This window comes from Mobula birostris, chromosome 1 (genome assembly GCF_030028105.1).
Source record: "Mobula birostris isolate sMobBir1 chromosome 1, sMobBir1.hap1, whole genome shotgun sequence".
Taxonomy (NCBI): Eukaryota; Metazoa; Chordata; class Chondrichthyes; order Myliobatiformes; family Myliobatidae; genus Mobula; species Mobula birostris.
In genome coordinates this window covers 118,111,738-118,352,561 of record NC_092370.1, presented here as the reverse complement: position 1 = coordinate 118,352,561, position 240,824 = coordinate 118,111,738, and the positions used below count along the sequence as shown (strand labels likewise).

General features: G+C 41.0%; 2 protein-coding genes across 5 annotated transcripts; one reads left to right on the top strand and one right to left on the bottom strand.

Moving 5' to 3' along the window:
• Window positions 1–21,326: 21,326 nt before the first annotated feature.
• Window positions 21,327–120,888, bottom strand: mtbp (MDM2 binding protein). Of its 3 annotated transcripts, none has more exons than XM_072261090.1 (22): window positions 120,284–120,888; window positions 107,857–107,940; window positions 102,051–102,124; window positions 96,212–96,363; window positions 89,382–89,440; window positions 87,618–87,762; window positions 86,817–86,931; window positions 85,331–85,450; window positions 84,383–84,477; window positions 81,182–81,254; window positions 77,502–77,619; window positions 72,338–72,505; window positions 61,630–61,743; window positions 60,160–60,324; window positions 55,872–55,965; window positions 47,132–47,290; window positions 46,288–46,383; window positions 44,953–45,228; window positions 42,050–42,296; window positions 40,158–40,271; window positions 32,761–32,826; window positions 21,327–22,498 (listed from the first exon to the last, which is right to left on the bottom strand). In XM_072261090.1, the coding sequence occupies exons 1-22, from the start codon at window positions 120,351–120,353 to the stop codon at window positions 22,460–22,462; spliced, it is 2,643 nt and encodes an 880-aa protein (XP_072117191.1). In that variant the 5' UTR covers window positions 120,354–120,888; the 3' UTR covers window positions 21,327–22,459. The 3 variants fall into 3 exon arrangements, with proteins under 3 accessions (XP_072117191.1, XP_072117201.1, XP_072117208.1); XM_072261100.1 differs by having other exon boundaries at window positions 81,182–81,251; XM_072261107.1 differs by lacking the exon at window positions 72,338–72,505.
• On the top strand, window positions 120,828–236,559 carry mrpl13 (mitochondrial ribosomal protein L13). 2 transcript variants are annotated; one of them, XM_072261121.1, is made up of 7 exons: window positions 120,829–121,178; window positions 132,001–132,124; window positions 172,283–172,376; window positions 172,722–172,782; window positions 187,531–187,617; window positions 196,583–196,704; window positions 236,443–236,559. In XM_072261121.1, exons 1-7 carry the CDS (start codon window positions 121,152–121,154, stop codon window positions 236,465–236,467), a joined length of 540 nt encoding a protein of 179 aa, XP_072117222.1. In that variant the 5' UTR covers window positions 120,829–121,151; the 3' UTR covers window positions 236,468–236,559. The 2 variants fall into 2 exon arrangements, with proteins under 2 accessions (XP_072117231.1, XP_072117222.1); XM_072261130.1 differs by lacking the exon at window positions 236,443–236,559 and having other exon boundaries at window positions 120,828–121,178; window positions 196,583–196,708.
• The last annotated feature ends 4,265 nt before the right edge of the window (window positions 236,560–240,824 follow it).

Genomic DNA, 240,824 nt, shown 5'->3' with positions numbered 1-240,824 from the left:
TGAAAAAAGGAACATATGATTCACACACAAAAAAAAATCCCAGCTAAATTGATCAAAACCCCTGGCTGTTTTACTCATTTATGTAAACAGAGGGTTTGGGTTTGGGGCTGATTACTTTTATAAGGAACTGCATAACGTGAAAAGAAGCGAAGCGATCCCTGAGGAACACCACTCGTCACTGGCAGCCATGCAGGATAGGCCCATTTTATTCCCACTCCTTGCCTCCTGCCAATCAGCCTATCTTCTACCTATGCTAGCACTTTTCCTGTAATTCCATGGGCTCTCATCTTGTTAAGCCGCCTCATGTGCAGCACCTTGTCAAAAGCCTTCTGAAAATCCAAGTAAGCAGCATCCACTGTTTCTCCCTTGTCCAAGTTGCCTGTTAATTCCTCAAATAATTCTAACAGATTTGTCAGGGGAGATTTCCCCTTAAGGAAACCATACCGACTTTGGTCTACCTTATCATCCACCTCCAAGTACTGCAAAACCTCATCCTTAGTAATAGCCCACTGAAGTCAGGCTAACGGGCCTATAATTTCCTTTCTTTTGCCTCCCTCCCTTCTTAAAGTGTGGAGCGTTATTAGCAATTTTCCAGTCCTCTGGAACTATTCCAGAATCTAATGATTGTTGAAATATCATTACTAAAACCTCCACAATCTCTTCAGCTGCCTCTTTCAGGGGTGTAGTCCATTTGGATCAGGTGATTTACCTACTTTCAAACATTTCAGCTTCCCAAGCACCTTCTCCTTAGTAAAAGCAACTACACCCATTTCTGCCACCTGACACTAATCTCTGGCATACTGCTGTTGTCGTCTGTTGTGAAGACTGATGCAAAATACTTATTAAGTTCATCTGCCATTTCTTTGTCCCCCATCACTACCTCTCCAGCATCATTCTCCAGAGGCCAGTATCCAGCTCTTGCCTCTCCTTTTACTGTATATATCTGAAAAAAAACCTTTGGTATTCTTTTTGATCTTATTCGTTTGCCTACAGTCATATTTCAGCTTTTCTCTCGTTATGGTTTTTTTAGTTGCCTTCTGTTGTTTTTCAAAAGCTTCCAAATCCTCTAACTTTCCATCATATTATATGGTTCTCTTTTGTTTTTATGCTCTTTGACTTCCCTTGCCAGCCATGGTTGCCTTATCCTTCCTCCCTTTAGAATACTACTTTACCTTTGTGATGTATTTATCCTACACCTTCCAAACTGCCATTACTGTTCTGCTGTCATCCCTGCTTAGTGACCCCCCCTTCCAATCAACTTTGACCAGCTCCTCTCTCATGCCTCTGTATTTCCCTTTGCTCCACTGTAATACCAATACATCTGATTTATCTTCTCCCTCTCAAACTCCAGGATGAATTCGATTATGATCACTGTCTCCCAAAGTTTCCTTTACCTTAAGCTCCCTAATCAAATCTGGTTCATTACAGAACACCCAATCCAGATCTCCCTTTCTCCTAGTGGCCTCAACAGCAAGTTGCTCTAAGAGGCATCTCATAGGCATTCTATAAATTCCCTCTCTTAGGATCCGGCATCAACCCGATTTTCCCAATCTACCTGCATACTGAAATCACCCATGACTATTGTAGCATTCCCCTTTATCACATGCCTTTTCTATTTCCCATTGAAAGTAATACCTCACAAGCTTGCTACTAAATTCGGACGCCTGTATCTTAGTTCCATCAAGATCTTTTTACCCTTGTAATTTCTTAACTCTACCCACCAGAAATCTACATCTTCAGATCCTATTTACGCATCTTATTGTAGTATGTGGGAACTTGCTTAGCATACATTGTTTACAATGTACAACTCTTCATAAAATAAGAGTACTGGATTATCACTAAAACACTTGGTTAAAAAGTCAGGGTCATGAATGTGGCTACACAATGCAGGCTATTTTAGTATTAACCAACCATTGGTCAGAAACTGCTCCAGTAATTACCATACTCATAAAGTTCTATCAAACAAAATAACTTGAAGATTTCTTACCCCATTCTATTTGTGCTATATCCATCCCAAGTTTAGTGCCTTCAGTTTTGATCTAACCCTTCAGTTATAACCCGGGGCGCGGGTGGGGGGGGGAACTGGTTAGAATGCAATGCAGATTACTTTATCATTTCAACAGTGGTCTGATTGCCCAAGAACATTGTTTTCACACTGCGTTTAAAAAATAGACAAGTTCTGATGAGCCAGCATTTGCAATAGATAAAGTTGGCAAGAGTTGGGTGGAGGCCAATCTGTTTTTAGTATCTTTGCTGCATAAACATTCTCCACCTCTTATCCATGAAGCTTTAATAGTGATGAGGTTCTGCAAATCTCCAAACAAGCCACATATTTTTAGACTCTTGCTACCTTTTAGTTTAGTCAGCACTTTTTTGTTTGGGGGGGGGGTCTAAAGATGTTATTTCTGATGATTCAAGCCACACTGTTTTGCTCCTTTTCTCTAAGTAATGGTGGAAATCAAAGACCAGTCTAATTAATTAGTGGTTATCATCATCACTATGTGCTCTGTCATATTACGTAGGCGATCATGGCCTTTGAACATGATTCTTCCTGGCAAGTTTTTCCACGGAAGTAGTTTGCCAATGCCTTCTTCTGGCCAGTGTCTTTACAAGTTGGTTAACTCCAGCCATCATCAATACTCCTAAGAGGTTGTCTGCCTGGTGTCAGTGGTCGCATAACCTTGTGATACGTAAGTATTAATTGGTATTTTACAAATGAATCATATTATTTATAAAACGTATATTTCAACATGTACTTTTGATAATACATAGACTTCTCTTGGCTGTCATTATTCCTACTTAGGTCAGCTTCAGTTGTCATGGGTGGACTGAAGATTGAAATTGAGTAACTGTTTTCCACCAAGTACTTGCAAACTAATGTGTCCCTGTTAATCCGAGGAGCTAGGAAGAGGCCTTTTGATACGTTTATGTAGCTGATGAGAGAACCAAATCTGTGCATCAGCTTTTGCCCTGTGATAATCTTTACAAAAATCTACCAAATATTATTCTGTGGATATTTTGGATGTGAGGGAGGAGGCCAGGTGGGTGGGAAATGAAGGTAGTTAAGATAAGTGCTGCATAATTGTACCTCACTGTTTGCTGCTATATTTAGATCCAATTGTTCTCTGATGCAAGAACTACAACACAATTGGTACAGTACCAACTAAATCATAGACTGCATGCATATATAACAACTAGTATTTATACAAGTGATACTAATGCAAAATGTTGCAAGGCACAATATAAACAAAACTTGATACAGGACCACAAAGGAACAGTAAACAGGATTAAGACTGGAAAATGTTTCAAATCAAGAAAATATGATTCAATGTGTTAAATATAATTTAACATGATTCAAACTGCCCAGTACTGCATACAGAAATTCAAACAAAACCTCATAGTTAGGTGAATAAATCATATTGTACTACTTTTCTTAATTCAGAATGCATAGTGGATGAAGTGGTAATGTAATTTATATCTACCTCTTATAGAAATACATTACCTTCACACAACTCTGCCCCTTAAGTACTCCTTTACTCCCTGTATACCCATGACTGTATCTCCACCCACAGCTCCAATCTGCTAATTAAATTTGCCAATGACACTACATTGATAGGCTTTATCTCAAACAATAACTAGGTGGCCTACAGGGAAGAAGTCATCTCTCTGACACAGTGGGGTCAAGAAAATGACCTCTCCCTCAATATCACAAAAACAAAGGAGCTGGTTGTGGATTACAGGAGGAATGGAGAGGGGCTAAACCCTATTGACATCAATAGATCTGGGGTAGAGAGAGTAAACAGCTTCCAGTTCCTCGGCATCCACATCACCAAGGACCTCACGTGGTCTGTACATACCGGATGTGTGGTGAAAAAGGCACAACAGCGCCTCTTTCGCCTCAGATGGTTGAGTAAGTTTGGTATGGGCCCCAAAATCCTAAGAACTTTCTACAGGGGCACAATTGAGAGCGTCCTGACTGGCTGCATCACTGCCTGGTATGGGAACTGTACCTCCCTTAATCGCAGGACTCTGCAGAGAGTGGTGAGGACAGCCCAGCGCATCTGTAGTTGTGAACCTTCCATGATTCAGGACATTTACAAGGACAGGTGTGTAAAAAGGGTCCGTAGGATCATTGGGGACCCAAACCATCCCAACCACAATCTATTCCAGCTGCTACCATCTGGGAAGCGGTACCGCAGCATAAAGGCCAGGACCAACAGGCTCCGGGACAGCTTCTTCCACCAGGCCATCAGACTGATGAACTCACACTGATTTGAGTGTATTCTATGTTGCATTGACTGTTCTGTTTATTATAAATTATTATAAATTACTATGATTGCACATTACACATTTAGATGGAGACATAACGTAAAGATTTTTACTCATGTATGTAAAGGATGTAAGTAATAAAGTCAATTCAATTCAATTCAACAGGGGGTATTTAACCTATTTCACATTTGGTAATCAGCAGATACAAGCGTTGCAGATGCACTTTAAGATATAAACCTCTAAAAACTATAAGATGATTATTTGCAAGAGAAACATAATGACTTGAAGGCCTTTTGTTGTACAAATCACCTTACCTTCACAACAACTTGTAATTTTAAAATGACCACATTTAGAACATCATTTTCATATTGGAAGCCTGAGTAGTTCAATGTTTAAATGTGCTGTGACAATTCAATACATCGAACCCAACAGCTGAAAATTCCGGTCACTACAATTCTGACCTTGATGACAAAGGATTTTATTAGATTTTATAGTATTATCCAAACTGATTTATCTTAAATCAGCAACCCTTTACATGCTGTAATATAAACACTCACTAAGCCACGGGGAGCACGTATGTGTAAGGAAAAACTGTTTGATACTTCAATCACTTTGGAGTCAATGAAGTATCACAAGATTTATCCCTGCGGTGAGAGCCCACTCTCTGAGAGTTCAGTCCACTAGAGTTTAGAAGGATGTGAGGTGACTTCACTGAGACATGAGGTTCCAAGGGTCGTTTGTCAGAGCAGATTATGGGAGGTTAGAATCGCAGACAGATAAAGAGAAACAGTGGTTCAGCCCACCAAGTATGTTCCAAGCATTGAATACCCATTTACACTAAGCAAGCCTACATTAATATTATTCTCCCCACATTCCCATTAACTCCCTCCCCCCAAGAATCTATTACTCACCTACTCACTGGGGGCAAGTTACACTTTTTGGCTGCTTAATTAGGTACACCTGCTCATTAATGCAACTATCTAATCAGCCAATCATGAGGCAGCACCTCAATGAATAAAAGCATGCAGACATGGTCAAGAGATTCAGTTGTTGTTCAGATTAAGCATCAGAATGGGGAAGAAATGTGACCTAAGTAACTTTGACCATGGAATCATCGTTGGTGCCAAATGGGGTAGCTTGAGTATTTCAGAAACTACTGATTTCCTCATATTTCATGCACAGCAGTCTCTAGAGTTTTTAGAGAATGATGCGAAAAACAAAAAGAATCATCCAGTGAATGGTAGTTATGTGGGCAAAAATGCTTTGCTAATGAGAGAGGTCAGAGGAGAATGGCCAGACTGGTTCAAGCAGACAGGAAGGTGACAGTAACTCTAATAACCACACATTACAACAGTGGTGTGCAGAAGAGCATCTCTGAACGCACATGTCAAACCTTGAAGTGCATGGGCTACAGCAACAGAAGACCACGACCATACACTTAGTGGCCACTTTATAAGGTACAGGAGGTAGCTGATAGAGTGGGCACTGAGTGTAAAGCAGCTAATTAGCCAACCAACTTGTATGTCTTTGGGACATGGAGGAAACCAGTGTCCCCAGTGGAAATGCAGTCACGAAGGAAACATGCAAATCCCATACAGACAATACCCAAGGTCAGAATTGAACCCAAGCCTCTGGCTCTGCGAAGCAGCGCTCTACTAGCTGTGTCGCTGTTATCACTTGATTCAAGTATTTTCAACAATGATAGTCGCAGATTTTTTTTTAGATCAGAAAATATGATAATTAGGCAGGTAAGTGGATAATGTACAGAAACATGTTATACTTTGAACAACAGAGCAAACTCAAAGGGGCTATGACCTACTCTGCTAATTTTATTCCTTCTCATTTGCAAAAGTCTACATTTTTTTCACTGCTAGAAAAGAACTTGCTATCATGCACTTTCAACAAACTATAGGTAGCTATTATAACTTTGGTAACCTTGCAAAGCAACTATAGCTCAATGTAAGATTCAAGATTGTTTAATGTCCTTCCTCGTAATGTCATTTCATTCTTTTAAGAATGAAATAATCCAGATTAGCACTAAAAAAAAGATAATGAACACAATGATAATAGCAAAGATATCACAGAATAAATCAAAACACATAAAATAGCTTATATACATAGATTGATTGACTGTATGTCCATAAAGTAATGCTAGGCTGTAAAAAAGGCAAGGCAGTGGATGTTGTCTACGTGGACCTTAGTAAGGCATAGTCAAGAAGGTTCGGTCGCTCGGCATTCAGGACAAGATAGTAAATTGGATTAGACATGGCTTTGTGGGAGAAGCCAGAGAGTGGTAGTAGAGGGTTGCCTCTCTGACTGGAGGCTTGTGACTAGTGGTGTGCCACAGGGATCGGTGCTGGGTCCTTTGTTGTTTGTCATCTATATCAACAATCTAGGTGATAATGTGGCTAACTTGATCAGCAAGGTTGCAGAGGACACTAAGATTGGGGGTGTAGTGGACAGTGAGGAAGACTATCATGGCTTGCAGAGGGATCTGCATCAGCTGGAAAACTGGACTGAAAATGGCAGATGGAATTTAATGCAGACATGCGAGGTGTTGCATTTCGGTAGGAATAACCAGGGTAGGTCTTACACAGTGAATGGTAGGGCACAGAGGGGTGTGGTAGAAGAAAGAAATCAGGGAATACAGATCCATAATTCTTTGAAAGTGGTGTCACAGGTAGATAGAGTCCTAAAGAAAGCTTTTGGCACATGGGCCTTCATAAATCAATGTACTGAGTACAAAAGATGGGATGTTATGTTGAAGTTGTATAATATGTTGATAAGGCCTAATGTGGAGTGTTGTGTTCAGTTTTGGTCACTTATCTACAGGAAAGGTGTAAGCAAGGCTGAAAGAGTGCAGACAAAATTTACAAGGATGTTGCCGGGTCTGGGGGACCTAAGTCATGAGGAAAGATTGAATAGGTTAGGACTGTATTCTTTAGAATGTAGTAGATTGGCGAGAAGATTTGATAGAGGTATACAAAATTATGAGGGGTATAGATAGGGTAAACGCAAACAGGTTTTTTCCACTGAGGTTGGGTGGGACTACAGCCAGAGGTCATGGCTTAAGGGTGAAAGGTGAGAAGTTTAAGAGGAACATGAGAGAAAACTTCCTCACTCAGAGGGTCGTAAGAGCGTGGAATGAGCTGCCAGCACAAGAGATGCATGCAAGCTCGATTTCAATGTTTAAGACGTTTATATAGGTACAGGATAGTAGGGATATGGAGGGCTATGGTCCAAAGCAATTCGTTGGGAATGGGTGGTTTAAATGGTTTCATCATGACCTAATGGGCTGATGGGCCTGTTTCTGTACTGTACTTTTCCATGACTATAAAGTGGCTGACAGAAGATAATAAAATAGTGGAGGAGTTAGTAGGTGGGAGGTGTTGATCAGCCTTGCTGCTTGGGGAAAGTAACTGCTTTTTGGTCTGATGGTCCTGGTATGGATGCTGCGCAGCCTCCTCCCTAATAAGAGTGGGACATCCAGTCCGTGAGAGAGCGTGTGGGATCCTTCATGATGTTACTGGCCCTTTTCCGGCACCTTTCTGTATACATATCCTTGGTGGCGGGTAGGCTGGAGCCAGTGATGCATTGGGCAGATTTGACTACCCGTGTTTGAGACTTCCTGTCCATCGCAGTGCTGTTTCTGCTCCAAGCTGTGATGCAGCTTGTTAGGATGCTCTCTTAAGCCTCCGCAGAAAGCAGAGGCATTAGTGAGCTTTCTCAACTGTGTCACATGTGTTCTGGGACCACCAGAGCCTGTGTGTGACGTGGACTCCTAGGAGTCTGAAACTAGCTGCAGTTTCCACTGCTGTGCTGCCGATGCAAAGTGGGGTGTGAGCGTTGTGAGTTCTCCTGAAGTTGATAACTATCTCCTCTGTCTTGTTGGCGTTAAGGAAGAGGTTATTCGCCTGGAGCTCAACCACTTCCTTTCTGCAGGTCATCTCATCTCTTTGATGATGAGCCTCCCCACTGTTGTGTCATTGGCTAACTTGACGATGTGATTGCTTGGGTGTTTGGCCGTGCAGTCATGTGCGAGCAGGAGGCTCAACAAACAGCCCGGGGTGGGGGGTGGGGGGGAGGCACCCATATTGAGGACGATGAGAAGGAAGGAGCGGTTGTGCATCCTGACTATCTGAGGTCTGTTTGTTAATTAGTCCAACACCCAGATGCACAGTGACGTACTTAGACCGAGGAGTAGGAGTTTGTTCACCAAGGTCTACGGCATCTGTCATAGAGCAGCTCTGTCGGTAAGCATATTAGCAAGTGTCCAATATGCCAGGAATGGAGATTTGGTATCAGCCATTATCAGCCGTTCAAAGCATTTCATGCTGATTGATGTCAGCGCCGCTCGACAGTGGTCATTTAGTTCTGAAAGTGTAGAGTTCTTTGGTACAGAGTTGATGGTGGCTGATTTGAAGCATGTGGGGACAGCAGCCTGGGTGAGTGAAGTGTTGAAGATGTCCATGAAGACATCAGTGAGCTGGTGTGCACTTTCCCCCGAGTACCACCCTGGGACGTTGTCTTACCTGGTCGCCTTATGCGGGTTTACTCTCTGCAGGGTCCTTCATGTCCACTGCTGTTACAGACAGTGCGGCTGCTTACCTGGGAGAGGGACAGCTTTCATGGCCAGCACTGTATTACATGCCTCTAAGTACGAATAAAGTTGCCTGGAGCTTTGGGGAGGGAGGTGTCACTGGTACAGCCGACAATGTTTTTCCCTATGTACTCAGTAATGCCCTTGATGCCCAGTCACATAAGCCGGGTATCATTATCAGACAGGTGTTCCTGAATGAAGCCGAAAATGAGGCTTTCCCTGGCAGCTCTGTGAGCTGTTCTATCACTGGGCTTGAAGGCAGCATCCTGGGATTTCAGTAGGGAGTGTACTGCGGGATTCAGCCATAGCTTCTGGTTGGGCTGTGAGAGGTACCAATGTCATCTACACACTGGCGTAGCTGATGACAGATGAGGCATATTCCTCAAAGACTGTGTCTACTCTGTGGTGGTGGCCTCCTTGAACGTCTGCCAGTTGGTCTGATCAAAGCAGTCCTGAAGCATAGAGATTGCGTCATTAGGCCATCCTCGTGACTGGTTTCTCCATTTTCAGCAGCAGTCAGTATGCTACTGTTAACATTATGGAGATGTGGTCAGAGAGGCCAAGATGAGGTCAGGGGATGGCTTGGTAAATGCCACGTCTGTTTGTATAAACATGGTCCAGTTTGTTTGTCCCCCCAGTGGCCATGGGGACGTGTTGGTGGAATCTGAGTAAGATGTGCTGAAAGTTAACATGATTGAACTGTCTACGTCCTGTGATTACGAAGAGACTGTGCGGATGCTTGTTTCGTAGAGAGCAGATGATACTGTAAAGCTCTCCCAGTGCGTTCTTGGTGTTCGTGTTCAGGGTTGTGATGTAGCATAAGATCTCAGAAGCAACAGTGCAAAACTCATCATTTCTATTTAAACATGCACACTGACTTTGAAATTTTGTGGCTAGTTCTCCCTCCTGAACAATATCTTAAGTGGCTCTAGAAGACAGCTCACCACCTCCTTAGTAAGGGGTGTTAGGGATGGGCAATAAATGTTCACCTGCGGTAGACACACAGCAACAATTTATAGTTATCTACACTCTGGCACTATCATTATACAAGCTGACAAGTTGATTTTAAAAGAAAAGATATAGTTTATTATTATCTAAATCCAATACCTCTTCTTTCAAGGAAATTATTGTTCTGCGCTCATCCTATTTTATAAATTATTAATCTGACACTTCTATACGTGACTATAAAATTTGCAGATTAGTGCAATTTGACAGAAATTTGAAGAATGCCTTGGAGGTTAGAGAAGCAGTCATTAAATGACTGAATGGGTAGCTAACCGAATCACAACTAAATTAACGTTCTTCCTGAAAATGAGTAAATTTTTCACAAACAATATTGGTAAATTTCCAGAGGACTGGAAAATTGTAAATGTTACTCCGCTCTTTAAGAAGGGAGGGAGGCAAATATCAGGAAACTATAGGCCAGTTAGCCTGACTTCAGTGGTTGGTAGGATGTTGGAGTTCATTATTAAAAATGATACTTGGAGGTACATGATAAAATAGGCCAAGGTCAGCACGTTTCCTTAAGGGGAAATCTTGCCTGACAACTCTATTGGAATTCATCGAGGAAACAGCAGGCAAGACAAACGAGTCAGTGGATGCTGTTTACTTAGATTTTCAGAAGACCTTTGACAAGGTACCACACCTAAGGCTGCTAAACAGGATACGCTTATGTATCTGAACCCATGCCCATGGTATTACAGGAAAAATACCAGCATGAATAGAGGATTGGCTGACTCGCAGGAGGCAGAGTGGGAATAAAGGGGGCCTTTTCAGGTTGCCTGCCAGTGACTAGTGGTGCTCTGTGGGAGTTGGTGTTGGGGCGGCCTCTTTTTACATTATATGTCAATGATTTAGATGACAGAATAGGCAGAGGGCCAGGCAGGGTTGAGGAGGCAGCGAGTCTGCAGAAGGACATAGGGCAGTTTAGGAGAATGGGCGAAGAAGTGGGAAATGAAATATAGCGTAGGGAAGTGCATGGGCAGGCACTATGGTAAACGGAATAAAGGCATGGACTATTTTCTAAATGGGGAAATAATTCAGAAATCAGAACTGCAAAGGGACTTGAGAGTCCTTGTACAGATTTCCCTAAAGGTTAGCTTGCAGGCTAACTCAGTGATAAGGAAGGCAAATGCAATGTTAGCGTACATTTTGAGAGGACTAAATATAAAAGCAAGGACGTAACGCTGAGCCGTATAAGACATTGATCAGGCCACACTTGGGAATACTGTGAACACTTTGGGCCCCTTATCTGAGAATGTCCAAAGGAGGTTCTTGAAACTGACCCCAAGAATGAAAGAGTTAACATACAAGGAGAGTTTGATAGCTCTGGGCCTGTACTCACTGTAGATTAGAAGAATAGGGGTTGGGGGGTGAGAGATCTCATTGAAACCTATCAAATATTGTGAGGCCTAGATGGAGTGGACGAGGAGACTATATTTCCTATAATGGGTGAGTTCAGGACCAGAGGGCTCAGCCTCTGAGTAGAGGGACGTCCATTTAGAACAGAGGAGGAATTTCTTTAACCAGTGGATGGTGAATCTATGGAATCCATTGCCATAAATGGCTGTGGAAGCCAGGACATTGCGTATTTTTAAAGCAGATGTGAGTAGTTTCTTGGTTACCAAGGGCATCAAAGGTTATGGAGAGGAGGTAGGAGAATGTGGTTGAATCCAGTTGCAAAGGTGTTAAGCTCCAGGTCTAGAGATATGGAGATGAGTTTGCTAGGAATTATAAAATTGAAGGAGCAGCTGTAGCCAATAAACAGTAGCTTAACACATGTGCCTTTTCTGTCCAAATGCTCCAGAGACATGTGTAGAGCATGGAGGTGGCATTCTCAGTAGACCTTGCTCAGTGATAAATTGCAGTGGGTTGAGATCATCTGAGAGGCTGCAGTTAACACTTGCCTTGACCATCTTCTCGAAGCACTTCATGACGGTGGATGTCAGAGCCACTGATTAATAGTCATTAAGGCACATCACCTTGTTTTATGCAGGTACTGGGATGATAGTGGTCTTCTTATGGCAGTTTGGAATCTCAGATTGTAACAGGAAGAGGTTAAAATGTCTGCGAGTATCCCCGCCAGCTGATCTGCACAAGTTCTAAGGACATGGTCAGGAACACCATCCAGGCTGGTTACTTGCTATAGTTTCACTCTTCAGAAGAATGACCCGACATCTGCAACAGTGACTGTAGGTTCAGGTACATTGGAAGCTGTCAGGGTGGTGGGGGTGACATTCCAATCTCCTTCAAAGTGTGTGTAGAATGCATTCAGCTTCTCTGAAATGGATGCTCGGTTGTCAGCGATGCTGCTTGACTTCATTTTGTAGCCTGTGATAGAACGTAGCACTGCCACAACTGATGGCTAGTCTGGGACTGTACAGTTTACTTTGGTCTGTATTATCCCTTGGCACCCCGATAACTTTATGGATCTTGTATCTCAATTTTCTCTAAAGGTCAGAGTCATCTGATATGAATGCTATAGTCCTAAACTTCAGTTGGAAACGGATCTTTCATTTCATTCACAATTTTAAGTTTGGGAACACCTGGAGTGTCTCCTTTGGCACATTGTCCTCAATATAATTGCAGACAAAGTCCATGATGGTGATCACATACTCGTCTAGGCTGAATGCTGAGTCTTTGAACATGGACCGGTCTACCGGCAAAAAGCAGTCACTTAGAAAGCCCATCTGTTTCCTCAGACCAACCTTGTGTGATGTTCTGTACCGGACCCTCCCATTTCAGATCCTACTTGTATGCAGGGAGAAAGAGCAGTCTGGTGGTTTGATTTTTGAAGTGTGGGTAATGGCTTGGTAGGCACCTTTAATGATTGTGTACCAATGGTCAAGGGTGTTTGGGCTACTGGTGGGATGGGGGACATGTGGCAGTATCTTGGTAATATACTCTTCTTGATAGCCTGGTGGAAGTCACCAACAATGAAGATGACGACTTTAAGATATCCTGCTTCACACTTGTCTAGGATAGGATGTAGTCTCTTGTTAGGACAGCTGAAGTGAACTCCAATGGCAAGTCGTATGAGACTCATCGCCATCAAATATTCCAGGCTGGGTGAGCAGGAATTAACCAGGACCATCACATGTGAGCACCACGAGCTGTTGATTAGAAGCTGATTAATGATATGCCATTGCAGACTTCACTTCTCTGAAATCCGGTGTGCTACTTTTAGGCAATTATTCTGGAGTGAAACCTTGTATTAATACATAAATAAAAAGTTAATAATGTAAGGAAGACTATTCTACAATGACAAAAAGACGCAGCAGCTGTCTTCATTACATTGCAATGATTATGAAGAGAGATATATTAGATCATACATGCTACAGTTGCAATGGCAATATTATGGACATTAAAAAGACAGACTGGGTGACAAGTGAAAAATCAAGAAGAAACTGAAGAAAAGCTAAGAGTCTAAGCCAATTATTAAAGTGGCAAGGATGAAGAAAATGAATAATTTAATGAGGATATACTTACAGTCATAAATGACTTGTTTGAATATAGTTTATGAAGTGACCTAGTGGAAATGTTGAAGGTATTTGACAAGGTAGAGAAAAATTGGTTCCTTAAGGGTGTAATAGCTGGGGATGGTAGTGGGAATAAGCCCCCACTATCTATTAAATCCTCCCAATAGTGTGTGGCTCAAATAGCCTCTGACAACTAAGTTCATCTCCTGCCCTTCACATGTGGTTTAGTTACTAAGCTTGGCAGAACCATTTCTACTGACAGAGAAAAGGCAAAGGTGGGTTATTGGAACCTTAAAAACCAGTTGCTGCAGGCAGCTGGGGCTCTTCAGCCATGGTTGGCAGCTCATCTAGAAGGAAAGCTCTGATCTCAAACCTCCATTGCCCTGTGGCTATACCCACTCATGTGGAAGGCTTAGGGAGTAAACCCCAAGGAATAATCTGCAGCTGGAGTCTCTAATGTAGTCCTATGTTGAGTTCAACACTGACTAGCAACTCCTGTGACTGCATTGGTGTCTAACTGTATTGGTCTCTGCTGTTCCTTTGAATTCACCAGCTATGTGGAGAGGGGAAGCCTGCTACAAAGACAACAGCCTGCTCTCCATATCATACTGTCCTGGCTTGTGTATCACATAGACAGCTGGAATGCAACATGCATGGTCGACCCTGGCCAACAGAAGGTCTCAAAGAGAAACTATTTCCTCAGACAAAGAATTGCAGAAAGGAGGGACCTAATCTTAAAATCAGAGCCAGGCTGGGTGAGGGAGAATCACTGTAGAAATCTGGATCTGGATCTTTCCGAAAAGCTACTGGAATTGAGACTCAACTAAATATTTCAGAATAGAGTTTATGGGATTTTGTTAGCCAAGTGTATTATAAATCATGGAAACTGTGTGGGAAGGAAGAATTGATAAACTGATGTAACTGAGTAATGCAATAGACTCAAGGGGTCAAATATCTCCTTCCTCTTGCTTAAATCTGCAGAATTATTTTCACAGGAAAGCTAACAGTTACAGAATATAACCCCAAAACAGTATTAAAAATTATGAAAACCACACAACCAAAAGGGAATTTAACTTGATGTGTAGATCTTTGACACTGACCTTTACTTGGGCTCTTGTCAGCTGCACAATATTTTCAGTATTTAGCACTTACAGGGTCTGGTACAGAAATTTTTGGAGCCTGTCACTTCCCTTAACTTTTTCAGCTGACATCTCTCAAAACTGTGTCTTAGAAAAACAAAAACAGATTTAACAAAGAAAAGTTTAAATAAAACAAAATCTTAAAGTAAATTCAGCCTGTGGACTTTTACTCAAATCTGAACATAGAAATACACTAAGATTGAAATTTGAGCTAAAATGAGATATAGTTCAAAGTACATTTATTATCTAAGTATGTACACATGATACAACCTTGAGATTTGTCTCTTTACAGGCAACTACAAAACAAAGAAATCCAAAAGAACTCATTAAAAAATAGACTGTCAAACACCCAATGTGCAGAGAGAAAAAAAATAACGCAAAGAATAAAAGTAAGCAAATAGCATTCAGGAACAAAGTGAGTCCAAAGACATCAAAACATAAGAAATAGGAGCAGGAATAGGCCAGCTGGCCTGTCAAGCCTGCTCCACCATTCAATAAGATCATGGCTGATCTGATCATGGACTCAACTCCACCTACCTGCCTTTTCCCCATAACCCTTAATTCCCCTACAAGTGCAAACATCTATTCAACCTTGTCTTAAATTTATTTACTGAGGTAGCCTCTACTGCTTCATTGGGCAGAGAATTCCAGATTCACCACTCTTTGGGAAAAGCAGTTCCTCATCTCTGTACTAAATTTACTCCCCAAAATCTTGAGGCTATTATCCTAGTTCTAGTCTCACCTATAAGTGGAAACAACTTTCTCGCTTCTATCTTATTAGATTAGATTATGGAGACACGTAGTCCTTTTTTATTGTCATTTAGTAATGCATGCATTAAGAAATGATACAATATTTCCTCTGGTGTGATATCACAAAACACAGGACAGACCAAGACTGAAAAAGCTGACAAAACCACATAATTATAACATATAGTTACAACAGTGCAACAATACCATAACGATGAAGAAGTCCATGAGCACAGTAAAAGTTCAAAGTCTCTCAAATGTCCCACATCTCACGTAGACGGGAGAAGGAAGAAAAACTCTCCCTGCCATGCCGACCACAGTCCGACTCTGAGTCATCCGAAAACTTCGAGCTCTGATCAGCTCTCCGACACCGAGTACTGAGCGCCATCTCTGTCCAAACGATTCGACCTCAACCTCGGTCGCCAACAGCAGGCAAAGCCGGGGATTTTGAGGCCTTCCCTCCGAAAGATTCCCGACCACACAGTAACGACAGCAGCGAACTATTGTTTCAGAAATTTCTCCAGATGTTCCTCTGTGCTTTCACGTCCATCCTCCATCAAATCAGAATTGTCCACAGCCCCTATTTAACAGATACGATATCATTTTTCACCGGAGGGCTGCGCACGCACAGGCGCGCTGCTCTCTCTCCTCCCGCCTTCTTTCCCTTTCATGATTTTATGTGTTTCTATATGATCTCCTCTCATCCTTCTGAATTCCAGTGAGTACAGTCCCAGGTGACTGAATCTCTCCTCATAGTCTAACCTCCTCTTCTCTGGAATCAACTTGGTGAACCTCCTCTGCACCGCCTCCAAAACCAGTATATCTTTCAAGTAAGGAGACCAGAACTGCACGTGGTATTCCAGATGCAGCCTCACCAGTATCCTGTAAAGTTGCAGCATAACCGCCCTGGTCTTAAATTCAATCCTTCTAGCAATGAAGGCCAACACTCCATTTGCCCTCTTGATAGCCTGTTGCACTGCAAACCAACCTTTTGCAATTCATGCACAAGCACTCCCAAGTTCTTCTGTACAGCAGTCTTTCATCATTTAAATAATGACCTGATCTATTTTTCCTTCCAAAGTGGATGACCTTGTATTTACCAGCATTGTACTCCATCTGCCAGATCCTTGCTCACTCACTTAACCTATCTCTCTCTCTCTGCAGACCCTCCATATCCTCTGCACAACTTGCTTCCCCACTCAATTTAGTGTCATCAGCAAACATAGATACACCACGCTTGGTCCCGTTCAGACTGTCCCCACTTCCAGACCTGAAGCCTGGAGCAGCCAAAGCAGGCCACAGCCTCAACCTCAGTTCAGCGCAGAACCAAGTAAACGTTGTGCAGCAGCTAGCAGAATAGGACTGACTGCCGCCTCTTGTCCTGATATCCTGCCTTTTCAATCCATCTGGCTCGGTGTTTAAATCATCCAAACATCAGGTCGTTCTTCACACTAGAACCTGGGACCTGTTGCATTGATACACACTGGTCTGGAACCTGCTGCCACATTTTGGCTTGTACCTGACCTTTCCAAATCAGCCAGGTGCTTAGATCAATCAAACATTGCTCTAGGTTCAGCTGGACAGGCCTCGAATCTGCCTCCCTTCCACTGAACTCACCTGACTTTGCCTCAATATTGCCCTGACTTTATCTTGAACATGCCTCAACCTCACCTCACACCCATATGCTTCAACCCTCAACTCAGCCTCATCTTCCCTAACCCCTCCATTATTTGTGGTGATCGTTTACCATAAATTTTTACAAGAATAAGTGTTATTAATAAAGTGTTTTGTTGGATTCTTTGTTTTGTTTGCCACCAATAAGTAGTTGTTGGGCTTCACTAGTGCCTTCTTAACAGTGGAAATATAGTAACAGATACAAAGTATGAATGGAACTAAATGCATGTTTCTCCAATGCTCAGTTAGCACAGATGATGACTTTACCATTTTATGTTCAGTTTGTGGGGAGGATTTTCTTTATTTCATTTCGATTTAAGACAGTCAAGAACATTGATGACACAGTATACTGAGTGCCATTTCATCTAATGGGATGAAAGTTGTAAGGACACGAAAGTGAAAAGGGCATAGACAGGCAATAAGAAGTTAACAAGAAGCAAGTCCACTAATCTCGTACTCTCATAATCACACTTAACACAGGTCATCATAGTCAGAGAGCATTACAGTATGGATGCAGGCTTGTCGGCTCAACCAGTACACGCTGACCATGTAGCCGGTACCATTTCCTGCATTCAGCTTAGATGGAGCTCATTCCATATACTCACCATCTTCTGCATGAAGAAGTCGCTCTCAAGTCCCTTTAAATCTTTCCTTACCTACATTGAACCTAAACAATCTAATTTTAGGCTTTCCTAATCTGGGAAAAGACTGTTACTCTGTCTTTTGTGTATTTAATATTTCAGTAATACTTGAGTAATACTGTAAATACATTGTTTGATTAAGCATTCTTTCTTTGTTTAAATAATTCATTACGGGTTATACGTAAAAGTATGTGAATGGCAAACGTCATTACACCACCATGTCATATGTGCACGCTTAACTAAACGTAAAACATAGAGCGTGCATATTATTCGCAGTTCCATGTTTTTCTTTCAATTAGTTCTATGTTTTGGAGCTATAAATAACAGTGGCGATGAGTAAGTTTTAAAAAACAAACCAAAGACGATTACTCATAACAGGATGACTAAAACTACACAGTACTCCAAGTGCGACCTCAGCAATGACTTATACAACTGCAACATTATGATAGCTGGTGAGGAAAATATAAAGAATAGTGGTGCATTTTGAACATTTCTGAATTGATGGGTTGTTATTTACACTGGTGGGTTAAAGTAGAAAGAACTTAATACTGCAGTTGCTGAAGGGAATGCAGGAAATGGACTAAGCACAGAAGAAATGGAAAATTTATTTAAATTTTAACACTTTGAAAGAAAATCATTCAATTCTTTGTCAAAAAGAACTCCTGGGAAGTTTTCATGGACTTACTTATTTAACTCTTATTTATTGCAATGTCCTTAAAAATTTAAGCCTGGAACTAAATCTCTGAAACAAAGCAAGCTTTTTGTTCTTTAATTGGTTAATATACGACCAGCCAATTTCAAGTGTAGACTTAAAATTCAGAATGCTTAGCTAGAAAATGGAGTAATGAGAGAACAGAGCACTTACCAGTTGTCACTTACCTTTATGTATGCTTGCTTTTGCTCTGACTCCTCCAACACTTTCCTCTTGGGTACGTTTCATAAATGATCTGAAACTCATCAGCAACACCTCTGTATCATGTTGCATGGAAACTCTCCCAACCATCATTTCTTCACCTGTCATTCAGTTCAGTGGTTTCTTAAGATTGTTATAGCAGGGTGGTAATGGGTTCCACTACCTATTAAATGCTCCCAGTGGTGTGCCCCAAATAGCCTCTGACAACCAAAACTAGCTCCTGACCTTCACATGTGACTTAGCTATGAAGCCCAGTGGAATCATTTCTACTGACATGAGAATGGGCAAAGGCGGGTTACTGGCACCTTAAAACTAGTAGCTTTGAGCAGATGAGGCTCATCAACTGTAGTTGGCAGCTCACCTAACAGAAGGAAAACTCTGATCTCAAACTTCCACTGCCTTACAGCTATACCCACTCATGGGGAAGGCTTCGGGAGTAAACCCCAAGGGAAAAATCAGGAGCTGGAGTCCCCAAGGCAGTCCTACATTGAGTTTAATGCTGACTGGCAACTCCTGCAACACTGCTGGTACCAAACTGTATCGGTCTCAGCCGTTCTTTTGGGTTCATCAGATGTGTGGAGACTGGGAGCTCACTACAGGGCAACAGCCTGCTTCCATATTGTACTGCCAAGCGATGTGTATCTAGACAGCTAAGACATAGTATCTATGGTCGACCCTGACTGACGGAGGCCTCACTCACTCAATCACTTCATCACTTCAAGGATCCTTACTCATAAATCTTCACACAGCCTTAATCCTACAACAAACACAAAATGCTGGAAGAACTCAGCAGGTCAGGCAGCATCTATGAAAATGAATAAACAGTCGACGTTTTGGCCTGAGACTGTTCACCAGGACCGAAAAGGAAGAATAAAAAGCTGCAGGTAAGAGGAGGAGGAGCAACTGGAAGGTGGTAAGTGAAGCCAGGTGGGTGGACCATGGGAGAAAGGGAAGAAGGAAGGGCACCGGGGAGGTGATAGGCAGGTGAGAAGAGGTAAGAGGCCAGAGTGGGGAATAGAAGATGTAAGGGCGAGGATAAAAGGAAAAATGAAAAAAAAAATTACCGGCAGGAGAAATTGTTGTTCATGCCATCAGGTTAGAGGTTACCTAGATAGTATATGAGGTGTTGCTCCTCCACCCTGAGAGTGGCCTCATTGTGGTAAAAGAGGAGGCCATGGGTCAACATGGGAGTGATCCCTATGGAAAGTGGAAGGGGGGGGGGGAAGTAAAGTTGGATGCGGAGGCTCATTAACCCTACAAAATCCCCAGGATGACATATTACCTGCTCTTTCGTGGGGGCTCGAAGTCTTTTTTTTGTCATCTTAGATCTCCTTTACAAAATACTTAGCATAAATCTGGCCTAATTAACAACTTTTCCACATCTTCAGTTGAAATCCATCCTTAACTAATACAAGCTCTGCTCAGTGTACAAATTCCTGCTCAGATAATGCTTCACAATGTAAACAATTCTACACCCGTATGTTTTCAGTTTTACTTAGCAAAAAGCCGGAGATCTTATTTTCTAATTCACATGTCAAGTACTCTGGTAAATATAGTAGCCACCAAACTAATAGTGCTCAGTTTTCCTTAGACTTTTATTTTTATTCATTCCAAAGATGAGGTGTTTGTGGGAAAAGCCAGCACTTAAAGTCTAATGCTAATTGCCTCTGGAACCATATGATTTACCTAGACATGGAGCTAGGTATTTTTAAGTTTGCTGCTTATAAGACAAGTTAGCAAGTTTCTGTGCTTGAATGACATTCTAGGCTTTTATGGCATTCTGCTAGGTTCAAAAACATTATTTCCGAGATTAAATCAATGTGGGAGAGAAAAACAAATCACTTGAATTTGAAAATTCTCCGTTTCCATGCCAGGATTCACTTTTCCCAATAAATAGCCCAGGGTTTGTACACTGGTCCAATTGTGTAATCACCCTGCCTTCATAGCTCGATTTAAATTGGTGTATTATTGTCACATCCTGCAGTCTGTTATTGTATTGCCTTGTACTGCCTCAATGCACTGACCTGCACAGATGGGATAAGGCACAACCATTCTATTCAGGCACACAGTGGTAACCTTCAAGTTTACTCCCAATGTAATGTATAGTCAGAATAAAACCCAGCACATTCCAGTGATCAAAATCCAATATGGAAGATTAGTAGCAAAAACTACAGGCGATAGAGAGAAATCTATGTGACTGATCAATTAAATAGTATTGCTGCTTTGGGACAGAAATTATTCACAAATTAAATTACAAGTTCTTTGTTTCTTTAGAGAACATGGGACTAAATAATATATTACCAATTTCTCAATTAACATGTCAACAAAAAAGGACAAAATAATTACTGGTTTTACTGACAAAATGAACTAACATTTTAAAGTATACAAGGATTGAGCACATAATCCACAAGCGATACTTCCATTGATATAATGTGCACCATGACAAAAGCATTATGTTAAGTTTCAACTATAAACAAGATCACTGCATCATTTCACAAAGCATTAGTACTTTTCTCAGTAAACTAAGTTCAGAAATAACTTCCATAAACCTTTTCTAGTAAAAACATGCCGATCTGTAAACACAAATTTATAAATTAAGCTTTTAATTCAGTTTTCAGTAGGGTTTTGGTGGAAATTAGAAAAGCTTTAAAACTATTAAGACCGAAAACTCAGCTGTGTAAAATTTATGTATCATCTACTCTCAGTAACACAACCCAAAGGCACTAGGTGTCAAGAGGCAATCTGAAGATGATACTGGCAACAAGCTATTATTCCTTTTCTTTCCCATTTTCATGAAATGAAAAACGTGCTTTGTTTCCTAGGTTTAATAATATAATAGCTGATTGCATCTAAACAAACACTGAATAAAAGATGATCATAAACTTTATTCCTTTGTATGTTCATTTGCTACATTACAGGAGTATAACCAACAATAGGAAAATCACTATGTACAAGTTCATTTTGAGTAGTTACACCCAGAGCTTCATTTGCAGCAAACATGCTCAGCTTTACAACATATCCAATTCAATAATTAAAAGCAGACATTGTAACACGTGTTCTATTGAATCAATCAGAACCCATTGATCAAAAGCTGAACAAGACAAATGGCATAAATAAAAATAAGAGCATCCACCGAATGTTTAAGATAAACAGTTAGCAGAGGTCGACAATTGCCAAGTCAACTACAGGCTAACTACCAGGAATGATCTGCACTAATGGAGCAAACGTACAGTTGTAGGTTTAACTGATTGTATTTAGCACCATAACAAATCATGCGAAAATCATAAGACAAGCTATTCCCAACTATTTATTGATGGAAGTTTTGAAAAACATATTACTGCATTAAAGCATTATAAATGTGACTGCCCCCTACGTTTACTCTGCCTTATATGGGACTAAGTTTTTGAGGAGAGCTGTCTGTGGAATCCTGAGGTCTTGGCAAGAACATAATAATTGCACAAACTTAAGTTTCATAAACTTTTCTAACTCAAAAAGGAAGTGATTATGGTTTTCTCCATTTTGTCATTTAAACTTCCATAAGTTCAAAGGCTCTGCTTTTTTCACCCAGATCATTTAATCATGTCCTAAACAGTTCTAAATACATGGATTTTTCAGCACACTTGCCATATGTAGTTACCTAAACCGGAAAGATGGATGTGGTTTTGACATCAATAAAATAAATCATGAAAAGAAAATATTATGAATTTTTAAATAGCCAACTCTGTAAAAACTGGATTCAAAGCTCCACTTTATAAAAAAAAATTAAAATTTAAAACAAAAACACAGAATACAAAAATAGTATTTAATTCTCTATAATTATACCATCATCTAATTATCTTATTTCTCAGAATAAACAGATACCAGGTGTGCAGCACACCTCCACATCACTTCCTTTGACAGACTCATGTTACTTTCAAGTGCTAAATGTCCAGATAAAGGGTGTCAGATTTAGAATCAAGCTTCATTGGGGTTTCTTGTTCTTGCACAAACACGGGACTTCATTTCTTGTCAGCTTTTTCCAACACCCAGTCGATCACCTAAAGGAAAAACACCAAGCACACTTGTTGTACAAGATTTGTTGCTTTCACCTGTATTATGCTGCTTTTCCAGTGCAGTCATCACAATACCCTTTAAAGAGCTTGTAAAAAAAACAAATACTGGAGCAAAGCAATGATTCGTTGTGAGAGTTTGCGAATAAAAGATGGGCTTGAGAACGTTTTGAAAGCTAGTAAGACATGAAACAGTGGAGAGAGAGAGTCGGAAAAGGAGTGGCAGTAAAGGGTCTCTCACTGATAATGCAGGAGCCAGGGCAGTGGCTGTAGAATGCAGAAGTCCAAGAAAGGAAGCATGCAGCTGGCAGAGTACCTGCTTTGCATCTCCAGCAAAGCAGGTTCAGTCCTCATCTCTGGTGCTGTGTGGAGTTTACATGTTCTCCTTTTGGCTTTGTGCCATTCCTCTAGGAGCTCTGGCTTCTGCTCACACCCCAGAGGTATGAAGGGTGGTAGGTTGTTTGGCCCCTAAAGTGTAGAAGTGTGGTAGAATCTGGGAGTGGTTGATTGGAACAAGAAGAGAATAAAATGGCATCAATATAGGGCCAAGTGTAAATGGATGGTCAATTGTCAATGCAGCATTTGTGGGCTGAAGTGCCTGTTTCCATGTTGTATCTCTCCATGAACTCCATAAAAGTTAGGTGGAGATAGGGTGGAGCAAATCCATGGAATCAGTTGGGCGAGAGCAAAGCACCAGTGTAATGGTGGGATAAATGCAACATGAGACTTATTAAGAATAATGGATATAGGAGCACATCCAGCCATTCAGCCCATCAAGTCTACTGTTCTGTTCGAGGAGATAATAACTAATCTGATCTTCAACTTCGTGCTAGTTGGCCATATTCCCAACTTCCCTACAGACCAAAACTGTAGCTATCTCAGTTTTGCAATGTCTCCACCTCCCTTAGTAAGAGAATTCCAAGCATCACAAAGTCCTCCACATCTCAATTTCAAATGGACAGCTCTATAATCTATAACCTTGGCCCCCAGTTCTTGATTCCACTTCAAAGGAAAGCTTCCTCTCTGTATTGACCAATTAATCTTGAAGCATGTCAACACTATGAAGTGGTGTTGCTGGTTGTGAAGATCTTAAAGGTGTATCCTAGGACGCTGCGGGAAGGAATGGGAAAGGTTGCCAGCTGTCACGGAGCTTTTTGTATTTCGTTAGCCAACAGTAATGTAATGGATAACTGGAGGATAGCAATGGTGGGAAAATTATTGGAGGGGATTCTGAGGGATAAGATTTATTTCAGAATCAGGTTTATTATCAACGGCATGTGTCGTGAAACTTGCAATAATTTATATTTGTGTTTGGAAAGACAGTAAATGATTAGGGAAAATCAGCATGTTTTGTCTGTGAGAATTATGTCTCACAAATTTGATTGGACAGTGGACTATGTCTACATGAGCTTATTTAGCATGGGATCCAGTGTGAGATAGCACAACAGATATAACATTGCATTGGTGGTAGGAAGGAATTACAAAGTGGTAATGGAGGACTGTTTTTCACAATGGAGACCCGTAAACATAGGGCCGCAGCAGGGGCAGCGGAGATTGATACTGAGACTTTTTACGTTCTTACTGAGATTATTTGGAAAAAAATGTATATGGCACAATTACTAAATTTGCAAACAGCACCAAAATTGAACAGTGAAGAAGGACGTCCAATGGAATAGTGGAGGGAATTTAACTCAGACTCGTGTGAAGTGATACATTTCACGAGGTTAAACCAGGCCAGGATATACACAGTGAATTGCAGGGCCATGGGAAGTGTTAGTGAACAGAGACCTTGGGGTACAAGTACTTTGTTCCCTAAAAGTGCCGACACAGGTGGAAGGATGGTGAAGAACACATTTGGTATCTTTGCTTTCATCCATGAGTATGGTTGGGACATCCTGCAACAGTTGTACAAAATTGTAAGTTAGGCCTTGATTGGAGTATTGTGTGCCATTCTGTTCTCATGCTATTGGAAAGATAAAGCTAGAGAGGGTGCAAAAAGGATACACTGGAAGGCTGTCTGGACTGGAGGGCTTGAGTTTAAGATGAGATTGGACATAGAACAAAGAACATAGAATAGTACAGCACAGTACAGGCCTTTTGGCCCACAATGTTTAGCCGGTCCTTAAACCCTGCCTCCCATATAACCCCCCCACCTTAAATTCCTCCATGTACCTGTCTAGTAGTCTCTTAAATTTCACTAGTGTATCTGCCTCCACCACTGACTCAGGCAGTGCATTCCATGCACCAACCACTCTCTGAGTAAAAAACCTTCCTCTAATATCCCCCTTGATCTTCCCACCCCCTTACCTTAAAGCCATGTCCTCTTGTATTGAGCAGCGGTGCCCTGGGGAAGAGGCGTTGGCTGTCCACTCTATCTATTCCTCTTAATATTTTGTACACCTCTATCATGTCTCCTCTCATCCTCCTTCTCTCCAAACAGTAAAGCCTTAGCTCCCTTAATCTCTGATCATAATGCACATCTCTAAACCAGGCAGCATCCTGGTAAATCTCCTCTATACCCTTTCCAATGCTTCCACATCCTTCCTATAGTGAGGCGACCAGAACTGGACACAGTACTCCAAGTGTGGCCTAACCAGAGTTTTATAGAGCTGCATCATTGCCTCGCGACTCTTAAACTCTATCCCTCAACTTATGAAAACTAACATCCCATAAGCTATCTTAACTACCCTATCTACATGTGAGACAACTTTCAGGGATCCGTGGACACGTACCCCCAGATTCCTCTGCTCCTCCACACTACCAAATATCCTGCCATTTACTTTGTACTCTGCCTTGGAGTTTGTCCTTCCAAAGTGTACCACCTCACACTTCTCCAGGTTGAACACCATCTGCCACTTCTCAGCTCACTTCTGCATCCTATCAATGTCTCTCTGCAATCTTCGACAATCCTCTACACTATCCACAACACCATCAACCTTTGTGTCGTCTGCAAACTTGTCAACCCATCCTTCTACCCCCACATCCAGGTCGTTAATAAAAATCACAAAAAGTAGAGGTCCCAGAACAGATCCTTGTGGGACACCACTAGTCACGATCCTCCAATCTGAATGTACTCCACCCTCTACTTTCTGCAGGCAAGCCAATTCTGAATCCACCTGGCCAAACTTCCCTGGATCCCATGCCTTCTGACTTTCTGAATAAGCCTACTGTGTGGAACCTTGTCAAATGCCTTACTAAAATCCATGCAGATCATATCCACTGCACTACTCTCATCTATATACCTGGTCACCTCCTCAAAGAACTCTATCAGGCTTGTTAGACACAATCTGCCCTTCACAAAGCCATGCTGACTGTCCCTGATCAGACCATGATTCTCTAAATGCCCATAGATCCTATCTCTAAGAATCTTTTCCAACAGCTTTCCCACCACCGACGTAAGGCTCACTGGTCTATAATTACCCGGACTATCCCTACTACCTTTTTTTGAACAAGAGGACATCATTCGCCTCCCTCCAATCCTCTGGTACCATTCCCGTGGACAATGACGACATAAAGATCCTAGCCAGAGGCTCAGAAATCTCTTCCCTTGCCTCATGGAGCAGCCTCAGGAATATTCCGTCAAGCCCTAGGGACTTATCCGTCCTAATGTATTTTAACAACTCCAACACCTCCTCTCCCTTAATATCAGCATGCTCCAGAACATTAACCTCACTCATATTGTCCTCACCGTCATCAAGTTCCCCCTCATTGGTGAATACCAAAGAGAAGTATTCGTTGAGGACCACGCTCACTTCCACAGCCTCTAGGCACATCTTCCCACCTTTATCTCTAATTGGTCCTACCTTCACTCCTCTCATCCTTTCTTTCTTCACATAACTGAAGAATGCCTTGGGGTTTTCCTTTACCCTACTCGCCAAGGCCTTCTCATGCCCCCTTCTTGCTCTCCTCAGCCCCTTCTTAAGCTCCTTTCTTGCTACCCTATATTCCTCAATAGACCCATCTGATCCTTGCTTCCTAAACCTCATGTATGCTGCCTTCCTCCACCTGACTAGATTTTCCACCTCACTTGTCACCCATGGTTCCTTCACCCTACCATTCTTTATCTTCCCCACCGGGACAAATTTATCCCTAACATCCTGCAAGAGATCCCTAAACATCAACCACATATCGATAGTACATTTCCCTGCAAAAACATCATCCCAATTCACATCCACAAGTTCTAGCCTTATAGCCTCATAATTTGCCCTTCCCCAATTAAAAATTTTCCTGTCCTCTCTGATTCTATCCTTTTCCATGATAATGCTAAAGGTCAGGGAGCGGTGGTCACTGTCCCCCAGATGCTTACCCACTGAGAGATCAGAGACCTGACCCGGTTCATTACCTAGTACTAGATCTAGTATGGCATTTACCCTAATTGGCCTGTCAACATACTGTGACAGGAATCTGTCCTGGACACACTTAACAAACTCTGCCCCGTCTGGACCATTGGAACGAATCAGATCCCAATCAATATTAGGGAAGTTAAAGGCACCCAATCCTGTTATTTTTGCACCTTTCCAAAATCTGACTCCCAAACTGCTCCTCGGTGTCTCTGCTGCTACTAGGGGGCCTATAGAATACCCCCAATAGAGTAACTGCTCCCTTCCTGTTCCTGACTTCCACCCATACTGACTCAAAAGAGGATCCTGCTACATTACCCACCCTTTCTGTAGCTGTAATAGTATCCCTGACCAGTAATACCACCCCTCCTCCCCTTTTTCCACCCTCCCTATCCCTTTTAAAGCACTGAAATCCAGGAATATTGAGAATCCATTCCTGCCCTGGTGCCAGCCAAGTCTCTGTAATGGCCACTACATCATAATTCCATGTATGTATCCAAGCTCTCAGTTCATCACCTTTGTTCCTGATGCTTCTTGCATTGAGGTACACACATTTCAGCCCTTCTACCTTACTGTCTTTACACCGTTTATTCTGCTTCTCTTTCCTCAAAGCCTCTCTATATGTTAGATATGGCTTTACTCCATGCACTTCTTTCACTGCTCTATCGCTCTGGGTCCCATCCGCCTTGCAAATTAGTTTAAACCCTCCCGAACTACGCTAGCAAACCTACCTGCAAGGATATTGCTCCCGCTCGAGTTCAGGTGCAACCCATCCAATCTGTACAGGTCCCACCTTCCCCAGAAGAGATCCCAATGATCTAAAAATCTAAAACCCTGCTCCCTGCACCAACTCCTCAGCCACGCATTCAACTGCCATCTCCTCCAATTCTTACCATCACTGTCACGTAGCACTGGCAGCAATCCTGAGAACTCCACCCTTGAGGTCCTGTTCTTCAGCCTTTTGCCTAGTTCCTGAAACTCATACTTCAGGACCTCATCTCTCTTCCTGCCTATGTCGTTGGTACCAATATGTATCACAACTTTTGGTTGCTTTCCCTCTCATACTAGGATGTCGTGCACCCGGTCACAGACACCTCGGACCCTGGCACCTGGGAGGCAACAAACCAGAAGGATATGATGGGACTTTTACCCCGCAGTAATGAAGGCTGAAGGGTGACATTATAGAGCAGGGTTTCTCAACTGGAGTTCTGCAAGAGGTCACGAGAGGTTCTGCGAGAGATCATGATTGAAAAAAAAACCATCGTTTCTTTGAACTTTGCGCAACACGCAATGTTAGAGCTCGGGGTGATGGGAGGCAACCGAGCAGCCCCGTTAGCAATCTCACCAGAGGTCTCTCAGCCCAGTATGGCAGTGTGCAGTAGGATCATGCTTATTTCGTTGAGTCCATTCTCAGTTTCTAACGTGAGATAGGGGAGGTCATTGATAATTGGTGAGTGCTGTATTGCACGGAGGGCAGGCCGTTGATAATTAGTGATTGCTGTATTGCATGGAGGGGAGGTTGTTGATAATTGGTGAGTGCTGTATGCATGGCAGGGACAACAGTAGGCTGATGAGGTGTATTGAATGGACTTGCCCAACTTGGGCTGTGAAGTCAGCCTCTCTCTCCCAAGTTCCTTTTACGTGCCACCGATTGACATGGGAATGAACAAACTGTTCTGGTGTAGCAGAAAACTGGAGGGAAATTTTCATTCTAAAGAAGGAATTTTGATTCGTCTCAACTTAGCTGCTGGCCTGCTGCTTTGCTGTAGCTGTAAGTGTTGCAGAAGGTGGATTGTGTAGATTTGAAGTGAATCGTATTCTGAAGTTTTCTATTTTTGTTACTTTCTCATTTAGTTATTATGTTATTCTTTTTATATTTTATTAACCCCTGTGTTTTACAGATGTGTCTGATGGTACAACCTTCTGAGTCATTTCACTGCATTAGTGCAACAATGTCCGTCTTTACAATGAAAGCTACTTATCAAAGGGTTTTACATGGAATGGTGATTCAGGTTGTCTATTCCATTGTGCCTAGTCTGTGGCAAACAACTTACAAATGCAGCAATGGCTCCATCAAAATTGAAAAGACTCTTAACTGCAAATCACAGCCATGTGACATGTAAAAGAACTTATTATTTTAAACAGCTATTGGAATCTCAAAACAAACAGACTAAATCCTTTGCTAATAAAGTCACAGTCAGTAAACTGGTACAGGAAGCAAGTTATTTAGTAGCAGAACTTATTGCTCAGAAATTAATTTACAACCATTATTTAACTGAAATCCCAATCCTAGTTATTTAACAGAAACTTATTGTGGTAGCCTTACGAGTTTTTAAAATTTATGAAAGGTAAAGAAAGAGTTTAATTTCAAGAAAGGTTAGCCAAGCTTAACTACCTGTGTTTTTTTCCAAGAAAGGTTGGCTAAAAATTCTCAACTCAAAAGAGCATTGACAATTATTTTTGGATTATTATATCTACAACTTACTGATCATGCTAATGTACCATGAGCATTTTTACCTAGGGGTTCTGCAGAAGTTGAGCAGGAGAGAAAAGGGTGGGTAGTTCAAAGGTAATGTGGGGAAATAGCTCAACTAATTTCCCTTTCTCCACCCAACCTAATCTAGATTATAGCAGGTCCTGTACTTTACACTCACGTTCCCTCTAATCCCCACACTCCATAATCCAGTGCAAATCATCAACCAATCCCAGCTGTGAATCAACTCAATGACTATACTTACACAACTATTTGAGGTGGAGAACTCAAAACATTTACACCACCCTGGTTAAATAAATTCCTCCACTCAGTTCTAAATGGCCAAGTTCTTATTCTGAAACTTGGCCTCAACTAATCAAACATGTATTCCCATCAATGTTTTTATGCAAAGTTATTGACATATGAGAAAAAAACAAAGCATGGCATGATGAGCTATGAGTTACACACACAAAAAAATCTTCAAACAGTACTTGAAAACACAAGAAAATAAATACTTTAAAAAACTTATATAGTATGTTATTTAATAAAGCCTGCAGCAGTCACATTTTCTGATAACGGATGGCAGCTGAGCAAAGGAAAACTCTTCTAAAGGAAACACTTGTACAATTCTCAGCAGCGATCTGAGGAAAAGCTCTCTTAATTAATTTATTTTTAATTAGTGAATTAGAAAAAGGTTTGCTGAACTTTGCAGCAGTGTGACTTGTTTTTAAGATCAATTTATGTTGTGTTAAATTAATTTCTTTAAAAATAATTGCAATTTTATTAATTGACACCACAGAAGTCCAATGGTTATTTTAATGTCTCAGTGGAGGCAGTTAAACTATCTTCCATTGTTAATGATGCCATGACTAATGACCTATAACTCAGTACCATTGCTGCCAAAGGGTTGATGGGATGAGTCATATTGCACAGAAAGGTGTCATTTCCCAATGGCCAACCATTTTAATTCCTATCCCCAGTCCTGTTCTGACATGTTGGTCCATGACCTCCTCCTCTTTTCTCACGATGAAGCCACTCTCAGTATGGAGGAGCAACACCTAAAATTCCATGTAGGGCGCCTCCAACACATGAACAATGATTTTTCCTTCCCCCTTCTATTTCCTACTCTGCCTCTTAACTCTTCTCCTTACCGATCTATTACCACCCCAAGTACCACTCCATCTTCCCTTTCTCCCATGGTCCACACACTTCTCCTATCAGATTCCTTTTTCTCTGCCCCTTTATCTTTCCCACCCAGCTGGTTTCACCTATCACCTTCTAGCTTGTCCTCTTTTCCCTCTCCTTACCCTTTTTTTCTGGCATCTTCCTCCCTTCCTTATAAACATTAAGTTTATTTATTTCTATAGATGCTGCTATAGATGTGTTGTAAGAGACCACTTGACCCATCATGTTTGTGCTGTCTGTTGTTAGAATTTAGAACAGTACAGCACAGAAACAGGCCCTTCGGTCCAGGCTGTCTGTGACGAACACGATGCTGAATTAAACTAATTCTCATCTGCCTGTAGATGATCCACATCTCGCCATTTCCTGCATAGAATTGACAATAAACTGGACTGGTCAAAGAACACTGAGGCTGTCTGCAAGAAGGGTCAGAGCCGTCTCTATTTCCTGAAGAGACTGAGGTCCTTTAGCATCTTCCGGACGATGCTGAGGATGTTTTACGAGTCTGTGGTGGCCAGTGCTATCATGTTTGCTATTGTGTGCTGGGGCAGCAGGCTGAGGGTAACAGACACCAACAGAATCAACAAACTCATCCGTAAGGCCAGTGATGTTGTGGGGATGGAACTGGACTCTCTCACGGTGGTGTCTGAAAAGAGGATGCTGTCCAAGTTGCATGCCATCTTGGTCAATGTTTCCCATCCACTACATAATGTACTGGGTGGGCACAGGAGTACATTCAACCAGAGACTCATTCCACCAAGATGCAACACAGAGTGTCATAGGAAGTCATTCCTGCCGTGGCCATCAAACTTAACAACTCCTCCCTTGGAGGGTCGGACACCCTGAGTCAATAGGCTGGTCCTGGACTTATTTCATAATTTACTGGCAGAACTTACCTATTACTATTTAACTATTATGGTTCTATTACTATTTATTATTTATGGTGCAACTGTAATGAAAGCCAATTTCCCCTGGGATCAATAAAATATGACTATGACTATATTCATATACCTATCTAACAGTGTCTTTAACCCCATTATTGTATCTGCTTCCACCACTATCCCGAGCAGCCTATCTCAGGCATTGACCAATCTGTTTAAGACTTGCCTAGCACATTTCCTTTAAACTTTTTCTCTGCACCTTTTGTGTCTTCTAGTACTGAACATTTCTACCCCAGGAGAAAGATTCTGATTGTCTCGCATTTTGGTATAGGTATCTAATTAATTTCATGCCATTTGCTCTTCACACAGTCCTGATGTTCTGCCCCTTTGGAAATATTTATCCAATTCCCTTTCAAACGTGACAATAACCTATTTATCTCAGAATACCAGATCTCAGCAACTCTGTGAGGTGGGAAGGCTCAGGTCTACGCATTCCACTAATATGCTGCTGACCCTAGTCTACTCTTCAACTTTGCATTATTTATATCCAACATACCATATAAATATGGGTACCTTCCAGGCGGTTGATGATTGCTGTCTCTGTATATGTGAAAGTGATGAACATTTGAGTTGCAGCTTTATGGAAGATCTTAATAATTTAACCCATGACAAATCAAACCCCGGTGATTGTTCAAAATGTTGTTTAAGCCAATAACTCAGAGGTGCTGTTCGGGGTCCAGATGAAAACCATTCCCTACCCCACCGCTGCAAGCAGTCATAAGTTTCTGAACAAAAACACAACACAGCCAGCCATATCACCTAGACTAAGGATGATGTACATTTTCACCTTCACTGAGAATGTTTTAAATTGAGATTATACGTATGTGTTACCATCACAGGCAACATTAACCTCACTGTTTACAGATCGATGAGTAATTGTGACTATTTCTACAGATTAAATAACTGTTTCCATGTTCTGAAGCAGTATCACAGTACCATGACCCCGTAATATAAATTATTTCTGATGATGTCAAAACTTTGTATACAAAACAAGCTAGCTCAGAAGTTGCTGGTTTTCCAAAAACTGGGCGTGGTGGCTCTACTTAGACCACCATTGTTAGATATGTACTTAATTAAAAGTGTTCAGAAAATGAAACTAATGCAAACTATTTGGAAGCTAAAACAAGAGATGTACTTGTTTTGCCTTAAAAGATGCTACAAAGGACAAAAGAATAGGTGACTTAAGATTAGACTTGTTTAATAAGTAGTGTGGCCATTGTATCACTATAATGGCATAGGAACAACTTCCACTTTTAACCCAAAGTACATAGAAGTGACATTGGAAGAGATTTCACTTCATAGAAATACGCCTACCTGCCGAACATTACTGTTCGCAGCTCTCTTCATTTCTTCATGAAGACCACGTGATGTTTTTAAATCCTATAATTATAGAAAGGTCAATAAGAAAGTACATACATTTTGTAAAACAACGTATCATTGGTTTTGTCAGTTTTATATAATGGCAGGATCAAACCATCTGTATATCAACATATTTTTTTCAGGATTTTACGTTGCTCAGAAAAATAAAGGGTAAATAACAATACCTTGCAGACACAAATAGTGAGATTTATAACACCTAATAAGAAAAAGCTTTAAAATAAAGTGATAAATTGGTCAAAAAGCTAACAGAGGACAGACATACTAGATTGCAACTTAGAATGCTGAACAATAAAATTAAAGTGTATTTACGTCAGACTTCCAAAGATTCTGAGGAAAGGTAATCAATCCGAAACATTAATCTCCTTTTTCTCTCTACCAGTACAACTGGAATGCTAGAAGGAAAAAGAAGCAGAGGCAGACAGAGAATGAAAATGACAGATGGAATAACATCATGGTTAGAAACAGGGGAGGCAACAACTACAATTTGGAGGGTCAGGGACCGTGATGGATGGAGAGACATGATTGCCCACGCTGAATGGCAAGACACCTGAATCAATCATCTCTACCAGAGCTATCTGATCGGCTGAGTATTAGTTGTATCAAATCTGTACATTTAGGTTGTCGGCTTTAGATTCTCTGTCTGTTAGTGAAGAAATGAAGAGCCCCTTGAACATTAAACTACGATGTAATTATCTGAACTGGAAAGAAAATGCAAAGGAGGTAGTGAATCTACTTAAATAAGAAAGATTTCATTGTGGAAGCAACCAAAGAGATTAAACAGATTAGCTTCACTTGTCACTTGTACATCAAAACATCGAAACTTGAGTGAAATGCGTTGGGTCTATAACTGACACAGTCTGAGGTGTGCTGGAGGCAGCCTGCAAGAGTCACGCAACACACATAAAAGTTGCTGGTGAATGCAGCAGGCCAGGCAGCATCTCTAGGAAGGGGTGCAGTCGACGTTTCAGGCCAAGACCCTTCGTCAGGACTAACTGAAGGAACAGCTGTAAGAGTCACCATGGTTTTGGTGTCAACATAGCACACCCATAACTTACTAATCCTAACCAAATGTCTCTGGAGTGTGGGAGGAAACCAGATCACCCGGAGGAAATTAGAAATGTGTGCAATAAAGGAACAGCAGTTATAATGGGTGACTTCAATCTACATGTAGATTGGGTGAACCAAATTGGTAAAGGTGCTGAGGAAGAGGATTTCTTGGAATGTATGTGGGATGGTTTTTTGAACCAACATGTCGAGGAGCCAACTAGAGAGCAGGCTATTCTAGACTGGGTATTGAGCAATGAGGAAGGGTTAATTAGCAATCTTGTCGTGAGAGGCCCCTTGGGTAAGAGTGACCAAAATATGGTGGAATTCTTCATTAAGATGGAGAGTGACATAGTTAATTTAGAAACAAAGGTTCTGAACTTAAAGAAGGGTAACTTTGAAGGTATGAGACGTGAATTAGCTAAGACAGACTGGCAAATGACACTTAAAGGGTTGACGGTGCATATGCAATGGCAAGCATTTAAAGATCGCATGGATGAACTACAATTGTTCATCCCAGTTTGGCAAAAGAATAAATCAAGGAAAGTAGTGCACCCGTGGCTGACAAGGGAAATTAGGGATAGTATCAATTCCAAAGAAGAAGCATACAAATTAGCCAGAAAAAGTGGCTCACCTGAGGACTGGGAGAAATTCAGAGTTCAGCAGAGGAGGACGAAGGGCTTAATTAGGAAGGGGAAAAAAGATTATGAGAGAAAACTGGCACGGAACATAAAAACTGACTGTAAAAGCTTTTATAGATATGTGAAAAGAAAAAGATTGGTTAAGACAAATGTAGGTCCCCTACAGACAGAAACAGGTGAATTGATTATGGGGAGCAAGGACGTGGCAGACCAATTGAATAATTACTTTGGTTCTGTCTTCACTAAGGAGGACATAAATAATCTTCCGGAAATAGCAGGAGACAGAGGGTCCAGTGAGATGGAGCAACTGAGGGAAATACATGTTAGTAGGGAAGTGGTGTTAGGTAAATTGAAGGGATTAAAGGCGGATAAATTCCCAGGGCCAGATAGTCTGCATCCCAGAGTGCTTAAGAAAGTAGCCCAAGAAATAGTGGATGCATTAGTGATAATTTTTCAAAACTCTTTAGATTCTGGACTAGTTCCTGAGGATTGGAGGGTGGCTAATGTAACCCCACTTTTTAAAAAAGGAGGGAGAGAGAAACCCTGGAATTGTAGACCGGTTAGCCTAACATCGGTGGTGGGGAAACTGCTAGAGTCAGTTATCAAAGATGTGATAACAGCACACTTGGAAAGCGGTGAAATCATCGGACAAAGTCAGTATGGATTTGTGAAAGGAAGATCATGTCTGATGAATCTCATAGAATTTTTTGAGGATGTAACTAGTAGAGAGGATAGGGGAGAACCAGTGGATGTGGTATATTTGGATTTTCAAAAGGCTTTTGACAAGGTCCCACACAGGAGATTAGTGTGCAAACTTATAGCACACGGAATTGGGGGTAAGGTATTGATGTGGATAGAGAATTGGTTGGCAGACAGGAAGCAAAGAGCGGGAATAAACGGGACCTTTTCAGAATGGCAGGCAGTGACTAGTGGGGTACTGCAAGGCTCAGTGCTGGGACCCCAGTTGTTTACAATATATACTAATGACTTGGATGAGGGAATTAAATGCAGCATCTCCAAGTTTGCGGATGACACGAAGCTGGGCGGCAGTGTTAGCTGTGAGGAGGATGCTAAGAGGACGCAGGGTGAATTGGATAGGTTAGGTGAGTGGGCAAGTTCATGGCAGATGCAATTTAATGTGGATAAATGTGAAGTTATCCATTTTGGTGGCAAAAACAGGAAAACAGATTATTATCTGAATGGTGGCCGATTAAGAAAAGGGGAGGTGCAACAAGACCTGGGTGTCATTATACACCAGTCATTGAAAGTGGGCATGCAGGTACAGCAGGCGGTGAAAAAGGCGAATGGTATGCTGGCATTTATAGCAAGAGGATTCGAGTACAGGAGCAGGGAGGTACTACTGCAGTTGTACAAGGCCTTGGTGAGACCACACCTGGAGCATTGTGTGCAGTTTTGGTCCCCTAATCTGAGGAAAGACATCCTTGCCATAGAGGGAGTACAAAGAAGGTTCACCAGATTGATTCCTGGGATGGCAGGACTTTCATATGATGAAAGACTGGATCAACTAGGCTTATACTCGTTGGAATTTAGAAGATTGAGGGGGGGATCTGATTGAAACGTATAAAATCCTAAAGGGATTGGACAGGCTAGATGCAGGAAGATTGTTCCCGATGTTGGGGAAGTCCAGAACGAGGGGTCACAGTTTGAGGATAAAGGGGAAGCCTTCTAGGACCGAGATTAGAAAAAACTTCTTCACACAGAGAGTGGTGAATCTGTGGAATTCTCTGCCACAGGAAACAGTTGAGGCCAGTTCATTGGCTATATTTAAGAGGGAGTTAGATATGGCCCTTGTGGCTAAAGGGATCAGGGGGTATGGAGGGAAGGCTGGTACAGGGTTCTGAGTTGATGATCAGCCATGATCATACTGAATGGCGGTACAGGCTCGAAGGGCCGAATGCCTTACTCCTGCACCTATTTTCTATGTTTCTATGCTGTCAAGGGGAGAACGTACAAACTCCTTACAGACAATGGTTGGAATCTGAACCCTGATCTTCCTATTGTTGGCACTGTAAAGCATTACACTAATCACCGTGCTACCATGCTGCTCCCTACCCCACATTCCAGTCATTTCAAAAACCCCTTCCATTATAAGCCAAGGTCTCTCAGAATGATTATCCAGCATCTCATCTTTTCTGGGCTGAATGGTGACCCAGTGATCCTAGCCAAGAAGATCCTGAACAATAAGGATAAAGTTCAAAATGGCGTCAAGCTGCCATCTCCATTGAGGTCATGGCTCAAACTTAGCTTTGTTTTAGGTTTGTAGGGATGGTTTTGAGGGGGGGGGGGGGAGTAAGTTCCAAGTCAGACCTTTCATATTACTACTCCTGGGTTTAATTCCTGGAGTGACCCACCCAAATGGAAACAGTTTCACCAGAAAGTATGCAGTTTTTCCGAGAGGTGGCTCACTTTCTCATGGGCAAATAAATATAAATAACAAAGCTTTAACTTTCTAGCAATACTCATATGTCGTGAATGGATAAAAAATAGCAATCAACAGAAAGCACTCTTACAACATAGAAAGAGGCCCTCTGGCCTTGACGACCAAGTTACGCATTCAAGCTATTGCTCCTATCGATGAACCTGTCCAATTGTCTTTTAAATGATGTCAATGAAACCGCATCAAACAGTTCATTCCATATATGGACCACCCTCTATGTGGAAACAATTTGCCTTTCAGGTTCTTATTAAATTTATCACCTCTTACTTTAAATCCTGTACCATATACTTCTCGATTCCTCTGCCCTGGAAAGCTCCTGTAATTTCCTACACTCTCTTCATATAAAGCTGAAGTTTATCTTCAGATTTTGGGAAAAAAGATTCTTCTCTTTCAATAACAAACATTTTAGCAACACTCACAAAGCAACATATATAAAATGATGCAGTCAGGCAGTGTCATGGAAATGAACAAAGATCCGACGTTTATTCCACCCACTTACCTACCTTCACTTATCACCTTCTAGCTATTCTCCTTCATCTCCCCTACGCTTTTATTCCAGCGTCTTCCCCTTCCTTTCCAGCCCGAAATATCAACTGTTTATTCATTTCCATAGATGCTGCCTGTCCTGTTGAGTTCCTCCAGCATTTTGCATAGGTTGCTTTGGATTTCCAGCATCTGCAGAATTTCTTGTGTTTATTATTTTAACAACACTGATGTTTTTTCTCTGTTATTGAATACCACAGCATCTACACTAGATGCTGAAGTTTTGAGATTTTTGTGCTTTAAAGCACAGCATATGGTATAATGGTGATAGATGAGTTGATTAATACAAACTCAGTGTGAAGGTTATCAGAAGGAAAATAAAAACTGTTAGAGAAACTCAGCAGGCCAAGCAGCAATTGTGGAGGGAAATGGACAGTCAACAGTTTGGATCCAGATGAAAGGTGATGATCAGAAACATTAACTTTCTATTTAGACCATAAGATACAGAAGCAGAAGTAGGCCATTTAACCCATTGAGTCTGCTCCACCATTCAACCATGGGCTGATCCAATTCTTCCAGTCATCCCCACTCCCCTGCCTTCTCCCCATACCCTTCGATGCCCAATCATTGGAGTTATCCATTGGTGAGTCCTCAGGTGGCTGTAGGGGCCGATCTGAGATCCACATATTCTGGTGCAGTGTGGGCCTGAGTAAGTGCTGGCTGTGTTTTTTGGTTGCTCAGTCTCTCCTTTCGTAGCTGTTACTTGTTCTCCTTGGCACAGAGGTCACTACATAGTCATCCCTTTCTTATTCCTCAGTTTTATCCGTACAGCCTCAGTAGATGTGCCCTAGTCCATCCTGTATGAGCGCTGCAGTGACAATTTCCCTGAGCGGTAATGCCACCCCTCCCTACTTTAACTCTTCCTGTACTGCCATGTCTAAAACAATGAAATTCCAGATTACTGAGCTGCCAGTTCTGTCTCTGCAACGAAGTCCCACCAATGGCTACAATGTCATAGTGCCACGTACAGAGCCATGCTCTAAGCTCATCCGTCTTACCTACAATACTCCTTGCATTGAAATAGATGCAACTGAGAACATTATTCCCACCATGTTTAACCTTTCCATTTATGCAGGCTTATCAACATCTTTTCCCACAATCACTCCATCTATCTGCCCTGGCACTCTGGTTCCCATCCCTCCACAACTCTAGCTTAAACACACCCCACCCCCCACCCCCAAATCAGCAGTAGCAAATCTTCCAACAAGGATATTAGTCCCCCTTCAGTTCAGGTGCAAATCATCCTGTCTGTACTGGTCCCACCTTCCCTGGAAGAGAGCACAATGATCCAAAAATCTGAAGCCCTCCCTCATGTGCCATCTCCTTAGCCATGTGTTGAACTGTATGACATTTCCTATTTCTGGCCTCACTAGCACGTGGCATGGGTAGCAATCCTGAAATCAGATTCCTGGAGGTCCTGTCCTTTCCTTTCCTCGATACTGCCTGACCCACTGGATTCTCTGGCAGCTTGTTTTTCGCTTCAAATTCCAGCATCTGCGATATCTAATAGCTACAGAGGACATTACATCTCCTTTCTTCTGTCATTGAAATGCTCCTTTACAACAGTTAAGTTTCCGTATGATTTTCCTTCAGCTACAGGTGTACAATTATGCCAGCCGGTGGTGTTGTGGCATCAGGACCGGACTTTGAGGCGAATGGTCCCAGATTTGAATCCAGCTGGCCCCTTGCACACTTTCTAACCATGCTGGGATGAGTGTCGAGCCAGCAAATTAGCCTTGTCAAAAACAGACAAATGCTAAGGTAACGGCAAAAAATGCCGTCCAATGCGCCACAAGGCGTGAAAAGGAGCAACCACCACGGGTGCACATTAACAACCACACACAATCATGGAGGTTCCAAGAATCTACACATCACCAAGTGGTATCACAAATGGTAAATCGAAAGCCTTCAGAATATTGCTTCAGAGGATCACAGCCAATCCTATACCAAATCTATCACTGTCTCATTATAAGTTCCTGTAATTATACTTAATGGATTAGAAAATGCCTAGTCAATGTATGGATGTGTAATATAGCAGTGTATGTGGATTGTAATCTATTTCCAGAATTTAGTCCCACTAAAGCCAGGAAACCAAATCTTAGAAGTGGAGTGAAAAGAACATTATGTTTTCTTCCTGAGACCAAGGATGAAATTCTTTTACCCCACTAATGTCTTTCTTTGGGATCATTCACTAGGTATTTTGGTACAGTATCTATATCTATTCCATCAATAAACTGTCCTCCTCCAGCTTAAACCTTCTCTTTGTATCATGAGTTACAAACTGCAGCAAGTAATTAAAGTGGTTTCATAGCATGCACACCTGTGTTCAATTGTTAATAATAGGCATATGGTAGGCAAACTGGTATTGCCAATAAGACTGTTTGATATGCAATAAAATTAAACCAAGTGTGCATTCTGATCAATGGTGTTGTAACAAACATTATCATTAAGAGGAATGTGAAGGAATAACAAAGGCATATCCCTCCTTTGAAAGTGGAGATTTGATCATTTTAATTACCCTACAAACATCAAACGAAACCATTTCAATTGTTAACATGTGGAATAAAGGCAGATTTAAAAAAAAAATTGCAATGATTTAGAATACTTGGATAAAAACCGGGAATGTGGGACGAAAGGTAACCTACCTTGAGGTAAAACAAAGATATTTTAAATAGACGCTGACTGCAAGAAACAAACGATTTATGGTTCTTTGAGATTCCATTATTCTCAAGGGTTTTTGCCACAACTTCTTTCAGCATCTAAGGAGAAACATGAGAATGAAAATAATTAAAGCATGCATTTCCATCCTATTCCTAAACTATTCAAAGACACCAATGATGATCATTTCTAACCCATATCAAAGCATGATTCTGAAAACTGTTCACATAGTTAGCTTATACTGCTTAAGTGTACAGTGCTATTCAGAAAGGGAATCTAATATTTAAGTACAACTTGGCAATGATGAGCACTAACTCTAAATATTTAGGGCCAGTTTTCTTCAACAGATGTCAATATAACCTAACTAAAAGTTCCAGTAAAAACAGCATTCAATTTTGCAGTTGAGATACATTATATAGTTGTTTGGACAGCAGTTATGGGAGAGCAACATGTATGAGTTTTAATGTTAGACAAGTTAAAAGGAAGTTTCTCAACATAGAAATTAAGATTTCCTCAGCCACTTGTGATGTGACAATCATAAGCAAAGGAAGGGGGTAACCTGGTGCAGATGTGATTCAACAACAATTGAGGTAGTGCTAATGGGTTTGTTCATTGTTGTTCCCTTCTGCCATCAGATTACTGAATGGACAATGAACCAACCCATGAACAATATCTCATTATTTTTGCTCTCTTTTTGCACTACTTATTTAATTTATTTTGATGAATATATTTCTTATCATAATTAGTAATCAGAATTTTATATATTGCACTGTAGTGCTATTGCAAAACAACAAATTTCACGACATAGTATGTCAGTGATGTTAAACCTGATTCTAATTCTGACGCAGGCCAGCATTTAAACTGTAGTAAAGGGCACAGTATCAGAATAAAGACTCATTCATTAAAGACTGGGACAGAAATAAGCATTTTCAATCAGAGTTTGTAGACCTTTTAAATATTCCACCTGAGGTTACAGTTGCTCAATCACTGAGCATGTTCAAGGGTAACATTTATGAACCCTGGGTACGAAAGAACAACATGAGAACGTGGACTTGAGTACAATATTCCATCTTAATATTGAATGATGCCATGTTCTCCAGAAGTTGTGAGACCTGCTCGTATTCTTCCATCACAAAATCTACCGAAATCTCAAAACTGGCCTGAAGATGTCAGCATGCAAGTTCCATCAGAAGTACAAGGAATAATTACTAGGCAGCCCATCCATAAAGTGTTGTCTTCACAAATCTAAGTCTTCCAAGCATAGCAGCTTGGAGTATTCAGACTGTAAGGAGTTTGTACATTCTCCCTGTGACTGTGTGGATTTCTTGTGGTTGGTCTGCTTTTCTCCTACAGTACTGGTTAGTAGGTTAATCAGTCATTTGGCTAGTGTTGAATGAGTGGGTTGCTGGGCAGTGCGGCTTATGGGGCCGGAAGGGCCTGTTCCGTGCTGTATTCCTAAATAAATAATAAAAATAACAGGATGGGTAGTGAGTCGAGGGCTCTGAAAACTTTCCTTTCCTTTCTGTAACCTTAACCATTAATTCGCTAACCACCAATTCCAGGCAATACCGGCAGATATTTCCTGTATACTATGTATTGGTAAATAAAATTATATAATATCTTCCTTCTTTCTTGACTATATGAGCATAGTTCTATTGTAAAGCAATGAAAAGAGAGGAGTTCAGGTAAAAGTGAATATCACCCTATCTACCTTGCAACATAATACAAAAAATATACCACCTTCTAAGATGTAAAGAGATGTAAATAAGCCACTCTCTCTAGTAAATAAAATGCTAATAATCAAGTACATAAGCAAAGAACCAAATACATTTCTTCCCCATTTTGAAAGTGCATGATTAAAAACCTGATACACCCTTACCCTTTTGTGTTTCTGCGTCCGCTCAGTTCGCGACTCCTCTCGAACCACACTCCCGTGGCCAGGTTTTGTAGCTGTGCTCGGAACCTGGCTGCTGATCTTCTTACTGGAAGTAGCAGCAGCAGCAGCAAGCCTTTGTGCATGTCCCCGCAGAGCACCTGCCGTACGATGTATGTTACTTTCACCTCTCTGTGATGTGCGTGGCGCGATCTGAGATTTGAGGTATTCCACACTTTTGGATTTGACTAGTCTAGGAGTAAGAAGTGAATGAACTCCAGTTGTAATCAGGCTTATTGGTATACACTGCACAATCTTGGATCTTTCTCCATGTTTCTCATTTAACAAACTGCAATGCTCTACATCTTATTATTGTACATCTTGCACCTATCATAACTAGTAAAGTCAGTCTCCATATTTCCAAACAGTCATCAAGTCAAATAAAAAAAAATCTAGCACCAGCAATTGAACAGAAATCAATTCTGTGAAGGCACAGGAGACATGAGAGACTGCAGATGCTGGAATCAGGAGCAACAATTTGCTGGAGGACCTTAGCGGGTTGCGCAGAATCTATCGGGGAAAGGAATTGGCATTTCATTCCTGATGCAGGGTTTCAATCTGAAACGTCTACACTTCCTTTCTCCTCACAGGTGCTGCACAATCCACCAAGTTCCTCTGGCAGATTGTTTCTTGCTGTGAATGTACAGGGAGGCTACAGTCATCATCTGTGTACCTGAGCTTTTGAATCTGAGTTGAGCACTACTTCTGAAATGTGCTGTACACTGCTTAACAGATTGAAAACTAATTTTCTATCCTAAGTCGTTTTAAAATCAGAAAGGTAATTTCTGATTTGAAGATTACTTGATGTTCTTACCCGTTATACATTCAGTGGCCCCCTGTACCTAATAAAATGACCACTGAGTGTATGTTCGTGGTCTTCTGCTGCTGTAGTCCATCACTTCAAGGTTTGATGTGTTGTGTGTTCAAAGATGCTCTTCTGACATCACTGTTGTAATGTGTGGTTATTTGAGTTACTGTCGCCTTCCTGTCAGCTTGAACCAGTCTGGCCATTCTCCTCTGACCTCTCTCATTAACATGGCATTTTCGCCCACAGAACTGCCACTCACTGGATGCTTTGAGTTTCTCACACCATTCTCTGTAAACTCTAGAGACTCGTGTGTGAAAATCCCAATAGATCATCAGTTTCAAGATACTCAAACCACCCCATCTGGCACCAACAATCATTCCACAGTCAAAGTCACTTATATCTCATTTCTTCCCCATTCTGATGTTTTGTCTTCACCAGCTGGACTTCTTGACTACATTTGCATGCTTTTATGCATTGAATTGCTGCCACATGATTGGCTGATTAGATATCTGCATTAATAAGCAGGTGTACCTAACAAAGTGACCACTGTGTACATAATTTTCTACCTTACACAAAGGCAGAAGAACTACTATTTATAAGCAAGCCAAGGGTGTAGCTACATTCATCACATGGTACAACAGAAATGCAGAACTTAAAGTGAAGTAGATTTTAAACCTTACAGGCAGTGAGTAAGACAAGAAACCAAAGAATAACCCAATACAGAGTGAAAAGTCAATCAATTACAAAACAGAACACTGATTTGCCAATTGCAAGTAACCCTTAAGACCTGTGCTCCTCTCCCTCTCTCTCCTTCCCATTCATCTCTCCTGCCAGGTTATTCCCTTTCCCATACTCCTGCCACAGCACTACCCGTCATCCACTTTCACCCCACCTTCCCCATTTGGTTCCATCCACTCACCACGCACACATTTCGCCCACAAAACCATCTCCCATTTGGTTTCTTCTGCTTTCTTCTCTCCCCTTAATCGTTCCCATTATCACCCTTCTTACTTACCAGATTCCAGTACTGGTAATATTGTGTTCCCACTTACCACCGTCCAGCCTCTGTCTCCACTCTGCACCTCTCACTCCCAACCTCACTGCCCATCATCCTTTACACTTCCTCGATCCAATTATACACAGTAAATAGGAGCAGAATTAGGCCATTTGGCCCATCGGATCTGCCGTGCATTCAATCATGGTGGATTTATTTTCCCACTCAACTCCATTCTACTGCTTTCTCCCCATAACCTTTGATCCTCCCCTTACTAAACAAGAAGCTATAAACCTCCACTTTAAATATACCCAATGACTTGGCCTCCACGGCCACCTTTGGCAATGAATTCCACAAATTCACCACCCTGAAGTTAAAGAAATTTCTCCTCATCGTTGTTCTAAATGGACATCCTTGTATTCTGAGTCTGTGCCCAACGGGGCTAGACTCTCACACTATTTGAAATATGCTCTCCATGTACACTCTATCTTGGCCTTTCAGTATTTAGCAGGTATCAATGAGATCCCTCCTTCATTCTTCTAAACGCCAGGGAGTACAGACCCAGAGTTATCAAATTCCCTGAACTTTGGGTCAGGGTCCCCACTCAAAATGTTGACAATTGCTTTCCCATCACAGATGCGGCTGTTCCAACTGCTGCTGCATCAGTAAGCTTATATAGCAGTTTAATTTTGCTCCAGATTTTAGCATCTGCAGTCTCCAAAAAACAATTGCAGGATATGTGTGGCTCTTCTGCTGATACCAGGATTGTTATGAGTATTTGATTTACAACAGGGATGTTAATACCAAAGCAGGATGGAGTGATACAAAATAATAATAGTTTTACCATACCTGATTATGGTTTTATACAAGATATTGAAAATCATAAAAATGGCAAGCCAGAATCAGAAAATGATGAAACCATGAGCAAGGAAGGCAAAAACATCTCCTATGTTTCAGAAATCATCCTTTGTAATATCTGTGCCTCGGACATTAGCAATTTCCCTTTCCTCACTGGTCTAGCCTGCCACATGACTATTTACAGGTTACCTTTTGCTTGGATGGAGACATTCCACTTTCTTTGATCTTTGTTTCTGTTCACATCTATCAGTACGTTTCTTCAGGGTGGTGCTTTGCAAAGCTTCTCCATCTGGTGCACTTCCAGGCTCTGACAGCACTACTGGAGATGGCAGGGGGCTTAATCTATAAACAACAGGACAGTGCTCCCTCGAACACGTTGTGTTGGTTTCATACCGGATAAGGCGAGACTGAAGCTTCCCAAATCCAATGTCTTTTTCAAGTGCTCTGCTGTGGTCTAGGCAATACCTGCAATGTTCATCCAAAATCCATTACAGACTAATTTAAAAATTTGACAGACCTGTCATCTATTGTGCACACATACAAAACTGTTGATCACTTAAGAGGTGTCAGCTAAAAACCAGATGGCTGAACCTCTTAAGCCTCTAGGCAGCATCCCATGTGAAACCCATGTCTAGCCTTAAATACTGAGGGCAGACCCCAGCAGGAACCAAGGAAGCGTAAAGGTGATTATCATCTTTTTTGTTTATGAGTCTATTAAACACCATTAAAAATCAGGCATCACTACAATTTGAGGGGAGAAGGTGAAGGCAATTTAAATGAAATATGCACAAAGCAAGGAGAATTATACAGGAGTCTGCTATAGGGAGCAGTAGAGAGCAGATCTGTGTGGCAGATGATGAAATCAGCAATTACGGGATCTAAGTGAAGTGCAATGATTTTCTGAGAGGAATTCAGTCACATGGGTTGTCTAATTTCTTCTGCTCGTTACAGCATTATGCTTTGTGGCAAGATACAGAGCACCTACTTCAACCAGTTAGAGATAGGAAGGGTGCCTTATCAATGCAGGCTGTTGTGTTGGTGTTCACTTGATTCTTCTTGCTCCTTTAAGCATATGCACATTAGTATAAGATTATCATATGGGAGCAGGTCACTTTCTAGCATTATGTGGTAAAAGGGAGCCAAGCTGTTATGCAAACAACAGGAATTCTGCAGATGCTGGAAATTCAAGCAACACACATCAAAGTTGCTAGTGAATGCAGCAGGCCAGGCAGCATCTCTAGGAAGAGATGTAGTCGACGACTGCACCTCTTCCCAGAGATGCTGCCTGGCCTGCTGCGTTCACCAGCAACTTTGATGTGTGTTGCTCCAAGCTGTTATGCAATATTTTGCGCAGGGGATGACTACACCAGTGTAGGGACCGAAGAACCAGAAATATAAACTGATGCTAACAATTACACTATTTCTCTGGCATCGCTTATCACTTGCAGTTTACCAATGATAAGAAATTAAACCTAGCAACTAAAATATTAAATTATTTTCACACTTTTAGAACAGTATACTTACTCAACTCCATGGTAATAACATTCAGTAGCCTTCTCAAAAGGTAGACCTCTCAGTTTCTGTATGGTCATCTCTGGGGTCAGTGCAAACTCATTTTCACTGAAGTAGAAGAAGTGTGCATTTAACGTTACAGTATTAAGGTTTGTCAAATAATATATTTCTTAGTATGTTCTTCAGTCGTAACATAAGCATATTGAGCAGTACGAAGTGCTGGTAAATGATATATTTAATTGAACAAAATTGGATAATTTTACAGTATGCAATCATAGGGTGTAATAAGTTTTGTAAAAGGCCAGCTTTTCATGAATAGTTGTGAAAATATTAGGTTGATGGTTTACCAGTTAAATTGTTGACAGGAAATAAAAATGAAAAGTTAAGAAGAAATAAATATCGCCATTCAGACTATTATGATGATAACAAGCTGCAGAAGTTAACAATAGCACTTGTCATGGTCCTTGCACTTTATTTGTCTAGCTGCACTGCATTTTCTCTTTAACTAGATACTGTATTCTGCATTCACTTTCCTTTTTACTACATTGATGTACTTCTGAAACGCATTTGCATATGGAATGATAAGTGTGGATGATATACAAACAAAAGCTTTTCACTGTATCTCGGTACATAATTAAACCCAACATTGTTTTATTTCCCCTTCCACTTCTCCTGATGTCATTGTCAGTTGAACAGTTAGTACTTGAAATAATAAACATTTTCCCTGCTTCTTAGCCCACAGCTGCAAATCTTTCTGTCTTCCCGATCTCGGTCAGATTTTTCATATTTGTAAGAAACTTTCTTACTTTGCCTCAAAACATCCCAGAAATAAATAGGAAAAACGAGATTGACTTACCCTCTCTGTATTGTTAAAGGCTGGAGCTCAACAATGGGTAAGCCCTCAGGTGTAAAGTACTTTAGCAGCTCCTTGGCATCAAGCTGCATTGGAAGTGGTCTTTGGCCTCCCTTGAGTCCCAAAAGAGTCTCAGATGAGCTTGCCAATATGGAGCCAGACCTGGACACAAATAAAGTTCAGAAATTAAACATTCCAGCAAAATGTCCTGCAAATCCATAGCATATTTATTCGGTTCAGGACACCTCAAACATTTCATAGTCAGTATAATGCAGTGTAACAACTGAGTAATGTCAAAAATATAAATACTGTACCTTTCTGAAGGTGAAGCTCATGTAATTAATAATTTCAATATCTTTTATTGTCACTTTGTTGGACAACAATCATATCACCCTCAGTCAGCTCACAGTGCTAGCACTATCCACTATGGCTTCTCACATTTTTAAACTCAAATTGGAATGGAAAGCTGCAACAATGAAGTGTTTATATCGCCACTACTTAACTATTGATCAAAAAGGACAATATAAAAGTCAAGTAACAGTAATTCAGGATTCAAGGTTCGAGATTGGTTAATGTTATTTCCAGTATACAAATGTAAAGGAGAACAAAATTTTCCAGATCTGAAAACAATTAAGATAAATTGAATTGAAGAAAAAAAGTAAAATGTGACATGACAACATTAATCTGCACTGTACCTGTAATTAGGAAAGATGGATTAATCTGTCTATTCAAGATATCAGCAGTGCTGGCGAGAGAATGTTTTTTGCTGGCAACACAAACGATGTTCCACAAAATTCCACTTTGGACACATGGCTCTATTTCAACTGATAAGATGAACTTTCAGATATGGAGTTCAACAGCCACACTGTGATACATCACTCATTCAGTACATGCAAAGGTTGTCAGATTTCTACCTCCTGCTACAAACAATCTGCTGGAGGAATCCATAGAAACAAAAGAGACCGCAGGTGCTGGAAACTGGAGCAACACACAATTGATTGCTGCAAGTTATTTTCAGCTCCAGATTCCAGCATCTGCAGTCTCTTATGTTTCCTGTTTCCTGCTTATGTCTCGAATTTCTTCAGCTACTTGCCACATCTGCAGCTTCTAAACAGACCTTGCCATGTTAAATAAAACTTACTCTAGTCATCATTTGGCTGGCAGCCATTTCTGGTAATTTTTAAAATTGTTTATGTGGAGAATATTGCATGGGGCTAATATAACAGTTTAAAAATTGTAAAGCTAGTTTAATCATGAAAAAAAACTGCACACTACAGAAATCTGAAATTTAAAAATGCAAGATACTGGGAATACTCAGCAGATCAGGCAGTGTCTGTGGAGAAAGAAAAACACTTAATGTTTCAGGTTGATCGCCCTTCGTCAGATGTGAAAGAATGATGTGCTTCACTTAGACCACAAGAGCATAAGGCTTAGGAGCAGAATGAAGCTTTATGGCCCATTGAGTCTGCTCCACCATGGCTGATTTATTTTCCCTCTCAGTCCCATTCTCCTGCCTTCTCCCTGTAACCTTTGACGCCCTTACTAATCAAGAATCTGTCAACCTCTGCTTTAAAAATACCCAATGACTTAGACCACACAGTCATCTATGGTGATAAATTATAGATTCACCTAAAGCAATTCCTCCTCATCTCTGTTCTAAAGGGACGTCCTAATATTCTGGTCCTAGACTTTTCTACTATTAGAAACATCCCATCCACATCCACTTCATCTGGGTTTCCCAATATTCAGTAGTGTTCAATGAGATCACCCTCATTCTCCTAAACACCAGTGAGTACATGCCCAGAGCCATCAAATGCTCCACATACATCGTCCCTTTTATTCCCAAGATCATTTTCATAAACCTCCTCTGGACCTACTCCAATGCCAGCACATCCTTTCTAGATAGAAAGCCTGAAACAGCTTTGAATACTCCAAATGTAGTCTGACCAATCCCTTAGAAAGCCTCAGCTTTACATTTGCCATCCTTACTCCCAACTCAACCTGCAAGTTGACCTTTAGGAAATTCTGCACGAGGACTCACAATTCCCTCTGCACCCCTGATTTCTGAATTCTCCACCTGTTTAAATAGTCTACTCCTTCCTTTATGCCTCGACCAAAGTACATGACAATACACTTTCCTACACTGTATTCCACTGCCACTTCTTTGTCCATTCTTCTAATTTGTCCAAGTCCTTCTGCATACTTCTTGCTTCCTCAACACTTCCTGCCCCTCCACCCATCTTTGTATCATCCGCAGACTTGGTCAGAAACTCATAAATTCCATCATCCAAATCAGTGCCATAAAATGAATGTGAAAATAAAGCTGTCCCAACACCAACCACCGTCGAACACCTCTAGTCACTGACACCCAACCCAATAAGACCCCCATTATTCTCACTCTTTGCATTCTGCCAGTCAGTCAATCTTCTGTCCGTGATAGTATCTTTCCTGCAATACCATGGGCTTTTATCTTGTTAAGCAGCCTCATGTGTGGCACCCTGTCACAGTCCTTCTGAAAATCCAAATAAACAACACTCACTGACTCTTCTTTGTCTGTTCTGCTATTACTTCCTCCAAGAATTCCAACAGATTTGTTGTGCAAGATTTCCCCTAAAGGAAACTATGCTGACTTTGGCCTATTTTGTTGTTTGCATCCAAGAACCCTGACACCTCATCCTTAACAATGGACTCTAACATCTTGCCAACCACTGAAGTTAGGATACCTGGCCTATAATTTTCTGTGTTTTGCCTCCCTCCTTTCTTAAAGAGTGGAGTGACATTTGCAATTTTCATACCTGCCAATTTCTAACTGGATTATAAAAACATCTACATTATATACTACATGTATTCATACAGTGGCATGCAAAAGTTTGGGCACCCCTGGTCAAAATTTCTGTTACTGTGAATAGTTAAGTGAGTAGAAGATGAATTGATCTCCAAAAGTCATAAAGTTAAAGGTGAAACATTCTTTTCAACATTTTAAACAAGATTAGTGTATCATTTTTGTTTCGTACAATTTTAGTGAAAAAAAAGGAAAGGAGCACCATGCAAAAGTTTGGGCACCCCAAGAGATTTGAGCTCTCAGATTACTTTTACCAAGGTCTCAGACCTTAATTAGCTTGTTAGGGTTATGGCTTGTTCACAGTCATCATTAGGATAGGCCAGCTGATGCAAATTTCAAAGCTTTATAAATACCCTGACTCCTCAAGCCTTGTCCCAACAATCAGCAGCCATGGGCTCCTCTAAGCAGCTGCCTAGCATTCTGAAAATTAAAATAAATGATACCCACAAAGCAGGAGAAGGCTATAAGAAGATAGCAAAGTGTTTTCAGGTAGCCATTTCCTCAGTTTGTAATGTAATTAAGAAATGGCAGTTAACAGGAATGGTGGAGGTCAAGTTGAGGTCTGGAAGACCAAGAAAACTTTCTGAGAGAACTGCTCGTAGGATTGCTAGAAAGGCAAATCAAAACCCCCGTTTGACTGCAAAAGACCTTCAGGAAGATTTAGCAGACTCTGGAGTGGTGGTGCACTGTTCTACTGTGCAGCGACACCTGCACAAATATGACCTTCATGGAAGGGTCAACAGAAGAAAACCTTTCCTGTGTCCTCACCACAAAATTCAGCATCAGAAGTTTGCAAAGGAACATCTAAACTAGCCTGATGCATTTTGGAAACAAGTCCTGTGGACTGATGAAGTTAAAATAGAACTCTTTGGGCGCAATGAGCAAAGGTATGTTTGGAGAAAAAAGGGTGCAGAATTTTATGAAAAGAACACCTCTCCAACTGTTAAGCACGGGGGTGGTTCGATCATAATTTGGGCTTGTGTTACAGCCAGTGGCATGGGGAACATTTCACTGGCAGAGGGAAGAATGAATTCAATTAAATACCAGCAAATTCTGGAAGCAAACATCACATTGTCTGTAAAAAAGCCAAAGATGAAAAAAGGATGGCTTCTACAACAGGATAATGATCCTAATCACACCTCAAAATCCACAATGGACTACCTCAAGAGGCGCAAGCTGAAGGTTTTGCCATGGCCCTCACAGTCCCCCGACCTAAACATCATCGAAAATCTGTGGATAGATCTCAAGAGAGCAGTGTCTGCAAGACGGCCCAAGAATCTCACAGAACTAGAAGCCTTTTGCAAGGAAGAATGGGCAAAAATCCCCCAAACAAGAATTGAAAGACTCTTAGCTGGCTACAGAAAGCATTTACAAGCTGTGATACTTGCCAAAGGGGGTGTTACTAAGTACTGACCATGCAGGGTGCCCAAACTTTTGCTTCGGGCTCTTTTCCTTTTTTGTTATTTTGAAATTGTAAAAGATGGAAATAAAAAAGTAATCTTGCTTAAAACATTAAAGAAATGTGTCATCTTTAACTTTATGCTTTCTGGAAATCAGGTCATCTTTTACTCGCACATTAACAGAAATTTTGACCAGTGGTGCCCAAACTGCATGCCACTGTACATAAACACCTTCAGAGGAACTCAGCGGGTCAGGCAGCATCTATGGAAATGAATAAACAGTCATCGCTTTGGGTAGAGACCATTCTTCAGGACTGGACGGGAAGGGGAATGATGTCTGAATAAAAAGGTGGGGAAGGGGAAGGAGGACTAGTTTGAAGTTGATAGGTGAAACAAGGTGGTTGAGAAAGGTAAAGGGCTAGAGAAGAAGATATCTGATAGAAGAGGAGATTGGACCATGGGAGAAAGCGAAGAAGTAGGGATACCAGGGGGAGATAATAGGCAGGTGATAGGCCAGAGTTAAGGTGTTCTGGATTTCCAGTATCTGCAGAATCTCTCATATTTATAATATCTTCACCACCCTTCTTTTCAATACCATCCTGTATTCACCCCTCTTCTTTTCAAATTTGATTCCATGTTGCCTGAACTTAAGTTCTTAACCCTTTCTAAACTTTTTGTCTTATTCTTTATGCAAGAGACTTCAGTGACCTCCCCTGCACTCTCCTTCCATTTTACCTTATGCATACTCTTTTAAGCTGTTGAACCCACCACCTGACTGCAGTTTGAAGCCCGAGTTGCTGGATCCATTCACCAGGATTGTAGTCCCAGCATTGTTCAAGTGGAGGCTGTCCTATCATAACAGCTCCCCGCTTCTCCAAACTGTTGACAATGTCCTAAGAAATAAAACCCTCTTCTCCCACACCAATCTTTGAACCATGCATTTAGCTCTCTGATCTTATTAACCCTATGCCAATTTGAATGTGGTTTGTTACCTTTTTGGTTCTGCATTTTAATTTAGCCCCTAGTTTCTCATTGGTACCCCCATGGATGATGACAACTGATCCTTTCTCCCCAACTCCAAATTTCTCCACAGGTCAATTGAGGTGTCCAAAATCCAGGCACCAGGCAGATAATACAGCCTTCTTGACACTTGATCCTTGCGACAGAATTGGGTCTGTTCCCCTGACTATACTAAGCCCAATTACAATTCCCTATGTTGTCTATCTGCCATTTCCAAGGCAAGTGATCAAAGAGTGCAAGATTTATTGAAGTGTTCACATTCATGTACAAAGTAACAATATTGTGCTGAGTAAAAGGTCAATGCTGCCGTCTGCATGAATCGTTCACTGGGTCCTTACAAAAATTAATTATTTACATTTAAACTTGAGGTTAGTGCATTGTTTGAGAATAATGAGATTCCTCACAAGGAAACTCAGCTGTTGTATCCTTCAGACCTGCCAAATCAGCTTCGGAGTTGCCAAAACATGAACCTCATTGATGCTCAAAAAGCAGTTGGTTTTTCTAAATATATCACACTCGATTTAAAAACATAACACACTAGTAAGCAAATCCAAACCAATTTACCCTCCAGTATTTTCTAAATTTGCACCTCTCCTTCATTGTAAATAATTCACACATATGTCCAAAGAGGTTTTGGGAAACTGTTCTATTCAGAATTATGCTCCATTTAAACAATCATCTAAACACAATAATTAACTACAATCAAAGTGCACACCTAAAGAATTCATATGTCCATCTTATTCTATTTGTTAGTAACAAAATCCATTATGTTTTTTTTTACAGTTGTCTCCATATTACCAACTTGTCATGGTCCGGTCCATGAAATCCGCATTCTGGTTCACAGTCCAGTTCATCGATCCTTATTCCACGTTTTCCTGTTTTCCCTTGTTCCATTGGGTGCCTTAATTGAGGCACCTGATTTTCGTTTTGGGCTGGACTGTTCTTTTCCCCTTCCTTCTGAAGCCTCGCCTGCATCCCCGTCAAGTTCAACCGCCGGAGTGAGGCCGGAGCTTTGCCATGCCAAGATAAGGAACTATCTATTGTTGAGTTTGGAACTCTCTCTTTGTGTCCCCATGTTTAGTGTCTGTGTCAAAGAAGAGTCCCGGCCCTAGGTCCTGTTCCCAAGGAGGGGTCCTGACTCTGTGTAAAGCCCCGGCCCTAAGTCCTGTTCCCAAGGAGGGGTCCTGGCTCCGTGTCCTGCGTTCCTGTGTTCCAAGTTCCAGTCCTGTCCAAGTCAAGACTTTGTGTCGCATCCTGTCCATGTGCCTTGTCCAGTCCAGGAGTCTCTCGGCATTCATCCCGGCCCTGCGTCCTAGAAAGGGTCCCAGCCCTGCGCTCCAAGGAGGAGTCCCGACTCCGTACCTAAGAGCCTTACCGAGCCTAGCCTAGTCCAAGAGCCAAGTCCTGGCCTGGAGTACCTCGCCCAGCCCGGTGCTGGAGATTCCTCGTCCTGTGCTGGAGTTCCCTCATCCAGTCCAGGAGTCTCTCGTCCAGTCCAGGAGACCCTTGTCCAGTCCAGGAGTCCCTAGTCCAAGCCACGTCCAAGAACCTCGGCTAGTCCAAGCCAAGTCCTAGAAACTCATTCTGTCCAAGTCAAGGCTTTGTGCTCTCGTCCTGTCCATTGCCTTGTCCTGTGCAGGAGTTCCATGTCCTGCCCTGGAGTACCTCGCCCAGACTGGTGCTGGAGATTCCTTGTCCTGTGCTGGGGTTCCTCGTTCAGTCCAGAAGTCTCTCATCCAGTTCAGGAGTCCCTCGTCTAGTCCATGCCACGTCTAAGAACCTCGTCTAGTCCAAGCCACATCCAAGTACCTCGTCTAGTCCAAGTCAAGTCCTAGAACGTCATCTTGTCCAAGCCTAGTCCTAGAACCTCATCTTGTCTAAGCCTAGTCCAAGAACCTTGTTCTGTCTGAGTCAAGGCTTTGTTTCTCGTCCTGTCCATGTGCCTCATGCTGTGCAGGAGTTCCACGTCCAGTCCTGTAGCCACGTCTTGTCTTCACCTAGATCCGGGGTCCGAGCCCCAGTCAAGACCCAGGTTCCGGGTCCCTGTCCAGTCTCTGGCTCGGAGTCCTAGCCCAGGCTCCTAGTTCCAAGTCCTGGTCCCACTTTCCTAGTCTTAGTCCTAGCCCAGGCCCGGAGTCCTTGTCTCATCCAGGGCCTGTGTCCATGTCCAGTGTTGTTTTTTCCTGACTCCCCTTGCTTTCTTGATAAACCTTGTTCTGTTCCTAGTACTTCGGTGTCTGTGACTTGCATTTGGGTCCGCTCCCAACACCCACTCATGACACAACTATGGTAATATTAGACGAATAATTGGCTCCATATGTATATATGTTCGTATCCAGGAGCAAGGCATTTATTTACAATCAAACAGATGTTCTCACAGCAAGGAATAAACTTATTTCCTCCCCTTCTTTGCATGACATCCGCATGTACAGTAACATCGTAGATTTAGACAAGATTTAAGTACTGTTTATTTTGGGATTTGTTAAACCACATTGCTACCAAGGGCCATTAGAATACAGACATGCCCCACATTACAGGCGAGGTGAAAACAGTCTGCTATCATGATTTTCCATAATGTGAAGCATATACATGTCAGAAAACTTGAGATTAAAAAAATTACATTTAAGAGAGCAATTGATTATCTCTGTTAATGACTTGATGAAAAGGCATTAGATGTTAGGCATCTGGAATGAGCTGTCAGATATAGTGGTTGAAGCAGGCACATTAGCAATGTTTAAAAACTGTCTCGACAAGTACATGGATATATAAAGTTTAGAGAACTATGGGCCAAGCGTGGGCAGATGGGTCTAGCTCAGCAATCAGCATGGGCAAGTTAGGCCAAAGAACCTGTCTGCATATAGTAACAATGCATGACTCTATGACAAGATATTCACTGCAGACCCAAGTAAGTAACGGGAGGTTCAGCGGATGCAAGAACAATCTTCTGCTGGTCGTATGATATTCAGGTGCAATCTCCAATCACTGGTTGAATTCAGAATAAGTTAAACAGAAAATGTTTCTCAGTGACAGATGATTTGATAAAAAGTTATAACTTGAAATGCTAGATGTAGCCACAAATTGTGAATTATCAGAGAGATCTAGATTATTGAGATACATATCTTCCTACTTCCATTGGAAAATCCAAAGTTTTGTGTGTCTCTGATTGGTAATGGGGCAGTATGGCAGTGTAGTAGTTAACACAGCGCTTTACAGTACCAGCGACACGGGTTCAATTCCTGCCACTGCTTGTAAGGAGTTTGTACATTCTCCATGTGGCCATGTGGGTTCCCTCTAGGTGCCCTGGTTACCTCCCACAGTCCAAAGTCATACCTGTTGGTAGGTTAATTGATCATTGTAAGTTGTCCTGTGATTAGGTTGGAATTAAATCGGGAGATTACTGGGCAACGCAACTCAAAAGGCCAGTGGGGCCTATTCCATGCTGTGTCTCAATATAAATAAATTAATCATAAACATATCTTACCTTCTTTTCTGTCTGATCCGCTCAAGATTTTCATAGTTTTGAAGAACACTTCTCTCAGGCCACTGTGTGGGGCTTAGGTTTGAGTTATTTCTTTCTGGATGGAAAATAAACATGAATATTCATATAATCTAAATTATTCTAATAGAACCACATGTATGTTCTGTTGAGTGGAAAAGGAACAGAAGTGGAGGAGTACTTTAAGATCCCACGAAATCCTTGCTAATTCACAAAATATAAAGTTAGGAAGAACTCTATGACTTACAAGAGTAATTTCATCGCAGGCTAAATTGTCATTAGAATAAAATGTGAACTCTTTCCTGCCTGATTAGATGTGTGTTTCATAGCATTTTCTGATTTTATTTCGATAGTAATTCACTTGAGTACATTTGTATTAGATTGTGGTGTCACTTTGGGAGTCTCACCAATAGAACAATGAGCAACGGGAGGCACATTCTAAATGGGAATTTGACCACAGCCATCTGGAGGAAAGTGAAGAAAAGATAATGCTTTCTTTCAAGTAAATAAATGACTGAAAGAAATCATTTCAAAATCCTTGCCTTCAGCCACAACACTCCACAGCAGTCTAAACTCCACAATTTGACACTTAAATGGAAGTATTTTTATTAGACTTGATACTGAATAGAATTTTGACATATTACTAGTTTTCCTCTTCCTCTCTCTCCCAGTTCCAAGTAGCAGATCTGCTAAATTCATTTTGAAAAAGTACATAATTAACTAAAATCCATAAATAAATTAAATATGCTTGGTAAAACACTACATTTAACCAAATTATGAAATACATATAATGCATTGTTTTGTATTTAGTAAGCTAGATCATTTGCTGCAAATTATAACTGTTAGATTTCATTTCGTAGTTCATTAATTTTAAACTCCACAAATTAGAAAATTTATACATCAATGCCCTAATACATGGAAATAGAGACAGACTGCCTGCAAAAACTTACTTGCTTAAGGGAAAGAACTGTTTTGTTAGTACAATGACTTGGAAGTGTGATAGGGGAAGACGACCATTAGGATTGAAGCATCACACTTTGATCCTTTAGATGGGAGAGAAGACAGGTAAAGGTCCAAAGATTTTTTAGCAAGTCATCTATGGGAATGATTTTCTGTAAGTTACACAAATAATGGTCAGTAAGAAGGGTTTCAAAATCATGAATATTCAAAAAACGAGGGTAAAGGTCTGGACAAAATTGTATAGTCGGTATGGGATGGGGCAATGGACAGATCTTCATTTGTGGACAACACAAATGAAATAATATTCAACCACAAATATGTTTAATCTTTCCTTGAATTATAAGGAAAAGCTGTGCTACTTATATTTTAATCTATTTTGCTACATTTAAAATTTGCTAATTAAAAGATGAGAAGTAAGAATGTGGGATGCATCAGCCCATTGCAAGTTCAGTGACAAATAATAGTTCTGAATAAAAATTCACCATTAGACACAATTCAGGCATAAATGTTATATTTATATATGAGAAGGTCATTTAGAATTGCTAGATTTGAAGATCAGTATTTTTTTTCTGAATATGTCTTCACAAAAAAATGGTTTTGATCCAAATGATTTCTTTTTTGTTATCTGCAATTCTTTTTCTTTCACTATCTCCAATTTAGTTTTACCATTCTTCAAAGAGATTTTGTATGTCAGTTTTAATCTTCAAGAACTTGAGATCTCTTCACTTTCTCTTTGTACTTTTCTGGCCTTATCTAATTAATTATTCTGAGTGTTTTTTTATGTTTCACTGCACAAGATGCAAGTCTTCAACTTCTCGTTGAAAGTAAATACCACATTTATTTGTGAATGGTAATAACTTCTGAAACCCAGTGCTTGTTTTGATTGTTTTAAGTGCAATACAATGTTCTTAAACAAAATAAAAAGAAAAGGGTATTGTTTGCTTGAAACTGATTTCTATTACATTGCTGAATCCTAGGCACAAACTCCATGACTCGTTCACATGGATACTTGCAGAAAGATGGTGGCATGCACAGCCGCAGTGGCCACTCTGGGTCCAAAGGTGTATTTGTTAGTCTTACATGTCTTTTTTACGATCGCAAGTCACTGTTGGATACTAAGAACATCAAGTACTGCAGAACTATTCCATCAGCAAGTTGTTCAATAATGAAGGAGCTGGACTTATTGCGTAAAATTATGCTGTTGCTTGATGGCAGTGCGTGCGGCCACTTCGGTGGTGATGTCTGTTATCTGTCAAGTAGGGGACTGTGCACAATCCTGATTTGATGGAGACAGACGTGAGAATATGGAGGAACATCTGGAAAACTTCTGAAATGCCCGCTTCGCTGCCGCTGCTACTGTGTGGTAACAGGAATCTCCGGAGCAGAAGGCCCTGATATCCTCAGCTTTGTGTGTTTCAGCAGCCGGGGCGAGGTTGAAGGCGCTCGGCAGAGGATGGCGCTCGGGAGGCTGTATCGGAGCGGCTGGTCGGAAGCTCGAAGTTTTCGGATGGATGGACTCAGTGTCGACTGTGGTCGGCTGCTTCCAAGGCATCGGCAAGTTGACGGTGCCTGGAGGTCTACGGCAGGGAGTTTCTCCCTTTTGCCGCCTGCTATCGGGGACTCGGAAGTCGATTGACTTGGGGACTTTTGAGACTTTATTTACTGTGCCCATGGTTTGTTCTTCATCAAATTATGGTATTGCTTTGCACTGCTGTAACTATATGTTATAATTATGTGGTTCTGTCAGTGTTAGTCTTTGGTTTGTCCTGTTTTCTGTGATATCACTCCGGAGAAACATTGTATCATTTCTCAACGCATGTATGCATTTCTAAATCACAATAAAAGAGGACTGAGTGTTCTCATAATCTACTGTTGGACGGTCCTCAGTGTGAGTGATTGTGTTGGACATTTTTATTGTGATCACAAAACCCTGTTAGACTTTGGTAAATGTTGAATACTGCAAGTCCAATTCACTGGTTCTTTGGTGTGATCTACAGTGGGAAAGCTGCGTTGCCTTGGTTGTGGCGAGAACTAAGCCGAGGCTGCAAGGATGCCAAGGTGTTATGGGAGAGCCCAGGTGATGTGGGAGAGCCCCTGTGGGGCATGCTGGAATCTGCACTTGGGTTGGGGCTGGCCCCTCCCATTGGTGCTGCCCTCCAGTATTCGCTCGGTGGAAGAACAAGCTGGACCAGGATAACTTACCATCAGTTCTACAGCCATATCACTCACGGACTTGCGCTAAATTACATTTTTTTGTTCTTTGTGACTGTAGGTTTTTCTGAAATCGTAACCAGATGTGCTATGTGCAGTATGCTGTGGGCTGCTGGTAATGTGTTGTGCACCTTTATCCTGGAGGAACACTGTTTTGTTTGGCTATATTCAGGGACGGTTGAATGATAATTAAATTTGAACTTGAACTTAGACATCACACTTGGAATATAGCATTGAGAACAGCCACTGAATGGCAAAGCAGGAGGCCTAATCTTCCTCCTATTTTCTGTGCGTCATGTACTTACCATCCTCAAGCAGATATCTCCAAATAACATTTTATTTTCTTCTGTAAAGAAAGGGAATCTGATACAAAAGCTTGAAAGCATGCACCACCAGACTCAAGGACTGCTTTTATCCTGCTGTTATCAGATGCTTAAACAGAGCTCTCATATGTGAATTCCTAATCTCACAATCTGCCGCACACTTCACATTTTATTTGCTTTTTTACTGCCTGTTACGCCGCTGGCACTCAGGGCAGCATTCTTCGTTGTTGTTTCCATAATGATTTTTTTTGGACTAGTTAGGGTTGTTAGCCCTGAACTGAACCCCCAAACTTAGAGGCCTGGTGAACCACTCTTAATCTGGCCTCTACTTTTTGACCTATTTGGCATGGGTGAACCTACCAAGAATCAAAACACAAGGCCCTACTCCAGCCTACATAGTTCTCCAGGTCATTAAGGCGCACAAGCCTCCAAACCCCACGACAAGGTTGTGGTCCTCTTGGAGAATTTTATTTGTTTACCCGTCAGCTTACATGATGGCTGCAGCACTATATCATGCATTCTGCTTTCCTCTGTTGTATCACCACTATTTGTAAAGAAACACATCAACTATACCTTTACTTTACTTTTTATGCTACAAAATCATTTAATAGTACCATGGGCATTTGTTTATTTTTTGAATATGCAAAGGCAAATTCCCTTTGAACAGATTAACAGTTCTGCTCTTCTCTTTCTCCAAAGCAACCACTCCCCACCTCCAGACCCTCCAAACACTGCAAATCCACCAACTGCCAGGTTAACTTCCACACAACGTGTCTTACCAATACGCTTGACAGCTTCCTGTTGGTTCTGACATGTGCTGCCTGAATTAGCACATGGCAAGTTGCTGCCAGATTGCATAAAATACTGTTCTCTTGCCAAAGTTAACAAGGCCTTCAGCTCATTGACGGGAATGGATGAATAATTTTGATTGAGCTGCTTTATTTCTGTGAAGTAATACAAAAAGCAATTATAAGACAAGGCAAAATAGCAGATCTTTATTTAATTACTGCATTTTCAATTTACATTTAGAATTGTCTGTATGGAACAAACCCCTTATTTTGGAATTTAGGTGTAGTTACGTGTATACTTATTATTGTAAATTATATTTGTTACTGTTATGCATTGCAATGAATTGCTGCTGCAAATCAACGAATTTCATGCATATACCAGTGATAGTAAACCTGATTCTGTTATTCAACTCTTTACAACACAAAACTAGAATCTGAATTTCGATTGCCTTTTGTTTGCAACAGAGACTGAAATGCAAGTGACACAGTGAGCTTCTAAAAATGAAGGTATCGTGATTGTTTCCAGGCTTTATATGAGGAAATGAGATTCAGTTCAGCTCAGTTCAGTTCATAGTATACCTTCTCAGTTCAAGGGCATTTACAGATGGGCAATAAATGCCAGTATTGCTGGCTATATCTACGCTGAATGAATTAAGGGGGCAGAGCACCTGTAGTCCAAAGCACTTGTACAACAGGAAAGCCTACAAACTCTCATGCTCAGTCTGCCTGCCTGTCTCTATTGAAGGAGGATAAAATGAAACCCCTCTCATTTCCTCAGCAACTTCCCTGATGCAACAGTAAACTCCAAGCTGTGAGAAATTTATAAATTACCTATTAGGGCATAGCTACAGTTCAATTCTTGGGGAATGTTGCAGGCTTTGAAGACAGCACTACACTGGAACCAAGGATGAGGGAAGTCAGTTATGTGGAGAGATTGCAGAAGGTAGAGTTGCTCTCTTCAGATCAGATAAAGAGAAGGAGAGATTTAATAGTAAAGGTTTCAAATTATGGAGATTTTTAAAGAGCAAATAACAAAAGCAAAACTATTTCAAGTGGCAAGAGTGCCAGTGACCAGAGGGCATGTAAATTAAAGGGCAGAAGAACCAAAAGAGATGAAGAGAATGATTTGTTTTTAAATACTTCAGCAAGTTGCAGTTTGGAATATATTGCCAGAGGGTGGTGAAAGAAGATGCATCAGTGATTGTAAAAGGTAACTTAATAAATACTTGAGAAGGAGAGCAAAGTGGCTGGGAGGGGGCAGAGGTAACAACCAGGAATAAATGAAGAGCAGGACTGATTGAAGAGGTCTTTTGAGAAGTCAGCACCAGCTTGTAAGTACTGCTTCTTGCTGCATGATTCACCCAATCTAGCTATGTCTAGTAATCTAGAGTGTACACATCCTTCTTTGCTGGATGATCAGAAGGTTTAGACTCACATTGTGCAATATACAGTAAGACTTACTCAGAAATTCTTTCAAAGCAACTGTTTGAATTTGAGCCAGTTTCTTCTCTCTGTTTACAAGCTGTTCACCAGTCATGCAAGGCATTGCCCCGAGAATCTCTTCAGCATCACTTCCTGCATTTCAGATCATAGTTCAGTGAATGCAACTGCTGCCAGAAGCACATTCTATCTCAATAAGATTATCACATGGTCACGTACTGTTCCATTGATTAGAACACAACTAATTCAGGATTACAATAGAACTTTTAAAAAAGGATCAAAAATAAATTAGGAATTTATTTCTAATTGTGAAGAGCTTGATGAAATTACCATATATTTTTGAAATTTTGTTTGAAAAGTAGAAATATTAAATTTGCATTAATTATTTTGTGTCTCTGAAATCAAAATAATTCTATATGCTTTGAACCATTAACAGTATAATCATTGACCTTCTAAATGCAGAAACCAACTTTTAGTTATGTTCTCTCCACTGGTGGCAGAATGCACTATTAACAGTTTCATTTGCAGGACTGCCTAAACCTGTGACCCACACCCTGCCCACCCCACCCACATTACCTGCAATGTTATTGGCAGCAGAGATATGAGAAGCCCACCGTCTCTATATTCCTCTCCAAGTTACAAAGCACCTTGATCAGGAAAATTTTTCATTGCGTTCGGTCACGCTCAATCAAAATCCTGCAACTTCCCAGCTTCACCGCACAGAATTCACTGTGAGCTTTTAATGGGCATCACAATTACTCAGGAAGCTACTGTAGTTATCATTGCCTGCATGCTCTGATGAATATGTACAGATCAGCAAGTTCTGACCAATCTTTAACAATTCTAAATACAATGTATTCACTCCAATAGCCAAAACTTCAGGGAAAACACATTTCTTATTATTGCTCAAAGAAACTTATTATCAAAGTACAATATGTCACCATATACAGCCCTGAGATTTGTTTTCTTACTGGTGTACTCAGTAAATCCAATAACCATAATAGTCAATGAAAGGTCCACAGCCAACAGGATGGACAACAAACTGCAAATACAAAAGAAAAAAAATAATAATCATAAATCAATAAGCAATAAATATTGAGAACATGAGATGAAGTCAGAGTATAGCTGTGGGAATAGTTCAATGATCAGGCGAGTGAAGTTGAGTGAAATCCCCTCTGGTTCAAGAGCCTGATGGTCGAGGGGTAATTACTGTTCTTAAACCTGGTGGTGTAGGTCCTGAAACTACTGTACCTTCTTCCTGATTACAGCAGCGAGAAGAGAGTATGAGCTGTGTGGTGAGGGTCCCTGATGATAGATGCTACTTTCCTGCAACAATGCTCCATGCAGATGTGCTCAATGGTGGGGAGGGCTTTACTGGTGTTAGGCTGGGCTAGAACTATTACTGTTTGTAGGATTTTCCATTAAAGGGCATTGGTGTTTCCATACCAGGCTGTGTTGTAGCCAGTCAATATACTCTCCACCCCACATCTATAGAAGCTTGTCAAAGTTTTAAATGTCATGCTGAATCTTCGCAAACTCCTAAGGAAGTAGAGACACTGTCATGCTTTCGTCATAATTGCACTTACCTGCTGGGCCCAGGACAGGTCCTCTGAAATGGTAACACTGAGGCATTTAAAGTTGCTAACCCTCCCCACCTCCGATCTCCTGATGAGGACTGGCTCATGGACCTCTAGTTTCCCCCTGATATCAATAATCCTCTCCTTAGTCTTGTTGACATTGAGTGAAAAGCTGTCGATATGGCCAGACTTTCAGTCTTTCTCATATATGCTGATCCATCACCACATTTGATTCGGCCTATGACATTGGTGTCATAACAAACTTAAATATGCCAATGGAGCCGTGCTCAGTCACACAGTTAAAGGTATAAAGTGTGAAGAGCAGGGGGCTAAGCAGACAGCCTTGTGGTGCACCTGTGATGATGGAGATTGTTGAAGAGATGTTGTTGCCAACCTGAACTGACTGGGGTTTGCAAGTGAGGAAATCAAAGATCGAATTGCACAAGGAGGTATTACGGCCAAGGTGTTGAAGCTTATTGATTATTTTTGAGGGGATGATAGTATTGAATGCTGAGCTCAAGTCGATAAAGAGCATCCTGATGTATCGGTATTCGTCTTTGCTGTCCAGATGTTCCAGGTTTGAGTGAAGACCCAATGAAATGGCATTTGCTGTGAACCTGTTGTGCCACTAGGCAATTGGGGCGGGGATTAAAGCCACTTCTGAGGCAGGTGTGGATATGTGTCAGCACCAACCTCTCAAAACACCTTGTCACTGTGGACGTAAGTGCTACCGGACGATAGTCATTGAGGCAGGTTACCACACATCAGTATAAATGAAGCCTGTTCAAAGCAAATGGGTGCCTCAGACTGCTGAACCAAGAGGTAAAAGATCTCAGTGAACACTCCAACCAGTTGATTAGCAGAATCAGGTATCCCACTGGGCCCAGATGTTTTCCGTGGGTTCATACTTCTAAACGATGCTCTCACGTTGGCCTCAGAGACTGAAATCGTAGGATCATCAGGGGTTGTAGAGTTCATGATGGTTCCTCCATGTTTTGACAGTCAATGCAAGCATAGAAGGCATTGAGCTCATCTGGAAGTGAAGCCCTGTTCTTGCTAATGTGGCTTGATTTTACTTCATAAGTAGCAATAGCATTCACAGCTGCTGCACATCCTTCATTGATTCAAGTTTAGTCCAGAACTGCCACTTTGCCCATGAGATGACTTTCTGGAGATCGTACTTGGTCGCTGCACTTGAACGGCTCTGATCTGACCCTCAGCAGTTTGCAGATCTCATGGTTCATCTGGGGCTTCTGGTTCGGGAAGACACTGAATGATTTTGTAGGGACACACTCATCTACGACTCGTTCATTAACTTGTTCATAATTGTTCACTAATTCATAATCGTTATGTTTGTATATTAACGACATTTACTGAGTTACAGTTAATTTCTGTTCCAAACATTTTTACAAAGCATTTCATTATCCACTGGTGGGAGATTGATTCAGTACACTTAGTTATCTCTCTGCCTAAGAACTCCTTTTAACATGGAGGTTCAGATCAACACATCATGGTATGGCACAAACTTCTCTTTTATTCATAATGACCACCTTCATATGCAGCTGTAATGATTTCTATGTTTAGCTCAGTAAAATAACATTTTACTTGCTTGCATATAACTGAAACATAAGCAATTGTTTGATGCCATTTATATAATGACAGAGGAGAGTATGAATTCAATTATGATTTCCTTATGAATAATTTGGCCACATTATGTTTCTGTGTAGAATTTTGCACTGAGTATTCTTTTATAACAGCTCCTAATTTAGTCAAGCTTTGTAATATAACAAAGTAATTTTGATTTAATTTGTTGAAGAGTAGCCATGAAAGCATTGATACGGTCTGCTTCAGATGTGAAACTCATAACTGCTGTATACATAGTTTACAACTTATTTTAAAAATGGTGCTTATAACCCCAGCCCTCCATTGCTGGAAACATTTCTGTGAATTTTTCCTCCACCCTTTTAACTTAATCACATCCAAACCAGAACCACAGCACAATACTCCAGCTATAACTTGGCATCCCAGTTCTCGTTCTCAGTGCCCCAACCAGTGAAGGCAAGCATGCCAAATCCCTTCTTCATCATAATCTCTAACTGAGTTACCAGTCCGTCTATACAACTGCTTTTTTACTAAATCGGAGCCTCATTATCCCACACCAATCAGAGTTCCCTAATCATGTCAGCCGTGCCCTTCACTCTGATAGAAACATGCGGCCTTTAAGACTCTTTATCTCACATTTAAAACCCTCCCATTGCCAGATGTTTCTACCTGCTAACAGCCTCTCACAAACAATCTTTTGCAAGTTCCTGGCACATGCCATCAAAATTAGCCTTGCCCCAATTTACAACATTAATTTGTGAACTTTTTTCCCTATTTTTTCCATAATTATTTAAAAACTAATAGAATTACAGTCACTGGTCCCAAAATGCTTCCCCACTGACACACCAACAATTTGTCCAGCCTCATTTCCCAAGAAGTTAAATGTTGCTCCTCTCTATCAGTGCAAATTATGTATCACTTGAAAAAACATTCTTGGACACATTTCACAAATTTGTCCCTTTAATTGTTCCATCGAAAACGATAATTTAATTTTGTGAATAGATGTGCTTGTGGAACTAAATTCCTTCAGGACATCTATAAGAATGCAGAAACAACATGTCTGCAGGATATGATAAACCCATTGCACCAGTTTATGTTTTGGGCAAATGCAAATTAGCTGAAGATCTGGCACTGCCAAAGATGAAAATTCACAAGCTTCTTTCTCATCCCATTGAGCTCTCTTTATTGTGTTGCTCTACAAAGCTGTGTTCCACCCGGAAGCTGAACTGACCACTTGCTGAACCAAGCTGTGACTCACCAGGATGTGGACAATTGTGAACTACCCAGCACCAAAACAGCACAACTTTCTCATGGCTTGTGAAACTTTCACAACAGACTAGAGGCATTAGTATTCTGAAACAACACAGAATTTACAGGAATATGCAGGTCAAACAACATTTGAGGAAGGAAGGCATCTGTCAGATGTTACACAATCTGCTGAACATTTCAGGTAACTTCCAGAAAAACTTATTAGCGCCTTGGAAGCACATAACAGCATTGTGATCAGTTGGAGTATTATCTGGAGGCATGAATTACTGATGATAACTGAAAATTCCAGCTCAACAGGGGGAAATTTAAAAAAATCAAGTAATTGAGTAAATATCAAATAAATGAAAACTAATCTCAGGAAAGCTGATCGTAAAACTAGGTTGTTTTAAAAATCCCCAAGGTTCCATAATGTCTTTCAGGGAATTAGGGGTGGATCCAAGGCTCCTGCCAAAAGATCCCACACCACCAGGCTCAATTAAAGTTATCATCCTTCAACCAACAGGCTCCTGAACCAGCATGGATAACTTCACTCAATATTGAACTAATTTGACAACCTGTGGACTCACTTTCAAGGACTTTATAACTCATGTTCTCAGTATTATTTATTTACTTATTTTTTATTTGTTTTTTTTCTGTATTTGCAGTTTGTCTATTGCACATTTGATTGTCAGTCTTTGCTTGTGTAGTTTTTCCACTGATTCTGTTATATTTCCTTTGTTCCACTGTGAATCCCAGCAAAAAATGCATCTCACGGTGATAATAAATTTACTTTGAACTTTGATACGTATTGTCCCAGTCAACAATGCCTACATCCTGTGAACAAAATAAAAACTTTGGATTTAATCTTTCTTCCAACTTCATAGTAGAAGAGGATGAACTATTCAATTTGTTTCAATATTATTGAATATTGTTCCTAGCAGTGGACAATACTGGGGTGGGGGGGGGGGTAATTAAAACTGATCCTGTGCCCCTGGACAAAGAGAAAAAAGTCCATTTAACTTGTCCACAAGTGTAAATCATGGGTTCCCATCCTCTTTTATGCCCTGGACCCTTACCATTTCTGAAGGGTCCGCAGACCCCAGGTTGGGAACCATTGGTGTTAATGATGGGGTGGCAAGTGAGGTGAATAGACTTGCCTTAGCTTCAATGAATTCCAGAATCAAGCAGCATTTGAGATACTGAACTGACACTCAATATGAGATAAACACTACTGGTCTTGTTTCAGTAATAGTCAGAGTCTGCAGGAAATGGCAACTATTCAGGAATTGTGCGGAATTAAAATGTGAGAAATTTTTTAAAATCAGTAATTTTACAAATGAAACAAGGTACCTACACTTATCTCAATGATTCTATGACTATTCTTTTAGATACTATCATATTACCTAATGATTCTACACTATAAATCCAGTAATTACAGACTTCTCAGTAGCCTTGTTCATGCATCATTGGACATTTTGTTAGCTTGGCAGCATACCAGGCAACTATTAATTCACAACTCTATTATAATCCAATCATGTTTATATTCATACATAAATACCTTATAAGTCCAGACTGTATTCTATAAATGAAAATCAAAAGCCTTAACTAACAGGCTTAAAAAAAAGTGCCAATTTGTGGCATGCCAGTCAGTCAATGTTGTGCATATATGCAAACTACATTGGAATGACATATAAAGCAAACTAACACTGCATTAGAAAGACTTCAACAAAGCACAGGAGCAAAATGTCAGTTTTTTCTTTAAAATTCCTCCATATAGACAGAGATAATAATCCAGTATATATTGCTTCAAAATGTAATTTTATAGCCTGAAGTTGATTCAATAATACATCCATGAAGATGAGAATTTCAATACATTTTAGAAGTAATTCAAATTATTTATACATTAGCCCAAAAAAGATTACCCCATGCTCGTACAATATTTATAGTGAAGTAAAACTTGGGTTTGATTTGTACAACGTGCAGATAAAGAGGGGTAAGAATACAAAAAGCTAGAATGCCTTTGGCAAGAAACATGCTATTTAATAGGTTTGGATATGGATTCAAATTTGCAGTTCTTGATCACAATGAGAACCTTTCTTCAATTAGACATTCTAGCATGAAGTGACATTTGCTCAAGGACACAAGCATGGATCTCCAAATATAACCATTTGATTCTTCTTGCTTGTGAATGGTGAGTGGGAAGGTGAAAAGAACAAAATATATTCTCCATGAAGAGAAAGGTTTGTTTTCTAAGTTGTATCACAGATACATAGAACCAAATGATTTTCAAAAGAAACCATTTGTCTGTATCTGTCTTATTCTACTGTCATATAATAACCAACTGATTCCTGCCAGTATAGATTTGATGGGCCTCATATTTATGATGAATTCGGAGAAACTGCTGTCTATATTCTACCTTAAAACTAAGTTTCAAAACTAGCTCAATGACTGCAAATTACTCATGGCCACAGTTCCTGAAGAGCTTGTCATAGAAGCAGGGACAAAGTAAACGCAAGACTTTTTTTTCCTGTCAGTTCCATTTAAAATTATAGAGTCACAGAGCATGGAAACAGGTTCTTCAACCCACTAGATCTATGTCGACCATCAAGCACTCACGTACACTAATTCCACACCTCAGTGAGTTTCATGTCCGCCACGACACTGAACTCTTCTTCCGCCCCCTCCATCTCTGAACCTATTTCTTTGGCAAGGACTCCCCACCCCGCACCAATGATCCCTTCTCCCATCTTCAGCCCTCCTCCTCTTCCTGGACACCCCTCCTGGTCTTCTGCCTGCTCTGGACTTTTTTATTGCCAACTGCCAACGGGACATTAACCATCTAGACTTCAACACTCGCCTCTCCTATTCCAACCTCACTCCTTCCATACACTCGGCTCTCCACTCCCTCTGCACCAATCCTAACCTCACCATCTAACCCGTAGATAAGGGAGGTGTTGTTGTAATCTGGCAGACCGACCTCTACACCTTGCTGAGGCCCAGTGCCAACTCTCAGACACCTCCTCTTACTTACCCCTCAAAAACAGGATCCCACTAAGGAACACCAGGCCATTGTCCTGCACACCATCACGAACCTTATGGACTCTAGTGATCTCCCATCCACTGCCACCAACCTCATAGTTCCCGTACTTCCCATTTCTACCTCCTACCCAAAATCCACAAACATGTTTGTCCAGGTAGACCCATTGTTTCAGCTTGTTTCTGCTCCACTGAACTCATATCAGCATACCTCGAATCTGTTTCATCCCCCTAATTCAGTCCCTTCCTACCAACACCTGTGATACTTCACACACTCTGAACCTTTTCAATGATTTCAGGTTCCCCGGCCCCCGTCATCTTATTTATACTATGGATGTCCAGTCCCTATACCTCCACCTCCCACCAGAAAGGCTCCAAAGCTCTGCTTTTTTCTGGATACCAGACCGAACCAATTCCCCTCCACCACCACCCTCTTCCACCTAGCAGACTTGTCCACACTCTAAATAAAATTTCTCATTTGGCTCCTCCCATTTCCTTCAAACAAAAGGTGTAGCCACAGGCACTCACATGGGTCCCAGCTATGCCTGTCTGTTTGTCGGCTACGTGGAACAGTCTATGTTCCAAGCCTACACTGGTGACTGTCCTGCACTTTTCTTACGCTACATCGACGACTGCATTGGTGCTACTTCCTACACCCATGCTGAACTCACTGACTTCATCCACTTTGCCGCCAACTTCCAGCCTGTCCTCAAATTTACCTGGTCCATTTCCAACACCTCCCTCCCTTTTCTTGATTTCACTGTCTCTATCTCCGGAGACAGCTTTTCCACTTATGTCTAATATGAACCCACAGACTACCTGGACTATAGCTTGTCCCACCCTGTTACTTGTAAGAACACCACTAGCTTCTCTCAATTCCTCCGTCTCTCCCGCATCATTTACACCACACGCTGTTGGAGCAGTGCTGCCAGGATAATCAAGGACACAACCCACCCAGCCAACACACTTTTCATCCCTCTTCCCTCTGGGAGAAGGCTCAGGGGCTTGAAGACTCGTACGGCCAGATTTGGGAACAGCTTCTTTTTCCGACTGTGATAAGACTGCTGAACGGATCCTGACCCAGATCTGGACCGTACTCTCCAATTATACGGACCTGCCTCTCGGTTTTTTTTTGCATTACCTTACTTTCCCTTTTCTATTTTCTATTTATGATTTATAATTTAAATTTTTAATATTTACTATTGATTTGTACTCCAGGGAGCGCGAAGTGCAGAATCAAATATCACTGTGATGATTGTACGTTCTAGTATCAATTGTTTGGCAACAATGAAGTATAAAGTATCTGCTTTTAGGTTGATGCTTTTCATTCTAAAACGAAGGAGATGTCCTCCTTTTTCAAAGAAAGGGGCTTTCCTCCCTCCACCATCAACGCTGCTCTCAAACGCATCTCCCCCATTTCATACACGTCTGTTCTTACACATCCTCCCACCACCCTACCAGGGATAGGGTTCCTCTTATCCTCACCTACCACCCCACTATCCTCCACGTCCAGCACATAATTCTCTGTAACTTCAGCCAACTCCAGCGGGATCCCACCACCAAGGACATTTTTCCCTCCCATCTTTCTGCTTTCCACAGGGATCGCTCCCTCTGGGACTCCCTTGTCCATTCATCCCCTCCCCACTGATCTCCTTCCTGGCACTTATCCTTGCAAGCGGAACAAGTGCTACACCTGTCCATATACCTCCTCCCTCACTACCATTCAGGGTCCAAAACATTTCTCCCAGGTGAGGCGACACTTCATCTGTGAGTCTCCTGGAGTTATATACTCTGTTCGACACTCTGGTGTGGCCTCCTGTATATTGGTGAGACCTGACGTAGATTGGGAGACCACTTTGCCAAGTACCTACGCTCCATCCACCAGAAAAAGTAGGATCTCCCAGTGGCCACCCATTTTAAATCCACTTCTAATTCCCATTCTGATATGTCCATCCATGGCCTCCTCCACTATCATGATGAGGTCGCACTTGGGTTGGAAAAACAACTCCTCATATTCCATTTGGGTAGCCTCCAACCTGATGGCATGAACACCGATTTTTCTAACTTCTGGTAATGCCCCCCAACATGTCCCCCCTTCACCATTTCCCACTCTCACCTTATCTCCTTGCCTGCCTATCGCCTCTTTCTGGTGCTCCTTCCCCTTTTCTTTCTTCCATGGCCTTCAGTCTCTTTTACCAATCAACTTCCAGCTCCTTACTTCATCACTGCCCCTCCAGGTTTCACCTATAACTTTGTGTTTCTCTCTCCCCTCCCCCAACCTTTAAAACCTACTCCTTAGCCTTTTTTCTCCAGTCCTGCAAAAGGGTTTTGGCCCAAAATGTCGACTGTACACTTTTCCAAAGATGCTGCCCGGCCTGCTGAGTTCTTCCAGCTTTTTGTGTATGTTGCTTGGGTTTCCAGCATCTGCAGATTTTCTCTTGTTTTCCATTTTATTCTCTCCATTCTACCTCTCATCTACACATTCAGGGCAATTCACAGGGGACAATTAACCTACCAGCATTTTCAGGATGAGGAAGCCAGAGTACCTGGAGGAAACCCACACAGTCACAAGACGAACATGCAAATTCTACAGACAGCACCTGAGGTCAGAATTGAACAAGCCAGAGCTCCATTAGCTGCTTCATTGTGCTGCTGCAGTATTGGACCACTGACACTATTTCACCCAAATGGAGAATTATATTTTCCATGTACAATCGAGACTGAACAATAATTCTGTCGGTATCTAGATCCATCAGTGCAAATGCTAGAAATCCAGAACAAAAAAGGGAAACACTCAGCAGATCAGGCAGGACCAGTGGGGAGAGATACAGAGCCAATGCTTCAATAACTCTTCATCAGAAGCAGAAAACTAGCATTTTTAATTCAGAGAGAAATGGAGGGGTTGAGAGACCAGAGTCTGTGATTGTGTTAAACTAATTACACTAAGACCTCAGTATTTGCTGACTTACTGTGGATGCACATATTAGTAGTGAATCTGTGCAATTTGTTGCCACAGGTGGCTGTGGTGGCCAAGTCATTAAGTATATTTAAGGCAGGGGTTGACAGATTGGTCAGGGCATGAAGAGATACGAGAAGGCAGGAAATTGGTGCTGAGAGGGAAGTGAATCAGTCATGATGAAATGGCAGAGCAGACTTGATGGGCCAACTGGCCTAATTCTTTTCTCCCATTTATCTCCTGCCTTATAATTTTAATTTCACCCATTTTGTTTTTAAAGACAATAGAAGCTACTTTAATTCCTACTCACCTTCTTTACCTTCCGCCTTTTCCAACATCCCATTCACTATGGTGACAGCAGCAGCCCCATTTATCTGACCAGCTGAATGGATCAGATTTGCCTTGCAGCCTCCCTGGCCATTATTCTGGACCAACAGGTAATAACCAGAAATCTCTCCTTTCAACTCAATCTCTGGAACTGGAAGTAAACAAGAAATTTGGTGCACTGAAGGTGAAACATAAGACAGTGTAGTGCAAAAACCTGGGTTTTTATCATCAATCCAGCTGCATTAAACTTCAAACCATTTGACTGCTTTTATTTGCTTTCCTACTATTTTACAACATCAATAGACTGCCAGTTCCCGGCACTGACTAAGAATGGCCTTTGTACAATGCCTGAAGTCCATTTATAGGAAACTTTGAATACTTACACTGGGAGACAAGTTCTTTATTTGCTAGGTTTCCACATACAAATGTGGAGGGAAACTGCTAAATATAATAACACACACAATGGAGACTGGAAGCAAAACTTACAGAACATGAACTTCAATTCAAAATTAGTTCTTGTGGGTAATTATTAAAAGCTAAATTAACTCCACTGGTAGTAAGTGCCACAGCTTCTGCAAATGTTTCACCATTCCAGTTGTACAGCCACTTGATGGGCTTTACCTTCAAAAGTATTTTATCTCTCTTGCCAACACCCTCCTTCCCAAAAGGTCGGGCTATGGTTTGGGAAAGATAATGCACAGTGAATGAAGTGGCATTGTACTAAGTTGATCATCCTTGCCGCAGCAATTCCTATTTGGCTGAAGCAACTGTGCAAAAAGGACTTGTAGGAGAATCTCTTAATACCCCATTCCTAACCACATGGACAGATCATGGTGCCACGTCCAGACCCTCACATCATTCCTTGGCCCATTTTCCGGGTTGTTTGTACTTATAGTTGAAACAAAATCACCATGTCTCCGACAAGAAGTGAAGTATAGGCAGGACATTCAGCTAAAACATCAAGCTGCACAATCTCAAAATAGGGAATTAGACATTACTTCTTGGGATGACATTTAGAGCATCAGTAGTAAGAGAAAGGTGAAAGCAGTAATTGCATCAATTAAATATGATTACAATCAAGATTAATCTAGATTATATTTTTAATCACCAATTAAGATTATTGTCAAACATTGCTTGGCAGCTTCAAAAAAAATTGAGACAATCAAATCATAAAGAATTAAGCAATTAAAGGGAGAGCAAGGAGTGGACGACAATGAACTTTAGGTCAAACTAGAGTTCTTAAAAGTACACCCACTAAATATACAGATGTTCCCATGTTCACACACTGACCCATGTTGAGACTGATATATCTGAATCATTTTATCATGGATTAAAATTATAAAATGGCTCAATGGAGGGTGCAGAGGAGGTTCCCAAGAATGATACCAGGAATGAAAGGATTAACGTACGAGGAGTGTTTGATGACTCTGGACCTGTACTTGCTAGAATTAAGAAGAATGAGGTGGAATCTCATTGAAACCTTTCGAATATTGAAAGCCCAAGATAGAGTGGCTATGGCGAGGATGTTTCCTGTAGTGGGTGAGTCTAGGACCAGAGGGCACAGCCTCAGAATAGAGGGATATCCATTTAGAACATAAATGAGAAAAATTCCTTTAACCCAAGGGTTGTGAATCTGTGGAATTTATTACCACCAACAACTGTGGAAGCTAAGTTATTGAATATATTTAAAGCAGTAGTTGATAGGTTCTTGTTTAGTCAGGGTGTCAAAGGTTACAGAGTGAAGGGAAGAGAATGGGGTTAAAAGGAATAATAAATCAGCCATAATCGAATGGAGAAGCAGATTCAGTTGGCTGAGTGGTCTATTTGTTCTCCTGTGTCTTATGGTCTTATTGTCCTACAACTCATGTTCTTAGGTTATTTTTTACTTGCATAGTTTGTCTTCTTTAGCACATTGGTTGTCTGTCAGTCTTTGTTTAGTACAGTTTGCTTTGTATTTCTTTTCTCCCTGCAAATGCCTGCAAGAAAATGAACCTGAAGCTAGTCTATGATAACACATTGATTAATTAATAACGTATAATTTGTAATAAATGTACTTTGAACTCTGAAGAAACAATAGAATAGAATTTCTTTGCTATTCCAACCTGGACAATGAGAAACACAGTGGCACAGCTGGTCGAGCTGATGCCTCTCACAGCCCTAGTGATACTGGTTCAATTCCGACCTTGAGTGCTGAGTAGAGTTTACACATTTCCTTGTGATCGTGTGTGCTTCCCCTGGGCGCGCCAATTTCCTCCAAAGGTGCGTGGGTTAACTGGATACTGTAAATTTTCCCTAGTGGAGGAAAATTGTATGAAGTGATGGGAACATGAGAATATTTTGGGATTAGTGTAAATGTGTGGTTGACGGTCAGTGGGGGAGCCAAAGGGTCAGTTTACATGCTGTACACACTATGACCTGATTTCATGACTAAAAATAAAGTACAGTACAACCTATAAATGGCTGCTACTGATGAATCCAGGGCATTAGTTAAAAACTATAAATAAACTCCTTTTTCAGGATGTTGATATAAGCAGTTTGAAACTTTGTTAAATTATCTACCTCTGCTATCAGAGGAGAAATAGCAAAGGTGAATCAGGTTGTAAAATGTTATTGAAAATTTACCAGCACAATTTGCTTCCAACATTCATTAACTACAAGCAGCAGTTGATATAAGAAGATCAAATTTTTGTAGGTAAATTGAGCAGATCTCATTTCTACATGCAGTGGTTGTTGACATTGACTTGTGGAGTCACATAAAGTACTCTATGTGGAATGGAAGGAAGTCAGTTGGCATCATGGCAATTGAATGTAAGACCAATTCAGCTGGCTTCACTTACTTTCCCTTTCACTATAACTCTGCAACCTGTTACCCAGTTCCTTATTGAATGCCGCAAATAAGGTACCTCCACTATCCCCTAAGAAATTCATTCCAAATTATAACCATGCACTGCAAAAAAAGTCTTACTAACTTCCACCACGTTATTATAGACTTTATCACAAGGTAGCTCTGAATATTGCAAGGCACTCACTGTCTAGAAAAACAAAAATATAGAAAAATCTTCAACAGTTTCAACTACTCTACAACATATAGGATCCAGCACGTTGCAATGTGAATCTACAGTAAATAATTACAAAACCTTTACCACATTCTTTATAATTTAAGAACATTACACATAAACTCAGTGTCCACTTTATTAGGTACACCTGCTCATTAGTGCAAATATCATATCAGCAACTCAATGAATAAACGCATAGAGTCATGGTCAAGAGGTTCAGTTGTTGTTCAGAGCAGAGATCAGGATGGGGAAGGAATGTGATCTGAGTGACTTTGATCATGGAATAATCAAACATGGGATGGCTTGAAATCTCAGAAACTGCTGATCTTCTGGGATTTTCAAGCACAACAGTCTTTATAAAGTTTACAGAGAATGATGCGAAAAACAAAAAAAATCCAGTGAGCAGCAGTACTGTGGGCAGAAATGCCTTGTTAATGAGAAAGCTCAAAAGAGAATGACTACACTGGTCCAAACTGACAGTAACTCAAGTAACCATGTGTTACAGGAGGTACCTAATAAAGAGGCCAGAGTGTACATACTCATTAATCCAGTATCAAACATAAATTGACCATAATGAAAAAATATAGAAACAGGAGTAGGCAATTTAATTAGGTCATGATAGATCTACACTCTGTCTTCATCCACCTGCCTTGGTTACTTGCTCAAATGAAATACTGAATGCAGGGCTAACTCAATTACTTCTTCTTCATCATCATGTGTCTTGTGCGTTACACGCTTGAGCGATCATGGCTCTTCATATCAAACGATCCCTCGCAGTGTCAATGATATCTCACACACTTAGATCTGTTAGTTCTTTCACAGTGTCCATATATTTTCTTCTTTGCCTTCTTCTTCTGCATTTCCCAGGCATATGGCCTTGTAACGTAAGGCATCCTATTTCTCTCTTTCTAATGACATGGCCTAGGTATTTAAGTTTCCTCTCATTTAATGTTCTCATGAAAGATCTTTTTGTATGGGCACGTTGGAGTACTGTCTCATTAGTTACCCTATCTCTCTATGATATTTTCAGTATTCTTCTAAGAAACCACATTTCTGTTGCTTCTAACTTTCTTTGGAGTTCTGGTGTTATAGTCCATGTTTCGGAAGCATACAGCAAGATTGACCAGATGTAACATTTTAGTAGCCTAAGGCTTGCTGTCATAGAAATGTGTCTGTTGGTAAAAATGGGTTTCACTTTTTGGAAGTTAGTTTTGGCAATGGCAATTCTTCTTTTTATTTCTACTTTACTTCTAGCATCTTGTGATATAAAGCTACCAAGGTAATTAAAGCTGGTCTTTTGTTCAATCTCTTGGTTACCGACATACAATTGGCAATTGGGAGTATCCTGTTGTTTTGATATTACCATACATTTGGTTTTTTTTTTTACAGTTGATGGTTAGACCAAAATCTGTACTTGTTTGTACTACTTTGTCTAGGAGGATTTGTAGGTCTTCTTCAGCAGTTGCTATTAGGGTGGTATCCTTTGCAAATCTTATATTGTTGATGTTAACACCCCCAATTTTTATCCCATCTAGGTCTTCTATTTTTCTGAGAATCATTTCACTATAGATATTAAGTAATTCCGGTGAGGCAACGCATCCCTGTCTAACTCCTCTTTGAATTTTAGTCCAACTGCACATACTATCATCAATTTTTACTGCCGCCATTTGATTCCAATATGAATTTTGCAGCAGTTGTTGCTCCCTTCCCTCAATGTTTAGCAAACTCAATTACTAGGCATGCAAAATAGTAACAATTTTTTTTGAAATGAAGAAAGTAAGCTGGAAAACACCGACTTTGAGCAGTAATCAAAAGTGACAGAATTGCACAAATGCTAACAATACTCTGCAGGTCAGAAAGGTCATTAACCTGAAACCTTAACTGTTTCTTTGTCCAGAGATACTCCCTGACCAAATGAGCATTTCAATAATTTTCTGCACTTAATGCTTTTTAGCTCAATAACTCACACAGTGATGTTAATATATCAAGGAAAATATCTAAACTCAAATGAATACAGAGAAAATATAATCAGGCTTTGATGCAAAATGGGCATAAGGTTATTATTGTCAAAGTATAGGTTTACAAACCCACCATTAATGCACTTTGGCTTCTTTGCCATATATTCCTTCCACTTCCGTGTACTGTACTGGTTGGCTGGAGGAATCACAGTACTGCTCACTGTACAAGAGAGGCTAAAAAGTGCCCCGACCTGAAGTACAGGTAGAATATTGGAATTAAACCATACACTTGAATCAGTTATCATTTACAATACAGATGTTGAATGTGCATGAATAATAAGACCAGTAGTAAATTACCTGCACTCTCTTTTCAATGTGTAGAATCAGGGAAAAGGAAATTAATTTCACTACACAGAAATTAATCAGACAATAACAATCACTCTACAATTACCATAATGGAAGAGTTTATCACCAGTCATTCTCCTGTGATACAGATACTTAGTAGTCAACATGGAGTCCATAGGGAAGAGTTAATAGTGGTGAACTTCGAAAAAAGCAATATGATAGCATGGACACTCGAAATACTTTTAGAGGTGGCAGCAGGTTGTTGCAGGAAAGGGTCTGCAAGATAAGAGGTTAGCTGAAGAGTTCCATATATAACTATATTAATCTCTGTACCAGCCCTAACGAGTGAATTCAGTGGTTCAAACAAAATACTGCTCAATGGCAAAACCTAGCAAGAAAATGCAGTATTTTAGAGTCATTTTTAACTAGCCATTTCCCATAAGAACATCATATTCACTACTGAATATCACAGTTGATCTTCAATTCACCTACTTCACCTACTCCACTGCCTCTCCCCAACTACTTTCCACTATCCCTCAAATCCTCGAGTTCCAAAACTCCATTAATCTCAGTGTCAAGTGTAATCAGTGATTGAGATTCACTGAACCCAAATTAGAGAATTCTAAGGATATCCCACTCTAAGTAAAGAAATTTTAAATGGACTAACCCTGCCAGCAAGATCATCACCATAGTTTTAAATTAATCAAGCTACAGGACATACCACACACCCCATCACCATTGTCTTAAATTTCTTAGAGAATCTCATCTTCAGTTAGGACAACCCTCATTCTTCTAAACTCTAGTGAGTTTAGTTTAGACCAAAATTATCCAAATCTCTTTATTATTCAACAAACCCTTCAGTCTAGCAAATTCCTGCGGCACTGACTCCGAAGCACACTTATCCTTTTAGAAGATCCACAGCAACAAGGTGGCAAGCTACTTAATGCAGTGAGATCTCCGGGATCATTTTGGTAGCAGTACATATTCCACCTCAGGCCAATGGCAATCAAGCTTTAGATGACCTGAGCAGTGGGATCAACATGCATGAAACAGTGCGCCCTAATGCCTTCACCATCGTTTTGGGAGATTTTAACCAGGCCAGTCTGAAAAAATTACTAAACAATTACCATCAATAGATCACTTGCAATACTAGAGGAAACAACACACTGGACCATTGTTAATCACTATCAAGAATGCCTACCGTGCTATTCCACACCCTCACTTTGGGAAGTCTGATCACCTGGATGTACTTCTGTTCTGAGTATAGGCAGAGACTGAAGATTGCAGCACCAGTAGTGAAGATCAAGAAGGTATGGACAAGGGAAGCACAGAAGTGCCTACAGGACCGCTTTGAATCGGTGGACTGGACTATATTCAGGGGTTCACCTTCAAACCTGGATGAGTGTGCTGCAGTTGTAACCAACTTCATTAAAACCTGTGTGGGTAACTTTGTGCCTACAAAGACTTACTGTATATTTCCAAACCAAAATCCGTGGATAAACCAGGAGGTACTTCATCTGATGAAGGCTAGATCTACGGCATTCAAGTCTAGCAACCCAGGCCTGTACCAGAAAACCAGGTATGAATTGCAGAGGGCTATTTCAAGAGTGAAGAGACAATTTCAAACGAGGTTGGAAGCGACATCAGATGTATGACAACTCCGGCGAGGTTTGCAAGACATTACCTCCTACAAAGCAAAACCCAATAACATGAACGGCAGCAATGCTTCACTACCAGATGAACTCAACGCCTTCTATACCCGCTTTGAAAGGGAGAATATAACTACAGCTGTGAAGATCCCTGCTGCATGAGATGGCCCTGTGATCTCTATCTCAGAATCCAATGTTAGGCTGCCTTTAAAGAGAATGAACCCTTGCAAGGCAAAAGGTCCTGATGGAGTACCTGGTAAGGCTCTGAAAACTTGTGCCAACCAACTAGCGGGAGTATTCAAGGACATTTTCAACCTCTCACTGCTACGGGTAGAAGTTCCCACCTGCTTCAAAAAGGCAACAATAAGAAGAATAATGTGAGCTGCCTTATTAACTATTGCCCAGTAGCACTCACATCTACAGCTAGTGATGAAATGCTTTGAGAGGTTGGTCACGATTAGACTGAACTCCTGCCTCAGCAAGGACCCGGACCCATTGCAATTTGCCTGTCACCACAATAGGTCAACAGCAAATGCAATGCTCTTCACACGGCTTTAGACCACCTGGACAACACAAACACCTATGTCGGGATGCTGTTCATCGACTATAGCTCAGCATTTAATACCATCATTCCCACAATCCTGATTGAGAAGTTGCAGAACCTGGGCCTCTCTACCTCCCTCTGCAATTGGATTCTCAACTGCCTAACTGGACAACCACAATCTGTGTGGATTGGTGATAACATCTCCACCTCACTGACAATCAACACTGGTGCACCTCAGGGGTGTGTGCTTAGCCCACTGCTCTACCCATGTCTATATACCTATATACCCATGACTGTGTGGCTAGCCAGAGCTCAAATACTACGTTTAAATTTGCTGATGATACAACCATTGCTGGTAGAAACTCAGATGGTGATGAGAGGGCATACAGGAGCGATACGTCAACTAGTAGAGTGGTGTTGCAGCAACAACCTGGCACTCAACGTCAGTAAGACGAAAGAGCTGACTGTGGACTTCCGGAGGGTAAGACGAAGGAACACATACCAATCCTCATAGAGGGATCAGAAGTCGAGAGAGTGAGCAGTTTCAAGTTCCTGGGTGTCAAGATCTCTGAGGATCTAACCTGGTCCCAACATATCAATGCAGTTATAAAGAAGGCAAGACAGTGGCTATACTTCATTAGGAGCTTGAAGAGATTTGGTATGTCAACAAATACACTCAAAAACTTCTATAGACGTACCATGGAGAGCATTCTGACTGGCTGCATCACCGTCTGGAATGGAGGGACTACTACACAGGACCGAAAGAAGCTGCAGAGGGTTGTAAATTTAGTCAGCTCCATCTTGGGTACTAGCCGACAAAGTACCCAGGATATTTTCAAGGACAGGTGTCTCAGAAAGGCAGCATCCATTATTAAGGACCTCCAGCACCCAGGGCATGCCCTTTTCTCACTGCTACCATCAGGTACGAGGTACAGAAGCCTGAAGGCACATATTCAGTGATTCAGGAACAGCATCTTCCCCTCTGCCATCCAATTCCTAAATGGACATTGAACCCTTGGACACCACCTCACTTTTTTAATATATATTATTTCTGTTTTTTGCATGATTTTTAATCTATTCAATATACGTATACTGTAATTTATTTATTTATTATTACTATTTTTTTTTCTTCTATATTATGTATTGCATTGAACTGCTGCTGCTAAGTTAACAAATTCCATGACACACGCTGGTGATAATAAACCTGATTCTGATTCTGAGAGATAAGAGTCATTCATGAGAAGGGTATCTATCCCCAAGATAGCTTGTACATACCGTGCCTTGTAAAGAAGCAAGCTGGTTCAGCAGAAGCTTTGATTTGATTTGAATGTCACTGTGTAATAAACTGCTGTACAATTTCATCAAGGTTCTCAACATATTATCAATATAGTGATATTTATCATTAACACAGAGGATACCTACTTTACAATCATAATCACTAAAACTTCAAGAACCTATTAAAAAGCGGTAACAGATCCCAAGCACCCTTTGTATATTCTACATAGGTTGAAAGTTAAACGGTAATTTATTGAAATCAGAAAAGTATTCATACAGTCTATTAACTCATTTTAAATTTAAAATTATTATACAATTTCTACTTTATGATCTTATTTTCATCTCCAGAGAAATGCCGAGCCTCTTACAGAATAAACAAATACTGTGGATTCTGCAAGATACAGTTTCGGATATAAATTCAAGTTTATTCTGTTTATATTGCTGTGGAGACGAAGTATTTGTGGAACTACCCTCAATTCCAATTTCTAAAAGCAAGATCAATGATACAATCTTACTCACAATGAATTGTTCCATAAAAACACTTTGAACACATACATCTCAGTGCCTGTAGACTATCATAAGTACTAGCCTAGGTTAATTATTCATAGCTAAATCTGTCAATTGATATTGGAAATTTTAAAAAAAACCTCAAAAGTTAAAAGGAAAATCAACTGTTCACAAACTAGGAAAATCAGCAAATGGTTTATGAGACAAAAGGAAAAATACGGAGTATACTTCAAAATACTGTTATTTAATTCAAGAAATTAAAAGAAAACATTAAGCAATTGAATTGAGTACTACAGTGCCATTCCCTATATTTCCACTGTTTCTGGAAGGATTTTCAGGATCCTGAAGAAATACTGGATTAATACCATCCACAAACCTGTAGAGAAGCTCAAGTCATGGCTTATGCGGGTCAAAGATGACCTGGGATTCAGGTTGGCTGGTGTTTTACAAGATTCCCCGTGAATGTCGGCTAATTGGTCTGCATAGGGGAAACCCACAGCAAGGAGCATAGGAGGTGTATCTGTTCGGGTTACCTGAAGAAATTGGCGCTAGAAGAATATTGCATTCGTAATTGCCATCGGATTGACTTTGACAGCACAAAACTACTGTGCTGTGCCAATGGATTTTGGGACCACCTGGTAAAGGAAGCCATTGAAATAAAACTAGAGGAAAAGAATTTTAACAAAGATGAAGGCCTCGCTCTAAATAAGAACTGGAATTCAAATGTAAACAAGATGGGAGAGCGGAAACCTGATTGGATGAGGACTAACCATTCAGGAGGGATAGACTACAGGGGTATAAATACCACCGGACTAGATGGCCAAGGCATCATCCCTGATGAAGATAGTGGAACTGTCATCGAAAAGTTGGTTACAATCAATACCTTTATCAAGTCCAAGGATAGTTTAATCTTGCTTTAACTAAAAACTGCCCACAAAGGAAGGCAGAAGGAGGAAATGAAGAGAACAAGTTTGTATATATTCCATAAGACCATAAGACAAAAAAGCAGAAGTAAGCCATTCGGCCCATTGAGTCTGCCCCGCCATTTTATCATGAGCTGATCCATTTTCTCCTATTTAGTCCCACTCCCCTGCCTTCTCACCATAACCTTTGATGCCCTGGCTACTCAGATACCTATCAATCTCTGCCTTAAATACACCCAATGACTTGGCCTCCACTGCTGCCCGTGGCAACAAATTCCATAGATTCACCACCCTCTGACTAAAAAAATTTCTTCTCATTTCTGTTCTGAAAAGATGCCCCTCAATCCTGAAGTCATGCCCTCTCGTACTAGACTCCCCCATCATGGGAAACAACTTTGCCACATCCACTCTGTCCATGCCTTTTAACATTCAAAATGTTTCTATGAGGTCTCCCCTCATTCTTCTAAACTCCAATATTCATTCATTATCAGCAAAGAAACCACAAAAAATAGTATCTATACATCAGTTAAATCCGCAAAAAAATGAGCTGGCCTCAAAGAACAGCCTCAATTTCTAAGTATCTATGTTTACATTGTTTACTTTTCTGTAGAAATTTAGTTAATATCTGTAATCTGAGGAATAAAGAAAAACTGATCAGTCCTGAGTTTCATAAGTGGTTGCAATAACTTGACTGTATTCTTATCTTAAGCAATAACTGAGCAATTTTTAAATTCACCTGACTCGCCAACAAAACCACCTTCTTTCTAGTAATAAAGTTGTTAACTAAACCAAAAATACAAGTAAAACAGCATTTTACTTGTAGCAGGTATGAAACTAATTTTTAAGTGAATAGAATACTCACATGATTACCATGCAAAATATGTGCTGGTTGCTATTTTTAGGTGGAGTTTGATGTGGGAAAATAAGTTAGAGTATAAGAACTTGTAATATATCTTGATGAGGAAAATTGAAGAGCTTTCCAGAGAACAGAAAGAATGGGATTTTCAAGCTCACAATTACTAATAGCTAAGCACAGGAACTATATGGTCAAACAGAAGGGTCTTGAAATACAGATATCTTGGTCAAACTCCATATAGCAGTAACTGCATCCCATTCTAGACATGGTACACCAGGAAGGATGAATTGCCTCTGGGAGAGGATAAAGTGCATATACACTAAAATAATACAAACTGATTAAACCGTGCTAACAAATCGTTAGAGATTGCTTTGTAAACCTTTGTTCAAAGCATAGACAATTTAATCACAGTCATGGAATGTGATCAAGATTCAACAGGAGCAACACAAGAGTTCAGAACGAGGCACCTGGACCTTAAAATTAGATTCACATCTTTTAGAAGTAGAACTAGGACCCAGTTTCATTAAAGGCAAAGGCTTTTGCCCTATGGAGCCGTGGCTAACACACATCAACTAAAATAGTCAAGACTTAGATTGATAGGCCTCCATTTTACTTCAGTGAATCAAGAAATGTAAAGTACAATAGGTAACTGAGGTTGAGGTATCAATCATTGAAGAACTAATAGTAGGTTTGAGTGGTTGACTGCTCCAATGCTATATCTGCATTCAGAAGTCTCCTAAATTAAACTATACTGGTAAATCAATACATTGCAGTAAAAAAACGGCAAAAATAATTACTGTACTTTAAAAAATCAGAACAATGATACTGAAAAAGTACAATTCATAGTTAACTTGGAGAAAGAATAGACTATCAATAAAAAGTTGGTGAAATCATGCAAGTTGCAAACAAGGATACAATTCAAACTCAATCCCAGACACAAAGCAAGATGGAAGGTCCGCTAGCGCCACCAACTGCACAAACTCCAACACTGGCTTATAGTAATGGAAAACCTTGAAAATAAAAGAAATACAAACATTTACAAGGCAGTTTCAACAACGATGTATAAACAAAATACTTTCATTAGAAGGAATCCTCACAAGCAAACACCACTTTTAAAAAATGTAAACTATTTATACAGCAGTTAGCGAGTTTCACCTCCGTGAAGCAGGCCATGTCAATGCTTATGTGGCTGCTTTTCAACAAATTAAATCAAAATTACTTTGTTATATTACAAAGCTTGACTGAATTAGGAAATGTTATTTTACAGAGAAACAATGTGCAGCTAAATAATTCATAAGAAAATCATAATTGAATTCATACTTTCCTTGTCATTATATAAATGGCATCAAACAATTGCTTATGTTTCAGTGATATGCTGGCGAGTAAACTGTTATTTTTCTGAGATAAACATAGAAATCATTACTGCCACACATGAACGTAGTCATCACGAGCAAGCTCCATATGACAAGAGAAGTTTGTGCCACACATTGATGTCTTGATCTGACCCTCCATGTTAAACGGAATACTTAAGCAGAGAGATAACTAAGTGTACTGAATAAATCTCCCATAAATATATACTGAAATGGGATGTAAAGGTCTTCGGAACAGAGAATAACTGTAACTCAGTGGATGTGGTTGATACAAACACAAATTATAATTAGTGAACAATAATTAAAAAAAAGAATGTGTTTTCCCTGAAATTTCGGCGATTAGAGTGAATACATCGTATTTAGAAGTGCTAAAAGCTGGTCAGAACTGGCTGATCTGTATAAATTCATCAGAGCATGCAGTTAAGAATAATTACAATAGATTGCTGGACAGTTGTGATGCCCATTACAAGCTGACAGTGAAATACAAGTTCACCTCTCTTGTTGTATGCGATGCTCTAGAAGTTAGGGTTGAACAGGAGCTTATTAAATGACACCATGAGTTTTGAGTGCAGGCCCTCAAGCAGAACCCAGGAAACTTGACTTCTGACGCAAACTATGAAAAAGAAAAAGTGTTATATACAGAAAGTATTTTTTGCTTTCACACCAAGCAACCCCTACAAAATTTACACACTCACTTAAGTATTCTGTTGCGAAAAGCAGAGGCCCAGTACAGATCCTAGAGAAGAATTACTTCTCACATCCAGTTCAGCACTGTACTGTCCCTTTATTTCTAGTCTCCATGTCTTATCAACTGCTAAACCACATCATAAAGCCACCAGGATTTTGCTTTTAATTTTGTTCTTTTTTTTTTTGCAGTCCCTTTATAGGTTTGCTTTATCTGGGTTTATCCTGGAAACCAAAAATATAAGCTGGTTATGTAATCATTACACTGGCCTACCGGTGATAAACCTACTGGATGCTCATAAGATACAACATTTCTCTGTTTCTGAAGCTGATTTTTTACTGATTAAATCAAAACTTAAAACTCAGGAAAATAAATAAAAACTTCTCTCTTCCCTGGTGGGTTTAGGAAAGAAACAATTTATGGCAAGTTGATTGCACTTTCCAAGCATACAGAAATATAATATCCCCAAAATAAGCTGAAAACACTTGAAATACTCAGCAGGTCAGAAATTGTAAGTGGAGAAGGAAGCATAGCTAACTTTTTATATCATATTAGATTAGATTATGAGGACACGCAGTCTTCTTTCATTGTCATTTAGTAATGCATGCAATCAATGATCTTTCACTATCAAAGTTAAAACTTAAAGCTTAAGTGGCCGAGAAATGGGAGACAGGCAGAAGGAAGGTCTATAACACTGCAGCCGGGGGGATCGATTGGCAAAAGTGGCATAGGTAAGCTTGGTCAGAGAGCAGTAAACATATGGCTAGTGGTGCTGTAAATAGGACATGAGCAATAAACGCTTAAATGCCAGAAGAGGAAAAGTTAAAAATACTAAAAATTTCAGATAAAAATACAGGGTATTTCACCTTCTCCAATTTACATCTCTTACAGATTATATTTCCGTTTTCAAATTTCCAAACCTGCAGTATTTTCCTTTGAATAAAAGAATCTCTATCAGAATACAGGCAGTCCCCAAATTACAAACAGGTTCCATTTTTTTTTTACAAACATCTATAAGTGAGAAAAATAAACAAAATTTAAAAAATCGCTTAATCTGTTAACCTCACCTCCACAGTATTGTTATGAATGGCATCAAAAGCACATAAGACTGAGAAGGAAGAACAACTATTTAAAGTGCAGAGGGTAAGGAATTAATTCTACATTTATAGGTACACCAGTTGGACTTTTATTAGGGAAGCTCACGAGTATGTTGGGGTGTCCATTAATCATAAGTACATAACCAGGGGATGGCATGCATTCTCTGCCACATAAAAATAGAGAAACGGAGTTATACCTTTCGCTCCTGGATGCGTACTTTTCCTCTCCACAACACCAATGGATCGATCGTATTCTCTAATTTCTCTGGATCTATAACAGTTGCACCCAGGAACTCTGCAATTTTCTGCCAACTGCAATGAGACAAATTGTGTTAAACCCTTGGAGATGGAAGTAATAAACTGCAGCTTAACATGCTGACCACAAAGCTTCGAAACCACCCCCCCACCCCCTGACTATGCTGGTCTTCATGCTCCTTAAGGGCACTTCCCATGCTTAACACTTACCCTCTCCCCTTCTTCATTTGGATGCTTATTTAGTTCCCCTTTAAATTCTGCTCCTTGCTACAACTACACTATGCAAGGAAGTTCCAAATTCTACTCAGTTTCTCCCCAAATCCACTTAAATCGATGGCCTCTAGCTTTGCTCTTCTCCAGTTGTGAAAACACACTCTGTGTCTTCCTGATTTTACATCCATTTGGCCATCCCTCAACATTTGCATGCACGAGAACAGAGACGGAGCCTGTTCATGTTTCATAAAGATAACTTGGCTGTTCTGATCATATCTTTGCGAATGTTTTTCTTTCTGTACGTATAGCTTATGCAACAATTTGCCTTTTGGAACCAATTCCACTTAAAACTCCTGCCGAAGGGTTTCAGCCTGAAATGTTGACTGTACTTTTTTTTCTCCATAGATGTTGTCTGGCCTGCTGACTTCCTCTAGCATTTTGTGTGTGTTGCTCGGATTTCCTGCACCTGCAGATTTTCTCTTGTTTGTGATCTGTCCACTTAAAACTGTGTGTTTGCTCAAGCTACCTACCATTTGCCATCCTTTGTACTGATGGTAATTTCTGCTGAATGCCACTCCTTCAGGTGCTTAAATGCACCCACAACAGGCAGCCAGTCTTTCAGCCTTGGAATATCACTACCAGAAATGAGCAAGACTATATCCAATAACACCCTGCCTGTCAACAGAAAGAAAAGCACTTCAAATGTCAGTCTCAATTCAAAGCATAAAAGGCCAACAGTTCAATGCTAAATTCATATTTTTCACCTCAACAAGCACTCCTTATAAAACAACTGCAAGCATATCATTAAAAAAGAACTAAAAACAACTCTTTGTTCAAATAAACTACTTTACTTGGGACTCAAAAATAGCAATTTAATCTCCCTGTGGGCAAATATACCATGTTAAATGTTTATAGAATATTGTCTTAGAATATGGCTGGACTATTGTGGCCAATTTCAGGCAAAACATTTCAGCAATAACCTTGGTGAGGAAACAGAGGAACCTTACTTGAAATATACCAGGGCTGCTTTTCAGTGCAATAGTAAGCCTGGAGGAGTTAGGTTTACTTACGAGCAAAGAAGGATGAGAGAATTTTAAAATGTCAATTCTGATGTTATCAAATGAATGTTCCCAGCATCTTCTGTTTTTTATTTCAGATTTTTAGCATCTGCAGTTTTAAAAATTTTTTAATAAATTTAACGTGCATTCAAAGTTATGGAGAATTTAATCAATAACTGTTTCCTTTGCCAGAAGCTTCAGTAAGCTGAGTTTACAAATTTTTTGGCAATTGGTAAAACAAAGAGATAAAAAGATGAGCATCAAGTTTGTTTACACAATGAATTGTGGGATCTGGGATATGCAGTAGAAGCAGATTTAATAGGAATTTTCAAAATGAAATGCTGCTAAATTTTTGAAAAAAATTGTGGAGTTGCAGGGGAAGCGGTTATGGGGCTAGTTGAAAAACTCTTTCAAGCTGTTGGCACGTAGCCTCTTTCCACGTTTTGTGAATTGATAGCTAACAACAATGGTGATGTGGCTGAGATCAGGAATCTGGTATCTTGCACTGCACTCTCTCTGTAGGTGTTACACTTCGTTCTTCAGTGTTATAGTTTTACTTTGCTCTAATCAGTGCATTGCATAATTATTTGATCTGTATGAACAGTATTCAGACAAGGTTTCATTGAATCTCAGTTCATGTGATAACAATAAATCATTTCCAATTCCATGAAACTGCATATAGGTGAACACACTCCGGTGTAATCCCTGGCTGGTCTATTACTCAGCTAATAATGCCCCCAGGAGTGAAAATTATCTATAATTAATGGCCAGAGTAGCTGATAGGAACGGATAGTCCCTCCACAAAATTTCTGAGATCTGCTATCCTCTGTTCTATGGTGCAATATGCTAATACTCCAATCTCCATCTTATCTTTGCTACTCCTAAAATGGAGAGAATGGCCTTACCATCAGACTCCAAAATAAAACATTTGCATGTTTGCTGATACCTATGAATTTTTAATGCATCACCAAAACACTTTGCTGACAGATTGGCCCACATACTTACAAAAGATAAATACTGGCAAATTAAACTGTTATGCAGTCCTTTAGGCTGTACAACTCACCAAACTCAGAAAAAGCCTTAATTATACACGATGAAAATTAAAATCTGAAATAAAATCAGAAAATGCTGGAAACACTCCATAGATGGGGCATCTGTAAAATCAATTAATTTGAATATCAAAACATCTCAAGGTTCCAACTCAAGGGTTCTTATTGAAGGTGTATGGAGAGTTACCAGGAGGGGGAAGCTGATCAGCAAGTCGATGTAGACCCTCTGCTGCCTCTTCAAATAACCTAAAAAATAAAACACGTCAATAGATATTTTTCATATTTTCAAATTATCATTATTATCTTTTTTTAGATTATGAGAACACTCAGTCTCTTCATTAGCAAAACAAAACATATAAAAACTCCGTGATTTGTAATGTAACCAGCTAGGTGATTTGTAGTGCAGTTAGAGATTGATGTTGTGGGTATCACTGAGTTGGGACTGAAAGAAGACCATAATTGGGAGCTTAACGTCAAAGCCTACACACTTTATTGAAAGGACAGGCAGGTAGGCAGAGGGGTGCAGTGGCTCTGTTGGTAAAAATTGAAATCAAATCCTTAGAAAGAGGTATCATAGAATCAGAAGGTGTAGAATCCTTGTGGATAGTTAAGAAACAGCAAGGGTACAAAAATCCTGATAGAATAGGATCCAGAATCTGGGATATAAATTACAATGGGAGTTAGAAACGGCATGGAAAAAGGACAATGTTACAACAGTCATGGAAGATTTCAATACGCATGTAGATTACAAAAATTAGATTGGTGCAGGATCCCAAGAGTGGGAATTTATAAAATGCCTACAAAATGCCTTTTTAGAGCAGCTTGTGTTTAAGCCCACTAGAGGTACAGCAATTCTGGATTGTGTGTTGTGTAAGGAACCAAATTTGATTAGGGAATTTAAGGTAAAAGAACCTTAGGAGACAGTGATCAAGATATGACAGAATTCATCCTGCAGCTTGAGAGGAGAAGATAAAGTCAGATGTACCAGTATTACAATGGAGTAAAGGGAATTACAAAGGCATGAGATAGGAGCTGGCCAAAATTGATTGGAAGGGTACACCATCAGGGATGACAGCACAACAGCAATGGCTGGAGTTTCTGTGGGAAATTCAGAAGGTGTAGTATAGATACATCCTGCAGACATAGAGTATTCTAAAGGGAAGATGAGGCAATTGTGACTGACAAGGGAAGTCAAAGACAACATAAAAGCAAAAGGGAGGGCATATAATATAGCAAAAATTAGTGGGAAGGTAGATGATGGGGAAACTTTTAAAAACCAACTTTTAAAAAGTCTGAAGATGAGGAAAGGTGAAATATGAAGGTAAGCTAGCCAATAATATTAAGGACAATATCAAATATTTTTTCAGATATATGTATCAAGAGTAAGAGAGGCGAGAGTAGTAATTGGACCGCTGGAAAATGATGCTGGAGTGGTAGAGATGGGGGACAAAGAAATGGTAGACAACTGTAGTAAGTATTTTGCATCAGTAAACACTGGAAGACATGAGCAGTATGCCAGAAATTCAAGGGTGTCAGGGGCAGAAGTGAGTCTAGCTGCTATTACTAAGAAGGTGTTTAGGAAGCTGAAAGGTCTGAAGGTAGATAAGTTACCTGGACCAGATGGACTACACTACACCCTGGTGTTCTGAAAGAGGTAGTTGAAGAAACTGTGGAGACTTCAGTAATCATCTTTCAATAATCACTAGATTCTGGAATGGTTTCGGAGGACTGGCAAATTGCAAATGTCTCTCCACTCTTCAAGAAGGGAGGGAGGCAGAAGAAAGGTGATTATAGGCCAGTTAGCCTGACTTGGAGTCCTTTGCCAAGGATGAGGTTTTGGGGTACTTGGAGGGTGCATGATAAAGTAGGTCAAAGTCAGCATGGTTTCCTTGAGGAGAAATCTGGCCTGACAAATCTGTTGGAAATTTTTGAGGAAATAAGAACAGGATGGACAAAGGAGAATCAGTGGATAAACGAGGGAAAATCTGCAGATGCTGGAAATTCAAGCAACACACACACACACAAAATGCTGGAGTAACTCCGCAGGCCAGGCAACATCTATGGAAAAGAGTACAGTAAATGTTTCAAGCTGAGACCCTTCGGCAGGACTGGAGAAAAAAGATGAGTAGATTTAGTCAGTGGATGTTGTTTACTTGGATTTTGAAAAAGACTTTGACAAGGTACTGCATATGAGGCTGCTTAACAAGAGTCCATGGTATTACAGAAAAGATACTAGCATAGATAGAAGACTGGCTGACTGGCAGAAGACAAAGAATTGGAATAAAGGGGCCCTATTCTGGATGGTGACTAGTGGTGTTCCACAGGGGTGGGTACTGGAACCGCCTCTTTTCACATTACTGTATATGTCAACAATTTGAATAATGGAATGGATGGCTTTGTGGCCAAGTTTGCAGATGAAACAAAGAAAGGTAGAGGGCAGGTAGTGTTGCAGAAGCAGGAAATCTGCAGAAGGTTTCAAGACAGATTGAGAAAATCAGCAAATAAGTGGCAAATGTAATATAGTGTAGGGAAGTATATGGTCATGCATTTTAGCAGGAGTAAAGGCACTGGCTATTTTCTAAACGGGGAGAAAATTCAAAAATCAGAGGTGCAAAGGGACTTTGGAGTACTGGTACAGGATTCCCTAAAGGGTAACTGCGAGTCGAGTCAGTGGTCAGAAAGGCAAATGCAATGTTAGCATTCATCTTGAGAAGACTAGAATACAAGTGCAAGGATGTGATATTGAGGCTTTATAAGGCACTGGCCAGACTGCACCTGGAGTACTGTGAGCAGTTTTTCACCCTTATCTAAGAAAGGATGCGCTGTAATTGGAGAGGGTTCATAGGAGGTTCACGAGAATAATTCCTGGGATGAAAGAGTTAATGTATGAGAGGCGCTTGATGGCTCTGGGCCTGTACTCACTGGAATTCAGAAGAATCGGGGGAATCTCAATGAAATCTATCAAATATTGAAGTGCCTAGATAGAATGGATGCAGAGAGGATGTTTTCTATAGTGGATGAGTCTAGCACCAGTGGGCACGGCTTCGGAAAAGAGCGCTGTCCATTTAGAACAGAAATGCGGTAGAATTTCTTTTGCCAGAGGGTGGTGAATCTGTGGAATTCATTGCTATGGATGGCTGTGGAGACCAAGTCATGAGTGTATTTAAAGCGGAAGTTGATAAGTTTTTGAATAATCAGGACGTCAAAGGTTATGAAGAGAAGGCAGCAGAATGGGGTTGAGAGGGATAATCAATCAACCATGATGGAGTGGAGGAGCAGACTTGATGGACTGAATGGCCTATTTCTACTCTTACATTTTATGGTCTAACCAGAAATTCTACTGCATGGACTCAAATCTCACATATCAGCAGGTTATGAATAATATAGACTCTAGACCTCATAATTTTGCATCTTATTGCTTACCTGCACTGCCCTTTCTCTGCAGCTGTTATATGTTATTCTGCATTGTTATTGTTCTACCTTGTTCTACATCAAGTTCAAGTTTAATTGTCATAAACCATACACGAATACAGTCAACAAAACAGCGTTACTCCGGGGCCAAGATGCAAAACACAATACCAACGGGCACATATAGCACATAGCAGTAAAATGCAATCACACAAGAAAATAGTCCAAGTCCCCGAGGCCATGAATATGCAGCTAGACTGCAGTCAAACATAATACAGCTTGCCTTCTGCCAAGCAAATACAGGGGAGCAGCACCAACTCCAGCACGGATGCTGCCCCACATCATCTCCGGCACTCCAGTGGAGCACCCAACTCCGATGCCTCCCCCGGGTGGCTGCAAACAGGTGACACCACAACTTGAGGCCTGGTCCTCGTTACAACTGAGGCCACACAGCTCCCCCACCGCCTGCTCTCTGTGTTGGCCAACTAAACAATGAAGTGGACTTGCAACATCCCACACCATCAACGTCCAACAGGGTCTTGCGATCACAAGAAAAGCAACTAAGGCAATCACTCGCTGTTAGACTGCATACATCCTTCATGTACCGATGCCTCTCTGTCACAGGCAGCATCACGTTCCGCACAAGTCCAGCCCCTTCAATTTCTCCATCAATGGGAAACTTGCTGATGGGGTAGATCTGAAGTACTTTAAGTTCTTAATATCCAGCAGGGTCTTGTGATTATGAAAAGTACATTTAAAAAAAGACAACAACACCTTCGGTTGAGCTCACAGAATCTGCTGCGTCCAAATGTACTGCCATCTTAACACAGGTCACAGCACTGTGTAATGATTTGATCTGTATTTCACTGTATCTTGCCACATGTAACAATAATACACCAATTCCAATTCTAGTTCCATGAAACTCAGTGCTGGTGGATACTTTCAGACAGATGTAGTCCCTGACTGGTCTTCTACTTAGGTAATAAAGGCTCCAGGAGTGAAAATTAATTATCTATAGTTAATGGCTAGACTACCTGACAGGAAGGGATGACACCACCACAAAATTGCAATTGCAATTCCTCTAACTACAGTTGAAGTGCAGTTGTAGCATTTTTCTGTCAGTTGGTCTTCATTGTTGTTCTATGTCTAGTTATCTAGTTCCAGACCTAAAGGGCACTAACTTCCCACATCTATGTGAGTAACATCCAGCCTGTTTCACGCAGCCATCATCCCCCTCTGCTTGTTACCTAAGCAATGCCTCAATTTTAAAGTCCTCATTCTAGATTTCAGGTCCCAGCAAAGCTTCATCTTCCCCTGTTTCTGCAACCTCCTTCAGTCCTGAATCCAATCCAGGTTGTTCGAATTCACTCTATTTGTCCCTTGGGTATATTCAAAGAATAAGAACTCCATCATTTTTTGTCATTCCTTCAACCGCCAAAATTCTGTAATTCCACCACCTCCCTTGATTTCTTTTAAATTATCCTTAATATTTATATCTCTAATCAAGCTTTTAACCTCCTCCCTTAATCTTTTCTCAGCCTGTCACATTTAATTCCCATTTTAGGATATTGTTCCACATTAAAGATTTTAAGCAATGCAAGTAGTTGTTGTTTGATTAAGCAGCTGGTCAAGTAAACAGAAACAACATTTAATATTCAAAGGTTCAAGACTCAGAATACATTTATAACGAAAGACCATAAAATACAGAAGCAGAATTAGGCTACCTGGCCATTGGATCTGCTCCGCCATTCAATCATGGCTGATCCTTTTTTTAAATCTCCTCCTCAACCCCAGTTCCCGGCCTTCTCCCCGTAACCTTTGATGCCATGTCCAGTCAAGAACCTATCAATCTCTGTCTTAAATAAACCCAACAACCTGCCCCCCATAGCTGTGTGTGGCAACAAATTCCACAAATTCACCACCTTTTGGCTAAAGAAATTTCTCTGCATCTCTGTTTTGAAAGGGCACCCTCTATCCTAAGGCTGTGCCCTCTTGTCCTAGACTCTCCCACCATGGAAAACATCCTTTCCATACCTACTCTGTCTAGACTTTTCAACTTTCAGAAGGTTTCAATGAGATCCCCCCTTATCCTTCTGAATCCTACTGAGTACAGACCCAGAGCCATCAAACGTTCCTCGTATGATAACCCTTTCATTCCTGGAATCACCCTTGTGAACCTCCTCTGGACCCTCTCCAATGCCAACACATCTTTTCTAAGATGAGGGGCCCAAAACTGTTCACAATACTCAAGGTGAGGCCTCACCAGTGCCTTATAAAGCCTCAGCATCACATCCTTGCTCTTGTATTCTCGACCTCTTGAAATGAATGCTAACATGGCATTTGCCTTCCTCACCACTGACTCAACCTGCAAGTTAACCTTTAGGGTGTTCTGCACAAGGACTCCCAAGTCCCTCTGCATCTCAGACTTCTGGGGGATGGGAATCCTTATGCAGAACATTTATTATCACAGACTGTATAAATTATACAACTTTAAGATTAATTTGCTTACAGATAGCCACAAAGCAAGAAACCCAAAAGAACTCAGTTAAAGAAAAAAATATATATTTTATGTTTGTTGCATTAACTCTGTTCTCTCTTCAGGGATGGTACCGAATTGCTAAAGAACTCGGCTTTTATTTTAGATGCTCAGCATCCATGGGATTTCCGTTTTGCAATGGCATTGCTGCCGGTTTAATAATTTCTCTCTGCCTTTCCTCATTTTCCTATTTTGCTGTCTTTGTTTCAATTTTATCCATTACTAATATCACTTATTTCCCCTCCATAATGTCAGTCACTGCCTCAGCCCCCAAACCACTGAAACTATCGTGTATGTTAATGCAACCTTAGACTCAATTATGGCAGCTCACCATCGAGATGGCTGTTCATTCAAATTTCCATTTGTCTCAAAATCCAACTGCACTGCAAGACCTGACTAGAATAATCAACACTAATTTAGAGGAGGATACAAGGAGCGTTACACTGTCAGACACAAGATGTTAACCAAGGGCCATCTCCAAAACTAAATCCTTAGCTGGGATTAATAATGGGTACCTAGTAGGTGGAAAGGATAAATCTTAATGGGCAGAATGGCATTATCTATTGAAGACACCAGAGATTGAAGGTGCTGGAAATTGGAGCAACAAACAATCTGCTGGAGGAACTAAATAGGCTGAGTAGCATCTGTGGGAACTGGAAGCGTGGGGGAGGAATTGTCGATACGTATTTCAAGTTGAGACCCTGCATCGCACTAAAAGCGTAGAGAAAATGGCCACTATAAAGAAGAGACAGGAGGCAGAGCAGATTGATACTGGACCACTTCTCTTCCCTTACCTGGCTTGATCAGCACCTAAAACCTTCACCTTTTTTCAGGATATCAATCACCTCTGGGCCCATCTCACCACTCACCCTCTGCTCTTTATACTGGCCAGTTTCCCTCTCAGCCAGCCTACAAAGAGCATCTTCACCCTGAGTTTCAACAGCAGGTTGTTTGCTGCTGACATAATTTATATCTGTGAATGTCTAATCATTCATCGACCTAACCGAAGGTATGCAGCATTCAGAATATTGTGAGCCATTTGGGTCAACAATGAAATGTGGAACAATACTTACTCAGACAAGGGTGGAGAGTCTTTCACATCACTGTCCTCTTCTTCACAAGCATTTATACTATTCAGGCATTCTTGTATTAATGTTGGTACAGATTCCTCACAGTCAGTGGCCTGTGCGTTGGAACTAATTTCTTCCCAATCTGTACTACAGAACTTGAAAGAAGACAATAAACAATAGTGATCTTAAGATACATCCAGGAAGTTGGACTCTGAGGTTTTTGATATTGCTTGTTACATACTACTTTGAGTTTACTCAGATTTCCCACAGGGATGTGTACTCAAAACATTGGTCTCTACTCTGATCTAGGTCTGACTAAGGTGCCCACTGAAGTTCAGGGATCTCTGTGTCACAGGTTTCACTTGGCTAGTTTAATTTCATTCTGGCATCAGCAAATGGAAATTCCTATTGACTGTAATGTCATCAAAAGATTGAGTGGTCAATCAACGTGAAGAGTTCTCAGAGAGAGAAAGAACTAGGAAGTAAGAAGCAGATCCTATTACTCACTTTTTATAATTTCACAGGAAGTGAAATAAAGGTAGGAAACACACAGGCTGAGTCACTGTCTGGTATGGAGGGGTTACTGCACAGGACCGAAAGAAGCTGCAGAAGGTTGTAAATCTAGTCAGCTCCATCTTGGGTACTAGCCTACAAAGAACACAGGACATCTTTATGGAGCGGTGGTTCTGAAAGCAGCATCCATTATTACGAACCTCCAGCACCCAGGGCATGCCCCTTTCTCACTGTTACCATCAAGTAGGAGATACAGAAGCCTGAAGGCACACACTCCGTAATTCAGGAACAGCTTCATCCCCTCTACCATCTGATTGCTAAATGGACATTGAAGCTTTGGACACTACCTCACTTTTTTTTTAAAAATATGTAGTATTTCTGTTCTTGCACATTTTTAAAAATCTATTCAATATATGTATTGATTTATTTGTTTATTTATTATGTTTTATTTTATTTATTATTATTATTTATTATTATTATTTTTTCTCTCTCTGCTAGATTATGCATTGCATTGAGCTGCTGCTGCTAAATTAACAAATTTCACATCACATGCCGGTGATAATAAACCTGATTCTGACTCTGATGCCATCATGGTATTAATTTAAGGTACAGACAGTCCCCCGTTATGATATGGTTCCATTCCTGAAAACTGTTCACAATAGAATGTTTTGTAAATCGGAGAAAACGAAGGCAGTGTGGAAGGGGATCGCAGAAATAGCTGTGACTAGAGCGGGAGTAGATATGAGAAGAGCAGCTGCCAGCCAGCCTCAAGGACTCAGTAAGACTGCTCAGTGCTTCAGATTTTGCTTGGCTCATCACAGCTCCTGACTGCTGCAACTCAGAGGGGTGGGATATGAAGGGAGACATTCCCATCCAGTAGAAGATGTCTACAGCCTCCCAATAACTGTCAGATCCATTACCCTCCATCCTGCCAGTCTCCTGAACAGGATGTCCATAAATCAGGTGTAGGATTTTGCAAATCAAATATGTGAGTCATTTTATGTGCTTAACAAAAGCCACAGCCTTTACTTCCATTATGAACAAACCAAAAGCAGTCGCCTTACACTGACATTATTGTGCAAGACACCATCTCTTACAGTGAATACAACTCGATGACAGTGTTTGTGAATTATACAGACCGGTTTCTATTATGAATAATATGTGTCATCTGTCACCAATGACAGATACCCTGCACAGGCTACCCCAAAATCCACCAAACCAGGCATTGTGAGTCTGTCTGGAGCTCATACGAACCGCCCGGCTTGGATCCTATGTGCTCTAGTTGGAGTAACAGCAAGTGCCTCTGGCTCATTTAGGGGTGTGCTGACATGCGCTTGGTAATGTTGTGATGTAGGGGGTAGGGTACTGGAACTAGCCAGGTCCTGGTGGGTGGGTTTAAGGCAATCTACCAAAATACATTGGGACAGATGGTGGGGGAGCTGTGTGGCCTTGGTCGTAGCGAGGATTAGGCCTCAAGTCGTGGTGTTGCCTGTTTACAGCCACCCAGGAGAGAAGCATCAGAATCAGTGTGGTGTGGTGTCCAAACTGGAGTCAGTGCTGCCCTATCAGTGTTCACTCAGCAGAAGACAAGCTGCATTGTGTTTGACCACAGATTACTGCAACATTCATGGACTCAGGGTCTTGAACTATATTTTTTTGTGTGATGGTATTATACAGGTATCTTATATCATTATATGTGCCTTGTGCTGTGTGTGGCTGTTGGTACTGTGTTTTGCACCTTGGCCCTGGAGTAACACTGTCTCATTTGGGATATTCATGTATGGTAGAATGACAATTAAATTTGAATTTTACATTCAACTTTACCCTTCCCGTTTACAGTTAAAAGCCTTTTTGCCCCAAAACATGGAACGGGCCATCGTCAGGGGGCTTAAGGGGGTGTTAATGTGCATCACAGCGGACAAAAATGAACAAGGTAGACCACGGGTCAACAGGAACCCAAGAGTGTTGTACACCGTGATTGGAGAAAGGACTAAGTATAGAAGGATTGAGTTTACTGAGGAGGACGCAATGCTGCTGAGATGCCAAGCAGGTGGCCGTGGGTTCAGAATAAAATCACCCGGCACCCAGAGTTGCTGCCCATACACCAACTCAGCTGCGGAAGACCGCAGGTCCTCTTTTGGAGCCGTTCTGAGCCCCACAGGACCCACGGAAGACATTTGTGCCAAGACTTGTCCATCAGGGAGACCCTCAGAGCAGCCTTTAAGGAACAGTGAAACTGCTTGCACAGGCTATTGGACTGTGGGTGATACACAATTTTACACCCAGATTCTGAGCAACTACGGCCCAAAGGTTGGACTTGAATTGGGAATTGCAGGGAAGAAATATCAGATGCAATGCCGAACCGAGCAACCTAGGAATTGATGAATGCCCGAGCCACATCCGCAGCTGTCATTGACGCTAGAGGGACAACCTCTGGCCATGTGCTGGTATAGTCCACCATGGTAAGCACCACAACCACAGCCTAGTTTGAGATGTCAGTAGTGATGTCTATAGGTGCAATGGGGCGAGGGTGCACCAATGGGGTCATACTTGAAAGAGCTCTTCGCTGTCATCACCAAGTGAGCTGTGGTCATATCCACTGACCACTCAAGCATGTGGTTAGGGGCACTAGCTTTAAGGGCACTAGACATGGAAAGCATAAGTTCAGCGGCTCACGAATGAAACAGTGATAGAAATTCACTTTCCCTAAAATCTCTTGCAGTGTCTTGGTAGTACGGGGCAGTGTAAAGTCCATTATAGCCATGACTTTTGATGGCAGAGGGTGTTGCGCCTTCTATGGAGATGCAGTGGCCGACAAAGTCAATAGCAGACAAGCCGAACTGGTGGGGTTAATGATTAGCTTGGGTTGGCTTAAGCACTTGAAAAGCGTACAGAGATATGTAAGTGCTCGGTTTTGGATGAGCTGGCGATTAGTATTCATCTAGGTAAATAAAAAGAAAATCTAATTCTTTTAACACAGAGTCCATGAATCACTGGAAAATCTGCATTTTTCAGTCCAAATGGCATGCATAGAAGCTCAAATAGGCCAAATGGGGTTATAACAGCAGTTCTTGGAGTGCCCTCGGTGCACACAGGCACCTGATGGTAGTCCCTGATTAAGTCCACTTTAGAAAAAAATTATCCTCCCAGCTAACCATGCTGAAAAGCCTCGAATATGTGGGACCAGGTAACGATTGGGGGAGATGGCCTCATTAACGCAGTTGTAATTGCTGCATGGACAGCAACCACCATCGGGCTTACAGACCATGTGGAGGGGTGAAGCCCAAGGGCTATTCAACCTGCATACAATGCCAAGCATTTCCATGTTAGCAAACTCAGCCATCACACTGGCCAACTTTTCTGGATCCAGTCTATGTACATGGGCGTGGACCAGCAAGCCAGTTGTGGAAATGTGGTGCTCAACCCCAAGCTTTGTGATTGTAGTAGAGAATGTGGGTTTGGTAAGTTTTGGGAATTTGCCTATTAGGCAATTGATTTCACATGTGGGGATACAGGGTAACAACCCAAAGTCCTTTGTGTCCGCAAGTTGGCAGTTCTTAAGAGCTACTAACAGTCCTTTGGTGCACAGGAAATTTGGGCCGAGCAGAGGTTTAGCAACTTTAGTCAAGACAAAAAGTCCAATGTGTAGTGTTGTTCATTGAACAGAGCATAAGGTGTCGTGTCCATCAAGGTCTGCCTTATAATAAGTGGGCGATGCTGGCAGCACTTTCACTTGAAAGGGTGTTCGCACTGAGCAATAGACAACCCTGGCAGCTGAAACTCATGGTGTTCACAGACCTCCGATGTCTCGATGTGCTGGCACGTTGAAGCTGCATGGCGGCCGGGACTTCTTAGCATTTGTACTGAAGCATGCATGGTAGAAACAAAGACCCGGCATTATCTGGTTCAGAACCCTGGCCATGAGTCTGCTGGTGGCACTGCTGACGGGGCTTATTGAGACAAGGAAAGGAGGAGGAAGCCGTGGCCCTTTACTTCCATTACATCAGACACTGTCTCTTAACGTGAACACAACAATTCAATGACGGTGTTTGTGAATTGTGTAGATCAGTTTCTATTACGAACAATATGTGTCATCCGTCACCCATTACATTACCCTACATGGGTATTTGTAATCTGGGGTAAGATTGTGATCCAAACATTTTTTTAAAATTATATTTGAAAGCCTATGAAATAAACACAGAAGGGAGTAAACCGATTCCAGAAATATTAATGAAAGCAGAAATGCCAGAATGACTTAGCTCAGCAAACATTTGTGGGAAAAAAACATCAGCACTGCAGGATTGCCATCCTTTGTCAGAACTGAAGGATCACAGAATTGAAAGATTGATAGTTTTCTCTTTCTAAAGCTGCTGCCTGATCTGCTTAGTCTTCCCAGTATTTTCTGTCTTTGTTTCAGATTTTCTGCCTCTGCAATTACAATGGTTTTCGTTTTTCAGAAACATAAAAACAGTTTCTCAAGGCCAAATAAGTTAGTCAGCAATAACTATGTATGCCATTAAAAACACAGTAGCACTCATATAAGGGATTATTTTTTCTCAGGGGTTTTAAAACAAAAAGAATAGTGCATCAACATTTGAAGATCTCATCCTTTGAGATGATTCCCTCTGTAAGGTCTTCAGTGGTGCAGCAAGGATTCACTAACAGCAATTCTCACTTTTATCTACCAAGGTGCAGGCTCCAGCAGTTCTTGTCAGGTTCATAGTAAATGTCAACAATGTCATCTTCATCACAACCACACAAATTGGGGCAGAAAAATCCCCCAGTGCCCCACCTTCATGCCACCTTAGGTAAATTTGGTTTTATTTCGCTTATTTCGTTCTATCAATTTGATCTTCTACCAACAAGAAATCATGATCAGAGAAACAGTCAGTTACAAAGATGCATAAGAACAGTGGGAAGCTGATATTCTAAAGATGCTTGCTTCTCAAGGCCAAACCCACCCATTACTATTCCATCAATTTTAAGACCACATCTATCCCGTATCATCACTTTTAGAGGAAAATGGAACATTTGATGCATTTTAAACATTCTCAACTTTAGTACTGCTTATTTAGATTTATTTTCTTTAATTATGTTCTCATCATTTTAAATGAATACAGTACATGCACCTATTGTGCTGTTGATATATTTTCTGAAAATAGAGGCACCATACACAGCTATTCATTTCATATTTCCTAATGACAAAGAGGAGGCCACTTCGGCCCAATCAATCCATATTGGCTCAATGAGAAATCATGTTCCCTGTGATTTATCGTCCTATATTCGCAATAACACTCTCCCATGCCTCCAGGTTTCCAGCCTTCCTCACCTGTGAAAAGCCATGGATTGCTTGAATTGCAAAGAACCATTTTTGTGCGACTGGAGTTCCAGTTATTGAGCAGGCTGAAAAAGATTAAACAGAGTTTACAACAAACAGTTTGAATACTAATTGATTGTAATGTAAAACAACGATGTCTGAAGTAACCATCATGTTAAAAACAAGGTCAGAAAAGACAAAATTTATGGGAAAAAAAGTTGGACACAAAACAGGATAAACTGCAACGGGAAAGAAAAGAAAATTAAAATTATTTTAACTGACCGACTAGAAATAATGTGTGACGAATGTGAGGAATTTCTGAGAAACTGTTTAATTTATCTCTCCACTTTCAGCAGTAGTTTCACCCTGGTCAATTTCTATGGCCGTCATCCATAACACAAAGCCTAAATGGACCAAGTGATAGCAGAAACAACGTGAAGTGAGGGCCCTTCTATGCCCTCACTTCAGGAAGTCTGATCAACTGGCTGTACTTCTACTCTGTGAGTATAGGCAGAAACTGAAGACTGCAGCACCAGTAGTGAGGACCAAGACGGTATGGAATGTGCAGACGAGAGCCACTGTCCCACAGCACCAATTACTGGGACTTATCTCAATTCAGATGTGGAATTTGCATGCTCTTCTTGTGACCATGCAAGTTTACTCCCACCTTCCAAACAGGTGCACGACAGTGGCCACTGTAGATTGCCCAGTGTGTAGGTTAGGGGTAGAACCTGGGGAGATTTGTTGGAATGTGAAGAAAATAGAATGGAGTTAGTGTAGGATTAATGTTAATGGATACTTGGAGCAGACTCAGTGGTCAGAAGGATCAGTTTCCATGCTCTACGGCTCTTACACAGAAGTAAGTTTTAAGAAGGAGGAGGGGAAGGTAGAAGTTTAGAGAAAGAAGTTCAATGCTTGGGGCACTGGTTACTGGAAGACCAGTAGCCAATGACACAGCAATGTAAACTAGACATTTACATTTGCAGTCTCTGGTGAATAAAATCGATGATCTCAGAGCTAGGGTGCTGAATCAGAGGGTCACAGGGACCGCGCGTGTCCTTTGTTTCACAGAATCCTGATTAACCCCTTCCATACCAGATGCAGCGATTCAGACTGACAGTTTTACTATACACGTCAAGATAGATCTATAGAGTCTTTCAAAAGCAGAAATGAAGGAGTATGCCTCATTATCAACTCTTGGTGCACAAATAGCTCAGTGCTGTCCCAATTCTGCTCACCAGAACTGGAATATCTAGCAGTTAAGTGCCGTCCTTTTTACCTACTGGGATCCTTTTGGTAGCAGAATACATTCCGCCTCAGGCCAATGTCAATCAGGCTTTAGATGATCTGAGCAATGGGATCAACATGCAGGAAACTGCACACCCTAACACCTTCACCATCATTTGGGGGATTTTAAACAGGCCAGTCTGAAAAAAATCACTAAGTAATTACTATCAACTGATCACTTGCAATACTAGAGGAAACAACATACTGGACCATTGCCACACCACTATCAAGAATGCCCACCATGCCCTCACTCCAGGAAGTTTGGTCACCTGGCTGTACTTCTACTCCCTGAGTACAGGCAGAAACCGAAGACTGCAGCACCAGTAGTGAGGACCAAGAAGGTATGGACAAGGGAAGCACAGGAGCGCTTACAGGACTGCTTTGAATCAGTGGACTGGACTGTATTCAGGGATTCATCTTCAAACCTGGATGAGTATGCTGCAGTTGTTACCGACTTCATTAAAACCTGTGTGGATGAGTGTGTGCCTATAAAGACTTGTTGTACATTGCCAAACCAAAAGCCATGGATGAACCAGGAGGTACGTCGTCTGCTGAAGGCTAGAGCTGTGGCATGCAAGTCTGGCAACCCAGGCCTGTACCAGAAAACCAGGTATGATTAGCGGAGGGCTATTTCAAGGGCGAAAGGACAATTTCAAACGAAGTTGGAGGCCACATCAGATGTATGTCAACTCTGGTGGGATTTACAAGACATTACTTTCCACAAAGCAAAACCCAGTAGCATGAATGGCAGTGATGCTTCACTACCAGATGAACTAAATGCCTTCTATGCCCTCTTTGAAAGGGAGAATATAACTACAGCTGTGAAGATCCCTGCTGCACCTGATGACCCTGTGATCTCTGTATCAGAATCCGATGTTAGGCTGTCTTTAAAGAGAGTGAACCCTCACAAGGCAGGAAGTCCCAAGGGAGTACCTTGTAAGGGCCTGAATACCTGTGCCAACCAACTGGCGGGAGTAGTCAAGGACATTTTCAACCTTTCACTGCTACGGGTGGAAGTTCCCACTTGCTTCAAAAAGGCAACAATTGTACCAATGCCTAAGAATAATGTCAGCTGCCTTAATAAGTATTGCCCCATATCACTCACAGTTGAACTCCTGCCTCAGTAAGGACCTGGACTCATTGCAATTTGCCTATTGCCACATTAGGTCAATAGTAGATACAATCTCATTAGTTCTTCACAAGGCTTTAGACCACCTGGATAACACAAACACCTACGTCAGGATGCTGTTCATCGACTATAGCTCAGCATTTAACATATATGGAACACATACATATCCTCATAGAGGGATCAGAAGTGGAAGAGAGTGAGCAGTTTCAAGTTCTTGGGTGTCAAGATCTCTGAGGAGCTAACCTGGTCCCAACATGTCCATGCAGTTATAAAGAAGGCAAGACATCGACTATACTTCATTAGGAGTTTGAAGAGATTTGGTATGTCAACAAATACACTGAAAAACTTCTATAGATGTACCGTGCACAGCATTCTGACTGACTACATCACTGTCTGGTATGCTGGGGGCTACTGCACAGGACCAACAGAAGCTGTAGAGTGCCATAAATTTAGTCGGCTCCATCTTGGGTACAAGCCTACAAAGTACCCAGGACATCTTCAAGGAGCGGTGTCTCAGAAAGGCAGCATCCATTATTAAGGACTTCCAGCACCCAGGGCATGCCCTTTTCTCACTGTTACCATCAGGTAGGAGGTACAGAAGCCTGAATGCACACACTCAGCTTCTTCCCCTCTGCCATCGAATTCCTAAATGGACACTGAATCTTTGGACACTACCTCACTTTTTTAATATATATTATTTCTGGTTTTATGCACGACTTTTAATCTATTCAATACCTGCATACTGTAGTTTGTTTATTTATTTCCTTCTATATTATGTATTGCATTGAATTGCTGCTGCTAAGTTAACAAATTTCACGATACATGCCAGTGATAACAAACCTGATTCTGATTCTGACATGAGGTTGGAATTAAAGAAGTGCTGAAAAAAGTTTCCCAAAATTACAGAGAAACGGAGAATGTGGAAAATCTTAAAAACAAAAATGAGCATTTCAAAACCACCCCTCACCCAGATCACTTGACCCAGCACAGCCTAGAAATCATAGCTAGAACTTACTGTTCACTCAGTGAGTGACCATGTGGCTAGATAGTGACTACAAATGGAACATACAACTGTGGTGGTGGAGTGGTTAGAGGAGCAGCCCAGACATTTGTTTGGATTTATAAACCCAGAATCATCAGTGAGTCGATTTTCAAATCCCATGATATAACACTGGAATTTAAATTTGGTCAAGGTTCTGCAATATTTAAAATAAAATGCCTCACTAACGATGACCATTATATAAAAACACATCTTGTTGTGATTTAATATCAATCATGTTGCAGCGCGTCTGGAGTGGTGTATGGGTCAGACTAGATAAGAATGATGAGATTGAAGATAGGTCAACAGATGAGATTTTGTTGTGAAATACCAAAGTCCTAGGTATAAATATCTGGGGCCTGCTGTCTAAACAATCCTACAGCAATGCTTGACATGATCAGACTCAGGGAAACCTTAAAAAATACTTCCATCACAACCTGGGATAAATCCTGTCCCACCACAAGTGCCAACATGATGAAGGGTGTATAAGATAATGAGAGGCATTGATCGTGTGGATAGCCAGAGAGTTTTTTTCCCAGGGCAGAAATGGCTAACATGAGAAGGCATAGTTTTAAGGTACTTGGAAGTAGGTACAAAGGGGATGTCAGAGGTAAGTTTTTTTTTTAAACAGAGTGGTGGGTGTGTGGAATGCACTGTCCGCGACAGTGATTGAGGTGGAATACAATAGGGTCTTTTAAGAGACTCTTAGATAGGTACATGGAGCTTAGAATAATGGAGGGCTATGTGGCAGGGTAATACTAGGCAGTTTCTAGAGTAGTTCACTGGTCAGCACAACGTTGTGGACCGAAGGACCTGGAATGTGCTGCGAATTTCTATGATTCTATAATAAATGTATGCCAGATATGGAAAATCTCTGTAAGTCCTTAGCATTGATTCCCAACTAATGGCAACAGGTCAAAGATGGGAAAGGAAACACCTCTTGATTACTATTTACTATCCTCCCTCAGGTGATGGACTGGTCATGAACTGGCTCATGCCATCTTCTTGCAGCTACCTTTGAGCAGGAAGCACACGAGCCCCAAAGTACCAGGTTAAAGGACAGTTACTTGTCTTCAGTCATTCCATTCTTGAACTAATTTTCACAACCTTAATCACTATCTCAGTACAGCAACACTGTGACCACCTTGCACTACACTAGCCTGTTTTCTTTTGTTCTTATTGTAATCTTTCTTATTCATGTTTAACTTATCTTTTCCTTGCGAATGGTATGTCTCTAATGCCATGTGCTGTGATACAGCTACAAGTAAGTTTTTCATTAATTCTGTGTATACAGATTCTTGTGCTCATGACAATAAGCTCAAGTTTAATTTAGGTGCATTGCAGTTTTCTAACTAGGCTACTCTAACAGTACCTCCTAAACTGACAACCTCTTCATCAAGAAGGAGAATGACAATAGGATCATGAGGAAACCACAATCCACTGGGTTCCCTCTGAACTGAACACCATTCTGTCTTGGAAGAATATTGTTCATACTTCACTGTCACTGGGTCGAAAGACTTGACTTCCAGATGAGTAGCAGTGTGGAAATATATTCATCATTAGGACTGCAAGACTTCAAGGAGGTGGGTCACCTCCAATATCTCAAAGACAATAAAAGAAAACCAGCACAGCACCACATCTAAAAATTAACAAATAAATGAATAAAACCACTGACAAAGCTTCAGATGCTTTGGATCCAAGCGATTCCACAAGTTCTCCATTCCACTGGGAAACCATGGCACTTGATGAATTAGACAACAGAACATTTGAAGGGACAAGGTTGCACAATGCTTTTAAATAACTTCATAGGTGAATCTTAGAAAATCAACTGTATATCAGTCACCGAGCAAGACTTAATTTCAGATAAATGTTCAGGTTAAAAACATGTTAACTGGAAAACATTGACTTTGAAGGTTGAAGATGAAGATGGGCTTTATTTTTCACATGTAAATCAAAATATCAAAACATAGTGAAATATGTCATTTGCATCAAAGCAAATCAGCAAGGATTGTGCTGGAGACAGCTCGCAAGTGTCACCACACTTCCAGAACCAATATAGCATGTCCAGAACTTAGCCCTAACTATACTGTACATCTTTGGAATGTGGGAAGAAACCGAAGCACCTGGAGGAAACCCATGCCATCACAGGGAGAACATGCAGACTCCTTACAGACGGTGACAGGAATCAAACCACAGTCAGTGATAGCAAGCACAGCAAGGCGATTGCACTAACCCCTATGCCACTGTGCTACCCGCAGTACAGTACTTACAAGATACAAGGTCAATAATGCTAATGATTAATGTGGAGGTGTCCACAATTTTACAGTTACAAAAAATGTATTACAGTTATTAAAATGTATTACCTGGAAGGGTAGTTAGTCTTGAACTTGTTGAAGCATGGCAGCTTTTTCTCAGGAACTCGTAAATGCATTTAATGGCAGTCAGCCCTGTTACACAAGAATAATGTTAAAGAAATCAGTCACATGCAAACAAACAGGAAAATCAGACACAATGACCACAACACCATTGTTCATCACTAATGGAAGCAGGCAGAATTATCTCACACCTATATTTCTCCATAGTATTTTCTGGAAATGGATTGCAAATTTGAAGCAAAATTTAATGAATAGCAAAGACAGAATATTATTTTACATAGATACATAGAATAGTACAGCACAGTACAGGCCCTTTGGCCCACAATGTTGTGCCGACCCTTAAACCCTGCCTCCCATATAAACTCCCACCTTAAATTTCTCCATATACCTGTCTAGTAGTCTCTTAAGTTTCACTAGTGTATCTGCCTCCACCATTGACTCAGGCAGTGCATTCCATGCACCAACCACTCTCTGAGTAAAAAACCTTCCTCTAATATCCCCCTTGAACTTCCCACCCCTTACCTTAAAGCCATGTCCTCTTGTATTGAGCAGTGGTGCCCTGGGGAAGAGGCGTTGGCTATCCACTCTATCTATTCCTCTTAATATCTTGTATACCTCTATCATGTCTCCTCTCATCCTCCTTCTGTCCAAAGAGTAAAGCCCTAGCTCCCTTAATCTCTGATCATAATCCATACACTCTAAACCAGGCAGCATCCTGGTAAGTCTCCTCTGTACCCTTTCCAAAGCTTCCACATTCTTCCTATAGTGAGACGACCAGAACTGGACACAGTACTCCAAGTGTGGCCTAACCAGAGTTTTATAGAGCTGCATCATTACCTCGCGACTCTTAAACTCTATCCCTCGACTTATGAAAGCTAACACCCCATAAGCTTTCTTAACTACCGTATCTACATGTGAGACAACTTTCAGGGATCTGTGGACGTGTACCCCCAGATCCCTCTGCTCCTCCACACTACCAAGTATCCTGCCATTTACTTTGTACTCTGCCTTGGAGTTTGTCCAAGTGTACCACCTCACACTTCTCTGGGTTGAACTCCATCTGCCACTTCTCAGCCCACTTCTGCATCCTATCAATCCTCTGCACTCTTTGACAATCCTCTACACTATCCATAACACCACCAACCTTTGTATCGTCTACAAACTTGCCAACCCACCCTTCTACCCTCACATCCAGGTCGTTAATAAAAATCACGAAAAGTAGAGGTCCCAGAACCGATCTTTGTGGGACGCCACTAGTCACAATCCTCCAATCCAAATGTACTCCCTCCACGACTGCTTTCTGCAGGCGAGCCAATTCTGAATCCACCTGGCCAAACTTCCCTGGATCCCATGCCTTCTGACTTTCTGAATAAGCCTACCGTGAGGAACCTTGTCAAATGCCTTACTAAAATCTATGTAGATCACATCCACTGCACTACCCTCATCTATATGCCTGGTCACCTCCTCAAAGAACTCTATCAGGCTTGTTAGACACGATCTGCCCTTCACAAAGCCATGCTGACTGTCCCTGATCAGACCGTGATTCTCTAAATGCCCATAGATCCTATCCCTAAGAATCTTTTCCAACAGCTTTCCCACCACAGACATAAGGCTCACTGGTCTATAATCACCCGGATTATCCCTACTACATTTTGAACAAGGGGACAACATTCGCCTCCCTCCAATCCTCCGGTACCATTCCCGTGGACAACGAGGACATAAAGATCTTAGCCAGAGGCTCAGCAATCTTTTCCCTCGCCTCGTGGAGCAGCCTGGGGAATATTCCTCAGGCCCCGGGGACTTATCCATCCTAATGTATTTTCCATTTACCAAAAGCATTCAAAGAACAAGTAACAGACAGCATCAGTGAAGTATCTTTCTTTCTCCATATCACAGCCTCATATTGAACAGAGCAACAGCAGATTTCTAATTCCTAACCTAGATATGCATTCACATAAGACGGATGTCCTCAAAGACTCCATAATTGATTTGTTCAAATATCTTTCCAATTGTACTCCAAGGTCTCCAAACAAATTTAAATCTCCTCTGTTTTTTTCCATGACTCCTGTTTCACCTGTTAGGTTGGGGAGAAGAATAGTACAGTGTTCCAAATCTGACCTGGAGAAACTGTTGTACAATAACTTAATAATACTGTGACTTTTTCTTAAGATTTGATCATAGCTAATGGACAGAAAGAACTCATATTTATGCATCACAATTCATAATTCCAGGGCATTGCAAAGCTTTTTCTTCCCAATATAGTCCTGTCTAAAACACAGCCGCAGTTGTGATGAGCAAAAGGGAAGAGAAATATGCACAGAGTCCCACAAACAGCAATGGGAGTTGATGATTAATCAGGCCTCCCTGGCTCATCTGCAAAATACTGGCAGATCATTTACTCAGTTTGTACCGTAGAGGAGATGAATGCTTCAGTTTAGAAAACCTGTTTAGATCTAATGCTTAAAACCTCATGAAGGAGCCTATTACTCATAAACACTCAAGTTTCACTCCTCTAAGGATATGAATGCAAAGCTGGAAACCTTTAGAGCAGGGATTCCCAAATTTTTTTATGCCAAGGAGCCTTACCATTAACTGAGGGGTCCAAGGATCCCAGGTTGGGAACCCCTGCTTTAGAGATTTGTTTACTATTGTATTTCCTATAAGCTGACTCATCAGTAATTTGCGACTGTTTCCCTGGAGTGAAGGAGGCTAAGCACTCGGGAGTGGCCTTATAGAGGTTTTTTAAATGTTGAGGATCATGGATAGGGTAGATAATCATGGTGTTTACTTCAGGGTAGGGGAATCTAAAACTAGCATGCTCTTCCAATAACCCTTAAGCAACAACCTCAGTAAAGGACTCCAACTACTGTAGTCAGGCTAACTGGCCTATAATTTCCTTTCTTCTGCCTCCCTCCCTTCTTAAGGTGGAGTGACATTTGCAATTTTCTAGACCTCCAGAACCATTCCACAATCTAGTGGATCTTGAAAGATCATTACTGAAGCCTCCACAATCTCTTCAGCTACCTCCTTCAGAACTCCAGGATGTAGTCCATCTGGTCCAGGTGATTTATTGCCCTTCAAACCTCTGAGCTTCCCAAGCACCTTCTCCTTAGTGATAGCAACTACATTCACTTCTGCCACCTGACACTCTCAGATTTCTGGAATACTGCCAGTGTCTTTCACAGTGAAGACCGACACAAAATACTTAAAGTTTATCCACCATTTCTTCATCCTCCATTACTACTTTTCCAGCGGTCCAATATCCATTCACCATTCGTGCGTTTCTATTACCCTTTATATATCTGAAAAAACTTTTGGTATACTCTTTGATATTGTTTTCTCCTTGTATTATTTCTTTTAATTGCCTATTTGTTTTTAAAAGCTTCACAATCCTCTAACTTCTCACTAATTTTTGCCGTGTTTTATGCTCTCCTTTTTGCTTTTATGATGTCTTTGACTTCCCTTGTCAGCCACAGTTGCTTCATCCTCTCTTTAAAATACCTCTACACCTTTGGGATGTATCTACGTATCCAGAAACTCCAGCCATTACTGTCTGGCCATCATCCCTGCTAGTGTCTCCTTCTCAACAATTTTGGCCAGCTCCTCTCTCATACCTCTGTAATTCCATTAACTCCACTGTGTTACTGATACAGCTCACTTTATCTTCTCCCTCTCAATCTTCAGGGTAACTCCAACCACAAACTGTTCCATTTGCTACCACCCGGGAGAAATACCGCAGCTTTAAAGCCAGGGCCAACAGGCTCCGGGATAGCTTCTTCACCAGGCCATCAGATTGATACTATACTAGAATCTGTAATTTGCACATTCAGACGGAGAAGTAACGTAAAGATTTTTACTCCTCACGTATGTGAAGGATCTAAGAAATAAAGTTAATTCAATTCAATTCGAATTCTATCATATCATGATCACTGCCTCCCAAGGGTCCCTTTATCTTAAGCTCCCATATCAAATCTGGTTCATTACACAACACACAATCCAGAATTGCCTTTCCCCTAGTGGCCTCAATCACAAGCTGCTCTAAAAAGGCATCTCTAAGGCATTCTACAAATTCCTTCCCTTGGAATCCAGCACTAATCAGATTTTCTCCAATCCACCTGCATGTTGAAATCCTCCATGATTAGCCTAACAGTGCCCTTTTTACATGCTTTTTTTTTTTAGCTCTTGTTGTAATTTATATCCCACGTCCTGGCTACTATTCAGAAGCCTGTACATAACTCCCATCAATGTCTTTTTACCCTGCAGTTTCTTAACTCTACCCACAATATTCTACATCTTCTGATCCTATGTCACTTCCTTCTAAGGATTTGATTTCATTTTTTACCGACACAGCCACCCCATCCCCTCTTCAGACCTGCTTGTCTTTTCAATACAAGGTGTGTCCTTGGATGTTAAGCTTCGAACTATGATCTTCTGTCAGCCACGTCTCAGTGATGCACACAATGTCATACCTGCCAATCTCAAACTGCGTTATAAGATCATCTACCTTATTCCGTATACTGCGTGCACTCAAATTTAACACCTTCAATCCTGTGCTCATTACTCATTTTGATTTTGCCCCTATGTTATGCTTCACCTTGTCTGACTGACTGCAATTTTGCCCAGTCATCTACCCATCCTTCCTGATAATATCACTACACACTGCATTAAAATGTATACCAACTGCCCCATCCTCAGACCTATCACTCTGGTTCCCATTCCCCTGCGATTTCAGTTTAAACTCCCCCCAACAGCTCTAGCAAACCTGTCTGCAAGGATACTGGTCCCCCTCGGGTTCAGGTGTAACTGTCATTTTTGTATAAGTTACACCTTCTCCTGATGAGATCCCAAAGATCCAGAAATCTGAAACCCTGCCCCCTGCACCAGTTCCTCAGCCACTCATTCATCTGTAGTATCAACTGTCGCCCTTCGCCACCATCTGTACTATCATCCTATACCTGCACTGACTAACACATGTTTTTGGAAGTAACCCTGAGTTTAACATAGAACATAGAATAGTACAGCACAGTACAGGCCCTTCGGCCCACAATGTTGTGCCGACCCTCAAACCCTGCCTCCCATATAAGCCCCCACCTTAAATTCCTCCATATACCTGTCTAGTAGTCTCTTAAACTTCACTATTGTATCTGCCTCCGCCACTGACTCAGGCAGTGCATTCCACACACCAACCACTCTCTGAGTAAAAAACCTTCCTCTAATATCCCCCTTGAACTTCCCACCTCTTACCTTAAAGCCATGTCCTCTTGTATTGAGCAGTGGTGCCCTGGGGAAGAGGCGCTGGCTATCCACTCTATTCCTCTTATTATCTTGTACACCTCTATCATGTCTCCTCTCATCCTCCTTCTCTCCAAAGAATAAAGCCTTAGCTCCCTTAATCTCTGATCATAACCCATACTCTCTAAACCAGGCAGCATCCTGGTAAATCTCCTCTGTACTCTTTCCAATGCTTCCACATCCTTCCTATAGTGAGGTGACCAGAACTGGACACAGTACTCCAGGTGTGGCCTAACCAGAGTTTTATAGAGCTGCATCATTACATCGCGACTCTTAAACTCAATCCCTCCTCCCCTTTTTCTGCCCTCTCTATCCCTTTTAAAGCACTGAAATCCAGGAATATTGAGAATCCATTCCTGCCCTGGTGCCAGCCAAGTCTCCGTAATGGCCACTACATCATAATTCCATGTATGTATCCAAGCTCTCAGTTCATCACCTTTGTTCCTGATGCTTCTTGCATTGAGGTACACACATTTCAGCCCTTCTACCTTACTGTCTTTACACCGCTTATTCTGCTTCTCTTTCCTCAAAGCCTCTCTGTATGTTAGATCTGGCTTTACTCCATGCACTTCTTTCACTGCTCTGTCGCTCTGGGTCCCATCCCCATCACAAATTAGTTTAAACCCTCCTGAACCATGCTAGCAAACCTACCTGCAAGGATATTGCTCCCCCGCTGAGTTCAGGTGCAACCTATCCAATCTGTACAGGTCCCACATTCCCCAGAAGAGATCCCAATGATCTAAAAATCTAAAACCCTGCTCCCTGCACCAACTCCTCAGCTACACATTCAACTGCCATCTCCTCCAATTCTTACCATCACCGTCATGTAGCACTGGCAGCAATCCTGAGTCGCCACCCTTGAGGTCCTGTCCTTCAGCCTTCTGCCTAGTTCCCGAAACTCACACTTCAGGACCTCATCCCTCTTCCTGCCTGTGTTGTTGGCCCCAACATGCATCACCACTTCTGGTTGCTTTCCCTCTCGTACCAGGATGTCGTGCACCCGGTCAGAGACCTCATGGACCCTGGCACCCGGGAGGGAACAAACCATGTGGGTGTCCTTCTCATGTCCACAAAATCTCCTGTCTTCTCCCCTGACTACAGAGTCTCCAATGACGACAGCTTTCCTCTTCTCTGTCCCACCCTTCTGCAACACAGGGTCAGACTCAGTGCCGGAGGCCCTGCCACCGTGGAGGTCCTGCTCTCCAGCCTCTTTCATAACTCCCTATATTCACGGCACAGGACCTCCTCCCTTTCTACCTATGTTATTGCTGCCAATGTGCACCACTACCTCTGGCTGCTCACCCACTCTCGAGAACCTTCTGCAGTCGCTCGGAGACATCCTGGACCCTAGCACCTGGGAGGCAACACATTATCCTGGTTCCTCTTCTGTGGCCACAGAACCTGCTGTCCATCCCGTTAACTATCACTACTGCTCTGCCTGACCTTACCTTTCCTTTTTGAGTTTTAGAGCCAGCTATAGTGCCACTGTCCGGGCTGCTGCTGTTTCGCCCTGATAGGTTACCAACCCAGCAGTATCCAAAAGGCCATACTTGCTGCTGAGGGAAACAGCCACAGAAGAAACTTACACTGTTTGCTTACTCCCCTACTTTTCCTGGTGGTCACCCATCTAGTGTCTGAAGTCGGCACAACTAACTCAGTAAAACTCATTTATAAAGTTTTCATCCTCCCAGATGGTTCTGAGTACATCCAGCTCCAGTTCCTTGCCCTCGTTGGTCAGGAGCTGAATCTGGGCATACTTCCTGCAGATGTAGTTATCTGGGAGACCGTTAGGTACTTATAAATCCCACATCTCACAGGAGGAACATTGAACTACCATCCTACATACACTTGTTATGCTTCTAACTTCCGAAGCTTAAGTTCTAGCCTGCACCTGCTCGCGCTCAAGCCTGTTGAGCCAAACCCTGACTATTCTAACACTGGTCCACTCCTACAATGTCTGCTCTGCTTAAACCCCGCTTCTTTTTATTGCCCTCATTGATTAACCCTAGTTACTATTTAAAACTGCCACATAAAGTCCACATGGAACTGTCTCTAACTCACTCAGCCACTTCCTGCTCCATAGACAAGCCCTGCTCGCTTTTTAAACTGATGCATAAAGTCCATAATGAACTGCAGTGATATAGGAAGTTCAGCAATGTATGTAATACAGACATTATGAGTATTAAGAAAAAATGATCAGACAAAGCATCAGTATTCACATCTGAGATGCTTGCTGTTATTTTAGTCTTGGAATGGGTCGAAGAAGTATGTGCCAATTAAGTACTTCTGTGCTCTGATTCATTCTCGATTTTGACATATATTAAAACAGATATTTCAAACTGTCGGCCAGACATTCTTCCTGAGATTGGACAACATTAGTAGAGGCTACTCAGATGAAGGCTTGTGTATACTTTTCTTCTGTGTCCTTGCCCATGTTGGGGTTGAAGGAAACTTTACACGAAGAACAACACAAAAAACTATCTCCAACTCATTCCATCATCTCCCATCCTGCAGACAAGTCCCAACAGGCCTCACTCTCTAATTAAAACTGGCATGTAAAGTCCACAAGGAACCATCTCCAACTCACTCCGCAATCTCCCGCTCTGCAGATGGTACGTAGTGTGCTATTCTCGTCTCCTTATCTTGCAAAGAGTGACTTTCCCAAAAATGGAATGCAACAACGACTTATTTCTGTAGTTTCTGGAATGGTAGGATTGCCAAATAAGGAGATAGAGAGATGAGTTCTGTATGCGAGATGATGTCATTCAAATCCATAAATTTTTCCAGAGCACATCAAGGTGGATGCTGGGACAGCATTTTTCCTGGCTGACAGGCCTAAAACTAAGGGTTGTAGAACAAGAGGTAGTCTAATTGGGACTCAATCCGAGAAGAAATTTCATTCAAAGGGTAATGAATCTTTGGAATTCTCTATCTCAGAGCTATGGAAGCTCAATCTTCAAGTTCATTTAAGATAAAGAACAGCAGATTTCCAGTTAAGGAATCAAGAGATGTAGGGTTAGTGCAGGAAAATGGAGCTTGGGTACAAGTTATGACAAATCTTGACAAATGATGGAGCTGAAGAAGTTATTGTCCCAACTGCTCCTAATTCTCAAGTTCTTATGTTCATTTTTGCTTCTTGCTCCTGCTCACAGACCCTCCAAATTATGCAGCATGTAAATTGGCCACTTAGCCTACCCAATCAATGCTGACCATCAAGCACCCATTTAAACTAATCATCATTCTATTCTTCCCACATTCCCATCAACTGACTCGGCATAGTACCATCTCCTACACACTAGGTAATTTACAGAGCGATTAACCTACTTACCATGCCATGCCTAACATGCCATATTTTTACAGCTACAGAAGGAGGTACAAAAGCTTGAAGTCCCATTCAACCAGAATCAAGAACAGCTATCCCCCATCAACCATTCACAAACAAGAGAAAATCTGCAGATGCTGAAAATCCGAGCAACATTTCAATCGACTGTACTTTTGTCCATAGATGCTGCCTGGCCTGCTGAGTTCCTCCAGCAATTTGTGTGTATCCCTTGAACCATTCTTTTCTTGGACAAATTAGCAAAACATCAATCTCTACAGTTTATCACTTTGCACTAAAGTGGGCTCATTTGTAAAAAATCAAACTGTGTTCCTTGTAAAAATTATGAATAATTTATGTTCAAGGCTGACCGTAGGTGATGTTTGAGACTGAAGTCCCCTCTCCCTAGCATGCTGCTAGCTAATATCCAGGCCATTACGAACAATGATGAAGAACTAAAAGCAAGACTGACCTATCAAACAGAACTGAGGACTGCTGTGTGCTTTGTACACCTCCTTCACCTGACTGTGCCATTCAAATTGAGGGCAAGACAATTCACCAGATGGAACATACAGCGGCATGCAAGTTTAGGCACCCCGGTCAAAATTTCTGTTACTGTGAATAGCTAAGCAAATAAAAGATGACCTGACTTCTTAGGCAGAACCTGCTCTCACACCATCTACAAATATGCAAATAATAGCACCGTATTGGGCCCTATCTCAAATAATGCAACGCAGTACAGGAAGAAGATTGAGTTTAGGGCCATGGTATCATGACAACAACCTTCCCCTCATTGTCTCCGAAAGAGCCAATCACTGACTTCAGGAAGGGGAGCAGTGCACATGTTCTGTGCTGCATCGATATTCCAAGGAGTGAATATCACCAATAGTCTGCCCTGATCCAACCACATAGACTCCACAATCATGAAAACTCACTGAAGCATCTACTTTCTCAGGAGGATAAAGAAATTTGGCATATCCTCATCAACCCTTACCAATCTTTATTGATGCATCTTATTTGGTCCACTGCCCCGTGCGTGACCAGATAAAACTGCAGAGTGTTGTAAACTCAGCTCAGGACATCATGGAGATTAGCCTCCCCTCCACGTCTTGCTGCCTTTGTAGAGTAGGCAACATAATCAAAGACCCCCCCCCCCCCCCCGGGCATTCTTCGTTCTCCCCTCTTCCATTGGGCAAAAGATACAAAGACCTGAAAGCAGGTACCAAGAAGCTCAAGGACAGCTTCTACTCTGCTGTGATAATACTATCACATGACTGCTATCACTAGTAAGATAAGATGGACTCACAGTCTACCTCGTTATGATCTTGCACCTTATTGTTTACCCACACTGTACTTGCCCTGTAGCTGTTCTGTATTCTGTTATTGTTTTACCTTATTCTATTTCAATGCACTGTGTAATGATTTGATCTGTATGAACAGCATACAAGAGAAGCTTCTCACTGTATCTCAGTACATGTGACAATAATAAACCACCTCATGTTTTTCGAAAGGCTACTTAAGTGACGTTATGTGCCTGTGATGCTGCTGCAAGTATGATTTTCATTGTACATACACATGTGCATTGAGGCATTTGTACCTATGACAAAAAACTCACCTTCACCTGACTACCTCCATTTCTTTGGGATTTGGGAGGAAACTGGACAACCCAGGCAAAATCCAACACAGTTACAGGGAGAACATGCAAACTCAAACAGACAGCACTAGAGATCTACATTGAACCCAGGGTCACAGGAACTGTGAGAGAGTAACTCTAAAGAGTAGTTGTGTCATTGTGCTGTTCACTATGCTGTAGAAAATTCGGATAAAGGCAGCAGGAGAAATAAATACACTGTTTATCACTGGTAATCTAAGCATCGGTGCATAATTCTGTCTTTACATTCCAAGACGATGCTGAAGCAGCTAGCCATTTTGGCAGACACACGTTTTAGTTGATCCATCTTTAGTTCATAAGATTACAGTTTCTGAGCAGCCATCTCATAGTTAAATTGGTCTTATTATATTTTAATTTCTAAAAGATCACTGCACAATTTCTCATTTCTCTCCAAACTAAATAAAAATATTTTCATTGATAGAGTAACTAGAAAACCAGTTTAATTCACAAAATATATAATCCCATATTAGTAAAGTCAATCATTATACAGTGGATACCAGTTAATTGGGTTATCGATTAATTTGGGCAGACACTTATCTGAGACAACTCTTAAAGAACAAAAACTAATTGAGAAAATATCCAGGATTCCCTTTGTTTATTTGGGATACGACGCTGCTTAAGTGGGGCAGCAGACTGTTGCTGAATAGGTTCTGACCGGCGTCAGTCCCACACACTTGTGTGGCTGTGACAATGTGTTTAGAGTGAACAGTTTTTAATATTTACGTGTGTTTGTGTTCAAAAAGCAGTGATTTTTGTCACTGATAGTTGATCAGAAATAAGCAGTACAGTAAAACAATTCAGAACAATTTTGCTCATTGTGGTCTCAAGTATTCAGGCTTGGAGATGCCAGAAATGATAGGGAGTGAGAAATTTCACTGTCTCAACAAGTTAAGTACTACAAAGAATTTGAAGGTATTGACAATCATCTTGAATGTTACAGTGAAAATGAAGATTTGGAGAATGCAACCGTTGATACGCTGTGTGAAGACAGTCCTTGCACTAGGTGTCAGCACTGATTTTTTTTATTACATACAATGGATGAATTTCTCCATCAATAACTATTAGGAACTAATACACAGTTTTACAGTTCTGTAGTGTTATTGATAGTCTCCTAATTTGTTCTGTATTTCATTTAAATACTTAATTTGTTACTCAGATTGTCTTTTTTATACATTTTTAACTATTTCCATGAAACCTTGATTAATTGTGGCAGCCGCTTAATTGGGCCAAAATGTACTGGTCCCAATTAACCGAAATCCACCGTATTTCTGATATCATATAGTTACTATACTACAAAAATTCTTGATTGCTTGCAAACTCACTGGGACATCCTCAATTGTGGTTCAAAATGAGTAGCCTTGACAGGTAACTGATCCATGGTCTTAAGTTCATTGCCCTTACCTAAAATACCCCTAGCTTTAAAATATATACAATTCAATACGTCCACCCCATCTGTTCCTCATGGTCATGATATCTACTTTCTTCTCAATCCCATCACTTTCTGACCTGGTGCTCTGGGTCCCTTCTCCCTGCCAAACTAGTTTAAACTCTCCCAAATAGCACAAATGAACTTTTGAGCCAGGATACTGGTTCCCTTGCAGTCAAATGCAATATGCCCTTCATACAGGTCACACTACCCCAGAAGAGGTTCCAATGATCGAAGAGTCTGAAACCCTACCCACCCCCTCTGTCCCAGATCCTTACCCATTTATTAACTTTTTCTATCCTCCTATTCCTGTCCTGACTAGCACATGGCACCAGGAGTAATCCAGGATTGCTATCTTTCAGGTCCTGCTTTTCAGCATTTTTTTTGCTCTCTTTACTTATTGCACAGGACCTCTTCCCCCTTTCTGCCTATGTCAGTGGTGCTAGTTTGCTCACTCTCCTCAAGAATGTTCTGTAGCCTCTCAGAAACATCTTTGACCCTAGCATTTGGGAGGCAACAAAGCATCTCCTTCACAACCATATAATCTACTGCTTTCCCCCATTGAGTCTCCTATCACTATTGCTCTGTATGGCTTTACCTGCTGAGTGTCAGAGCTGGCCACATTGCCACTGACCTGGCTGCAACTGCAGGACCCCAGCAGTATCCAAAGGGGTTACTGATGGATCAACTTATAAATAAGACTCACCAACGAACTCTTCATCTTCACACTGCTCATCTCTATAATTCCAAACAGCTAACAGTACATATCGATCCATTGTCAGATTTGATAAGGATTGTTTGTTATGAAGTGAATATACAAAGAATTTAAAAGTCCAGGTTTTCTCATAGTGGTTTGACCATGTGTCATTCAATATCGTCTTAAGTTTCCCAGTTATATCCAAAAGATGCAGCAGTTTTCAATAAACCTTCTGATTTGGTGACGAAGCTGAAGATTCCCTCTTGGCTCACGGTTGGAATACGACCTTCCTGCAATAGTTCCTGTTCCAAGGTTGTTAAATTCCGAGACACCGACTCGGCCCAGAGCAAGCGGCTACGATGTGGGAAAGAAATGACAAGTTTGCTAAATTCAGGGAGGGAGCGGTGGGGGGGGGTATTAGCTGAAGGGGAGGGGGAACTCTGAGCTAATGGACTAAACCCCCATCTGATCCTCTAATCCTGGGGGCGGGGTGCGGGAGGAGTCTGAAGAAAAGGTTTAAACGACCCGTTGATGCTCGGACCCAGGGGCGCAGATGAAGAACCGAACGACCATTCCCCGCCTCTACTCCCGCCGCGCGCTTTCCCCGTTCAGCCTCTGTGTCACCGCTAACCGCTCCGGCTGGGAAACAGGGCGCCTCACCCGACTTCGCTGCTACACACGACACGGAACAGGCACGTTCATTCAAGCAAAAGTAGGAGAAATACATTTCTGCCGAGAAACCCGTTAAATATATCGGTTTTCCTTTCCTACCTGGAATTTTAATAATAGGAGCTTAAAATTGGAGAACGAAGACTTCCAGCGACGTATCTTCCCCGGAAATGTTCGGGTGTTGCACAAGGAACAGACTTCTGGCATTATGTCGGGTTTCACCAAAGCTGCACAGGTGAGGATTGGGATTGGAAACGGGAACGGGTAGACTGGAGATGGAACAGAAGCAGAGTGAGAGTAGGGCTGGGGGTGGCGGCGGTGTGGTGAGGAGACGAGAGCAAGGGTGGGGAGAGGGTGAGATAACAGAAGAGAGGGAGTACAAAAGGCGAGTATGAGATGAAGAAGAGAGAAGTGGAGGGGGGCAAGAAGAGGTGGGGAACAGACAGAGTGTGAAGAAGGATACAGGATGAAATTAAAACCAGGAAGGCATGATCATGACAGGTATGTCGTGGTTCATGTAGGTACTAATGACATAGGTAAGAAGAGTGAGTTCTGCAAAGTGAGTTTAGGGAGTTAGGGGCTAAATTAAAAGGGAGAACCTTCAGGATTGCTTCTCGTGACAGATGCTAGTGAAGCCAGAAATAGGAAGATTATACTGTTTAAAACGTGGCTAAGGAGTTGGTGTAGGAGGGAGGGCTCTCTTCCAGGGAAGGTGGGACCTGTACAGAAGAAAAGGTTTGATTTGAACTGGATGGGAACCAATATCCTAGGGGGAAGGTTTGCTCGTCCTGTACGGTGTGTTGAAGGATGGGGGGGGGGTTAAACTAGAGTTGCAGGGGGATGGGAACCAGAGTTTCTGAACAGATAGTGGTGAGGTTGTGGAGACTGATGTTGTTAAAACCACAGACAAAGTCGACAATAAAAAGGTTGACCATGGTGAGACTAATTCCCTGAGCTGCATATATTTCAATGCAATAAGTATGGTAGGAAAGGCAGATAAGCGTGGCATGGATCAACACCTGGAATTATGATACTGTAGCCATTAGGGAGACTTAGTTCCAGGAGGGGCAGGACCGGGAGCTCAATATTCCAGGGTTCCATTGTTTTATACGCAACAGAGCAGGAGGGATTAAAGGAGGAAGGGTGGCAATATAAGTCAGGGAAAATATCACCTTGTTAATGGAGTTGTATTACATACCACCCAAACATCTGAGGGATTTAGAGGAACAAATTTGTAGAGAGATCACAGAGTTGCAAGAAATATAAGGTTTTAATGTAGGTAATGTTAACTTTCCACATATTGACTGGGACTCCCATACAGTAAAAGACTAGATGGGATAGAGTTTGTCAAATGTGTTCTGGAAAGTTTCCTTATTCAATGCATAGAAATACCAATGAGACTATGCGATACTTGATCTGCTATTAGGGAATGAGATGGCAGATGACAGAAGTTTGTGAAGGGGAACACTTTGCATCTAGTCATTGCAATGCCTTTAGTTGCAAAATAAGTATGCCAAAAGATAGGTCTAATCTGCATGTTGAAATTGTAAATTAGAGAAAGTCCAATTTTAATGGTATCAGAAAGGAGTAGCAAGTGTGGATTGGGACAGGCTGTTTGCTGGCAAAGGTGCACTTAGAAAGCGAGAAGCTTTCAAAAGTGTTATTTTGAGAGTACAAAGCTTGTCAGAATAAAAGGTAAAGGTAACAGGTTTAGGGAACCTTGGTTTTCAAGAGATACTGGGGCCCTGGTTAAGGGAAAAAAGAGGTACATAGCAGGTATAGGCAGATAGGAACAAATGAGGTGCTTATGCAGTATAAGAAATGCAAGAGAAACATATAAGAAAGAAATCAAAGGGGCTAACAGAAGGCATGGGGTTGCCATAGCAGACAAAGTGAAGGAGAATTCTAAGGGATTCTACTGATATGTTAAGAGCAAAAAGAATGCAAGGGATGAAATTGGTCCTCTGGAAGATCGGAATGGTAATCCATGCGTGGAGCCAAAAGAAATGGGGGAGATCTTAAGTGATTTTTTTGCATCTGTATTTACTCAAGAAAGGGACAGAGTCCATAGAAGTGAGGCAAAGAGGCATCAACTTCATAGTGACTTATATAAAGTACTTGCTGTCTTGAGACAAATTAGGGTGGATAAATCCCCAGAGCCTGGCAAAGTGTTCCCTCGGACCCTGGTGGGAGGCAAGTGCAGAAATTGCCACGGCTCTAGCAGATATATTTAAATCATCCTTAGTGACTGGTGAGGCACCAGAGGATTGGAGGATAGCCAATGTTGTTCCACTGTTTAAGAAAGGCTCTAAACATAAACCAGGAAATTATAGGCCAGTGATCTTGACATCAGTAGTGTTATTGGAAGGTATTCTAAGGGACTGGATATATGAGTATCTGGATAGACAGGAACTAATTGAGGATAGTCAACATGGCTTCATACATGGTAGCTCATTTCTAACCAATCTTATGTAGAGTTTTTCAAGGATGTTACTATGGGTGATGCCAGCAGGCTCAATAAACTGATTAGAAAGGCTGGCTCTGTTATAGAAGTCAGCTGGAGGTTGTGGTGGAACAAAGGACCCTACGGAAAATCCTGGCAATTCTGGACCCACTGCATGCCATGTGGGTTGAACAGAGGAGCACTTTCAGTAATAGACTAAGATAAATGCACTGCTCCAAAGAGCTCGAAATGAGGTCATTTTTACCCTCAGCTACCGGGCTCTATAATGAGTCAACCTATAACCAGGGGAGTGATCTTGTAATCTTTTCCTTGTAAATCTTGTAACTTATTTTTATTCTTTCTTTCTTGTCTTCTAATATTTATATATCTGTGCGCTTGTAATGCTACAGTGACACTGAAATTGCCTTTGGATCAATAAAGTATCTATCTATCTAAAGTTGATGATGGCAAGGCAGTGGATGTTTTCTATATGGATCTTGGCAAGACATTTGACAAGCTCCCACATGGGAGGTTGGTCAAGCACGTTCAGATACTCGGCATTCAGGGTGAGGTAGTAAATTGGATTAGACATTGGCTCTGTGGGAGAATCCAGAGAGTGGTAGTAGACAGTTGCCTTTCTGACTGGAGGCCTGTGACTAGTGGAGTGGCACAGGGATCGGTGCTGGGTCTGTCGTTGTTTGTCATCTATATCAGTGACATGGATGATAATGTGGTTAACTGGATCGGCAGATTTGTGGATGACACCAGGACTGGGGGTGTAGTGGACAACGAGTAAGACTATCATGGCTTGCAGGGGGATCTGCATCAGCTAGAAATATAGATAGATAGATATACTTTATTGATCCCGAGGGAAATTGGGTTTCGTTACAGCTGCACCAACCAAGAATAGAGCATAAATATAGCAATACAAAAACCACAAACAATCAAACAACAAAATGCAAACTATGCCAGATGGAAAATAAGTCCAGGACCAGTCTATTGGCTCAGGGTGTCTGACCCTCCACGAGAGGAGCTGCAAAATTCGATGGCCACAAGCAGGAACAACCTCCCATGACGCCCAGTGTTGTATCTTGATGGAATATGGCCGGAGTCCAACAGCAAAAAGTTCAATATCCGGTCTACAAACACGTTCCTCAATCGTAATATGACCAGGATTGCACCATCCATTGTTAACCAGAGCAGTAAGCCCCCAACTCCCTTACGCTTACCGCTGTTAGTGCACTTCCCATCAGCCCAAACAGTCTGGAAGCCATCCATGGAAAAGTTTTGATCGGGTATGTCATATGGGCTGAAAATGACAGTTGGAATTTAATGCAAAGAAGTGTGAAGTGTTGCACTTTGGTAGGACTAACCAGGGTAGGTCTTACACAGTGAATGTTAAGGCACTGAGGAGTGTGGCAGAACAAAGGGATCTAGGGACCTGTGTTTTACCGTACTCCTCAGTGCCCTACCATTCCGCAGATGCTGGAGATCCAGAGGAACAAACACAGCCCTTGCAAGCGACCTAAATTCTACACCTGCCCATTCACCTCCTTTCTCACCTCCATTCATGGCCCCAAACAGTCCTTCTGGGTGAGGCAGCACTTGTGTATCTGCTGGGGATGTCTACTGTGCCTGGTGCTCCCAATGTGACCTCCTCTACATAGGTGAGACTCATTGTAAATTGGGTTATCTCTTTGTCGACTGCCTCTGCACCATCTGCAGGGCTTCCCAGTAGCCAGACATTTTAATTCCGACTCCCATTCTGACATGTCAGTCGATGACCTCTTGTGCCAAAATGAGGCCACCCTCAGGGTGGAGGAACAACATCTTATATTCTGTCTGGGTACTCTCCAACCTGATGGTATGAATATAAATTCCTCTTTCCAATAAACAAATTCCCCAGCCCTCCCCCCTCTTCTATTCCCCACTTTGACCTTTTACTTCTTCTCACCTGCCTATTACTTCCCCCTGTGTCCACCCCTCCTTCCCTTTCTCCTGTCGTCCTCTCTCTTCTCCTATCAGATTCTTTCTTTTCCAGCCCTTGACCTTTCCCACCCACCTGGCTTCACCTATCACCTTCCAGCTGGCCTCTTCCGCTCCCCTCACCTTCTTTTATTCTGACATCTTCCTCTTCCTTCTCAGCCCAAAACGTCGACTATTTGTTCATTTCCGTAGTTGCTGCCTGACTTGCTGAGTTCCTCCAGCACCTAGTCTGCGTTTCTTTGGAACAAACACAGGAACTCAGCAGGTGAGTTATGGAGAAGAAAAGAGCTAGAAAAATTACTGCTGACTCCACCCACCCTAGCAGTCTCCTATTCAGCAAATTGCAATCAGGAGACGCTACAGGTCCATCAACACCAGGATCACACGTCATCTCTGAAGCTTCTTTCATGTAGCCATCTAGATTCTTAATATAACTCACTCAGCTGTAATACCCTAACTGTCCCTGAACAATGTCCAGTAAATGGTCCTTCCTGCTCTCCTTGTTCTGTTGATAATTGTTGAGCCTGTTCAGATGTTCATATTTATTGAAGTCTGATTATTGATGTTGGCACTAAGTGATATTTGCTCACAGCTGTTTGCACTATTGTCTTGTGAATTGTTGGTTGCTATTGTGTTGTCTGTTATGGTATTGTCCTGTGTTTTATGCTTGGCACCAAGCTACAATCAATTCTGGTCTGTTTCACATACTGGCAAAGAAGTGATTTGATAGGAATGAACATTTCATCAGGACTGGAAAGTTGGGGGGAAGAAGCCAGAATAAGAAGGTGGGGTTGGGTGGGGAAGGAGTACAAGCTGACAAGTGATAGGTGAGACTAAGTGAGGGAGAAGATGGGTGGACAGGGAGGGAGGGGATGAAGTGAGAAGCTGAAGGGCGATAGGTGGAAGAGGTGAAGGGCTGCAAAAGAAGGAATCCTATAAGAGAGGACAGTGGACCATGGGAGAAAGGAAAGGAGGGGCACCAGAGGGAGGTGATGGACTGGTAAAAAGAAGAGAAAGGGGTAAGAGGGGAGCCAGAATATGTGAAATTATCCATTTATAGAATGAAGATAAAAAGCCTCAATGGGGAGTGATACGGGAGGATTAAATATCCTAGCGCATGATTGACTGAACCCTGTTACGCAGATACAGCAAGTAATCAGGAAAGCTAACAAAATGTTTTCATTATCATAAGGGGGGTTGAATGCACGAATTGGGAAGTTGTGCTTTAAGAAGGATGCAATGGAGAGACCAACCAGGTCAGGAGTACAGTGTACATTATTGGGTTCCTTGTATAAGGAAGGATGTAAATGCATTGGAAGCAATTCCAGAAGGTTTACAAGACTTTTATGTAAATTTCATGGGTTTTCATATCAGGAAAGTTGAACAGATTAGGCTTGTATCTACTGTAGTAGGAGAATAAGAGTTTACAGTTTACTTGTTTTAGCAAAAAAAACGAAGAGTTCTTGATAGGGTGGATGGAGAGAGGGTGTTTTGTGTGGGAGAATCTAGAACTGGCGGTTATTGTATTTAGATAGATGAGGTCATTTTTGTTCCTTTCCAAGGGTCATGAGTCTTCGTACCTTCATTCCTCAAAGAGTAATGGAGGCTGAGTCTCTGCCAATGAAGAATTTATTCACTGCAAAGGAATGAAAGTTACCGTGGAGTCAGACTACAGGCACAGCAGCAATGATTTTACTAAAGAGTGCAGCAGGCTTGAAGGGCTAAGTGAAGCATTTGTTTATTCAAAGTTGCTGTGGAGTCGGACTACAGGCACAGCAGCAATGATTTTACTAAAGAGTGCAGCAGGCTTGAAGGGCTAAGTGAAGCATTTGTTTATTCAAAGTTACTGTGGAGTCGGACTACAGGCACAGCAGCAATGATTTTACTAAAGAGTGCAGCAGGCTTGAAGGGCTAAGTGAAGCATTTGTTTATTCAAAGGTAGGATGAGGAAGGGAAAAGAAAGAACAGGAGGGATGAAAGGAAGAGATCTTTTGGAAAGTGAGGCGTCTGCAGTGAAACTGTGTAATAGGACTGCACAGACAAACCAGCCACATGGGAGTGGTCTAGCTCATGTTTTGGTGATAGTTTATTGATAGATTGTTGCTTATCTTAGGGTAAAGAGAGAACACTTCCCCACTCTTGTTTCAAATAGCAGCCTTGAAAAGAGCAGAGAGGGTTCTGCCTTAATTTCTTATCCCAAACAAGACACACATGAGAGTGCAAACACGAGGGATTCTGCAGATGCTGGAAGTTCAAGCAACACACATCAAAGTTGCTGGTGAACGCAGCAGGCCAAGCAGCATCTCTAGGAAGAGGGTCCTGATGAAGGGTCTCGGCCTGAAACGTCGACTGTACCTCTTCCTAGAGATGCTGCCTGGCCTGCTGCGTTCACCAGCAACTTTGATGTGTGACACATGAGAGTTCAGCACTTCCTCTGTACTACACTGAAATCCCAGCCTGGAACTCGGAGTAGGAGTGGTGGTCTACACCAGGCTGTTGAGACTTTAATCCTCTCTCTAATTTTGAGATGAAAAGTGAGAGCTGACACCTAGTTGTCGTTGAGCTTTGGGGAAGGAGGGAGACAAGATGCGTGTATGTTGTGTCAAAAGGTGTTTGGAACCCAGGGAGGGTGTTCTGAATAAGTGAGGAAAAATTCAGAATGAAAGAAATTGTCCAGTCCTACTGATTAATTTAATTTTTTTATATATTTTACAGTAATTTTTAGTTTTATGTATCGCTCTTTACTGTTGCCGTGGAACAACAAATTTCGCAACATATGTCATATTAAACCTCATTCTGATTCTGTGGGAAATGATGAAATAACTAAAACCAAAACTGGAAAATACAGGGAATAGTAGGGGAGGAGAAGGTGGGATACTCCAGAAGAGAGGGAGAGTGAATGAGGATGCAACCCCCAGTGAACTGTTAACAACTCATGGAATATGTTGCACATATTGCAAATACATTGGACTTCAGTTAATTGGGCCATCAGTTAATTGAGGCAGCTGCCTATTTGGGGCAATTCTTAAAGAACAAAAACTAATTGATAAAACAGCCAGGATTCCCAAATCTGGGATTTGGGACACTATTCCACTTAATTGAACCAGGAGACTGTTCCTGACGTTTCTAACTAGCATCAGTCATGTGCACTCATGTGGCTGCTAAATGCTATATGGTGCTAGACTGAATAGTTATTAAATAGCTTGAGCTACATGTGTTTGTGTTCAAAAAGCAGTGATTTTTGTCACTGACAGTTGCCGAGAAATAAGCAGTAAAACAATTCAGAACTGATTTGCTCTCTGCGGTTTCATGCATTCAGATTTGGAGATGCCGGAAATGACCAGGAATGAAAATGAAATGATTTCACTACTTCAAGTTAAGAACTATGAAGAATTTTGAAGGTTTCAACAATCATCTTTAATGTTACAATGAAAATGAAGATTTGGAGAATGCTTTTGTCGAACACATTGTGTGAAGACAGTCCATTATCTGCACTTGCTGTCTGCACTGATATATTTACAGCCTATCAAACGAATATGGCAGCCTACACTAGATGAATTCCTCCATCAATAACTATTAGGAACTACAGTTTTATAGTACTGTAGTATTGTTCTAATTTGTTATGTATTTTATGTAAATACATAATTTGTTACTCAATTAAATGATAGTTTGTCTTTTTTATACATTTTTGGCTATTTCCTTGAAACTAATTTAGCCAAAATGTACTGGTCTGGATGTGTCCCAGTCAACCAGAATCCACTGTGTTATCAATATTTACCAGAAATTTATGGTGATTCCTTGCTACTTGAATTTTTTTGCGCCCTGTACATCCTCATCCAAGTTGTTGATACAGATGACAAACGACAATTGCCTGGCACCAGTTGATGCTGCACTGTGCCATTCTACCTTGGTTGTTTTAAGCATTTTATCTACATTGCCCCGTCATGTTATTTGACCAAATGTGATTTGCAACAGGTATTAGTATTTATCTTTGATGCACTATCAACTTTTGGGCTTCCCATGAACTGATGAAATCACAATTATTAAAGTTCTACCATGAGTCATAGGGCTGCAGTCCAAAAAATAATTTTCCATCATCTGTCTTTGCTTCCTACCATCAAGCCGATAGTGCGTTCAATTAGCTCGCTCTCTTTGGATCCCGTGCAACTTCTGTCAGGAGTTTTTATTTAAATATTGCAGCAACGTCACTAGTAATTGAGAAAGTGAATCACAAAAGAACATCCATGTGTGTATTAAGTATGAAATCTTTTAAATTGGGTGATACTTGCCTATTGCCTGTTGCCGGGGCCGGGGATGGAGTGCTCGGCAGAGTTGGTGCTTGATGTCGGAGAGCTGGTCGGAGGCTCGGGGTTTTCAGACGGACTCGGAGTCGGACTGTGGTCAGATGCTTCCGGGATGCTGCATCGGCAAGTTTGTGGCGCTGGAGGTTTACCGTTTGCGTGAGATGATGGGACTTTCGAGAGACTTTGAGACTTCACCGTGCCCATGGTCTGTTCTTTATCAAATTACAGTATTGCTTTGCACTGTTGTAACTATATGTTATAATTATGTGGTTTTTGGTGCAGTCGACGTTTCAGGCCGAGACCCTTCATCAAGACTAACCTTGACGAAGGGTCTCGGCCTGAAACGTCGACTGCACCTCTTCCTAGAGATGCTGCCTGGCCTGCTGCGTTCACCAGCAACTTTGATGTGTGTTGCTTGAATTTCCAGCATCTGCAGAATTCCTGTTGTTTATGTGGTTTTTGTCAGTTTTTCAGTCTTGGTTTGTCATGTGTTTCTGGGATATCATTCTGGAAAAACATTGTATCATTTCTTAGTGCATGCATTACTAAATGACAATAAAAGAGGACTGCGTGTCCTCGTATGAGTCATAAGGTTTACTACTACTACTACTACTCAGACCTAGGGGCTGGCGTCGGGCACGATGACAGACTCTCCACTTCTCCCTCTCCCTCATCAGTGTGTTCAGTTCTTCTACATTTGCCGCGCCGCTGTCTTCTAGGTTTAACAGTACCAGAAATGACTTGATATTCTACAGCACTGCACTTGAGGATAAAAAAAAATACTGCTGGTGCTGGAAATCTGAAATAAAAACAGAAACTGCTGGATAGACTCGACAGGTCAGACAACATCTGTGAAGGGAAAAGAAATAAGGTTAATGTTTCAGCCTGGAGACCCTTCATCAGGCTGAGGTTGTAAAGGATCTCTCACCTGAAATTTAAACTTCTTTTCCTCCCCCAAATTCTGCCTGACCTACTGACTGTTTCCGGCAATTTCTGTTCTTAATTCAGGTTTCCAGTGTCTGCTGCAGGTTTTTTGATCTTCATCCTCAGTGGAAATTCTCTCTTACATTTACTGGTGCACCATGCATTATAAATGGTGACCCCACAGCTTGTAGGTATGTTTTAAGGCATGCTTCAAGAGATAAGACTTAAAGATTTGAGGTGAGATTTCCTGTTTGGATGTTGAAGGCAGAAACATCAAAGGTCAAGTGATTGAATATGGAATCAAAGAGCCAAAAATGAAGGAACACAGAATTCTTGGAGAGCTGGAGGTTACAGAGATGGGAAGGAGTGATTAAAAAGGGATTTGAAAGTGTTGAGAATTTTTAAAATTGTAGTCTTAGTTAAGTGGGGATCAAAAACTGGCAGAGTTATATGCTTTATAAAAAGGGGTAAAGTGCTAACTCAAGTAAGACATTATTCCCTGAAATTCTGTCCCTTTGGGAAGACATTGCCAGGTCTCAGTTAAATTCCTCATTCCAACAGATTCTGTTCCAAAATTCAAAGCAGTGTCGTTGGCTCTCTGTATCTACCGTCATATTCTTAGCTTTAAAATTGTAACAGCAATCACTTATTGCGCAGAACTCTTGTTTATTGTATATGGTGACCCTGATTAGCTTGAGGAGGATGTTTATAAATATCGAACAGTTCTGATCTAGGGTTGGAAGCATTTATATAAGTGTTGATTTACGGGGGAGCAGAAAGGCTATTCAGATTATTATGCCCATGCTAGCTCTTTGAGCATTGTAATTAATTCCTCTTTCCTGCTTTTATTCCACAGCTCTGCATATTTTTACAGTTCCAAGTATTTGTCTAATTTTGTTTTGTAAGTTAGTACAGTATTGAATTTACTCCCACTGCACTCCCTGGCAGCATGTTCCAGATCAGAACCATTCCTAAGTTTAAAAATAACATTCTTCTTATCTTTCCTCTTTTTTTGCCAAATGTCTTAAATGCATGTTCACTGCTTCCTGATCCACTTGCCAGTGAAAATAAATTCTTCTTATTTATTCCATCCTAGCCTTTGAAAAGTCTATTAATATTTTTTCTCTTAACCTTCTGTCACCCAAAGAAAATAACCACAGCTTCTCCAGCACCTCCACAGTGTAGAAGTTGCTAAAATCAGGGATTGTTCCCGTAAGTATTTGCACCTTCTTTGAAGAAATTTCCTGGTCCCAAGAATCCAATGCAGTTCTCCAGCTGAGGCTGAATCAAAACTTTATATAACCTTCATGGAACAAAATATTCGCATAATTCTAAGATTACACTATGCAATATTGGATTAATTTTTTATTCTCTTCTCAAATGATTTTCTCCTTTTTCAGCAATGGGCTTCTTTTTCAAGGATTTGGTATTTGATTGATGCCAAAATGCAGCCACCCGGAAAGATTGCAACTATGTGCTCCGTCAGACTGCAGGGGAAACATAAGCCGATCTACCATGCACTGAGTGAGTATCTAGAACCCATTCCCTCTCTTAAGTGCAAAGTTTCACTTGCAACCTTAGCTTCCAGCAGATGCTGAATGTAAGTGGAACGGCTGTTGCACTCCAGTTGACCCAGCCAAATGATAGCAGCAATCCGTGCTGTGGTTGTGTTATTCCATCAAGTAATTACATTACTTTTGTTATTTGAATGATTGGTAAAGCCATTCTAGAGTAAGTTTTACATTTAACTCAGAGTGAATTAAATGGAAAACATTTTGCCCAATTTGAATGTGCAGCTATTTTGTGAAATATTGAATCCCGTAAATAATGCTTCCAAGAAGACCACAACCTTTTTGTGCTTTGGAGGCTTGTGTGCCTCAATGACCCAGAGAGGTTGGAGTCAGAGCCTTATGCTTTGGCTCCTGGTAGGGTCACCCATGTCATGGGTCAAATGGTAGAGGCCAGATTAAGGTTGAAATGCTGTGGGTGCCAAGCTGATTTGAAGAGTTTGAGAGTGGCTTGGGTTGGGTGACGAAATCTGGGCGATGGAATTCCGATGCCCGTACAACTGGCCAGGGTGCGAGGTTGAAATGCTGTGGGTGCCAAGCTGATTTGAAGAGTTTGAGAGTGACTTCGGGTTGGGTGACGAAATCTGGGCCCAGGTCGAGTCGCTGGGCTTTCCGCAGCAGCAGTGCCTGGGTCCTAGTATGAGGTGCAATGTGCAGTTTAGACGATTTAAACGCCAGCTCAGAATCAAAACAAAAGCCGACTTTGCTCGCTCTCTGGGATCTTCACTCCTCCATCCAGGGCATGGAACCTTTTGCTGTTGCATCAATTTAAACGCCGGCCGAGATAGACTGAAAAGGCAAGGTGCTGGTCGGGACGAGAGCCGATTTTGCTCGTTATCCGCGATGGTCATCTCCGTGGTGCTGAGGCTATGAAGACTGCCCCAGCTGCTGTGCTCAGTGCCCGCTAATATGACGAACTGATAATCCATGCTGTGGGCCTATTCTGGTCTGTTCGGAACTGAGGAGTCATATTTGGTTCGGAATATTGTTGTTCACTTCAATTGTTTGCATAACTTGTATTTTTCTCTATTTTTTTGCGCATCATGTTGGTCTTTTATTTTTATTCTTTTTTTAAAACTGTGTTCTTTTGGGTTTCTTGTTTTGTGGCTATCTGTGAGCAAGCAAATCTCAAAGCTGTATAATTTATATATCCTTTGATAATAAATATACCTCAATTGAATTTGTGGAATTCACTGAGGAATGGTGAAACATTTAGAATCCAGAAACGATGAACCAAGGAAAGAAAATCAAACAATAAGAGTAGGTTAGTGAGGGGAAAAAAAATTGCAATAAATAATGCAGATTTCTGTAGTTAAGTAGAGGGAAAAATAGTAAATGCGGATGACGTTCACTTGTAGTCTGCTACATGAGAAATTATAATAGGGAATAAGGGAAAGAAAGAGAAATTAAATACTTTGTATTCTCTGAAGAATATGCAGAAATAATGCACAAGTATGGAATAACTTATAAAGTTCAAGGATCTGTGTTAGGAAGAAGATTAGAAGTGAAGAAGTTAATGGAACTGTATGCCAATTAGTGCAAAGGTCTGTGTCATGGTCTTGGTGGAGATGGTGGACACACTGGCTGACATCCTCTGAAATATCATAGATTCTAGAATGATTGCCACAAAGTGGAATATGGCATAAGTTATTCAATAAAAGAGAAGAAAAACTGAGATCTATAGACCAGTTTGTCCAACATCCATATTAGCAGAAATGTTAGAATTTTTTGATAAGGTGCGACTCATCTTATTAAATACACAGCATTGGAAGTAATATACTGGTATGAATTGAGGATCAAAAGGCATGGAATAGGAGACTAGGAATAAACAGATTATTTTTGGCTTGGGAGACTGACCAACAGGATGCCACAGAGATCTGAAATGAGGCTCCTGCTTTTCACCATCTACTACCAGTGATTTGGCTAAGAGGATCAAGCAGAAATAATGTGTTAACTGATGAAGATAAAACTAGGTGGCAGTGTAGGCTGTGAGAAAAATGCAGTGAAGCTTTAGTGAATGGGCAAGAACACAGCCAATAGAATCTAATTGGAAAAACTTGTTATGTGCTTGGGTAGAAAAGAATACAAAGGCAGAATATTCTTTTAAATGGTATGAATACAAGGTGTTGATATTCAGAAGGGCTTAGGTCATCTTTTACGTTAAAATTCAGGCTCAGGAAGCAATAAGGAAAGCAAACTGTAGTTTGGACTTCAAAAGGATTTGAGTACAAGAGATATCTTGCTCCAGACTTGTTCCTGCCATGCAGAGCCTTGGTTATCCGGAATATCCTGGACTGGTATAGGCCAAAGTTAGCATAGTTTCCTTCAGGGGAGATCTCGTTTGACAAAGCTGTTGGAATTCTTTGAGGAAGTAACAAGGTACAAGATTGTTTAATATCATTTCCAGTATGCAAGTGTTAAGGGGAATGAAATAAATGTTGATCAGCCTTGCTGCTTTTGTGTCTGGTGGTCTGGCGTGGATGCTACATAGTCCCGTTCCTGATGGAAGTGAGACAAACTGTCCATGAGCAGGGTGGGTGGAATCTATCATGATACTGCTGGCCTTTTTTCTGGCACCCTTCTGTATATATGTCATTCATGGCGAGAAGGCTGGTGCCAGTGATTCATTAGGTAGTGTTGACTGCCTGTTGTAAAGTCTTCCTGTCCACCACAGTACAGTTTTCGATGCAGCATGTAAGGATGCTCTGTGCTGTGCTTTTGTAGAAGGTTGTGAGTATTGGCACATGTTGTCCAGCTCTCTTCAGCCTCCTCAGAAAGTAGAGGCATTGGTGAGCTCTCTTGATTGTGTATGATGTGATCTGGGACTCATCCTACACGATCAAGATTGTGTTTGAGACGCTGTGTGAGATGTCCCAGGAGTTTGAAACCGCTCGCAGTTCCACTGATGTAAAGAGGGGTGTCTGTGGTGCGAGTTCTCCTGAAGTCAATAACCATCTCCTTTGTCTTGTTGAGTAAGAGGTTATTTACTTGGCATCAGGCCTTGAGCTCTTCAACCTCTTCTCTGTCTGTCATCTTGTTGTTGTTGCTGATGAGCCCCACCACTGTCGTGCCATGAATTAATGTGATTACTTGGGTGTGCAGTTGTGCGCCCATGTTGACGATGTTTGAGAAGGAGGAACAGTTGTGCATTCTGACTATCAGAGGCCTGTAGGTTAGGAAGTTCAAAACCTAGTTATACAGTGGTGTATTTAGACTGAGAAGTACGAGCTTGTTCACCAAGGTCAGTGGGACAATAGTGTTGAATGCCAAAATGAAATTCTGAAATAATATTCTGACAGAAGTGACACACAGAGCATGCTGAAGGAACTTAGCAGATCAGTCAACATCTTTGGAATTGAATAAACAGTCCACCTTTCATCAGAACCCAAAATGTCAACTCTTTATTCATTTCCATAAATGCTGCCTGGCCTACCGAGTTCCTCCAGCATTTTGTGTGTTGCTCTGGATTTCCAATATCTGCAGAATATCTTGTGTTTCTTGATATATGTCCTTGTTTTCTCGGTGTGTTTGGGCTAGGTGCATGACAGATGCTGTGGCACCTGTCATAGAGCATTTCTGTTGGTTGTGTGGCAGGAATAAAGTTTTTGATGTATGCTATTGCCAGCTGTTCAAAACACTTCATAATGATTGGCATCAGTGCCACAGGGCAGCAGTCGTTTAGTTCTGAAGATGTAGAGTTCTTTGGTATAGGGATGATGGTGGCTGATTAGAAGCATGTGTGGACAGCAGTCTGGATATGCACACTCCCTGAGTACTTAGCCAGGGATGTGTTTTGGCCCGGCAGCCTTATGGGGGTTGACTCTGCAGAGTTCTTCTCACGTCTGCTGCTGTTATAGACAGTGGCTGCTCAACTGCAAGAGGCTTAGCTTCCGTGGCTGATGCAGTGTTGTATGCCTCGAAGCATGCACAAAAGTTGTTCAGAGCATCAGAGAGGAGGCCGTCACTGGTGCAGCTGATGATCTTTTTTCCTTGCATAGTCAGTAATGCCTTTGGTGCCCAGCAAAATACACCCAGGATCATTGTCAGGTGATCTTCCTGAATTCTTTCGGTGATCTTCCTGAATTCTTTCGGTGATCTTTTGCCTCTTGATGCCTAAGCTGAGGTTTCTCCTTGCTGCTCTGAGAGCTGTTGTGTCACCAGACATGAAGGCAGCGTCCTGGGCTTTTAGTAGGGAGTGTGCACTTCTGCATTCAGCCAGGGCTTCTGGTTGGGCTGTGAGATACGAACATCATCTGCGCATTTACAGACGTCACTGGTAACAGGTGAGGCATATTCCTTGTGGTCTGTGCCTTTTCAATTTGTGGCGGCCTCCTTGAACATCTGCCAGTTAGTCTGGTCAAAACAGGTTGGACTAAGGGAAGTTATTAGATGTATTTACCAGGGCTTTCAGAAGTTTTTCTCTCTATTATTATTGTATTGTACTGCTGCTGCAAAATTTAAAACATTTCACGACATGTGCTGGTGATATTAGACCTGATTCTGATTCTGAGATGGCATACAAGTGGTCCTGTGCAAGATCAGCCATCACCTTGTTGAGCGAAGCAGAAGACACTCCTGATCTCAGTAGATTTCTCTGCTGTTTCTTGTTGGATCACTCCAGGCATACGTCATATGAAATTTACGCCAGGCAATAGTGCTTGGCGGTAGTGTTGAGAAAGAGCCCATACATGACCAGGAAAAGTTCTGACAACAGCAACTGGTTCAGTCACTGCGTACTGTACATTCTGCCTTCAGGATCATTATGAGCTTCTCCCTGGACTTTCAGTGGTTCTCTGTAATGAGTAAACAAGCTTGATTCAATCTCTCCAGGCTGAGTGGTCACCCAAGGATTCTGGATAACCACTCGGACCTTGGCACCTTAATGAAACTTAGCTTTCCTCTGTACCTTGCAGAGTTTCTGAGCGAGATCAGAACTTTGCACTACACATAACATGAAGTGGCAGTCTATATTTCCAGTGTTTCTGTACTTTTGCAGGTGGTGAAAGCTCTGCAGCTGGTGTAATAGTGAAGTATAACCACAAGGTGGTGACATGATTACATCTGGGAAGCTTATTGTTCTGTCAGTATTTAAGATCACATCGTTTAACAAGCCAATGTCTTAAGTGTCTTGTACTGTTTGTGAGATCTTCTCCTCACATTTTAATCCATCCTTGGAAATCTGTTTCTCATTTTTTTTCCTCCAGTCCTGCTGAAGGGTTTCAGCCCAAAACATCACCTGTACTCTTTTCCATATGTGCTGCCTGGCCTGCTGAGTTCCCCCAACATTTTGTGTGTGTTACTTGGATTTCCATCATCTGCTTGTTTGCTTCTCCAGCTGTGGCTTTTGATCATCTCAGAGTAACTCACCTCATCATTGACAGCAATGCTTTCAGCTGGCTGGATTCTCAACCCTGGAATTTCCCAAACTTATCTCTTTTGCCTCGCTGTAAGAAAATCTCTTTCCATGGCTTATTGACTCCATAAAGTGTCCCAGATCATGTTAAGGATGCTACATATAATAAACTGTTGTTGATTTTCATTTTCCTATAATTTCACTGGGATACTTTTAATGAATAGGTTTTAGAAACTATTCCTGCAGCATGTGAAGCATTTAGTAATTCATGGGGTGTAATTAATTGTTTGGAATATTTCTGAATTTATCCTCATGATCTCTTTACAAACCTAAATGAGGTGCAGAGCTCCAGCTGTTTTTTTTCTAAACAAGAATCACTTTGCAATTCAAACTTTTATTACAGCTATTGGCTTCATTAATGAATCAGTCAGCTGTGTACTACAGCACAGCGACCATGCAAGTGATAATTATAATCAGAACCAGTGATTCTTCCAGGAACAGCCACGTGGGTTGTGATTCTTCCCCGGTTGTATAATTCAAAATCAAGAAAGCACCAGTTTGATATCATCATTCCCACTGCAGACACAAGAAACTGTAGATGCTGCAATCTGAAGCAACAAACAATCTGCTGAAGGAACTCAAGCAACACACATCAAAGTTGCTGGTGAACGCAGCAGGCCAGGCAGCATCTCTAGGAAGAGGTACAGCCGACGTTTTGGGCCGAGACCCTTCGTCAGGACTAACTGAAGGAAGAGCTAGTAAGAGATTTGAGAGGGGGAGGGGGAGATCCAAAATGATAGGAGAAGACAGGAGGGGGAGGGATGGAGCCAAGAGCTGGACAGTTGGCAAAAGTGATATGAGAGGATCGTGGGATAGGAGGCCCAGGGAGAAGGAAAAGGGGGAGGGGGGGAGGAAATCCCAGAGGATGGGCAAGGGGTATAGTCAGAGGGACAGAGGGAGAAAAAGGAGAGAGAAAGAATGTGTGTATATAAATAAATAATGGATGGGGTACGAGGGGGAGGTGGGGCATTAGCGGAAGTTTGAGAAGTCAATGTTCATGCTGGAGGCTACCCAGACGGAATGTAAGGTGTTGCTCCTCCAACCTGAGTGTGGCTTCATCTTTACAGTAGAGGAGGTCGTGGATAGATATATCAGAATGGGAATTGGACGTGGAATTAAAATGTGTGGCCACTGGGAGATCCTACTTTCTCTGGCGGACAGAGCGTAGGTGTTCAGGTGCTGGGTGCGTTCCGGCCATCGCTGTATTCTTCGTGGCCCGGAGGTTGGGGACCACTGAATTATAAGTCACTTATAAGTCAATAGCATCATAACATTTTAAGTAATGTTTGGATATTAAACACACAGCACATATTTTCCTCATATGAACATATAAGATCATTGCAACACACGCTGCTTTCCTGAAACAACACGGTCCTATCGAGGGGTGATGGGAGACAGCGATACTCGAAGGGGGTTCCTTATGTCCAGTCTATTCCGCAATTTAGTTTTCGTTGCACCCATTGCAGAAAACTCCGCTTCGCAGAAATATGTTGGAAATGGAAGTAACGTTTTCAGTGCTTTCGTGGCTATCTCCATCTCCGCCGCATCTGCTCTCAGGATGAGGCTTTTCTTTCCAGGATGAGGGAGATGTCCTCCTTTTTTAAAGAAAGGGGCTTCCCTTCCTTAACTATCAACTCCGCTCTCAAATGCATCTCCCCCATTTCATGTACATCTGCTCTCACTCCATCCTCCCGCCACCCCACTAGGAATAGGGTTCCCCTGGTCCTCACCTACCACTCCACCAGCCTCCGGGTCCAACATATTATTCTCCGTAACTTCCGCCACCTCCAACGGGATCCCACCACTAAGCACATCTTTCCCTCCCTCCCCCCTCTCTGCTTTCCGCAGGGATCGCTACCTACGCGACTCCCTTGTCCATTCGTCCCCCCCCCCCCCCATCCCTCCCCACTGATCTCCCTCCTGGCACTTACCCTTGTAAGCAGAACAAGTGCTACACATGCCCTTACACTTCCTCCCTTACCACCATTCAGGGCTCCAGACAGTCCTTCCAGGTGAGGCGACACTTCACCTGTGAGTCGACTGGGGTGATATACTGCGTCCGGTACTCCCAATGTGGCCTTCTGTATATTGGCGAGACCCGATGCAGACTGGGAGACCGCTTTGCTGAACACCTATGCTCTGTCCGCCAGAGAAAGCAGGATCTCCCGGTGGCCACACATTTTAATTCCACATCCCATTCCCATTCTGATATGTCTATCCACGGCCTCCTCTACTGTAAAGGTGAAGCCATACTCAGGTTGGAGGAACAACACCTTATATTCCGTCTGGGTAGCCTCCAACCTGATGGCATGAACATTGACTTCTCTAACTTCCACTAATGCCCCACCTCCCCCTCGTACCCTTGTACCCCATCTGTTATTTATTTTTATACACACATTCTTTCTCTCACTCTCCTTTTCCCTCCCTCTGTCCCTCTGACTATACCCCTTGCCCATCCTCTGGGTTCCCCCCCACCGCCCCGTCTTTCTCCCGGGACCTCCTGTCCCATGATCCTCTCATATCCCCTTTGCCAATCACCTGTCCAGCTCTTGGCTCCATCCTTCCCCCTCCTGTCTTCTCCTATCATTTTGGATCTCCCCCTCCCCCTCCCACTTTCAAATCTCTTACTAACTCTTCCTTCAGTTAGTCCTGACGAAGGGTTTCAGCCTGAAACGGCGACTGTACCTCTTCCTAGAAATGCTGCCTGGCCTGCTGCGTTCACCAGCAACTTTGATGTGTGTTGCTTGAATTTCCAGCATCTGCAGAATTCCTGTTGTTCAGGATATTCAGCCTTGACTTTGATCCAGAATGCCGGCAGAGTGTTATGTCAAACATACTTTTCAGCCCACCGGCATTTGCAAGCTCGAGGAGTTGATCTTTTTCCCGCGCTGACATGGATGATTCACCAGGGACTTTCACAAATGGGTCACGGACCCATTCCTTTGCACGTCTTGGGTCACTGATGACCTCGCGTGCATTAAAATTCAACAGTGCGTGACAGGGAATGAGGAAAGTTGCAGCTTACTCATATCGTTTCATATCGCCAAATCATATCGTTTCCTCGCGGCCTGGTGGTTGGGGACCACTCTTAGCACGAAGAGAGACCAACCAGGATGCTCGCTCTCCTGCTCCCTCTCAAAAAAATCTATTTCCGGGATATTGTACATAATTTCCGGGCGTCAGGGAGCCACTATTGATATGCGGGAGACTCCCAGAACTTCGGAGAGAGGTGGGATGTCTGTGTAAGAATGTAAGTCCCATTTAAACTGTGAACCTAGCCAGTAAAATTTGCACCAACTTGGTTGCACATGGTGACTTTTAGAAGTTGTTGTGTTAATTAGTGAGCATATGTGCCATGCAGAGAACTAGAAACAACAACTGTTGGGGCTCGAGGGCTTTCCCAGCAAACTGTGCTGGCCAGAGGAAATCTTGTTTTGCTTGAACAGGTACTGACTCTTCAGGAGCAACAACTTTGTTAATAATATAAATGAAAATCAGATTTATAATCACTGACTTAGTTGACGTAAGATTTGCTGCTTTGCGGCAATATAATGCAACAGCATAAAATGTCTATAACTTACAAAAATAAATAATTACTGCCTAACAAATGGAATAGCGAAGTAGTGTTACAAACATTTTGCTGGAGGAACTCAGTGGGCCATGTTGCATCTGTGGGAGGAAAGGAAATGGTGATGTTTCTGGTTAAAACCTTGCATTCCAGACTGCTGACTCATTGTTTCAACCCAAAGCATTGACAATCCTATACCTCCCACAGATGCTGCCCAACCCACTGAGTTCCTAAAGCGGATTGTTTGTTGCTTCAGATTCCAGTATCTGCAGTCTCTTGTATCTATGGGTAGTGTTTATGGACTGTGCAGAAATCTAATGGCAGAGGGAAAGAAGCTATTGCTATTTCAGAACTGTTGAGTGTACCCGGCTCCTCGATGGTAAAAGTCATGTGGAGGGTGGTGAGGGTCTTCAGATTGCCTCTTAAAGATATCTCTCTCAAGGCTGGAGAGGACTGTGCCTGTGACAATAAGGTATTTACAATAACAGTATTATAAGAACCAGATTGAAAGTAATTATTCATGTAAACATGTGCACCACTCTAGAAAGCAATACATTATATTGCACCATTGTACCTTCTTTTTGCAAATGTGTTATTGCTCCACAAGGTTTTCCGCAATGATATCCAACCCTGCTTTTAGCTGTTTTTGTCATGTGGAATTGTTTTTCCAAACATGCCTGGATTAAACTCCATAAATTGAAGTGTCGCATTTGGGAGATTGAATGTAAAGTGAAAGTACACAGTCAATGCCAGGACCTTTTAACAGCATTGATGTATGGAGGTGTTAAAGAATGTGGATAGCATACTCACCTTTATTAGTCATGGCGTTGAGTTCAAGAGTCTGGATGTTATGCTGGAGCTTTATAAAACATTGGGTAGGCCACATCTGGAGTACTGCATTCAATGTTGTTTTTCCTGTTATAGGAAGAATTTGGAGGGTTTGGAGATGGTGCAGTAGAGGTTAATCAGGATGCTGCGTGGATTAGAATGTATGAGCTGTAAGGAGAAGTTAGACAAATTACGGTTGTTTTCTCTGAGCCTTGGAGGCTGACGGAAGACCTGACAAAAAGTTCATAAAACTGTGAGGCTTAGATAGTCAGTATATTTTTCCAGGGTCAAATATTAGAGAGCATGCATTTAAGGGGGAAAGCTCAAAGGAGATGCTTGGAGCAAATTTTGCACAGAGTGGTAGGTGGCAGGAATGCACTGCCAGAGGTGGTGGTGGAGGCAGACATGATGCCTCATTTAAAAGGCTCTCGGTTAGGCACACAAATATGCAGAGAATGGAGGGGTACGGACTATGTGTAGGCAGAAGAGATAAGCTGAAATAGGTGTCATTAGCTTAATGAGTTCAACACATCATCGGCTGTGGGGCAAGTGTTTCTGTCTTGTGCTTTTCAACGTTCTATGTTCTAACTGAAATTATACAGAAGGTTAATTCAATATTTTGCTTGCATATGTGAGTTCTGTTGCTTTTTTCAAAACTTGCATTTATTATTATTTTGAAGTTTCCTTTTCATGCCTTGCTTTAAATAAAGCTGTTGTGGTCTGCTCTTCAATGGTTCAAGCTTTGCTTTGTGATTTCCTAGTGTCAGCAGCCATTAAATCAAACTAAAGAGTCCCAGAGGAAATGATGAGTGCTCTAGGAGAAAATAACCTTTTTGCCTCTTCTTGGGTAAAGGCAAATTAGAAAGTAATTTCTCCAGCACCACAGAAGTTCCTTTAGAAATCAATAGTAAACCACTGTTGTATATCCCAAACACACACACTGCTGGCTTTGAGCATTTAAGAAATACCTGACAACTAAATTAGACCCTGGAAGTTTTATTTTGTCATTGAATATTCAGTATACATTTTGGCTTTGTTCATTTCTTCAACAGTTGTAAACTTAATAATGGACTGCATTTATTTTATTCAAAATACAACATTTGAGCACCGATTTTATTTTGTCAGCTTCGATGGTGGAGTTCCAGATGGTTTCAATATTTTGGTTAAAAGCCTGAACAGATAAGGTTCAAGTAGTCTTAAGCGCATGGTACAGAGAGTCTCCAGGCTAAAGCATTACTGATACACTCAGTGTCCACTTTATTAGGTACATCTGTACACCTCTCGTTTCTGCAAATATCTATCACCCAATCATGGCAGCAGCTCAATGCATAAAAACAGATATGGTTAGGAAGTTTTGTTGTTCAAACCAAACATCGGAATAGGGAAGAAATGCAATCTAAATGACTTTGATCATGGAATGATTGTTGGTGCCAGATGGGGTGGTTTGAGTATCCCAGAAACTACTGATCACCTGAAATTTTCATGCTCAGCCGTCTCTAGATTTTACAGAGAATACTGTGATTTAAAAAAAAATCAAGTGAGTGACAGTTCTGTGAGCAAAAATAACTTATTAATGAGAAAGGTCAGAGGAGAATGGCCAGACTGCTTCATGCTGACAGGAAGGCAACAGTAACTCAAACAACCACACATCACCACAGTGGCATGTAGAGGAGCATCTCTGAATGCACAACACGTCGAACCTTAAAGTGGATGGGCGACAGCTGCGGAAGACCACACCAGGTTCTACTTCTGTTCCTAATAAAGTGGACACTCAGTGTTGTATAAACTTAATACAGAATGTACCCTCAGATTGTTCATGGCTTATCCCATGAACTGCCCATTTCTCTTTTTAATTCCATTTAACTATCACTGCTCTGTCGAGCCCTGCATTTGTCTATATTCAGTACCCAGATCAAGTATTCAAATTTATTTCATCTCATTGTTCCTTTGTTTCTTTATTTTGGGAATATGTTTGTGATACAATGTTGAAATTTATTTATTTTTTTATTTTTATTTATTTATTGAGATACAGCATGGATTAGGCCCTTCTGGCCCTTTGAGCCATTCTGTCCAACAATCCCCCAATTTAATGCTAGCCTAATCATAGGACAATTTACAATGACCAATTAACCTACCAATTAGTAAGGCTATGTCCACACTACGCCAGATAATTTTGAAAACAAAGCTTTTTCTCTTCGTTTTGACCTTCCGTCCACACTGAAACGGTCTCCAGAGTAAATAAATCTGAAAACGCCTAATATCCGTTGCAGTTTGTGCAGGGTAACCGGAGCTTTTTAAAACCGCTGTCATGACGTGCCGGAACAGATGGCGACAGCACAGCATTCCCCCCTCCTCCCTCCCTCCTCTTTCCTTCTTTATTGTCACCAAACAATTGATACCAGAGCGTACAATCATCACAGCGATATTTGATCCTGCGCTTCGCAGAACCTAACAATTTCAGAACAGACGACAAAGAGACTAAAGCCAGAAGAGTTAGAAATGTACTCACCAAATACTTTGACCCATAGCTTACTGAATAAATAAGTATACTCACTTTGCCCTGTTTTCTGTCCTTGCTTGTATGAAGATGCTTTACCTATTTATGCAAGTACTTCTCTGACAATAGATGTGTAACAGCCTAATGTAACATTGTATGGAAATACAAGATAACACTGATGCAGACATGTTTTATACATTTAACAAGGTGCTTTATTAATGCAACAGAGTTCATCAGTTTTTCAATGTTCGTCGTCAGCCAGGTCATACTGTCCGCGAACTCCCTGTTGGTTGCCTCCATACACTCCAGTATTTGTTTTTTTTAGTTTTACGTCCTCCGCAAGAGCCAAGAGCAAGTCCTTTTAAGTTGTTCTATTCTGTAACTGGACAAACGCGCACCAAATATATCGTTTCCTCTTCGCTTGTTTTCTGTGTGTCCTGCGCATGCCCAGTAGGAGGACATTCGCCCAAATATCCGACTAATGTGGACAGAGTTATTTTGAAAAACGCTTAGTGTGGACGCCTATTGTTTTTACTCGAAACAGGCGTTTTCAAAATTATCCGGCGTAGTGTAGACGTAGCCTTAGTTTTTGTACTGTGGGAGCAAACTAAAGCACCCAGAGGAAATCTATGCGGTGATGGGGAAGACGTACAGACTCCTTGCAGACAGCGGCGGGAATTGAACCAGGTTCGCCTGTACTGTAAAGCGTTGTGCTAATCATGATGCTACCCAAATATATGTTACATTTTAATTAGTTATTATAATATTTGGTTGCTCTTAAACATATAGTTCCCAGCAGTTCAGATAATTTTAGATTTAATTAATTTGGGAAATGTTCCAATGGTGATTTCAGAACAAAAATTTTTTTTAAAAAGTTGACTACCACAGTAATGCTACCAAATTGGTGGATTGTGAATATGAGTTACGTTCCTGAAGCTAAATGCTAAAGATTTGCTTTTTTAGTTATTCCCTTATTCACCTTCTCATTCTATTCAACAAGTTATAGTTTAAAATTCATTCTTGATGGATTACTGCAAGAAAGCAAATGAAGGAATGTCAAGTAGTTCTTGAAAGCAGCCAAAGATTTTATTTCCCAGGAAGAATTATACAGTGTAACCTCAAGGCTTTATTATTTAACTCTGATCATCTTTCTGTATGTAATGAAATTAACTGTTTGCTGGGGACAGCAAACTTATTCAAACTTTCGAGCTGATGTGTAACTTTAGTAGGTCAAATATGCAGCAGGTATCAAATCTCAAGTAGTCCTGAGTTGTGCTTTCTTTAATTAGGAAAAGGAATGTTAGAGCAGTGCTGATATGCTGTCAGTAGATAGCGCAAGCGCACTGCTAGACACATCTGCCAATGAAAGGTTATACCTTGCAACATGAAATTGCCAGTATTTTCTTTTATAAAATTACTATTCCTGTTGCATCTCACTGTTGGGAGAATACATAGTGATGTCAGTAATCTGATTACATCCAAGTCCTCTGGTGGTTTCGTTCATATACGTCTCAGTCTAATTGAGAGATTGTCAACACATGGTCATAATTATTGAATCTGAAGGTCTGTGGGATTCCATTTATTAAAGACTGCTCGATACGCCATTCAGTATGATTGATTTCGCTAAACATTTGAGTAGAATTTTGTTTCCACTTGAACAAAGATTCTGTGTTCTCAAAGAATTTTTGCTGCTTGCATTCATTTTGAGCATCTCCTCCTGTGAAATACAAGACTGTGACTGCAATCTGATAGGCAGCGATCTACAGAGACATTCACTTGATTTGACAAGGTGGGAGAGGGCAACTCCCTCTGGCTTCCTTTAACTTAAAAAAAGGCACTGCCAAAGCTATTTGCTTGTGAAAATTTGACAATCCAAGAAAAATATCCTCTCAATTATATTGCTCCCACAAGGTGGACACGTTAATATTTCCACGTGGCAGTGAGCTATATTTACAATAACTTCACTTGCCCCATCACTGAACCGTTCCCACAACCCATGGACACACTTTCAAATACTCTGTATCTCATGTTCTCGATATTTATTCTTTATTTTTTATTATTATTATTATTTCTTTTGTATTTGCACAGTTGTCTTTTGCACATTAGTGGTTTGTCCATCATGTTGGGAACGGTCTTTCATTGATTCTTTTATGTTTCTTGGATTTGCTGAGTAAGCCCACAAGAAACAGGGTTGTATATGGTGACATAAATGTGCTTTGATAATAAGTTTACTTTGAACTTCCAAACACGCAAACTGATTTTTTTATGTTTGCTTTGGAACCATTCTAGTAAATCTCTGCAGTCTCTCAAAACTTGTGCATCCTTCCTAAATCGCACTTGTTGCAGCTAAACCAGGGCTTTAAAAACTTACCTTCAGGAATACACTACCTCAATCTACCAAGCTCAAGAACTAGAATGTTTTAATGGAGAAGAAAAGACAAAGGTTAAAGATTAACTTTGTACATCAAAGCATACAATGAAATGTGTCATTTGCATCAAATGAAATCAGCAAGGGTTGTGCTGGGGGGCAACCTGCAAGTGTCGCCATGCTTCTGGTGCCCATAATCTTACTAGCCCTATTCCTAACCATATATCTTTGGAATGGCAGAGGAAACCCCACATGGTCACAAGGTGGACATAAAGACAGCAACAGGACCTGAATCCCAATCGGTGATCACTGGTGCTGTAAAGCGATTGCGCTTACCACTGTGCTACCATGCTGCCCTATCAATACTGATTGCCACTTTCAAGGATCTTTATTTGTGAGCCATTGGGTCCTTCTTTTCCTGTACATTCTTTTGAATGGTGTAATAAAGTTTGTAGTTGTAGCCAAAATATATTCTTTTAAATTCAGTCTTCCATGTTTTGCCCGTTCAGCTAGTTTCACTGCCCTGTGCAGACAATTAATATCATACTCATTGTTTGCTATTATTCAGCTCTTCTGAAGTTGTTGACCGGTTTTCTGTTCCAAACAAATTCTACTGTGAAACTGGAAAAGGAATATTTTATGAAACAGCTTTTAATTTGGAACCAATTTAAATTTCCTCCATTATATCTTGATCAATTAACTGAAACATTATATTAACATCAATTACTAATGTTGTCATCAACAGTAAGAGATCTTATTAGTTGGCTAACACTGCTAATTTATACTCTTCATCTTGAATCTGAACTTAATTGATTTGAAAATATGTGATCCGGTGTCACTAACACATTTTGTTTTAACTAAAGTATGTTCTGAGATTCTCGGAATGCACTGAGAAGAGCCAGCATCTTGCAAAGACAATGTTTTATCAAAATAAGTTTACATCGCTATGCTACTTACAAGGCAACTATGCAAACACAATGCTCGAAAAGAATGTTGAACTCATCAGCATAATGAATTATCTTCTAAGCATTTCTTTCTTTCCTCTTTTTAGAAAGTTGCATTGTCACACAGCTGAAATTTCCCCAAAAGTAAATCAAGTTTTTGCATGAATTGATGTTGAGTAGTGAGCTGGAGAAATATTTCTCTTAAATGAGCATTTGATGTCCTGTAACCTCGAATGCTAAGCTGTGTAGTTTTTTCGGCCAACATCAACACAATTAAGTAGAAATTTGATATACGCCAGATATATAGCAGTATTACAGTAGCCTTGATATTTTAGGGACAGGTATGTGACGGCTTGTTAGCCAGTTCTACCATTTCTAGGAGAATTGAGCATTCCTGATTTTAGCTTCCAGGTTTCCTCTTGAGTTTCTTCTTTTAGAATTTTTATTAAGTAATTCACTCAAGAAATGAGATGTGCATTCATTCATTCATTCATCAGTGTTTTGGCTATGGCTACTATGGCCACTGAAACACGTTTCTGATGAAATGTTACACCGAAGCTCCATCTGCTGTCAGATGGATGGTGATGACCTTGTGTTATTAGTTTGAAGAAAAGCAGAGGGAGTTCTCCACCCTTGCTGGCAGAAGAATATTACTGAATTAATTATATAATCAGGTCTTCATCACATTGCAATTTGAAAAAGCTTGCTGTGAGCAGTGTTTCCTGTGGCAGTATCTTCACTTGAAGTATTTCAGTGGACAGTAAATTATTTTTGATATCCAAAGGATATGTGCAAGCCTTTCCTTCATTTACTACTATGCTGATATTTTCAAGTTATTGGGGAGGCTGATGGTTCAGGCGTGACTATTTTTGTTACACGTCAGAACTAAATCTACACAATCAGCACTTTGAAAGTACAATTACAGGTGTCCCCCGCTTTTCGAATGTTCGCTTTACGAAACCTCACTGTTACGAAAGACCTACATTAGTTCCCTGTTTTTGCTTTCAGAAAGTGTTTTCACTGTTACGAAGAAAGGCAGCGCGCGAAAAAAATCAGCGCGCGCCCCGAGCAGCCGCTCTCCCCCGGATTCGGAACGGCATTCTGGCCGGCATTGCTTTAACACATGCCTGTGAGCAGCCGTTTGCAAGATGATTTCTAAGATAGATAGATAGATATACTTTATTGATCCTGAGGGAAATTGGGTTTTGTTACAGCTGCACCAACCAAGAATAGAGCATAAATATAGCAATACAAAAACCACAAACAATCAAACAACAAAATGCAAACTCTGCCAGATGGAAAATAAGTCCAGGACCAGTCTATTGGCTCAGGGTGTCTGATCCTCCACGGGAGGAGCTGCAAGTTCGATGGCCACAGGCAGGAACGACCTCCCGTGCCACCCAGTGTTGTATCTCGGTGGAATATGGCCGAAGTCCAACAGTAAAAAGTTCAATATCCGATCTACAAACATGTCCCTTGTTTGTAATATGACCCGGATTGCACCATCTGTTGTTAACCAGAACAGTAAGCACCCAACTCCTTTTCGCTTACCGCTCTCAGTGCACTTCCGGTCAGCTGGAATGGTCTGGAAGCCGTCCATGGAAATGTCTTGATCGGGTATGTCCTCGTGCAGCCCCGTTCCAGTGAAACACATAACACTGCACTCCCGAAATGTTCTCTGACGCCTGGCTAGCGCCGTGAACTCGTCCATTTTATTACCCACCGAATTCCTCTTCTCCATAAGTCTCTGTTGTCTCAACCCGGTCCTCTTTCCTCGACTTTGTGATCCCCCTCTGCATCCTTTGTGTGTTTTCCTCCAGATTTCAGCAGGGGTGTCCGCCGTTCTGCTCGGTAAACCGGCCGGCATAAGCGCAAGCAGTTGGTCCCTGGAATAAACAATGCGACCATGCTTCTGTCCTGCTACTGAGGCATGTCGGAATGTAGCTATTTCCAGCGCTAAAAACCCAAATAAAACTCTCTCTACCAGCATGTTAGAGAGGGTGCAGCTTCGACATGTTACCGTGAGAAAAAAAATACAAAAAATAACGTAAGGTGTCGGAAAAGCCTAAAAGAGCTCGTAAGGGTATTACACTTAGCATAAAACTAGACATAATTAAGCGTTTTGATCGTGGTGAATGAAGTAAGGACAAAGTGAGTTTGGCTTGTGGAAGCTGATGAACATGATGTTGAAGAGGTTTTGGCATCCCATGACCAAGAACTGATAGATGAAGAGCTGATACAATTGGAAGAAGAAAGGATAACAATTGAAACCGAATGTAGTAGCGAACTGAACGTGAAGTAACTGTGTGAGATTTTCGCTGCAATGATAAAGTACGACTTTAATTTTGAAAGGGTACGTAGGTTTAGGGGATATTTGCAAGATGGTTTGAGTCCTTACAAAGAACTGTATGATACAAAAATGCGCGAGGCTCAGCAGTCAAGCAAGCCTTCCACATCAGCCACAGCAGACGACGAACCTCGACCTTCGACATCGAGGCAGGCAGTCATAGGAGAAGATGAGCTGCCTGCTCTAATGGAAACAGATGATGAGAAGACACCCCAGTGTCCCACCACCCCAACAGCCAGGCCGCGGACAGATACCAATTTGCGGAGAATGCAACGGTAGCCGGGAGGCACCCAGCACATCTTTAAGAAAAAAGCCGAAATAAGCATGCTAATTAATTAGGTGCCGCCCGACACATAATTGTTGGCCCAGATCAGAGACAACGCAATTGGAAATTGGCACAGATCTGGGCTGACAATTACGTGTCGGGCGGCACCTAATTAATTAGCATGCTTATTTCGGCTTTTTTCTTAAAGATGTGCTGTGTGCCTCCCGGCTACTGCTGCACCCCTGCATGCTTCGCGGCAATGTATTGGTCAGCGGCTTGGAGGGTGGGGGCCACTGCACCACCCCAACCTGTGACGACTCAGTCTAACACACCATCATCAGTGTGCTCGGCGCTGAACCAATTCTGATAAGTGATACTACACTGTACATACATTATTTCTACTTTATATAGGCTGTGTATTTTTACGTGTTATTTGGTATGATTTGGCAGCTTCATAGCTTAAAGGCTGCTGGACAGCGCTTGTGTGAGATTTTCTGTCGACGGCACTTGCGTGAGATTTCCTGTTGACAGCGCTTGTGTGAGATTTTCACTACGGAGAACAGTGCAGTAATGATTGTGGAAAAGTATTTCTACTTTATATAGGCTGTGTATTTATCATATCATTCCTGCTTTTACTATATGTTACTGTTATTTTAGGTTTTATGTGTTATTTGGCATGATTTGGTAGGTTATTTTTGGGTCTGCGAACGCTCACAAAATTTTCCCATATAAATAAATGGTAATTGCTTCTTTGCTTTACAACATTTCGGCTTATGAACCATTTCATGGGAACACTGTACCTTCGGATGGTGGGGGAAACCAGTATGTCATCTGGGCTACTTAATTGCCCGGGGTGAATGTGGAAGGGGTTAGGGAGTAGTAAATAGTGACATGATTGTAGATGGCCCCATCAGTAATCTTGACTGTGCTGCTGCAAGGCTGAGATGAAAATGCCATGAATGCTGGTGGGCTGGGTGTGGTGTGGGGGAAACAATGTAATCAAAGGAGTTGCAGTGGAGATTCTGGGAGTTTGAATGAAATAGGATGGAATTTTCAGGTCATTAGAGACTAAGGATTAGTTGGGGAACTGGGTTCAATAAGTAAAACATACTGGATGCCAAGTTCCAGAGGGAATGAGGGAGGTATCAAGACATAACCATACCTGGTGCAATATACCCTGATGTCTCAGTGAGTAATAAGATGCTGCCACCTGTGATACAACTACTTAATGACAAGCTATCAATGGCCCACAGTGGGAACAACCTTGTCAAGAACTTAAACAGGAGCAGAAGCAAGTTATTTAGTCCAACAACACTGCTCTGCATTCAGTAAAACCATTATCAATTTCCATATCTCTGCTCTCCTTTCCTGCCTATTTCCCATTTCTATGAAACCCATTGGTGCACAAAACTCAGAATCAGGTTTATGATCATTGCCATACGTCATGAAGTTTGTTGTTTAGCGACAGCAGTACAGTGCAGTACATAAAAATTGCTATAAATTACAGGCTTCCCCCGCCATCCGAAGGTAGACCGTTCCCATGAAACGGTTCATAAGCCGGAATGTCGTAAAGCGAAGAAGCAATTACCATTTATTTATATGGGAAAATTTTGTGAGTGTTTGCAGACCCAAAAATAACCTACCAAATCATGCCAAATAACACAAAACCTAAAATAACAGTAACATATAGTAAAAGCAGGAATGATATGATAAATACACAGCTTATATAAAGTAGAAATACTTTTCCACAGTCATTGCCTGAACTATTCTCCATAGCAAAAATCTCACGCAAGCGCCATCAGCAGAAACACGCGCAAGCGCTCTCCAGTAACCTTTAAGCTATGAAGCTGCCAAATCATACCAAATAACACGTAAAAATACACAGCCTATATAAAGTAGAAATAATGTATGTACAGTGTAGTATCACTTACCGGAATTGGGAAAGCGTGGAACACACTGATGGTGGTGTGTTAGGCAGAGTCGTCGGAGTTTGGGTGGTGCAGTGGCCCCCACCCTCCGAGCAGCGACCTGATACTGATCCGCAAAGCATGCAGCGGTACAGTGGTAGCCGGGAGGCACACAGCACATCTTTAAGAAAAAAAGCCGAAATAAACATGCTAATTGCCGATTGCATCGCCTCTGATCTGGGCCGACAATTACGTGTCGGGTGGCACCTCATTAATTAGCATGTTTATTTCGCCTTTTTTCTTAAAGATATGATGTGTGTCTCCCGGCTACTGCTGCATTCTCTGCGAATCAGTACCTGTCCGCAGCCTGGGGGTTGGGGTGGTGGGACACTGGGGTGTCATCTTGTCGTCTGTTTCCATTAGAGCAGGCAGCTCATCTTCTCCTACGACTGCCCGCCTCGGTGTCGAAGGTCGAGGTTCGTTGTCTGCTGTGTATGATGTGGAAGGCTTGCTTGACTGCTGAGCCTCGCGCATTTTTCTATCATACAGTTCTTTGTAAGCACTCAAACCATCTTGCAAATATCCCCTAAACTGACGTACCCTTTCAAAATTGAAGTCATACGTTATCATTACTCATTCAGTTTCGATTGTTATCCTTTCCTCTTCCAATTGCATCAGCTCTTCATCTATCAGTTCTTGGTCATGGGATGCCAAAACCCCTTCAACATCATCTTCGTCAGCTTCCACAAGCCAAACTCATTTAGTCCTTACTTCGTTCACCACGATCAAAACACTTAATTATGTCTAGTTTTACGCTAAGTGTAACACTCTTACGAGCTCTTTCAGGCTTTTCCGATACCTTAGAACTCATCTTGCAAACGGCTGCTCACAGGCATGTGTTTAAGCAATGCCGGCGAGAATGCAGTTCCGAATCCAGGGGGAGAGCGGCTGCTGGGTGCGCGCGCTGCCTTTTATCACGCGCTGATTTTTTTCACGCACTGCTTTTTTCGTAACAGTGAAAACGCCTTCTGTTAGCAAAAACAGGGAACTAATGTAGGTCTTTTGTAACAGTGAGGTTTCGTAAAGTGAACGTTCGAAAAGCGGGGGACACCTGTGCAGTAAGTATATAAAAGAATAAACAGTGCAAAAAAAAAAAAGAGTAAAGAGGTGAGGTGGTGTTCATGGACCATTCAGAAATTTGATGACAAAGGGGAAGAAGCTGTTCTTAAAGTGTTGAGAGGTCATCTTCAGGCTCCTGTCATTCCTTGATGGTAGTAATGAGAAGAGGGCATGTCTTGGATGGTGAGGTCCTACATGATAGATGCTGCCTTCATGAGGCGTTTGTCTTTTCAAAATGTCCTCTATGGTGGGGAGGTTAATGCCCATGATGGAGCTAGCAGAGATTACAACCCCTGCAGCTTTTTCCAGTCAGCTGCATTGGCATCTCCATACCAGACGGTGATGCAACCAGTCAGAATACAGCTGTAGAAATTTGCTAGAATCTTTAGTGACATACCAAATCTCCTCAAAATCTTAATAAAATCTAGCTGCTGACATGCCTTTTTCCTATTTGCATCAAAGGCCCAGGATAGATCTTCAAAGATGTTGACACCCAGGAGCTTGAAACTACTCTCTTTCTCCAATGCTGACCCCACAATGAGAACTGCTGTGTGTTCCCCTGATTTCCTCTTCTTGAGGTCCACAATCAATTCCTTGGTTTTACTGATGTTAAGTGCAAGGTTGTTGTTTCAACATCACTCAACTAGCTGACTTGTCTCACTCCTGTACATCTCCTCGTCACTATTTGATTTCCTGCCAACAACAGTTCTGTCATTGGCGAACTTATAGTTATGCCTAACCACACACTCATGATTGTGGACATAGCAGAGCAGTGGCCTAACCATGCAGCCTTGAGGTACGCCTTTGTTGATTGCCTGCGAAGAGAAGATGTTCTTTCTGATCTGGACTGACTGCAGTCTCCCAATGAGGAAGTCTAGAATCCAGTTGCAGAGGGAGGTACAGAGGCCTAAATTTTGAAGTTTGTTGATTAGTACTGAGGGGATGATTGTATTGAGTGCTAAGCTAGAATCAATAAACATCAGCCTGATGTAGATATTGTTGTTGTCCATGTGGTCGAAAGCCAAGTGGAGTGCCAGTAAGATTGCTTCTGCTGTAGATCTGTTGTGGCAGAAGGCAAATTGCAGCAGGTCCAGGTCCTTTCTCAGACAGGAGTTAATACTAGCCATGACTGACCTCTCAAAGCACTTCATCGGTAGATGTGAATGCTACTGAGCGGTAGTCATTGAAGCAGCTCACCTTGCTCTTCTTGAATACTAGTATTGATTGATGCCGTTTTGAAGGACGTTGGAACCTATGAATGCAGCAGTAAGACATTGAAGATATCCTTGACAACTCTAGCAAGTTGGTTGGTACAGGTTTTCAGTGTCCTGCCAAGTACACTATAGGACCCTGACATCTTGCAATGGGTCACCCTCTTAAAAGATGTTATTATGTCATCCTCTCAGACAGTTGTCACAGGGATTGCATATGCTTTGGGGATCACACAGGAATAGTTTTATTCCCCTTTTCAAAGCAAGCATAGAAGGCCTACTGCTCATCTGGGAGTGAAGCATCAACTGTTCATGATGTTAGGTTTCACCTTGTAGGAACTTATTGCTTATTCTTACAAGGAAGTGAAAATCTTTATGGGGACTTTGCTGCATGTCAATAGGCACAGCAGAATAGCTGTGGACTTCCCCACAGGAAATTCAAGTCTGGGAAAGTGCTAAGAGTGGGAATACAGAAATAATGGGGCAATCTGTTCAAGAGGTGAGGAAATAAATATGCTGGCTCACCTGGGTGGTCCATTAACATCTTGAGTTTGTGGACAAACCAGACACGTTGCTTTCCTAAATGGTATATGTACTACAGATGTTCTATCTCAGTGTTTATTATGGCAGAAGTTGTCCTTGTGTCTGCACTCACTCTGCTTACTGCTCTGGTGAAACAAGGGAGAATTAATGGCATGTTGCCGTGCAGTCTGGAAAGGTTACTGATCTCTTTTGAAGTTCATGATTGAAAAGGTATGCTGAAAGGTATGAGGGCTGAGATGGAAAACTTTTGCATGGTTATGCAGAAGAAAAAGATACTTAGCTTTGTTTTAATTCAGTGTGAGATCCAAGGTTAAAAAAAGGCGCAGACTTAGTGGACCAAAAGGCCAGTTTACATGCTGTATCTCTGTAACAGGTTGTATTAAATCAGCTTACCAGGGCAAGAGAGGTCACCTGGTTGAATGATGCCAGTAAAACCAAAGAGCTGAATGTTGACTTTAGGAAGGGGAAGGAGGTGGAAAATGTACCAGTCCATAATGGGGGGGTCAGCAGTGAAGAGAGTCAGCAAATTTAAATTCCTGGACATTAACATGTCGAATGACTTGTCCTGGACCCAGCATATAGATGCAATCATATGCAAAGCACACCGAACTCTAACAAACTTCTCAGATGTACTGTTAAAAGTATCTTGACTGTTTGCAACATGGTCTGGTACAGGAATGTAATAATCTGGAGAGAGTGATGGACTCAGCCCAACAATACATCACAGACATCTCCTTCTCCACAATTAGTAGTATCTGCAGGAGGCTTTGCCTCAAGAAGACAACATCCATCATCAACGATCCCCACACTTTGGGCCATGCCATCTTTTTGTAGTCACCATCAGGCAGGAAGTACAGAACCTGAAATCCCGCTCAGGTTCAAGAACTGCTACTTCCTTTCAACCATTCAGTTATTGAACCAACTGGCAAAACCCTAATCATCAGAGATTAGCAACATTGTGACCACTTTGATCACATTGCACTAAAATGGACTTTGTTTTATTTTGGTTCTAGTTGTGCTGTATAATTTGTTTTTCTTGTTAATGCCTTTAGATGCTATGTACCTGTGAAGCTGCGGCAAGATGTTTTTCTTTCACCTGTGCATACATGTACTTGTGCATATGATAACACACTTGACTTTGACTTCAACCCTAGGAATGTGTGAAGTGGAGGTGATAGCTCTAAAGACTCATCTGCAAAGGCACTCTTGCAACAGCATCCTGAGAGTGTCTCAGTGCATTGCCCTGTCGTTGGGCAGACAAGAGTGCAGGGTTGCAGCCAAAGTCTTCTAAGTGCAAGATGTCAATCTCAGTTGTGACTAGGTGAGGTCTGGACTAGAAGCTGTGTACAGATTTCCCCCGCCATCCGAAGGTAGAGCGTTCCAGTGAGATGGTTTGTAAGCCGAAATGTCGTAAAGTGAAGAAGCAATTACCATTTATTAATATGGGAAAAATTTTTGAGCGTTTCCAGACCCAAAAAATAACCTACCAAATCATGCCAAATAACACATAAAACCTAAAGTAACAGTAGCATATAGTAAAAGCAGGAATTATGTGATAAATACACAGCCTATATAAAGTAGAAATACTTTTTGCAATTATTGAAGCACCACCTAGCGCAGCGAAAATCTCATGCATGCGCTCTCAGCAGAAACACTCTCTCCAGTAACCTTTAAGCTATGAGGCTGCCAAATCGTACCAAATAACAAATCATACTGAATAACACAAAAATACACAGCCCATATAAAGTAGAAATACTTCTTGCAATCATTGAAGCACAGTCTAGCGCAGCGAAAATCTCACGCATGCGCTCTCGGTGGAAGGCACTGTCGGCGCAGGCGCTGTCAGCTGAAGGTGCTGTCGGTGGAAGGCGCTGTCAGCGGAAGCACTCTCTCCAGTAACCTTTAAGCTATGAGGCTGCCAAATCATACCAAATAACAAATCATACTAAATAACACAAAAATACACAACCTATATAAAGTAAAAAATAATGTATGTACTGTGTAGTTTCACTTACGGGAATCGGGATGGTGTGTTAGGCTGAGTCGTCGGAAATTGGGGTGGTGGGAGGTAGAAGAGACTGGGATGTCATCTCATTGTAGTCTATTTCCAATAGGGCAGCCAGGTCATCTGCTTCTATGTCTGCCTGCCTCGATGTTGAAGGTTGAGGTTTGTCGTCTGCTGTGGCTGATGTGCAAGGCTTGAAAAACGACAGTATACTTGACTGCTGAGCCTCGCACATTTTTAGATCATACGGTTCTTTGTAAGCACTCAAAACATCCTGCAAACCTGCCCTAGATCTACATGCCCTTTTAAAATTAAAGTCATAGTTTTCTGCAATCATTGCAGCGCTGTCAATCGCAGCGAAAATCTCACGTTCAGTCCCTGGACGACTTCATTTTCGCTACTGCATTCGGTTTCGATTGTTATCCTTTCCTCTTGCAATTGCATCGGCTCTTCATCTGTCAATTCTTGGTCATGGGATGCCAAAACCTCCTCAACATCATCTTCGTCAACTTCCACAAACCCAGCCTCCTTAGCCAAGCTCACTATTGTCGTATTTATTGTTGATGGTTCGAAGCCTTTAAAATCGTTCACTGCTTCGGGACATAGTTTCCTCCAAGCGCCATTTCTCATCGAGCCAGTTAGCCTATCGAGAGCATCTCCAATGTTGGCGATTGCCAGTTTCATATTGTAGTCTTTCCACATTTCTCGCAAAGATGCTTCGGAGTTGCCCTCTGTCAACAGCACTTACAATAAAACACATCACATTTTGCGTATAGTAAGCCTTAATTGTGGCTATTAGGCCTTGGTCACATGGCTGCAGCAACGATGTCGTATTCGGCAGTAAGAACGTAACACGAATGTTACTGCCATACTCAGTAATGGCAGGCGGATGAGCAACACAATTATCCACAATCACAAGACACCTATTATCGAGGTTATTTTCTCTAGAGTATTTTTCAACAAAAGGACTAACGTATCTGCTCATGTACTCGGAAAAAAGCACTTGGGTGTTCCACCTACTTGGATGTGAACGGAACACAACGGGAAGTGTTTTCTTATCGACGCCTTTAAGTGCCCTCGGATTTTCTGAATGGTACACTAGTAGAGGCTTAGTGGCGTTGTGTCCCTCAGCCTGCTTTTCTTCTTTCGAAATAAATGTCTTACTCGGCAATTTTTTCCAATAAATTGCAGTTTTGTCACAGTTAAACACTTGCTTATATGAATAACCACCTTCTGTAATATTTTCTTCAGTTCTGCTGGAAACCTTTCAGCAGCTTCAGTATCAGCCGAAGCACTCTCTCCAGTAAATGTTAAACTATGAAGCTGCCCTCGCCTCAGAAACCGATCAAACCACCCATGACTACCTTTAAATTCCACTTTCGCAATACTTTCATCACCATTGTCCAATGCTTTCTGTTTCAGCTTATTAAAAAAGACTGACTGATTTCTCCTTAAGTATAAGATAACTTAAAGGAACACCACATTTTGTACACCCATCCATTCACTCAAGCAATAGACTTTCCATTTTATCCATTACTGGATGCCAAGTAAGAGAGACCACTTTGCTACGAGCAGAACCAACAGTAACATCGGCAGCTTTCAAGATTTTTTCTCTCTGCGTATAAATAGTGCGAATGGTGGATGCAGGCAAGTTCAACGAGCGGACAATGTCCTTACTTCGTTCACCACGATCGAAATGCTTAATTATGTCTAGTTTTATGCTAAGTGTAATACCCTTACGAGCTCTTTTAGGCTTGTCCGATACCTTCGAACTCATCTTGCTAATGGATGCACAAAATAAATCGAGATAAAGCACGTATTTAAGCAATGGCGGCTAGATTGCAGTTCCGGGGGAGAAGCTTAGCTGTTCGGGCCCATGCTCCTTTTTTTCGCACGCTGCCATTTTTCGCGCACTGCTTTTTTCGTAACAGTGAAAAAACCTTCTGTTAGCGAAAACAGGGTACTAATATAGGTCTTTCGTAACAGTGAGGTTTCGTAAAGCGAACGTTCGAAAGGCGGGGGACACCTGTACACCATTCAGGAGGAGAGGTCAAGGTTGAGTCACTCCAGCTGTACACCTGTACGTTTTAGCATTCCTGAGCTTTGCCCGTGGCAAGTGCTTTTTTAGAAATTGGTAAAAGCCATTTTGTTGTATCTTTTTATTATCCACCTGCCTCTAAATGAACTGGAAGGATTTTAGCAAAAGCTTGTTGCAGAAAAGTTGTTGTAAAAGGAAGCCAATTTTTTAAGAACTCATGCATAACATTTTAAATAACACATTTTAATTAATTTTTTTTCTCATTGACGCTTGCTTACAAGCCTTCACCATATATGTGATTAATTCAGGTCGGTGGGATTTATTGTATGTTACACTTGGCGAGGAGAAATTTCTTTATTTATCAGCACCTGTCTTGGGAGATCCCACACTTCAAAACACAGGACCAGTAGAATAATTTTTTCATCTTGTAAAATTAAAAATGGGAACATTTAAAGATTTAAACTTTAAAGGTTCTTAATCTTATGAAATGGTCCAGTATTGCACAAGTATTCAATTAAAGCATTGCATTTAACTTTCAATGCAGCTAGAATGACTTGGGAAAGATGTTGAATTTTGATAGTTATGTATTACTGTGGATTGGAGGGATGCTGAACTCCAACAGAAGAGTATTGCTAAATAGGTAATTTCAGGTTGACAAGCTGTAATGTGGATTGACACAACAATCAGCTCTGAGCCCTAAGCTATTTACAAATTACATTAATGATGAAGGGACCAAGTGTATTGTAGCAAAACCTGCTGACAATACAAAAATACGTGGAAAAGTAGCGTCTATAGGTAATACTATCCATTTAAGCTTAATCCAGTCTTTTCTCATCTATGTATATCAATATAGCTTTCTGTTTCCTTCTCCATGAAGCATGCCTCAGGGTGGCATCAATTACTAAGGACCCTCACCATCCTGTACATGCCCACTTCTCCTTATGACCATTGAGGAGAAGGTGCATTCCCAATCAACACTTTAGCATCAGTTTCTTCCCTTTCACCATCAGATTTATGAACAGTCGATAAACCCCACCACATTTTTGCATCATTTATTTATTTTGTAACCTTTTGATGTTTTTAAACTCTCCTGCTGCCCCAATACAATCAATTTCACATCATATAAGTCGGTGATGATAAACCTGATTCAATTTGCATGCCATCCACTACTTGTGTATCTAAAATTTTCATCTCAGCTACTCCCTCACAGTGGTGACTTTCACACACTCACTATCCTTTGGGTAAAAATTTCTTGTAAATTCCCTGTTGTAATTTGAGATAACTTTCTTACCTTGATGGTTTCTACTTGTGCTCTTCCCTCTGTATCTACTCTACAAAAAAACCTCTCTTTATTTGGGTAATACTGTTAATGACAAGTAAAAGTTATCACCAGATTGAATGGGCAGTAGAGAACTAGTTTTTATGGCTATGTACTGTATTTCATCAGGAATTTGAGGAGACTTGGGATATCACTAACGACACTTGCAAATTTCTATAGATGTACCATTGAGAGCATTCTAACTGCTGCATCACTGTCTGGTATGGGGGTGGGGTGGGGGTGTCTCCTCATTTTCTCGTTTGAGCCAAAGGTCATCAACCTGCAGCTCCAGTTCTTTAACACGGTCTGCAGCTTGGTGCATTTCATGCAGATGTAGTTATCAGGGAGACTGGATGTCTCCCAGAGTTCTTACATCACACACAAAAAACAGCACAGAATCTGGACCCATTCTCAGCACACTAGGTATGTACTAACTGAAAAAAATGAAGTTACTTACTTAGAACTTCTGCCTGTGCTTGCCCAAGCCTGTTGAGCCAAAGTCTGGCCACTCCAACGTTGTCCACCCACACAGTGGGCGCTCCACTTACACCTCCCTTTTTTTTATTGGCCCCGTGCTGATTGCAGCCCGCCAAAAAGAGGCGAAAGCACAGCTCCTTATTAAACTTTGCACTGCATCACCAACAAGTGAATTCCTGTGCTAATTGCAGCCTGCCAAAAGGACTGAAAAGCACTTTTTAAACCTCACACTGCATCATCAGTGAGCGACTTCTTGCGCGGATTGCTGTCTGCTGAAAATAGCCAATGCACCAGAACTCTTTTTAAACCTTGCACTGTGTCACCAATGAATGACCTCTCACACTGATTGCAGCCTGCCAAAAAGAGCTGAAAGCACTGGATCTCTTTTTAAACCTTGCGCTGATTGCAGCTCTCCGAATGCACTGGAGCTCTTTTTAAATCTTGTGCTGCATCACCAATGTACGGCCTCTCGTGATGATTGCAGCCCACCAAGTCACTGGGCACACTTAAAGTCGAGTTTGATAAGTTCTTAACTAGTAAAGTTACAGGTGAAAAGGCAGGAGTTGAGACGGAAAATGAAACAGCCATGATGGAAGGGCACAGCAGACTCATGGGGCTGAATGGTCTAATTTTATTCCTGTTTCTTATGGTCTTATTTACACCAAAGTTATTCATTTTTTCTTGTTACACTCTACTCAGCCTGCTCCTTGCTGATATAAACATATTGACCAAGAAATCAATTTGCTATGCATTCCAGAAATATATCCCACTACTGTCAATACTAATTTAGATTGGAAATAATTTGGAAAATGTGTAGCTTTGATGGTTGTTGGTTGGGTTGAGTTCTCTGCTCTGGGCAATCCATTTGCAAACGCTTCATCATGATACAAGGAGCCATCATCAGTGCGCTGTTCGTTTGTGGTGTGAGCTCCAAATGCTTGGCCTTTAGAATGCTTGTCAATCAGCTCAGTTATGACACAGAATCAACTATGTCGTAGGTGCATTGTGGTCTGTTACACTCACCTCAATAATAGGCAATTGCTTTGAGAGGCTGGGCAAAGATTACATCTGCAGCTTGCTACCATCTAAACTGGACTCCCTACAATTCATCTACCGACACAACCGATCGACAGACAACGCAATACCCACTGCTCTATATGCCATCCTGACACAGATGGAGAAGAAGGATGCTTATGTGAGAATGCTGTTCTTGGACTACAGTTCAGCATTCAACACCATAGTTCCATTCAAGCTTGACAAGAAGCTCAGAGACCTCTGCCTTGACCCTACCTTGTGCAGCTGGATCCTGGACTTCCTGTTGGTTCACCAGCAGGTTGTAAGAGTGGGCTCCCTCACCTCCAACCTCTGACTCTCAATACAGGAGCCCCTCAGGGCTGTTTACTGAATCCCCTCCTTTACTCCCTGTATACCCATGACTGTGTCACCACCCACAGCTCTAATCTGCTAATTAAATTTGTTGACGACACAACATCGATTGGCCTTATCTCAAACAATAACGAGGTGGTCTACAGGGAAGAAGTCATCTCTCCGACACAGTAATGACAAGAAAACAACCTCTCCCTCAATGTCGCAAAAACAAAGGAGCTGGTTGTGGATTACAGAAGGGATGGAGACTGGCTAATCCCTATTGACATCAATGGATTTAGGGTTGAGAGGTTAAACAGCTTTAAGTTCCTCAGCATCCACATCACCAAGGACCTCACATGGTCTGTACACACCAGCTGTATGGTGAAACAGGCACAATAGTGCATCTTTCACCTCAGATGATTGAAGAAATTTGGTATGGGCCCCCAAATCCTAAGAACTTTCTACTGGGGCACAACTGAGAGCATCCTGTCTGGCTACATCACTGCCTGGTATGGGAACTGTACCTCCCTTACTCGCAGGACTCTGCAGAAAGAGGTGCGGACAGCCCAGTGCATCTATAGTTGTGAACTTCCCATGATTCAGGTGTGTAAAAAAAGGCCCATAGGATCATTGGGGACCCAAGTCACCCCAACCGCAATCTATTCCAGCTGCTGCCATCTGGGAAATGGTACCGCAGCATAAAAGCCAGGACCAACAGGCCCAGGACAGCTTCTTCCAGCAGGCCATCAGACTGTTTAACTCACGCTAATTTGAGTGTATTCCATGTTACATTGACTGTTCTATTTATTTTAAGTTATTATAAATTACTATGACTGCACATTTAGATGGAGACGTAACATAAAGATTTTTACTCCTCATGTATGTGAGGGATGTAAGAAATAGTCAATTCAATTCAACCACATGAAAAATGAACAGCGCACTCATGATGCCTCCTTGTACAGTGAAACATTTGCAAATGGATTGCCAAGATTGGAGAACGACTCAACCCAACCACTAATTTAGCCCAGTTCATCTGTAGGTTAAAGTCACCAACTACTACTATATTACTTACAAATCTAATTTCCTTACTTACACTGTGCCCTTCATCAGAATGACTAATAATCTAACTTGGACATGAACATCTGGATAATCGTGTTTAATAGTAGTGAAGCAATGTAGGAAAGTAAGCAATGAGTAATTTATTACAGATGTATAAGACTGTAACCAGACAGCTGATATAAAGAGTTAGAAGAAAGAGCAGATAGCTCAGTGGGACCTAGTTACAGGAGATCTATCCCACCCCTCCAGTCTCTTCTCCCCGCCCCCCCCCCCATCAGATGGGTTGGGATAAGGAAGCTGAAGGATTTAGGATGATGATTAGACCTTGTAAGTGTGTTTGCAAGCATGGGGACCTAGTGGAGACAAGCACAGAAGTGTGAATATAACAATATTGGTAAGCCTATAATATATAGGTGCAGAATTACACAATTTGGCCCATTGAGTCTGCTCTGTCATTCTATCATGGTTGATTTATTATTCCCCTCAACTTCATTCTCCTGCCTTCTCCCTGTAACCTTTGCCGTCTGGACTGATCAAGAACCTAACAACCTCTGCTTTAAATATACCTGATGACTTGGCCTCCACAGCCTCTGTGGCAATGGACTCCACAGATTCACCACATTTGATTAAAGAAATTCTGGCTCATCTCTATTCTACAGGGATGTCCTTCTCTTCTGAGTCTGTGCCCTGTGGTCCTAGACTCTCTCTCTCACCCCCCCCCCCCATTATTGGAAACATCCCCTCAACATCCTCTCTGTCTGGGGCTTTCAATATTCAATAGGCGACACAGTCTTGAAATCTTTCTTTGTGACTACTGCTGGATATTTTTCTTCAAGTTCACCCAGAAAGCATATAATACCAAAAACTAACAGTGTTTGGCATCACTATGTGGGTATGCATGTTCAAACAATTAAATCTGCTTTAAATTAGACCATAATATAGATCTCAGAATGGAGTCCAGTAAGAGTGACCACATAGATTCAAACTCTGTAATGTGGAGAGGACAGTTATCCTGAAGAATGGTTCCGGCCCAAAACGTTGTCTGTTTATTCATGTTCATAGATGCTGCCTGACCTGCTGAGTTCCTCCAGCATCTTGTGTGTGTTGATCCTATGAATCTTATGGAAATGAACAGCCAGAGAAACCCAGATAATTGCTTGTTCATTTAAAAAGACTGGGTTTGTCATAATCTAATAAGATTGTGAATTAGAGGCTTTAGATTTTTATTGTTTTCTCTGGATATAATTTGTATTTTTGTTCTTGACTATTTTAGAAATACACAGAATGGTTTTAAAAAAATTAGAAAGTGTAGCCCATCTGGGAATGTACCTAGTGTCAGTTTTATTTTCTGATTTTGGAAGTGATTGTGTTAGCCTACTCCTGCGATTAAACTTTCAAGTCGGGTATAAAGGACAACTTGGTAAAGCTTTGTCACAGAATGTCTTACTTTGCAGTGGGAAGATTATTAAAGGCATATGCATTTTCTCACTGAGGGCTGAGTAGTGAATACTGTCAATTTGCTTCTGTCTGCAAAATTTGGGTCCTAATCTTCATTGAAACTAGTGAGGAGGTGCTACTGACCTTTCTGCATTTCTCAGTCAGCAGCAGGTAATTTGACCAGTCTATGCACATTTTTTAATGTCTGAGGTTGTGCATTGAGTTATGTACAATTTGTCACAGATTGTTTGTCTTCCCTTACTTCTCATAACTTCTGGACAGCTCACAGTGGTGAAAGAATTACCGTAGGAATTTATACAATGTTTTATTATATGGAACCTCAGAACAGCCTGAATATTGTGCAAAAATACTCAGTACATTTGTATGTTGACATAGTTGTAATGTTGCAAGTACTCGTATATGTTTAGATTCTTAAATGTTGAATTCTGTATTGGAAATTTTTAAAATTGGAGCTTCAACATAGCTTCTCAAATCATAGTTCACCAAATATAATAGAAGACTTTGCACAAAGAAAAACACATTACCTCTTAATCCACAATAGTATAACATTTTTGAACTAATAAAGTATCCTTATTTATTTTCTGCTTTTTGGTTAACTGGTTCAGAAAGCCTAGAAAAATAAACAAGGCTTCCTGAAGGTGAAATGATCTTGACTTATCCTTGCTTTTGCAGTCTATTAAGGAAATATTGGGTAGAAATTTGGAACCATTGATGCTACTGGGCTGTGGAGAAGAGAATAGCACAGCAGTTTTAGTTTTGGCTTGTTTTGTTCAAGTGCTGGCAGGGGCACAAAAGATCAGAAAAATTATTCTAGAGTGAATTTGGTTGTACTGTTTCAATGGCTGAGATTTGCTTACACTTGTTTCTTCATCCAAAGCCCTGTTATAGTGTTCCCCATTGCTTTGCTGTTCACTTATTACTATATTCAACACACTGAACAATTGAGATCACTGTCTCTGTTGCCACTTTGAGGGCAGCTGTGTGTTGTGCTCTACAATATGTTTACCACCTAGAGACAAGCCTGGTGTAATGTCTTGGTTCTTTTGATTTTAACAAGAAATGCACTTTAAGAAACTGAAAGCCAAACTATAATAGCTATACTTTAAAATTAAGTGTGATGTGAAGCTAGATTCATCATTGTCAAAATTTGCTTTTACTGAAACATACCATAATATGCTGACACTAGAATGTAAATGTCAAGCTGTGGTTAAAAGTAATATTTGAAACCTTGCCATGTTGGGCTGATCTTTTCAGTTCTTAATCCTCAAATAACTGTATTTCAGGATTCTGCATTTGCTTACAAAAACAACTTTGACAGATCTGTCTCTGCAACTATAAGGACTTCTTCCCTTTAAAATTTCAGTCATCCTCTGTTAGAGAAGGTTCTGTTTAACCACGTTTCTCAGATTGTGATGAAATGCAAGTCTTTAGCCTGACTGAGGGTTGTTGTTCAGCTGATGTGGACACAATGACTTGACTTTGCCATAAATTCCTATGGATTGCTATTTATTCTTTTCATTTATGGAACTTACAAACTGTCAAATGGTGTTTGAATTGGCTGCTGATACTCTTTCACTGTTTAGTAAATATTTTTGACGTTTGAAAAATTGTAGTCTGACTCTTTCGATGGTAGGAGTTGCAATAAATTTGAAATAAAGGTTTTTTTTTCCTCCATGACACTAGCTAGCTGCTAAGTTAGCCAATTATGACTTGCAGCATGATGTTCATGTGCCTGGATTTGAAGAGGAAAATGTCATTGACGAGGTTTTCTTTTTGAGAAATTCTCCCCTAGCACCATCAAGTCTAAGTCGTCAGTTTCTTGAGTGGGATGGGGAGGTGTGAGGTAGACAGAAAATTTCATCATGGTATCACCTTGGGTCACTGCCACCATCACAGGTAAAGTCGAATGTGAAGTAGGTGCACCCTGCGGCTGAAGTTACTCCATACCGAGCACACCACGTACAATACAAAGTAATAGCTTAGCTAGGGCCCTCCCTGTGTCAGTGGCTACATTCAAGTCAGTTAGGGCTTTCTCTTTATTCCCCATCTCAAAGCAAGTCACCCAAATCTCTTCCATGAAGGCTGAACACAGCATTATCAGGTCCTAACCTAATTTGAATTGACACAGATTTTCACATCTGCATGTTCAGAGAGGTCAGTTTCACTATCTCAGCGTAAATACAACCTATCACTGATGCTAACCATTTTTTATTATGTTCCAGATGTTTTTTTTTTCCATAGAATTATAGGGAAAGTGGTGGTGTACTTCTGGAACCAGTGTTGACAAACTGAGGTACTGGCTAGATGGCTTCAGTCTAGGTGAAATGTTGGGATACTGGATCCAGTGGTCCATTATTTTCAGTTCATATAAACGTCCTGAGCTCAGGTATAGGAAGCAATTCTATAAAATTTTCATCTGAAACAAATTATAGCTTTGTAACAGTTTACAGAGTTTTGCAGCATGGAAGTAGGTCATTGGGCTGACGGAGTTGGCTATCTGTGTTAATCCCACAGTCAAAGGTTCATTTATTATCAAAGTATGTATATAGTATACAACTCTGAGGCTCTTCTCCAGATAGTCACAAAACAAAGAAAATCATGGAAGTCAGTTCAGGGAGAAATAGCAAATATAAAAACCTTAAGACTGGAAAAAAAAACATCGTCCATATTCCAAAAACCATAGGCAGAAACTTCAGTAACATTCACCAGCATTTTCGCAAGACAGGGACTTCAGGCACAGCAATAGGCCACACAGGCTTCCTCTTTGGCAGCAGAGCGATCCCATCAGTAATGTTTACATCTTCCTCGTAGCTTTAATCTGTGAATAATGGAAGCTTTAATCGGTGAAATGGAGTCAAACATTGGCTCATGCCCTGCCTTGTAGTTTCTTTGCCTTGAGATTCGTGCATGCTGCTTCCCAGAATCTTGCTGGAGACCGCAAAGTGCTGAATCACTCAATCAATCTCCAAACTAGAAATCGCAGGCTCTAGCAATTCGAAAAACACATTCAAGATGAAACGCAGACATAAAAGAAGTAAAAGAATGTCATGCATTTGGCCCAAATCTCTCTATTCCTTTCCCTATCAATGTACCTAAGCACTGTGATATTTATCTCTACCACCTCCTCTGGCAGCTTGTTGCATATATCTACCATCCGCTGTGTGTAAAAACTTGCCCCTCAGATCTCCTTCAAATATTCCTCCTCTCATCTTATCCTATGTTATCCTATGGTTTTAGACTCACCTATCTTTTGAAAAAAAATGGACTATTTATCCTATCTGTGCATCTCATAATTTTATAAACCTCAGTAAAGTTATCCCTAAGCATTCTGCACTCCAGTGAGAACAATCTCAATCTATTCAATGTCTCTTTGTAAGTAAAGCACTTCAGTCCAGGTGATATCTTGGTAAATCTGTCATGGTCTGGTCCGTGACGTCCGCATTCCAGTTCACAGTCCGGTCCACGGACTCAGGACTCCGGGTCTGCCAGCTGTCCCTTGTTTGACTAAATCAAAGGCACCTGATTCCCATCTTTGGGCTTGCAATATAAGTAGCCTTGGGATTGAGTGTGGGCTGCTGGTTTGTCTTGTCAGTCCTCCTTGGAGCAACCTGCTGATGGAAGGCTAGTGAAACCATTTCTGATCTCTAGGCCTGGTTGGAGGACCACTGCTTCATGGAGCCTTGCTGTTGGAAGTCGGAGCTGTCTTTGCAGTATAGATTGGGCCGTTTCCCGGGCCAGCTGAGTGGCTGCCAGCCACTCCGAGCTAGGTAGGAATCCGGCTGTTTCCGTAGCCAGCTGAGGTTGCTGGCTGAACTGAGACTTGGAGCTACCCTGGAGCAGAGATGGAACTGTCTGTTGTTCTTCGGTGTTTGTCTCTTCTTGTCCTCGCCTCCGTGGGGTAAGTCAGGCTGTCTTGCTATTGCTCCGCCGGGGGGGGGGCGTGGTCATGTGTTGTCTTGTCTTGTCCTCGCCTCCGTGGGGTAAATCAGGACGTCTTGCCATTGCCCTGTGGGGGGTCATGTCTTGTCTTGTCTTGTCCTCGTCTCCGTGGGTTAAGTCAGGCTGTCTTGCTGTTGCTCCACGGGGGGGAGGGGTCATGTATTGACTTGTCCTCGCCTCCGTGGGGTAAGTCAGGCCATCTTGCCATTGCCCTGTGGGGGGTCATGTCTTGTCTTGTCCTCGCCTCTGTGGGGTAAGTCAGGCCGTCTTGCCGTTGCCCTGCGGGGGATCATGTCTTGTCTTGTTCTCGCCTCCGTGGGGCAAGTCAGGCCGTCTTGCCATTGCCCTGTGGGGGGACATGTCTTGTCTTGTATTTGCCTCTGTTGGGTAAGTCTGGCTGTCCTGCCGTTACCCAACAGATGGACCTGTCCCACCTTGGTGTGGAGGAGTTGAGTTCTGGCTCTATGTCCATGTTCTGTCCTGTCTCATGTTAGTGTCGTGTTAAAGATGAGTCCTGGCTTGTCGAAGGATAAGTCCCGGTTCTATGTTGATGTTTAGTTCCCAGTCTGTCTGAGCTCTGAGAACCCAAGCCTCGACGATCCCGCAGCCAAGCTCCAAGAACCCAAGCCTTGAGGATCCCGCAGCCAAGCTCCAAGAACCCAAGCCTCGAGGATCCCGCAGCCAAGCTCCAAGAACCCAAGCCTCGAGGATCCCGCAGCCAAGCTCCAAGAACCCAAGCCTTGAGGATCCCGCAGCCAAGCTCTAAGAACTCGCAAGCCTCGAGGATCCCGCAGCCAAGCTCCAAGAACCCAAGCCTCGAGGATCCCACAGCCAAGTCAAGCCTCAAGACGCCAGGCCCCAGCCTCCAGCCAAGCCTCAAGACCCAAGGCCCCAGCCTCCAACCAAGCCTCAAGACCCAAGACCCCAACCTCTAGCCAAGCCTCAAGACCCAAGACCTCAGCCTCTAGCCAAGCCTCAAGACCCCAGCTTCTAGCCAAGCCTCAAGACCCAGGTCCCCAGCCTCAAGCCATGTCATGTCCTTGCCTGGTTCTGGGGTCCAAGCCCGAGGCAAGACCCATGTTCTGGGTCCTTGTCCAGTCTCGGGCTCGGAGTCCAAACCTTGTCTCCTAGTCCGTGGTTTCTAGTCCTGGTCCCGCTTTCCCTAGCCCAAGTCTACATTCTTGTACCTGCTCCTGGTCTGAATCCTGTCATGTCCCTACTCCAGTCACCTCCTGTTCCTTGTACTTCAGTGTCTGTGTCTTGCATTTGGGTCCGTTCCCAGCACCCCCTCTGTGGCAAAATCTGTTCCGCACTCTTTCCCGCGCTACCACAACCTTTCTGTAGTGTGACGGTCAAAACTGCACACAACATTCCAAGTGTTGGCCAACATCTGTATGACTGCAACACGAAAGCTAGTGAGGAAGATAGTTCCGGACTTCAAGGTGACTGGCAAGATCGAGAAATATTACAAATGGAGTTCAGCCCAAGTGTGATGTGATGCAATAATGGAAATATTTGGAATGGTAAAATACTGAGCAGTGTGGATGAACAGAGAACTTGACATTTCTATGTATGCAGAAGGTTAAAGGAAGCAGAACTTTTGTACTTTGGCCTGTGATTGTCTGAGGCTGATTGAGCAGTGAAGGTCTGAATTGGATTTGTTCCTCATTTTCTGGCCAATTTTGCACAATTTTGCCAGTCTTGTGACTGCACTGAAACAGCTTGGCTAGAGGTATAAAGCTTTGGTACGGCAGCCAGCATATTGTGTGGCCTTACGGCCTTCGTTTCGTGCAGTGTTCTCAAGTTATTTCCCAATGTCTTGTGGACTGAGCTAAAGACTGGCTTCTGTGATAGTCGGCATTTCAGGAGAAAGCGAAGTTTGATAATTACTCTCCCAGCATTTCTGGCTTAAGATGGTTGTCAGTTTTCACCTTTAGCACTTGCTTGGTGCCAGTGCCATCAAAGGTCCCCATCATCCAAGCCAGGCCATCTTCTCGCAGCTACCATCTGTCAGAAGGTACAGAAGCCTGAAGTCCTGTACAACCTGCATCAAGAATAGCTGCTTCGCTTCAACTATTTGGTTCCTGAAACAACCAGCACAACTCTAACCACCTTATCTAGTAACACTATGACCACTATGATACTTTGTATTATAAAAGACTGTTTTATTTTTGGTCTAATTGTGTTGTTTCTAGTAATAATTGTGTACAACTTAAGTTTAGTTTTTTGTTTTTCTTGTGAGTGCTACTTATTTGATGCCATGTGCCTGTGATGCTGCTGCAAGTAAGTTTTTTATTACATCTGTGCAAACATGTAATTGTGTGTATGACAATAAACTCAACTTTCACTTTGAGGGTGGTGATATTTTTAGAGCATTAGATTGATGAGGTGTTTAAAATACCATGCAAGTTAATACCAATTCTGATGAATGATCACCATCCTAAAATATTAACTCTTTTTCCAGCTTTTTCCACTTTTATACAGGTTTCTTGGGTTAGGAAACAGAGGCATTGAATGTATAATGTAAGGGATCAGGCTTGTACTTTCTTGAATTACTGGGTAGGTCTCAGCAGGACTATGCATAAATTCGTGCCTAGCTATCTTCCGCTGCTGTCAACTTCTACAATTTGTTTGCTGTTGAATTTTCTGATGCCCAACACAAAGTTTTTCCTTGAGCATAGAGCAAACTAGGAACAGAAAAAAGCTTCGATGGTGACTGCTGTCTGAGAACTGCTGGAGTTCAGCTCAAAATGCTGAAAAGTTATATGATTTTCTAATTTATGGGTACTTCAAATGCCAAAGAAAATTAAAAATTGAGTTTAATTTACAGTGCTGCAGCCTGCTGTAATATTTTCATATCCACATATTTTTTCATTTAATCATGCTAAAGAGTATTTTTTTAAAGTTTCCAAAATGTACCTTTTTGTACAATTTTTCTTGCAGGAAGTCTTTTCTGGCAGTTAATTGCTATTCTGACTTGTATCAGTGAAAAGCAATAGCAATTAGTAATTCATGGAGGTACTGTATATGAATGATTTATACTTAAATGGTTTTGATCGATTGCAAATCACTAAATGACCAGGTTCCGTACTGATTTAATTTGTAGCTAGGCACAGGAAAATACAAACTGGTGCTCAGAATCTAGGTGTAGTATATCTTACACAGATAGGGTATAGAAACATCCCAATGCCAACTCATTTTCAACCTATGTGAGTCTTTGTATTAGTTTAGCTTTGAGAATCGTTTAGTATGCCCACAGCTGCTTTTGCTCTGAATGATCCATGAATGCTACCTTATTATTCATTTTTTGCACTACTTATTTATTTCTGTAATTGTCGATTTGCCACCATTTACTTTGTGTGTGTGTGCGTGTGTGTGTAGACTAACATGACTAATGAGATGTCAATGTCCACTGAATTAACCCTATGAATTTTCTTTCCAGGTGATTGTGGTGATCATGTTGTGGTGATAAATACAAGACACATCGCATTCTCTGGAAATAAGTGGGAACAGAAGGTGTATTCCTCTCACAGTGGGTGAGTCTGAAATAGTTTACAGTTCTATTTGATTATGTTGCTGAATTACTTAGAAATCTAAATAATTCTCTTCCTATTGGAATCTTCCTGCAAACGTCACACCTGAAGTACATTCTTTTTCACCACCTGATTTCTCTTCCCCGAGTTTCCTCCTCATCTTTTGAACCTTTGCTGTATCTACTTTATCATGAGGACACAAGTGGTTGATATAAACTAATGGCAGTATGTCAAATAGAAGAAAGTTGAAACAATATCTATAAAATCATCAGAAATATTTCAGACTTTTTGGTACAGAAAGTTAAGAATGTAAACTGTTGGAACTTTAAAATCCAATTTTAATTTCAGTTATCCTGGTGGATTTAAGCAAGTGACTGCTACCCAGCTGCACCTGAAGGATCCCACTGCAGTAAGTACATGGATCTTTCAAAGCTGCACTTTGTGTTTGGATAGGCTATAAAGTACCACATTACATTTTCAGTAATTCAAGGAAGTTGAAGTCATACCAGCAAAATCTAGTTTTTACGTGGAGATTTGTAACCAAGCAAGTGATGCATACAGTATATAGTATAAATTGGAAGGAAAAAATTGTTTCGAAAACAATAAAGATCCCAGTCCTCGAACCAACTTTGGCCCAGGATTTGTGTTCAGCAAGATGTTCACCCAAGTCCTCAATCAACACTGGCAGCAAAATTTGAGTAGGTTCTAGGGCACTGATTTTTTTTTTAATCCTCCTCTTTCACCAATACTATAAATCTGGGTCCATTATCCAGTTTGTGTCAATATTGCAGGATACTGAAAAAGAATACTCGAAAGTGATGCAACCACAGTGCAGATAAAATGTAAGGGTTCTAATTATAGCTCTATAGAAAGACCCATCAAATTAAGAGTAGATCATCTGGCTCCAGGTCTGTGCTGCCATTCAATAAGATCATGACTGAACTTATTGTATTCCTCAATTCTGCATTACCATCTATCCCAATAACCCTTCATCCTGTTGCTTATGAGTACCTATCTACTTCTGCATTAACAATATTCAAAAACCCTTGAGGAAGAAAGTTCGAAACATTCGTGCTGCTGAAAGATGTTACCTCAGTTCTATATTAAATAAGTGAGCTTATGTTAAACAGTTCTAGATTCTTGAAGAGGAAGTATCCTGTCTGCACCAGCCTGACAGTGGTGGTGGTGGCATCCATTAGTCTCGCGAGACCATGGATCTGCGCCTGGAAAGTTCCAGGGCTCAGGCCTGGGCCAAGGTTGTATGGAAGACCGGCAGTTGCCCATGCACCAAGTCTCCCCTCTCCACGACACTGATGTTGTCCAAGGGAAGGGCAAAGGCCAATACAGCTTGGCACCAGTGTCGTCGCAGGAGTTGCCAGAACGAGGTTGAAGGCAACGTCGGACTGCCTTAGGGTCTCCAGCTCCGGATTTGTCCTCAGGGTTTACTCCCAAAGCCTTTCCCGTGAGTGGGTATGGCCGCAAGGCAGCGGAGGTTTGAAATCAGAGTTTTTCCTCTCTTAGACGGACTGCCTTCCCAGGCTGATGAGCTCCATCTACCCGAAGCACTGGTTTTAAGGCACCAGGACCCGCCTTTGCCCCTTCTCCTGTCAGTAGAAACAGTTCCGCTGGGCTTAGAGGCTAAGCCACACAAGAAGGCCAGGAGTTGGATTTGGTTGTCAGAGACTATTTGAGGCACATGCCATGAGGAGCCCTTTTGGGTAGTGGGAGCTTGTCCCCACTGCCACTCCTTGACTTGACAACCTTGGAACCTAGCAGTACCCCTCAGGGTTTTGTATTAGGTCCTCGCCCACTCTTCTAAACTCCAAGTGAGACTAGTCCAGCTTACCCAAACTCTTATCCCATAACCTGCCCACTCAAGGAAGAGTCCAGTTTTATGCCTAGCCTTACTAACTGGGACAATTGCAGACTTGGTCTGTGCCTTGTATTGAGTGCACATTTAAATGGTTCAGATGTGGTGAGCATCCTAGATTTGGAAGAAATAAAACTGATCACCATTCTTCCTCCTGACTGCAGTTCAATGATTTCATCTGTGTTCAAACCTGGCTTTGCATGGATTCAAAAGGACAGGAGATCGGCTAGGGTGTGGGCTCCCACAAGGCCAAATTACCTGCCAGTGCTCACCTTCTGGAGTCAAGAATGCCGCTAAGGCATGATGTATTGAAGAGACATCCGGGCCTATTGGTGAATTGAACTTGCACTCTTCTGAGACCAAGCAGAGAGTTGAAAACTACCCAAAGAAATTAGTTAATACATTGAAAGAACTTCCATGCTATCTTGGAGTTGAAAAGGATAGATGCTGCAACTCATTGTATCATCGTCAGTGAAACTACATCAGTGTCAGCTGGCATATTCAGTTACCTCAATCCCTGTACTGCACATGCAGTAATTTGCATTCCTTTGCAAGCCATCTTCCTAATAGTCACAGTCTATGCACCTGGAAGTTAAAGCCACTTGCTTTCTAGTTTAATTTGGAAGTGGACACTTGGGTGTGCTATTTCTACACATGTTGCTGGGTCATAAAGGACAGGATATAGATTGTGTGAGCACCCTGTCCTCCACATTCCCTTCTCATATTTGAGAATCTTTGCTGTTAGTGAACCATTGGCAGATTGGCAGATAATGTGCTATATCATTCAGATTTGTCCCATGTGTACAACAAAAAGCTCTTGCATCTACCACTGCCTGTCACAACTTAAAAGCAACCAACATCGCTTCTAGCCAAAGAGGTACATTTAAAGCATTGTTCTGCACTCTTTCATTGCTACACTGAAATGTAAGCTCATAAAAAGCTATATAATATTCTCATTATCTTACCAGAACAGATTTTTTATCACTGACATATACTGTATGACATTGTGCTGATATTGGTTTATTGTTATCACAATTACTGAGGTACAGTGAAAAGCTTGTCTACTGTGCCATTTATACAGGTATCGAAGTCAGAATAAGGTGTAACAGCTAAGAGGAAGTGCAGTGCAGGTTGACAATAATGTGTGAGGTCATAATGAAGTTGATAATGTGGTCGAGAGTCCATCTTATTGTACTCGAAAACCAAGGTAGAAGCTGTTCTTGAGCCTGGTGGTACATGCCTTCAGGCTTTTGTATTATCTACCCAGTTGGGGAGGGAAGAAGAAAGAGTGTCTATAAATGAAAAAAATAAATGGTGCAAGAAAGGACTAACAAGGACCATTTGCGGACCATTCAGAAATCCGATGGTGTAGTTAAATCAAGTAACTAAAAGCATATAAAATTGGCTTTAATAGCTTGAATTATTGAATATAATTTTCTACTCATAAACAGCTCTATTAACAGGGGCTCATTGGTTTCTGCTCCATACTTGAAATTCACAAAGTGACCAGTTCTCGAGCACTGTATTCGGACTTTCTCCGGAGACAAATTTGCTTTGGGCATCCTATTTATAGGTTTTGGAAACATACTGAGGATGGTAACATATTAGTAAGACTGATATCATTTGCCACCCAAAAAAGTTTCTTTATTTTGCACTCCATAATTTTGCAATATATATATTTTGAGACTTACTTGTCAGTGTCAGTGCTGGACCTGTTTATTGTTGAACAATACTTCTGTAGATTGCCTCATGCTTGTACTCATGTAGTGCTGTGGGATGTTTATAAGTGTTGAGTTCAGTTATAGTTTCAATGACCAGAGAGAAATGTTTCTCAGTGAAGTGGAAAGGAGTCAGGATCACTCTAGGCTGCACTCAACATAAACTGATCAAAGTAGACCTAATACAAAAAGAAATGTTTCAGTAGATCATAGTAGTGAAGTACTTCGTCTGCAGTTATTAACTCTTAGCTGTTGGCATCATAGCTGCCTCTAGTGTGGGACCCCAGTTGGGAAAACCTTATCTGCCTTGAGCTGAAAGTGACCCAGGGGAATTGCAGCCTCTTGTTACTCAAATGGGAAATGAGTGGGAACCCCAAATGTGCTTTTTTGACTCTGCCAACAAATCTGTGGTTGACGTCGTGACTTTTATCAGTGACATAGTACTACTTACACCCAAGAGTGGATTCCAGTTTAACATGCGAGTGATGATCAAGTGGCCACTCACAAGAAGAATTACCCATTAAGGACAAGGATCCAAGTGGATTAGCTGTTCTGAGAAATCATGTCTTTTGCATTCTTATTGTCTTCAGTAGTTGATAAAACTTTCATGATGTGCAGTAAATTTGCAGAAGATTGAGTGTTAAATCCACTATTCAAACTATCTGGTGACGAAGCATTTGTAAATAATGTCTATCCCACAATATGTGCTATAACAACAAAGCAATTCGAATAATGTGAATTTTTAACATTTTAGCTTATTTCCTTTCTTTTTCAATCTTTTTATTAATTTCAGAATACAGAAACAAAACATAGCAATAATACAGATAATAGGAGATGCATTGTTACACTTAAAAAAAGTAATTGCAAAACCAAATAGTGGAAATTAACAAAACTCCCATATATGTAGAACTAATCACGGATAATACAAAGCAAAACAAAAAGGAAAGAAAAGAAAAAGAAAAAAAAAACAAAAAAAAAACCCATCCCAAAAGAAAAAAAAAATAATCAACTAAACTAAACTAAACTAAACTAAAAGACTTGGGCAAAACTAACAACTTAAAAATGGAAAAGAAGAAAACCTCAGTGTCGACGACTCCATTCCCCTCCAACAACAGTACAGAGAAATAAAACAAGTTTGGAAATGATCAAATTACATCAAATGAAAATGCTGAATAAATGGCCTCCAAGTTTTTTCAAACTTAATAGAAGGGTCATAAACTGCACTTCTAATTTTCTCCAAATTCAAACACACCATAGTTTGTGAAAACCAGTGAAATACAGTAGGAGGGTTGATCTCTTTCCAATTCAACAAAATGGACCTTCTAGCTATTAAAGTAAGAAATGCAATCATCCTTCGTGATAAAGCGGTTAAATTATTTAAGTCTATCATTGGTAGTCCAAAGATAGCAGTAATTGGATGAGGTTGTAAGTCTATATTTAGGGCCGTTGAAATAATATCAAAAATATCTTTCCAATATTTCTCCAACAAGGGACATGACCAAAACATGTGAGTTAAAGAAGCAATCTCAGAATGGCATCTGTCACATATTGGATTAATATAAGAGTAATAACGAGATAGTTTATCTTTGGACATATGAGCCCTGTGGACTACTTTAAACTGTATCAACCTATGCTTAGCACATACAGAGGATGAATTCACCAACTGAAGAATTTTTTCCCATTTTTCAGTCGGTATATTAATCTCAAGTTCTCTTTCCCAGTCAGCTTTAATTTTATTAGAGGCATCAGGACATAGATTCATAATTATATTATATATAATTGCTATTACACCTTTCTGAGAAAGATTTAAGTTTAAGATTTTTTCCAAAGTGTCCATTGGATATGGGTGTGGAAAATTAGGAGAGACAGTAATTAAAAAGTTTCTAATCTGTAGATATCAAAAAAAGTGAGATCTGGGTAAGTTATATTTATTAGAGAGTTGATCAAAAGACATAAAACAGTTATCCAAGAATAAATCACGAAAAGATATTATACCTTTGGTTTTCCAATCAAAGTAAGCTTGATCCATCGTGGAAGGTTGAAAAAGAAAATTTGATATAATGGGACTTGCTAGAAGGAATTGATTAAACCCAAAAAATCTTCGGAATTGAAACCATATACGTAAAGTATGTTTAACTATTGGGTTATTCATTTGTTTATATGATTTAAAAGAAGTAAAAGGAAGTAAAGTTCCTAAAACCGAACCCAAGGAAAACCCTTGTAATGAATTAGATTCAAGATTTACCCAATGAGGGTTTAAGGATGCGTCCAAATCTTGTAGCCAAAATTTTAAATATTGAATATTAATTGCCCAATAATAGAATCTAAAATTTGGGAGGGCGAGCCCCCCTTCCTTTTTAGATTTCTGTAGATATCTTTTACCTAACCTAGGATTTTTATTCTGCCAAATATATGAGGAAATTTTTGAATCTACGTTATCAAAAAAAGATTTTGGGATAAAAATTGGAACCGATTGGAATATATACAAAAATTTGGGCAAAATGAACATCTTAATAGCATTAATCCGACCTATCAAAGACAAAGAGGTTGGGGACCATTTGGTAAATAAAAGTTTAATCTGATCAATTAAAGGTAAAAAATTAGCTTTAAATAAATCTTTATATTTTTTCGTAATTGTTATCCCTAAATATATAAATGAATCAGTAACCAATTTAAATGGTAAACGTCCATAAATAGGTACATGCTTATTTAAAGGGAATAATTCACTCTTACTAAGATTCAATTTGTAACCAGAGAAGTTACTAAATTGAACTAACAGATCTAAGATAGCAGGAATTGACTTCTCCAGGTTAAAGATATATAGCAACAAATCATCTGCATATAATGATAATTTATGTATTTCATTTCCACGGGTAATACCAACAATATTTGGCGAGTCACGAATAGCAATTGCTGAAGGTTCAAGAGCAATATTAAATAGTAAAGGACTAAGAGGGCAACCTTGCCTAGTACCACGAAAAAGAGGAGATCTATAATTATTTGTACAAACCGAGACTACCGGGGAGGAATATAACAATTTAATCCAAGATATAAATGTCAAATTAAAATTAAATTTCTCAAGAACATTAAATAAATAAGGCCATTCAACTCTGTCAAAGGCTTTCTCAGCATCCAATGAGATAATACATTCCGGGGTAGTAAGTGAGGGGGTGTAAACAATATTCATTAACCTCCTAATATTAAAGGATGAATAGCGATTTTTAATAAATCCGGTTTGATCCATGGAAATAATTTGAGGTAACACCTTCTCCAGTCTAGTAGCTAGAATTTTTGAAAAAATTTTTGAATCTACATTCAGAAGAGATATCGGTCTGTATGATGCACAATCCGTAGGATCTTTATTCTTTTTAAGAATTAAGGAAATAGAGGCTTCATAAAACGATTGTGGTAATTTACCTAAACTGATTGCTTCCTTAAATATTCTAGACAACTTAGAAGAAAGAATGGAGGAAAAATATTTAAAAAATTCCACTGTAAACCCATCGGGACCGGGTGCTTTACCGGAATTCAATGATGAGATTGCAGTTATTATTTCTTCCTCTGAAATGGAAGTTTCTAATGATAGGCAATCTTTGGGAGATAGTTTCGGAAAACTCAATTTACTTAAAAAATCATGCATGAAATTAGAATCATGAGGAAAATCAGAGTGATATAAAGAGGTATAAAATTCTTGAAAGGTTTGGTTTATCCCAACATGATCAACTGTGAAAGTATCATCCTGCTTGCGGATCTTAGTAATTTGACGTTTAACCGAATCAAATTTCAATTGGTTAGCCAGTAATTTACCCGATTTATCACTATGAATATAAAAATCACTTCTAGTTCTCATTAATTGATTTTCGATCGAGGATGTTAATAATAAGCTATGTTCCAATTGGAGTTCAACTCTGTGTTTGTACAGCTCCTTACTAGGAGGAATGGCATATTTTTTATCGACTTCTTTAATTTTATCAACCAGCAGAAGTATTTCATTGTTAATACGTCTTTTCAAACCAGCCAAATAGGAAATAATCTGACCACGGATATAAGCTTTAAAGGCGTCCCAAACAGTTCCGTTGGAAACTTCTTCCGTAATATTAGTTGAAAAGAAGAAATCAATCTGCTCCTTTATAAATTTGACAAAGTCCTGATCTTGAAGCAAAATAGGGTTAAATCGCCATTGTCTGGTAGTACAAAAGGTATCCATTAACTTGATGGAAAGTTTCAATGGAGCATGATCTGAAATAGCAATAATGTCATAATTACAATCATCTACATATGGAATCAAACGAGAGTCAATCAGGAAATAATCAATTCGGGAAAAAGAACGATGTACATGTGAAAAAAAGGAGAATTCCTTATCATTTGGATGTAGAAATCTCCAAATTTCTGAAATCCCAGCATCCAACATAAAAGAGTAAATAATAGTAGCCGACTTATTCGGTAAAGCCGGACTACCTATGGATCTGTCCAACATGGAATTCAAACATAAATTAAATTCACCGCCCATTATCAACATGTACTCGTTTAAATTAGGAAAGGAAGTGAGTAAGTGTTTAAAGAATTCAGGATAATCCACATTCGGAGCGTAAGCATTAACCATAGCGACCTTTTTATTAAAAAGTACCCCAGTAATTAACAGAAATCTGCCATTAGGATCTGAAATAATGTCTTGATGAATAAATGTAATTGAGGGATCAATAAAAATTGAAACGCCTTTAATTTTGGCTTGAGCATTTGAATGATATTATTCTTCCTTCCAAAACTTAAAGAAGCGTTGACTGTCCTCTTTCCTTACATGAGTCTCTTGAGCAAAGATAATATGAGCATTCAGTCTTTGGAATATTTTGAAAATCTTTTTCCGTTTTATTGGATGGTTTAAACCATTTGTATTCCAAGAGACAAAATTAATAGAATGAGCCATAACTAAAAATTAATCCTTTGGTAAGTAAGGGGTTAACCATAATGTGAGCTCATGAAATCGGAAGAGGAATACATGATTAGAGAGGAACCGGAAATCTCGACACTGGGGACAACTTTGTAGTTCTGAATCAGCCCAATAGAAAAAATTAAAAAAAGAAAAAGACAACCCCCTCCCCCAACCCCAAGTAGAAACCCGAACTGAGCCAGAAAAGGCTGAAGAAAGCACTAACTAATACTAACTTTAACCCCATTTCTGCAGGGGGCAACTCCAAAAATATATTTTAAATAAGTGACCTCCTGAAGACTAATATATGTGAAAAATAAACAGTATTGTAAATTAGTCTCCATAGTAAAAATTACTAAAATATATAAAATAAAAAAAACAGTATCAATGCATATAATTAGTTAATTATAAGCGAGTAAATAAAAAAAATCGCTTCCAAAATAAGAAAAATGGATTATGGGAAGAAGAAGCATAAGAACATGGCGTCCCGAAAAAAAACAAAGATTATAAAAAAAGAAAGACAAGTCGCCATTTTAATTATGTGAAAATCAAAAATAGGAAACATATAACTACAAATGACCATCGGATCGGATCATTAGTAATAACGAAAAAGGATAGGTTAAAACAAAAGGTTAACTAACAGAAAATGATGTTATTCACAGAAGATAAATATTCTATATAAATTATAGAATAATCACTATAGTAATAAACAAAGAACAAAAATCTTAAACTTATAAAAAACCTTCATCGCACAGTAGTAGAAGGTTTATTTTGAAGAAAAAAACCAGAGAGAAAAAAAAATTGGTGCTGGAAGCACCCAACACAGATTAAGAGAGGGTGTCTGTATCAGATGGGAAATTATCATCCAAAAAGCTTCGAGCGGCAGTTGTAGAGTGGAAGACACGACGATTTCCATCGGGAAGAGAGATTCTGAGTCGTGCAGGATACAGTAGTGCCGGTTTGAGATTTTTTTGATAGCATTCCGACATTAGAGGTTTAAAAGTCAGTCGTTCCTTCATCACTTCAGGACTGTAGTCTTGAACTATCCTGAAGGAATGCTGACGATACTTGATCATCCCTTGTCGACGAGCGATCTGGAGAAGTTGTTCTTTAACATTAACATAATGGAAACGAAGAATAACTGGTCTGGGTTTGGAAACAGCCGCTGCCGACTTTACCCACGGTATACGATGGGCGCGGTCGAGTAATGGAGGATCGTTGGGAAAAACTGAACCGAACGAATCCTTTAAAAGTTGAGCAAAGAATATTACAGGATCTCCAACCTCAACGTCCTCGGGTAAGCCAATTAAACGTAAATTTTGTCTTCTCGATCGATTCTCAAGATCAATAACTTTGGATTTAAGTTGTTGGAGCTGTTTAGTAGTCGAAGCTAGATTCTTCTCTAAGATCTCAACTTTTGTATCTGTCTTCTGAGATTTAGTATCCAGCTCAGAAATTTTTGCATCGTGTTTTTGAACATCAGAATTCAGGGATTTCAAAGATTCCGTGATTGATTTTAAATCTTCATTGAGGCTTTGACGATGTTGTTCAAATTGAGCAGTTAAACTTTCGGATAATTTTATCCGATGCTGCTCAAACATTTCCTCCAAACACTTCACCATAACTTCGTAAGTTAATTCCGTTGGTTTAGAGTCACCTTTCTTCTTTCCTCCGTTCCCATCAGTGTCTTTCCCATCTTTGGTTTTAGATCTCGTACTCATTTCTTTAAGCTCAAAAGTTGCAATTGACAAAAGGAAGTCAATTAATCAGTAATTCAGAGAGATAAAGTAAGTCTTCTGGTGTACTTAAAGTTGATTAAATCAAGGAGATCATAGGTTAAAAAGGATAAGGGAATGGAGCGAAGCCAGAGAGACGACCTCACTCCTTGAGCGCTCCCTGCAGAATCCCCGCTTATTTCCATACTGTAACAAGTTTCTTAAGGTAAATGGCTATTTAATCAATTGATGTAGGTAATTGTCAGAGTTGCAATCCAAATACAGATCCAATACTTACTGTGTTCAGGCACTGTGAAAGCATAATGCCATGTAAGGACGAGTCCTATTGGCAACACTGCTGATTAATTTAGCCCACCATTAAACTAAAATAAAGATGGATTTTTATTTTATTTTTATGTATAAACATGGTCAATCAGAAAAAAATATTGATAATACTCAAATTCATAGTGCCTTTTAATAATCAAAATAGAAGCGAACTCCCTTCTTAGCAAACAACATTAAAATGTTAACCTATAAAAGAATTTTAGTAAATGAAAACTTGAAGTAGAAGTGCTGATGTTAAATTCTCACTATATCTGTGGAAGCTTATTTCTGTTTGTTGTAATTGTCTTTAGGGGACTGGGATGCATGCAATAATTTTATGCTTCTTGTCCTGTAGCAAGTTGACTTCAATGGGATAACATTGTGTCAGTAGTTTCTCCTATAGTTGGCATTGATGTTCCATAAAGCTTCCAAGGTTATAAAGATGAAATTGTTTTATAATTAAAGATTTCCATTATTTTAGCTATTTTAATTTTCCTGTCAAATAATATACTGTCTTATGTTAAAATGTTTTATTGATTATTTTTAATATAAGGTTTTTTAAAGTGCAGGGTGAGAATGCTGAGACACTTACAGTCAACATACAGTATACAAAGAGAGGGGTTGGTGAATATCTCAAGTCTAGACCAGTCCACTTAAAATAAAAGGGAAACTTGTGGTATAACAATTGGTTTGATCTCTCCACAGTTGCACTCTGACCTCCTGAGTGATATTGTCAATTTCTGTTAGTTTCTCACTCATTTCATTCTTTCACAGAATACTATATTAAATATCAAAATGTTCACTTAGTCTTTATCCAGTTATTAATATTTCTTTTTAGTATTTTTATTCGAATAATGTATATTTAATGTGCACATACCCATCTTTGTTCTTCCTCCACCTCTACAGCAGCCCACCCTTAATATTTCTCATATTATTTCAGCTGAAAGTGCTTCATTCATTTCCAAAAAGTTTTATTTCACACTTGAAGTATTTGGACCTTTCTAACTTATGATACTTTAATAAGGAGTTGGAAGAAAGAAAAATAAAGTTGTTAAATTAGCAAATTAACTTTTAAATTGCAAGACGTGTTGGATGGGTAGCATTTCGATTCAAGAGGAGTTTATTGTGCACAAGTATAGTGAGATACAGTGCATCGTAAAACTTGCTAGCAGCATCACGGGCATTTGAACCCATGGTGTTAATTCAGGGTGATCACATTGACCTTCTGATCACAGTGATTGGAATATGACAAATTACATTGTTGATATAAAATAGAACAATCTGGAGCAATCTGATTGTTCCATCAGCTCTATGCTGTCTAGGCCATTCCACCCAATCCCTTTTGCCTGTCCGTGAACCATATTCCCCCCGCCCCATTCCCTAAATATTCATGTGCCTCACCTCTTAAAATGCCTCTGTTGTATTTGCCTCCAGCGTCACCTCTGGCAGTACATGGGCCTGAAAACGCACACCACCTAGCTCAAAGACAGCTTCTACCCCATTGTTATAAGACTATTGAATGGTTCCCTTATGTGATATAATGGACTCTTGACCTTGTTATAACCTTGCACCTTATTGTTTACCTGCACTGCACTTTCTGTATAGTTGTTTCACTTTATTCTGCATCTGTTAGTGTTTTACCTTGTACTACCTCGGTGTACTATGTAAAGAATTGATCTGTATGACTAATGTGCAAGACATGCTTTTCACTGTATCTCAGTACAGGCGACAATAATAAACCAATTTCAATTCCAACTCTCTGTGTGAACAAAATCGTGCTCCACACATATCTATTAAACTCACCCTCATCTTAAATGCATGACCCAGGAAACAGAGTCTGGCTGTCTACCCTGTATATGTTTGCCCAGTCACTATCACTGTTCATTCGTTTGTTATGTGCCATGTTGTATGACGTAGATGATCATGGCCTTTCCATAACTATGACTGTTCTTGGCAAAGTTTTCTTCAGAAATGGTTTGCCATTGCCGCCTTCTGGGTAATTGATGGGGCAGAGGGTGAGGGATGGTCAAGGATTGTGAGGGTCAGAGGGGTTGAGCATATGAGTAGGTGGCTGGTGACTCCAGCCATTATCAATACTCTTTAGAGATTGTCGGTGGTCACATAACCAGGCCTTATATGCACCAGCTGTTCATGTGACCATCCACCACCTGCTCCCATGGCTTCACGTGACCCTGTTGGGAGAGTTGGACAGGTGCTACTCCTTGCCTAAGGGTGATTTGCAGGCTAATGGAGTGAAGGAGTGCCTTACACCTCCTTTGGTAGAGTCGTATCTCCATCCTGTCACCGTCACTCCTCAACCCAAACACTGCCCTCTCCCCACTGTCCGTCCCTGACTTCCCATGCCCACCATCTACACCATCTGCTTCCCAAATGCCTGTCATTCCACACCCCACCATGCACCCGTCCCTCCCATTCCCACCCCCCCATAATACTATACCAGGTTGCACTCAATAAGTGCAAACACCCATGGCTGTAGCCCTCCCCACCACCCCATCCTGAACTCAACCCTGCCCCTGCTACCAGTCCTAACCCACAAGTGCCACCTACTCATATGCTAAACCTCTCCGACCCTCACAATCCTTGACCATCCCCGCCCCCTGCCCCATCAATTACCCAGACACACCCCCATTACTTGTTCCTCACCCAGCACATACTCCAAGCCTCAGCACAACCCCCAACCACCTCATGCCCCTGATGTCCTCTTCCCAGACCACCACTACCATTACCATATCTGCTCTTGCCTCCATTTATTACTCTTATTTCTCATCCCCAGTCCTGATCCTCACACCTGCCCCTCACCCCCAATTCTAGTCTAACCCTTGCTCAAGAGGCAACCGTGTCCCCTCCCTTCATCATTACACAGACTTCCCACCCCTGTCAGTCTCCACACACACCCCTCACCCATTGTAACACTGCTCTTCTACATTCTTACCCCAGTCTCAGTCCCTCTCCCATGTTGGGTTGACCCCGACCCACCCCCCTCATTACTCAGTTTTCCCACACCCTAAATTCACCCTCTGCCTTTTCTCACACCACACACCTTTTTCCACACCCTCTGATCTCACACCTACACCACCTCAACGCCCCCATCCCAGTCTATAATGCCCCCCCCCCACCCACTACCACCCTCCAACCTGGTCATTCTTCTGTCCTGTGACTCTTTCCACCCCAGTGCCATTGCTCAGATTTCTCTAGTCCCTCCTTATAACGCAGTTTTTCCAGCCAGCTGGTCCCCGCACAGATACATTTTCTTGTATTGTAAACATGAGCTTAAATCTAGGTCTCATTTTTATGAGCAGTAACCATCCCAAGAAAGATGTTTTCTGTTATTGCTTGAAAGATTCTTGTGTTTATAATGTAACAAGTTATCAGGAACTGTCTTAACCCAGTCCCTTTGACTTAGTAAGTACACCAAACACCTGGCAAATGGCTAACAGGAGTATTATCATAAAGAATTTTACTTCAGATTATGTAAGGAAATATTGAAGCAGCTGAGCAAATTCTTGTGCAAGATACTAAGTGGTGCCTTAAATGCGGAAAGAGAGGCTAACGTTTAGGAATAGGATTCTATACTTTAGAGCTAGGCAACAGAAAGAGAGGCTAACATTTAGGAATAGGATTCTATACTTTAGAGATAGGCAACTGAAAGAGAGGCTAACATTTAGGAATAGGATTCTATACTTTACAGCTAGGCAACAGAAGAAAAGACCGGCAGTGCAGAGTGATGGATATCAGGATCGATTGTAAGGCCAGAATTGGGGAATTGGACGATGGAATGTCCATCGGAATGAGTTTGCAGAGATAGAGAGGGGCAAGGCCATGAAAGGAATTGAAAATAGGAATGAGAATTTTAAATCTGGGCATTGTTCACCCAGTGTGGGTCAGCTGTAGGATGAATTGGACTTAGTCTATGATGGGACACAGACAGCAGGTTCTTGGGTGAACTTTAATGTTCCAGAGAATGGAGCCCTGAAGGTCACATAATAAACCCTTCAGAAGTGAAATTTAATTGTAACAAAGGTGCTAATGAGATCTGAACTGAAAATTAGTGAAAGTTATGGCCAGAGTCCGACAACATTATGGACCTGAAATGAAGATTGTGTGAGTGAGAGCATTAAACTTAATGTATTAAAACTATTGATGAAGGGGTGTGACCACTGCAAGTTCCTTACTATTTGATACCTAAGACAGGAAAAGAATCAGAAATTTTACTGAAGCATCCTGTCACAGCTTTTTAGGTTGTATGTATGTCTTTTCCTTTAAACTTCCCTGTTTGGAAGCAATGTTATTACCAATTTTTAGTTCCTGAAAACTGTTTTTTATCTTGGTAAGGCCAAAGAGCCTGTTTTCATGCTATACCTATGACTATAATAGTTGCAAAAGTGATGCAAAGATAAGTCAGACTTTACAATGTATTGCATCTTAACTCAGATTCAGGTTGCTGGTGTTCATCTGAGAGATGTGTGAAACATTTGCCTGTGAAAATAATTCGCAATTAAGATGTAATTGTTCCATTTTGATTAATTTGAAAGTGTACAGTTAATAATGTGGTTGGCACTTTATTGGTGTGCTTGTGTTCCAGATTGTAAAATTGGCTATCTATGGTATGCTGCCAAAGAACTTACATCGAAGAACCATGATGCAAAGGTTGCACCTCTTCGCAGATGAGGTTAGTGTAACAAAGATCAATTTTACATTCTCACCTAAACACTCAGTTCTGATGGTTATGTTTTCTGTTGCAAGCCCTCTTGGAAGCAAAGTGAAGACTGTAGTCCCACTATAAAATGAGCTCTCATGTCTGCTGAGCTGGCTGTTCTGAACAAAATGACTAATTATGACATTTTTACAAGCTTCTTTATTTAAAAATCCAGCTGTTATATCTTTAGCCTTGCCTTCCCATTTATTCCATTTATATTGTAGCCCTGGTTTCACTGGCACTGATGTAGACTAAGCAGAATTGCCTCCTCCTGAGGACCATATGGTGCTGGCAGCAAGCATAAGAGATCATTATTTCTCTGGTCTCAGGAGGTACACTTCTGATATCAAATATGTACCCAGTTGAGTGGAATTGCTTTTACCATCATTTCAGTCATACTTCAACTACTAAGATTTTTCAAGTGCCTTTATCATGATTCCTCTGCTCTAAGCTGGGGTGGCAATATTCATATAGGCATCATTTTAATCTTAAATGGAGGTGGCTACACAACATTTAAGTGGTTCAGTGCCATGAGGATACTGTAACCATGTGAATCAGAGATTCTCGTTTCTGTTGAGAACTGGGCCTCACTCAGTGCAAACAGCTCAGCATCAGAGGTTCCCAACCTTGGGGTCCACAAACCCTTTGCTTAATGGTATTGATCCACGGCATAAAAAGGCTCGGAGGCCCTGATCTAAAGACTTTGTGTGTTGACCCACTCACTGTGCTTCCATGTGAAACAGATGGAAATAACTATTTGTATTCATTTGAGTGGAGCAATAAGAATGTCTAAAGTAAATAGAGAAATGATTGCTCGTCATTTTCTTGATTATAGTCCAGGATATTGGACATATTTTGTGCAATCATCCTTTTAAAGAAAAAAAGAATTGTAATTGAAAACATGCACAAATGTCTTTCACTGAAAAGCAACTTCAGAATTTAATAAATCTTGGCAGGAAGGCAGAGGGGGCAGCATTGCTCTGTTGGTTAAAACTGAAATCAAATCATTAGAAAAAGGTGACATAGCATCAAAAGGTGTTGAATCATTGTGGATAGAGCTAAGGAACTGCAAGGATGTCGCCTACAAATTGCAACGGGAGCTGGAAACTGCATGCCAAAAGGGCAGTGTTACAGTAGTCATGGGGGACTTCAATATGCAGGTAGATTGGGAAAATGGTTGGAGCTGGATTCCAAGAGGGGCAATTTCTTGAGTGCCTACAAGATGGCAGCTCATGGTTGACCCCACTAGAGGATCAGCTATTCTGGATTGGGTGTTGTGCAATGAACCAGAGTTGATTAGAGAGCTTAAGGTAAGAGAACCGTTAGGGGAAAGTGATCACAGTATGATCAAATTCACCCTGAAATTTGCGAAGGAGAAGCTAAAGTCAGATGTATCAGTATTACAGTGGAGTTAAGAGAATTACTGAGGCATGAGAGAGGAGCTGGCCAGAATTGATTGGAAAAGAGCACTGGCAGGAATGACAGCAGAGCAGCAATGGCTAGAGTTTCTGGAAGCAATTCGGAAGGCACAGGATATATACTACTCAAAGAGGAAGAAGTATTCTAAAGGAAAGATGACACAACTGTGGCTAACAAGAGAAGTCAAAGCCAACATAAAAGCCAAAGAGAGGCCATATAATAGAGCAAACATTAGTGGGAAGTTAGAGGATTGGGAAGATTTTAAAAACCAACGGAAGACAACTAAAAAAGTCATAAAGATGGTAAAGGTGGAATACAAAAGTAAGCTGACCAATTATATTAAAGAGAATACCAAAAGTTTCTTCAGAGGTGTAACAGAAAGCTGAGTATGAATATTGGACCACTGGAAAACGATGCTGGAGAAGTAGTAATGGGAGACAACAAAATAGTGGGCAAACTGAATAAGTATTTTGCATCAGTCTTCACTGTGGAAGACACTAGCAGTTTGGTGGAAGTCCCAGGTATCAGGGAGCATGAAGTTACCATAACTAGAGAAAAGGTTCTTGGGAAACTGAAAGGTCTGAAGGTAGGTAAGTCACCTGGACCAGATTGTGTATACCCCACAGTTCTGAAAGAGGTGGCTAAAGAGATTGTGAAGGCATTAGTAATGATCCTTCAAGAATCACTATATTCTGGAATGGTTCCGGAAGACTGGAAAATTACAAATGTCACTCCACTTTTCAAGAAGGCGGAGAGGCAGAAGAAAGGAAACTATAGGCCGGTTAGTCTGACCTCTGCTGTTGAGAAGATGTTGGAGTCGATTATTAAGGATGAGGTCTCAGGTTAATTGGAAGCACATGATAAAGTAGGCCGCAGTCGGCATGGTTTCCTCATGGGAAAATCATGCCTGACAAATTTGTTGGAATTCTTTAAAGAAGTAACAAGCAAGATAGACAAAGGAAAGTCAGTTAATGTTGTGTACTTGGATTTTCAGAAGGTCTTTGACAAGGTGCCACTCGTGAGGCTGCTTAACAAGCTACAACCCCATGGTATTACAGAAAAGATTCTAGCATGGATAAAGCAGTGGCTAATTGGCAACAGACATAGAGTAGGAATAAAGGGAGCCTTTTTCTGTCTGGCTGCTGGTGACTAGTGGTGTTCCACATGGGTCTATGTTAGGACCGATTCTTTTTACGTTATATGTTAATGATTTGTATAATGGAATTGATGGCTTTGTTGCAAAGTTTGCAGATGATATGAAGATAAGTGGAGGAGCAGGTAGTTTTGAGGAAGTAGAGAGGCTTAGCCAGACCAGGAGAATGGGCAAAGAAATGGCAAATGGAATACAATATCAGGAAGTGTATGGTCATGCACTTTGCTAGAAAAAATGAATGGGTTGACTATTTTCTAAATGGAGAGAAAGTATAAAAAACTGAGACACAAAGGGACTTGGGAGTCCTTGCAGGAATCCTTAAAGGTTCATTTGCAGGTCGAGTCTGTGGTGAGGAATGAAAATGCGATGTAAGCATTCATTTCAAGAGGACTAGAATATAAAAGCAAGGATGAAATGTTGAGACTTTATAAAGCGTTGGTGGGGCCACACTTGGACAACTCAATGTTGATATGAAAGTATGTTTCTAGCATAGACGCCCCCCCCCCACCAGTCCACCCCAGAGCCGTGGTCTTTGGAGCACATTCATACATTCATAGCAAAATCAAGTTGTTTTTTTTAAAATGAAAACTTTTATGCTCGGTTGTAGGAACAGGGCTAATACAGAGTGGTAATTCTCCATCGCACTGTATCATCTTGTGCATGCACTTAATGAGGTGTGTTGCCTATTAAGAACAGGCAAGTTTGAATCTTGCAATGGTGAGGCTGAATGATATCTAAGATTTTGCCTGATTTTGTGTTTATGTAATGGCTGATCCTGTCATGTGATTTAGTGGTTCATGTTAAGTTCATGACATCATGACCTTGAGGTTGGATCTTGGAGGGTATCTAGCCATTCCTCAAAGCCAACAAACGCAACACATCATTGAAACTTTCCACTAAACTAAACTTCATACATTAAATAGCGTGCATTATGGGCATGTTAGTACAGTATTCCAACACGCAGAGCTATTTGTTGTGGTGTAAATGGCTTGGTAATTCAAAGACCTGCACACCAAAGAGTTATCAAGAAAGTGTGTCAGTGTTTATGAATAAAGTAATTAGAGTACAGTGTACATATGCTGTACCTAAATTACAGTCATACTCTGTTAAGTATTTATTAATTAGGCTCCTTTTCTGTTTTCCATTCAACATCATTAGGCTTCCTGGTTGAACAACTTTGACAGTTAACTGTCAAAAGTCTGGTGCACAAATCCAGAGTAACATAAAAACATAGAAAACCTACAGCACAATACAGGCCCTTTGGCCCACAATGCTGTGCCGAACATGTACGTACTTGGGAAATTACCTAAGTGTTACCCATAGCCCTCTATTTTTCTAAGCTCCATGTACCATAACTAGTAGTTCATAAATATACTTGGATACCCTGGGCTGCGAATACTTTTGCACTGGTGAGCAGAAATAATAACAATTAGATAACAGGTATTTCTTAAATGTAGTATTTCAGGAGAAATAGCCTTCAAATCAAAGCTAATGTAAAACCTGTCCACAAGCCGCTGTTAGCTTGCAGTAAAATTCCCAGGAAATGAAAAGCTTTCAAAGACGATGCGTCTCTGAGGAAAAGTGGGTGGATTTACAATTATCACTTCGGAGAAAAAGAAGTCCTGCTGAATAAATGAAGATTTAAATCAATGTAGCTGTTGGGTGAAGACAACTTGAGACTCACCAGGCGGTGAATTGCATGTCAACACATTGCTGTCTAGTTAGTAGCTAGCTAAAATATGAAACATTGGCATGTGCAAAGAGGCCAAAGGGGCATGCAATTTAAAACTGAGATTTTGTTCATCGTAGGTCATTTGTGTAACATTGAAAGCACACTGCCTTGGAAGCAAGCCACAGTCAAAAATTAATATCGTGTTCTTAAGTTTTCACTAAATGCACTGGTTTGTTAATCCTTGGAGATCTTAAAAATTAGGATGTGTATTTTTGGGTGCAAGGATACAAGTACATATACTTGAAAGGTTTTTGAATATAAATATGTTAATTTACTGTATTTCATTGCAACCATCGTTTTTTTTCTTGATTATTTACAATCATTTTAACCACAAGTACTGGAGATAGATGTTGACTAATATTCTTTTTATGGTTGATTAATCCATTTTCAAATCTCACCAGAATACCACCCCTGAAGATCAAGGAACGCATTATAAAATTATATCTCTTTTTACTGGATTGTAAAATTCATCCTGATACGACAGGATAGTGAAAGATTTTGCATTCAGTGAAATACATAATTTTAGAAAACTGGCTGAAAATTGAAAGCAAGTAATATTTTTCAAAAATTATTTAATTTTGATTGCAGTGCTCCATGTTTGCTGGTTGCAACCAAAGTCAAAAAATAATTTCTAATTCCAATTCCAAATCAGATCTCTGAAAGTTATTGTAATAAATAAATGACCTGGCTTCTAAAGTGGAAAGTGTTTTTGACTAATTGTTCATTATTTTAACTACTTGGTAGAGTTTGTGAACTAAAGATTAAGTTAGAAGCTGACACAACTGTATAACTCTATAACACTTTAGTCTACATTGGCATACTGGTGCAAACATTGTGACATTTACCCAATTCTAATTTTAGCTGCTCTGAAGCATACTTCTAGGCTGTGTGGTCTGTAGAGCCTATGGATTGGTGGCAGCCTCCAATAGCATAAACCCGCAGGCAGAGATCCAGTCCGGTGATAGATATGTTGACCCTCCCTCAAGATTCACATCAATAAATAATGAATAGAACATAGGAACCAAAATGGGCATTCATCTCTTCAAACTCTCTCCACCATTCTACACTTCCATTTCACTTCCCTATCGATTTTTCATATTATGTAATACCCTTGTCAAAAAAGCCTACTGATCTTCATCTGAAAACATTCCAATGGTCTTTGTCCCTCATCATTTGGAAAACATTCTGATATAATTTTCTGTGCATTGTCGTGCACTGCCTATATTAGCCATTATCCATCATTACTCAGGATAGTCTTCCGCAGTCACTTAATCTATTTTTTTACACTTCACAACTTGTGCTCTCATCTGCAAACTGAGCATCCCTACTTGCATGATTTTCAACTTGGAATTTCATTTTTCTATTTTCAGTTTTCTATTCTTCATCTGGTACTTTTGTGACACTTTTGATGTGTAAGCAATTAGGTGTAAACTGAAAAAGGCAGATGAATAAAAGATGATGTGATTTTCCAAGATGTTATTCTGTTTAATATGCATGTATTTTGACAAGATTCATTTGAATTAGATGTGCTTATTCAAGCAGTTATTTGTATGAAATTGCAAAATCTGTATGGTTTCTGTTTAATAAGTTTCCCTTTGCTTGGTTCATTCCTGAGACGTTCGAAATCCTTCTGTTAAACATACAGCTTTCACATTTAAATTTTCGAACTGATCCCGTGACTGAGCAAAGTATCATTATGTTAAATGTGGGTTTCTCTAAGCCCTATCAAATAACAAAATGCAGTGAAAGAAATGTTTGGGTGTTGAGGGAGAGCAGACAGGGAACTACATAAAATTTGGAAATGTAAGCTGCTGGAGCTTGAGAGGTAGGGAGTATTTATTTAGCAATGAGAATGTGGATTTTGATGGGTAGCAGCTGTTCAGAAAATCTTCTTCCTAATTCTGATTTACAACCCAAAGACTGGATTTTATTTTCTGTTGTCCCATTTAATTAGTTTGATTGTGCACTTCTTTGCCTGGGGTATCACACAGTCAACATATTTCATTAGGGCAGAACTTTCCTTAATTGTATAAAAGAATCAATCAGTTCCTGGCTTCAAGAACAATATCTATCAATTCATCTATTAGAGAGAGTTAATATATGGATTAATTATTCCCACTCTCTCAACCACTTTCTGACCCTGTCTTTGGGAGAGTTCTTGGGCCTCATGTTGGCCTTGCTGACCCTTGAGAACCCTCAGAAGTGGAATGGAAGCAAGTTATCCTTTGGAGTTGGATTCTACAAATATCTTTCTGTGCATTTGTGGAAGCCTTACCATCTGGTTCTGCCCTGTGTAAAATAGAAAATCCCATTTTCAACTAAAATGCCAAAAAGTCTTGCCAAGACTCCATATGTAGAATTAATCTCCTTGTATAGTAGACTTTTCCTTTTAGCGGTCTTTGGGAATCCTGTTCCTTTAATTTAAAGAAAAATCCCTTTATTTTATATTAATAGATCAAGATTTCTTAGATGTGAGTTTGTTGTTACTTGTGTTTGCATTTTGCTTGTTTTGATTGCACAGAGGAATTTAGAATGAAGTATTTCGACTTTCCCATTCAGACAAAGGGTCTTTGACTTGAAGTGTTAACTCTATTTTCTTCCACAGATGCTGCTTGTCTTGCTGACTGTTTCCAGTATGTTCTATTTTTCATTCCTATTTTTAAATAAGCTCATGATCATTAAGAATTGCCTTGGGCACAGTTTCCATCAAGCAAGCTATTGTACAAAAAAGAGTAACCAGAATTTAATGCTACGTTGTATTCCTTCTGAATTACAATTTGGTCTTTTGTATGCTATCATTTACACTCTGGTTAAAGTTTAACTGTATTCTCGTATAGATAGATATTACTTCAATAGTTGTTAATGCTCTCCTGATTTTACTTGCTCAACCATAGAAGGCCTGGGTCTAAGGTAGTTACCAGGCTCAAGGACAGCTTCTATCCCACTGTTATCAGACTGCTGCACAGACTTCTTATATACTAAAAGATGAATTCTTGAACTCCTAGTCTACCTTGTCAACCCTTTGCACTTTGTTTACCTGCACTGTACTTTCTCTGCATTCTGCATTCTTTTTTAACTACTTTGGTGAAATTATGTATGGCTTGATCTATCTGGATAGCATCAAAACAAAGCTTTTTCAATGTATCTTGGTGTGGATGACAATAATAAATCAATATCAATACTAAAACATGAAATTCCCTCCCTAAAATTCTTTCCTTTTCTCCCACACTCTTTTAAGACAGTGAGCAGATTTCTCTCTGTGGCTCAGGAGCTAATTTTTATTTGACAGTTCTGTCAATGTTTTGGAGTATTTGTGTGTTGTGTATAGTATAAGCTGATCATCTGTTTTTACTTACAATATTAGACAAGGATACGTGATGAATAGGATACTTTGTCCCCTTCAGTAGAACTCAGAGCTGTCAAAGACCTTGCAGCAGCAGGACTGTATAAAATAAGGAACCTCATGAATGGAGAAGGGTTATATCTGATTGGCCGATATTACCAACTATCTCACAGATCTTAAGCTGCACAGTTCAGGGACAGAAAAGAGGCAGTGATAAAGAGATGACTTCAGCCGTCAGAATATAATTGCATCTATACACTGCCATCATCATTAGTGGTGCCATCACTGGGTACACAGGCTACATTTCTGCCATTACCTCAGGTAACACTACCTTTGCTTTACCCATCCAGACCCCAGTTCCTGTATGAGGGTCTTTTCACAGTGTCCCACCTCTTTTTGACTGGGACTGCATTGTCTTGAGTCTAGAAGAATGTGAGGGAATCTCTCCCATTTGTGGTATATGGTAAAGGACTCGTGGTACATGGTGAAAGTGCAGGAAATTTATACTATGGCGGAAGATGAACTATGATCTTGATAAATGATGAAGCAGGAGGATCAAGGGGTCTATTTTTCATGTTCAGCCTTGGAAAATAATCTGCAGTGTATCTTCAACCTTTGTAAAAACTTTCTGTGCTTAACCATCCATTCAGAATTATACCCAAGTCTCTATAGGTTGATGTAAGTTAACAACCCAGGAATTTTGAGAATTCTTAATCCTTATCTTAATCAGCCAAGTTAGAGATTGCAGTAAACAAATTGCCAATGCAGCTCGTTAATAATGTGGTATTGTACATAACTCTTACTGCCATTTGATCCTCTTGTACTAAGTCCATTGTTAGCTTATTTAAACAATGCATCATGGGAGCTTAACTTCTCAGAAATAAAACTGATGAACAAAAAGGGCTTTAAATCATTAAATAAAAGAAGCACCATCATTTCAAGTGGCTCATTTATTAGGAGTCTTTCTCCTTAAAATTTCATGCAACTGGTAAATAACAACCAAAATTAGCGTCTCCCCACAACAAAACCAAATGCCTTAGCTGGACTACAGTTCAAGTGCCCATGTAGTTTTTGTTCCTCTGCATTGCCACTCCTTTACTCTTACTACAGTTAGATGCTCACAGCTCATCCTTCTAATTCCAAGAGGAAGTGGCTTTATAAAATTACATTTCAATGTAATAATATGCCCCAATTCTTCTTTGCGCAAATCATTATTTCTGCTTTCTTTCCAAACACTTTAAAATTCTTAACTGCAGTGTAATTTTTTTCAATTGCTTTTCCCTTTCATTAGACAATTCCTGAAGAAATACTTAAGAATTTGGTAGAAGAGCTTCCACAGCCTCGAAAGGTTCCCAGAAGGTTGAATGAATACACTCAAGAGGAGATTAATGCCTTCCCAAGACTATGGACACCGTAAGTAGATTATACCCTTCAGTTAATGGGTTGAATTTATCATTGAACAAGATAGAACAGCAAATTGTTGAAAATCTATTTCCTTTGGGTACAGTGACAGGTACTGGATTAACAATTCAGACACTGCAGTCCAAATTTAAATTCACTTAATTTAAAATTACTTTTAAAATATAGTCATCAATTATGATTTTAAAAAACTGCTGGCTTCTCGTCAAACCCCACCCTAGTTCGCTAATGTCCTACAGGGGAGAAAATCTGCCATCCTTGCTTAGGACTGCATGTGACACTAGACACACCATTGTTTTCAGCTTTGAATTGGTGTACCAAGTTATTTGAACCAAATAAATTTTCTTGAAATGCAACCAGGTAGATCAGCTAGCAGCTTCTAAAACCCCAAATTCAGACTAAGTTATTCCAAGCACCGTCAATGTTTGCGATTCCTCTTCAGAAACATCTAAGCTTCGTGACCATATTGGGAGAGTATGCCTACAAATGAGTAAAGCCAAAGCAATGTTCCCAGTAACTTTTTTTTTACAGCTGCATGGACCAATCATTGCTGTGAGCAGGAAATTTTTACACGTCCTGAAACCTGCGCAGTACTTTTTAAAAATGAATTGTAATATGCATACTATGAATATTTAGAATGAAAATTCATATACTTTTGATTTTATCTGTTAATTAAAGAGAATAATGAAATACAGTACAACAAAGAAAATCTTTCACATTTTGTAAACTTTTTCTAGCTGCGTCTAATTCCAGCTGTGTGGCAACAAAGGCTATGTGCACAGGAGCATTTCAGTTACTCTACAGCCACACACCTGTGTTGCTCAGTGAGCCAGAGCTTTATAATGTATATACAATCGCACCTTACAGATGGCATGCCGGACCACTTCACCACAATCCATGAGTATATCCTATCACAGCGGCAGGTTAGACAAACCCAAATAATGGCACAATATTGCAGTCTCTTCACCCTATCACAATATTACTTCAAACAAATACCAAACAGCTGAACTGCAAAGACAAGGTGAGAGCAAATGCCTTTGTCATCAAGGCGATGTTTGACCAAGTGTGGCATTAAGGAGTCCTGGTAAGACTGAAGTCAATGGGAATTAATGGAAAGAAAATAAAGGTTGGAGTCACACATTATACAACAGAAGATGGCTGAGGGTGTTGGAGGTCTTTCATCCCAGCTGAAGACATTACTGCAAGTTCATCAGGGAGTCCAAAATTCTTTAGCTGTTATACAGTGACTGAGCTTTGAACGTGTAGTTAGAAGCAGGGATTCTACTGAAGATTGCACTAAGTTCAATTCCATTTGCAATGCCTCAGCAAATGAAGCAGCCCGTGCATGTGTGCAGCAAGACTGAGACTAAATTCACACATAGACTGATAGGTGGCAAATGACATTGTACCACAAAGGTGCCAGGAAATGACCATGTCCAACGAGAGAACATCTGCCCTGGTAATCAAAAGCATTGCCTTCACAGATTCCACCCCCTCCCCACCAATCAAGATCCTGCAACCTCACTATGAACTGGGGGCCCAACAGGACCAGCCACACAATTACTAGTGGCCACTAGATCAGGAAGGTCCACTTCCTGATACCCCCAAAGCCTTTTTGCCATTGACAAGTCGGGCACATTGATGAAGTGCTCTCCACTTTCCTGGATGAATGCAACTCCCAACAATGCATGGGAAGCTCAACGCCATCTAGATCAGAGCAGCCCACTTTATAGACACCTTGTTCGCCCACTCCAAATATTCTTCCCCACTACCATTAGGTTCTTGAACTGACCTGAAAAATGTAATGCTACCTTGGATTATATTTTTTTTCTCCAGCTCAGTTTGCACCATGTCCCTAATTTTATTTTGTTGTGTTAGTTAATATATGCTATTTTAAGTTTATGTTCCTTTATGTTTTTCATCCTATAATGTACTGTGCTGATTCTGCATGAACCTAATTTTTATGGCATTTGTATGGATATGTATGCCCATGACAATAAGCTTGAACTTCATTCCCTCCAATCCCAACACAAAATGGTGTTGAGTGCCACTTACAAATGCCTTGTAATTTCTGCCCTAAGCTACTTGGACAGCACCTCCAAAACCCATAGCCAATAACAAGGTTTGGGCACATGGAAACACTGTCACCTTCAGGTGCCCCTCCAAGTCTCAAGCCACCTTAACTTGGAAATAATACCTTATATCCTTTATCAGTGGTGGTCTAAATCTAGGAGCTCCCTCACAAAAAGGTGTGCCGAACATCAGTAAAGTAACTCACTACCACCTCAAGGGCAGTGGGAGATGAACAGTAATCACTCAGCCTCCCAGTGACATCCAGTGAATGACACCGAAAAAAATGAATAAGATTTAAACTTCACCTTGGATTGGATTAAGAAAAATAGAATTCTACAGACTAACGCAGTACATGCTTCTAAACACAAGCCTCAGTGCTCTGGTTCTTTTGATAGATGGCATTGAAAACTATTTTTCTGATGAAACTTTTATTATTTGCTTGCTGTAACATTTATTGATGTTCTAAGCATTGGAACTTGTGTGAATTTAGTTTTTGACAGTCCAGAAAAGTTCTTGTCAAACAGAGCATAGTGAAGGAAACATCTGGAAGTGAATGCTGTGTGAATTATAGGTCTAGGCAATGAAGATATACAGAGTACATTTTCCTCTTGAGATATTCATCTGTTTTAGTCCGGAGTTTAACATACCATTTTATCAACATATTTATTAGTAACTGGAGAAGCAGGACTCAAAGATTTCTTTTTAAATAAATTTGCCAAAAGAAAAATGAGGCACATTTATTGGGATAATCCTTATCTTTTAGTTCACCTCTTTCATGTTTGTTAGACACTCTCTCCCTCTCTCCCCCTTTTCCTGTCTCTGAGTGCTTGTGCATCCATCAGTCAGGTTATCCATGTTTTTTTGTGTCTCTCACATTTGAGCTCTGCTCTTGCAGGCTTTCACTCTTTCTGCAATTTTTTAATTGCTTGTATGGAAGACTAGAAAGATGTTGGATTTGTTTCCTGTTTTCTGCATGTTAATCTTACATAGTTTACTTTAATTACTTCCAATGTTACATAATACCAGTATTTTTGAATTGTTTCACTGGATGTGCACTAAGCTGTTGCAGATACTGGACTAGGATTCATGGCAAAATGCGGATTTATGAAAATGATCCATTATGCTACTTTTCCAACTTGTTCTGTTTCCCTGTATTCTCTCAGAAAAGAAACCTGGTGTTCAGTTGTACAGAATAATACTGTCTGTCAAGACCAATGGAATGCAAACCCATTCAGGACTGTATGGTGGTGCCTTGTTTATCATTTTCAAAGAACTCATAACACTTGTTTAGTCCTTACAATGTAGAGTTAAAAGGCAAAGATTAAGGACAAGCTTTGTAAGATTAGAGGTTGCATCAGGGGATCCAGGTGTTTGATTATATTTTTGTATATAACTGTTCACAACCCTTGAATTGTTCAGACAGCCTCTGTACCAGTTCACCTGAACTAAACTGCTCTTTAGCTTCTATTCTGATTTCTTTGATGTGCTCTGCCGAAGTAGTGAACAGCTATTGTGAAGCTGCATTGTAACAGATGCTTCCTCTCATCCCTGGCACTCATCAACTGCTGTTCAGCTCAGAGGATCCTTGTATTCACAGAGGGAATTTTAGTTTACTTTCTTTTTAGTGATCAATTTTGTGTGCTCCTTGTACAGGGAAATATTCCTTTAGTTTCTATTTTTGTCATTTAAAATTTGTATTACCTATCAGGCCCTTAAAATGTCTCCATCTGTTCGGGAGAATTTAGAGGAATGGTGGTTTTAACCTAGTAGCTAATAGATTGCAGGTGATTTTTTGATCAACTGTCCCATGTAAACTTTTACCAATCTTAATTTAGGAAAAAAAAAATTAGAAGAGATGTAAACAGCCAATCTACTTTCCAAATGGATCAGTTGTATAATAGGCAGCCATTTAGCTGATTCTCAGTTTACATGAAGCCAGTTCTCTATTAACCACTTTGGATTTTGGCTAGTAAATATTATTCCTTTATAGTCTTTTTCAAACTTTGGAACTTCTAAATTTGTCAGCAATAGTTTACATGAAGCTTGAGTTTTTGATGCTTTTGTTACTGATTCATACTGACAGCAGTTTTGTACTTTATTTTGACAATCATGAAGTCCTTCCGATGCTAAGCTAACCATTCATTTTGTCTCCAGTGCCTTCTAATTTACTTCCAAATTCAGCATGTCAAAATGATGCGTTAGCCGTGAAACTCTGAAAGGAGGGAGCTTTGCCGTGCATGTCCAAACTTGATTTCTGGGTTGCTCATCCAAACCTCCTTAGATGTTTTCAGTTTCTTCTTTTGCCACATGCCCAAGCAGAGAGTTTCTAACCCCTTCCCATCCTCATTGCCCATCCTCCCCACCTTCATTCTACCATGTCCCAGCGCTTGAAATCTCTGGGAGGGGAAATGTGTCCTTATTCACTCTCTCTTGTTAAATAGTGGCAAAGTCTTTATCTTTCTGATACTGAATCCCAGCCCTGTAAAATAAATGTGGCACAGTCTGAGCAGGTCAGGCAGAGAGAAAACAACGGTTGATGTTTCAGGTCAAGATACTTCATCTGGACTGAAAGAGTAGAGGGAAGATAGCCAGTATAAAGCCCATCACCTGTACACTATCCCCCACTGTGTCCTCTCACTATTCCTATCTGCCAATCCCACCTCCCTTACTTGGTTTGTCTTCAACTTCTTCCCATGAGATTCTATCATCTGCAGCCCCTCGTCACTCCCACTCTAACACTATCTTGACTTTTTCCTTCACCATCTAACTCCATCTGCCTTCCCCTCCTCACCTGGACTCGCATATCACTTGCCAACTCTTACTCTACCTCTCTTCCTCACCTCTTGATTACCATCTCCCCTCTACTCTTTCAGTCCAGATGAAGGCTCTGCCTGAAATTTCAACTGTCCAATTCCCAACCAGCTGAGTTCTTTCAGCAGCTTTTTTTTTGCTCAAGTTACCAACATCTGCAGTCTCTTGTGTTTCCATAACACTGAACCATGCTCAAGGACTCCACTCCTCCCGTAATGATATATTTCATCCCCTTGCAGCGCAAGCATATTCTTTATAAGTTGAAGTGTTACCTTAGTCTTAAATCAAAATCTAGTTTATTGCTATATACCTCCTCCCTGGTAGTAGCTGCAAGAAGACGGTGTGGCCTGGATAGCGGGGATCTTTGGTGGATGCTGCCTTCTTCAGGCAATGCCTCCTGTAGATACCATCAGTGGTGACGAGGGATAAGCCCATGATATATTGGGCAGAATCCACTACTCTCTGCAGCTTCTTGCATTCCTTCACATTTGTAATCTTAATTTAATTCAAATCTTGAGGCATTGATACTTGTACAAGCAAGAAAAACCTCCCTTCACTTCAGATGCTTTTCAGTTAAAAAATCACAATGAAGATCATGTCACTTTAAAGTGTAATACTAGTGAACACGGTAACCCTGAAAATGACTGCACCCACTTGAACGGTGAAAGTTCAAATCTTTAATCTTAAAGTTGTTTAGTGAGCGAAGAAGGAACCATGAAGTAAATAATCCAATGATTTGCACCATTTATTCCATTGTAGACAAGATCAACCGTGAAATGAGGCATATCAAAGACATAGTTAATTAAGTGCTATAAATTTTTTATACTGTAGACCTCCTTAGGTCCCATTACTAATCTCCTGGAAGATTTATTGCCAGTAAGTCTGCTTTACTACTCTGTATTCCTTACAGCCTCAGAGTTCAAGTAATAACAATGAACTGCAAAGACCATCAGAATCAGATTTATCATCACTAACTTGTACGTTGTGAAATTTGTTGTATTGAAGCAACAGTACAGTGCAAAGATATAAAATTACTTTAAGTTACAAAAATAAATAAATTGTGCAAATAAAGGAATAATGAGATAGTATTCATGGGTTTCACGGACTATTCAGAAATCTGATGACAGAGGTGAAGAAGCTGTTCCTAAATCATTGAGTGTTGACCCTCAGGTTCCTCTACCACCTCCCTATATGAAGAAGACATCTTCTGAATGGCGAGATCTTTAAAAATGGTTGTTGTCTTCTTGAAGCATCACTTCTTGAAAGTGCTCTCAATAGAGAGGAGTGTTGTGCCTATGACAGAGCTGGCCAAGTCTACAACTCTACACAGCTTCTTGTGATCCTGTGTATTGGAGCTTCCATACCAGGCTGTGATTCAGCCAGTCAGAATGCTCTCCACCGTACATGTTAAAAGTTTAAAAAATGTTTAAAAGTTTTTGGTGACATACCAATGTACTGTTTTAGTTTGTTAATATGTTCTGTGGGAAGTCTAATTTTCTGCTTCATAGTTAAAGTGTTCGTAAAGCAAACCATGCCAAAGCCAGCCACTATAGGTTCTGCACAAGTTTGACTTTTTGTACATTACTGTGGCATTTTACCAATCAAAGCTGCAGCAAGTAATGTGTCCGTTTGGGAGGTGATATGTGGTGCAGAGTGAATCTCTGGGAATGTACTACTACAGATATAAATCCACCCCTCCCTCTCTGTATGCAGGATTTTGGAGTGAAAGTGGTTAGTATATTCAAGTGCTGATAATTATAAATCAAAGAGGAACAATAGAAGATGATGGTCAGTGTATTGTTTGCAAATCCTGGAATTCCACAGTAGCAATGTGATCTTAAAAGACTTTCATCAAAAAAGCAAGCCATATGGTTAAACAATTTCATTTGGTGTGAAGTATGGTGTGAAGCTTGTTGTGTGGCAGTACAATGAGCCGTCTCCTAAAGTTTTCTTTTCCAGACCTCTATATTAAATTAAATTGCATTCCTTTCAACTGCCAAACACATGCTTGCTCAGTTCATGAAAATTTTAAGGAATAAGCTTTCCTGCGCAGTAACCTGGTACAATTTGTGCAATAGTTGAAAATGCCCAGGTTTGTGTAATTCTTGTTCTTCATATATAATATTTTCAAATTGGCAAAAAAGTAGTTCATTTTCTTTGTGTACCAACATTACCATCTCAATCTTTCTCTCTCATCTCTCATGCAAGTTTTGTTCTGCTTTCTCCATCTACAACACAGAGGGCAAATAAATGTTGTGAATGGTCACTTTCGGTAAAAACCAGAATGGCTAGATGCTCAGTTGCTTATTATAAACTTGAAGTAAATACCAGGTACAATTACAAATTTTGATTTGTTGCCTCACTTGTGAGCTATTACCATCCACTAATAACTGCACACCATTGTGTTCCAAACGGGGTGAGGTCTTAACTTACTCAGTATATATTCTGGTAAGATCTTTAATCATCATTTCAAATCTACTAGCAAAATGTGCCTTAGCTGAGTTTCGGGCATTTCTACATCATGTTTTCACATAAGAAGATGCTTTTAAGTGTTTAATTTAAATATAAGAAAAAAGGAGAAGGAATAGACTTTATGGCCCCTCAGACTTGCTACATCATTTCACAGGTCCTTGGCTGTGGCTCAACTTTCCTGCATGTTCTCCATAACTCTTTGCTTTCTATAGACCAGAAGTCTGTTTGGCTCGGCCTTGAATGATTAAGTTTCCACAGCTCTGCAGGATGGAGAATTCAGTGATAGAGTAATGGAGCAGGGAAACAGTGTTTTGGACCAAGTGGTCCACACCAACCAAGATGCTCATCTAAGCTAGTCATATTTGCCCATGTACAACCCTCAAGAAATTCTTCTTCCTCTGTCTTAAATTAACAATATCATATTGTAAAACTATGCCTGCCGTTTCTAGTTTCCTACACAAAGGGAGGAATCAAAAGACCATAAGATATAGGAACAGAAGAAGGCCATTTGGCCCATCAAGTCTGCTCTGCCATTTCATCATGGCTGATCCAGTTTTCCTCTCAGCCCCAATCTGCTGCCTTCTCCCCATATCCCTTCGTGCCCTGACCAATCAAGAACCTATCAACCTCTTAAGTATATTTAATATACATAAAGAATATGGGCCAAACCTCCTCAAACTTAGCTCACTAGACCACCCCTTCATCCTAGGGGTAATGTATCTTCCCTGAGTTGCTTCCAATATGTGACCATCCTCTTAAAATGGAAACCAAAGCTGTATGATATGCTCTAGGTATGGTCTCACAAGCATCCTATGTAATTGAGGGAAGACTTCCCTACCTTCATACCATAGAACCCTTGCAATTAGGGCCTACATTCCACCTTCCTTCCTAATTACAGCTATATCTTCATGTGACTTTGAGTTCTATGTAAAAGGACACCCAGATCACTCTGGTCTTTAACCAACATACTACTACTATTCTTTGTCCCAAAGTAGAGCACTTCGCGCTTCCCCATTTTATAAACTGTATATATTTCTTCTATTACTCACAACTTATTTCAAGAAAGTATGACATGGAGGTTTTTAAAATGGAAAAGTTCTAATAGAGTAGATGTTAAAGGAATGTTTCCACTTGTGGGAAAATTATAATAAATAATGGCAAGGCAAGGTACCCGGCAAGAATTTAAGGTAATTTTTCCTCAAAAATTGGTGAGAAGGTGGGCGTGCTACTGGACTGAGTCCTGATGAAGAATCTCGGTCCAAAGCATCGACTGTTTCTTCATTTCCCTTACTGCTGCCTGACCTGCTGAGTTCCTCCAGCATTTTGTGTGTTGCACTGGACAGAGTAGTTAAGGTGAACATTTGCAGACGCACTTAAGAAAAAGCTGGCCAAGCAGGAGAGGGGAGTAGGAATAGAGAGTTATGCTGATGGATATAAGACTGGAGAAGGGTTGAATGCTGGCATGATAGGGTTTCAGTTGTCAACTCTCTTAATTCCATACACCTGATCCCTTCACCTAAGAAATTAATATGGTTTATAAATTGTAACAGATTTGGCACTAATTTCTGTGTAAATTGTCCAGTGATTAGGTTAGGGTTAAATTGGGGTTTGCACGGCTTGAAGGACCAGAAGGACCTATTCCGAGCTATATCGCTAAAGAAATAAATAATAAACGAATTGTCATTTCCAGAATGTCCTGCACTCATTTCTGGTTGAAGGTTCTTCCTAATGAGGGATGTCAGGCAAGCTGGCATAAAGCTTCCTGCTGTTTTTACCTCCATATATAGTATATTTGAATGAGGGAGTTACATTTATAGTGTTAATGTCCTCTGGGACCTTTTCGAGAATCTCAGGAACTTGACCGTGACCAGTGACCCACAATCCATGCATCACTCTGTAAGACTGTAGATGCAGGCTATCAAGTGCAGGGCACTTCAGACTTGTACCTCCCCTAACATGATAAAGGATTCAAGTTCCTCTCTTATCTTTGTCCTGATTTTCCACTAAATTATTAGGATATTTTTAGTGTCCCCTACTGTGAAAATAGGTACATAAGGAAAACAAAGACTAAAAACAGTAGGTCCTGACCAGAGTGCCAAAAGAGAAAAATGTTGAGCATTGGAGTGAAGGGACTAAAAAGATTTTAGAATCATTGAAGGTGCTGATAAGGCCGAGCACAGTGTTGGCAAGTCAAAGTTGAATTTATTGCCATTTACGCATGTATATGGATGCACAAATGCAATGAAAAATTTGAATCAGCACCACACAACGCATCAGACAAGCAGCAGTCACAAGAAAAGCATAAGTTAACCATAAACTATACACAATTTTTACAAACATAAGTAGAATAAATAAGTTAATTTTAATGCAAAGTGGTTTGAGTGTTCATAGTGTTGCTAAGCTGTAGCAGAGTTGCCGGTTGGTTCAAGAATTGAATGATTGAAGGGAAGTAGCTGTTCTTGAACTTGATGATGTAGGACTTCAGGCTTTTGTACCTCCTGCCTGATGATGCCTTCAAGAAGGTATAGCCCAGATGGAGGGGATTTTTGGTGTTAGGTGTTGCCACCTTAAGGCAGCGCCTTCTATAGGTGCTTCTGATGGTGAGAAGGGATGTGTCCATGATAAGTTGAGAAGAGTCCACTACACTTTGAAGCTTCTGTGCCTCTGTGCAACTGGACACTCGACTTTCTTATCAGTAGACCTCAATCAGTGAGGATTTTTAATAACTTACCATCATCCTCACTGTCCATCATGCAATGTGCAAGATAAGCTTTTCACCATATTTTGGTACAAGATAATAATAAACCAATTCCAATTCTGGCATTCCTGAGGATTTAATGTAGCTTTAACTTCCTAAGAAAAAAAGGTGTTGCCACACTTCCCTCATGATCGCATCTGTGTGCTGGGCAGAGCACAGGTTGTCCAATATGTTAACACCTAGGAATTTAAAGCTGCTGACTCCCTCCACCACTGATTCCCCAAAGTAGACTGGCACACACTTGCCTACATTAAGCAAGAAATTGTTGTTGCAGCAGCACTCAACCAGGTGTCATATCTCGCTCCAGTAAGCTGACTCACCATCACCTGTGATTCATCCAATGACGGTAGTGTTATTGGTCAGTTCGAAGATGGCATCGAAGCCGGGTTAAACCCACAGCCTGGAAGTATGCCTGTGTTGATGGTCAGCAAGGAGGAGATCTTGTAGACTAATCCTCACTGTTTGAGGTCTGCCGATAAGGAAGTCAAATATCCAGTTACAGAGGGAGGTACAGAGACCCCAGTCTTGAAACTTGATGATGAGTTTGGACAGGATAATTGTGTTGAACACCAAACTATAGTTGATGAGCAGCAGCCTGTACGAGTTCCTGTTGTCTAGATGGTCCAATGCAAAGTCCAGGGCCAGAGAAATTGCACCTGCTGTTGACCTTTCATGGCAGTAAGCAAATTGGAGTGGATGTTGTTCTCCATCATGCAAGAATTTAGCAGTGGTAAGTTTCAATTCTGTATGGTGAGGCATGAGGAGCTTGGAGATAAGCAAGGTGTAAACAACAGCAGAGAGGGTGGGAGTTAACATCACATTCCCAAGAAAGCAGCACTGTGAGTAATGCATCTCTAAATATGTAATGCTAGTGATGATTCCATTAGTACTCGTGTTCCTGGCAGAGCGTCCTGAGCCTTAAGCGAACTATCTCTGTACTATCCTCCATGAAATAGTTCTCCTCTTAGCACTTGCCTGACACCAGGGAATCTATGATTCCTTTCTTTTATCTAATCGATTATCCAGTTTCAACTTTTATCTTGAAGATTAATAGATTTTTAGTTTAATTAGTCTTCCTTTTGAAATTTGGTCAAAGTCCAAAAAATCATCTAGTAAAAGAATTTCACAATGTATTCCTTCCCCTTGGAGCTCTGTACTGGCTCATCAGCCATAACTTTTCCACCATTAAAATGATGTTGTTTTAAAAGTATGGCCATGCAGATCACTCTGTAGCTTACCTTAGTAATACTTGTAGTATTATAGTTTGTTCTTTTAAAAATAAAATTCTGCTACTCTTCCATCTTTTTTCCACTTCTGTTGTCTGTTTTCTGTACTCAATGAACATGTAATTATCCTTCTCAACACTCAGTATGTTTTCTTCCAGTTCTCTTAATGAATGCCAAATAGTCTGAGTTTTCTCAACCTCAACTCTTTTCCTTTATCCAGCAACTTCTATTGTTGCAAGATATTTATTGTATGTAATCATTAAGAGAAATAATTCAAAAAATGTGTGTTCGAGTGGTTGATGGTTGGGTTGAGTTGTTTTGCGGTCTTGGCAATTTACTTGCAAACATCTCGTCACCAGACGAGGAGACATAGTCAATGCACTGTTGATTGTGTTGTGTCCTCTTGGCCTTTAAATACTTTTCAAACAGCTGATCAGATGCCACTTTGGAAACTCAATTGCAATGTGGGGAGAAAATCTTGTTGCTGACTGGCTGTGTGGCAAACTTTGTGCATTGTGGTCAGGAATTTCGCCCGCATCAACTCATAAGTAGGATCGAGGTCTATGTGCCCACTGATACTGGGCATCAGTAAAAGTCATGGTGGAAGCGAATACGCTGCATGCAAGAGAATTCCTAGAGCCGTGGTTTTCCATAAATAAACATGTAAACAATCCTATTTATGAGCCCTTTCCGGTCAGGAATTTTGCCCGCAACGCACCAAGTTTGCCACACAGCCAATCAACAACAAGATTTCCTCCCCACCTTACAATTCAGTTTCCGAAATGATGTCCAATCAGCTAATTGAAAGGTATATAAAGGCCAAGCATTCAGAGGATGTACCACAATCATAGCGCACTGACGATGTCTCCTCGCATGGTGACAAAACGTTTGCAAGTAAATTGCCAAGTTCAGAGAACAACTCAATCCAACAGTGATTAAGTCATTACATGGCACCTTCCTTCCCAGTAAACACTTTTCCGTTTTCAATCAGTGTGTGCATCTATTGTAAGAATCACAATATGGGTTTGAGGAAACAGCCCAAGTTAAAGGTCGCATGTCAAGTTGGTCCAGGACAGAAGGAGACCATTTGACTCAGTGTGCCTCACCCTAAAACAACAATTTTTACACAAGAAAAGCTTGTTACAGCTACAAAAGATGTTGGTGAGACCTCTCTCAGAGTACTTTGTACTGTTTGGTTACCCTGTTTTTAGGAAGGATGTTACTGAACAAGAAAGTTTTGCCAGGATGTTGCCTGGATTTGGGGACGGGAGTTACAAGGAGAGATTGCATAGAATAGGATTGTATTCCTTCGAATGTAGGAGATTGACAGGTAACCTGATAGTGATATTTAAGAACATGAGGGGCATGGACAGGGTAAAAGCGCACAATCTTTTACCTAGAGAGAAGGTGCTAAAAGCTTCCAGGCATAAGTTGAGAGATTAAAAGAGATACCGTGGACAGCTTCTTCATGCAAAGGTTGGTATCTATTTGGAATGAGCTGCCAGAAATAGTGGCTGAGGCATGTGCATTATCAGCATTTAAAAGTCATCTAGGTAAGTAGTTGGGTAGGAGAGGTTTGGCTATAGGCCAGATATGGGCAGATGGGACCAGTTCACGGGTGAGCATGGGCAAGTTGGGCTGAAGGGTCTTGTTTCCATGCTGTAAGGCTCTATAATTCTATGACTTGTGATTATCAATCCTAGTGACCATAGAAGTTTTTATTTGCTCTTATTTAAATCTGCCATAATTTTGAGCACCTCCATGGATTTTCCTTAGCTTGAGTCCTGAAGAACACGATCCTTGTCAAGATGTGCCCTAAGGTGAGATTATGTTGCCAGAAAGGTGGCAGGAGGTTGAGGAACAGAAGTAGAGGGAATGGTCTGACCATATTTAAGCGTCTTGATGATGTTTTGTGGTAAAGATAGATATGGTTAGATTAGTTTATTTTGTTGTTTTATACACCCAGGTGTAATGAAATTCTTTGTTTGCATGAACAAGTACAACAATGAAAGCAGGGACCAGTGCCAAACAGCATCCTGGGGCAAAGACTGTAGTGCAATCTGATGTAGTGGAAAAAACAAATGCTGAAGTGACAATAACAGAATAACCAAGGGAGGTAGAATTAAGAGTTGGAGAACGTGCCAGCAACACCAGGAAAAGGATGTTAAAAAAGTGATTGATTGATAAAGCTGTAGGGGGAAAAGCTGTTTTAAGTCTGGATGCACAAGCTTTCAAGCTCCTTTATCTTTTTCTGAAAGTTAAAGTGGGGGGGGGGAGGATTAATCAGAGTGTCCAGTCCTGATGAAGGGTCTCAGCCTGAGATATCGACTCTTTATTCCTTTCCATAGATGCTGCCTGACCTGCTGTGTTCCTCTACCATTTTATGTGCATTAATCTGATAGCACCCTTGGCTGTGCATATATTGAACCTTCCAGTAGATTATTCACTGTGTGTTAACTATTGCAGATTATGTTGCAAACAGACGCACCTCTTAAATTTCCTCATTTTCACCAGCATTAGCTAACAAAAAACAGGAACTTCTTGTTTGTTTTATCATCTGGAAATTGCAAACAGGTTTCTCCTACTGTCGCTTGACATGGATGATGTATAATTTTATTTTCTAGCCATTTTGTGACAATTTTGAAAGATGTGTTTTACTTTTTGCTGGATTCTTCCATAATGTGTGATATTTAAATATGCCAGGTGAAATGAAACTTACTGAAATGGCTGAATGCATAGGTACACAATGTATTTTGGTGACTTGTTTACAAGCCCACTGCGTTCTTGAAAACAGCATTTAATACTGACTCTTCTGGATGTAATTCAAGAGTCAGTGAGTGCAAGTGTGAAAGCTGGCAGCCAGCAACAGAAAAAATGAGGTGGCGTTTGACTGCAACAGCAGTTTTGGAAATTGGAGACCAGCAGCAATAAAGTTCAAGAGAAGTGCAGTTGTACGCACAATTCTCATCAATGATTTGCTCCTGCTGTGAGGCCTTCAGACTTGGCAGAAATTGTCCTTTGTGCTTTCACCAAGAGCCCTTAAAGGTTCATTCTGTAGACCTTGCTCTAGTAAATCGAAGGATCTTGATGTCTTTTAAAGCAATGCCCTGCCACTTTGACTGAACTGTGCCTCTTGATCTCTCTGTGGTTGTACCTCTTTTACAATTATGCCCTGCACAATGTAACATTATTATTTCCTGAGCTTTAAATTTTATCTGTCACCTATCTACTGTATATCATCATGGAATCTATTTCAATGTTCCTCACCTGTTCAAGATGCCTCCAAATATTGTATTATTTGCAAATTATGCCCAAGACTTCTCAGCCCAAGTCATTAATATATATTGGTAAAAACAGTGGTCCTAATACTAAATGTTGGGAAATAGCACAAGTCCTCTAGTCCAAAAGGCTACCTCTCTTTACCCCTCTGTCTCCTTTATTTAGCCTATTTCCTATTCATGCTTCCTTGTCCCCTTTTATTTCATGGCTTTCAAGGTTGACAATAGTGTTTATTGGGTGGTACCTTACGAAATGCCTTTTGGAAGTGTGTACATATCATATCAATTACACTTCACTTATTGACATTCTTCTCCTAGAAGAAAAACATTGTTAGATCTTTATTTTTTATTTATGTAGAGGTACAGCATAGCAACAGGCCTTCTGACCCAGTGAGCCCACGCCACCCACTTAGACCCCTGTGACTAATTAACCTGTCACCTCTACATCTTTGGAACGTGGGCATCCAGAGGAAATCCATGCAGGTCATGGGGAAAATGTACAGACAGTGGCAGAATTGAACCCGGGTCATTACCAAGATGGGATTTGTAAGGAGTGTTTGCTATCTGAAAATACATTTCACAAATGTGTGCAACAGGTTATGTGAAGAGAAGAAACTAAATTTAAGGTTTACTGGAATTCCTTTTCCAGTTTCAAATATTTCCAAAATAAATAGGTAGGTTGGATCTGCAAGGCCAAAGTAGAGTGCAGTTGAATGAAATGTTGTCAGAAATTTTGATAAGTGGTGTCATTGATCTGAAGGAGGATTTTATTGAAATTGAAGATTTTTAGAGAATGTTGTCTTTGTTCTTATGTGAGTATTGTTGCAAAGGACAGTAATGTCACAGTCCGATTAAATGACAGCCTTAGTATTTATCGCCAAACATTCTCAAAATTATTAGGAAAATACTTAAGGCATAACTGTATAGTTATCTTAAACTATTTCTTCAATGAAGGTTGAATTGCATTGGATTTGATGCTGTGTACCTTAGGATATGCAGAGTGGGATAATGGGAGTGTAGTTTAGGATATCTTCAGATATGCTTAATTGCAATACTGAGAGTTGCTGCACCTTCAGGTGTCCTCAGTGATGTAATTCATGCCCTCTCTGCAGGATGTATTCTATTAAGCACATAACGTTTCAGAACTTAGAGACACAAGAGACAGCAGATGCCGGAATCTGAATGAAAAAAAAAACAAGCTGCTGGAGGACCTCAGTTGGTCAGGCAGCATCTGTGGAGGGAAATGGCGTTTCAAGTTGAGACCTTTCATCTGGACTGAAAGAACAGAAGTCACGGGGAACAGTAAGCAAGTGTCTCACAGAACTCCCGTAGAAAAGAAGGGGAAGACATCACAGTGGGCATAGTTTGAAGAGGCTTCACAGTGGAGTAATAAAAATTGAGACACAAAAGGCAGCAGATGCTGGAATTTGGAGAGAAAGTCAAATTGTTGGAGGAACACAGCAAGTTGAGCAGCATCTGTAGAAGGAAATGAACAGTCCATATTTCAGGTTGAGGCCCTTCATATAAATGGTCTTGACTTGAAATATCATTTGTACATATCTCTCCACAGATACTTTTCAGAATTTGTTGCCTTTCCTTTCTGTTTTCTGGAAAGCACTTCATAGCTCGTCAGTCATTTATCTTATGCAGCTGCAAGAAGAGCCACCAGCACACAGTATCCTAATAGAGAAGAATTAACTACAGCTTCTTACTCCTGTTGCCTAGATTGGAGAAGTACTGGGGATGTTTTCTCTAGCGTGGAGGAGGTTGAGGGGTGACCCAAGAGTAGTATATAAAATTCTTAAGAACCATGGATAAGGTATTCAGAATTTTTTTCTAGTGGTAAGGTATCAAAAGTCTGGGCACAGCACAGCTGAGGAACGAGTTTTAAAGGGGATTCGAGGGGAAAGTTTTTTTTACATAGTTGCTATCTGGAGCTCACTGCTAGAGGAAAGGCAGAATCAAGTATAATCACTATGTTTAAGAGGCATATGGAAAGACACAAATTAGTAAAGCATAGATGGATACAATTAAATGCAAACAAATGAGATTAGTAGGTGAGTTAAAAGGTCAGCATTGACATGGTGAACTGAATGGCCCTTTTCTGTAGAACTCTTTCTTCAAAAAACACTTTTTAAGTGTTTGGCAAATTTTTTGATACTGTTGCTAGGCAGGACAAGTGTTTTGACATGGTTGTAATTTGCAAGCTGATAAATCTGCCAGCATTTAATAAAAGAACTGAAAGTATCCCAAACAGCACTTTGCTTCTCACAACACTCTGGGAGGAATAATTGGAAAAATAACCAGTAGTCTTTTACCCTGGCATGGAATTAAAATACCTAATTGTATTTTCTCACAATTGAAACATGCAATAAAGTAGCTAGTCAAAAAATTAACTCTACTGTGCATTTCTCATACAAAGGTAATTGCAAATTGTACACTCCGTTTAAGAACGTTCTTTTCCTTTACACAAATATGAACCGTTCTTTTCCCTTGATGGAAAACTGCAAAATTAAGTTCTGACAGAGGCTGTGGTTATGTTGGAATGCATGAAAGCCCATCTAAGAAATCTCCAGCACAGTTACGTTCAGTGGTTCTAATCAGTACTAGGGCACAATCATTAGGCATGATGCATCTTGCATAAATTCCTCATCGGCAAGGGATGCTGTAGCCAGGAGGTTGCATATGTCCACGATCCTCTCATATCCCAGCAACTTCACTTGATACAGGAGTGACTAAAAATGCTTTGTCCGTTCCCAAACCCATGAGAGGCACATCAAAAAGCAAATTTCCTTTCTTTGGGATTTCATTTTATACCTAATGATAAAAGGCTATGATTAAACACATCTATGGGAGGGCAAATCAGAATCCACTGCTAATAGCAGAGCTTCGAGCACAGCTGAGAGGTCAGGATGCTGTCTTCAGATCAGGGATAAAATGGTTCTTTCTGACAGACTGAATGTCTATTATGCTTGGTTTAATGCACAGAAAGATGCACCAGCGAGGAAGGCTCCCCCACCTCCCCAAGGAGCAGGCACTCAGTCTGGCCGCAGCTGATATTTTATTTTATCGGGATACAGTGTGGAATAGCCCCTTCTGGCCCTTTGACCTATGCTGCCCAGCAATCCCCTGATTTAATAGTCAACTAATCATGGGACAATTTACAATGACCAATTAACCTATCTCCGGGTATGTCTTTAGACTTTGGAGGAAACCAGAGCACCCAGAGGAAACCCAGGAGATCACGGGGAGAACGTATAAACTCCTTACAAGCAGCAGCAGGAATTGAACCCAGGTCACCTGCGCTGTAGAGTGTATAGATGGCGTACAAAACCCAAGTTTTTCCATTGTACTTTTATACATGTGACAATAATAAACAAATTTGCTGTCCTGGCATCCACTTTCACAACACTGAACAACCTTGACTAGTCCCCTTGACAATCAAATCCCTTTTATGTGTTTTCACCATGATGCCCTCTTAGGCTTTCACCTCCATAACTTTTATAGGTAATTCAGTGAACTGCCACAAATCTCCTTGTCCTGCACTGTTTCCCATTCTCACTGGGCTTTCATTGCTCCAACTCTTTTAATTTGAAACCTTCAGTGAATCCCAGCATGTCCTGTACTCTCTCAACAATCTTGTCTTAACTGCCAACTAAGCATTATATTCAGTGCGTGCATTCCCTATTCTTCATGGTGAGACCCTTGTGTCCTGCTCTGTTTAAGCTTTCTAAAGTCTGCTGGTAATTATATAATAGAAAATTCATACTTATAAGTTCCTTGTGCAGAGTATAAAAATATTTTGTGTTTCATCATGTTCATCTAATATTTTAGAGAGGTTGTACCATCTTCCGAAAGGGTGACACGCAGGTTGTTGCTTCCGGGTTTATGTAACCATAAATGCAGTGCGTTGATTTAAAACACATGTCTCTTGATCATAAAGAAGATTCATATTGTATCAATAAATTACTGCTAAGCAGAAATAAGAGCTGTTTTTTAGTCAAGCAGGATTGTAGACATGTCAGAGGTTTGCAGTGCTGTCCAAGTTGGATCAATTTGATGGAAAGAGCCATTATTTTCCAAATTTTCAGTCATGTGTTCTAGTTCTGAGGAAATGCACGCTTTAACCCATGCACTCCCCCACATCCCAGTTGAATTATAAAGAGTAAACCTGTTGCATATAAGATTGAATCTGTAATATCAACTTGAAGAGAAACTGAGGACCTATTATTTTAAGTTTTAAAAAATTACTTAAGACCTTCAGTGAGAATTTGATTTATCATTGTTCAAATACATCTGCTTTGTTCAAACCTATGATTATTTTCCTTTAGTCCACATAATCCTTTAAAATATTAATGGACTCTAAACCAAAGGAGTTCTCTTGATGTGATACAATTTCTTCAAGAAATGTTTTTCTCCTGATTTATTGTATTAATTTATCATGAGGAAAGTGACAGAACATACATTTGACTTTTCCTTTGATATGTTATTATAATGTAGGTATCTGTTTGGCCCATCAAAACTTTGCCATGTGTTTCCCCCACAGGAGTCATTCAGTCTCTCTTTACAATTCCACTTGCTCACTGTACCTTTTAGTATTATCTTTCAAGCCTCTGATTCATTTCTAAAATAACTCTTGGGCATCAGCTGCAAGAGAATTACATACTGGAAGCAGTCTTAATTGAAAGTTTGTTGATATAACTTATATTTATAAAATGCTTTTAACAAAACTTGATTCCCCAATGGACATCAACTGAAGGAAATTAATCCATTCTTTTGGTAGAATTACCAGAAATATGCTAAGTGGAATTTATGACAAAATTAGATTTAAGGAGGCTGTTAAAGTAGCAGCCCAGAAGTTTTTGCACAGGCAAAATAATCTTCTCTGAGGGATATAAATTTAAACTGCTGGAAATTTTTCTCCATTTTCTTACATACCTGAATCTTCAAACATGCTTCTGTCTTTCTATGTGTCATTTTCTTGTGGAATAATTCTACTAGGTTCCAAGGGCTGAAGACGGACACTTAGAGCAATATTGGGTAAACTAAATTTCTGTTTTGTATCACCTGGCTTCAGTGAATTTTATTACTGAGTGCTGAACTTGAGATGAAGTGAATGGCAAGTATAGGGAAAAGTTAATTTTTAAATCACCTTGGACTGCACTTAATAGTCTGAGACCAGATGGAAAGCCCAGTCAGAAGAGTTGAGAGTTATTACATCCAGCCTGCAGTTGGCTTATCCACTGAGCTCTGGCAACAGTATGATTTCTGCTTGTGCTTTTTAAAAGTAATTATCTTGGATTTGGAGAGGGGAATTTTTGATTAATTTATTTATAATCATACCAATTCCAGGCCTAGTCTCTTCATTTCTATACTAACAATCCTTCCAAAATTATATTTATACAAGATTTGACTTAAAGAGATATTGTGGACTAGATTTTTTTTCCAGAAAGTGCATGTAAAATACAATAGCAACATGCTGGAGGAGTAACTCAGCAAGTCAGACAGCATCTGTGAAGGTGAATTAAGTAGTCAACATTTCAGGCCGATTCTCATCATCAGAAAGGAAGGGGAAAAAGCCAAAATAAGGTGGGGGGATGGGAAGGAGTAGAAGCTGGTGGATGATTGGTGTGACCAGGTAAGGGGGGAAGGTGGGTGGGGGAGGGAATTGGTTGGAGAAGAACGGATATAATAGAAGGCGGTGGGCCATGGAATAAAGGGAAGGAGGAGGGGAACCATAATGAGGTAATGGGTAGGTGACAACAGATGAGAGGGTAGGTAGAATGGGGAATGTAAAAAGGGAGAAGGGGAGAGTGGAGGGAGTAGTTGCCAGAATATAGAGAAAACAATGTTCATGCATCAGGTTGAAGGCTACCGAGATGGAATGCGAGGTGTTGCTCCTCCAGCCTGAGCTAGGCCCCACCAACAGACTTGCAGGCGAAGTGTTGGCTCACCTGGAAGGTCTGTTTGGAACCCTCAATGGTAAGGGAGGAGGTGTAAGGCAGGTGTAGCACTTGTATTGCTTGCAGGAATAAGTTCCAGGAGAGAGATCAGTGAGGAGGTACAACAGCCTCCAGGTACCATACTAAATTGGGATATTGTGTTTCTGTGCCTGATTGGAATTAAATGTTGTCATTGTGCTACAATATGTCTTAATTCTCACTAGGAGAATTTTGCTTTACTAGAGCTCTCTTTTTAAAAAAGTTATTTAAAAGCTATTCTTAATCTTAATTTTTACTTTGGTAATAATCAACTGTCAACTAAAACTGGATGAAATGTTTTCTGCTTGCAGATAACTGATGGAAAAACAATTCAGTTTGAATGCTAAGATTTCCTTTCCCCTGAACTTGGGTTCATGCAGCACAAGCAATTATAAACGCAAGAGATTCTGCAGATGCTAGAAATATTGAGCAACACAAATGCTGAAGGAACTGGGCAAGTCAAGCAGTATCTATGGAGAATAAACAGTCAGCGTTTTGGACAGAGATCCTTCATCAGGACTGATGAAGGGCTGTGGTCAGAAGAGTCAACAGTTTTTCCCCCTGTGTAAATGCTGCTGGCTTGCTGAGATCCTCCAGAATTGTGTGTGTACAGTATCAAGCATTTAATGTGAAATTTCAGTTCTCTGTGACTGGTGACTGCACATGTATAAATGGCTCATGTGTATGGCAGCAGAAGATGATAAACCAGAAATCATCCAAAATAATGGGCAAGGTTGGGCTGGAAAAGTAAAAGGAAAGTATTTTCTCAACCACATATTAATGAGCAAACTATTCAGCCAGTTCAGTGGATTAAAAGATGCACAGTGAATGTTCAGTGTTCAGAACTTACTGCTTGGTTGCTACAGTTTGGCTCACAGGAGCCACTTTTTTCCTTGTCTCCTTGTTATATTTAAGAACATTCTGCACTGTGCACTAATTAACCAATAAACACCATACAGAACGTTAAGCTGCCCAGGCTCTGGATTAAATTTTTAATCTCCTGTCTAATTCTATCAGGCGGTGAGATTTTACAGATGTTCTGCTCTCCAACTGAAATAATGAATAGAACCAACTCTGTGGTGAGAAGCAGAATCAATTGGTCACGGGTTACCAGGCCAACTGCTAATCATCCTGTTCTGAATTTAAGTTTAAAATTTCATTTAGCTCTGCAACAACACAAAGATTATCGCAGTAACACAAATAAGTGTTCTGGTTTCATGGTACCTGATAGCAACTTTCTAATTTTACACTGATGGTGTACTTAGAGCAAGTAAATCTTTGTAAATGCAGGCTGTACCATTCCAGCAGGGTTTCCTCGCTTAGGTAAAAATCTTTAAGTGCTGCTATTGTATTAGAAACCTAGTTAAATGTGCCCATATATTTTGCATTATGTTTTATACTGTGCAGTGTCTCATTAGACTTGTTGTTGTCCTGGCTTTCCCAGTTCTCCAGAGGCAAAACTAGTTTCAATTACATCTGTTGTGCATTGTGCGAGTGATGTCAACTGTTTGTGTGCCAGTATCCCCAATTCAGTCTGTACAGTCACAGATCAGCACATCCAGGATCAATGGGAATATGGGTTTTCAACAGGGCAGGGAATGGAATTAATGCCTGGCAACTGAGCATAGCACCCCTCCCTGCCCCACCAGTCACTGATATACAGCACATTAAAAGCTTGACATTGGCAGCATAGGCTTATGTCTACAAAGTGGTCATAGTGTTGCTATACTGAGGTAGCAGTTAGAATTGTACTGGTTTGTTCAGCAACCAAATGCTTGAAAGGAAATAGCTGTTCTTATACATAGTGGTGGGACTTCAGAATATTAGTGCCTGCTCTTCGATGGTAGTTGTAATAAGATGGCCAGGACAGATGATGGGGTCTTTGATGATAGATGTTGCCTTCTTGAGATGGTGCCTCATGCAGATACTTCCGGTGATGGGAGTGATGTTCCTATGATGTATTGAGCTGAATCTACTACTCTCTGCAGCTTTTTACATTGCTGCACATTCAAATTGCCATACCAGACCATGATGCAACCCACCAAGTTACTTTCAGCAATACATCTGTTTGGAGTGTTCAATGACATGTTGAACCTCCTTAACCTTCTAAGGTAGAGACACTAGCATGCCTTCCTTGTGATTGCATTTACGTGTTGGGCCTGCATCTCTCCCCCAAATCCACCCCTTCCCTCCCCATCTGACTCGATCTGCTGTTCGTCCTTCAACACTCCTTGGTCCATCTATCACCTACCAACCATTGTCCTCTCTTGAAACTGGTCATCTTCCCTCTCCATTCCCAGTCCTGATTCAAGGTTTCAATCCAAAATATCAACAATTCCTTTCCCCTAAAGATGCTGCTCAACTCGCTGAGTTCTTCCTGTAGATTGTTTGTTGAAAGGGGTTAGTGTGATTAATAACTCCCAGGTGCATGCTCAAATCCCACCATACTAGTTAGGGAATTCAGATTCAGTTCAATAAATCTGGAATATAAAAAAAACTAAGTACAGTAATTTGCTCTGTGTGTGTGCGTAAACAAAGTCACTTGCTCGAAAATCTCCCTTAAACATTCCCCCTTTCACATTAATGCTATGCCCTCACGTATTTGACATTTCTACCCTGAGAAAAGACCTTCTATCAGTTCGCCCCTAAGCCACCAACACTCCTGAGAAAACATCCCAAGTTTGTTCAACCTCTCTTATTAAATAGTACTCTCCAATCCAGGCAAAATCCTGGTGTATATCTTTTAGAGTGTTTTAGGTAGAGGGTATTCTTCTGCCCTTCTTCAATAAATAAGTGTGCAAGGGCATCTTTAGACTATAGGCTACTCCTGCTGTGTTTGATAGGACAGTGATTTATCAAGCCAAGAAACTAAACACAACAAAGACAATATTATCTCCTACACTTTATATATCTAAAGCCTTCTGTTCCACATCCAGATTTAGATAAGTGGATTTATATTGGCATGGCTGGTCATTCCAATCAATTCTGAAACTATAAGAACTATTCTCAACTTTTGGTGCTGTGGTGCAGGCAATTGTCGTGGGAAGATCTGTATGTCAATTATTCGCCAGAAAAAAAATTTCAGCCTCAGCATCACAGAAGAGAAGATTAAATTAATGATGTGTAAATTAAATCATAATTAAATATCATGAGCCTTGATGTAAACTTCCTTTGATTATGTGAGTTGGAATAATTTGACAGAAAGCTAAGTTCCAGAACTTGGTGCTTGACTGAAATTGTTAAAGTGGACTGTCTTTAAAAGGGAACTACATTGGCACTGAGTAACCACACTTTCCAACACATGGAATGGATTTGTGTATCATTTTTAGCTTCACATTAAATGTAAAAATCCATTTCTTTCTGGTATGATTTCTATACATAAACTTCCCATTAAAAATTCACATCAATTGCTGTACAAAATCCAGATTAAAAGAAGAAATGTATTGCTTTATTTGAAAGGGAAAAACAAGCTGATAAATAGGAACAAATAATTGCATGTTATTTTCAAAGCTCCAACCACTAGTATTGTGTATGATGCAGCCTCAGAGCTTCTTTCGAGAATACGGGGGCCATTCCCCTATGTAGTCATTGGGACAACAACTGATATATACCTCCCGCACATCCCTCATCCCCACTACCACTCATGTTTGGTGTGCACATGCAGCGTTTTTGTGAGGGCTGCTAGATGCCATTTCATTGACTCTCACTCAAGCCTGCAATATATAGGCATTGAAGATGGTCATCAGGGTGGTCTTCATTGACTGCAGCTGAGCATTCAATACTATCATCCACTGGAAGCTAATCAATAAGCTCCAAGACGTTGATCTCTATACCTCCCTGTGCAACTGGATTGTCAATTTCCTACTTGCAGACCCCAGTCAGTTTGGATTGGTAACAATATCTCCTCCATAGTCACCATCAGCACAAGGTTGTGTGCTTAGCCCTTAGATTTCTTTGCCTCGAGGCTAGGTACAACTCCAATGCCATGTTTAAGTTCTTTGACGACACCATTGTTGTTGACCAAATCAAATGTGGCAAGGAATTTGTATATAGGAGGATGACTGAAAATTGTGTTGAATGTTGCAACAACAACAACCTCTCACTCAACATCAACAAAACTAAAAAGCTTGATTAGTGACTACAAGAGAAAGAAACCAGCAGTCTAGAAGCCAGTCCTCATTAGGGGATCAAAGATGGAACTTTAAATTCCTTGGTGGTGTTATTTTAGGAGATCTATCCTGGGACAGGTCATCAGAGCCATTTCAGAGAAGGCAGGGCAGTGCCTCTACTTTCTTAAAAGTTTGAGCAGATTCAGTATGTCATCTAAATTCCTGTCAAATTTCTATAGATGCACAGTGGAGTAGAGAATATCCTGACTAGTTGCATCACAGAAACACCAATGCCCAGAAATGAGAAAAATAACAAAAATGACTGAATACAACCCCATCCATCTCAGGAAAAGGCCTCTCCACCACTGTGCACATCTGCAAGGAGTGCTGCCAGAAGAAAATAACATCCATCATCAAGGATGCCCACCATCCAGACCATCAGGAAGGAGGTACAGAAACCTCAGGTCCCATACCACTAGGTTCAGAAACAGTTATTATCCTTCAACGGGAAGGTTTGCTAAGGCTATTGGGGAGAGTTTAAACTAGAATTGCTGGGGGGTGGGAACCGAACTGTAGTGATGGAGGAAAGGGAGGTTGACTCACAAGTAGAGAAAGCTTGGAGACAGTGCAAAAGGGAGGATAGGCAGGTGATAGAGAAGGGACGTGCTCAGTCTGATGGTTTGAGATGTGTCTATTTTAATGTGAGGAGTATCGGGAGTAAAGCAGATGAGCTTAGAGTGTGGATCAGCACTTGGAGCTATGATGTTGTGGCCATTGCAGAGACTTGGATGATGCAGGGACAGGAATGGCTACTTCAAGTGCCAGGCTTTAGATGTTTCAGAAAGATGGAGGCAAAAGGGGTGGGGTCGTGGCACTGTTGATCAGAGATAGTGTCACGGCTGCAGAAAAGGAGGAAGTCATGGAGGGGTTGTCTATGGAGTCTCTGTGGGTGGAAGTTAGGAATAGGAAGGGGTCAATAACTCTACTGGATGCTTTTTATAGACCACCCCAATAGTAACAGGGACATCGAGGAGCAGATAGGGAGACAGATTCTGGAAAGGAGTAATAATAACAGGGTTGTTGTGGGAGATTTTTATTTCCCAAATATTGATTGGCATCTCCCTGGAGTGAGGGGTTTAGATGGGGTAGAGTTTGCTAGGTGTGTTCAGGAAGGTTTCTTGACACAATATGTAGATATGCCTACAAGAGGAAAGGCTGTACTTGATCTGGTATTGGGAAATGAATCTGGTCAGGTGTCAGGTCTCTCAGTGGGAGAGCATTTTGGAGATAGTGATCACAATTCTATCTCCTTTACCATAGCATTGGAGGGGGATAGGAACAGACAAGTTAAGGAAACGTTTAATTGGAGTAAGGCTATGAATGAGGCTATCAGGCAGGAACTTGGAAGCCTAAATTGGAAACAGATATTCTCAGGGAAACATTCAGGGGATATTTGCGTGGAGCTCTGAGTAGGTACAGTGGCATGCAAAAGTTTGGGCACCCCTGGTCAAAATTTCTGTTGCTGTGAATAGCTAAGTGAGTAAAAGATGAACTGATTTCCAATAGGCATGAAGTTAAAGATGACACATTCCTTTAATATTTTAAGCAAAAAATCTTTTTTATTTCCTTCTTTTACATTAAGTTTCAAAATAACAAAAAAGGGAAAGGGCCCGAAGCAAAAGTTTGGGCACCCTGCATGCAGTACTTAGTACACCCCCTTTAGCAAATATCACAGCTTGTAAACGCTTTTTGCAGCCAGCTAAGAGTCTTTCAATTCTTGTTTGGGGGATTTTCGCCCATTCTTCCTTCTAGTTCTGTGAGACTCTTGGGCCGTCTTGAATACAGTGCTCTTTTGAGGTCTATCCACAGATTTTCGATGATGTTTAGGTCAGGGGACTGTGAGGGCCATGGCAAAACCTTCAGCTTGCGCCTCTTGAGGTAGTCCATTGTGGATTTTGAGGTGTGTTTAGGATCATTATCCTGTTGTAGAAGCCATCCTTTTTTCATCTTCGGCTGTTTTACAGACGGTGTGATGCTTGCTTCCAGAATTTGCTGGTATTTAATTCTTTCATTTTTCCCTCTACCAGTAAATGTTCCCTGTGCCACTGGCTGCAGCACAAGCCCAAAGCATGATCGATCCACCCCCATGCTTAACAGTTGGAGAGGTGTTCTTTTCATGAAATCCTGCACCCATTTTTCTCCAAACATACCTTTGCTTATTGCGGCCAAAAAAGTTCTATTCATAAGGTTCACAGGAACATCTAAACAAGCCTGATGTATTTTGGAAACAAGTCCTGTGGACTGATGAAGCTAAAATAGAACTTTTTGGCAATTGTAGGGATGACTTGCAGTGGACTGAAAAGCTTGAGAATGTAGATATTAAGAAAGGGGATGTGCAACTTGGAGGATAATTTCCAGGTATTGATGTTCCCTACCCTTTTGCTACCCTTGCCCTTCTAGCTGATGGAGGTTATAGAATTGGAAGGTACTGTCTAAGGCATCTAACCCCCAGACTAAATAACCATCCAAGCAAACTATCCTGTCAAACTCCGCAAGAATTTTTAATGTTTCAGTGAGATTGTGGCGACCCACTTTCTAGCACCCGCGAACCGGCACGCACTGGCAGAGATGGCCTGGCGCCCTTTTTGGGGCAGGCCTCTCTGCCAGCGCGCACCGGTTCGTGTGTGCTAGAAAGTGGGTCGCCACAAGATCTCCTCTCATTCTATTAAAATGAGAGAGTATACCCTGTTTGTTTTACTTCTCCTCGGAGGTCAAAACCCCGTTCCCCACCTCCCTCCTACCATCACAGGATTCAGTCTGGTAAACTTATTTTGTGGTCATTGGGGATGTTGCAGCGAAAATGATCTTTGTGTGGTCAGTGGGGATGTTGCAGCGAAAATGATCTTTGTGTTTATCCAGCTTTTACCATTGTAGCAAAAGAAAAGAGAGAATATAAACACTATTTACAGTTGATTCAATGTAGGCACCACCATGCTGACATTGACTCCTGGAATTTGGATGTGCTTACATGGATTTCTCCAGTTTTGTCTGCAAAATGGCAGTTCTAGTTTAAATGACAATACTCCTGCCTCTGAGTCAAAAGTTATGGGTTCAAGTCTCACTGCTGACAGATCTGGGCTGTTATTTGTACTGACAGTGTGCTAATTTCTGGAGGAGATATTATCCAGGACCTCATTAGTTAGCTCAAGATGTGCTCCTTTTTCTCTGAATGTACTATACTTAAAATTCCAGAAGGCATTTGATAAGGTGCCCTCTTAAAGTGACTGTAGAAGATAAATCCTAAAGACTTCTGTTCAAGATGGCACCTGCATACAACACTCCTTCAATCAACATTTCCTGGATAGATCATGAAACCATATATTTCACTCCTTTTATGTCCTTAACATTTGTTTTTCTTCTTGGATGTGATTCTGGAAATGTTGGAGGTTGTGATTTGCAGTTTGAAGGTCGTTTGGGTGTTCAAGCACTCTGCAATCTCCAAGAGGATTCCAGGAGGCAGAGGCAATGTGTGCAAACCACATGGCAGACAGGTTGTGGGACGGGGCTTAAGCCACTGGTAGACTCCATTTTGCTGATTAAAGCTTCATTGTGTGCCAATTAAAGCGATGGGAGAGATGGAAACATCGAGGCAAGTGCAGAGGGTGAGCACCGGCTACCTGTCTTTTAAAGGCTCTGCAACAGAGAGCTCTGTCATGTGCCCAGAGAAAGTTGCCCAGGAAATGGACTTTGACTATAGACTTCTTTTTTCAGTCTTAGAGTTTATTATTTTCTGTGATTTTCACCCAGTCTTTCTTGTTTTTTTTATGCACGGGGAGAGGAATTTGGGGGTCGACGTGCCCCTTCTATTTTGTTCATTTTTTATTGTGCAGAAGGAGGGATTTTGGGGGCTAATGATCATGCTGTCCCCTGGTTAAGAGCATCCATCTTATGGACACCCCTACATATAAACAAGCTCCTCAAATGTTATTACAATTCAAAAGTCCAACATATGTTCATTCCTGCGAACAGCATAAATTTCCTCTCTCCACTTTAAGTAATTGTTTGTTCTAATCAGTCTTGTATTCTCTTAATGCCATTCTTTACAGTACTGTCGAAGTGTGATTACTATATCAAGTGATTCTTGTATATATTTTGTGACTTATGGACACAATCAATTTGTATAAACATGTTTGCAAAAAGAAAACCCTTTTGTTACCAAGGGGTGGTCTGTAGACATTAATGGGTCTTTTTCTAATTAGCAAGATATTAATAACATATTTGACTTTTTACGTTTATATAAGTTATATGGATAAGGCTACTAAAGGCAGGGTTACTAGTCTTGCTGATGACACCAGAATAGTTAGGAATAAGTGATAAAGAGGTACAAGGGGACGGTAAAGAAATATACTGTAGATCTATAGTCTAGTTTACTATAGTGTCCAGGACATAGTCAAAGAACGGTGCCTCAGAAAGGCAGCGTCCAGCATTAAGGACATGCATTCTTCTCATTGTTTCCATCAGGAAGGAGGTACAGACGCCTGTGGACACACTCAACGATTCAGGAACAGCTTCTTCCCCTCTGCACATTTTTTCTCTATTATTGTGTATTACATTGTATTGCTGCCACAAAGTTAACAAATTTCACAACGTATACCAGTGATATTAAAATCTAATTCTGATTCTGACTATAGATAGGTAAAGTGAATGAATGGGCAAATGAAGTAAAATATGAGAAAATGTGAAATTGTCTATTTTTTTTGGAGGGAGGAGGAAATGTCTAAACGGTGCAAGATTCGTATTTTCTAAGATACACCAAACTCAAGCACAGCTTCACGCCATACTATGACTATGCACAGTCCCCTTGTGCAATAAGATGGACTGTTGACCTCACAATGTACTTCGTTATGGCCTTGGACTATATCATCTGCCTGCATCGCACTTTCTTTGTACAGTAATTGTAATACTGTAGTATACATTCTCTTCTTGTTTCCCTTGCACTACCTCAGTACATTGTTGTAAATAAATGATCTGCATGGGTGGCACGTAAACAAATTTTTTCACTGTAAAAGGGATTTAAATGTCCTAATGCATGATTCACAAAAGGTTAGTATACAACTACAGTAGATCCAATGCTATTATTTATTACTGTGAAACTGAATACAAAAGTAGGAAGGTTTTGCTTCACATTCAGGGTACAGTTGGAGTTCTGTATATAGTTCGGCAAGATTAGATGAGTCCTGTACCTTGATCAAAACACACAATCCTGAGAGGTTTTACCGGGGAAGATACAGTAGAGGTAGAAAAATTGTTGATGAGAAAGGGGTGAAAAGTAACTATGGGTAGATATGAATGCAAATTGAGATTCAATCAGAATAGCTGAGATCTAAATGGCAGAGCAGGCTTGAAGGCTGTGCCTATTTTTAATTTGAATGTTCACATGCCTGTATATTGGAGAAAGGTTGGGAGTCTACCAACTGTGTGGTTAATATTTCCTTCCTATCGATGCTGCCTGACCTGCTAAATTCCTCCTGCATTTTGTGTGTGTTACTCAGTATCACGTTCCCCTTTGCAGAGCTTCCTATGTCCACGGTTTATGGCATTATAATAGTGGATACACTTCAAAAATGTTTTATTACCTGTATGCCATTAGGATATCTTTTTTAAAAAAATGAGGAAGGGTCTGTGTTTCTTGTATTGGAATATAGAGAGCACAGTCTTAAACTGGCTGCCCACTCAATAGAAAATGAGAGGAGAGCTGGTAATTAAGGAACTGAATAGAGTGATTCACTCCATACCCAATATATATTTGGAATGAAATGTTGCCAGAGATAAAGGTTACTCTGTACATTGCATCACTGATGAGCAATCCTCCCTCTAAGGTGTGCGTGCATCTTCTACTACTAGCACACAAAGGATTTGTACTGCGCTCAGAAGGTTGTCGCACTCTACCTCGTTGGCATGTTAAATATATTTCATGATCGTACACAATCACCTTTCCTTTTCCGGTTTCTGATGTGGGCAATGTCAACAATGTGAAGTTTGCTATAATTTGTCTGCAGATTTTAGAAATGGCTTATTTATGCCGTTTTTATTGAAGAAATTATTGATTCACTATGTCGAATTCCAAGGAAGCAAAGGTGTGAAGCACAAAAGAACTAGTTCATTTAAAGTGGAATGGCTTTTTGCGAGTTTGCAAGTTGGTGGACATTGGCAGAACCTTTCCTGCACTAGAACTCCCTGTGAAAAAGATCTTGGCTTACTGAATCAAATCAAAAACAAACTGAGAAACTGTTTAATTGATGCTGATGAGAAAATTCAAAGCTATCTGTTGGAAGGAGGGTTTATTAGTCTTGACAGAGTTTACAAAATATGGGTAAATGCCAAAGACAGGAGGGAGAAAAAATGGCTAAGCAACTTAAATATGTTCATTATCTTGTTCAACTTTACATCTCTTCTGGAATTAAGCTACAAAATCTGTTCTGTATGCAATGATTTCCAAATAAAATACCTATCTGAATATTTTATCAACTGGCTTTGTAATTTTATATTTTGACCATTTCAAACTACTTTAATAATATGTGAACAGATTGATACTATTACATGCTGTCGTATAGTATATGAGAACTAAGACTCATTGATGTATATTATTTTATTTCTTTTAAGCAATGAACAACAAACCGGACTTGGTAGTTTATTATCCTTAGAATAGCTTCAGGTTTACTTCCATTTAAAAATGCTGTTCACACATGTTGTTGTCACTGGGCAATAAATTGCACAGCACAAGATTTTTGCACACACTGGTCATTACAATTTAGAGAGGACGTTGCTGATAAGATGGAGGACTAAAAATTTGTGCAAATTGTACAGTTGCACATCCAGTATCAAGTGGTTGAAAAGTTGTCACAGATACCAAACTGGAAAAAGAATTGGGGGAAAAAAAAAGTTTTTAAATTATTTTTAAACAATATGCACATTGTTGTATATAAAGATTGGGACCTTCAGAAATAATTAAGGTAGAAACTTTTATATCCTAAAGTTTTTAAAAACACATATGGTTTGAACTATCTATATCTGAATACATTATTGCACACTATTTTTAGGGTTGCTAACCCTGATTTGGCTTAATAAAATAATTTAAAAACTCAATTGACCATCAATAGACAATAGACAATAGGTGCAGGAGTAGGCCATTTGGCCCTTCGAGCCAGCACCGCCATTCACTGTGATCATGGCTGTTCATCCACAATCAGTATCCAGTTCCTGCCTTATCCCCATAACCTTTGATTCCGCTGTCTTTAAGAGCTCTATCCATCTCTTTCTTGAAAGCATCCAGAGACTTGGCCTCCACAGCCGTCTGGGGAAGAGCATTCCATATATCCACCACTCTCTGGGTGAAAAAGTTTTTCCTCAACTCCGTTCTAAATGGCCTACCCCTTATTCTTAAACTGTGGCCTCTGGTTCTGGACTCACCCATCAGCAGGAACATGATTCCTGCCTCCAACGTGTCCAATCCCTTAATAATCTTATATGTGTCAATAGGATCCCCTCTTAGCCTTCTAAATCCCAGAGTATACAAGTCCAGTCGCTCCAATCTTTCGACATATGACAGTCCCGCCATCCCGGGAATTAACCTTGTGAATCTACGCTGCACTCCCTCAATAGCAAGAATGTCCTTCCTCAAATTTGGAGACCAAAACTGCACACAGTACTCCAGGTGTGGTCTCACCAGGGCCCTGTACAGCTGCAGAAGGACCTCTTTGCTCTTATACTCAATTCCCCTTGTTATGAAGGCCAGCATGCCATTAGCTTTCTTCACCGCCTGCTGTACTTGCATGCTTGCTTTCAGTGACTGATGTACAAGAACACCTAGATCTCATTGTGCTTCCCCTTTTCCTATCTTGACTCCATTTAGATAATAATCTGCCTTCCCGTTCTTACCACCAAAGTGGACAACCTCACATTTATCCACATTAAACTGCATCTGCCATGCATCTGCCCACTCACCCAGCCTGTCCAAGTCACCCTGTATTCTTATAACATTCTCCTCACATTTCACACTGCCACCCAGCTTTGTGTCATCGGCAAATTTGCTAATGTTACTTTTAATTCCCTCATCTAAATCATTAATATATATTGTAAACAGCTGCGGTCCCAGCACTGAACCCTGCGGTACCCCACTGGTCACCGCCTGCCATTCCGAAAGGGACCCGTTAATCGCTACTCTTTGTTTTCTGTCAGCCAGCCAATTTTCAATCCATGTCAGTACTCTGCCCCCAATACCATGTGCCCTAATTTTGCCCACTAATCTCCTATGTGGGACTTTATCAAAAGCTTTCTGAAAGTCCAGGTATACTACATCCACTGGCTCTCCCTTGTCCATTTTCATAGTTACATCCTCAAAAAATTCCAGAAGATTAGTCAAGCACGATTTCCCCTTTGTAAATCCATGCTGACTCAGACCAATCCTGTTACTGCTATCCAGATGTGTCGTAATTTCATCTTTTATAATTGACTCCAGCATCTTTCTCACCACTGACGTCAGGCTAACTGGTCTATAATTCCCTGTTTTCTCTCTTCCTCCCTTCTTGAAGAGAGGGACAACATTAGCCACCCTCCAATCCACAGGAACTGATCCTGAATCTATAGAACATTGGAAAATGATTACCAATGTGTCCACGATTTTCCAAAGCCACCTCCTTAAGTACCCTGGGATGCAGATCATCAGGTCCCAGGGACTTAACAGCCTTCAGACCCAACAGCCTATCCAATACCATTTCCTGCCTAATATAAATTTCCTTCAATTCATCCATTACCCTAGGTCCTTTGGCCACTATTACATCTGGGAGATTGTTTGTGTCTTCCCTAGTGAAGACAGATCCAAAGTACCTGTTCAACTCGTCTGCCATTTCCTCGTTCCCCATAATAAATTCACCCGTTTCTGTCTTCAAGGGCCAAATTTTGGCCTTAACTATTTTTTTTTTCTTTTCACATACCTAAAGAAGCTTTTACTATCCTCCTCTATATTCTTGGCTAGTTTACCTTCGTACCTCATTTTTTCTCCGCGTATTGCCTTTTTAGTTACGTTCTGTCGCTCTTTAAAAGCCTCCCAATCCTCCGGCTTCCCACTCGTCTTTGCTATCATGCACCAAAGCATAAGATGTCCCTGTTATTTGACACAAAGCAAGTATTAATTCCATTTAGATACCATAGTTGTTTTGAAGAAAATCACAAGTGGTGCAGATGGTGGAAGAGGGGTGAATCAATAAAGACATCTTGAGACTTTTGATTTGAACTTTTGCAAGAATCTCGAAGCTGTTGTCAGTTTCACAGCAAAAACTGATAGATTTGTTGTCATTACTAGCATAAAATGCAGGCTATTGTTGTGTTCCTTTGTGTTGAAATGTGTTAATCATTAGCTGAGTGCTATAAGTTGTTAACAGATGTCTTATACTTTATACTTTATTGTCGCCAAACAGTTGATACTAGAACGTACAATCATCACAGCGATATTTGATTCTGCGCTTCCCGCTCCCTGGATTACAAATCAATAGTAAATATTAATAATTTAAATTATAAATCATAAATAGAAAATGGAAAGCAAGGTTAATTAAGATTTACACTAACAAGATGGGCTGTCTCATTCTCCTTTTGCTGAGATTTGCAGCATATTAATAAATATTTAGTGTTCAGATAATGCATTGCAAAAAATTGAGAAGTTTGTTACCTGGCCAAAGGTTACAAAGCTGAAGCTGGTGATTGACTTTGTCAAACATCAATCATTGATGCCTTTCATTCATCATAGGCAGCCGGTGGCTATCCCCTCAATAACAAGTATACTGTTTGGGATACTGTTGGGGGCGGGGGTGGGGGTGCAGGCACAGTGATCGGATCTTGGCGGTGAGCTTGAAGCTGTGGCTCAGAAAGTAAGGGAGCAGAGGAGGAATGCAGTGGTAATAGGATATTCCATAGTTAGGGGAGTAGATAGGAGAGTCTATGGACGTGATAGAGAAAGCCAGATGGTATGTTGCCTCCCAGGTGCCAAGATCAGGGACATCTCGGATCGTATCTACAATGTTCTAAGGTGGGATTGGGGGAGTTAGCAGCCAGATATCTTGGTGCATATTGGTACCAATGACATAGGTAGGAAAAGAGAGGAAGTCCTAAAGAGAGAATTTAAAGAGCTAGGTAGAAAGCTGAAAGGACCTTCAGGGTAACCATCTGTATTACTGTCGGTGCCGTGTGCCAGTGAGGGCAAGAGCAGGATGATTTGGCAGAGGAATGGAGGGCTGAGGAACTGGTGCAGTGGGCAGGGTTTCAGATCATTGGGATCCCTTCTGGGAAAGGTATGACCTGTACAAAAGGGATGGGCTACACCTGCACCAGAAGGGGACCAATGTCCTTGCAGGCAGGTTTGTTAGAGCTGTTGGAGAGCTTATAAACTAATCTGGCAGGGGATGGGAACTGGTATGATAAGCCTGTGGATTGGGATGTTGATTTACAAGCAGAGGTAGTACATAGTGAGACTGTCAGGAAGGACAGGCAAATGATACAGCAAAATTGCAGTCAGTGGGATGAGTTGCAGTGTAAAAGGGGGACAAATACAGTCCTGAATGTGTTATATTTGAGATCACATGGTATATGAAATAAGGTACATGATCTTGTTGTGCAGTTAGAGACTGGCAGATACGATATCGTGGGTATCACGGAGTCATGGCTGAAGGATAATTGTAGTTGGGAGTTTAATATCCAGGAGTTTAATATGCAGAGGAAGGGGACTCTAGCAAGGATGATGACAGAGCAGCAATAGCTGGAGTTTCTGGGAGCAATTCAGAAGATGCGGGATAGGTACATCTCAAAGATGAGGAATTATTCTAAAGCAGGATGAAGCAGCTGTGGCTGACAAGGGAAATCAAGGCCAACATAAAAGCAAAAGAGATGGCAGGTAATAGAGTAGAAATTAGTGGTAAGTTAGAGAATTGGGAAATTTTAAAAAACCAACAGAAGGCAACCAAAAAAACCATAGGTGGGGGTTGAAATATGAAAGTAATATGAAATGTAGGAGATGAAATATTAAAGTATGCTAGCCAATAATATTTTTAAAACATCAGATATATAAAGATTAAAAGAGAGGTGATAGTAGATATTGGACCGCTGGAAAATGACACTGAATAGATAGTAACTTGGGACAAGGAAATGGTGGGTGAACTGAAGAAGAATTTTGCATCAGTATTCACTGTGGACAACACTAATAGTATGCCGAAGGTTCAGGGGTGTCAGGGGACAGGAGCGTGTGCAGTTGCTATTACTAGGGAGATGGTGCTTGGGAATCTGAAAGGTCTGAAGATAGATAAGTCAGTCGAACCTGATGGATTACAGCCTAGTGTTTCAAAAGGGATAGCTGAAGAGATTGCGGAGGCATCAGTAATGATCCTTCAAGAATGGAGGCAGACAGACTAAAGGAAATTATAGGCCAGTTAGCCTGACCTCAGTGGTTGGAAAGACGTTGCAGTTGATTGTTAAGGATGTGGTGTTGGGGTATTTGGATACACATAACAAAATAGACTAAAGTCAGCACGGTTTCCTTAAGGGAAAATCTTTCCAGGCAAACATGTTGGAATTTTTTTGAAGAAATAACAAGGAATGGAGAATCGGTGTTTGTTGTGTACTTGGATTTTCAGAAAGCTTTTGACAAGGTGCCATACATGAGGCTGCTTAACAAGTTAAGGGCCCAGGGTATTACAGGAAAGATACTAGCAGGGATAGAGCATTGACTGATTGGCAGGAGGCAAAGTGTGGAAATAAAGGGAGCTTTTTCAGATTGTTTGCCAGTGACTAGTGGTGTTCCAAAGGGATATATGTTAGGACTGTTTCTTTATACATTGTATATCAATGATTTGGATGATGAAATCAATGGCTTTGTGGCCAAGTTTGTGGATGATACAAAGATAGGGGAGGGGTAGGTAGTGCTAAGGAAACAGAGAGGCTGCAGAAGGACTGAGACATAGTCATAGTCATACTTTATTGATCCCGGGGGAAATTGGTTTTTGTTACAGTTGCACCATAAATAATAAATAGTAATAGAACCATAAATAGTTAAATAGTAATATGTAAATAATGCCAGTAAATTATGAAATAAGTCCAGGACCAGCCTATCGGCCCAGGGTGTCTAACCCTCCAAGGGAAGAGTTGTAAAGTTTGATGGCCACAGGCAGGAATGACTTCCTATGACGCTCAGAGTTGCATCTTGGTGGAATGAGTCTCTGGCTGAATGTACTCCTGTGCCCAACCAGTACATTATGTAGTGGATGGGAGACATTGTCCAAGATGGCATGCAACTTAGACAGCATCCTCTTTTCAGACACCGCTATGAGAGAGTCCAGTTCCATCCCCACAACATCACTCGCCTTTCGAATAAGTTTGTTGATTCTGTTGGTGTCTGCCACCCTCAGCCTGCTGCCCCAGCACACAACAGCAAACATGATAGCACTGGCCACCACAGACTCGTAGAACATCCTCAGCATCACCCGGCAGATGCTAAAGGACCTCAGTCTCCTCAGGAAATAGAGACGGCTCTGACCCTTCTTGTAGACAGCCTCAGTGTTCTTTGACCAGTCCAGTTTATTGTCAATACGTATCCCCAGGTATTTGTAATCCTCCACCATGTCCACACTGACCCCCTGGATGAAAACAGGGGTCAGCGGTATCTTAGCTCTCCTCAGGTCTACCACCAGCTCCTTAGTCTTTTTCACATTAAGCTGCAGATAATTCTGCTCATACCATGTGACAGTTTCCTACCGTAGACCTGTGCTCGACCTCATCTCCCTTGCTGATACATCCAAAAACTTCTGAAGATGACAAGACTCTGTGCAGTAGTTGAAGTCCGAGGTGTAAATGGTGAAGAGAAAGGGAGACAAGACAGTCCCCTGTGGAGCCCCAGTGCTGCTGATCACTCTGTCGGACACACAGTGTTGCAAGCACACATACTGTGGTCTGCCAGTCAGGTAATCAAGAATCCATGATACCAGGGAAGCATCCACCTGCATCGCTGTCAGCTTCTCCCCCAGCAGAGCAGGGCGGATGGTGTTGAACGCACTGGAGAAGTCAAAAAACATGACCCTCACAGTGCTCGCTGGCTTGTCCAGGTGGGCGTAGACACGGTTCAGTTAGATGATGGCATCCTCAACTCCTAGTCGGGGCTGGTAGGTGAACTGGGGGGGATCTAAGTGTGGCTTGACCATAGGCCGGAGCAGCTCCAGAATAAGTCTTTCCAGGGTCTTTATGATGTGGGAGGTTAATGCCACCAGTCTGTAGTCATTAAGGCCGCTGGGGCGCAGCGTCTTCGGCACAGGGACGAGGCAGGACGTTTTCCACAGTACAGGAACCCTCCGGAGCCTCAGGCTTAGGTTGAATACATGGTGAAGTACTCCACATAGCTGAGGGGCACAGGCTTTGAGCACCCTGGTACTGACACCATCCGGTCCTGCAGCCTTGCTTGGGTTGAGACGTTTCAGCTGTCTTCTCACCTGCTCAGCCGTGAAGCTCACTGTGGTGGTTTTGTGTGGGGGAGGGGTATAGTCATGAGAGCAGGGTGGGGGACTGTGAGGAGGGATAGGAGGGGAGAGTGGAACATGTGTTGATTGGGGGCCGACAACAGATGGCTCATGTGGGGGATGGGCAGGAGCCACAATGTCAAATCTGTTAAAAACAGCTTAAGTTCGTTGGCCCTGTCCACAGTGCCTTCAGCTCCTCTGTTGCTAGTTTGCCGGAATCCAGTGATGGTTCTCATCCCCCTCCAGACCTCCCTCATGTTGTTCCGCTGGAGTTTCCACTCAAGCTTCCTCCCGTACCTGTCTTTAGCCTCCCTGATCCTGGCTTTCAGGTCCCTCTGTGTTGCCCTCAGCTTCTCCCTATTTCCATCTCTAAATGCCCTCTTTTTAGCGTTCAGGATGTCCTTAATGTCCTTAATGTCCTTTGTCACCCATGGCTTGTTATTTGAATAACAAAGGACAGTTCTTGTCGGAACATTGCAGTCCACACAGAAGCTGATGTAATCAGTGATGCACTCTGTGAGCCCATCAATATCCTCTCCATGTGGCTCACAGAGTGTCTGCCAGTCTGTCACCTCAAAACAACCCTGGAGCGCCTCATAAGCCTCCTCCGACCATTTCCTCACTGTCCTCGAGGTTGCAGGTTTACTTTTCACCAGAGGCACGTAGCAGGGCTTTAGATGCACCAAGTTGTGATCTGACCTTCCCAGTGGGGGGAGGGGAGAGGAGCTGTATGCATCCTTAACGTTAGCGTACATCAATTAGGAGAATGGGCAAAGAGGTGGCAGATGGAATACAGTGTTGGCAAGTGTATGGTCATGCACTTTGGTAGGAGGAATAAAAGCATAGACTAATTTCTAAAAGAGGAGTAAGTTTTTAAAAATCTTGGTACAAAGAGATTTGGGAGTCCTTGTGGAAGATTGCCTAAGTATTAACTTGCAGGTTGATTCAGTGGTGAGGAAGTTGAATGTAATGTTAACATTAATTTCAAGACGACTAGATATATTTTATCCATGACAGAGCACAAGAGGGACTTCAGTTTAATTTTCCTTTCCCTTCACCTAACTCGTGTTCAAAGAGCACACAAAAGACTGAAGATTGTATTTAAGACAATGTATCTGGCTTTAAAATCCATAATTGGAACTAAAATCCCCTATAAAGTAATCCACAATATGCTTGTCCAGGATTCAAAATAGTACTCTAGCTTTGCAAATCGGGTTGGACTGAATCCATCCAGGAGAAATGAATGTGACCTTGGGTAAGCTAACTGAGTGCGTCAGTGCACTCAAAGTGAGCTTGTGCTTTTTAAATTAGTTAAAATAATGAGCTAAAATGGTGGATATACGTACTGGTATCATGACAGTCATTTTGGATTTTTCAAAAACTGTCATGTCTCCATTAAATTGAAACAGATGTCGTTTTAGTGTTGGATAAAATTTCACTTTCTGATTTCTGTTTTTTTTTTCCTTCTTTCCAGACCTGATGACTACCGAATGAAGTGAATACATTCCCAAAGGAAGATGGAGATTATCCAAAAGTCTATTTATTCTTCACAATTCTGGTTTTCAGAATTAAAAGTGGCTTCTTTCCCATACTCCCTGTGACACGAGTCTTAATTTCTAGTAAGCACTCAACGGATATTTGAGTGAAAACTGTAGATTTGATTTAATAGCAGAGTGAAACAAACTTGAAGTGGGTGAACAGAGTTCAAAAAAAAAGGAGCAAGAGAGGATGGCAAGTTCTTCCTCAGTCAATGGTTGGAGAGGTAAGATGGAGAGCGTAGACATTACTCTGAGCCTGAATGATTTAGCATGATGCAAACACACGGTAAGGCTTCCTCACTCTTCTTCTACAAACATATCCTAATCCCGTTGTGGTTATAATTTTTCTGTTTGTATAACCTGCAGAAGCATACACAAGTTGATATGTAGTGAGGTGGCCAGTACCTTCTACCAGGAATAAATGGCTTCTTGTTGAGGATCTGTGACACAGTAGACTCTAGTGCTCATGCTAGTTGACCAGCTGCACACACGCTTTCCTTCTCCACCAAAAGAGGCTTTCATTGCAATTCCCTTGAGATATCCTTCCAGGGTTCTGTGTACACCAGCCTTCCCCACACCTGATATGTCTCAGTGGGATTAACACCATTGATTCTGTCTTTAATATGAGCACGTCTACCATTCTCACTGCCCCACGAATCCATCATTGTCCTTCACCTGCCAAATTGTGATGAATTGTCTGACCTGCACCTATACTCACAAGAGGCTGTATCCCTGCTGGTTTCCTTGTGAGAGCATCTGAACTAGTGGATGTAAAATGACTTCAATCACAAAGGACAATGCTGAAGCCCATTGACCTACGAAGTCCTCTGTGCATTTTGTTTCATAGAACACAGAAGAGTACAGCACAGGGATTGGCCCATCAGCCCACAATGTGTTGCCAGATGTCCATTTAAATTAAATCTCTTCTGCCCGCACATGACCCAGATCCCTCCATCCCTGCATATTTATGTACTTGTCTAAAAGCTTCCTAAGTGCTGCTATCATATCTGCTTCCAACTGAATTCCGTCAAAGGAAGGTTTATTTTTAAAAACAATGGAAATATGAACCCGATGCAAGCTTAATGAACAGTCAGGCCTGAAGATATTTGGCTGTCACATGAGTGGACAAGTTGGAGAGCTTCAAATTCAAGAATTCCTGGTTAAACAGTTGAGGACCAATTCTGTGGTTAAATCTCTGTATCCAAACCACAGGCAAGCAGACAAGTGCAGTTTATAAGCCAGCAGGAGGGAGAGAAGTGTAAAGTTTCACCGGTGGTATGTTGTGTAGGTGTTGGATTAATGCTGTCTCAGTCATCACTTTTGAGCTCCGGGCATCGCCCAGCAGAAGAAGGGGAATAGTCACAAGTCTGGCAGTTTCTGGCATGAGTTTCTCTCAGTGGTTCACCAGACAATGCACTAAGCAGCAGTGCCCGGAAAAAAAAAACAACTAATGGAGGTTCTTATAATCTGGACAGTCGGGTCTACAGTGTTGCTTCACTGGGCAGACACAGTCTTGCTTCGGTGGTGATAGTGATAATTGCAACTTTTCTCCCCTGGGGTAATTGAACTTTTATTGTTTTTTATTATTAGTGTCAGCTATGCCTCTGTGGGTAGCATACTAGCAAAATAAAGGCTCTATGTTCCAGTCTCACCGCAGGTGGTTGAGCACAGTAAGCTAGATTGACAGCGTGCGGAGCTAAAGAACTGCTGCATCGACAGACATGCTGCCTTGTGGTAGGACATCTTAACCAAGACAATGTGTGTACCCTCACATCAATAGATCTTGTGGGCACTATTTTGAAGTGTACCGGGGTGTTCTCCTTGATGTTCTAGATGAAATCTATTCCTGAGTAAATGCCGTGGATTAACCAGTTGTCCTATTGCATTACTGTTTGTGGGAGATCACTGGACATGAAGTTAGAAGTTGTACTTCCTAACTGACATTTCTATAAACCCTTAGTTACAACACACACAAAATGCTGGAGGAGCTCAGCAGCTCAGGCAGCATTGATGAAAATGAATAAGCTGTTGACGTTTCGGGTCGAGACCATTCTCCAGGACTGAAAAGGAAGGGGGAAGACACTAGAATAAAATGGGGGGAAGGAGAAAGAGGCCAACTAGAAGGTGATAGGTGAAGCCAGGTGGGTAGGAGAGATAAAGAGCTGGAGAAGAAAGAATTTGATAGGAGAGGAGGGTGGACCATAGGAGAAAAGGAAGCGGTAAGGGACACAGGAGGAGGAAATTTTTTTACCGTAAGAAGAAATCAATATTCATGCCATCAGGTTGGAGGCTACCCATGCAGAATACAAGGTGTTGCTACTCTAAACTTGTGACTTATCTTGGCATAGGAGGAGGTCATGGACCGACGTACAGGAATGGGAATCAGAATTAAAATGTTGGGCCACCGGGAAGTTCCGCTTTTGGCAGATAGAGTGGAAGTACTCGATGAAGTGGTCTCCAATTTACAACCGGTCTCACAATAGAGAAGAGGCTGCTTTGGGAGCCCCAGACTCTTGGACAATGAACCAAACACTTCATTGGTTAAAACATATTTTGAGAAGGTGAAAATTGTTCTAGGAATGAAGTACTTTTTAACATCCTGTCCCCACCTGTAGTATGAAGGTGATGGTCAAACCAGAAACTAATTGGTAGAAGTGAGTTATATTGATATGTAGTTACACCATAGAACATAGGAGGGTTGAATATGAATTATTTTTGTTTGGAAATTCTAAGTGCCCAGGATAATTTTAACATAAGCCCAGCAATAGTGATGTCATTGAGTGAGCTTGGCAGCTAATCTCCAAATAAATCTCAAATGGCAAATATAATTTTAACAAACATCTTATGTCTTATAGAGCACAATGTAAAGATTGGATCATGCATAAGATTCAGATAATTCTGTTAAAATCAAATTAAATTAAAATGCTTCAAATATTAGTTGTTTGAGGGAATGAGTATCTAAGTTAAATATTTTCTCAGGCCTACAGGGGCTGTTAAGCAGTAACTGTGGCTTGGAATGCTAAAACTCACCTTTTTGCAATGAGGGTGATTAATAAGTACCTGAAATTTGTATTGTCACTTTTTCTACCCGAAGAATAGTGTGAAACAACATTCTGTCTAATCTGTTGGTAGTTTAGCACAGTACCAATTTGCCTCAGAGATGTTTCATTGGTAGCTTTCAAAAATCAACCTACTTTAACACCTGAACCAATATGCTTCAGATATTGCCAATAAGCACTAATGTTCTTTTGCCACCTATTCAGAACAAGTGAATGGTAAATTCATCTGACTCAAATGTTTGCATAACCTTTTTTAAACACCACAATATGTTTTCCTTCAGATTCCAAACTGTGTTTAGTAAGTAGGCTAAACTCTAATTGCTTCAATCAAGAGTAGATGTTGTTATGGATTCCCCTAATATCTTGTGCCATGTGCAGCTTTGATGTACAACCTGTACTGCTGATAACTTGCCAAGTTTCATTCGTAAGTTTCAAGGTCATAGAATGTCGTGTGGTGAAAAGTCATCATCTTTATTGTCTGTGAATTTTTCAGTCCATGTTGTTCAGTAATGAATCATGTCACTGTCTGCCAAATCTGATCTGAATACCAATTTTATATGTTTTGTTCATGCAGTTGATCTTGATTCCTAACTCACACCAACACAGTGTTCGGCTCAACAAAAGGTCAACATTTTCAATGCCAGCTTTGTAATATACAAATAGTGGTTGCATTTACTCTTAGCATCTCATTTGAGAGAAATAATACACCTTGTAATTGTTACCCCAGGTTAATAATCAGCAAGATGTTTCCTATTCAGTGTGTACTAGGTTTGCAAGCAACAGTTTGTGTGAAGTTTTCTACTGTAACCCAAAGAGGATCATTCCACCCTTTGTATTGTTGAGTGCTTTCAGGACATTGCTGTCATCCCTGACATTAATCAAACTGTTAGGTGAGCACCAGTCCTCTTGTTTGTATTTGCTGAGACTCTTGGGAATATGAGCAGATGTCAAAGGAAGGTCTCATTTAGGCAGAACAGAATCAGACAAGGCTGTTTGACTTTTCTTACATCTGATTATGACAGCAGTTGAAATTAACTTAATGATAATGCAGCCCTTTCCGTTTTCAGATATGGATGGTTTATGCTTGTCAGTCAAGGAGAATCTTTCTGTAAGTTTCTCAAAATCACCTTGCAGTAATTAGATTTATCAAATGCCTTTCTTGTATATTAACTATTGGCCTCTGTAAACCACCATATGTTTACAACATTTGTGAATGCCATTCCGCATAGTTGTACTGGCTCAGACCAGTCCCTTTTAGA

What these genes read in the sequence shown, in the direction of transcription:
- mrpl13 (XM_072261121.1), top strand. Translation starts at nt 121,152, where the DNA reads ATGTCGGGTTTCACCAAAGCTGCACAG. An exon ending in GCCGATCTACCATGCACTGA is followed by an intron (nt 132,125 to 172,282) that starts GTGAGTATCTAG and finishes TTTTCTTTCCAG; the next exon opens with GTGATTGTGGTGATCATGTT. An exon ending in ACCTGAAGGATCCCACTGCA is followed by an intron (nt 172,783 to 187,530) that starts GTAAGTACATGG and finishes CTTGTGTTCCAG; the next exon opens with ATTGTAAAATTGGCTATCTA.
- mtbp (XM_072261090.1), bottom strand. Translation starts at nt 120,353, where the DNA reads ATGGATCGATATGTACTGTTAGCTGTTTGGAATTATAGAGATGAGCAG. An exon ending in AAGACTAACTACCCTTCCAG is followed by an intron (nt 102,125 to 107,856) that starts GTAATACATTTT and finishes AATCTTTTTCAG; the next exon opens with CCTGCTCAATAACTGGAACT. An exon ending in CGAACAGTAATGTTCGGCAG is followed by an intron (nt 22,499 to 32,760) that starts GTAGGCGTATTT and finishes TTTTTCCTTTAG; the next exon opens with GTGATCGACTGGGTGTTGGA.